The sequence below is a fragment of the Pteropus medius genome, unplaced genomic scaffold (assembly GCF_902729225.1).
Source record: "Pteropus medius unplaced genomic scaffold, Ma_sr-lr_union100, whole genome shotgun sequence".
Taxonomy (NCBI): Eukaryota; Metazoa; Chordata; class Mammalia; order Chiroptera; family Pteropodidae; genus Pteropus; species Pteropus medius.
Window position 1 is genome coordinate 485,977 of NW_024344433.1, and position 262,910 is coordinate 748,886.

The 262,910-nt window shown below is 43.6% G+C and overlaps 4 protein-coding genes and 3 pseudogenes across 14 annotated transcripts; 3 read left to right on the plus strand and 4 right to left on the minus strand.

Moving 5' to 3' along the window:
- Nucleotides 1–27,332: 27,332 nt before the first annotated feature.
- Nucleotides 27,333–123,955, plus strand: MGAT4A (alpha-1,3-mannosyl-glycoprotein 4-beta-N-acetylglucosaminyltransferase A). Its single transcript, XM_039872491.1, has 16 exons — nt 27,333–27,446; nt 31,543–31,835; nt 72,246–72,413; nt 73,881–74,021; nt 82,082–82,215; nt 96,668–96,714; nt 98,586–98,699; nt 100,142–100,217; nt 106,244–106,358; nt 107,436–107,566; nt 109,988–110,095; nt 110,224–110,417; nt 113,253–113,331; nt 113,699–113,765; nt 122,915–123,027; nt 123,161–123,955. The coding sequence occupies exons 2-16, from the start codon at nt 31,742–31,744 to the stop codon at nt 123,185–123,187; spliced, it is 1,608 nt and encodes a 535-aa protein (XP_039728425.1). The 5' UTR covers nt 27,333–27,446; nt 31,543–31,741; the 3' UTR covers nt 123,188–123,955.
- LOC120610339 (uncharacterized) lies at nt 53,993–54,111 on the minus strand (annotated as a pseudogene).
- LOC120610324 (uncharacterized) lies at nt 103,365–103,483 on the minus strand (annotated as a pseudogene).
- Nucleotides 123,956–128,594: 4,639 nt separating the features above from the next.
- On the minus strand, nt 128,595–143,370 carry UNC50 (unc-50 inner nuclear membrane RNA binding protein). 3 transcript variants are annotated; one of them, XM_039872492.1, is made up of 6 exons: nt 143,215–143,370; nt 141,932–142,215; nt 141,079–141,199; nt 130,627–130,766; nt 130,447–130,548; nt 128,595–128,925 (listed from the first exon to the last, which is right to left on the minus strand). In XM_039872492.1, exons 2-6 carry the CDS (start codon nt 142,209–142,211, stop codon nt 128,789–128,791), a joined length of 780 nt encoding a protein of 259 aa, XP_039728426.1. In that variant the 5' UTR covers nt 142,212–142,215; nt 143,215–143,370; the 3' UTR covers nt 128,595–128,788. The 3 variants fall into 3 exon arrangements, with proteins under 3 accessions (XP_039728426.1, XP_039728428.1, XP_039728427.1); XM_039872494.1 differs by having other exon boundaries at nt 143,057–143,247; XM_039872493.1 differs by lacking the exon at nt 128,595–128,925 and adding an exon at nt 130,193–130,293.
- On the plus strand, nt 133,856–136,127 carry LOC120610222 (protein FAM221A-like; annotated as a pseudogene).
- Nucleotides 143,371–143,394: 24 nt separating the features above from the next.
- Nucleotides 143,395–148,051, plus strand: COA5 (cytochrome c oxidase assembly factor 5). The gene is made up of 3 exons (XM_039872495.1): nt 143,395–143,612; nt 146,088–146,171; nt 147,339–148,051. The coding sequence occupies exons 1-3, from the start codon at nt 143,514–143,516 to the stop codon at nt 147,378–147,380; spliced, it is 225 nt and encodes a 74-aa protein (XP_039728429.1). The 5' UTR covers nt 143,395–143,513; the 3' UTR covers nt 147,381–148,051.
- INPP4A (inositol polyphosphate-4-phosphatase type I A) lies at nt 145,476–233,449 on the minus strand. Of its 9 annotated transcripts, none has more exons than XM_039872488.1 (25): nt 230,773–233,430; nt 203,789–203,859; nt 202,665–202,878; nt 201,955–201,999; nt 194,724–194,842; nt 192,501–192,617; nt 192,172–192,251; nt 190,593–190,704; nt 189,731–189,821; nt 189,180–189,327; nt 186,911–187,041; nt 184,929–185,033; nt 184,400–184,508; nt 179,831–180,014; nt 178,508–178,726; nt 177,339–177,594; nt 173,737–173,769; nt 169,185–169,357; nt 168,304–168,427; nt 167,335–167,461; nt 167,030–167,170; nt 166,164–166,261; nt 164,614–164,726; nt 162,289–162,443; nt 145,476–145,521 (listed from the first exon to the last, which is right to left on the minus strand). In XM_039872488.1, exons 3-25 carry the CDS (start codon nt 202,768–202,770, stop codon nt 145,491–145,493), a joined length of 2,817 nt encoding a protein of 938 aa, XP_039728422.1. In that variant the 5' UTR covers nt 202,771–202,878; nt 203,789–203,859; nt 230,773–233,430; the 3' UTR covers nt 145,476–145,490. The 9 variants fall into 9 exon arrangements, with proteins under 9 accessions (XP_039728422.1, XP_039728423.1, XP_039728424.1 ...); XM_039872489.1 differs by lacking the exon at nt 145,476–145,521 and adding an exon at nt 152,510–154,454 and having other exon boundaries at nt 177,456–177,594; nt 230,773–233,420; XM_039872484.1 differs by lacking the exon at nt 145,476–145,521 and adding an exon at nt 154,273–154,454 and having other exon boundaries at nt 230,773–233,424.
- Between the last annotated feature and the right edge of the window lie 29,461 nt (nt 233,450–262,910).

A 262,910-nucleotide genomic window follows, 5' to 3' on the forward strand; every position in this document is an offset into this window, starting at 1 on the left:
GTATAAATGTCATCCGAGGATGATGGTGGCTGGTCAATGTGGTGACCAAGAAAATAGATGGATATAGGCAGACTCCAGGTGTGTTTTGAAGGTAGAGCTCTCTGATGGGTTGGATATGGGGATGGAGGAAATGGGAGGGAACAAGGACACCTCCGAGGGTTTTGTCTTGAGCAAGTGAGTGGCTGCGTTGCCATTTACTGAGGTGGAAGGAGGAGCCGTGAAAGGAGAGCATGAGCTTCTCCAAGCGGAGACATCCACGAGACAGCTCCATGAGTCTGAAGCTCAGAGGAAGGTCTTGACTTGATATATAAATTGGGAATTGTTGGCACTGACATTTTTAAGGCTGTGAAAATGGAAGAACCACCTAGGAAAAGGATGTAGACAGAGAAGAGGACAAACCTTGAGGGACACCGATATCTAGAAAGTGGGTGGAGAGAACTAGAGACCGGCTGTGAGAGCCGGGAGCTACCGTCACCAGGGCGTTGAAATAGGAAGTTCTCAGGACTGAAAATGTTTGCATTTCAACCTCTCTACGTCTGGCATTCATGGAATCACTTTGAAAGAGAAAAGAAAGGCAGGACGGTGAGTGAGGACCACATGAGAAAGGCATATCCCCGGTTTCAATGAGACTAGTCCAGCCTCTGTCAAACCACCTGCCTGATGGATGGGTAAGGGCTAAACCTACATGTCACATATCAAAGCAGATGACAGAGCAGACTCAAGGCAGCCCCTTCCCCTTCCTGTCCTGTTCATCTCCTTCACATTGGCCTATTACACTAATAATTTAGTCTTTGTGTACCCAATGATCATTTTCCTATAATTTGTTTATTAATATTTCTTGATTTACATTATTACACTAGATTTTACACATAGGAGCCTATAGAGGACGTCTTTGTTTATTAGTCTATAACTCAAAATGAATATTTTATATACAGAAACATTTAAAACAGAGGCGGAAAAACAACTCAGTTTTATCTTAATGCTAAAATTTTATTATCACTAATTCTGGAGCCTCCAAGCACTGTGCAAACAATCCTTGAAGAATGAGTGTTTTCAATTATTTATAACTATTAAATTAGCATGGACTTTGAGTCTCCCCCAAGTATGTTTCATAACTGCGGAGCAGAGAAAGGACCTCTGTCCTCTTCTGGGTCTCCTGCTCAGACAAAGCTGAACCTGGTTCAGGTGCCTGGGTTCCCGAGGTGGGCCAGTCACTGAGCCCCGGGCAATGCCCTTGCTCTGGCAGCAACTTAGGAGGGGGCACCCCAGGTCTAGGACATCCTCTTGAATGGTACGATAAACCCATATCCCAGGGAATTCTTGGCAAGGACATGTGCCCCACAAGCTGGAGAATGAGGCTGTGTTTGCAGATTGCCCATTTGCCATCTGTTACATACTGAATTTGTCGCTCCAAAATTCATATGTTGAAGTCCTAACCCTCCATACCCAGGAATGTGACTGTATTTGGAGATAGGGCCTTTAGAGAGGTGATTAAGTTAAAATGGGGTCACTAGGGTGAACCCTAATCCAACATGACTGATGTCCTTATAAGAAGAGGGGATTTGGATACAGACATCACAGACAGAGGGATGATTACCTGCAAGCCAAGCAGAAAGGCCTCAGAAGAAAGCAAACCTGCTGACACATTGATCTAGGACTTCTAGCCTTCAGAATTGTGAGAAAATGAATTTCTGTATTTAAGCCCCTCAGTCTGTGGTATTTGTTATGACAGCCGAGCGGACTGATACACCATCTGTGTCCCTTCCTCCTACCACGTTTGGTGTCCTCATAAGTGTCCCCCTATGCAACTCTGCTTCCAGGGGAACCCCACCCAGGCTTGCCCTGTGTAGACCTCTCTCCTTCTTCCCTTTTAAAACATGTTCTCAACAGCTGTGCTTTGGTGATTCTTAAAGTAAGAAAGTATAAATCGTTTGATATCTTACCCTGATCATGGCAGTGACCCAGCCCAGGAAATGAGAAACCAAGTTGAGAGGTACTTTAACCTCAGATAGCAGATTGGGGGTGGGCAGAGGTGCCCTTCCTTCTGTCCTATCTCCACCCATCCATACAAGGCCATGCCTTGCACCTGCCCTGTTCTCAGGGCATGCTTACAACAGCTGTCTTCAACCGCAGGTAGATGTTGGTCCTTCCCAAATGCCCTTGTAATTTTGGCCCTCTGAGGAAGAAATCAAATATTAACTGCTGCTAGGTGCCCCTTCAGGCCACCCTCAGTTGTTTCTCAAGTCTAGACCACCCCATCCTAAAGAAAGTCAGGTGTCCTCCTGTGGTTGGGGGACCTGGAAACGCCTCTGGTGGAGGATGGGAGAGAGGCTTAGGAGAACCACTCCCGCTACCCCGGCTGGAATCAACTGGGATACTTGAGTATGATTTTTAAAAAAAAAAAATATTACACATCTGTGGCTGGAAAGAGCACAGGAAATGAAGCTCTAACAGTTATTTGCCTTCTGGGAATTTCTTCCTCCAGCTAGGGCCACTGAACCCCTATGAGACAAACCCAGTGGAGAAAACACACTTTAGGAATATTGTCATTGTATTCATCTATTTATATCAGCCATGAGAAAGCATTTTTAAACATACTCCACCAAACCCACCCTTCCACCCAAAATCAACTCCATGCAGTTGTCCGGAGGCTGCGTGCAGCCGTGTCTAACCAGCCTGTTTTGAAATCACAGAGAAGCAAGGTGATAAGTCCAGATGGTCGAAGGAGCAGGAGGAAGGTACTGTTTGCCCAGACTGTTGGCACTGCAACGTGGGAACAGCTGGCCATCGTCCTTCTTATCACAGGGCAGCTATGACTAAGTAAACTCCCCTGATGCAGGTGCTACAGGTCCCAGCACTAAATTAGCCAGAGCAGAGGTGGCAGATGGAGGGCTGATGCTTTCCCCAGCCAGAGAGGCCTTGGGGAAAAGGGGACAAATGGGTCTAATGGAGACTCCTGACTTCCTTCTGTGTACTCTACACACAAGCCTTTGAGACCAACCTAGCTAGGACAAAAGGTAGGTGAGGCCCATGATTCTCAGAGTTCACCTGACTTCTCTCAAGTCCCCGGAGCCTCTGAGATCTTCTCTCTTGCCTGCTATTAAAACTATGTGAGAAAAACTATGTAGATGCTAGAGAAAGTTTAGAAATCTATCCATCTAGCGGCCTTGCCATGGCTAACAACTGTTAAGAGCCAATTTGACAAACCCCAAACCACAAACAACCTTCAGCAAAAAATTGGGATCCTGAGTGTGTATTCTCAGGTAGGAAGGTTGGAAGAGCCTGATGAAGGCCTCTCGGTGTCCCTCAAGTCACCCCAAAAGAGCCGACTCCCTGATTAAAGCTGGAGACTGCCCTCCTTTTAATTTGCAGCTTGTCCTACCAGATATAGGGACCACTGGGAAGGGTTAAATGAGTCAGTACACAACCTTAGCACATCGTAAGAGTGCTGAGTGGCCTTGTCACCACAATGAGCTGTGTAAGCCTCGGTTTCCTCGCCGATAGCATAGAGTTGCTATTAAAAGGATTGAGCAAGATACTGAATGTCAAGCACCTGGCCACGTAGTGGATGGTCAGCTAATGTTCGTTCCTTTTCCCCTTCTGCTGCTTTAGAGAAAGCTGTGATTAAGTAACATCTCCTCTGGCAGGAGCATCCATTGACACCAGTGTCCTTATTAATGTAAACACAGCCAAAACGAATATCACCAAGGTCATGCTCCAAGGAGCTGTGCTCTTGCCTTCCCATGTGCAAAGTTCCTTTGGACACTTACTGTAAGTCCGACACAAAGCGGGCATGTTCCGAGCTTTAGCTCATTTAACTCTCATGACCACAATTTGAGGTAGCTTTTATCAGCCCTGTCTTGCAGATAAGGAAACCGAAGCTGAGGGAAGGTAAAGAAACTGCCCAAAGTCACAGCGAGGCTGTCACAGCCTGTCATTAAACTCAGGTCTTTCTCATTCCTGAGCCTGACCTTCGGTTTCCAGAACCCAAGCTGATTGGAAGCAGCTTAGGCCACAGAACCTGTCACAGGCAGGCACAAGGACAGGAGGGAAAGGATATAGCAGAGCAGTCCTGGGCAGGTTGGAGAGAGGCAAAGACTCCTTCAAGGACCAGCAGGATGATCAGCAGCTCCTCCTCCCCCACTGTGCTGCCAATCCTCTTCATCCTTGTTCAGGTGTTTCTTTCTGTACTGCAAATATCGCCAATGTATATTTTTAAAATACAGTTTTATCGAGATGTATTTCTCATACCATGCAATTTACCCATTTAAAGTATACAATGCAATGGTTTTTAATATAGTCACAGAGTTGCGAATCCACCACCGCAGTCATTAGAGCAATGTTATTGCCCCCAAAAGAAACCCACACCCCTTAGCTCACCTCCCTCCCAGCCCTAGGCAACCACCAGTCTACTTTCTGTCTTCACAGACTTGCCATTTCATGTAAACGGAATCATACAATATGTGGTCCTTTGTGACTGACTTCTTTGATTTAGCACATGTTTTCCAGACCTGGTTTTAAAGTTCATAAAAAGTGGTTTAAGTTCAATATACAGCACATGGCACAACATAGAGGGGCTCAATAAATACTTATTGAATTGAAATTGACCATACATGATTGCCCTTAGCTATCAAGAAAAGGCTACATTATACTCATTGCATTCTTTAAGAAAGCAGAGAAATGAATGATACCTTTTTGAAAATTTTCCATTCAAAATAGGTGAAAACATAAAATTAGTGCTTAAAGGTGTCTCAGCTGCTGGCCACTTGGCTATCCAGAGTGATTGTTCTTGAGGGCTCCAGATAGTAGATGTTTTACTATACTATGTGTTCACTCCATTTTTTTGTTGTTGTTGTTGTTGTTCATTTATTTGTTTGCTTAATTTGTTCTCTGTCATTACAGGGATGTGATGCTATCAAACCTCATTCTCTGTGGCTACTGATTTCTAAGTTTCTATCTCCTTAGATGGTTAATTAGTGTGTTAATAGGTTCTCATCCATGCTGAGTCGTATCTCTTACTAATTTATTCACGTACCATCTTCTCTCATCACTTATGAAAATGTAAGATATACTGGCCCAAGACCAGACTTTGAAAACACTCTCTGTAGGTTTTCTAATACTGTCTGTCATTTGACCATATATTTTCTGGGTTGTCGAGTAGCTTATGTGAGATAAGTTTAACCCCTTGCTGAAGTTAAGATGTATCATGTAAACAACAATCTTTGATTTACCAAACTTAGAACTGGTGGAGGTGTGCCAGTCCGAAGGTCTTTGTTAGTCTCAAAGCCATATCGAGTGATATTTGTGTTTTCTCTTGGGGAGGGTTAAGTAGTGAGGATTCCATAATTACCGGGATTAGGTATTTTCCTTTGCGACAGTTTTGAAAATTATTTTCACCAGTTTCTTATCGTTAGTCATATTGCCGATTCTGCTAAAGTTACTAAAATCACTGACAATCGTTTAAGCCCTCTAAATCTCCAGGGCTTGTGGTTTGTGCACGAATGTAAATTAATCTTTACTTCCGTGTTATCTTCTCCAAACTTCTAATTGTAATGTTGAATTTTCAAGTAATCTAGATGCTGACCCAGGCCAAACTTAGGGTGTGGATCCACCTCCTAGGTTCCCCTCAAACCCCTGAAGACATCCTCCTGAACTGGAACCCACAGGAACTGTGAACATAAATTGCACTTGTGAACCCCTGCCTTTCTGGAAAGTTTATAATTAGTCTCCAGCAGACTGAGCTATAGCTGCACTGGGCTGTCTAGCTTGTCCAACATAGCAGACTCTGCCTCTTCATCTCACAGCTTTTCCTGGCCTCTCAATCCTGTCCTGGCTCTTCCAGCCCCTACTGTTGTCTCCCACCCCTGACCTTGATTTACTATTTCTTCAGACCTGCTCTGTTTCTAGCCATTACAATTGATAGGATGCCAGAAGCCTCATCCACCAAGGGTGGAAGTGAAGAGCAGGCTCCCCTACTGTGGGCTGAACCAGCATCTTGCCACTTACACTTACCTTCCTCATTCTGGGTACTTCCCTGTGTCTGACTCCTGGGGCTGACAAGTGTTCCATCCTTGATGAACTCTCTTCTCCCAGAAGTATCACCCATTCCCAATTTTCTGTAGCGCAGCATCTTAATTACAAAAATAGTAAAATTATAGAGAGAGTTTTATAGAAAGATAAATAGAACTCCCATGTGCACCTGTAATTCATCCACTCTCAATCTATTACTTTCAAAATTGTATTTGATCCTTTAGTTCTGAGGCCAGACGGTACAAAAATTATTCACTGCAGTAGAGTCATCATCAATTGTTACAATCTTTCAGAGTGTGATTTAGTAATATGTGTGTCAGGACCACTCAAAAACCCATAGTATTTACTCATTCCACTCCAAGAAATTTATCCTAAAGATATCAACAGACATGCACCAAAATTTGTGTAGAAAAAACTTGGAAGCAGTCTAACTGCCTCCAAATAGGGCTAAATAAAATATGGCATATCAACATAGCAAAGGATCAAATAACCATTAGATTATATTTTAGAACAAGATTTTTAAAATAAGAAATTCAAAAACTTTTGAAGAATTTTTTTAAAAGATTATATAAGTGAAAAGTGAGATATAACACTTTCTGTAATATTATCCCAATTTTGTAAAGACAACAAAAAATATTTGCATCTTGGCCTGCTTAAAACAAACACAAAAACATGAAAAATATTTACCTCTGAGGGGTAGAATTACTGCTGATTTAAAAAATATGTATTTTTCTGTATTTTACAAATCTCCAATGAAAGTGCTATTTTCTGAATCATAGAAACAGTCGTTGTTGTTTGCTAAAGAAATTAAGCCACACAAAAAAGGCAAAAACATACAAAAACACTAAGGGCCTCTGCCTGTTTTTTTCTCAACTGTTTTACCCCATCCTTTCTCATTGATGTAGAAAAAGGGAAACTAATATTTATGATGTTTAGAATTTCTTTTCTTCCTCTAGCTGTGGAAGGTATATATTTTTTTCCCATTTTGAAGAGAAAGAAACAAATCACAAAATAGAAAAGGGAGAGATAACCAAGATGTGAGCACAGATCCTTTGGTTTTTTTCACTTTTATGCTGCCTGTACTTGTGATTTTTTTTTTTTAAGGTATAATTGACATATAACATGTTAGTTTCAGTTAGACAACACAATGATTCTATATTTACATATGTTGCAAAATCGTCACCACAATAAGTCCAGTTAACATCCATCACTACACACAGTTACGATTTTTTTTCCTTGTTTTGAGAACTTTCAAGATCCATGCTGTGCATGACATTTCATGACTTATGTATTTTATAGCTGGAGATTTGTGCCTTTGACCACTTCATCCTTCATTCCCTGCCTCCAGCAACCATTAATTTCTTCTCTGTATATGTGACCTCAGATTTGTTTTGTTTTTGTGTTTTTAGATTCCACATGTAAGTGATATTATCTGGTATTTCTCTTTCACTGACTTATTCTATTTGGCATAATGACCTCGAGATCCATTCATGTTGTCGCAAATGGCAAGATGTAATCGTTTTTATGGTTGAATAACATTCCATTGTATATATGTACTACATCTTCTTTGTCCATTTGTCCATCAATAGACACAGGTTGTTTCCATATCTTGGCTTTTGTGAATAATGGTACAATGAATATGGGGGTATATACATCTTTTCAAGTTAGTATTTTCATTTTCTTCCAATAAATACCCAGAAGTAAAATTGCTGAGTCATATGGCAGTTCTAGTTTTAATTTTTGGAGGAAACTCCATGCTATTTTCCATAGTGGCTGCGCCAGTTTACATTCCCACCAAGAGTCCACAAGGGTTCTCTTTTTCTCTACATCCTCATCAACATTTGTTTCTTGTCTTTTTTATAACAGCCATTCTCACAGATGTGAGGTGATATCTCATTGTGTTTTTGATTTGCATTTCCCTGATGATTAGTGATATTGAGCATCTTTTCATGTTCTCGTTGACCATTTGTGTGTCTTATTTGGAAAAATATCTATTCAATTTCTCTGCCCACTTTTCATTAGATTTTTTTTTTTTTTTTGCTATTGAGTTGTATGGGTTACTTACATATTTTAGATATTAACCCCTTATCAGATACATAATTGGCAAATATTTTCTCCCACTTTATAAGTTGCTTTTTTTTATATTATTTATTTATTTATGTATTTATTTATTTTTTTGCAAAAGAACCTTTTCAGTTTGATGTAGTCCCAATTGTTTATTTGTGCTTTTATTGCTTGTGCTTTTGGTGTCTTATCCAAAAATTCATTGTCAAGACTGATGTCAAGGAGCTTTTTCCTTCTGTTTTCAGGTCTTATGTTTAAGACCTTAATTTATTTTGAATTAATTTTTGTGAGTAGTGGAGCAAAGGGTCCAATTTCATTCTTTTGCATGTGAATATTTGCTTTTTCCAAACACCTTTCTCCATTGAGTTTTCTTGGGTCATTTGTCATAGATTAATTGTTGATATATATGTGGGTTTATTTCTGGGCTCTCTCTTCTGTTCCATTGATCTATGTGTCTGTTTTTGTGAATAATGGTACAATGAATTTGTACGGCTGATACCATACCGTTTTGATTACTACAAGTTTGTAATATAGTTTGAAATCAGGGAGTGTGATGCCTCCAGCTTTGTTATTCTTTCTCAAGATTGCTTTCTCTTGGGACTGTACTGTTCAAGAGATGTGCTGCTGCCATGCGTGGCTGCTGAGCACTTTAAAAGTGGCCAGTCCAATTGTGAAGTGCTGTAAGTGTAAACCCAACCTTGGACTTTGAAGACTTAGTCTGAAAAAAGAATGTAAAATATCTCATTCTTAATATTTCATATTGATTACATATTTAAATGATCATTTTGGACATTTTTAGTTAAACAAAATATATCATTAAAACTCATTTCACCCTTTTATTTTTACCTCGTTAAAATGTGTTGACTAGAAAATCTTAAATTACACTGGTTGGACAGTGTTATCGCAGATCCTAGTTCTTTACCTGCTAAATGAAGCTGATAGGGAGAACACATGTAAAGCACCTGTGTCAGTAAGTGGTCTACAAATGCTTGCGTCTCTCTCACCACTTTTTCTCACCACATGACTTTCATGTGCACGGATGTCCAGAGACTTTAAAAGAACCGTTGTCCCTCTATTTCCACCCAGGTCCCTCCTTAGGGCATTTTTTTAGTCATGTGTTATTTGAAATCTTATGATGTACAGTTTATAAACAGCAAGTCAGAAATTGGAGACTCGAGCCAAGATACTAAAACTGCCTCGCCCAGAGCTGAGGCGTTAAAGAAAGTACCCATTCAAAGACTCCCCACAGACGCCGGTGAAAAGACACACTGACGTGTGGGCAGGAAATGCATGCAAGGTAATTCATTGCCACTGAAGCTCACTGAGCATCAGTCTGGTTGTGATGTAAATTATTCGTGCATTTCCCCATGGCACCCTTATGCTAAAGTGTGATGTCAGGCAGGACCCCTCTCTGCCCCGCCACATGCTGAGCAACTGTGCCCCCCATCCCAATGCCACTGTCCTCCAAGCAGGCCCAGAGACTTGGAGGTTGGCCACCACGATTCAGCTTCCTTGTCAAACTATGAGAAGGTGAATGAATTCACCCAGCAGCCAGCCCAGTGCTCCTGAGTGAAAACTTTGAGATAATTTGCAGAATTGATTTATGCTGCTTCTCTTTCCACAGGAATTCATGGTGGCTGTATAATATAATATAATATAAGTAAGTGGCCTTTTGTTGATTTCATGTTTCAGATATCCCAGTTGGGAATGAGAAATTCATATTCTGCAGAGCCCAAGCAGTTACAATGATGAAGGGCAAAGCAACAGGGAGAAATGGGGACTGTTCCCAAGTGAGGAATACCAGCCCCATCCGCGGGGGTAGCCACTGGCAGACGTAAGCGGGTTGTTGCCTCGTGAGAATACACTTTGGGGTTGTTATATCCTCTGATTTTTCACAAGAAGCCAGATCTCCAGATTTTAATGTGGAAATCCCCTGATTTTTAACTGTTTGGACTAAATGAACCTTTTTATTGGCCCAGTTCAACCAGGCTGCTCCTAATCTCTGACCTTTGTGTCTACTCACATAAACGATAGGCTTTCATGAGAAGGAACTCTAACTTCTATTTCTCCCTATTCTTGTTTGTTCTCTCTACCCCTTACCACTCCTTGTAGAGTGCATAGCATGTTATACACATTATGATTTTTAAAGTTAGACACCAATTTACCACCCTTACAGTCGTTCCAGATTCTCCCCCTCCTTTTTAGCTGTTCCTTTTTGTGTCCTCCTTGTTTCTCAAAGTTCTCCAGACACCAAGATTGAAGAGAAAGCATAAACAGGAGTTGGTAATGGTTCTTCTCTGACTGCATATATCCCCCCTCGTGTGTAAGACAACGTGGGTAACGAAGCCTTCCATGTTTTATCTCCTGCCTTGCCAGGGTATTACCAAGCTGGCAGGGGCTTCGGAGTGAAGAGGAAGGATTTTAGGTGGGGGACCAGAAGGCCTCCCCTTTGATTTAAGGCAGTTCTAGAGCCATTAAACACTCCTGGCCCATTTCCACACATCCTTCACCCTGCCCTGCTCTCATGTACCCTCCACCTTTGGGAATGCTCCTGTTCTTGGGGGCTCATGATGGGGGCCCACTGCCTCTTAATGCTCCTCCACCCCATTCAACCAGATAATTTGTCTTTGACAACATGCTTTGAGGTCCCCAAGAAATCTAGGCTGTTTCTGCACAAGTAACTGAAGACTTTAAGTAGAATTCAGTTAGGTACCTGGCTATTTTGAGTCTAACAGGCATATTTGTACGTGTATGTATGTGTGTGTGTTTCTATAATATTTGTTTCTGAGAAAGTCACAAACTGACCTTTGTCCATAAAGAGTAGATCCAGACCACTTCTTTATTGATGCCCTGGAGTCAAAATTTTGAGAACTACAATGTAGCTATAAAAGATGTTAATGCACTTTTTAAGGAATTGAAAGAAGACAGCTGCATATTCAGGAAATGAATTGAGAAATGCTCAGTGAGGCAACATTTGCTCCCACTTATGCAAAACCCCAGACATGCAGCAGGAAATCCACCATGTTTGTTCACTCATGGGCCACCGCAGGTAGATACAACACAGGTGGTGGCAGGGATCAGACGGGGTTATGTCACCATGCATCTACTTTGCTGGTAAAAATACAGGAAGAACAATTTCCTGTAAAATGTTCTAATTTGGTAGATGAAACATTTGATATAAGAGCAGAGCTAAGGGGGGAGGGTGTCCCACAGGTGTCAGGAGGCTCAACCTTACTCTCTCACAGCTTCTACCTAATATCCTTCTTTAAAAATCTCTCATTTTGGTAAATTTTGTTCTAACTGGGTTCTACCAATTGCAAGCAGAGTTATCCTAATTATTACAGTGATGACAGGTTGTACGCTCTCAATATAAGCAAGTGCATGGCTATTGCTTTTTGTCAGGGGTGTGTTTGTTCCTAAAGACCTTTTGTAGTTTATGCTGGGTGGTATTTCTGTTTCCCAGCCAAGACGGCATCTCCATGCACCATGATTATATAAATATCATTGTACAAGCAGAGTGTGCAATTTATGTGGTTGTCCAGCTTTGACTTTGTCAAGGGTTTTAGAGCTGGCTTTTTTTTCTTTCTTTTTTCTTTCTTTCCTTTCTCCTTTCCTTCCTGTCTTTCTCTCTCCCTCCCTCCTTCCCTCCTTCCCTCCCTCTTTCTTTCTTATTTAAAATTTGGAGGTGGGTAGAGGGATTTTCAATAGTTATAAAATATGTCCTCAAATTCTTCCACATTCCTCCCTTTAAAATATTTAAGATTTAGTTGTTATAGATCCCACCAAATAGGTGTCCAAAGTAGTCATGTTAACTATCTGCCACCAGCAGGGATTCCCAGTTACTCCATGTTTCCAGCAACATTTGATATTGTCAGTTTTTCACTTTAGTCATTTTACATCATTATAGAGTGGGTATGTGGTGACATCACATTATAGTTTTAATTTTCATTTTCCTAATGACTAAGGAGATTGAGCACCTTTTCATATATTTTTGGCCATTTGAGTATTGTATTTCATGAAGTACCTGTTCAAGCCTTCACCCGTTTTCCTATTGGGGTGACTGCCTTTTACTTATTGATTGACTGAGGTTTATCATATATGCTGGTGTAAGTCATTTATTGGATATATGTAGTACAATTGCCTTCTCCCACACATCATTCTCTTATAGTAGCTTTTGATGAACGAAAGTTTTTGATTTTCATGAAAATAACATGAAAGAAAAAGCTTTCAATTTTTTCCTCTATGGTTATGTTTTAAATCTTCGCCCTGAGGTCATGAAGTTATTCTCCCATGTTTGCTTCTAGAAGTTTTATTGCTTTACTGGCCCTGGTTAGGTCAAGCATCCACCCTTTGGTCCAATTCTATGTAGTATCTGTGTGCTCACTCTCCCGTCTACCACTCTCAGTTATTATTCTTACTAGAAACACACTGGGTGGCTGAGAGTAGGCAATTCTCTAGGGAAAGGAAGTTGTATGTGAGACCCATTGCATGTAGCTGAAGTGACAAAAACTGGAAAAGCAGTGGCTTAACCAAGGTAGGGCTGTAGTCCTCAACTCTTGCTGTACGTTAGAATCATCTGGTAGTTTTAAAAAACTGCATGCCTGGCTGCCCCCCACCTATAGATCAATTACATCAGAATCTTTCAAGGTGCAGTCCAGATAGCAATCATTTTTGATGCCCTTCTTGTCAGTCCAATGGACAGCTGGAAACCACTGATTAGGGATTTTATTATTCTTTGACATGGCAAGAAATCTGAAGTTAGGCAGTTCAAGGCCAGTGTGGCAGCTTCACAAAGCATTAGAGACTCAGGCTCCTCTTAGCCCTCAAATCGTCTATCTCTGGAGGTGAATCCTCTGTCCTCATAATCATAAAATAACTGCTAAAGCCCCAGCCATCAGGTCCACAGTCCACACAACAGGAAGGATGAAAAGCCAACGATAAAAGGCTCACGTCACAATTTCTGCTTTACTATTGATGGCAGGAACTTCACCCTCTTGTCACTCGTATCTGTAAGGGAGATGGGGAAATGTATCAGTTTAGTTGGGCACATTGCCTTTCCCAGAAAAATTAGAGTTCTGTTAGTAAAAAAAAAAAAAATAGAGAATTGGGATAGGATAGGCAACAATCTGTTTCTGCCACAAGGGTGCTTGTTAAACTAAGCCAGTAGCGGCCCATTGGAGAGAGTTTTATTCACATCCCTGGGAACCCTTTGATATATAGTGGAAGAAATGTCTACACTGGAGACATTGGGAGTTCCTGAGCCCTAGGCAAACTGTCGGTTTGGCAAGCATATTGGTAGCACTCCCACCAGCACTTCCCCACCCCACACAGGGTGGTCTCCATACTTTCAGACATATGCAGACCTTCTCTTTTTATGAAGTTAGACTTGTATTTTCCACCTGGACTACAGCCTACTGTTGTTAAACTGAGCACAAGGTGACCACTACAGCATCTGGACAGGTCTGGGCTAAAGCAGACCTTAGGGACACTGAAGAGCTGTACATGTCCCCAGGCTGCAAAGCATGGTGGGAGAGGCCACCTTCTTAGCTGACCAAGTCACTTCCCGCCCTGGGGTATGGCTTCCCTGGACCCTCGCTGCTACCAGCACTCTTTCTGTTCACCTTTTATCCAATCTTAAAGGGAGAAGGCCCCTGGAAAGGATAGTAAATTACACCAGAGTTCAGAAAGGTCGGGCCAGTCATGACAAGATGAGAGTTAAAGACAAGAAGATGTGTCTCGTCTTTAGCTGTCCCTTCTGTGGCTGATCCCATTCTTATCTGTCTGCCTCTGGCTTTAAAAACAAGTTTTTCCCCCAAAAGAGCAAACCTGGAAGGCCACAGGTTCAGGCAGCAACCCCAGGGCATTCAGTCACAGTGGCAAAGAGGATATGCAACATGTTATCCCAACATCCTTGCACTGTGCCCAAGGTCATATTTGTTTTACGGATATGAAAACTGGGCTTTTAACAGTTAAGTATAACTAGTGTGTGTCGGGGGGAAATAATTTACTTTCTCCCCTTCTAAGTTCTTCTGGCTGGTCTAATATCAAATTGACATAAAGCAGATTCACAGGAGAAAATAACTAAATTTATTATGTGTGTACCTATGAGGTTTCCCTAAGAACATGGGACCCAGGACACAGTGGGAAGTTGAGGTTTACGTGCCAGTCTGCACAAAGGAGATGTAGGCAGGGGTCTGGGATTTCAAAGGGAAAGCAGGCAATTCACAGGTAGATGAGAAAGAGCAAACATATGGTAGACAAATTCTTGCTGGGCCACCAGAAACGGGGACATGGGGAAGTCCAGCAAACAAACTTAGCTCGTTTGCTCTCTGTCTGCCATACTTGGTTTACCTTATGATGCTAAGGTGATAGCTCCCTTCCTTTAAGGTTTTTCCCTCTGAATCCCTTTTAGCAAGTAAGAGGGAGGGTCAAAGATTATTTCTGAGTCTTTTGTTTCTTAAAAATAACGAACTTTAAATAATCAATCACCAAAAGGCATATTATAGGGTAGCAAACTCTGCGTTCCCTCACTAAGCATGGCCTAATTAGTCAATATATTAATATAATATGTGTAGTATAATACATAACATACACACTAATATGCAACATATACATTATTAAAATATACGTTGTCTATTCATACATGAGACATTTATTGAATGGAAAGCCTGGATGGAAACTAAATGTAATGACGAGATCCACTAATTCCCGTAAAGAGAATGATAAATTCTGATAGTTTCACGGACTTTGGTAGCCAGAGTCCATGAGCCAGGTATGGCTCGAAAATGTAAAACACATTTGTTTTGTCCTCCTGCTATTTTAACACAGGGATAATTAACATTAGAATCAGGATTTCAGTTTCTTATGAAAAAGTAGATCTGGCTCCTCTGTGTAGTGACTGCTCCTTCGGATAAGCGGGTGCTCTCGTGTTCGCCCAGTACCCACCTCTCCCTGCTGCCTTCCTGACTTGAACTGAGGTCAGCTGTCATCTCAAATTGTGACTGAACTGAGAATGTTCTTACCTCTGGCTCATGCCACTCATTTTGATGATCTGTTTGGGCCCACAGGACTGTGTCACCCTCGGTGCATTCACTCTTTTTTTAAAAACTTTATTTAGAAATAATTAACAAATATACTTGTATATATTTAAAGTAATTACAAAGATCAAGGCCATCAACAAAGGGAAAATCTGAAAATTGAGGCACTAAGTCTCAAACAAGTGCTAACGTTCAGGCAGCAGAAAATTACCAAAAGTACTTTCTGTCTGGGATTGCCCCAGTGTCCCTAAAATCAAACCCATGTGAATAACTGCCTCTTCTGCATACTCTCAAATTCAAGCTGGAAACTAGTCATATTTTTTAAATAAAAAAATTTTTTCTCAGTTACAGCTGACAAACAATATCCTATTAGTTTCAGGTGTACTACAGAGTAATTAGACATTTACATAACTTACAAAGTGATCCATCCCCCCCGATAAGTCTAGTACCCACACATGGTTATTACAATATTACTGACTATATTCCCTGTGCTGTACTTCACATCCCTATGGCTATTTTTATAACTGCTAATTTGTACTTTTTAATATCTTCCTTTTTTTCCCTCATCCTCCCAACCCTCCTCCCATGTGGCAACCATCAGTTTGTTCTCTGTATCTGAGTTTGTTTCTGTTTTGTTTGTTCATTTATTTTTTGTTTTTTAGATTCCACATAAAAGTGAAGTTATATGGTATTGTCTTTCTCTGTCTGACATTTCACTCAGCACAATATCCTCTAGATCCATCCATGTCATCACAAATGGCAAGGTTTCCTTCCTTTTTTATGGTTGAGTAATACTGTATACTTTTGATGTGAAAGGTAAATGTTTTTGTATTCTCCTTAAGCCATTCAATTTAATTATACAAATAGAATGGCCTCAAAATATAATACCTCGCCAAGCCAAATGCAAAACATGATCACTGGGTAGAAATAACTTCTCCCCTTTCTGCTTTTGAGATTTAACTCCATTCGAAAAAGTTTTAACAGTTTTGGGAGATGCCGTTATTTTGCAAAATGTGCTTTTTGTTTCTTGGCCTATGTGTAGGGCCATTTAGGGAGCAGCCATATTTTCACAGTAAGTCTTTTTGTGGAAAGTTCCTCTTGCAAGAGACACTCCTTTAGTGTTTTTACATTACTGCATCCCAGGTGGCAGCAGGATGGAATTCCATAAAAGGTGAAGGTTACCAACTGCAGCTCGTCGTAGGCTGAGAGCTTCAATGTTAAAGTGAACAAATCCTACAAAGGACCAGCGTCAACACCACACAGTTCACATCACTGGCACAGACCTGGTGTTTTTCTTCCATAGGATCCAGGATACTTCTCCCAAGGTCGTTTTCTTGCCTCCCCAGTGGATGGAGGAGAGATGCAAGGAGCTATTTTCGTTTACATGTTTCTCCTTTAATTGTCTTTCGTATATGGATTAATTAATTAATTTAAAGACGTTCATTAAGGACTCCTGTGCTAAACCTCATCAGAACTTCTTTCTGGATGTCCACACGTAGGACCAGGGGCCTCAGAGGGGCAGGAGGGGGCAGGAGGGTCAGAAAAGAAATGAGTCACACTCAGCAGCAAAAAGGAACCTGCAGACTCAGAGTGACCTCTCAGGAAAAGGCCTGAGGCAGGCTGCAGCCTGTGGACAGTTCACCACTGCTTCCTTCCTCTCGCTGCACCTCCACTCCTGTCTCCTCCACCTCCAGCTCCCTCTGGGTGTAATGGAAAGACTCAGGATATTGATTTCTACTCACATTTGACCTTGGCCAAGCCACTCAGCTGCTCAGATGGTGGTTCCTCTTTATGTAAAAGAAGGCACTTGACCAGGGGACTTAAAAGTTCTTCCTTGTGCCAAGAGGCCTTAGTTCCAGGCTTTCTTGTGACTCAGATTTTCCAGCTCTCAGCAGAGCTATTTGCCCTGAAGCAAGTGATGTTGAACTTAGCCTGTGTCATTCTCTACAATGGGCCAGTCTGTAAATCAAATGAATATTTTAAAGCTTTCTGCAACTGTGTTTAGTTTCTGCAAAATTCCTAGGACTCCTTTTATACATTTGCGGTGCTCGGAGGAGGACTGCATCATGATTAAAAGCAGACTCTAGCTGGTTGTCCAAGCTGAATCCTCAGGCAAGTAACTGAATGTCTCTTGCCTGTTTCCTCATATTAAAACCCCCAACCCCCACCCCACTCCCCACCCCCACCCCCCGCCAAAGGGGTCTCAGCCTTTTAGAAGATCGTAAAGGTAATAGATATATGTAAAGTTCTTTGTGTGCTGGCTGGCAGAGTTTGAATGTTCTGGGAATGCTAGCTATATTGATCATTGTTTCATTCTTATTTGCAATTACAGAAAAATAGCAGAGGTATAGGGACAGATTACAAATATCAAGCTGGCAAATCCAAAAGATAGTGCCCAGTGTACGAGCTGGGGAGAGATTGAGATTCATCCATTAGATCTCCTTTTTCTTAATCTTCAAATGTTTGTGATCTTAACAAAGCCAGAAGGCCTTCATTCCACACTGCAAAAGCATAGCCCAAGCTTCCCATCTTCTCTGCCTTACCAGCCACTCATCCTTGGCAAATGGCTACATGGCCTTTAGCCAACACTGCTCCACTGACGTGGCCCTTGTGAAGGCAGCCAGTGACCTAGCTGGTAAACCCCACGGCTTCTACTCACCCCTTCCCCCCAACCCCCATCTCTCTCCACATTGCTGGTGTCAACTTGATGCAGGACAGGGCACATTTCCCCGAGGACGGAAGGGAGACCAGGCCCTGTGCCTAGAGAAGAAGAGGGTGCTTTGGCAGAGAGTGTAGAAAGAACTCAACACGCCAAAGTTAGAGTCAACAGGAAAGTTTAATAGAAAACGAGTAACACTCCACAGATAGAGCATGGTCTTCTCTCTAAGGCAGAGAGTGAGAGGGATCCCGAGTGTTCAGGGAATTCAGTTTATATGTCATTCTTTAGTTCCCACTTCCTCTGATATGGACATTCAGTGAGGAAGGGGAAGGGGAAGAGTATGTAGCCTGAAAGGCTCACTGGCAGTTCCCAGCCTTTAAGCCATAGATTCCTCTTGGTTTTAGCCATAAGGAATGAATGATTTTACTTGTGTAGGGCACTCCTTAAAGACTGTTGTTCCTGCTTCCCCTTCCACAGGTATGGGAAATGGGTCGTTAGAAACTCTAATAGAAATCTTCCTTTGTTCTGCAGGTGTCCTCCTGGCCGGACTGCAGGGCAGATCAGCGGATTGCAATCTCTGAATATAGTTGGTTAATATTTTAATTCTCTTGCCTCCTCCCTATATTAACCTGATCTTTTCTCCTAAGTTCTAATGCTCACTTCCCACTCCCATGCACAACCATCATTCCCATATCTTTTAACTCCAATTCAGCAGAGCCAAAACGAAGTCACCTTCCTCCCAAACATCTTCAATGTGATTACCGCTTTGGTTTGGAATGCTATCAGCCCATCACTGGGCTCGAAGTCTCAGTGCCACTTTTGCCCTCCTCTCACCTGTCCCCGCAGCAGCCCTAAATCAGAACCCATTAGCTCTTGCTTAGATGACCCACCTTCCCTCCCCTCCCAGCCATCACATGGGCTCTGAACTGTCATTCTCAAAAGCATCCAGTGACCTCACATTATCTACTGAATACTATCCAAACTTTTTATGCTAGCACCAAAACCTCCTAAAAAAATGGACCCTAAACCCCAATCTTTCCAAGCAACCTCATTTCAACTTATATCCCTGCCCTTACCTAGTACACTCCAGATAGATTGAAGATCTGTGTTCAAACGTGCATGTCACATGGCATTTGGTGCCCAGAACATGGTAAGCATTCAGTAAATATTTGTTGAAGAGGAAATAAATATGACATATAGTCAAATAGCAACCATGATATGCTAAAATTCATGAGGAAGAAGCTTCCTAAATATTTGTTTTTCTCCACAGACGCTAAGATGATGACCTTTCCTTTCATGCTTGTAAGAGGAAGAAATTGGTACATGCACTTTTGCTGCAAGGTTGAAGGTTTCACTTGAAAGGAGAAATGATTTTGGGTTGCTGGGCAGAAGGTACTCTCATAATTATGAAAGCATTTGACAGGTGCTAAAGTGTAATGTCCCTTTATAGGAGGGCAATGAAATGATAAATTATAAGGACCATTCGATGATTAAAGGGAACATTTTTTTTCACTCTTATCAGATTTTTCTAATAAAAATTCAATTCTTATTTGAAGCAAGTTCTTTTGGGCACTTTTCCAGTACAATTCCAATTTATTTTTCCATTAACTGTGAGCAGTTCTTATACATATTTTTTTTATTCTAAGCCCATGGTGCCAAATCCACATCCTGCTAGAAGTTTCAGAGTTCAATCCCCCAAATTTCTGAAAATCACTCTCTCTGTTATTGCTGAATGGCAACATAAATGTGGCCAGTGAGATAGGATTCAAGTTGGAAAACTAGAAAGCTGATAAAAAAAATAATATCACACAGGTGATTCCAATGAATGCTAAAATACAAGAGCATTTATCCATATGATCTCATGTTTTGGGTTTTGGGAAAATGAATGGAACAAGGAAATTATGATCATGTTTATTAGAAATAGATCATTTTCGCCTTCTACATGACGATTTTAAAACCTGCATTGATAAGTCACACATTTATCAAACTGTGCCTGGTTGGGCCTCTGGCCGCTTGGATGAGGCTGGAAAGCTTGGCTCCTCTACCCCTTCAATCTGCCCAATTGTCTTAAATTCAAATTTCAGAATGAAAATAAGTACAAATTCCTACTTCTCTTTCAATTGGATGGCTATTGGGAGTAGGGAATAAGAGAGTACATAACATAAACCGTGCCTAATCTAAAAAGCATATATCTGTCTTTGATTCTGGAATGATTTCAGTTTTGCTTTTGAATTTGCCCAAGAGCTCACTGTCAGTCACAAACACAATTGAGTTCTATTTGTGTAGATCTGGCGGCCCTCCTGACCCCTCTACTCTGCCCTACATGCAGAGTCATGTGCTGGTGAGTTCTGAGAAGAGCAGGAACCCAAACCTACAGCCTCATGGACAAGTTCAAGTTTGTCTGTCCCTGTCCTGACAGCAGTGCTACCATTGTCCCACAGAAGCTCGGCCCCAAGGGCAGATCCAGCACCTGCCTCACTTGAGCCTCTGTTGCTTCTCACACTTTCATGGACTCACATCCTTCTGTTTTCCTCTCTACCCTCTGGCTTCCTCTTTGTTCATGGCCTCTGCTTACTCCATCCTCTGTCTTTCTGCTTCTGCCCTGACATTGAATGAGACAACTAGTCTTTGATTCGAAGAAGAGATTTGATGGGTTCTGGTTGTTCCAATCCAGGTTAAATCATTCTTTCAGGGTATGGCAAACCAGCTAATCTGTAAATGGCTTTGACTTGGCCAGCTCATGATTGCGAATCAGAACTTTTGATTATCTATCTGTCAATCTCTATATCTATGTATCACTTGATTAATAATAGAAAAATAAGTACTCAATACATTTAGCTCATTTGGTGTGCAAAAGCTTTAGATAACACAGAGTCCTCAGGAGGAAAACTAACAGGAACCAAAAGTTCTTGGTAATGAAAGGATGGGGCAACTCTTCAGTTGGTGAAAGAAGTGAGCATCTGAGGAGAGAAAACCCAGCGAGCAGGCTGAACTGCGACTCAAGGCTATGAACCAGGCCTGGGAGCCCAAAAGAAAAGAAAGGAGAACCCAGCTGGCACAAGATTTGAGTTTCTCTAAATGAGGCCTCTATGTTTGTAACTCAGTGGTGTTCAGGTTCTTTATATCTCTCATAAGATCGTTCTTTGGGCCTCTGACTTTGGAAGGATTTGATGACATCCCCCTTACCTCTGCGATAATACATGAAATTTGTCCTTCAATTCCCTTCCCATACAGAACTCGAGGCAGGTCATTCTCACTTGTACCCTCAAGAAGCATCGGTTAAGAACACAAAGAAAATTGCTGTCCAAAAACTTCTAGAGAATTTTTTAAAAATTAATTTCATAAAGCACTCTGTGGAGAATGTCTTGAAATGTTTTATTGGTACATCCATGCACAAGAATTTATATTCAGAGGACATTCTGATTTCTTTCACTATTTCTACCTTCCAAACTCCCTTATATAGAGGCTGACTTGAATGAGTCTATTGAATGGAGTGTTCAGAATTCTGGAAAATTCTTTTCTCTGAAGAGACATCTTAGTTCTCACTACAGTTTATTTCTGGAGTGATATGGTATTTTCAGTTGCATCTGAGACAATAACATTAGAACATTCATTTGCTAAAGAGAACTGTCTTTCTCTACTCTCCTTTACCTTAGCCCTATGATTTTGATCCTAGGCCAGTGCGAAATTTAAAGTAAGAAGCAAAACCAAAGCAAGGAGCAAGTATTTACTAAGTGCCTCTAGTAAAGGTACGTAGATGGAGCATATAGTAGCAGCTCAATAAAATTTTTTTTGGTAATCCTAAGACCTCTTTTCTTTTTCATTCAGGTGAATATATTACAGCAACTCTCTAGCTGGTATCGATGATATAAGGACTCTTCCACTCTTGAATATTTTTGTTATAACATTGCTTTTCTGTTCAGAAATCTTCAGTACTTTCCTCTCAGCAGAGCCTGAGGTCCAAATCTCCTGCAGTTTCCATGACCTACCATATTGCCTACAATGCTGTTCACTCTCTGCTGTCCAGGTGCCATGAACACTTGAATATGAACTACCCTCTGTGTGTGTGTGTGCCTTCTCTTGTAATACTTATTTCTTTTTCCCCTACACTTGCCCAAATCCTACATTCTTTCAGGCTCAGAGCAAATGTGTCCTCTTCTACGAAGTCCTCCTTCATTCAGTCAACAAACACTTGCATAGAAATTCACATGCCTACCATATATTGATGAATGAGGTGGTCCCTGCCCTCACACAATGTAACAGCTGAGTGAATGAGGCAGATAAGTCGGCAGATGACTATATTGGCATTGCCCAGGTTCGTTCACTTAATAAAACACAGAGAAAACAATAATATTTGTTATGGTTCCCCGGGCTGCTTATAACTGGAGGGTTTCAGCTGCCCCAGACCTGACCCAACCACTCCAAAGCCTGGGAGGGGCCAAAGCTTGCCTTTCCTCTAACTCAGGGTGATAAATCCATGGTAGGAATAGAGAAAACATGTGGTGGGTCCCTTTCCCAGGCTTAGGGTCAGGGAAGGCTTCCTGATGAAGTGGCATCAAGCTGAATCTTGAACATTTGCTAGCCGAAGAGGGCGGTGGAGTGAGGGTGGGGTCATTTGCCCCTGGTGTGTACCTCTTCATGGAAGGGAGGAAGTGTTCGGGTGGCACTGCTCCATCCACTTGAGGATCAGAGGCTAGAACGTGGCTCTAATGGTGGGCAGGCATGAGATGCGGCAGGGCTTAGGTATTCCTCCAACCGGACTGTGAACTTCTCAAGGCTTGAGACCACATTCTACAACTCTGTGTCTTCAAAACTGCTGAGCACATAAGGGCTCAATATAGCATCCTTGACAGAAGAGTCTCTCTTTCCTAGTGACAGTGTCGTGATGGCTGCCACGAGACATGTGAACAGCCTCTCTTCAGAGCAATGTGCACGTGAGCATTTGTGTAAGTCCCACTAGAGTGGAAAGATCGGACAGGCTTACAGGTCTCCACTCCTCCATGTTTCCTGGCCCAGATTTTGGTTTCGCTTTAAAGAGTGCCTAACATGGTTTTTATTCTGACACTGGTTAGTTATTTACTGGTTGTCTCCAGGCTCACACACTGCTGCCTCTTTGTGGTCTGCTCTGTGATACTGGAGTTGCCCGGGAGCTAGGTCCTCGGCTTGCGGGAGCTGGCTTTCTGCTGGCATCTGCCAGTAGGAGGCACTGATTGGAGATCGAAAAGCAGAGGAAGGAGAGAAACATCTGGCTTCTGCCTCCAACACTGCCTCCAACAGTGTGGCAGTTGCTGCCTCCAACACTGCCGCCAACAGTGTGGCAGTTGCAGGTGTTGGCAACAGCTGCAGGTGGAGTGGGGGTGGAGTGGTTCCTATCTTCAGCTGTCCAGGCTCAGGCTGCATCTTTTTAGTGGTCCAGGACCAACAGCCACAGTCATGAGCAGATGCATGCTCAAGGTGTCTATCCAGGGCCATCGGCAGCCTCTGATCCTTGGGTTTCCATTCTGCTTCCTTTTTGCTCTTTGCCACCCTTCTTTCTTCATTCAGCCGCTCCAATACCTTTGTAACCAATCTATTGTGTAACATTCTCTCTGTCAAAAATACCTACGATAGTTTCTTTCTTTCTTTTCCTTTCCTTTTTTCTTTCTTCCTTCCTTCCGTTCTCTCTGTCCCTCTCTTTGTGTCTCTCTGTCTGTCTGTCACTCTGTCTGTTCCTCCCTTTCTCCTTCTCTCTTTTTTTTTTATCTGACTGGTCCCTGATACCTACTTGAAGGGGTGAGTTCAGTTACCATAAAAGAGGGTAAAGAAACACTGGGGCTATGAAAAAGGTGATATAGATTATGTTGTACAGATACTTGTAACTCCAAATGGCCTAATGATTTGCAGTCATGGTCCTAGGAGTATTACTCAAGGAAAGGTTTTTATCCTGTTTGAAATGCACTGATGGAGTAGCCCAGTTGAACAACTCCAATTGGTTTTCTGCATGGAGAGATTTCAGATGCAGAGCTGTTGATGAACCATCTTTTACAAGTACCAAATTTAGAGAGGAAGAAAAAAAGAAAAACAATTCCCAAAGCTCTGTAATTCACAGGCACACAATTCTCTTCCACTGTGCCACCTTTAATGGTGTGGCTAAGTGTGATCCTTTCAAGCCTCTGAAACAATTTTGGCAGAGCCTTTTCCTACAGTGAGGCATGGCCAGTGATTCTAACAATGCCTGGAAGAGAGCCTGTTCTCAGTAAGACATTTGAATTCTCTTTTGTTTTGGGGTTTTCTTGAAAAATTTTAGCAATGTCTTGTACGTGTATGTAAACACCACTAGCCGCAACACTTAAGTGTAGTAAGATCTTATAATTCTGTAATTATGAAGTCACACAGCCCGGCTTTTGTTTGAATAACCTGAAAAGCACATCTACCCCAGCAGTTCCTCATGCAATTCCTTTTGAAGGCTTTACAGTTGAATAAAGATCCCCTTTGAGCTAGTAGCAAAAACTAGAATCACAACATTTATAAACACTCATAAATGATGCAAGTTTGATTGCTAACGCCCAGTAGATGAGAACTGAAGACCTCGTGCTTAATTTCTTACAAGATGATTGCTGTAGGCATGGCCCCACCAACAACTACTTAACATCAAAGTGATAAAAGGAAGAGATTAGCTTCCTGTGCATACTCTGCTTTTGGCTCTGATGTCACCTCCAGGAAGCCTTCGCTGATCGATGGTCTCATCTTATCTTCCATCCTAGTTACTTTTACCTTGTGGCACCATATTGTGGGTAATCCTTACCCACCTCGTCCACCCATCTGTGAGCACCCTGTGTTTAGGCCCCAGCTGCTTCTACAACGTCACGGGCACTCAGAAAATGTTTGTGGAAAGGATAGCCACCATGCAGCAGTTTTGTTGGGGACAGAATATAGAACGAAGTTACAGGCAGAACTTCTTGCCTAAGCACTTCCCCATTTCCACTGATGTGTGAGCTAAAGGCCTGGAGAAGGCAAAAATGGAAACTGCAGAGTAGAAAAGAAACCAAAAGGGAATGATAGAGCAGGAGAATCATCACGGAAAAGAGAAAGAAGCAGCAGATGGGACTCAGTGGGGTTTGGAATGACTGCCTTTGGGAGTTTATTAAAGATACAATAGACTTAGTTGGTAAATCCAGGATTGCATGCCCTGCAAAGTTAGGATTCTAACCCATTCTAATTCATATCTTGGAGGCACTTATCCCAGGTCATTTCAATTTCTAGACTTTTGTGAGCTAAAATGTGAATAGTTTGTGACAAGAGTAACTGTATCACCAAAACCTGTCCTTTTGCTGCCAGATGGAGTGGGAACAAACTATCAGAAAGGACCCAAAAGGAAGGCAGTTGTGTTTTTTCCTCCTTTTTTTTGTCTTCTGCTATGGGTTTCACCACTAACCAGCATCCAGGGGGAATTCCTGCTGTCTTCCTGAATAATCCTATTGAGTCTATATTTGAAGCTTGTCCTTTTCAGCTTTCCTTTCTTCTCTGACATATGCCTCTGCTTATAGAATGTTGGTGAATGTTTTTGTTTCCTTCCCTTACAGAGAGAGAAAAAAAAGAGAAGGTGGAAAGAAACAAATCTTTTTAATATTCATCCACTCAACAATAGTTTGTCAGCTGCTGACGATGGGACCAAAGAAACAGCCCTGGATTTGAATTCTGGTTGGATCACTTACTTACTAGCTGCTTAAATTATCATTCCTATCTGCCACATTAATCCCTCAGGGCCTCAGTTTCTCCCTCTGTAAAAAAGGGTTAGTAACTCTACCTGTGCTTTTGGCCAATACTGTGGACATGGTTTGGTGGTTTTCTCCATTATTTGTCAAATGGCAGTACTTCATCTGCAAGAAGGAGTTTGCTTGTCATTAAGAACACTGTATCACAAGGCCTAGGATTGTCTATTCCCAAGAGATAGTTCAGGCAAGATATAACAAGCAGTGGATCAAAGGTTTTATCTTGGAATGGTCTCAGTCTTTATTGCTTACATCTGGTCATGAAACCCCTTGCCAGCTTGCTTCTAGGAAATGTCTGTCATAGAACACAGGAAATCTGGCTCTTAGGCCCCAAAAGCAAACAGAAAAGTTGTCGTTCAATGTCATGGCTGTCGTGCCTAAGTCACGCTCATGACACTGGGTAGTGAACGACTCTCCTTTTGTCTGCTCCCTCTAAATCAGAAGGCAACCACAGGAGGAGGGGAATCACGTTTCTTCTGGAAACTTTAAAACAGTTCAACAGCCATGGAGAGAAATCTCACCATGGGAAAGCTGAGAAACACATGCATGTCAGAGCGGATTATTAATTATTGTAATCACAAGTCAAAAATAAAGGAATTTCACTGGGGGGAAAAAAAGCCCATTCTGATTGATGATTGTCTCGTAAGAGTTTTGAATCTTTGAATGACTATTTTCTAAAAAGAAATTTATTGCTTCAGGAGCTTAGCAGCAACAAGGATGTTTCCTTCATCTACGGTCCCAAATTCCCTGTAAATATTAACTTGAAGAGTGGTTATGAGGTTTATTGCACGTTTCTGGTGTTTGAATCCAGACCTCACACTTATCAGCTGTGTGACGTTGGACAAACTCTGAGCTTGTTTCCTCATGAAAAATGGGGATTAAATGTGATAACTCGGTTAAAATCTATAAATGTGCCTGGTATATAGTTAAGGATCCAAAAGGTGATGTGCCCAATGGCAGTTACCTCTATACCCAATGGCAAGTCTTAGCACATGTGGATACTAAGAAAAACGGCTGACCACACAGGCTTTCTATAGGTGATTATCTATTTGGTTCTGAAGTTAATCTCAAACTTTACGAAACGGTGATAAAGGACAAGGGGCTTAGGAGAAAGGGGTCAGGACAGCCTGGTGTTGTGGAAAATCAGGTTTTAGCCCACCAAAGATCTGCATTTAAATCCTAGTTATATTTCTTGTCCCTAGTTGCTTAAGACAGTCTTTCCTGGGTCTCGGTCTCCTCATCGGTGGGGATAAGGATGGCTGTGGCTGGGGGTGTCGCGACGGTCAGAGACAGGCGGTGAGGTGCCTGAAACGGCGGAGCCTCGGAAGCTATTGTTGAATCAGGGCGGGAGCCGCCGCCGGGACCTGTCACCAGCACCGCTACCCAGGCAGGAGTTCCGGGAGTGGGACCCGCGGCTGGGGGACGGGGCCGGGTCTCCGGAGAGGCGGAGGCCGAGAGCTCCGGGGGCCTTTGTTGGCCGCCAGAGCTGCCTCCGCACAAGCCAGGGAGGAGTAAAGCCAGATGAGCCGGCGGGATGGCGGGGGTACACCGAGCGCGCGGAGCCGGGGACCGGAGACGTGAACCGCGCTCCAGACCCAGCCGCGACAGTCAGCGAAGGTGGGGGAGATCTCACGAGAGTTATATAGGCTGCGAGACCGCACCCCTAAATGACAGCCGGGCGGGCCACTGACGCGAGCGGCTCAGCCGCGTGGGGTCCCCGCGGACGGCGCGCAGCCCCGGCGGCCAATGGCTGGCGGGGTCGCGGGCGGGGCCGGGGCGGGGCGGCCGGCGCTCCAGCGGCGGGGGCGGAGCCGCGGCGGGAGGCAGGGCGCCCGGCAGCGGCGGCGGCAGCGGCTTCAAGAGCAACCTCGGCGGCCGCGGCAGGAAGAACACCGGCGGTGGCGGGTGAGGGGCTGGCGGCCGCCGGGGCGCGGGCGGCCAGGAGGTGCTGGTGCGGGGCAGCCGCGCGGAGGGGCGCGGGGCGGAGGGGCGGCGCCGGCCGCCGGGCTCTGAGGCGCGGGGTCACAGGGGATCCACCTGCTGGTAACGGAGCCGCTCGCGCTGTGAGCTGCTGCGGGGCTGGCTGGGGCGCGGGCTGGGCCGCGGGGCGCGGGCCGGGCTCCCTGGCCGCTCCTTCAGCCCTAGCCGCTGCGGCCCCTCGGTGCTGCGCGCTCTGGTGACCCTCCGGGCGCCTGCCGCGTTCCCGGCGCTGCCGGGCGCGGCAGGGCTCGTCGACTTTGGGGCAAAGCGCAGAGAGTGGGTTTGGGGAAGCGGGGGCCGAGGGGGTGGGACAGGTCTGCCCGAAGGCCGGGCCCGGCTTCGGCGTGGCAGCGGGGCCGTCCCGGGCCCAGAGGCAGGGGCTGCTACCGCCGGGACGGAGCACTCGTGCGGCCGTGCTCGGGAATTTCCCCCTAGATGGGACCCGGCGATGGCCCGCCGGGAGAGCGCCCACCCCCACCAGGGCTCGGGCCCCCAAGCGGGAAGCTGCTTGTAGGAGCCGCAGTTTGCGTGCTGGTGATCCCTCTAAGCGTCCCAGGCGGGGTCTCCGCGTGTTTCGGGAGCCATCCCTCCTGCCACTCGCGCGCCCGCTTTTATTGCTCGCAGCGTGTTTCTCCGGAGCCGGTTCATCGCCGACGATCCAAGTTGTGAAAAATGAGCAGGCACAATGTGTGTGTTTAACGCTTTCCGTATATTTTGCTGTTCTGCTTTTGCTGTGGGACCAGTTATGATCAAAGATGATGACAGCATTGTTCGTTTGAATGTAGAACCCAAATTTAGAAACGTGGTTTATGTTTCCTTTTCCGAATGTTTTAAAAAAATAGTTTTGCTAACAGGTTACCGTGGCATCGGTTTCTTAAGCTCACACGTGTAAATCTGAGCAAGCACTGGACGATGAAATTATGTAAACTATATTAAATGGAATTATTAATCCTTTTATAAATGTAAAATAAATGAATTTTAACATAATTGCGGTTATAAGATTTTATAGTTTGAGTCTTGGCTTTCATGATTGTGCCTTTCTTCAGGAACCTCTGTCTTGTCTTGTGGGATGGTAATTTGCCAGGTATTCAGCAAAAGTGTTCTCTCAGCCATGGAACATATTGAGTATTTAAGAGAACACTTTAAAATAATTATCTAGTAATAAAATACAGGACTGCAGCCCTTAAACATCTGTTAATAAAACAGATTTTTCAGTCTGAGATCTAGCGTAGAAGGTTCCTTTTAACTCTGTCAGGATGGAGAAGATGACTAGTAATTTTGGCCAGTATTGTTTTCTGTTGTTAACAATTCAAATGTGTGAAGTGGTAATCTTAGACTAAAATTTTTGCGAATGTGAACACTTGTAAAAGTATGGGTCACTCTGTCTTACTTTAGGTAGTCAGTCCTAAGGGCTCCTGGTGGTCCAGCCAGTGAACCTTCTCTTCTGGTTTAAGAGCATGGAGACCTTTAGTTTGATCTTGTTGGGAGCCTTCACTTACACTGTGCAGTTCAACTTCATTAGTTTGGAAACCCTCATTAAAAATGTATGACTACATTCTCATTGAGTAAAACGCTCTTATATTTCTCTTGCAGAATTTCAGATCTTATTTGTTAGTAGAATTCATTATAAGTATCTTTTTCAAACCAGAGCTTAATAACTTCCTGGATTATCCAGTATTTAATATTCCTAATGTTTTTCACATTATCAATAGTATATCTGTGGTCTGCTTTGATTTTACAGTTCTTTCACTTAATTGTCTCTTTTTATACTGAATTTTATCATATGGACTTTATTCATATTTAATAAAGCTGTATTTTAAGATACCCTTTATGATTCTCCCCTTCCCCATGATTATTAATTGAATGTTTACTGTAATAACCTGTACACTTAGAGTTTTTACTAGGACAAAATCTCAGTCAAATAAGACTAAGTATATAGCAACAGAAAGTTATACACATTTTTATATAACACTACACCAAGATTAAAATTCCATGTTATATAATTCACTGAATTATCACTCTTCTTTTTATAATCAACACTCATTATTGGGTGCTTATTGATATAAGACAAGCTATCAGGCACTTTATGGAATTTAGTTGAAATTAGTTTCTCCATGAAGATTTTAAATTCTAAACTATAGGCATGGGCGTATTTGATGTTAACTTGTATTAACTATAGAAGGTGAATAACTGGGTTTAGAAAGCAGTGATAACTTGTGAGAAAATCTTTGGAGTTCCTTCTTTTCGGACAGTAAGCGTAGGCAAAGAAGTAGTGGGGGTTAAGTGCTTCTAGAGTGTTATACCACAGTTTGAGTTCCTGGCCAAGAAAGGTTAACAGGCATGCCTGAGGGCATGTGTGTGGGGAGGGGGCTTAGCCAGAGGCTACAGGAAGTAAGAAATTTGTTTAAAGTTTTAAGTTCAAACTTTGAAATTTCCTATAAATCTTGTAGCTTATTCCATAATAGACCCATGTTTGTTATAGAATATAAAATTTTTAAAAATTCACACTTAAACTGTTGGGTAAAGATAGCCCCTTGGGACCATTCTTCAGTGTGACTTGAGACTTGGAGTACCCCGGCACTTCTGTTCCTGTCTCCAAGATGCAGGTGGCCTAGTTTAAGAGTCAAAGAGTGGTAGATAAGAGCTAAGACTTCAGAGTCAAACAAATTCAGGTTCTTTTTGGATTCATTTTCTGGTGTGTAAAATGGGATTAATAATGCCTGCCTCATAGGATTTTATGAAGATTTAAAACATACAATGGACCCAGCACATGGGAAACCCTCAATGAGTTGTCATGTCTGTCATTATTATTACTAATACTATGCCCTAGTGATCTGCCTTCACTGGTGGAGATTTCTAGTAATGTTCTGTTTTGCAAAGTAGCTGAGCTGGTAGTTTCTAAATTGCTTACAAATGGCCGATTTAATCAGCCATATTCTACTGAGAGAATTGTCCATTGGGCTTGTTAGGCAAATTTTGGAGGTGCATTAACTCACCCCACTAGAGTGTCATTTAGTATGTTGCCAAGTGTATCTCGTGATCCCCTTGAGGCCACCAGAAATCAATGCACATCTCAGAGTGACTGATATGCCCCCCTGGAATAGACCTATGCATAGAGTGGACTGAATCAGTGGCTGACTGCTGTGTTTGGTTTTATTTTTAAAACAGTTAACATTTATTGAGAACCTATTATGTGGTAGGCAACTATGTTTAAGGGATTTCATTTCATTCCACTTTCTCAGCATTTATGAAATGGGCGGTGACCTACTGGATGTCCTGAGTTAAAGCAATGTAAGTGATGGGTCCTAGGTCATACAGGATCCTGGTTGGTTGGCTGCATTTTCTAAATGCCTAAATATTCCCAGTTTACACCCTGGGAATAGGTTAACCACTGGAAACACTGCATTTATTCTGCTATGATGATGAATAGCAATAATAAATGTAAACTTTTCTATGATTTTTGGTAACATGAAAGGAGCCAGGACAGGGCGTTTTCTCATTTTATGAATGAAATGGTAAGGCCTAGGTAAGTGACATACTCAAGTCATATAAGTAATGATGGAGCCCGATCCAGGACCTAGGTCTTTTGACTCTTATATATAGTCTGTCATTTTTTTTTTTTTAAATATGAACTATTATTGCTCAGTAGGAAAACTGAGGTGAAGATTATGTTACTTAGGGACCATTGTGTGATCATTAGAGTTCTCAGCTTGGAACCTGTGGCTTATATGTGTTTAATGAGCCCCGCAACTTGGCTCTTTAAATAAGTAACCATAACTTTCTTTTCACAGTCAGAACCAACCAATGAGGAGGGAATATGTGTAGTTTGAAGTGTTTTCTCCTGGAAGAGAAGAACTATATAATTCTAGTATGTTAAATGACTGGTTTAGATGTAGGGATAATCTTTATAGATACAGTTTAGCCCCGCCAAAAGTCTGTTTATAATTGTGACTGACAAATGAAGAAACCAATATTTTGCATTACTGAACAAGTTTTTCTTTCTCTTGTCCTCTTGGTTCAGAAGCAAGCCTGAGACATCAACCTATGAAGACTGTGAAGACAATTCTGAATAGCAGTTGTGACTGATGTTGCTGTCAGACTTACTCTGCAGAGCATCTGAAATGAACCTCTCTTATTGATTGTTTTCATTGGCCCAGAGCCAGGAGTACTGGATTCAGTTGGCTTCATAAACATATGAACCAGTGTGATGGTGAAATGAGATGAGGCTCCGAAATGGAACTGTAGCCACTGTTTTAGCATTCATCACTTCGTTCCTTACTTTATCTTGGTATACTACATGGCAAAATGGGAAAGGTAAGGAAAATATCTCCAAAAATGTACATGAAATATACTAGGTTTTTTGCTTTGTTAATGGTGCATAAATGTTTAGGTTAAATACCCCAGCAGTCTGAATGTTGCATGCTCTCTGCTGGTGGCCTGGCAGTTCTCTCTGAGATAAAAATTAAACAGTATTCTTGGACAGTGGAGATAGAGAATTTCTAATTTGAATGGGGTTTTGTTTTTGATTTCTTGTAATTGCACTTGGAGGAACAGATACCCATTAGTCATTTATGTTGTACATGATAGCCAAGTTGAATAAGGAAGACTTTTGGCATTTTATTTTCATTATTAAACAACATAAATGTTTAATAAGCATCCTTGTACTGGATGTTGTATAAAATGCCTAAAAGGACACAATCAGTGCTTTTATGAAATTTACATGCTGATTATACTAATGATTTGGTGCTGTTTAGTTAATAATTGAAAATGTATTTGTTGACAGATTGCTGTTTAGACAAAAATATTTATGAAGTGGGTGAGAAGTTCTGACTGGGAATTTTTTAAATTTTAAAAAATTGATGGTGTTTAGATTGTTGAACTTTGTTTTTAAGGAAGGTTACCTGCTCAGTGATTGGAACTATATGCAGGGATAGTGCTTTTTTTTTTTTGAAGAGAAACTTTGGAGTAAATTCCTACCCACACTTTTTACCTGTTTCTTTTCCTTGTAATAATCTAAGGAATGTTAATGGCAAGAAGGGTGGAGGTGCTGAGATAAGTGCATATTTGGTTTGTTAGAGTAGCCGTCAACACCTGGTTATTTGAAGATGCTGTTGTTGGCATTGTTTTATTGACGTATATGAAGATAAGTGAAAAGATGGATTCATCACTTAATTTTTCTCTATGTATAGATATGTATATATCTCTGTGAAGATATGTATGTATAAAGTAAGCCAATAGAAGAGAAAAACGTACTCTGTGCTTTGAGCAAGTATGGTATTCTTGTTTTTCTTTTTTTCCCCCCACCCCATGAGTGGAGCTCTAATTTTGGGGGGAAGTCTTTGGGGGAAAATGAATGAAAAACTTGTTGAAGACCTTTTTTGTGGCCAAACATATACATTTTAGATTTCATTTTTAAATTGTACCAAAGGGAGAAGATTTACTTAGGAAGAACGGCAAATAGTTAATTTAATCAAGCTATTGATTGTCTTTGGTATGAACAGAACAGATGACTGGCCTTAAGAATCTACTTATGAAATAAGGAAATTGACCATAAGAAGAGTGTACGAATTTTTTTTTTTTTCTTATCAGGAAACTTACTTATTCAGAGAGTTATAATAGAGAAACTTGACCCCTCTTCTCACTGTCTTATTTAAGGGATTAGAAGTTTTTGGAGTCTGTGTTCTATTGATCTTGTTTTGTAGTAAGCATTATTTTGTTTGTATTGATCTGTCCTTAGAATTAAAATTAATTTAGAAAATATAAGATTCTTTTACCATGTGACATAAGATACAGAAAGTCTCTTCTGTTTGGTTACCACTCCTTGAACAGCTCTGTAATCCTTCCGTGCATACTTGTAGGCTGTTTTTCTGCTTAGTATTTTGTCCAGACTCTTTCAGGTATCAACAGAGATCTGCTGTTATGGTTATATAAAATCCACTGGGTTGTAATGCTGTCATTTATGTAATCACCCTGTCTGCTGAGCATTTGAATTCTTTCTAGATTGTTCTGGCAGTCAGACAACTTGGATTTTCCAGAGCAGACCTGATTTCAGATATTCCAGTATACTTATAAACCATGTGCTCTGATTTTTATTTTGAAAGCATAGTTCCCATGTCATTGATGTTGCTGGAGTAATAGTTTTTATTTTTCATTCATTCATTGGTCCCTTCCATGTACCTGTCCTATCTTGTGCCTAACACTGTATTCTAAGAAGGAATAAGAAACTTCACATCTCTGAGAAACTCAGGGTTCAGTAGGGGAGATGCCTATAAACAAATATGCTAGATCAAGATAGAAGCAATAACAGTGCTGGTCTTGTACTGTTATAAACATATTACATATTACATTTATCTCATTCTCGTAACAGCCCTGGGAGGTATTATTATTACATCCTTTCTGTAAGTGAGAAAACCAAAGCAGAGTGGTTGAGACACTTGCCAAGGTCATATGTTAAGTGGTGGTAGAATAAAGTTTGAAATGTGGATTCCAGAAATATTGGTCTGTTGCCCAGAAGAGCAGAGACAGAGGCTACTAATTCTTGAGACACTTCACTGAGGAAGAGTAAATGTGAAGGCAGTACCAGGCAGAGTAGGGGACAGTGGGCATGTCAGGTAGAGGGTGCTGTGTGTCCAGCCATGGAGTTCTGAAAGGGGTAGAGTATTTGTGCTTCGGAATTCTGAGACACTATTGTGATTGGCACATGAGATTCCCAGACACAGTGCAGTTCCTAGAAATATATCTAGTTTGTCATAGGTTGTTTACCATTTGGAAGAATCCATGAGTTGATCCGTGGGATTGGCCTAAGTTGAGGAGGATGTCAGGAACCCAGCCAGGGACACTGGAGTTTGGACCAGGGTACCAGTTCCAACAGGATTCCCACGTGAAAACGAGGCAGAATTCCAAGTATGTGGCATGCACAGGTTGTGAAAGTTGTAAAAGTGGGACAAGAGTCTTACCTGTGGGTGGGATTAGAGCCCCTAATGACCCTCCTGCTCTGGTCAGGCATAAACCAGAAACTGGGCAAGACTGGGCAAGCAGTTGTAAGCCCCTGTCCCTGGAGACATATAACATTCATGTATGTATTGTTGTGAGGGCATATGCTTTCATTTTTCTTGGGTATTTTTACCTAGGAGTGGAATTGCCATGTCATATGGTAACTCTACGTTTAATTTGAAGAGGTTCCAGACTGTTTTCCAAAGCAGCTGGACCGTTATGTGTTTCCTCTAGCAGGGTGTAAGAGTTTTGATTTCTTCACATTCTTGACAACACTTATTATCTGGCTATTTGATTCTACTACCCTAGTGGTTGTGAAGTGGTATTTCACTGTAGTTTTGATTTACCTCATGACTAATGATGTCTAGCATCTTTTTATGTACTTATTACCTATTCAAAAATCTTCCTTGGAAAAAAGTCTGTTCATATCCTTTGCCTGTTTTAAAAAATGGGTTATTTGTTTTTTAAGTTGAAAGAGTTTTTTATGTATTCTAGTTGTGAGTACCTTATCAGATATGATTTGTGAATATTTTCTCTCTGCTTATGGGCTGTCTGTTCACATTCTTGATGGTGTGCTGTGAAGCACAAAATATTTTAATTTTGATGAAGTCCAGTCTATTTTTTGTTGTTATTGCTTGTGTTTTTGGTGTCATATCTAAGAATCCATTGGCAAATTCAAGATCATGAAGATTCTCATGTTTTCTTCTAAAATTTTTGCTGCTGTGGTGAAGTCTTTGATCCATTTTAAGTTAATTTTTATATGTGGTGGGAAGTAAAGGTCCAAATTCATTCTTTGTATATAACAGGTTGTTTTTCTCTTACTGCTTTTTAAGATTCTGTCTTTAACTTAATAATTTTAATTTTAAAATGTTACTTTGTTTTAAAATGTGTCTCTGCTTTCATCTTGTTTGGAACTCTTTTGGCTTCTTGGATCTGGATGTGTGGCCTTCCCCAGGTTAAGGAGGTTTTCAGACATCATTTCTTCAAATAAGTTTTCTGCCTTTTTTTCCTCTTCTGTGAATTTGTTCCATTAGATGTACTATAAGTCCCTTAAACTATATGTGTGTGTGTGTGTGTGTGTGTGTGCGCGCGCGCTGCTCTATTTGTTTCAATTCTGCTGCCCTACCTTCCAGGTCACTGGTCCTTCCTTCTGCTTCATCTAGTTTACTGCTGTAAAACCTCTCATGTATTTTTCATTTTAGTTATTGTAATCTTCAGCTCTGTGACTTCTGTTTGGTACTTTCTAATGTTTTTTATCTCTGTTAAAGTTCTATGTTCATCTATTCTTTTCTCAAGGTTGGTGAACATCTTTGTGACTATTTGAATTCTTTATCAGGTAAATTACCTATTTTTCTTTCATTTTAGGTTTTCTTGTGGGGCAGTTATATTCTTTTGTTTGAACATATTCTCTTATTTCCTCATTTTGCTTGACTCTGTGTTTCTGTGTATTAGGTGAAACAGCCATCTCTCCAAGTCTTAAACTAGTGGTCATTGAAAGATTGGAGGTGTATCAGTCTGTTGTCTGTGCAGTAGACAGGGGGAAGCAGCCGGGCAAGAACTCTCTCAGATTGTTTCATTCTCATGGGGCTCAGAAGCACAAGCCCCTTTGGCGACTAGCACCAGGTGTTCAAGGGGTGACCCTGTGTATATTATATGCACCTTCCAGATCTTATGGGACAGGACCACAGCAGAGGAACATAGGGCCAGGGTGAAGCCTTCCCCACCCACTGAGTAAAGCAGAGGCAGGAACAGTGGCAGAGGAGCACCAGGCAGGCTGGGGTGGGAGCAGAAGCCACAGGGGAGTGCTGGCTAGGGCAATTGGTGCTGGCAAGGTGATGAATGCCCAGATTGTGCCCACGAGCACCTTTTTCCCCAGAGAGAGAGTTTCAACAAACTCCTGTCTCTCTGGCATACACTTTAAGATTAGTTAACGAATCTTCCTTGCATATGATCTAGGCACTTTTTAAACTGTGGCCTCTGTCTGCACTGGGACTGGGAGCGTGAGTCTGTGTGTGAGCCCTTGACAAGAAGAGTTTCAGTTTCCTACAGCCCTGGGTTTCCTGGATGTAAGCTCTGTTGCTTGTCAAAGCCAGGTATTTTGAGGGCTCATCTTTCCATTGCAGGTCCCAAGAGTTGGGATGCCTGATAGAAGGCATGAATCCCTTGCTCTATGTTTGTGACATCCTTCCCTCTCGTGGGTTGTTACCGTCCTGAGACTAGAGCTCCTGATGAGATTGTATCTCTGCCTCTTCTATTCAAATTGTGGGCTTTTTATCCTTGGTTATGGGAGAGCTGTTCTGATAGTTTTCGGCTCTTTCTCAAAGAGAATTGTTTCACATGGTATGTCCGTGGGAGGAAGTGAGCTAAGGACCTTCCTCTGCCACCATCTTGAACCCACTTTTATTTTACACTGTTTTGATTATTGTTGCTCTGTGGTAAATTTGAAATAGAGAAGTGTAAGTCCTGTTACTTTATTCTTTTTCAGGACTGTTTTGGATATTTTGGGTCTCGGCAATTTCATATGAATTTTAGAATCACTTTATTTTTATAAAACATCAACTGGGATTCTGATAGGGATTGCACTGAATTTGTAGATCAGACCAGGTAGTATTACCATCTTAACATTAGGTCTTCCAACCCATGAACATGGGATGTTTTTCTACTTGTTTTTATATTTTAATTTATTTCAACAATGTTTTTGTATGTTCTCACAGTATAATTTTTATGCTTTTGTTATATATATACCTTTTTATTTTTTCTGATGGTATTTTGAATAGAATTGTTTATTTTGGTTTGTTCATTGCAAGTGTGTAAAAATGCAGTTGATTTCTGTATATTGATCTTGTATCTGGCAACTTCGCTGAACTTATTTATTCTAATAGGTTTTTAGTGGATTCCTTAGGATTTTCTACATACAAAGTCATGCCATCTGTGAATAGAAATAATTTTCTTTCTTTCTTTCTTTCTTTCCAATCCGGATGCTTTTTGTTTTTTTCTTGTTTAATTTTCCTAGCTAGAACCTTTATTATAGTGTTGAATAGAAGTGGAGAGAGCCGACACCCATCTTGTTCCTCATCTTAATGAGAAGTCAGCCACTTTTTCACATTTAAGTGTGTTGTTAGCTGTAGTTTTTAAGTATATGCTCCTTTTTTAGCTTAAGAAAGTTGCCTTCTATTCCTAGTTTGCTGAGTATTTTTATCACAAAAGAGTTTTGGATTTTGTCAAATTATTTTCCAGCATCTGTCGAGATGAGCATCTTTCCTGCATCTATTCAGTGATTTTGTTTTGTATTCTATTAAGATATGTTGTATTCATTGATTATTAGATGTTCTATTAACCTTGCATTCCTAAGATAACACTTGGTCATGGTATATAATCCTTTTTGTATGTTGCTGAATTTGGTTTACTAGTTTTAAGGATTTTGCATTAATATTCATAAGGAATATTGGGCTATAGTTTTAGTATGTCAGGTTTTGATGTCAGGGCAATACCAGCCCCATAGAATGATTTGGGAAGTGTTCCCTTCTAGTCTTGGTTTTTTGGTTTTTTTTTAATTCTCTTTTTGAAGACTGTGGAAAATTGATATTACTGTAGTCCCCTCATTTGAATTTTGCTTTTTGCTGTTTCGATTACCCATGGTCAACCACGGTCTGAAAACAATAAATGGAAAATTCCAGAAATAAACATGTTTTAAATTGTGCGCATGATGAACTCTTACACCATCCCACTCCAACCCACCTGGGATGTGAATCATCCCTTTGTCCAGCATATCTATGCTGTGTATGCTACCTGCCCTGTTAGTCACTTAATAGCCATCTTGGTTATCAGATTGAGTGTTGCAGTATGGCAGTACTTGTGTTCATCACTCTTATTTTACTTAATAATGGCCCCAAAGTGCAAGAGTAGTGATGCCGGCAATTCAGATATGCCAAAGGGAAGCCATAAAGTGCTTTTTTTTTTTTTTTAATTGAAAAAGTGAGTACAGTACAATAAGATTTTGAGAGAGATCATATGCACATAACTTATTACACAATATTGTTATAATTGTTCTATTTTATTATTGTCGTTTCTTACTGTCCCTAATTTATAAATTAAACTTTATCATAAGTATGTATGTATAGGAGAAAACGTGGTATATATAGTTTAGTACTATCCACGGTTTTAGGCATCCACTGGGGGTCCTGGAACTTATCCCCCACAGGTGTAAGGGGGGACTACTGTAATTCTTCTTTGGCTGGTAGAATCAGCAGTGAAGTCATCTGGACCTGGGCTTTTCTTTGTGGTAGTTTTATTGGTGACTGAGTCAGTTGCTTCATTTGTCTTTTCAGATTGTGTATTCTCTAGTCAATTTCTATAGTTGGTATTGTTCTAGGAATTTGTCCAGTTCATTTAAGTCATCTGAATTGTTAGTATACAATTATTCATAGTATTTCTTTATAATCCTTTTTGTATTTGTAAGATCAGTAGTAATGTACCCCCTTTCATTTCCGATTCTAGTAATTTGAGTCTTCTGTTGGCTAAAAGTTTGTTAATTTTATTGATCTTTCGAAGAACCAGTTTTTGGTTTTTAACGTTTTCTCTATTTTTCTATTTTCTATTTAATTACTCTTGGCTCTAATCTCGGTCATTGCCTTCATTCTGCTTGTTTTAGGCTTAGTTTGTTCTTCTTTCCCTAGTATATTAAGACTATTGATTTGAGATCTTTCATAATGTAGGCATTTACAGTGATTAATTTTCCTCTAAGCACTGCTTTAGCTGCATCCTGTAAGTTTTGGTACATTTTGTCTTGAGTTTTTATTGATTTAAGTATTTTCTTATTTCTTTTACTAGTTGGTTATTTAGGAGAATGTTCTTTAATTTCTACGTATTTGTGAGTTTGCCAGATTTTTCTGTTACTAATTCCTAATTCTATTCCATTGGGGTCAAAAGACATACTTTGTATCATTTCTTTCTTTTGAGATTTATTTAGGTTTGTTTTATTACCTAGGATGTGATCTGTCCTTTAGAATGTTCCATGTTTCAGTATTTCTTTGTTGACTTTCTGTCTCATTGTTCTATCCATTATTCGAAGTGGTATATTGAAGTCTACAACTATTATTATAGAATTGTCTATTTCTGTCTTCATTTCTATCAGTTTTTGCTTCACCTGTTTTGGTGTTATTGGGTGTATATGTTTTCATTTTTATATCTTCCTTTAATCTCTAGTAACTTGTAAAGTCTATTTTTTTTCTGATATTAGTACAGGCACTTCAGCTTTCCTATAGTTTCTGTTTGTATAGTATGTCTTATTCCCTTTTTTTAAAAAACAAATTTACTCATGTCCTTTTTTTGTAAATTAAGTTTATTGAGGTAACATTGGTTAATACAATTATATAACTTTTAGATATACATTATAATTTGATATCTGTATATTCTATTGTGTGTTTACCACCCAAAGTTCAGTTTCCTTCAGCTATCACATATTTGATCCCCTTTACCTATTTCAGCCTTCCCCTCCCCACCTATGTTTGACCCCCTTTACCCTATCAACCCCCTACCCTCTGGTAACTACTAGTCTGTAGTCCATGTGTCTCTGTTTGTTTGTTCTGCTTATTTTTTGCTTTTAGGTTTATATCCCACATATAAGTGATACCATGTGATTTTCAACTTTTCCTGTCTGGCTTATTTCGCTTAGCATGATTATCTCGAGGTCCATCCATGTTGTCGCAAATGGCAGTATTTCATCTCCTCTTATGGCTGAGTAATATTCCATTGTATATATGTACCACAGCTTCTTTAGCCAGTCCTCTATCGTAGGACATTTCCTTTGCTTCCATGTCCTGGCCACTGTGAATAATGCTGCTATGAACATCAGTGTACAAATATCTTTTCGGATATGAGTTTTCAAGTCTTTGGGGTAAATACCCAGTGGAGGGATTGCTGGATCATATGGTAGATCAATTCTTAGTTTTTTGAGGAACCTCCATACTGTTTTCCATAGTGGCTGTACCAATTTGCAGTCCCACCACTAGTGCATGAGGGTTCCTTTTTCTCTGCATCCTCTCCAGCATTTGTTATTACTTGTCCTGTTGATAACAGCTATTCTAACAGGTATGAGGTCAAATTCATAAAATCCTCTTTAAGTCCAAGGTCCTTGAGTTTAGTTCCTATGTTTTCTTCTATGCATGTTATTGTTTCAGGTCTTATATTCAGGTCCTTAATCCATTTTGAGTTAACTTTGGTGTGTGGTGATAGACAGCAGTCTTTATTGAAGAGGCTTTCCTTTTTCTACCATATGTTTTGGCTTTTTTGTCAAAAATTATCTGTCCATGTAAATATGGGTTTACTTCTGGACTCCTGATTCTGTTCCACTGGTCTGTGTGTCTGTTTTTCTGCCAATACCATGCTGTTATGATTACTGTCACTTTGTATATAACACTCTATTTCCCAAGCTTGCTATTTCATTTGTCAACTCTTGCAGTGTGTTCTTCATCTCCAGAAGGTCTATTCTGCTCTTCTTGAGGGTTTTACTCTCCTTGCTTTGCTCATCTAGTTGTTTTTTCAATTCTTGAAATTGGTGATATGACTCATTTCGGAACTCACTGAGTTTTTTCAGAAGTACCATCCTGAATTCTCTGTCATTTAAGTCGCATATTTCTATGTCTGTAAGCTTATTTTCTGGAGATTTTTCTCTTTCCTTCAGAAATGCCTTGTCACCTTGGTTGTTCATTGTGTTTAATGGACTATTTCTCCGCCTAGGCATTAATGAGAATATATTCTGCTTTTTTTCCAGAATAAAGTTTTATTACATAAAGGTCTCTCTTTAGCTTGCTGCAAAGAAGGCACTTTTCTTTTGGTTTCCAGTAGATGGTGTCTAAGTTTCTTGGATCCCTGCTTTATATAAAGCCTAATAATGCCTTTTTATTTCCTTGTAGATATTTAATCACGCTCCCTACCCTCAGTTTTAGTCCTTGTCAATGTTAGCAGCAGTTTTGGTAGCGTTTGATCAGGTTCCCCTGGGGCTCCGCAGTGATGGGTCTTGGAGGATATAGGGTAGGAGCCCTCTGGGTTGGGGGTTGGGTGCTGTGGCTCAGCTTCGGTTTTGCAACTGCGGCTGGTAAAAATCAGCTGTTTTTCTGTTATCCTGCTTCTCTGCCTACTGCCCTGATGACTGACTGAGCCCTGCTGCTGGCTGTGGGGAGCTCACAGCTCTCCCAGGCAGGACTGTTTAGGGAACTCGCTGTTTCTTCTCTCCTCTTCCCACCCTCCTATAGGTAGCTCCGGTGGCTGCAAAGGCAGCTTCTTTATTTCTCCCAGTCCACCACCCGACACCCAGGATTCTGATCTGTGGTAGCTCTTATGTGCACATCCTACACTCATACGTGCTGGTGTTCAGTTTGGGTGTTTTTTGTTGAGTTTTAGATGTTCAGCTCATTGTTGTTTCAAGGGGAGAGATCTGGAGATGTCTCTCACTCTGCCATGTTTCCTCCTTCCCTCTATTCATGTTTTTAAATCTACAGTGTGTCTCTTGTAAACAGCATGTAGTTGGATCATGCTTTTTAAAATCCAGTCTAGTAATGTCTACTTTACTTTTGATTGGACTGTTTAATCCATCCCTGTTCAATGTTATTGATGCAGTTTGATTTACATCTGCCATCTTACATCTCTTTTTCATATTCTCATGTCTTTTTAGTTCCGCCATTCCTCCTTTAAAGGTTTTTTTTGCATTGATTAAATATTTTCTAATTTGGCATTTTAATATCATTAATGACGTTTTTCACTAATTTTGAGTATATTTTAGTGGTTGTTACAAGGTTTACCATATACATCTCAACTTATCAGAATCAGCTTCAGATTTATACAAGCTTAATTTCAGTAATATTTAGAAATGTTATTTCTATATAGTTATAAACTTACTCCCTTTCCTCTTCTTTTTTGGTTGTGGTATTGTTATACACATTATATCTGTTAATGTTACAAACCCAGCAATACATTGTTAAAATTATTACTTTACTATCTGTTATTTCCTTTGCATATTACAGCTTTTTCCCATCCACCTCTTTTGTGCTGTCATTGGCAAATGTACTACATTTCCATGTTATAGACTCAAAGATACCTTACATGCATATCATTTATACAATGTCTTTTTGAATCAGTTGAGAGAAAGAAAAAAATACATTAATAGCATCTGTGATAATTACATAATTACTGATGTTCTTTGTGTGGATTTGAATTACTGTCCTAAGATCACTTGCTTTCAGCCTGACGAACTTATATTAGTATTTCTTGTAAGGCAGGTCTGCTAGCGATGAATTCTATCATTTTTTTAAATCTTGGAATATGTGTATTTTACCTTCATTTTTGAAAAATGAGTGTGCTGGATGTAAGATTCTTGGTTGATGGGATTATTATTTTTAAATTAAAAAAAATTTTTTTAGCACTTTGTTAAATCTCACTGCCTTCTGGCCACCATTATTTCTGATGAGAAGTCAGCTATTGATCTTTTTAGGATTCCTTATAAGTGATGCATCATTTTTCTCTCGTTTTCAAGATTTTCTTGTGTTTGACTTTTATTATTTTTACCATGATGTATCTGTGGTTCTTGCTAATACCATACTTGCTATTGTTCTTCAGAAATTTTGGGAATTATCCAATCATTCATATACCTTTCAATATGTTTTTCACCTTTTTCTTCTCTCCTCTGGTATTCTCATTACATTTGTGATGGTATACTTAATGGTATCCCAAAATTTCTTTGAGGCTCTGTTCACTTTCCTTCATTATTTTTTCTTTTTTCAGCATGCATAATCTCTATTTGATCTGTCTTCTAAATCTTGCTGAATTCTACAAGAATCTTGCCAGTTCTTTCTTTTACCAGTTCAAATCTAGTGTTGGATCCCTCCACTGAACTTTTTATTTCTATTATTGTACTTTTCGACTCCAGAATTTCCATTTAGTTCTTTCTTAAAATTTCTATTCCTTTATTGATATTCTTTATTTGATGCAACGTTGCCATACCTTCTTTCACTTCTTTATCAAAGCTTTTTGTTAGTTCCGTGAGTGTATTCATAATAGCTGATTTGAAATCAGTACTGGTTAAATCCTATCCTTCCTCTTCCCCCCTCCCCCCAAGATTATGTCTCTACTGTTGCTCCTCAGGAAGGCACAGTTCGGTGCACACCCCACATCAGCATAGGGTGACCCTTGTTACTGGTAGGGTTCTCGTCCACTCCCTCAGTGACCACTGCACTAATTGCTGGTAGATTGTTCTGTTGTTTACAGCAGTGCAATGGAGCATACATTCTATGAACTAATCAAACTGTGGTTCCTTTGAAGAAATTATTTGAGTTTCAGTGTGTGTTATTTCTGCCTCCGGAAGGCTCCTCCCAGCTATCATTTTCCCTAGTTTTCATTCTCCCTCTGTCCTTCCTTCTTGCGCACACACACATAGACTAGCCACCTACAATCTAGGCTGTATTTTCATTAGGTCTCCAGTTCTCCCAGTTCCATTTTCTATAGCCTCCACTATTGCTGTGAGAGCTTTAGGTTATAAACTCCTCCAGGCTCTGTTGCAAATGAAACTCGGTCCTTCGGGAAGAAATTAGGAACAATCTGTTTTTTGGCCCTATTTTTCCCCCAGGCAAAATTTCTGACCGTAGCTCTAGAGGTGGAGGCAATGACAGGCTTCTTTCTGTGTGGTACCCCTATTCTAGGAGCTGAGCCCTGGGTTAAGGGAGAGGGTTAGTAGCCGGAAGTTCTCATGGCTCTGACTGTCCTGGAGGGGAGCCACTGCCTCACTAGCTGGAGGAAGGGCTGTTAGGTCCTCAGATTCTTACTTAGCTCACTATATCCAACGCAGAGCCTCAGTGTGTGAAAATAAGTGAAAAGACCAGATGTCATGTCCTTTTAGTTGCAAACATGTAGACACTAAAGCATTTTGTTTAAAACTATGACTCTTATTTGTGAACAAAATATTTTAGATATTTTTTAGTTTTTCTTTATGGAATAAGAAAAGTTTTTTTCAAACAGGATATAAGGAAAATTAATAGTAACTGTAGGATTTGGAGGACATACATGGTTCTGGCTCACTGAAATTGTGTAATAGTGTTTGCTGAGTGCCTTCTGTGTGTCAGGCACTGCTAAAAATTTTGGGTTACATTAGCAAATGTATTGGAGAAAAACCCCTGCTCTTTTCGGGGAGGAAAGATGGAAATAGCCCCCACCATAAATAAGTCAATTAAACAGTAAGCTGAAGGGTAACATGGTTTTTAAACTTTTTATTTTGCAGTAATTTTAGATTTACAGTAAATATGCAAAAATTGTGCACAGAATCCCTTTACACCCCCTAATATGAACAACTTACATAACCACAGAGCACAGTTTTCTAAAATGAAAAGCTGACATTGGTACAATACTATTAACTAACCTACAGACCTGATCTGAATTTCACCAGTTGTCTCACTTGTGTCCTCCTGTTCCAGACCTCATCCAAGACCCCACGTTGCATTTAGTTGTCATGTTTCCTAGTATCCTATCCATTACGGGAAATTCCCTCAGTTTTTCTTTGTCTTTTATGTCCTTGACACTTCTGAAGATATTTGGCTAGTTATTTTGTAGATGTCCCTTAATTTGAATTTGATGATTTCCTATGATCAAACTGAAGTAATACAATTTTTGGCGAGAATACCACAGAGAATACCTTGTGTCCTTAGCGTATTATATCAAGAGGTGCGTGACTCACCACAGGTTTCGTTAACATCAGTCATTTGTTAAAGTTGTGTCTGCCTGGCTTTGGCAAAGTCACTCTTTTTTCTTTTTGTAATTAATAAACATTTTGTGGAGTCACACTTAAAAACTAAGCAGATATACCGTTTCTCATCATACTTTTGCCCACAAATTTTAACCTCCATTGATGATTTTTGTCTGCATCAGTTATTGTGGTGTTTGCCAAATGTGATTTTCTGTTCCTATCATTCCTTCTTATAGCTGTTAATTGGTACTCTGCTGAAAGAAGGAAATGTCTTTTCTCTCTCATTTGTTTCTAATTTCTTTATATGAGTATGTACTCACAGGTATTTATTTTCTATGGGTTATAACCTTTTATTATCATTAATAATTTTGTTGTTTACATTGTCCCACAAGTGACTATCAGCAGCTCCTTCAAGTTGGCTTTTGTGCCTTCAACGTGCCTCTGTCATTTTTTTCCCAAATTTATTGAGGTGAAATCCTCATAACATGAAATTAACCATATTAAAGTGAACAGTTTAGTGGCATTTAGTACATTCACAGTGTTGTGCAGCCACCACCTTTATCTAGTTCCCATTCATTTTTTGAGCAATTTTTAATTTTCTGGTGCCATAAAGTGCTCTTCCTGTCTTGTCTTATACTTTTCCTGTCCCAGCCCTGGAAGTAACCTTTTTTTTTCAAGGAGCTTCTAGTTCCTTTGAAGGGTGGAGTCTTGGAGTGCTCATTTCTGTTGTGGTATCACCAGTTCTGGTCCTTCTCAGTGGACATTGCAAGCACATGTGTGTATATACATGTACATCTGTGTCTATTTCTGTATACATCTGTGTGTGTATGTGTATATATATGTGTGTGTGTGTATATATATATATATATATATATATGTGTGTGTGTGTATATATATATATATACACACACACACATATATATATTTTAAAAACCACCATGAGTTCATACTGATCCAGCTGATTTTAATCCGATACTGTGGTATTCTAGTCTCTACTTTTCCTTATTTGTAACGCCTGTCTCTGGCAGTAAATAACATATCTCTTAGTATCCCAATATACTTACTTATTTGCTAAATCCCAGTATATACATACAGTTGTTTCAGAATTGCTAACTCATACCCAAGTGAAAAATAAATTTACTAGGGTACAGTATCTGTGCACAGTTCTTTTTGTATTTAGGTTTGCAGTGTGGAACTTGTCACTTTAAAACCATTTTCTATGAGTGAGTCATATTGAAAGTGAGATATATCATGGAAAGTGTGGACTTTTAAACTTGTAATGGATGTTTAAATGTTTGAATTAGGCCATAGAGAAGATTCAGAAAGAACTCCAGAGATTATAAATGTCTGCCTTGCTCTGGAATAGCAGGGTTTGATCCCTTTTCAGGAGTGGAGGGTGGGTACAGAGATTATAACCCTTAAGACACTGTTCATGTTTTTCCTTTCCTGAGGAATGGTGGCAGTGGTGCCACTGGGAAGAAGGAAGAATCTAGAGTTGTTGGTTCTCTTGTAGCTTGCTCTTTGATTCTGGAAAAGTCACTTTGGCTCACTTGAAACTGGTTTATTTCTTCTCTTCTCTTCTCTTCTCTCTCTCTCCTTTCTTTTTTTCTTTTTGCCTCTCATTCCACCATTTATGATCACAGAGGAATTTTAAAGATTGAGAGAAGTGCTAGAAGGCAAATGTAGGCAAACAGGGTTATTTTTTAAAAAATTTATTTAAATTAGTTTCAAATATACAATACATTCGTTAGACATCTATACAGTTCATAAAATGATCCCCCCAATTTCTCCCTCTCTCCCCTGGCCCTCTACCTAGCCATCATATTAATGCTAACTGCATTCCCTCTGCCATACTCCCCATCCCCCTGACCAACTGTCAGCTTCCACTAAATTTGTACTTCTTTAACCCCTTCTTTACCACAACCCCCCTCCCCTCTGTCTGTCACCAAATTGTCCACTATATTTGTGAGTCTGTTTTTGATTAATTTGTTCTTTTTGTTCCTTAGATTCCATATATGAGTGAAATCGTATGGTATTTATCTTACTCTGTCTGACTTATTTCACTCAGCATAATCTCTAGGTCCATTCATGTCGTTGCAAATTGTAGGATTTCATTTTTTAATGGCTGAGTAATATTCCATTGTATAATATATGAACCATAATTTCTTCATCCAGTCATCTGTTGATGGACATTTAAGTTGCTTCCATATCTTAGCTATTGTAAATTGTGCTGCCATGAATATTGGCGTGCATAGACCTTTACGAATTATTGTTTTGGTTTTCTATGGATAAATCCCCAGAAGTGCAATTGCTGCATCAAAAGGTATATCCATTTTTAATTTTTTGAGAAACCTCCATACTGTTTTCCATAGTGGCTGTACCATTTCGCAGTCCCACCAACAATGTGTGAGGGTTCCCTTTTCTCTGTACCCTCGCCAACACTTGTTTCTTGATTTATGGATGATAGCCATTCTGAAAGGTGTGAAGTGATTTCTCAGTGTGGTTTTAATTTGCATTTCTCTGATGGTTAGCGACCTTGAGCATCTTTTCATATGTCTGTTAGCCATCTGTATTTCCTCTTTGGAGAAGTATGTGTTCAGGTCTTCTGCCAACATTTTACTTGGATTGTTTGCTTTCTGGTGTTTAGTTGTTTAAGTTCTTTATATATTTTTGGATAGTAACCCCTTATCAGATGTATCATTAGCAAATATTTTCTCCCAGTCGGTTGTCTTTTTGTTTTGTTGGTGGTTTCCTTTGCTGTACAAAAACTTTTTAGTCTGATGTAATCTCATTTGTTTATTTTTTCTTTTGTTTCCCTTGCCTGAGGAGATAAATCTGAAAAGAAATTCCTGTTAGTAATATCAGAGAGTTTACTGCTTATGTTTTCTTCTAGAAGTTTTATGGTTTTGGGTCTTACATTTAAGTCTTTAATGCATTTTGAGTCTATTCTTGTATACGGTGTAAGAAGGTGGTCCAGCTTATTATTTTTTTTGCATGTATCTGTCCAATTTTCTCAACACCATTTATTGAAGAGACTGTCTTTACCCCATTGTATATTCTTACCTCCTTTGTCATATATTAAGTGGGCGTATAGGTGTGGATTTATTTCCGGGCTCTCTCTTCTGTTCCATTGATCGATGTATCTGTTTTTATGCTAGTACCATGCTGTTTTGATTACTGTAGCCTTGTAGTATAGTTTGATATCAGGTAGTGTGATACCTCCAACTTTCTTCTTCTTTCACAGGATTGCCGTGGCTATTTGGGTTTTTTTATGGCTTGATATAAATTTTAGGATTATTTGTTCTAGCTCTCTGAAAAATGCCATTGGCATTTTGATAGGGATTGCACTGAATTTATAGATTGCTTTGGGTAGTATGGCCATTTTAATGCTGTTGATTCTTCCTGCCCATGAACATGGTATATGCTTCCATTTATTTGTATCTTCTTCAGTTTCTTTTTCAATGACTTATAATTTTCTGAAAACAGATCTTTTACCTTCTTGGTTCATTTGAGTCCCAGGTATTTTATAGTTTTCGATGCAATCATAAATGGGATTGTTTTCTTAATTTCTTTTTCCAAAAGTTCATCATTGGTGTATAAAAATGCCACTGACTTCCGAATATTTATATTGTAACCTGCTACTTTACTGAACTTACTGGTCAGTTCTAACAGTTTTTTGGTGTAATCTTTTAGCCTTTCCCTATTGAGGATGACGTTAGCTGCAGGTTTGTCATTCATGGCCTTTATTATGTTGAGGTATGTTCCCTCTATTCCCACTTTGCTGAGAGTTTTTATCATAAATGGATGTTGGGTTTTGTCAAACACTTTTTCTGCATCTAATGATATGATATTATGGTTTTTATCTTTCGATTTGTTAATGGTGTATCACGTTAATTGATTTGTGGATGTTGTACCAACTTTGCATCTCAGGAGTAAATCCAGCTTGATCATGATGTATGTTATTTTAAATGTATTGCTGAATTCGGTTTGCTAATATTTTATTGAGGATTTTTGCATCAATGTTTATAAGAGATATCAGCCTATAGTTTTCTTTTTTTGTAATGTCTTTGTTTGGTTTTGGAATCAAGGTAATGGTGGCCTCATAAAAGGAGTTAGGGAGCCTTCCTTCTTCTTGAATTTTTTGAAATAGTTTGAGAAGAATAGGTGATAATTCTTTGAATGGTAAAATTCGCCTATGAAGCCATCTGGTCCAGGACTTTTGTTTTTTGGGAGGTTTTTTATTACTGATTCTGTTTCATTGGTGGTAATCAGTTGGTTCAGATATTCTGTTTCTTCTTGACTCAGTCTTGAGAAATTGTATGTTTCTAGGAATGTGTCCATTTCTTCCAGATTGTCCAATTTGTTGGCATATAATTGCTCGTAGTATTTTCTTATGATCCATTATATTTCTGTGGAGTCTGTGGTTATTTCTCCTCTTTGATTTCTAATTTTATTGATTTGAGTCCTCTCTTTTTTCTTTGATGAGTCTGGCTAAAGGTCTGTTAATTTTGTTTATCCTTTCAAAGAATCAGCTCTTGGTTTCATTAATCTTTTGTATTGTTTTTCTAGACTCTATTTCATTTATTTCTGCTGTGATCTTTATAATTTCCTTCCTTCTATTCACTTTGAGCTTTGTTTGCTATTCTTTTTCTAGTTCTTTTAATTATAAGATTAGATTGTTTGAGCTTTTTCTTGTTTTTTTTTGAGGTAGGCCTGTATTGCTATGAATTTCCCTCTCAGGCCTGCTTTCTCTGTGTCCCATAAATTTTGACTCATTGTGTTTTCATTTTCATTTGTTTCTAGGTATCTTTTGATTTCTTCCTTGATCTCATTAATAACCCATTCATTATTTAGTAGCATGTTATTTAACCTCCATGTGTTTATATATTTTCCAGTTTTTTTCTTGTAGTTGATGTCTAGTTTCATACCATTGTGATCAGAGAAGATGATTGATATGATTTCAGTCTTCTTAAATTTTTTGAGACTTGATTTGTATCCTAACATGTAGTGTATCCTTGAAAATATTCCATGTGTACTTGAGAAGAATGTATATTTTGCTGCTTTGGGGTAAAATGCTCTGAAAATATCGATTAAATCTGACGTAGTGTGTCTTTTAGGCCCATTATTTTCCTAATTCTTTGCTTGGAAGATCTGTCCATTGGCATCAGTGGGGGTCTTAAAGTCTTCTATTATGAGTGTATTACTATTGATCTCTCCTTTTATGTCAATGATTGCTTTATGGGTGTGTATATGTTTACTAGGGTTATGTCCTTTTGATTTATTGATCCCTTTAACATTATATAATGCCCTTTCTTGTCTCCTATCATAACCTTTGTTTTAAAGTCTATTTTATCCAATATAAGTATTGCTACTCCAACTTTTTTTCATTTCCATTTATGTGAAATATCATTTTCTATCCCTTTACTTTCAGTCTGTGAGTGTCATTTGATCTGAAGTGGGTCTCTTGTAGACAGCATATGCATGGGTCTTGTTTTCTTATCCAGTCGGTTACTCTCTGTCTTTTGATTGGAGCATTTAATCTGTTTACATTTAAAGTGATTACCGATAGGTACATTGTTACTGGCATTTTATTATTCATATTTGTTACTTCTATTTTCTTTTTTACCCCTTCTCTTACAGAAAATAATGGGCCTTCTCTAACATTTCTTGTAATGCTGGCTTGTTGATGATGAATTCCTTAAACTTTTTCCTGTCTTGGAAGCTCTTTATCTCATCTTCCATTTTAATTGAAAGCCTTGCTGGGTAGAGTATCTGTGGTTGTAGATTCCTGTTTTTCATAACTTTGAATATTTCTTGCCATAATCTTCTGGCCTGCAAAATTTCCATTGAAAAGTCAGCAAACATTTTTATGGGGGTACCCTTGTAAGTAACTATCTTCCTTTCTCTTGCTGCTTTTAAGATTCTCTTTGTCTTTGACTTTTGGCATTTTAATTATGATGTGTCTTGGTACAGATCTGTTTGAATTCCTCTTGTTTGGGATTCGGTGCTTCCTGAACTAGTATGTCTAATTCCTTTGCCTGGTTAGGGAAGTTTTCTTTCATTATTTCTTCAAATAGATTCTCAATCCCCTGTTCGCTCTCTTCCTCTTTAGGTACTCCTATGATCTGGATATTTTTACGCTTCATGTTGTCCCAGAGGTCTCTTAAACTATCCTCATTTTTAAAAATTCTTTTTCTTTTTTGTTGTTATGATTGGGTACATTCTGCTACCAATTCACTGATTTGATCTTCTGCTTCATCCATTTTACCGTTGAATCCTTCTAGTATATTCTTCATTTCAGTTATTGTATTCCTCATTTTTGTCTGGTTCTTTTTAATGGTTTCTATGTCCTTTTTTATGCTGTTAAGGTTCTCATTGTGTTCATCCATTCTCCCATAAGTTCATTGAGCATCCTTATGATCATTATTTTGAACTCTGCACTGGTAGGTTGCTTGCCTGCATTTCCTTTAGCTTATTTTCTGGAGTTTTCTTTTGTTCCATTTGTGGCATGTTTTTTTGTTTTCTCATTTTATTAGCCTTTCTGTGTTTGTTTCTATGTATTAGGAATATTTGTTTCATCTCAGCCTTGGCAAGGTAGCCTAATATGGAAGGTGTCTTGTGTGACCCAGTGTCACACTTTCCTTGATCCCTTATGCTCGTGGCTCTGGACGTGATCTTTGTGTGGGTTGTGTGTGATCTTCTGTTGTCGCCAAGCCTTTATTGTTATTAGTAGATCAGTGGATGGGATTAATGCTCAGGCTGATTAATCGTGGGAATTGGCTGCATCCACAGTTGTTGTGTGGGGGCTGACCCCACTGAGTGGGATTTGCCCTAGCAGGCTTGTGTACTTGTCACAACCACCCTTTGTGTGTATCACTAATGGGACTAGTCAGGAGTTGCTCCTTTGTGGTCTGGTGCCAGCCTCCGGATGCGTTGGTTTTGTGGCCCCTTGGGAGGGGCTCCCCCATAGGCCAAGGTCAGCTGCTGCTTTTGATTGCTCAGGGCTACCTAGTAGGAACTACAAAGCAATCTGCAGATGGTTGTTGCCTATGCTGGACCTGTAGGTAAGTGGAAGAGACAATACTGTAGGCAGCAGTCAGTTATTCCGCATCCCTGACCTATGGCAGTTTAGCAGAGGGACCAGTGCTCCTCACGGCCTGACACTACCTGTTAGTTTTGCCTGTAAGTCTCTGAAACTAGATGAGCCTCTGGGTGATATGTGTGTTGGGTGGCACAGGGACCCTGGGAATCTCCTGGGTCTATTGAGTAAATTTCCCCCTGCCACTGCAGTGTCAGTTTATGTGCCAGCACTGTCTCTCTGGCTCCCTGTACAAGTTTCTGCTTGTAGCCTAAATGTGTTACCTTATGGCAGGGGGCAGCTGTCTATCAATGTGCAGCGGGCACTTTGTGTACTGGATGGGGCAGGAGCTCAGGGAGTCAAGGGCCATCAGGCCAATTCAGACCCCTGCAATCCCCTCAAGAGATATTGCAGCTTATACAGACGACTGTTTTCCTCGAAATGTGCTCACTGCACTAGCCAAGGTCTGTTGCCTGCGCTGACTGTGCAACCCCAGAGCCAAGCAGAGCACAAGAGGCTGCTTGTCAATGGGCTGTAGGTACTTTGTGGCTTGGGTGAAGTTGGATCTCAAAGGAGACAAGGTCCGTCCGGCCAATATAGCCTCAGTTTTGCTGCAACTTCTGTACCTAGGCGTTCCCGTGGCTTCGATATGGCTCCTTTCTATTATCAGACGTAGGTGTTATCAGCTGGACTTCAGGTGATTCTCCATGCTGATTATTTTATAATTTGGTTGTAATTTCCATGCACACCTGGGAGGAGAAGAACCCTACTTTTACCTAGTCTGCCATCTTCCCCCCTGTCCGGTTATTGTTATTTTTTATTTAAGGACAAGAAGATGGATACTGCAAATTACAGAGCTTGACATTTGGGGACAAATGGTAACTGGATACTTTGTGAGCATGTGTACTTACTAAGAGAAGTAGTCATTGTTTGCAGCCAGCAAAAACGAATTAGGATTGAGTCTAGACAGTGAGCTTCTTAAGGACGGAGACCTGGTCTCCCTCTCCCACCCTACACCAATTTTAAAAATTTACAGAAAAATATAGTGAATGATATAGAAGAAAAAAAACCCCTAGGTTTTTATATTTACTTCACATCTTTCATTTTAAATAAGTAAAGCGTGGCAGATCTACCTAAAATCCCCCATCCATTTTTCACCTTTACTTCCCCTACCTTGGTTGAGGCAAACCACATCACGTTTGTGTGCTCTTCTAGTCCATGTTTTATGCATTGATTTCTGTGTGTAAATATCTGTGAATTATATGTATGTATATGTGTGCACATATAATTTTGTGTTTTAAAACATTGACACAAATAGTGTTATGCTATATGCAATAGTATTATGCGAGTATTATTCTAAATAGATAAAAACATCATTTTTTTCTAATATCGTTTTAGTGTTTCTGGGGAAGGATGCACCCTAGAGGGCTGTGTTCTACCATTTTGCTGATGTCGCTCAATAGCCATTTTTATGCCATTCCATTATCCAGGTCCTAGCAAGATTCAGATTCAAGTTCTTCTAAGTCGTTTGTATAACATTTTCATCCTTGTTCATTCAAATGTTCATCTTTTAGAGTTTAGCTCATGGCATGGTAGACTTGACACTTTTTTGTCCCTACATACATGGTAGATAATGTTAAGTACACGATCTCAGAACCTCCATCATTTTTATGCCTATAGCACCTGGTCTTCCTAGGTGGTCTCCCATTCAAGTACTAACCAGGCCCTACCCTGCTTAGCTTCCGAGATCAGACAGGATTGGGCGTGTTTAGGGTGGCATGGCCGTAGACAGACCTCCATCATTTTTATCCATCTCTCAACATCCACACTGCATTCCTCATTTCCAGTGTTTGGGCACACTTAGTTGGTAGTATTGGTAATAAGAATCTTATTGTTAGTTGATTTTCATTGAGTTCAGACTAGTCCATGATCACATAATCATTTGCGTGACTATATAATATTTTTAATGGACATTATTTTTTCTATAATCAAGGTGATCATATAATTTATTGTCCAGATTGGGGCACTTGAGAATAAAGGTAGTGCTGTTAACAATTATACTGGGGTAACAGTTGTAAATTGGAACTGTCCTAAGCAAAGTAAGTCCCATATGTAGTCACCTTCTTTTCTGTAGTCACCATTAATGAAGTGAAAGACAGTGGTAGAAAATAGTTGTCCATGTTGAGACAGGACAGGGCAGAGGATTCAGCCATGCTGGGAAATGAAGCTCTCAGCGATCTGAACTATCACTCAAAATCATTGTGAACCTCTGTACCTGTGTACCTGAGGGAGTGCATGACCCAGGGCATTTATGAAACCTGATTAATGCTTTAAGAAGGGAGTTTATGTTTTAAGAAGGGAGCTTAAACAGTGAGTTCAGGGGAGGCGTTTTCTGAGGTGGTGGCAAGCATTCGCTGAGGCAGTAATGAAAGGAAGTTACCTTTCAGTGTGTCCGTTAAGATCTAGCATATCTCAGTATGCCCATCTAGAACAAACCCTCTTAAGGTAAGTGAGACTTTACCCTTCTGACCTGATTGGATGCAAGGATAAAGATAACTTGGGTTTTCTTATCAGAAAACTAAGATTAAAGATACAGTAAAAAATAAAAAAAATAAAATAAATAAAAGTAAAAACAGGACGTCCTATCACCTTTGTTAAGGAAGTTTCTTTTTGCATGTGAATTGTGCCTCTTGTGTTCTTTTGCGTACTCTCTAGGAGTTAACATGCTAAACTGCAGTAGAGTAACTGAACAATGCCTTTATTAGTTTTTCTTAAACTAGTGCAGTTGATGAATTAGATCTTGAGGGAAATTTACTACCCTGTTATAGGATATTAGCATATAGGATATATAGGATATTAGTGGTTGATTGACATAGTGCTCTTTTGATTTGTAAGTACCTTTCTTCATATTGCTTCTTTTTCTATCTTCAGTTAATTTATTTGTTCACCTGGTATTTACTGAGTATGTATGAGGAACCGTTAAACTAGGCAACATGGTGGTAAACAAGATAGGTGACATCCTTGCTGTCATAGGGCCCTAAGGCAGGAGAGGGAATCAACAATAATAGGGTCAGTAACTGGAAAGACTAGATTATTTGAAGTAGCAGTGAATACTGACGATAAAACTAGCTAATGTGATGGAAAAGGACAAGTAGAATGAGGGCTATTTAAATATAGTCAGAGAAGGCCTCTCTGAGGAAGTGCCAATTGAATTGAGGTGTAAATGATAAAAAGCCAGAGAAGTAGAGTGAGGAGGAGTCTCAGTAGTAGAAAGAATAAGTATAAAAGTCCTAGGGCAAGAATGAGCTCGTCATGTTGAAAGAACAACAGGTTGGTGCGGGGAAAGCACAGTAAAAGGTAAGGAGTGTAAGAGTATGTAGAGATGCACATCAAGAGTTTAGTGATAAATTTGAGATGCTTAGGCTAGAGGTAGACATTTTGATATTAGTGGCATATAGATGAAATTTATAGTTATGGGAATGGATGAGATAACTTAGAGGATTGAGCCCTGTCACACTCCATCATTGAGGTCGAATAGAGGAGGAGTAGTTAGTGAAGCAGGAAGAATATTAGGAAATTGTGATGCCAAAGAAATCAATTGAGGGAAGTATTTCAAGAAGGAGAAAAGTGGTCAGTCTCATAGAAAGCTGTCGAGAGATTGTGTAAGATGAGGACAGGCCAATGTGTACGACTCTGAGTTTCTCAACCTGACATCTCATTGCTGTCCTGGATCTGGCTCATCTTCCTCTTCTAAGTCATCATCATCCCGAGGGCTTAATATTAACCCAGTATTAATCTTGTATGCTGAATCCTTGCTGTAATTGCTTATTATTTCGAGGGGGTTTTTGTTGACCTTTGGAATTTTCTAGACAGTTATGTCATCTGTGAACAAAGACAGTTTTATTTCTTTCTTCCCAATCTATATACTCTTTATTTCTTTCTCCTGTTTTATTGCATTATCTAGGACATCCAGTATGATGTTCGAATAGGAGTGGTGAGAGCAGCCATCCTTGCTTTGCTCCTCATCTTAGTGGGAAAACATCCAGTTTCTCACCATTAACTGCGATGTTAGCTGTAGATTTTTTTGTAGATGTTCTTTCTCAAGTTGAGGAAGTTCTCTTCTGTTCTTAGTTTGTGGAAAATCATTACTTTTTTTCATATATTTTTTCTACTATCTTTTCTCTCTGCTTACCTTCTAGGCATACCTAACAATATAGCTCATACTCTGAGGCTCTATTCAGTTTTCTTCAATCATTTTTCTTTCTGTTCTTCAGATTGGATAATTTCTGTTGATCTAACGTCAAGTTCACTGATTCTTTGCCATAAGAAATCTCCCTTCGAGCCTCTCCAGTGAATTTTTTGTTTTAGTTACTGAACTTTCAACTCCATAATTTTCATTTTGTTTTATAATTTCTGTCTCCTTATTTTCTCCATTATATCAGTTTCATCACACTTTCCTTTAATTCCTTAAATGTCATTTTATTCAGTTCTTTTATCCCAGTGGTTTTGAAGTTTTCATCTGCTAAATTCAACATCTGGGAACACTCAGACTATTTCTATTGACTGCTTTTAATTGTTTTTTCCCCCTGAGTATGGGTCACACTTTCTTTTTTCTTTTCACGTCTTGTAAAGTTTTGTTGACTACTATATATTTCAGATAATACATGATGCAACTCTAGATTTTTACTTGTTACCTGGAAGGTGTTGGTGGTTTTGTTTGCTCATTTGTTTGCTCATTTGTTTAGTAACACTACTAGACTAAACCTCCACAGTCTGTGTCTTGTACAGCATATGACTACTGATGTCTCACCACATTTGTTTTAATTTTTTCTAAGCCTGGTTTCCTAGAGTGGCTGCTCCTGTGTCTGCATAGCATAGTGTTCAGCCAAAGATTGGTCAGCGGTTGAAGACCGATACTTGCGCTGGTAAGGAAGGCACCCTACTATTCCGGAGGCTGACGTGGACTGGGGAGCACAGGCATGTGTCGGCTGTTTTCAGTCCACCTAGCTTCTTGCTTCTGGTGTCTTTTTTCAGTTTCTCTGTGTGCATACATGTCAGCCAGGAGTGTTTGGGTGGCTTGGTCTCTGCTGTGCATGCCCATGGCCTCCAGTCAGCCTGGGATATGTAAAGAGTTGGTTAAGCCGCCTAAAGTTGTCTCACTCCCTGTTAGTCTGGCCAGTCTGCCAGTCCATCGCTGGCCCAAGGCAGGGTGCAGCCTCAGACCAGCAGAGCCACTGGTCTCCACATTCATTCACCTCAGAGATTGCCATTCTGACTAACAGCACTCCAAATCACACGCATCCCCTCTGGCATGGCAGTGAATCTGCTGGTTCTAAGGCCTACTCCACCTCATAGAACTTCTGAAGTGGTAGAGCTGGAGAGGGATGAGGGCAGCTCCTAGCGTGAAAGTCACAGCCCTCTGCTCTTCTTACCAACCTGCCATCATTTCCACAGCTGAACACTTCTCCGTTTGTTGTATGTCTTTGGTTGATTTCCAGAGCACTGAAATAGTTCTTTTGACTCTTGTCCAGTTTTATGGTTGCTTTTGGGGGAGAGGATTTGTGGGCCTCCTCTGTCTGTGATGCCAGAAGTAAGAAAAGACTCCTGGCATTTTTTAAATGTTCCCTCAGGTGATTCTAATAATACAGCCAGAGTTGAAAACTATTACACCTAGAATTCTTCAAGCTCTAACTATATACATGTAAAATCATGGCATAGTAAAGTTTTCCCACACTGAATTTCTAAAAACATAAAAAGTCTTTAATATCCGAGGTATTATAAATAAGGACCTAATTTTAAAAGAGCACCTAAAGAGGGCCTAGAATACAAACTTAGATTCTGCCAAGTTGGCCAACAGCCTTTCTAGTTCCTATATTAAAGTTGGCAGATTTAGCCCTTGGACTTGGTACGGTATTATTTTATGTTCAGCTTCGTTGGCTAGCATCCACTTCCTAAACACAGTTTCTTAATCTAATTTTTCTAGGTTGGAAAGCTTCTTAAGCATTACATGTGCTGTGCTTGCTCCGAGATTGTCTGGAATCTGTGGTCGATGTATGCTTAACTCTGAAAGGGTGTTATTCATGGCTGACATATTAGAGGAGACTACATTGAGAACATTGGATTACTACAGAACATTATTAGCTAACTGAATTTTTTGTGCTGCCTTGGAAAGACTGCCTGTCAGGTTTTGGGGAGACAACTAATTGTTCTTTTCTGACTCTTGTCAGAAAAGACAAGACTGGACAAGAATGGCATAAAAAATGAGACCAGTGTACTTGTAGATCAGTGTACTAAGCATAACATAAATGCGTGGACACATGAAAGTGCTGATCAACGGATCCCAGCAGCTGGAGCAATGTTAACTGTTCTGGTGTATTTTCTTTCATTTTTCTGGACTAGTGGTTCTTAAAGGGTGGTCTAAGGGCCCTTGAGGGCATTTGAGACCCTTTCAGGAGGTTCATAAATTCAAGACTGTTTTCATAATCATACTGATAAGTATTTGGTTGCCTTTTTCACTCTCATAAGAAATAGCAGAAGCAGATATGAGAAATCAGCTGTTATTTTTTAAGCCAGACATTAAAAAAGATTTGAGAAGATGTCATTCTACTAAATTTTTTTGGTTTTAGAAAATAGTTATTTTTGATAAAAATATATATGTAATGGGTTTATTGTTTTTAGATGAATTTTAAGTGAATGTTTTATATGTTTATTGGTTTTAATTTCTAATAATGGCAAATATTGATAGCTACAATTCATATAAACAAGAGGTATTTGGGATCCTCTAATTTGGAAAAGTGTAAAGGGATTCTGAGACCAAAAAGTTTGAGAGCTGTTGTACTAAATATAAATGAGATAATTAACATCATATTGTGCATGTTGCATAACCTACATTTTTGCCTAATATATCACAAATGTTTCCCATGTTATGATTTTTAGTGTGCTCATACTATTCCATTATATAATTACCATTATTAACCTCACCTTATAAATAATGCTATGATAAATTCTGCATATGTTACTGATCATTTTCCGATGATAATTCTTAAAATTTAAGAGGACTCACCTCAGTTCACTGGCATTGCTACTCATTACCTGGCATTCTACAAGGCACTGAGGGATAAAATGTGACTAAAATTTGACTCCTGCTATAAAGAGATGTGTTAACAGCAGATCTGAGACTGCTTATTGTTAGAAAGGCCTACTTGCAGGGTCAGCCTTTGGCTGGCATCTGGGAACCTGGCTGGTAAACACTGATACAAAACTTCCCCTACGTGATAAGACAGGTTCATTTGCCTAAACTGTTAGTACAAACACTTTGGTTTATGCTGAATACCTGATTTCCTTATTAGTCTGGAATCTTGGTATGTGCTAGGCAGAGTCTGCCTGCATGACTAGCCTCCGGGAGCATCCTTGGGCACCAAGTCTCTAAAGAGCTTCCTTGGTAGACAACACTTTGCATGTGTTGTCAGAACTCATTGCTGGAGGAATTAAGTGTGTCCCAAACCACTCCACTGGGAGAAGATGTGGAAGCTTGTACCTGGTTTCCTCCAGACTTTTATCCATGTGCCTTTTTCCTTTGCTAATACAACTGTGTGCTGCGTCCCGTGAATCCCAGTGAATAACAGATCTGGGTGCAGCCTTGAAAACTCCTGGCACAACTGCCACCCCAGAACTCAGAGTTTAGTAGGAAAAAGAAATATGTATGTAGTTGCAGTACAGTGTATGTAGTAGGTACAAAATGGGAGTGTGTAAGATAAAGCATTATTAAGAGGAGCTAAACAAGACAGAGGTCAGAGAGAGCTTCACAGGGGAGATAACTAGTGTTTTGAAGGATGAATGGAATTTCATCAAATGAAGAGAGAAAAGGGTGGGTCTGATAAGCAGATGGTATGAACTAAGAGGGATGAAACTCATACAGTACCTAGAGAGCTCTAAGCAGTTTGGTGATGCTGAAGCAAAAAATGATCCTAGGTAACAGTAAGGGATAACATTGGAGACTTAAGCCAGGGTTTCCAGTTGAGAAAGTAAGCTTTGTGTCCAGAGTAGTTGGAGGGGAGTGCAGGAAGGCACGAACATAATGCTTGATCCAAGTGGGGAATAAAATGAGGGCTTACAGTGCCGTCTGTGTGAAGAAGAGAGGATAGATGAGCACCAAGGTAAGCAAATGTGAAATTTCAGAGTGTATGAAAAACTTCAACATTCAGAAAGGTGGATAGGTAGGCTCTAAGGAATTTTTGAGAAGTATACTCAGCCTGCGAGTGAGAACTTCAGGGTTTGTATTTTTTGTAGCAGCTTCCACCTCTGATATCTGTATAAGTAGGGCCATCCTCACTGTCCCCCCTACCTCCTACGTGAAGGAGATATAGAGCTGGCCTTTCAGGGGCTATTGGAGTAGACTAAATCATGCTTACTTGGACTCATTGATCCTTTCTCCCCTTAGGTGGCATGGTTCTAAAGACTAGAGACCCCCAAAATTGAGCTTTGCCCTAGATAGTGTGGGAAGGGAGAATTGTGGATGGAAGGAAGAGGCAGTTTCCCTAAACTCATTCCTATATTATACCAGGAAAAATAGATATCAGTGTTTACCATCCGGGTCCAGTGGATGCCTTTTATTTTTATTGTAAGTAATTTTGTAAGTAATAAACAGATAAGAATAAAGGGAGAATTAAAAAAAAAATTTTAATAAGAATTTAAACATAGCGAAGCCAAATCGTTATTTCACTTTTTTTCTGGTTTGGTAGGTACATAAACTGGAATAGGCAACATCCTTCGAATACAGCTTAACTGCCCATGAACCGTCGTGTATGAGCCTGGGACACATCTTGCTTGTAAATTCTAATCCAGATTTTAGATACATCTCTACTAAGTCTAGCTCATCATTATTTCTAGTTCTTCTGCACTTGCATCATCAAAACACAAGACTTTTAAAAACCTGCAGCTCCTAATTTTTTTGAAGTAAGGATGGCTGTCTTCTTTGTTCCTTAATTGCAAAACATTTTCATTATTAAATTTATAAACACCAATTAGAATGATCAATCCAATAAGTTTATTTTTTGTATTTCTATATCATCTCTTTCTAATCACTTTTGTATGTACACCAGCCTTTATCTTTGTCTGTTTATGAACTTATTCAGTAAATCCTGTCGCACAAATGCGTAATAGACAAATGAATACTGTTACCCATCCTTTTAGCAAAACAGGATGTTCTGGGTCCTTATGACAAACATCGTGATGAAGTCCTTCCAGTTGAATGACTAACTGGATAAAAATGCTGTATTTCCTTTTTTGTCCTTAGAAATTCATTGAATCTTTTTTGTTTGGTTTTTTAAATCATAGATTCTTTTTTGTTTTGCTTTTTAAAAAGCTGTTTATTTAAAATAATTATAGAATTATAGGAAGCTACAAAGACAGTACAGAGATAAAGTGTAACCTTCACCCATTTTCCTCCTGTGGTTACTTCTTGTGAGAAGTTATATATGTATAGTGTTCAGGGTCAAAATCAGGAAATAGACATTGGTTCTATGGGTGTGTACGGTTCTGTGCTGTATTATCACACGTGCACACTCTGCAGCCACCACTAAGAAGACATAGAACAGTTATATCACCACATAGAACTGTCACCTTATAGTCACACTCCTTCCTCCATCCCCCACCGTGCCTGGCAACCACTCATCTGTAATCCATCACTATAACTGTCATTTTGGAAGTGTTATATAAATAGAATCATACAGTATGCAACCTATTGAAATTGACATTTTTCATTCAACATAACTGAGATCTGCCGAAGATGTCGGATGTTTCAGAAGTTCATTCCTTTTTATTGCTGAGTAAGACTCCATGGATGTTAGCCTTGTAGACGGCCTAGAATTGAATCATGTATTTTAATCCACTCTATCAGTCTATCTTTTAATTAGTATTTTTAGGCTATTTACATTTAATGTAATTAGGGATGTTAAGCTTAATGAAGTCTGTTATTTGTGTTCACTGTTACTTCTTTTTTTTTTCTTTTTCCTGACCTCTTGTGGGTTACTTGAACATTTTAAAAAATTCTATTATAGTGTTTTTGAATATATCCCTTTGTATCGATATTTTAGTGGTTACTCTAGGTGTATTCATATATAACTTACTATGGTCTACTGCTCTTGACATTTATCAGTTTGAGTGAAAAGTAGAAACCTTATCACCTTTAACGTCCCTTTACCCTCCCCAGTTTATAATTGTTTCAAATATTTCCTCTACATTGAGTAGTTCACCAGACAATGTTATACTTTTTCCTTCTATATTCAGACACAATTTGTAAAACTTTAAAAGAGAAGGAACGTCTGTTGAGTTTACCCATACTTTTGCTCTTTCAATTCTTCCTGATGTTCCAAGATTGCTTCTTTTATCATTTCCTTTCTATTTCAGGAACTTCCTCTAGCCATTCTTTTTTGCTGATGACAAATTTTTTGTCTGAGAATATCTTGATTTCCCTTTCATTCCTTAAGGATAGTTTTGCCAGATATGGAACTCGGGGTTGATAGTTCTTTTTTTCAGTACAGTCATGCGCCACTTAACATTTTGGTCAGCAGTGGACCCGCATATATGACAGTGGTCCCATAAAATTATCATGAAGCTGAAAAGTTCCTAGTTACGTCATAGCCATCCTAACATCATAGCACAACGCATCACTCATGTTTGTGGTGATGCTGGTGTAAACAAACCTACTGTGCTTCCAGACATATGAAAGTACCATGCAGATTTGTGTAAGTGCACTCCATATTCACACAGTCACGAAATCACCTAATGCTACATTTCTTAGATTGTGTTTCATAATTCCAGTGTTAAGTGACTCATGACTATACTTGAAAAAATGAGGTGCCACTTTCTTCTGGCTTCCGTAGTTTCTGATGATAAACTGTAGTCATTCGATTTTTTTTTTTTCCCAATAGATAAAGTGTCACATCTCTCTGATTACTTTCTAGATTTTTTCTTTGTCTCTAGTTTTCTGAAGTTCAGTTATAGTGTTTCTTGGCATGAGTTTCTTTAGGTTTATCCTGTGTGTGGTCTTCTCTGCTTCTTGAATTTTTATGTAAGTTTATATCTTTTGCCAAATTTGGGAAATTCTTGCCGTTATTTCTTCTGATACTTTTTCCACTCTGCCCTCTTTCTCTTTTCCTTCTGGGACTCTTATGATAGGCATGTTAGATCTTAGATATTTTGTTGTAGTTCCAAAGGTCCCTGAGGCTCTGGTAATTTTTTTTATTTCAGTCTTTTTTCTCTCTGTTGAGATTGGGTAATTTCATTTGTCTTCCTCAAGATTCACTGATATTTTCTCCTGTCTTTTTCATTCTGCTGTTGAGCCCATTAAGTTTTTTGTTTCAATTATGTTTTCTGTTCTAAAATATTTATTCGTTTCTGTATTTTATAGCTTCTATTTTTTGTCATTTGTTTCTATTTTTTATTTGTTTACTTTCCCATTTAAGCATTTTTATGATGGCTGCTTTAAAATCCTTATTAGATAATTCTAATATCTGTGTCATTGTGATATTGATATTTTTTCATGTTTAGATTTTCTTGGTTCTTAGTATGATAATGATTTTCAGTTGTATCCAGGATATTTGAGGTATTATGTTATGGGACTTATTTAAGTTGTCCATCTTTGCCGGCCTTTTCTGATACCATTCTGGAAGGTGAAGAGGGAGTACCACCTTGTTACTACCAGGTGAGAATAGAAATCCAGGCATACTTGGCCTCCATTGAAATCCAGTGGGGAGGGGCTCCTGGTTACTTCTGGACAGACTGGGGTGGGAGAGTGATTTTCCATTAGGCCTCTGCCAACAGTACTCCAGCTGACAGCAGGGGAGATACTCCGTCACTGCTTTCCATATGGCCTCCAGTGATACCTTATCGGGGCGCTCAGTGCTGTGAAGGGTAATGAAAGTCCTGCTATGACTTCTTTGATGCCACTCCAGGGTGCGCGTGCGTGTGCACGTGCCCTGGTTACAGTTGATCAGCGATGGAAGTCTAGATGTCCTGCTTTGCTTTCGCCAATGGGATGTATGAGGGGGGAGGATTTTTTTTTCCAGGGTATTTGGTTGGAATAGAGTAATTATTTTCTAAAAGTTTTCTGTCTTGCTAGGTTGCTCCACCTATAGTCCTTTGGTTAGAAAGGCGGGCTTTTCTTGAGATGTTTTTGTGTGCTCCTTTTGGTGTTTCCAGGATGCTAGCTTCTCTGTTACTCAGGCTGGGATATATGAAGCAAAAAGAAAGCACAGGGAACTCACCGTTGTGTTGTTTTTTGGGCCTCCAAGTCTAATCTATCTGCCCTCTTCTCTTCATCTTCTGGAGTCTTCTCTATGTTTGTTCAATATATAATGTCCAGGGTTTTTGTCGTACTTAGTGGAAAAAATAGGTAGTAGTACACTTTCTCCATCTTGGTCTGTAACCAAGTTCTGGAGGTCCTGAACTTGAATTTGAGAAAATTCATTTAAGATATTGTTACCTGAAGACTCAGAGTCTGAGATTGTACTTTTATGGTCAATTTCACTAACATTGTTAGAGTTTAGAGTGATAATACCTGTCTCTACATTCATTTTCTGATTCATCAAATAATTATGAAATGTTTTCCTCTCTCATTTTCTTTCTTTTTTGCCATTATGAGTACAAGAAGGAAAAATCCTAAATTCTCAATTATTTTCAGTGAAAGTTACAAAAGACTACAAACTTAGTGTTTCCAGGCAAGTGGACCATTTACATCAATTAGAGAACAAAGTCCACAGTACTTCAGAAAAAGACAACAGAGAAGATAGGGATGTTACAGGTTAGATGGGGGAAGTGTGAATAATGTGAAAGAAGAAAGAGGTGAGAGGTATGAAGTTTGTGATGAAAATGAAAAATCCAGAGAAAGAGAAGAATTTGAAAAGTGTTTTGTTGAAGAATAATTGGAGAGAAAGATGGAAAATAAGGAACAAAAGGAAAGTGAGGAGATGGAAGAAGAAAGTATGAAGTAGGTTGTAAAAGCGGCGATATGCAGTGAGAGGCACCATGTTTGTTGGTAGAACTAGTCTATTGTAAGATGGGTTAATTATCAGTATTCTGCTCTTTAAAGATGATTCTAATGTAGAATAAATTGCTAGGTCTTGAGGGATTCCTTCTAGGAAGATATATACCATTATCTTTTAGAACACAAGATTTTTTTTTTTTCTTTTGGGAATGAAGCAACACTATAATGGGAAAAAAATCTGCCAATAAGTTTAAGAACTTAAGGAGAATAGTTTATAACCGTCTGATAATTTTTATTCCAAGCTCCTTATGGCTTGTTGAATTTGAAAGAATTGGGTTGAATAAAATCATTATCAGTATTTTTTAAAAGTAAAGAACTGTTCTAAATACATACTCTAATGAATATCCTAAATTATTCAATTTATTGTTTTTTTTTTCCTCATTTCACTATGATGATGGAATTTGGGACTTTATGATAAAATTACTAAAAAGAGATTGCCCTGTCCTCTAGGAAAATCAAGGAAAATGGTTGAAGCTATTTAGATTAAAGAATTATTTCTAGGAAGACAGTGTGTATAGGTATATGCAATGACATTTGATTATCTTAAGGCTTTATAAGGTTAGTGGACAGATTTTAACTTACAGACTTCTACCTGGAAGCTTGTTTGGAATGATATTGTTAATGATTATATTACTTAAGGGACAACTTGCAAATAGTGATTGTGTTCCAGAAAATTCTTCACCCTCATCACATCTGGTATTTACTAGTTAGGATCCTTTTTCGTAAGCATGAAAACACAAAGGAACAAATGGAATTATTTTCTTTGTTTTAATTTAAATAAAGTATACAATTCTGCATATCTGTGAGCCCTACCTTCCTCTTTTGAGTTTAGAAAGGTGCAGGTCTTTTTATCATCTGTGTTTATATGGTGGAGCCTGACTGAAAAGTGGCAGGTCCTCGAATAGCATCATTTCTCTCAGTGTTGTTTCATAAGACTTAGATGAGATGTCAGAGGAACTTAGCTCTTATTTATGTCATTCAGCCTGTGGTAAAATTGGTTTCATTATATTTCATTTAACTCCAAGTCACAGAACCTGTGGATGACGTTAAGTAAGGACTTAACTGTACTCCAAAGCCAGGAATGATCTTGTTCTGCATAACTCTTAGAAGAGACCATGGAACTTGGTCGGTGTCCACTGCATATTACAGAACCCCTCCCTTTCTCAAGTGCAGTGTAGAAGATGATGGCTCAAAACATTTTAATGAACTCCTCCTGTCCTGACTCCCTTAAAATGTAGGAGTGGAAGAGGAGGTGGTAGGGCAGAGCTGTATCGATTTCCAGGCTGCTGGGGTCTAGGCCTACCCTGTGGACAACATCGGCCACATCAGTGCTGCTCAGCACTGCTGTAGAGTATATTAGAAATTTGCAGGCACTATGCCAGATCTCCTGAGTCACAAACTCTGCAGTGGGGTCCAGAATTCTGTCTTAAGAAGCTCCTCCAGGTGGTGGTTATGCACGGCAAAGTTAGAGAAATTGTGAGATACCTAGTCTTGTCTATAATTTTTACTTATTTATTTTTAGCTGTCTGTTCTAATTAGAATTGTCTATTTAAATTCTGTTCTTTCCCCGTATTTCCTTTGGACTCCTGCTTGCCGAGTCATTTGGCTTTTCTAGGCTTTAGTTCTCCTAAACCATCTTCTGAATCCAGTTTTTAAATTATTTCTTTAAGAGATTTTAAGTGGGAAATTGCTTATAATTTCATTTAGGCTTTTTCCTATTTAAAAATTGTCATATAAGAATGATGAGTGTGAAATAAAATGTTTTTCAAAGGCAATGACTTTCTGAAAAGTAAAGCTTTTAAATTTTGTAATCTATTACTGAGGGAGCTCCTCATTCATATATTTTTTAAAAATTTATATTTGTAAAATAGTTCAGTGTAGTAAAGGACAGAGAGATGGACCAGATAACTTGTCAATATTCTTTTTAGTGCCCGAATTTTATTGTTTAATAAAATTAAGAAATTTGAAAGGAGGTTTAATTTTTGGTAATTTTAATTTCAGTATACAAATCATATTTTTAATGTTATCTCACAGCATTCAATAGTATACCTTGCTAATAATATACTGTTGTTTGAAAAATGAAGTTTTCTGTTCTGTTTTTATATACTATACATTGGGTGTTAGTTATTAGTCCTTTTGTGCTTGTTAATTTTTTTTATATATACTGTATGCATTTTTTCAGTTAAATTGAGTCCAAAGCTGTCATTTAAATTTTGGAACCATATGAAACTGCCAATTTTGTTGAAAATGATCAAATATTAAGGTACCATTTTCACTGGAAAACTGACTTGATTATTTGATTTGAAGGAATTCAAGTGGTTTCTTTGAAGATTTTGTATATTTTTGCATCTTGGGTGTACAGAACATGATTTGTGCTTTCATTGTCTAATATGCATATATACTTTTCTACGGTTAAAGGTAGAGTCTGTGTACAATAAAAATAACAGAAAACAAAGCCAGGCACTTCCCAGTAAGATGATCATATAAGAGTTCCCTCACAGTTTCCTCTAGTGTCCCCCCATGGAAACCATTGAAATGATTCAAAGCAAAACAAACATAAGGATTTTGCTACTAAGGTTGAAAATAGGAAAAATTGTCAATCATATATCACTAATTTGAAGGAGTTTTTCTGTCTTTTGTGTTAGAGTTTGAACTTCTGGGAGCTGATACAGCACTCTCCTCAGGAGCACCATGTAGTACTATGGGAAATAAAGGTGGAGAAAATTCTAGAAGTTTCTCATAACTCTGGGCGGGTGGTAGAGGGTGGCCCACAAGGGAGGGCTGTGGGAAGGCCATGGCTCTCTCAGCTCTGCTTGGAGGAACCTGTGGTATTCTGTGGTCTTCCTCTCCCTGCAGGGCTTATTCCTTTCACTGACTTGGTTTGCTCGATGGAGCAGACTCACTCTGATGTCACGAAGAGAATCCTTTTAATAAGGAAGGGTTGGGCGAGAAACAAAGGGCGGATGTAAGAAAGACAGAAGGATCCACTCGGAGCCCCTCATAGCTATGGGCTCCAGACGAAGAGCAGCAACAGCATCTGGGCCTGAAGGAAAATACTTGTGACTTTACCCTCTGTCCATGTACTCCAGGAATCTTTCCCAAAGCATGGCCAGTTCACCTCAAAGCAGGGGAGCATTTTGGAATCAAGAGTGGGAGTATTTTTCCATTGGTACTGGTCACTCTTCAGACTTGGTGAAGCTGGCTTCTGGGAAGGTGGTTTCAACCAGTACCAAGAAAATGCATGTAAGGCCAGAGGTGCATTCAGAGCCACATTCTTCTACCAAAAGCCTTAACCTCCATGCCATCACTCCTCCTGCTTGCTTTTTAAAAACTTTTTATTTAAAAAAAAAAATATTCAAATGAAGAGTTACAAGGATAGTACAAATAACTTCTCTATATTTTTCACCAATTTTGAACATTTTTCTTCTGTAGATATTTGTTTCTTTTCAGAAGCATTGGAGAGTAAATTACAGAATTATGTCTTTTTACCACTAAATAATTTAATGTTTATTTCCTAAGAACAAGGAATTCTCTTACAGTATTACAGCACAGGAAGCCCTCACCTAACCTTGTCGACTTTAAACAGTTTTACCACAGACTAATTTATATAGACAAGAGTTAAGGTCCAACAGAATATTTCTGTATATACATCAGTTTGTGGTAAAATTGCTTTTGTTACATGTCGTTTTGCTTAAAGTTACTGTTTCTAAGAACCTGTCGACGGTGTTAAGTGAGTACAAGTGTCAAATTTAGGAAATTGGGACAATATTAGCTACTCTCTAAGTCTATATTTGTTTTTTTCCAGTAATGTTCTTCATAGCATTTATTTTTTTCTGGTCCAGGATCCAATCCAGGATTGTGCTTCGCATTTGGTTGTCATGTCTCCTTTAGTCTCTGGTCTCTGAATCTTGGGTGGTTCCTAAAGCCTTTGTCTTTGGTGACCTTGACATTTTTTAAGTATGAGCCTTTTATTTTGTACATTGTCCCTCAATTTGGATGTTTGTGATATTTCCTTGAGATTAGATTTCTATTATGCATTTTTGGCAGGCGTACTACATAAAAGAGGTGTGTGTCCTGTGCATCGCATCAGGAGACATGTGATGTCTATTTCATTGTTGCTGAGATGATTTTACCACTTGATTAAGATGACACCAGCTAGATTTCTCCACAGTAAAATTAGCATTTTTCCTTTGTAAGTTAATAAGTATTTTGTAGGGAGACACTTTGAGATGATGTACTTGTCCTGCTCCTATTAAGACTTTCACCTGCTAGTCCTAACATTCATTTTTGATTCTGGCCTGAATCAGTCGTTGCTCTGGCGGTTCCAAAATGGCCCTTTCCTACATTCACCATTCGTTCTACGTTCGTTAGTTGGTGTACAGAAGAAACATGTTTCCCTCATCTGTTAATTTTTATTTGTTACTGATATGGACTCAAGGATTCTTATTTCATTCAATAGGTTATAGTCTGTCACCATCAGTATTTGTTTTGGTGCTTAAATTGTCCTGATATTGGTCAGTGGGAGCCCCTCAAGTACCTTCCTGAGCCCTTTGACAAGTCCTGTTTTTTTTATTTTAAATAACATTTTCTTGACACAAGAATGCTGCAGGTTCATCTTGAAGTTATTTCTCCAAAGATTTCTGTTCCTTTTATGGTGGATGATATATAGAAACCGCTGTGTCAGTGCTGTGTAAGTGTTAAGGAGAGGGTTTCGATGTGCTCACACAAAGAGGGGAGAACTCGGGACAGTTCAGTCATGCTGGTTTTGGCACTGTCTGCTTTGCATAACCGGCCTGTGCCAACTCTCTGGACCTGCTCGTCTACACTGTTTTAATTGGAAGTCTACACTGTAGCCTTCTAGTATGTTCTGATCTTAGAGCAAGTTCCCCTTATTTCTAGATATTTTTAGCTCTTTAAAAACGTTCTCTCTTCTAGATGAATTTTAGAATCACATGTCAAACTCCAAATTCCAAAAAAAAGTCATTGTTATTTTGAAAAGAATTGAATTTATTATTTATTATTTGAACAACGTGGGTTTAAACTGCATGGGTACAAATTAGTAGTTGATAGATGGTAATGAGATGGGGAGCACAGCATAGGGAATGCAGTGAGCATTAGTGTAATGGCTAGGTGGAGAGCCAGAGGAGAGAGCAATTAAGGAGATTGTTTTATGAACTATATAAATGTCTAACCAGTGTACTGTATACTTGAAACTAACACAATTTCAGAAAGAACTGGAAAAAAATAAATGCAGTAAATTATTTTTTGTTTTTCTTAATAACATATTCTTTAGCTTACTTTATTGTAAAAATAGAGTATATAATACACACAGCTCACAAAGTGAGTTAATCAGCTGTTCATGTTACCTGTAACGCTTTCAGGCAACAGTGGCTACCAGTGTAGTAGACCCTCCACTTCTGTGGATTCCCAACTGCAAGTTGAAAATAGTGTTGATAAGTTTTTGGAGAGTCAGAAGTTATGTGTGGAGTTTCCACTGTGTTGGGGGTTGAGGCCTCCAACCCCTGATGTTGTTCAAGTGTAAACTGTAATTGTTCATAGTTTTGTGTTTGTGAATAGTATCTTTTAATGATTCTTTTATTATGAATTTACACATGTGGAAAAGTGCCTAAACTATGAATGTATAGTAATGAATTGTATTCAGCCACCACCCACGTCATTTAATAGAACCTTGCTGGCATCTTGAAGCTTCCTGCGTCATCACAACCCCCTGTTCTTCCTTTCGTTCTAAAGTCAGCACATTAAGAGGAACACAGATGCTCACATGGCTTTCATTATTCAGTACAGGGAAGCATGACAGTTAAGCAGGAGAGACTTTACTTCTCTGCCACAGAATTCTTAAGTGATATTTACTGTGTGGGCCTTTATGTAAGGGACAAAGAACAGTACAATTGACTTTTTAAGACTAGCTTTATGAAACATGCAGATTTATTTTTTATAAGTCTGTTTATTATTCAGTTTATGCTAGAATAAAACTGAGGTTATAATAAATTAAAAAATGTCTTTTTAAGGTGTGTTTAATTTAGATGTCAAAATAGTAGCCTTGGATTATCTAGCTTGATATGGAAGTTGAAAATCATTGTTCCCTTAGTTTAATGAGGTATGGAAGTTGCTCATACTACTACTGCTATAGCCTCAACTACCCTTTGGCACTACTGATCAAGAGAAATGAATAGTTTTTCTTCTACATCTCTTAGATTTTGGTGTCCAGTTCTGTCCTTGGGCCTCTTCTCAGTATGCGCTTTGTCTCTAATCTATCTCATACTGTTGTTTCAATGCCTACATGTATCCTCATAACATCTACTTTAATTTCCTAGACCAGGTTTCCTGAGTAGTGATTCTCTTAAATTAAAACGAATGACTTCTGACCAGGGTCATCTTCCATCTACCCAATTGTGTGTTTAAGGATCAGGACTTTGCCTAAAGTCTGGCCTAGGGAAACCTTTGCAGAATGGGAAGCACAGAGGAAACATTTAGCCTATGGAAATGAATGATTCTGCTATATTATCATCCGTTTCAGTGCCTCATCTCTCTGTCTTCATACATGTGGTCTTTATAGTTGAAGTATTAATTCTAATACCTTTGTCTTTTTCTCCCTATCTTTAAATTTCTGACATGCTAAGGAGAAAGTGCTCACATTCTTACAGATCTTCAGAGCGCACTTAGTGGTAGATAGCTTTGTTATATAACTCTTCAGGGCTTTTTTTATTTTCACTTTGTTATCAGCAAATACATAAATGAATATCCGTTTCTGGAAAATGTGACTATAAAATTCCTAACCTTACATTTCTGTTTTGATTGTGGTGTTTGATTTTTTTCTTTTTTTAAAGAAATATACTGATAACTTGGTTTTGCTTCTAGAAAAACTGATTGCTTATCAACGAGAGTTTCTTGCTTTGAAAGAACGTCTTCGAATAGCTGAACACAGAATCTCTCAGCGCTCTTCTGAACTAAGTGCCATTGTACAGCAGTTCAGGCGTGTAGGAGCAGAAACAAATGGAAGAAAGAACACATTGAATAAATTTTCAGGTACAAATAGTATTTTTGGTTTTATAAAAGGATTATATTTTCAAAGGATTATGTAAAGTATTTTATTTGAAAGTTGTGTAGAGTAGCTTATCGGCCAGCATTTGCTACCTTTCACAAAACTTTCTATTATGGTAAATTACAAGACAGTTTTTATTAATTGCTAGATTTTATTTTAAGAGAGTAATAGTGACAAATTTCAGTACTATAAATTTCATTGACAATAGTGTTTTTTTATGTTTTTATAATTGTATTCAAAAAGATTAAAATTTAACTTTGTGCTTTACATGTTTATGTTGTGGCTTATGTGGACCTCAGATGCATTCTAGATAATCTTTGAGCTATTTGAAGCAATTAGTGCTCTTATATCTGACTTATAAGAAAAAAATACAAAGTTTTATAATGGATACTTTTGGGGATATTTGACTAGTTCCGTCTCTGAGAACTTCTCATCAGAGTAATCATCTCTGTTTCTGTGCTATTCTGATTATTACATTGAAACATGCAAATAATCAGGTGCCTTCAAATTTACATGATCTTTTAAGTTTAATATACCTTTTATTTAGAATCATCAGTTCTAATCCTTTACCATTAATTCCTCTTGTCACTACCTTATTAAAGTTTCATGCTCTTTATTTCCTGTTCTGATTCTGAAATTTGTATTATGGTACAGTAACATTTAAAATTATGGAATGATATAGGTAATAAAAATAAATCACCCACAAGCCTCCTGATAAATGATTTCTGTTAAAACATTTTGGTTCTATTTTCCATGAATATTTTTCTTCAGAATTGTTATTGTGTTATAGCCTGATTTTTTTACTCTTGAAGTAATGCTGTTAGCATTTACTTTGTCATTGAATAACTTCAAAAATACCATTTTTAATGGCTGTATAATTTGACAGCTAATTCCGTACTGTAATGTATTAAACATTTTTCTATAATTGGCAAATAGGATTTTCCTGGATGGTTTTTCTTGCCACTTTATAGCTCTGTAGTGAACATCTTTGTATATAAATCAGACACATTTCTGGTCATCTTTAAATTATTTTCCTTAGGTTGTGACTTTCTTAAAAACGGAATCTGTGTTTTGATGACTGTTGATTTCCAAACACAAGGCACAGTGGCTGGAACAGAATAGGTAATCACTAAATACTTAGTGAATGCATGGAAGTTAAAGTCCTAAAAGGGAAATTATTGAATAATAGGACAGAAATATTTTAGGGTTTTTGATGCTATTCCAAATAGCTGAAACATTTATCACATTATCACCAAAATTTGATAGAGTATTTAATTTAGCTACAAAAGCCTCTTTTTCATTTTAAATGGAGATCTCATTCACCAAAGTATGAAATGAGGAAAGAAAATTCTTTAGTTCTAGTTTTCATAAATTTCATTGCTATATTTATAAAAGCCTCAACATCTATAAGTAAGGTGTACCTGTGGATTAATTATACTTCTGTGTTTCAGATAATACCATAAAGCTGTTAAAGGAGTTAACAAGCAAAAAGTCTCTTCAAGTGCCAAGCATTTATTATCATTTGCCTCATTTATTTCAAAATGAAGGAAGCCTTCAACCTGCTGTGCAGATTGGTAATGGAAGAACAGGAGGTATGTTTATTTTGTTTCTTATTGTGTTTGTCCTGCTGGTCTTAATTGAGTACTACATTGACCATTAGAAGTCTGCAGGTCAAAGAATAATTCTTTTTCTGGGCATAGTAGATTTGTTTAGGACTCATTCTGAAGTCCACGTTGAAAGGAGTTGTACATTTTTCTCCATAGACCAGAGTAATAGAGCTGAAAAAGAAAATGAGAAATCTAGTTCAAGCTCATTCATCTCCAGGTAGAAAAATGTTTAAACCTTTGTCATTTTTTTTTTAACTTTAAAATTTGAGAGGTGGAGAGATGACTTATTTCTCCTTGTATCTTATTTCAACAATAGCTTTTACAGTCATGTCAAGAAAGTCTTATGTCTGTCCCTACTTTTTCCTAAAGAGATGGAAGTATATAGTTACCTTTATTTTATCTTTCATGAAGTAATTGACATACTTTGGATTGCTTCTTTTTTTCTATTATAACCAAGAGATAATTTATAGCTTTTTTTTCCCCTTTCATTAGAGCTATCAGAGCTTCTTGGGTTTTCCTTGTGGGACCTGTTTACTATTCCCTTATGTTTTCATTCCTCCACTTTGACATTGTTAATTTTTCTTTGTAGAGTTTTAACTGTAGATACCAAAACATTATTTCGGTCTCTTTATACGTCTTTAACAAATGACAAAACCATGACTTCATAGATACTGAAATTTGTCTTTGTGGTAACGTTTTTGAAAAGCTGATTTAGTCTGCTTTTGATTCAGTAGGATTCTTAGGTACTTTACTGTTTTTTTTGCGGAGGGGGGTCACATTTTCTCATATTAATTGATCTATAAGCTTTTATATTCATCTTTTTTAGTTCTGTCATCTTTCTGTCTTATGAATTATATAAAATTATACATAGTCTTATAAAAAGAGGTAATAACTCCTAAAATAGCATGTTCAGACCAAGTCTTTTCTTTTTTTATGATTCAGGAAATATTTAGAAGATACTAGATATAAAAAGACAAATACGATGTATAGCATATTCTAAAGTATTTTCTTTAGAACATTGATCATTAATTATTTCTGAAGTTGATATCGTATCTCTCCCTTTAATAATCACTTTTAGGGTAAGGTGCCTTGGCCATTTAGTGCATTTGTTGGTCTTTATTAATAAGAATACCAAATGAAAAGAAGTAGTACAAGTATTTTTAAAGTCATTTAAAATTTTAGAACTACTAATAGATTTTTTATAGTAGTCTGTTCTTATTTTATGAATGTGACATTCTCTTTTGAAGATATTTATTCCATCCCATTTGTTTATTATTTTATCCATCATAAATATAATGAAATCTTGGTCAACCAGTAGTTAACATTCTTATTAAGCTGACAATATTTTTGAGAGAGAAAGCAGACTCAGGAAACAGGAAACAGGAAAATCCTCACATTTACTTTAAAAATCTTCCTTCCTAAATCCTTAGGCAGTGAATCTTAACATTTTTGGAGTCACAGAACCCTTTGGATATCCTTGTAAAACTATCCTCCTATTTTAAAACTGCACATAGGAAAAGTAATTTCGTATGTAATTTCTGGGTTTTATGGTGTCCTAAGACCTATTTAGGGACTTTATATTAAGAACTTCTGTTTTTTAGATCAAAGGAAAATGACTTCTTGCTAAAAAATTCTGTTCTTCAGTAGTCAGGCTGATTAAAGAATAGCAGTCAGACCAGGTAAACTAAGCCTTTCTAAGGCTAAAAGGGGAGAATGGTGCTTCAGGCATCTACATACCCTCCAGAAGGGGACTGGAATTCTCACATCCAGAACAAAAACTACCAGCCCACTCCACCCATACCACATCCAGAGCCTATCACAAAATTTGTAGCCTCAGTGGTAGGCTACAGCAAATAGACACAGCGACCACAGTGGGTAACAGGCATCTGGCACAGTAACATTACCAAATACTTAAGCAAACCAACATCATGAATGGCTTACTATTCAAGAAAATTGAATTTCTAGAGCAAGCACATTATAATTTAAAAACAAAAATAATCAATGTATTTTTAGAGGAACGAGAGAGAACAATTCATAACTTATAAAAGAATTAGTTAGAAATCTTTGTGTTTTTATTTTAATGATTATATTTAAAATTAGACATACATGGACTGATAAGCAGAGTAGACACAGCTGAAGATCAAATTAGTGATCAGAAAGGTTGTGTAGTTATTCCAGCAAAAAAGGCACAAAGAATTGGGGCCGACAGATATTTTAACATCCATCTAATAGGAAATTCAGAAGGAGTGAACAAAGAGTGAAAAGAGGAAATAAATATATAATAGAAGAAAACTTTTTTGGGTTGAAGACACACACAGGTCTTCAAATTAAGGGCATTGAGTGCTGAGCAGGATGGCTGGAGAAAGACCTAAAGGTCACCTGCCCAAATGGTGTTACCGATTGGTGGTGGAGAACAGGCCATTTTTTAAGTATTTGCTAAAGTAAAACATCCATGAGCACCAGCTCTGTGCCTGGCACTTAGCCAGGTACTCTGGTACACAAAATTAGACATGGCTGCAAGTGTGGTGCTTCAGTTCAAGGGTGAATGTATTAGATAATCAAGTATATAAATAATGCACAGTTTAGAGCCTTAAGTGGTGATATAAAGGATGCTTTGAGAATGTATAAAAAGGGCATTGGACCTAATTAAAGAGCATAGGAAAGTCTTAAAAAATACATTTGACCTGAGATTGGAGTATGTAGTTCACTGCTGAAAATGGGTGTATTTGCTTTCTATTTCTGCTATAACAAATTGCTGCAAACTGAGTGATTTGACACAACGGAAGTTTATTATCTTATATTTTCGGGGGTCAAAAGTCTTGAAATCAGTGTGTTGACAGGGATGTGTTCCTTCTGGAAGTTTTAGAGGAGAGTCCATTTCTTATCTTTTCCAGCTTCTTGACTACATTCATTAGTTTTTGGCCCCTTCATTTTTAAAGCATAGCACCTTCAAATCTCTCTGACTCTGACCTTCTTGCTCCTGTTGTCACATTTTCCCTCATCCTCACTTTCCTGCCTTCCTCTTCTAAGGACCCTGATGAGTACATTAGGCTCACCTGGGTAACCCAGGATAACCTTCCCATCTCAATATTCTCAGGTCCACAAAGTCCTTTTTGCCATATAAGGTAATATATTTACAAATTCCAGGAATTAGAGCATGGACATCTTTCTGTGGGGGACATTATTCTGCCTACCACATGGGAGAAAAGAATATTCCAGAAAATGAGAAGAGCACCACAAAAGTCCTGTGATGGAATGTTCTAGAAAATGGAAGGAGGCCAGTATAGATGAAGTGTAGAGTGAGGGGAAGCATGAAACAAGATGAGACTCTAGAAATGTATTGAGGCCAGACCATGCAGGACCTTGCAGACCATATACAGGATTTGGGCTTTCATTCTAAGAAGAAAGAAGGCACTGAAGTGTTTTAAGCAGGAATTATTTAAGATGACTTTTAAGATATAAATTTTGCAAAGCTCATATTTGATGCTATGAGAAGAGTGATTGAGGATGTGGGAAGAAGAGTAGATGTGAAAGGGCTGAGTAGGAGGCTGTTGTACTTGAGGTAATAGTGATGGTAGTAGAGGCAGAAAGATGATGATTTAGGAGTTTTTTGAATGTATGAGGACATATGTGGCCTGGTTTTGTGATCTGAGGTGGAGGGAATAGTCAAGGATAAGTCCTCGGTTTCTGGATCATGCAACTGGACGAGTGGTGGGTGCTATTCCGAGATTAGGGACAATAAAAAGTTTTACAGCATTAGTTTGCAAAACAGGATTAAAATTCAACTTGGATATGTTAAGTTAGGAGATGATTTTGATTTATCACAGTGGAGTATAGGCAGTTGGATACTTAGATTTGGGACTGAAGACAAGATCTGAGTTAGATTTAATTTTACAAGTCGGCATTCTCAAGTAGTGGTTTTTGGCAGTACGAAGATGGGTGAGCTCCCCTAGGCTCCCCTAGAGCCTTGAAGGTTCTCTAGCAGTTAGTTTTCAGGAAAGAGAAAGATGAAGTGAATGAAGACAGAGAAGGTACGACTAGACAGTAGAGATAAACATAGTGCCATGGAATATAAGGAAAGAAGTGGGGAATAAATCACTAAAATCAAATATATACACTAAAATCAAACCTTAGGCAGCATGATAGGCCAAAAACGTTTGACTAGCAATGAATATCAATTGAAAAAGGAAAATAATTCAGTTAAAACTGAAGGTAGACTAGTAATCGACGATTAAGAATGCCAAATTAAGATTGTTCCTAAATTTTTCTTGATCATAAAGGAAATAAGTACTATTTGAAAACTTCCCAAAGAAGCTGAAGAAAACTGAAATAACAGTTGATACACCACCAAATTATAAACACCGTGAGGCAGCTACCTTACTCATCTTATGACTGCATTTAGACTGTCTAGTGCATAATGCACTACAGACACACAGTTGATACTTGAATAGGAAATACTGGAAATAATTCAGTAGAACAATGTAGTTCAGCCAGCCCTTTGGCTGTATTTCTCTTTGGTTCCTTGTCTACCTTGCTGCTCCCTAGAAGGATGATACGGCCATATCTAAGATATTTATTCTGAACTCTGATCCCTTAGAATACATACATTTTCTAGACTGTAAGCCATAGAAGGACGTTGTATCAAATAGGACAAGCTGGGTGACTAACAACCCCCAAATCTCAGTGGTCCAAGTAAAACAGGGTTCTTTTATTTATTTTTAGCTCCAAGTGCATGTCAGTCCATTGGGGTTGGCGGATTTGTGCAGTGTTGGTCACTCCAAGACCCAGGCTGGCTGAGCAGTCGCCAGCACCTCCAGTGCTGTTGGCTGCTGTGCTGGGCAAGAGACACACCTCTGAGGAGTTTCCACGTGCTCAGCCACGGGTTACAGGGGTGACTCATTGTTCATTACTAGTCACACCCCCTTCGTTACTCTCCCAGCTCCATGGGGACCAGGAAGTGCCATCTTACTTTGTACCCAGAAGACAGGAAAAACTGTCTTTTTTATGGTGATTTTGTGAAGTACCACAAACATGGATACTCTCTGTGAGTTTAGCTAAAATCAGTACTTTCATTTTTCATGCTTTTGAAGTCCTTGAGTGCCTTGTCTTAAACTAAAGAATTTAAATTTCGACTCCAAAACATTATATTCGAGGAAAATGGCTTCTCTAAACATGCCATCTGAACTTAACCCGAGACTAGTAGGGAGTAGACAGTTTGCATTATAACTTTATACCATTTGTGTTTGCAAATGGGGCAGCATGTATTTTGCCTTTACCATAAATGGAATCTTCGAACTCCATATAAGTTAACCTTTCTTTGGAATGCTTTGTGTCATAGATGTTGTACATTTATTCTTTGTTCCAAATATTTAAAATACTTTTACTGTAAATCCTGAGATAGATTAAAGTATATGGAAACCTGCTTCCAGTATAACGCATCCTATCTCCAAGCATCTTGGGATAGCACTGTCAGAACAGATGTCCTGATTTGGGGCCTCTCCCCCTCACACGTGTGGTTCTCACAAGACGGTCCCCAGCCACACACTCAAGTCACCATTCGACCTCCTCTTCTGTCTCTCCCAGTCTTAAACCTCATTGAGGAGAGTCTCTGAAATATGCCCCAAATCCACCCATGCCTCTTCGCCTTCAGACACCCTCATTCAAACTACCATCTTTTCCTTTAATTACTGCGGTCACTCCCTAACTGATCTCCTCCAGATGCCTTTGCTTGTAACACTTTTGTGTCTTTCCACAAAATTTGGAAAATTTTTAAAATTACAAATTGGATAATGTCCCTCCCCTTCTTACTACTTTGCAATGGCTTTCTCTTACACTCAGAATTAAAACTAAATTTAAGGTTTTATGTGGTCTTGACCCCCTAATTCTCTGACTCTAGGCCCATTCTGCTTTAGATACATTCTGTTCTAGCTGTTTCTTAGCTATGTTAAGATCATTGTCTCTTCAGGGCCTTGCTATTTCCTCTTCTGAAATGTTCTTTCTCTGTTCTTTCTCATTGTTAATTACCAGCTCAGTTGATATCAGAGAGGCCTTCCATGACCCACACTATACAGGTACTTCTCCCTCCCCTCCCCCACTACTCTTTCTAATATTGCCACATTTTAGCTGGTATAGTACATATTACCCTCGAAGATTGTATTATTTTATCTTTTCCTCTCCTCTAGAATATTCCAATTAGGCAAGGACCATATCTGTGTTTTTTACTATCATATCCCTATCAGCTAGAATAACACCTTCTATTTTAACAGGTTTTTAGTAAATACGTTCAGAACAAATACAACAAATCTCTTTTTGAGCCCTTAAACTCTTTTGTCTCAAAATGGAAGAGGAGAATGTGGAACTTTAGGGACATCCCTTAAACTCTCCTTATCTGCAGAATCATGGTGGTAGACACCTTGATCCATGATCTTTAAGCTTCCTTCTAGCTTTAGAATTCTGTGAATTCTAAGTATGTTGTAGTATCCCCAATAAATTGTTACATAATTAAGACTTAATTGTTTTTAACATCTGCAAAGTATTTCTCTACCGATATATATGACACGTAGGATACTAAGACTTCTTAAAAGATGTTACTTTTTAGAACTTTCTGTGAAATACAGTTTTACTATAACAGTATATGCATTCCTAAAAATTATTGCACTATGCAGAATTGTGTACAATAATATGAGAAAAATGGGGTTAGGATTACAACACTCAAAAACTTTGTCAATTACATATTAAAAAAGGTAAGAACCTAGTAAAAAATGGTGGCACAATTTTACACACGTTAAGTGATTAAGAAATACAAAATTACTATAATATGTATGGTATTCTACCTTGAAAAAGACCTGGGGTTTGCTTGTTAAAGTGAGCTTCAGAAGGACTGCAGCTTGGAAGCTTTGGGAAAGTGGTGCAAGGCTCTCTGAAATATGGCAGAAAGTTGTAACACCAGATGTGGATAGGTGTGGTTCATAGCAACACTGCAAGCTGAAGCAGCTGGTAGATGTTGGAGGTGTATGCATTTTGTGTATTTCTATGCTGCTCTGTTCTGAACTCAATTCAAATGGGTACAGTTTTCTGCATTCACCTAGTGAGTGCTTGTTCGAGAGAAAAAAATGCGCATAAGCAAATTTGAAGTTAACGTACTGAAATTGTTTCCTAATATACTAAGTGATGTAGGAACATATTTGCATTTCAGAACAAGCATTATATTAGAACTGAAATTTTAGAGTCAAAAAAATGGTTGCATAAATAGTACGCAGTTTCCACATATCTCACTCAGTTGCTGTAAATGTTTACATCTATGTAACAATAGTACTGTGGTCAAAACCAGGGAATTTACTTTGATGTTATACTGTTGACTAACCTTAGCTCCTATGCGCATTTTGTAATTTTTTTTTTCATTATTATTTTTCTGTTCTGGGATTCAGCTCAGGATCCCAATTCACCTAATTGTCATGTCTCCTTAGTCTTCCTCAGTCAGGGATAGTTCTTCATTCTTTCTTTGTCTTTCCTGATCTTGACACTTGAGAGTCCTGACCAATTATTTTGTGGAATATTCCCCTAATTTGGGTGTGTCTGATGCTTCTTCATGGTTAGACTGAGGTGATGTGTTTTTGACAAGGAAACCACAGAAGGGGCGTTGTGTTCTCAAGGAAACCACAGAAGGGGCGTTGTGTTCTCGGTGCATCATATACATGAGATGTGAGACGTTAATCTCTAAGATGTGTTTAGTGTTTCTGAGGTTTAATTGTATAATTAAATATGTTGTTTATACTTTATAGTCATTTGTTTTTAATGTGAGGTTTAATATCCTTCATTTATATTGGTTCTTTAACATTATTTCTTATGGATAAGCCATGTGGAAAAGGATTATAGTATTATGTATATGTCTGTATATCCTTTGATTATTTTTCTTTCTAGTATATTTTGATCCCTCAATTATTTTTATCAACGTGAGCGAGTATAATACTTTCGAAATAGTGGTGTTTTTCTGTGTTGTCTTTGTAAAATCTTTTTATATAATTACTATCATTATTTTATTTCAGTTTCAATAGTAATGGGAATTCCTACAGTGAAGAGAGAAGTTAAATCTTACCTCATGGAAACTCTTCATTCCCTTATTGACAATCTATATCCTGAAGAGAAATTGGACTGTGTAATAGTAGTCTTCATAGGAGAGGTAATTATTTAATTGTTATTTTTTACTACATATAATAAGAGTTGAAACAATAATTGAATATTTGAATATACTTTTATAAGCATTTTTTTTAAATGTGATGAGTAAAGTCTACAATAATATATTTCATCTGATAGTTTAAGTTATGTCGTTTGTTATCTTGTTATGTTTGACTTAACTTCTGTCCTGCAGTCACAACCCAGGAGTAGCATGCCGTCCTCAGTGGAGTCACATCACATACATAGATCTTTGAGAACAGTGAGTCCCCATTTCTAGCTCTAGGACCTGAATTTGGAGATTTGCACTGCTGTTCTTTGGGAGTTTTGATACCTAAGAGAGGTTTATCCTAGGCCAGGGTTTTGTCATCTCTATTCTCTCCACCCCTTCTCCATCCTCCCAAGTACTCCCTTTTATGCAGCTGTCATTATTATTCAAAAAAGTATAAATATGTGAATGAGGAATATTATATTACTTGTATTTTAGTTTCTTAAAAAGATCTAGGGAAAGAATAAATCTTGAGCAAGTTTTTCATAAATAATGAAAAAGCACCCTGGAGTAATTATTTCCTTAATTATTATATGGAATTTCAGAATGTGAAAGGATTTAGAACATCTTCTGGTTCTGGCCCACTGATTCCCACCTTTTCAGTATTTCCTGTATCTTTCTAAATGAAAATGTTCAGAACAGTTACAGATATGTGTACTGAAAATTTGCATGCTCTTCCTCCATATAGATATAAATATTGATATTCTGAAATATAGCTTAAGAAAATATTCCTGTGGCTTGTATACATATATATAAATGGATATGTTCTATATATATTTTAATATCAGGGACATTTTTTCATGCCGAAAAGAAATACTACAGCATCATTTTTTATGGCTACAAAATATTCCATTGTATGGTTTTAACATAATTTAATTTCTGATAGATAGACATTTAGATTGTTGCCAAGTTTTTACTATTATTTTCAACATGGTGTTGAGCATTACTATAAATCAATCTTTGTGTCCTTTGTGTAGTTACTGAGGTAGGATCAATTCCTGAATGTGGAATTGCCAGGTCAGAGTTCATATACATTAAAATGTTCATACGTAGCCAGAACACCCTGCAGAAGTTGAGCAAGTTTATTCCTCCTCCAGCAGTCTGACAGAGGGCTGGTTTCTCTGTTCCTGTGCTCTACTAGATACTATCAGTCTTTAAATTTTTTGTCAGTGTGATGTATTATATAAAAATGTGATACAAGTTTTGTTTAATTTGGATTTCTTTACCGCATGGGGTTAAATGTTGGTTTATAGGTTTTTTTGACCGTCTGTAATTATTTTTATAGCCTTTGCTCATTTTTTTTTGGTGATTTTTGATTCATAAGAAATTTTCATATTTGAGAGGAAAACTTTTTGACATATTTGTCTTTAGCATGAACTTCATTTGTGATTTTTTTGTCTTTTATAGAAATTGTATATTTTAAGTAATTGCATACTGTGTACCAGTAGAAATTGGTGCAACCTCCTTGGAAAGCACTTTGGCAATAGGTACTAAAATTTAAAGTATATCCTGTGACCCAGCATTCTGCTTCTAAAAATTAACCCAGTAGAAACATTTGCAGGTGTGCAAATATAGCACACAGACTTATGTATTACAGCTCTACATGTACATTAATTTTTTAAAAATGGAGAAAATGGTCATAGCAGGTATCTTGAGAATTAGGATTATGAGGAATGCCACTTTCTATTGTATGCAATTTTATAAAATTAAAAATTTTTTTACAATGAGTGTATTGATTTTTATTAGAAAAAAGCTCTAATAGTATAAAAGGAAAAAAGCTATATTTATACACTTGAAAAACAGCTTTCAGTGTATAGACAGATAAGTGCATGTAAAGATTCAAGACCCTCTTGCCGTAGCCATTCATCTGATCACTAAGATGTGATAACACTGGATTTGGAGTCAGACGGCCTGTGTTCAGGGCCTGGATTCTGCCACTCACTGCCACTTGAACAGTTAGTTTTTCTTTCTGCAACTTCAGTTTCTTCATTTCTAAGATGAGAATAATGTCACCGAGCCTTAGAGGTCACCGGTGTTGCAGGCACAGCAAGCTCACACGGGAGTGGCGGTGCGTGTTGGAAGCATTCTGAACTCTGGAGACCCCGCTCCTAAACTGCAGGATTTGTACGCGTAGCTATATGGAATTTTAATAGTTGGAAGAAAATCTGCACTGAACAGAGGAAAAAATTTACAGAGTTCATTGAATTGCCTTTGGGCAATTTAAGATTGCTAATTACTGCATTTGGTTTTACCTTGATTAGTACCTTGAACCGAAGTGTCTGGCAGCCTGGGGCCCATCTAACACTAGTAACAAGTGTGTATTCTGTGGCTTTCACTCGATCTATACATGGGATAGTTTCTAGATCTAGATCTCTCGCCTCTCCCTGAGTTGGTATTTCCAGCTACCTATTTGATGACATTATTTGAACTATTTTATGGGTAACTCAGTCTGTCCGTAACTAAATTAGTCTGCTTCTTTTACAGGTTTCCCATCTGTTTATTAAAAGTTCTTTACCTCATATTGTTAACAGGTCTGCGCTCTAAGTCATCCTACTGTCAGTTCACTCCGTGGACCTGTGTGTTCTCAGTTCCGTTTGTGTTATTCCTTAATCTTAAACGTTACCGCTTCCTCTCTCTTTCTTATTTATCCTGTAGATCCCAACTCATCCCCTTTATAAAACTGTCTCCCGTTTGAAATTAATCTAGAGTAAATAGGCAAAAGTAAATTTATTTTTTACAAACGTTTTCAATTTTTTGTGAAGGACTGAATTATCTCTGGTCCACTTTAACATATGAGGAGTAAATTAAGAATGCAAAAGAACTGGAGAAGATACACATAGACAGCAAAGGGTAGCATAATCTCTTCGTCCCTGTTTGACTTTCTGTTCTTCGTATTCTTTTTTCTTGAAAGAGGGACCATAAAATGCCCCCGTAGGAGGAGATGAGAGACAGAAATATAATTATTAGCTGTATTTCGTTCTTTGTTTCTCTCTGGTGATTTCTCCCTTAGGGGTCTGTTGGGCTTATATGATGAGACATGCAAGGTTTTAGCCAGTTAGCTCGATGCATTATTTGAAAGTTCACTGACTCCAGTCTGGAATTGCAGAAGGAGTTGAGAGGAACGAATTCTAGTTGTTCTGACAGACGCATGAAATGATTCAAGTGTGGTTCACTTTTTAATTGTTTCATTTTTGTTTCTGGTTTTACTTATAATTTAATTATAGTTTTGTATTCTAATGATCTTTTGTCTGTTTGCCTCCTAATTTTTTGTTATATATTTTATGCTATTATTTATTAAAGTTCTTGTTATACTGTATCGTTATTTATATTATTTCTCATTTATGATCATTTCTGACAAAGCATTTTCCTACATTGTACTCTGGATTTTAGGAAAAATTATTTTTCCTTTCCCATTCTTATATTTGGAGAATTCCCTGTCTTATGAGTCTTGGTGAAAGGAAGTGCCACCCTCCAGCCAGGGAAACTGAGTGTCAGATGCCTGCTTTACCAGTCCCAGCGGCCAAGTGGCTAGTCCCATCCTGGACTTTGAGTGGAGCATCATTATTTTCAGATGACATGGAAAACCCAAAGGAATAAACAGACACAAATGATTAGAAATAACGGGAATTTATCAAGGTGGTTGGATATAGGATCAGTTTATATTTCTATGTACCAGTAACAGAAAATAAGAAAATATATTTAGAAGGAATATTTTTCTAAAGAAGTGGAGATTGCGGACAGTCCATTCTGGTGATAACCAGTGGTGGGGGTAGTGTTGTCTTTCCAGGGGCCACAGGGGCAGAGTCCAGAGGCATCAAGGACTGATGGTGAGGGCTTTGCAAGCTGTGGCTTGGGAGCATTCTGTGATATCAGGCCGGTCCAGCCTTATTTCTGCCACCTTCCTATCCTGGTTCCTCAGGCAGACCGGAGGTTTTGTGAATTCTCATCATCTTTTAGTCCCTTGTTCTTCTGACTGTTCTGCCCACGTCAGTTTCTGTTGGTTGCAGCTAAGATCCTGACTGATACAGGTTGTATCTTGTTCAAAAGCACCTCAGTTGCCACCTAAACAGAACAGTCAACATGGATTCACAGGGTAGGTGGCTACATGCTGTTCCAGGTAAAAGGAAAAGACAAAGTGAGTGTTGGAGGCAGGCTTCAGGAAGGATATTGCCTAAATCATAAAAGCCACATTGCTGATGATAACCAATAAAGATCGCTGAGAATTTGGAAAGACAAGTTTAGGTAGCTCATCTTGATATCATTCTAATTATTCACACTGTTTCTGCAGTTTGCCTAGAAACATCCCAAAGGCATGTTTAAGTTTTAAGTTTCTAAACAGAAGAATTCAAGTTGAGATTCTGTAATGAAATAGTAAATTCATCATGTTAGAAAAGCACCTAAAGATGGTCTCTGAAAAACTAAGTTTAGAGAATTTCCCCTTCATTGAGTGTTTAATATGTGGCATGAAAACAGTTTTGCTTTTTATTGAGTTGTCTCGTTTTACCGTTGTACATATTTTAGTTTGTATTTTATAGTCAGAGTGCCTGACACCTTTACTAAGCCTACTTTAAATTCTTTTATTTAAATTGGGTTAACAATGCTTGTTAGTCAGCTCACCTATGGGCAGAAATTTGCAGAGCAGGTAGATTTATAAATGAATTCAGAAATTGAATAACCAGAGAGAATTGATTGAATTGCTGTGGCGTTTTTTTGCTTTTTATTTTTCTATTATATATTTTATTTACTAGGAATCATTTCCTATGTACTTAAATTTTTTGGATAGATTATACAATCATATGCTTTAAAAATTATAAATGCGTGTGTTGTATACCTTGAAAAGTCTTCCTTTAGTGCTGTCCCCTAGCCACCGATTTACCATCTCCACTGGCAACAACTATTTGATTGTGGTTGTACCCATTCAGAGGTATTTAACGGGTATATATGGGGGTATTCCTTCTCCCTATTTCTGCATAGATGGTATAATATTAACTTTTCATATTAGAATATAAAGAGCTATTGATATTTCTTGTCAACTTTGATAAAATGTTTTCTTAGAAAATTTTACATTTTATCCAGGTTTTAAAATTTGCTTTATACAGAGTGGAGCAACTCCCTGATTTCATTGTGTACATGTGTATACTTGTACTCCTCCCTCTTTTTGGATTTGTTAGTTAGTGAACCTGTTTATATTTATTATTCTAAAAACTATCTTTGGGTTTATTATTATTTCTCTTTTTTTTCTAATTTATGTCTTTTAACATTTTTTCTGCTTTTGTTAGTTCCATTTTATACTGTACAAACACCTCGTCCCAGATGCTAAATTGATTTATTTTCATTATTTTTGTTAATGTAAAAATGAATGTTTTTTCTTTTGAGCATTGTTAGCTGTATCCCATAGGTTGGTATCTTTGATTCTCATTGATAACTATGTGTAATGTCAGTGCAGTTGGGTGAACACCATATAATTGATTTAGTCTTTTCTAGTTCGACAGTCTATGTGTTACCTGAATGTTTTGGAACATTTTTACATCCCAGAGCACCTGGGGAGTGCAGTAGCATCAGCAATGGATAGTAGCCCTCTCTGTAGTCATGTTTTCTCAAGCTCTCATAATTACCTGTTAGTCTTATTTTTAATAAAAGCAAAGGTACAGATTTCATTCTAAGTATTCTTTCACTCATTGAACAAGTATTTATTGAAGTACTGCAATGAGGAAGATACTAGAAGAAATTAAAAATCTTTTTAAAAATATCCATTAGATGATAGATTGTGCTCTTAACTTGTAGTCTCACATTACACAGTAATATTTGTCAATTTTAAAATAAAGATTTGTATTTTTTTTGTAAGTATCAGTTCTACGTGCACATGGTGTAAGAGTCTAGTAGTTCCACAAATTTCTTTATAGTATTAAACAGCGGTCTCCTGTCTTCACTTTTCCAACCCCCCTTTCCTTTGCTTTTCCCTTCCTCATTTCTTCTCCCTCTGAGACCTTTTGGCTTTTTTAGTTCCTGCTGGCCAGCCCTCAGGTGAAGTGACTCCCTGTCATGCTAATCAGGGATACAGTTGACATTATTCTTTGATCGTTTTAAAGAACAACTTTTAGTTTTATTGACTTTATCATTTCTCTGTTTTCTGTTTCATTAATTTTCACTCTTTGTTATTTCCCTCTGCTTGCTTTTCGTTTGGCTTGCTCTTCTTTTTCTAGATTTTTAAGGTGAATGCTTAGACTATTGGTTGGAAAGGGTTGTTTTCCCTAATATAGGCAATTTAAAGCTATAATTTTTTCTCTGAGCATCACTTTAGCTGCATCCCATTAATTTTGATATGTCAGGTTTTTATTTTCATTCAGATCAAAATACTTTCTAACTTGTAATTACTTCTTTCACCCATAGTTTACTTAGAAATATGTTTTTTAATTTTTACCTATTTGTGGATTTCTCAAATTTTCTTCTGTTTGATTTTTAATTCAACTCCATTGTAGTCAGAGGACAGACTTTGTATGCTTTCAGATCTTTTAAGTTGATCAGTATAGTAGTCACCCTTGTCCGCAGGGGATATGTTCCAAGACCCCAGTGTATGAAACCACGGATAGCACTATACCCTACATGTGCTATGTTTTTCCTGTACCTACACACCTTTTCACTTAAAGGAAGCACTCTCTGGCTTCTCTTCAGAATATCTGAATTGTCATCATCACTATTATGTTTTGGGGCCATTATTAAAAAAGAGTGACTTGAACAAATATTATGACACTACAACAGTCAGTCTGATAAACAAGATGGCTACCAAGTGACTAACAGATAGGTGGCATATAGAGTGGACACACTGGATGAAGAGGTGATTCACATCCCAGGCAAGATGGAGGAGGACAGCATGAGATTTCATACGTTACTCAGATGGCATGTAATTTAAAACTTAGGAATTGTTTATTTCTGGGATTTTCCATTTAATATTTTCAGACCACAGTTGACTGTGGGTAACTGAAACCGCGGGAAGCAAAGCCGTGGATAAGGCGGGCTCCTGTACTTGTTTATGAAACTAGCACATGGGGCCTGTGAACAAGGTTCCAGGGTATTTCAAAGCTTGTTTATGGACTTGCATGTGGAACTTACCCTGGACAAAGTGCCATGTGTGCTTAAGAAGAGTGAATTCTGCCGTTGTTGAGAGTGTTTGTAGATGTCTCTTAGGTCAAGTTGATCGATAGTGCCCTTCAAGCCTCCTGTAGACATGCTGATTTTCTGTCTAGTTGTTAGTTGTTTCTGTTCTCGATTTTAACAGGTTACTGTGTTAGTGCAACAGTATTTTGGCTTGTAATTTTTAAGCAGCTAGATTTTAAGATGTTTATTTATGCATTGGTTGTAAATTGTAAAAATGTCGATTGGGAAGAAGTTGTATGTGTATATAATAGCCCATAAAATTCGCTTGTAATTCGACGCATATTTACTGAAACAGTGGCGGTAAGTGCTAGGCATGCATGTCATTGAATAAAACAGAGTCTTCGCCTGATGAAACTTACATTATAGAGGACAGATAAAAAACTAATATATAGTGTGTAAGATGGTAGTGAGCCTGTGGAGAGTAAATCAGAGTGAACAGGAAAAGGGAGGACAGGGTTGCAGGGATGGTTTATTAGAGGTCAAGACATTTGGGCACAGACCTGAGGACATGAGAATGAAACAGTTTCAGCAGAGAAATAGCCCTGAGGCCAAAATACTGCTTGGCCCATTTTGTGAAACAGCATGGAGAGGCCTGCGTGGCTGGAGCAGAAAAGGTGAGGTGGTTAGAGAAGGAGTGAGGTGGACCAGATCACGTAGTACACTATAGGCCATTGTAAGAACTTTGCTTTTATTCTAAATCAGAGGACTGGGCCACATAGCAAATATTTAGGCTTTGAAAGCTATACAGTCTCTGTTGCAGCTATTTAACCCTGCTATTCTAGCCCCAAAACAATTGTAGACACTACTTAAATGAATGGGTGGGGTTATGTTCAAATAAAGTGTTGTTTTACAAAAGCAGGCGTCGAAAACAGGCAGCAGTTCTGTTTTGCCAGCTGCTGCTCTAATTAAGATGTAAAGTCATTTGAGGGTTTTGAGTAGGGAAGACACTTGACTTTTTTTCTTTAGGGCACTTTAAAACAGCATTTTGAAATAATTTTAGATTTACAGAAAAGTTGTAAAAATAATACTGAATATTCCCTTCACTCAGCTTGTTCTAATGTTAACTTAGGTAGCTTAATTTTATGTGACTTAATAAAATGCTCAAAACCAGGAACTTAACATTGATATAATACCATTAGCTAAAGTATAGACTTTATTAAATTTCCATGTTTTTCCAACTCAGGTCACTTTTCTGCTTCAGCATCTAATGCTGAAATACCACATGACTCCTTAATTTCTTCCTATCCATGACAGTTCCTCAGTTTTGTTCTTGTCTTTTATGAACTTGGGCACTTTTAATGAGTACTAGTAAATTATTTTGTAGACTGTCTCAATTTGGATTTGTCCGATATTTTCTCATAATGAGATGGCAGTTATTCATTTTTGGCAAGAGTAACATGTTTTAAAAGGCTTACGCTTGTTGCTTTGGTAAGGGCAGAAACAGATTATTTAGAATTGCAATAATCCAACAGGCTTGAACTAAGATAGTTATGGAGGCAGTGAGAGGTGGTCAAATGAGCATCAACAGAGTAGGAGAAGGAAAGGAAGAAAGGCTATGGTGGATATATTGGAAATGAAGAAGTCTTTTTTCCTCCTCTTTCCTTTTAATTTCCTCTTTCTTACTCTTTCAACAGCTTGACCATTTTAGAAACTAGCAAAGCTAATTGTGGTATTTGTTAGCCTTTTTGGTACATTTGCATTAAATTAAAGTATTATAATTATTAGGTAGGTAGGAATAGCTTTTTCTTGGACCATAGGGAAATAAAATTTATTATGAGCTGCCTGCCTTATTCTCATACATGCCTATCCTTTTAGTCTTTTTGATTTGTCACTTGTACATATTACCTTTCTAGAATTCTCATTGGTTCCTTATTCTGTAAAGTTGCACCTGTTCTAGCTGTGATGGAGTTAGTAAAGACTGGACTTACCTTATTGCTGTAAGGAACTAGTAAGCTGGACAAAATGTAGATTCATTTGTTTTCAGACACTAGACAGCAGACTGAGCAGGATGTGATTCCCAGAGAGAGAGAGAGAAAAATAAATGCAGGCAACACGATTGCCCAACTTTCTGCCCAGAGACACATTTCAGATCATGTTGCAGGAAGCAGAATCCTAAAGACAACATCTGGAAGTTGCAGAGCAGAGTTCCAGAAAGGAGCATGCTACACAGAAAATGATGGTCCCTTTGAACCTTGATTGTTTTGGGCCCCACATGCACAGGCTGGAACTCCACAAGTCTGGGAGAAGAATGATCGGGGGGCTGTAAGCTGGACAGTTCCCATCGCTCACACAGGCCAAGGTCTGACCAGCCGGAGTGGCCCATCCTTCGTAATTATCTGGAGTGTTCAGAGGGGTCAGCACCTTCATGTGAGGGCTGAACTGTCCTTAAAGTGGTCATTCTTTACCAAACCAGAGCAGAGCTTCAAAGGGATTAGCTGATCCACAAATACCTGTCTGCTAGAATCAAGCACAGTACTTTTTAAAAGATAACAAAATTGAGACACTCATTAATGTAGAATTTATAATATCCAGTATTATATAAAAATGTTAGAATGCCAAGGAGCAAAAATAATGTGACCTTTTACCTAGAAGAAAATGTAGCCAATAAAAACGTATTTACAAATGGCAGATAAGGACAATAAAACAACTATTATAAACATTTTCAGGTACTTAACACAGTGAGGAATGGAATGGAAGATATGTAAAAGAATCAAGTGGAACATAAAGTAATAAAATTACAGCGTATGAAATTAAAAATTCGCCGCAAGTTCTTATCAAATGAGACACAGTAGAAAAGGTCCGTGAACTTAATAGAATCTATCCAAAATAAAATAGAGAAAAAGACTGAAAAAATAAAGAACAAAAAATAAAGAACAGTGCCTCAGTGACCTATGGGATAATATTAACTGGTATACTGCACGTGAAATTGGAATGTTAGAGGGAGAGAATAATGGCTGAAATTTTTTCATATTTGATGAAAAGTATAAACTCATAGATTCAAGAAGTCCAGCAAATCCTAAGTAGAATAATTACAAAGAAAGCCACTCTAAAGTATGTCATGATAAAATTGCCGAAAACTGGAGATAAAGAGATCTTAAAAAGAAGCCAAAGAAAAGACACTTTATGTACAGAAAAAGAAAGGTAATAATATTGTAGAGCAGACTCTTGCTAAAAAAAAGATGCAAGCCAGAGACACTGGAACAAACTCTTCAAGTGTTTTCTTAGATGAATTGTCTTATGTTTCGTCAATCAACATTACACGGTGTTCATGCTACATAGAACCTGATAACATTCAACTGTGTGGGCACCTTTAAAGAGAGGAACTTCATCCTCTATCCCTTATTCAGGTGGGCAACCTGAGGGCCCATCCACTGTGCTCGCTTACCTGCCATGGCTTCCTGCTGTGTCACAAGCCCATTTTGAGTCCCAAGTAAGTCCTTTAAGATCATGTATAGTTTCTTTCAGAACTTGTTAGAACAGGTAGAAAGTGAGTAAGGGTAGAGAAGACTTGAACACCATTATCCACCTATTGATATAAAGTCGTAAGATGTTATTTAGGAAGTCACCGTGATAGGTAGTGGTTATCATCTTATTTTTGTGGCCTCTTTCCAGAGACCATCTTATAACCTCTTTGGCTAATGCAATCTTTGTGTCTTACCAGGACTCATCCCAGTACAGCAGTGTGATCAGGGCTTTTCAGCATCCCATTAATCATGTGTTCCTAGGTGTGTGTGTGTGTGTGTGTGTGTGTGTGTGTGTGTGTGTGTGTGTGTGTGTGTGTGTGTGTGTAGTGTATTTACAAATTAATAACATACCTCTAAAATATATCAAAACTGGAGTATTTTACAGTATGATATATTCCAGTGGATTGTCTTGCACATATGCTGTCTCTGGTCAGAGTAAAAGCCCTAATTAACAAAGCCCTAAATAACCTACAGTATTCCGTTCAGTGTTTTGTTTATTTTTGTAGATTTGAATAGAAACATCAGATTTAGGATTAAATGTCAAATCATCAGAGAGACTTTTCTTTGACAATCCTGTTTAAATAGGTCATCTCTGTTTTTCTCTATTACTGTATACTCTTTTTTAGCACTTAAACAGTTATATGTATATATAACTTTTTTATGAACTGCATTTTCCACTAGTTTTAAATTCCACAAAGCAGAGATCTTGTCTATTTTATTTAGTAATCTGTACTCAGAACTTAACAATATGGCTGTGATATGGATATATATATGTATATATATCCACTTATCTCCCAGCTTATGGGGTAGGCACTGGGTAAGTATTTGTGGAATGAAATGACTAGAAAGACAGTAGTAAATTTACATAAGAAGAACCTTTTTTAAAACCAATTTTTACCTTTCTTCATGTTATTTAAAACTCAGTTCTTTTAATTCTATGTGCTCTTTTAATTTGGTCCTTAAAATTTCTTTCTCTTTTTCCTCTGGGTAACTGTTTTACAGCAGCCTCAGGTCTCTAACATTTGCAACATTCTTTTTTCTTTCATAGGAAATTCCCTCTAACTTTCTATTTTATTCTTTGGGCCATTAGAATGAATTTCTATAATTTATTTTTAGTATCCTTTTACTCAGATCTCTGCTTCACACATTTCTCTGTGCAGTGGTACAGAACACAGCAGTTGTGGCATATTCAAAAGCGATTGGTTGATTTTAATTGAAGGTCTCCCTGAAATAAATCAGTTGACTTTGTTGCAGTTTTCTGACGGCCATGATGTTTCACAAAGCTGTACTTCTTTTCAAATGGGACTTTACAAATTACTGATTTATAATAGCAAAGATGGGAACTTATCTCTTACTAGGGTTTAATTGATTCTTAAGTCAAATATGTATCTTGATGAATTGTTCTACGCATGAGTATATATTGGTGAATTGTGGTCAGTATTAGTGGCTTGTTTAAACCTGATTTAATGCTTCTTAAATTTTTCCTTATATATCCCTAAGAGAAGTCGTGTGACCTTGTACTCCCACAGTTCCACTCGCACAATCTAAAATACTTGTTTTTTTACATTTAACTTGATTGCTTAGGTTTTTTTTCTTTTGTAATTCACATAAGATACAGTTCACCTATTTAAAGTCACAGTTGTACAGCCATCATCTCAATCAATTTTAGAAAATTTTTGTCACCCAAAAAGGAACTTTGCCATCACCCATTAATACCACTCACTCTCTCCTCAACCCTAGGAAACTATTAATCCACTTTCTGTCTCTCTGGATTTTTCTATTCTGGACATTTTATATAAGTGCAATCATATAATACATGACTGGCTTCTTTTATTTAGTATAATGTTTTCAAGATTCATCCATGTTGTAGTATGTATCAGTAATATCTCCTAGTTTTAATATAAAAATATTTAACTTCACTTAATCATGAAGAATGCTTGATTCTTCATGATGCTCTTGTTACATATGTCCACTTTCCACCTATCCTAAGTATACCGTGTTTACATACCCCTAGAATATACATATCCCAATTTTAAATTCACAGATATATTCTCAGAATTGGATGATAATACTATGTTTTAAGAAGTCTCCACATGCCTTTAAAAAATTGCAGAAAAAAGTGCTCTCTTAAATCAAGAAAGCCCCAGATCTCAGAGACTGCCTGTCTTATTGCCAACATTTGAGTGGGGGAGAGGCAAGTGGAGGCCCTGATGGAGTCACAGATGGCCTGGCTGTGTGTTCTGGCCAGTTACATGACCCTCAGAAGAGCCTCCTCAGCTAATGCCAGGAAGGGTTGATTCTGCCATATGAAAGTGGCACCAAGTACAGTCCAAGCGAATCTTTTGCTAGTTCTGTCAATTAGCATGCAACATGAGAGTTATATGTATTAGATATGGAGCATTTGCATTTCATAAATTTTAATACAATTACATAATAAATCTACATTCACATAAGTTTATTTGCCCTCCCCCTCCTTAGAGAGTCTAGTAGAGACAGGGAGCTGGTCTTGTTATTATTTGCATTCCTCTTTTCCTTGGATAGGCAAAATAACTGGCACTCAGCAAATGCGTATCAGATTGAATTTCAGGTTGTTGCTAAATTTATTAAAGTTTTTATAAACAAAGTCTTGATCATGTTCTTCAAAATTAGAGCCTGATGAGTAGTAAGATACTCACTGGTTAAATATGTGGATGATAATTTATCAAAAAAGACATCCCTACTGTTTGTGTTTATATAGGAAAGTACAGAGGGTTTTGAGCTGTGGTCCAGTTGTATCTCCATAGTTCCTAAGAGTTTGTGGTCTTAATAAGATGTCTCATCTTAAGTTTTTTAATTTAATGATAAAAATAGGGATTACTTTTAATTAAAAAATTAAAGTTAAAATATTCTTCAAGAAAACCTCTTATAAAACATTTTATCATTCAAAAGTTTTGTAATTTCCAGGGTTAAGCTTTATCTTTTTTGTTTGTTTTTCTTTAAGTTTTAAGCATTTTGCCAGACATTATCACATAGATCAAACTTGATGCATAATTGATTTCTTTCAATAATCAAGCATTTTAATATAAGCTACCACTGCATTTAAAATTGGTAGGGGTTTTGGATCGTCATATGTATATAATTTAAAAGTACACAAGTCTGGTAAATGTTTATTTCTAATTGTGGTAAAAGTGCTCTTGACTTGGGTTCTCATTGTCAGCCTGATAATAATAATACAGAATAATACCAAAGCGTTTTATTATATTTTTATCATTTAATATTATAGTCTCCGAGGTATTATTTCCTCCCACCTTTATTTTTGATAGGACAGGAAACTGAGTCTCGGAGAAGTGACTTACTTTTACACTTGATCTTAGCCAAAAGGCTGAGAAGCGATAGAAGTGACTTACTTTAAATTATACAGGCCAGTAGCTACAGAGGCAAACTTGAACCTAGATTTTATGATTCCAAGTGGAAAATCTTCCCCTATAGCATATAGTATCTGTTATTTATTCTTTATTTAGTTTGGATGTTTTAGAAGTAGAAATTCTGTGCTCAGTTTTTTTCTATTGAATTGAATATAGACAGTTGAAAATAATAAAGACAGCTATCTGCTTATTGGATTAGTAAGTACTCAGTGGTCTATAGTGGTACAATAAAGTAGAATACAGAAATGCAAATCCCATTAAATTGTCTGAAAATTTAACGTAATGTTTTCGATGAATGTTTCAATTATTTAATTTTGAGTTCAGTATTAAAAGTTAAATAAAAATATAAAAGCAATGAACGTAGGTACAATTTTTTTTCTTTCCCAGACAGATATTGATTATGTACACGGTGTTATAGCCAACCTGGAGAAAGAGTAAGTTGTTCTTAATTATGGAAGTGAAAATAATCATTACTGTTATCTCTTCGCTTTCTGCTAAAAAAATGCCTTTTGTAGTTCATTTCTCTTGGAGTTCAGTGTTCTTTGGGCCACCTATAATTGGTCTTTTACATTGTCATAAAGTAGGTGCATATCTATCCAGTTATCTGATGGGATAAATTGGTGTATTTCATTATAGAAAAGACTTGAATGTTATATGTACGTTACATTATCAAATAACTCTTTAATCTGGAAGACAGTGATTAGAGAGAGAGTCATATGAGATTATGTAAATCTTTCCACCTTCTGTTTACCAAGCAAAAGTTTTTCTGACAGAAGAAAATCTAAGTATGGGTGGTGAATACACAATGCAATATATATATGACTGAAACATTGGATTTTGTTGATCAATGTCACCTTGACTTTTTTATTAAAAAAATTTAATAAAATTTTTTTCTGCTGTCAGGGCAGATAGTCATGTAGCAGTTTCAACCTTCGGTGCTAAACTATGTCTAAATCTGTTCTTTCATTCTGCAAAGCTTGAGGAATGATTTACTGTGAGCAAGGCACATCACAGTTAACATTTAGAGAGCTTAGTAAATTTCATGTATCATTAGTTTTTAAAATATTGCCTTCATCGTTTTAAAAGTGACATCATAAAAGTTTGTCTTGATATGGGTTTCTTCATTGAATTGTATCTGTTTTTTGCCCCCAAAAGACATATTTTCTATTTAAAAAGACAAAAGAGAAGCAACAATTATTTACCAACTCTAGGTTTAAAATAATATGGCTCTATATTTGTCTATCATGATGCTAAAACCAGAGATTTAAAAAAATATATGCATAATTTGTTATTAAACTTCATTTGTTAGATTTTTCCTCAAGTGCTCAGTTTCTTGGCAGCCTCATGGAAACACAGTTTAGCCTCGACTCCTTGCTATAGGACCAGGGCAGTAAGTCCTGGCCCCTCTACCTATGGGCCACATGGCAGGTCTGTGGTGCTCATGCAGTGGGTCCATTGATTCCCTTTTCCCTCAGTTTGTAGGAAAACCACACCAAAAAACAAAAGTGCAGTTAAGCCCTGAGAACATTTGTGTGAAGGCAGGTAATTAATTGCACAGGCATTTTGTGGAGATTTGCAAAAATGAAATAAGAGAGAATGCAAATAAAAATGAAATTACATTCGAGTCAGTAAAGACGGATTGGAAAAACTTGAGAACAGAATTTCTCATCCTTGGCACTGTTGACATCTTGGTCTAGATAATTCTCTGTTGTGAGGATGGTCTCACACGTTGTAGGGTGCTGTAACAGCATCCCTGGTGTCTACCCACTAGATGTCAGTACTGCCCACAGTTAATGACAGCCAGATGTTTCCAGACATTATTACTCAGTGTTCCCGCAGCGGACACAGTTGCTCCCAGTTGAGAAATGCTAGTTTAGAATGACACATAGTGTATAACCCACAACTAAACCTTCCTGAAAATTGAAGAATTTTGATTTATGCATAAATACATATATATAGACACACATTCATTAGTTTGTTTTTCTTCAGCTTCTCTTTTTCTGTGCACCTTGATTTGATTTCTTAAAATCCTTATGCTTTTGGGGAAAGTAATACCTGCAGTTGGCCTAGGGTTTTCCATGCTACTCTGAGGGTAGTGGCATTTTACAGTTTTTAAAGCATTCTTTTTAAAAAACCTTGCGCTGTTGGAAAAATCTGTATTTTCTTGCTAATCACTTCATTGAACACATTGTGACCATAAGAGTATACCTTACTGATGTGTTTTATGTTAACACAGTTAATTGGGCATGAAGATAAATCAAATCCCACAGAACTTAAATAACTCAACTAACCTTTCTCATGATAGATTTTCTAAAGAAATCAGTTCTGGTTTGGTGGAAATAATATCACCTCCTGAAAGCTATTATCCTGACTTGACACACTTAAAGGAGACATTTGGAGACTCCAAAGAAAGAGTGAGGTGAGTCTGTGCAGTTCGCGGCCCCGCCTCTGTGAGTATAGTACATGGTGAATGCAGTTCTTGTTTATCAAAGCTTACTTAACACACTTTAGGGTTGGGCTGATCAGGGAGAACTAAGAGATTTTTGGATATTTTATTGGAAATTCTGTGGAGTTTCTGATGAGAGGTTGTATTCAGTAACTTAATTTTTATAACTGCTGCTCTGGTGTTGTGACTTTTCTTAGGAGTATATTCATTGAAACTTAGAAGTTAGTCCAGATAGTAATCTCATGTCTGTGTGCAACATAAATGAGAACTGACTCAACAGAAGTGAAAAAACAATAATACCGTTCTGCAAAATTATATTGCCATATTGTTAGTTGGATTTATTTGTAAATCGCTAAACTTGAAGAGCATAAAAACTTCCATTCTGTTGTTATTAAAAAACAAAGTAATCTAAGAGTTATTGATATTTTGGAATTTCTATAACCAGAGGAAAGGAAATAATGGTGTTTCAAGAAGAGATTTATTATATTTCTTGAGTTGTTAATTTGTCCCAAAGGCAGATAATTGGTTAATTATCTCTCAGTAACTGTAATTATATTTTTAGAAAATTTAAGTTTGGTCGATTTTTGGTTAAAAAAAAAAAAATCTAGGTAATCTCATTAAATTCAGACCAGCCTGTGAGCTATATTCTGAAGTTTGCTTAGTGTGAGTCAAAGCTTTTATTGTTTTTTTTTTAACTGGCTTTTAGAACCACTTCTCTTATTCAGCATTAGTCAATGTGTTCCTGTAGGCTACCAGGATTCACTGGAGGGACTCAATATTGTAAATTTTAATATGATGTTTTGGGTTTTTTAAGCATTCAACACATTTTTATTTCTATCTGTATTTAAAGCGCAGTCTTAGAGATCAGAGCAGTGATCCCCAAAGTATAATTTTTAAAGCACTAGTTCCCACATATTTTAAGATATTACTGAAAAAAGGGCCAGTGGTCAAGGAAGTTTGGAAAATTTTGGGTTAAAAAATTTTTTCAACATAAAATGTATTTGCTGCTGGATGTCTCAGTGCCTGTCATACAGCACCACTGTGTTTCCAGGAGGGTCGGCATTGCTTCTGGGGCTTACTCAGACTCCATTTGCCTCAGGACATGTCAAGGACTAGCGTTGGGGATACTTTTAGAAAAAGGCTTCACTAGAGAACAGTGGACTCTCTTTCACTCTCTCCTAGTGGACGTATTATGTATGTGTGTTTATATATCTGTGTCTGTTAGATACATATCGCGCGCGTGTGTGTATGTTTGTACATCATGTATATATGATATGTACTGACTATATATGCAGTATATGTACATGCTATAGAATATTGTATGTTACATATCATAATACATATTATAAAATATACATCCAATCATATTTTGTTAAATTTGTCTGATTCCTAACTTATTTTTGAAAATATTTCAGATGGAGAACAAAGCAAAACCTAGATTATTGTTTTCTAATGATGTATGCTCAGGAGAAGGGTACATACTACATTCAGGTAAGTGTGGGTTTCTTTTAATGTTTTTCACACTTTTAAAGAAAAAGTAATATCAAGGGTATATTTTCATTAAAACAGGATGTTTTGGAAGTGTAAATCCTCTAAAATCCATAAGATCATAACAGTACACCAGAGAGCAAAGGATCTGCCCCAGTCATCAGGGGCGGGGCTCTGTGGTTGCACTGTGCTCCAGCACAGACACTAGCTCTCCGCTTGGTGGTTGGATTGTGGGCAGCTCACTGTCTCCTCCTCCCTTTTGTCCCATCCTTCTGTCTTCTCTCATCCTCCCCTCCCTTCCTTCCTCCCTCCACTGTTAAAAAGATTTAATTATTTGGAAAATTTTAAAGAAGGATTTCCTTATAATTTTTTTAGTGGTCTTATGGTAATATAGTTTTTTTTGTATGCAGCAATGCACTTACATTTATATTGAAGATAATAAAACTTACATTTAGTTCTAATGACCCAAGTTTTAGCAGCATGGCTCAAAGAATAAGTTGATAATGACGATAGGTCTTAAGTTAGCCAGGTAGGCAGGCGACATCTTAAATAATCTAGGAAGCTCTTATTTCTTTCAAATCTCATTCTCCTTAATGATTTAAACTTAAATTTCTCTATTGGAATTTCATCTCTTTAACTCAAGATCTTTATCCATTATTTGAAATGCAGACACCGCTGAGAGATATAGCACACCAAGCCTGTCAGTTATTTTTTGTCAGTATAAAAATGTTCACTAGGTTTTTTCCTCAGAGGATGTTTTGATGAGAATGGCAAGAAGAGACTCTGGGTCTCTGAATCAGAAAGGGAATGGTGGGCAACTATTTGGATAGAGGGGTGAAGAAAGAAGGAAAAAGCCTGGTATCTCATGGGAAGGAGGACTTATTATAGACAGACTGTATGTGTCTCCTGTGGCATGTTACCTCAGGCCAGCTGCATCCAAATGTGCACGAACCCTTCCTTGCTTCCCAGGATGGGAGATGGGAATGATGAGAGTGTCAGAATATAACACTGTATGTGACAATGTAGAACAATTGTGTGTATAAAAACATGATCACTATCCTAGATTTAGAGAGTACACTTCCTGTAAATACCGTAGAGAAGTCTTATTTTAATTTCAAAATAATAATTTTAAAATCCTTTATTTTAATATATCCCAAATATTAATGTAGTTGAACCTTGCTGTTTATCCTAGGGCCGGCCATATGTAAATATTTACATTATGGTCAAGAACTTTATAGAGAGAATTTAAAAATATATTTATATCGCTTTTAAAATTTGCTTTAAATTTCTCTCCAAGGAGAGAATTCATGGAACCTTCAAGCTTTTTTGTGAATATAGGAAAAGTAAATATTTAGGAAATTATGGAGAGGACGGTGTTTAGAAAGAGGATGGTAAGGAAAAATTCCATCAGGCACAGTCAGGTATGTAAGATAACACCAGCAACTATGAACTAGCTTTTATCTCCTGCTTACCATGCGTCAGACATTGTTCTTAACAATTTATGCTTTGCATATATAAATTCATTTAATACAACTCTTTTTTACAAGAACAGGATCATACTGTACATACTGTTTTATAGCTTGTTTTGTTGTCACTTACCATATCGTAGACACCTTTGTATTGCCAGTAATTATAGATTGGCGTAATTTTTCATTGCTTCTTGAAATACCATTATTCAAGTTATCATAATGACCTTATTGTTGGTCGTTTAGGTTATTTCTGTTTCAAAGGTGAATCCAATGAACATTTTTAAAATTACCCAGTTTGTCCAAAAATACTGCCTCAGAAGGGAAGTAGTTGGCTTTATATTCTCCACATAATCTCATATTATATGGAATTCTCTGAGTGAATTCATTATGATCTGTAAAGTATTGGTGGGAAAAACACATTTGCCTCAGTCTGATGCAAGTCTGGTATGTTTATAAAGGATAGAAATCACCTGGCAAAATTTGGGGAGAATTAAGGTGAGGAGCAAGGAAGCAGAGGAATCTCACCCAAGTTTCATAATTATTCTAGGGATGTGACTTCATGGTTGCAGATGTTGTGGGTGTATCCTACCCATGACTTATAATGATTGCTTCTCAAAAGGCAGTGGGGTCAGAGGTTACTCTGCAGAATTGACTTGGAATTGAAGACAGTGTCTTCTGGAAACTGTTCAATTCAAGCATTTCATAGGAGGTGCTGTGGAATTCTTACCGTATCACATAATGAGGCACATTCTGTCTGCTTGTCCCGCTTTTAGTGATGCTGAGTAATCAGTAGGTTTAGTGGTGTCAGCTTCATCTCTCCTTTCCAAAGCTCCCCAGCAGCCATTCAGCCTGTGGTTTCAGCGTCCTTTGATTATTTTTCCCCAGATAAGTTATTTCATGAAAGGTCAGTTTTCTAGTTTCTATAATTTCTAATGTTGTTATAAGCTGAATTCTTCTATAAAGAGCTTTCCCTCTATAACTGTTTGGTTACCTTGAAAAATAGTTCACAAGGAAAGGCAGAATAAATGCTCAATTCTTTCTCTCTGTTAATTTCTAAAGTTGGTACCATAGCAGTCTCCAGTGGTGGCCATTTTTAAAGTATCTTGTGAACTCGTGGATTTTTAAAATATGTTTGATTTCCCTCAGTCCTTGCAATCATTATTCATGTTGATACTGACATCAGTGCAGCATGGACCAGTGGGAGTCTTCATATCAGCTCTTGTGCTCTCTCCACGTAAGCCTGGTGATCCTCGATCACTTTTTCACTGACTAGCACACCTTGTATGTGTCCTGTCCCACCCAGGTGTGGAGTCCTCTGTCTCTAAGGAGCCCCGTTCCTGTGAGAGGCTGATGGTATTTGGGACCACAGTCTCAGTGCTTAATGCTCAGTGCTATCGTGGTATCTCTGCTTCAGCAAGGGAAAGAGAATTTTATCTTTCAGAGAAAAAAAAAATCACATCTATATTGATATTCCTGTTTCAAATGTAAGCTTATGGGGTTTTTACTTACTTGTTTTTGAATTTAAACATATGTTTACTCTTTCATTGAAAGTCTTGGTTTTTAACATTGTCCTAATAACATAATTATTTATTAATTTTTTTTTTTTTAGGTGAGGCAATCCTTGGTTGACCTCACAGATTGCAAGGACCTTGTCAGTTTATAATCCCTTACTTATTTTTTACGTCTACAGCACCTAGTCTTCCTGGGTGGTCTCTCATCTAAGTACTAACCAGGCCCGACCCTGCTTAGCTTCCGAGATCAGATAGGATTGGGCTTGTTCAGGGTGGCATGGCCGTAGACAATAACATAATTCTTTTTTCTATAGTATGCCTAAAATAGTTTCAAAGTAACACCACCAGTATCACTGCTGACAATTAGACTACTAAATGCAATTTAAATTTTCTTTGCCTTTTTCCCCCTTAGAATATATCCTGATGTATATCTATATCGTCAAAATTCTGTGTTTGAAAGTCAGTTGAAGTAATTCTTTATGCTGTGTGGCCATGCTGCCATCTTGTTAGGAAACTAGGTTCATTTGTTTCAGTTTGTTTCCTGTTTTTAGGGTTTTCTTTCTTTTTGGTTATAAAAAATGTAACATTCCATAATCAGAACTTATGTAAAGCAAGATACAGTCACAGAAGTCTCACTTTTATCCCCATCCCCGTCACTGTTTCCTCCCTCCCCCTTGGGTAGCCACTGTCGTTTTTGGTTTCTTTTAAAAGATTTAAGTAAAAAATGCATTTATAATCAACCTCTTTCTGATACTACATTTGTGTACTATAAAAACAGTATTTTGCATCTTGGTTTTTAGCTTCATGCAGTACTAGCAATCACTAACAGATATGTTAGATTTTTGAGTGGCTCTTGCCATGACAAAACTCAGGTTTCAGAGAAGCACATATGTTCAATAAAAAACCTGAACATGAAGGTTCACAGCAGCTTTATTCATAATAGCCCCAATCTGGAAACAGCTCAAGAGTGCTTTGGCAGGCAAGTGGTTAAACAAACTACAGCACATCCATGCCATGGAGTACCAAATAATGAAACGAAATGGACCGTTGACGCTCAGGAAATCCTGGATCTCGGGGGAATTGTGGTTCCATTTATGTAGCATTTTTGAAGTGACAGAATTCTAGAATCGAAGTACAGATCACTGGTCACCAGAGGCCTCGGAGGGGTCAGGGAAGGGAGGGAGGTGGTTGTGGATGTCAGAGTAGTATGAGAATCCTTGCGATGGAACATTCTGTACCCTGACACAGTGGTGCTGGCCCAAATCGGCACGTGGTACAATCACATGGAACTAAACACACACTCACCTGAGTGCATGTAAAGCTGGAAAAATCTGAACAAGGCTGATGAGTTGTATCAGGGTCAATTTCCTGGTTGTGATACTACTGTACGGTAGTGATACTGGAGGATGTTATACTAGGGGAAACTGGGTGAAGAGTGCTTAGCCTCTCTCAACTGCAATATGAATGTACAATTATCTTAAAAACTTTTTAAAAGGTGAAGCTATTTGATGAGATGTGAGAGTGGAACAGAGCAGTTTTTCTAGTTTAATTTAAAAAAATGAATTTATATATGGAATCCAAAATTAGTATACTAATTTTAAGTAGGTATTTGACTATAGTATTTACATCTTTATGTATTTAAATTCACCCCAAACTTGTTTTTGAATTTACTTATTGGAAAAATTTGGAATTATCTAATGTCATCCTTCCTCGGGGTCATATGCAATAAATGTTTAGGTTTGAGCAAAGGGACTCCCTCTTTCAGAAAGCAAGTTGAGGTGCCAGCATAGCTCTCCACGTTGTCTAGTTTTCCCTTCAGCTTCCCTGAAAGATATGTCTTTTCTGTTCACTGATGTAGTCCCAGGATTTAGTGCAGTGTTTGGAACATAAAAGCTCAATAAATATTTGGTGAGTCAATATCATATCTTTCCAAATAACTACTGTTTCTTCACAGATAGGAAGAAGAAAGCTTATAGGACTTAAACACATGAAAAATCTAAATACTAAAATAAGTGAAAATTACTTAGAAGGTAATTAGAAATAATATGAAATTAAGAAAAGGTTTTTTTAGGATCTTAAATCATCCTGTGACTTTAAAATTTTATGAAAGGAGATTCTGGGAGGAGGCCTTTGCATACATTCATCATCACTGCTCTGTCAGCTCCCTGTTAAACTGATAAAAATCCCAAGCATAGTAACACATGGTACTGGCGGAGCACATGGGGTTACTGGCACTCCGTGAACTGCTACACTTTTTAAGTATTCTGAAAATATCTTTTAAAATATAAAAATGGAACTTTTAGGAATCTCCTGCAGAAGTGAAAAGCACTAGTACAGAAGTATAAGCATATTATTGCAGCATTGTTTGCACTGACAAAAAATGAGAAACGACCTGGATGTTTGCCTGTGAGCAGGGCAGAGTTGAACGAATTGTGTGTTGGTAGTGTGGAACATTGTGCACCTATTAAAAAGAATGGTTCAAATATATATTTATTAACCTGGGAAGATAGTCATGCTATTTTAAGAGGAAAATAAAGTTTTATAGTATGATCCCTTTTTAAAAAATAAAAATGTAGATTTAAGTTGGAGCCCTCGGTGCGTCCATGAGTGCTGCGTCCCCATACCGGTGTTGGGTGGCTGGAGGACAGAGAAGGAAGGCCACTAGCCTTTTTTTTTTAATTTTCTCTTTGACTTGGTATGTGTATTATATAAAAAGCAAAAAAATGTAAAAGGCCTGCAAAAACTCTTTTTCTTTGCAAAGAAAAAAGACTAGTGTGAAATCATGTTGGGCATTATAAGGGACCACACAAGAGTGGCCACGGGGTGGCAGTGTCATTCCCCATTGTGAGAGGGGCAGCCCAACCGACTTGCCATGTGCGTCTTCCATTTTATTTTCCTCATTTCCTTTTAATAAAATTTAACTTTGTATTTTCATCATTTTTGACCATTGTTTTCTTGATTTTCATTATAAAGTGTGCTTGAATTTCTTTATAATATAATCTATCTAAACCTTCCTGATCTATTAATATGATTGTTCAACTTTTCCTAGCTCGAAGATGATATTATTGTCAAACAGAATTACTTTAACACTATAAAAAATTTTGCCCTTCAACTTCCTTCTGAGGAATGGATGATACTTGAGTTCTCCCAGCTGGGCTTCATTGGTAAGAAAAATGTCAGATTTATCTACTTTTCAGAAATAACTGTGACTCTTGGGATCTTAAACTAATTTTTTTTTTTTTTAACCTCAAAATTGTCTTTATTCTCTGAAAGTGGATTGCCTTTGAGGAAATCTAGTTTAGGTAAGCTTCCATGTCTGAAATGACGGAGGTGGACCTAAGTAGGATTTGGAAGTTTCTGAGGTGATAGTGTTTACTGAGGAGTGCTACAAGGCAGCTCTGCTGTCCCCTTATGTCCCCACGTGGAGCCAGCCCTGGTCCTGCTGTGCGCGTCTGGGCTCTTCTCTGACTCTTCAGTTCCTCTTTTATAGCCCAGTGCTCTTGCAAGAGTGGGATTCTTTTAAAAAGAACCCCAAACCTCACCAACACTTTTCTAATATGAATTCCTGGTATTTGATGCAGCCCATGAAGTTCCTGTTTAGTCATTGATTTGTAAGTTTATCTGTTGCTTTTATTAGTTAATAAAGACTAGTCAGAGTGCTCATTTTAAAAGTTTTAACTAAAATTCCTAAATTATCCAACTGAGGAGAATATGTTTAAAGTTGAAAAACTGAAGGAAATGTACAGGTCTTAAAAAACACCCAGAGGATAACATTTCACTTCCTGTAGCCCTTTAAATCTTTGAGTGTTCAAGACTAGACCTTTAATCTCATCATTTATCTTGAACTTAAGAGTCAGAAAACATCTTTAGATGGTTTAAGTAAAGACAGAAAAGTTATTTTTTTTTTTTCCTAAACCTCTTAAGTTTCTTTTTTATGAGAAAAATCTTAAGACATGAAGGAAAAGTCTCTGGCTTGCTTCTTGAACCCTTTGAGCCAGAAGTTGGATGATGAGTTTGAAACAGAAAGTCAGGACTTCTGTACTTCCATTTATACCCAGGGAACAGTTCGGTGTTTGGCTAAAGCACGTTGGTTTGTTTTTGATCAGACAGGTGGGGGACATTATTCATGATGATTTATAGCTGAAAGCACAAGATTTAGCACATGTGTCGTGTAGGTCTCACTGAAGCTCCACTCATGCCCGTTTCTTTGTTACAGCTATTGACTGAGAATATCTTTTCAGGTAAAATGTTTCAAGCGCCAGACCTCACTCTGATTGTGGAATTCATATTTATGTTCTATAAGGATAAGCCTATTGACTGGCTCTTAGACCATATTCTCTGGGTGAAAGTCTGCAACCCTGAAAAAGATGCAGTAAGTTAATTTCTTACGAGCATGGAAGAAGCCTCTTTTCAGTATTTCGTGAAACTGACTTTTAGGGAGCCAAATTTTGTAAATGAACAGTAAAATAGGTGTTTCCACTCACTGACTGAAGTGCTTGCCTTCTTTCTTGAGCCAATAAAAAGTTTTCATATCGGAGGAACTTGTATTAAATAGCAGTGGGAAAATCTTATAAATCAATGAAGCCCACCTTTCTCCGTACTGCTGGTAGTGCCTGCTGTATCTTAGCCCTGCTGTCCCATTACTGTCAGCCACAGGGGCTGGTCACATCTGTCCAGTGTTGGGGAGTGTTTCAGTTTTCTTCCTATTCTTTGTCAGCTCTTCTGTTTTAAAATACTTTACGGTCAGTATCAGTCCCTAACACATTTGGAAATAAGCAATAAAATAGAACAGTAATATTTTATTCTAAAACAATGGCAAGTCAAAGAAGTACCTTTCAGTGCATTACTTGGAAGAAACCAGTATTGATACTAATATGCTGACCTTTGGCAGGGAGGTAAGTAAGTGAATGATGATTTTTGCTTTGATTATTCAAATATCAAGTTATTTCCATAGTAATCTTAATACAAAAATGAATTAGGTATGTTTTCCTTGTCCAATTAGAATTGTACCTCTTAAAAAAAACATTTATTCGGTATAAGCATACATGAAATAAGAATGTACACATTCTTAAAAATTAAGTCAATTTTGACATGTAACAACAAGGAAATATAAGCATATGTCATTCTAGGGTCGACTTAACATTTATTTTAACAAATAAACAACTTAATTTGACTTCATGACCTTGTATTCCCTAGAATAGTTTTGTCATCCTACCTGCCAGTTAGTTTTTAGAACACTATCTTCTGGGTCTATAAGCTATTGTTGCCTTCATTTTTTTAAAAACCAATTTCTTAGAGAAAATCATGGAATACAGTGAAATAGAATTATCTACTTTTCAACAATAGAACATATAAATTGGTTCGAACAACTCATTTTAGTGATATAAGCCCTTACCTGTATTTTCTTTGCAATTTATAGGAATTTTTATTGTAGGACACAAGAAAGATAATGTCCTCTTTATACTCCTGAAGTACACTTGCACTGAATTGGTTCTATGCAGTTTAATATATGGTTAGGTTCTAAAAATGAGCCCGTGAGGTGAAAAACTGACAGTAAAAATTAAAACCACAAAAACCCTTTAAATCACCCCTAAATATTAGTACATGACTCTTTGGACAGTTCTGTCTTTCACTCTTCCTAAGGCCACAGTTTTCCATGGCCTATAAATCTCTAGTTGCTTTCACTAGGAAGTAGAGGAAGCTGTCACCACATACCTGCTGGCACCCAGAGCCATCTCCGACGGGTCTGGTTCTCTTCAGAGCACCCCCACATTCTCCAAAGGTTGTCCCCCGGGCCTCAGGCCCACATGTGTCCATTGCTGCTGAGGATGGGCTTTGTCTCAAGTCCCAGTTTTCTTTTCTTCTCTGCTCCCTTTGCTCTTCTCCTTTACTCTCCCTCCCTTCCTTTCCCTTCCCCTCCTTCCACTTGAGTAGATGAATTTGTGTGAATAAAATATACTACTCCACCTCTGTTCTAGTGTTAGCAATAATGCTAATGAAGTAAAACCTTTTAAGAAAAATCAGGCCTTTTAACACATAGTAAATTATTGGAGGTCTTTCAAAGTGGAAATGTCTTATAAATGTGTCTTTTTCAATATGTTCTTGGCCTAAAATATAAAAATTCATTGAGAATGAAAAGAGTTTATCAAAGGACAAGCAGCCAGCCATGGCTTTCTTGAAGAAGCGAACTAATGCCCATCGAGAGCCTGCTGGCATCATAGGTTTCACACTCTGTGGCCAAGTGTGAGGGCAGGTTGTGATCTGAAGTCTGGGCCCTGAAGGACTTTGAATAGAAACAGAAGTGTCCCCTAACTGTGCTGGGATGGATTTATCTATGGAACTTTTAGTAACATCTACTTGCTTGTAGTCAAGTTATTGTCTCACATTTTCAGATTGCTTTCATGCAACAAAATGTGCCTTTTATTATTTGCAAATTCTTCTTTATATTATATTTGTATATTTTGTCTATTTGAACCAAACCTCTGGTTTATAGTCTGTGCATTTTAATATTAAAAGTCAAATCTATATTGACATCTCGAAAGATGGTTGAAGTTAAATCCTAACTCTTCCCTTAGATGTGCTTATTTTTAATTTCTGCATCATGTCTATTTATCAAGTAGGGAGCAATTCTGTTAATGCCTCAAAGAGAACCCTAAAAAAATCTTGACATGGAAGTACGAGATGAAGTTGGATTTCCTTTTCAATATTTCCTTAAAGGACTTCTCATTTTTCAGATGAGGGCATGATTTCACTTTATGTAACACTAACATGATTTTTTTCCCCTCATATTTAGAAACATTGTGATAGACAGAAAGCAAATCTGCGAATTCGCTTCAGACCTTCCCTCTTCCAGCATGTTGGTCTGCATTCTTCGTTAGCAGGAAAAATTCAGAAACTCACGGTTGGTGATTTAATTTGATTTTTCTCATGCACGTACAATTTGTTATTTAATGCATCATCATTGCCCTTCTTCTTTAAGTATAAATAAGCTATGTGTTGTTTTAATAGTATACTTGTCTCTCTCCCTAGGATAAAGATTACATGAAACCATTACTTCTTAAAATCCATGTAAACCCACCTGCAGAGGTATCTACTTCTCTGAAGGTCTACCAAGGACACACACTGGAGAAAACATATGTAGGGGAGGACTTCTTCTGGGCTCTAACCCCGATAGCTGGAGACTACATCCTATTTAAATTTGATAAGCCAGTCAATGTAGAAAGGTAGGTGATTATTGAATACATTCGATCTTACAATTCAGGCCTCTTATTCATGTGAATTATGCTGGAATTTTTGTGTGTAAAACAGATGTCAGGAAACAGTGGGTCCCAAATGTTGGGTTATAAAATACATTTCCTACAACTCAGTAATAAAATAGGTGTGTTGTTTCCAGATATAATATCAGTATTTATCATGTTCGATAAATTACGTTAGTATTTCCGAACATATATTTAATATAGTTTTTAATACTTTTATGTAGAACTCTCCCTCAAAATCTCAAATTTGTTTTCACATCCCTGTCCTAGAATAAATATCCCCTAAGATTTGAATGATAGCCAGTCGACTGCGCAGCAGTTTGGTTGAAATGATAAATTTAATAGGCTCTGACTATTTCTAGACAGTGGTTTTGCAGACTTTTAGTACAACATGGGGGAATTCACAACCCTTTTATGTTTTTCAACATTCATGTTCATTTTACAAGGTTTAGGATTCTTTCTCACTGTTTTTTATTTAGCAGTCATGATTCCTTCAGCCTTTGCTCAGTTTTGGCTGTGTTCCCCAGACTGCCTGTGGCTTATTACATGTGATCCTTAGAAGAGAATTTAATTCTCTGGCCTGTGGCTTATTGTATTTGTGTCCTCATGTGAGGGCCATTTGGCTTTAGAATCTGCCAGATTCTATTGAAGGTGGTCAGAAACAATGCATAGCTATAATGTAATGTTACTAATTTTCTTTTGTTGCTCTAAACCGATTCTAAAGAGGAATTTAAGTATAAAAATATTTCCAGTGATGGGAACATCACTGGAAAAACAAAAATACTTTTGAGTAATATTTTGTACTTATATGAGTACAAAGTATGTGTAATATTTGTTTTGTTATTTAATGTTCACTTTTATACTATATAGCGATAATCTGCATTTTGAGATATTGTTTACCACAGAGTTATTATTTTCACCTATTAAACTTGAATAACCTCAACCCATGTTTATTAGTTTATTTTTAGCAAATGAAGATAATTCTATTGAAGAACCTACCTAAAAACTCTCATATTGGAGATCAAATTTCTTACCAACAAATACATTTATAATAAACTGTAAAGTAATATTTACATGCCCCTGCTGAGCACATAGTTCTAAAATCATAGTGTTTGTGGATGTTCTTAGAGTTCGTGGATAGAACCACCCACCCTAGGACAGAGCAAGGGAATCACTGTTTGGTTTCCACAGTAAGCCAGCCATTTGCTGAAGGGGGAAGGCAGAAGTTGTCCCTATCAACACGGAAATGAAGTGTTAGGAAAAATATTTTCTGACTGTGTAACATGATATGTGTTCATTATACAGAAATCTAAAAGTATGAGAAATTAGGGAAAACAAATCACAACCCCAAGGACACCACTGTTACTATACTGGCACAGCTTTTTCTTGGTAGTTCTGTACACTCTCTACTTTGAGATTATGGTCTACATGTAATTTTGTAGTTGACATTTTCATCATACTCTGTCATAAGTGATTCGTAAACGTTTTAGTGGTGGTACAGTATCTCACTCTACTGCAAGGCTCTACTATCATTTACTTTTAATGTTAAACTTTTTAAGTGGTATTGAATTTTTCACTATAAATCATCATAGAGTGAACACCTCTGAATCAATCCATATAAAACAGATTATATCCATGGGCTCTTTTCTTAAAGGTGGCTCCCCCACCCCTGTTTTTGCATCTATAGATGAGATGTTGAATGGCCCATGGTTACATGGAGCAGCGTTTCAAGGCAAGGGCGTCCTAAAAAGAAGTGTCTTGGTGAAAGTGCCGAAAGTAATTTTTGGTGTAGCTTAGAAGGACCTTCTCGTTAGTGCCTCCTGACCCATGCGACATTGGGAAAGCAGGTCCTCATCACAGGTGGTTTCTGCCCACCAGCACAATACTGTAACTCTCAGAACCATACTATAACTGTTACTTGCTGAGTATTTTTGCTATGCAAGGTATTCTGTCAGTTCTCATAGACACCTTGGTACAGTCCTGTGAGGCCAGGAATATCTGCATTGTATAGAGGAAACTCAAGCTGAGAAAGCTAAACTTGCCTAAAGGTGAAAATGCAACTTGCTAAAGGTGCAAATTCTAGTAAATGAGAGACCAGGACTTGGATGCAGGTCTTTCTGACTCCTAAACATAAACATTTAACAATGTAACGTAACTAAACTTAAGTTTTAGGTTTAGATATAGATATGCTTTGTATGCCCTATCTAGTTTCCACCCTCCCCCACACATGCCAGTTTTCAGGGTATCAGCACATTATACTCATAACCAGGGACTATTTTAGATTCATCCCAGGGTATCGTGTAATCAGTCAATAGTCAAATATTTGTTAACATTGACAAATGGAATTATTCAGATATTTGGAATTGGTTAATTTGTTTTTACTCTACTGATACTTTCTCATATTGGATAAAACTAGTCTTTGAATTTTCCATGACTCGTGGCTGCCCTGGTGGAAATTTTCTGATACAAGACACAGTGGTATTGTAACGCCGTCTCGTTATTCCTGCCAGGAGGTTTAAAGTAGTGTAAACAGCAGCATAAAACTGTCCTTATTTTTTTAATCTTTTTAGTTCATTATTATGTTAAGCAGTAGACATGCCTTTTCTGACAGAAGGAATTAACATATCGCGCAAAGGTTACATCTTTCAGTTTTTTAGTTGCCCACAACTGTTCAGAGCATGACATACACCTGCTACAAATTCTAGGTTGTCAGCATGTGTAGAAAGCTTCCTCTGAGGTAAGGCTACCTTCTTGAATCTTTACAGTCTAGTCTGACTTGTATTTCCATGGTTTTATTTCCAGTTATTTGTTCCATAGTGGCAACCAAGAACATCCAGGAGATATTCTGCTAAACACAACTGTGGAAGTTTTGCCTCTTAAGGTATGACTATTTTTTCTCCTTAATTTTCCTCAAGATTAATACTAGTAGACTCATGTTCTTGTGCATGAGGTGATTGTGTATATTTTTAATAGAAAATAGTATTCTGTTATATTGATTTAAATTTAAAATTATTTGAAATTTAAAATTTCTAATTTAAATTTCTAAAGATTATATACAGATTCAGACAAGGTAGATATATGAACAGTCATATTGATAAGCCTGTTAAGGTTCAAGACTGAGATAACATTTTCTTTTTTCATAAATATCTGCCACAAACGCCATTTTTATATTAAGGTATAGTAGTAACTTAGCTTTGTTTTGAATAGAAGTAATTATTTATGAAATTCATGTTTTTGTCCTATTTTAGAGTGAAGGTTTGGAACTAAGCAAAGAAACCAAAGACAAACGATTAGAAGATGGTTATTTCAGAATAGGTAATACCAACTTTAAACTCATAAAAAAAGGTCCCTTTTTCTTCGGGATTCGCCCTAAAGGGATTTCGAATGCTTTTCAGATGTTCACAGTTGCCAGCGTACTCCAGGTTTTACTTGTTATTACGTTTTAGTATATGCTTATATTACCTTGACCCAACCAGGCTTTCAAATCAGAGGTTCACTTTCTAGTCCCTTTCATTCTCTGTCTGCGATGTCATTGTGGATGCTCATTGATAGTCAGTCGGCCTTCCGCCGCCCTCTGCGGGTTCCTGCTGTACGGCCTCAGCTCCTCTCGGGCTCAGCGACATTCATGGGCCAGAATCCGTGCCTTTCGCCCCTGCCCCACCTGAGCTTTAAAACTGTACCTAGATGCCCACTGACTTAGCTGCCACCCCTGAGCACCTGTGGTGCACACAGAAAATTCCAGACTCTGTCACACCATGATGTCGGCTGGAATCCCTCTAGTCCTTCATTTAGTTGGGCCTGTAAGTCATCCACAGTTCCTCCTGCGGTTGCGTAAATCCCTCCCCTTGCTGGTACTTCAGTAGCGTGGTATGTTCAGTACTGTGAGGTATGAGACACTCCTCCTTCAGACTTGGCAAACCTCATTTTAATATTTCTATTGATACTTGTTTAAATTCCACAAACCACCCTTATTTCTTTGTGGTACCAGTGCCTACTTACGTCTGCCCGCCAACTGGACGGGAACGTGCACTTTAGCCCATGTTGTTCCCAAGCTCACCCTTCTCATTGACTCCATCCCCTTACCTATGTTAGGCCATTCTCCATGAATAAAAAGAGGTCCCTGTATCATTTTAGTTGTTCTTGGCATCCTAGCTGGGGGGTGGGCACAGGCACAGGCACAGGCACAGGCACAGGCACAGGCACAGGCACAGGCACAGCTGGACTCCTTAATTCCATTTTTACCATCAGACAGTTCTCCTTAGAACTCACACAGCAGGTGATTCGTCTTGCCGAGGCGCTCGGTGCTCTACAAGAGCAGGTTCCCTCTCTCGCGGGCCTAGCTGTGCAGAATCACCGGGCCTGAGAGCTCCTTAATGTTGTCGTAATTGACGGGCTTCATAGTAGGCTGTCTCAGACCTTCGAGAAGACAGGATGACACGGTCCCTCCTTCAGCAGTCAGAGGACCCAGCCTGGTGGTCCCAGCTGGAGTCCTGCCCAGGGGCAGCTATAGCACCAGTGACCTAAGCAGCTGGCCGCCGCCGGTTAAGGTCATCTCTGTACTCTCTGGCCTTAACCTGGATTTGCTTATGTTCTTCCATGTTAGTGCAGGTAGAGAAAATATTGTGTTGTCTCTCCATGAGAACCTGTGGGAGAGAGTGAGGCGTTCACTGAAAAATTCGCTGAAAAATTACCTTGTTTAATTTGGATCTGAAACGAATCAGACATTGAAAAGGGGGCACGAACCGGATGAGTCCCTCCGGCCCGGCAGCCTCCAGCGAGGGGAGTTGGCGAGCCGGGTTAAGGGCTTCCTGGAAAGTATGGCGGGACTGAGTGTGGCCAAGGGAAGGAGGCAGGGAGGGGAAGGAGAAGTAGGTGGAAGGGAAGGAGGGGGCGCTGGCAGGTGTGGGGAAACGGCATGGTGGGAGATCGGTGGGCGGGGGGAGCAGAGAGTGGAGGGTCTTCAGTGTTGGCAGGAGGGGAGGGAGTGACAGAAGAAGGGGTGAGAAGAGGAATACGACAAGAGGCTTAGAGTTTAGAATCCTGAAAAAGGAGAAAGTAAGTCTGAACATAGGGAATCTCAGACCATTTGCCAGGGCAGCGGCAATAGAGGTCAAGCTGGAGAATAATGTTATTGAAAGAGCCATCCTTGAGCCAGACCTCCTGGTCACCAAGCTTACATTGCAGTGTGAAAGAGCAAACATTTAGGTTTAAGGTCAGTAAGCACCAGAGCCTCCAGGTATTTAAAAAGACATCCCAATGGGGAGTCCTTGGCTGGGGTGACTGAGAATTGCCCATGATAAAAACTAGAAGAAAGGAAAGAGGAGGACTTCTCAGGGACAGAGTCATGCCGAACAGCCAGAGTTCAGCATCCCTCTATTGAACAACCTAGGGAGATCTAAAATCCAAGATTCAGGTGTCCTCAAATTGGAAAATTAGACCAACACAGAGGAAGATGGACAGGATTTTCCCGAGAGGCAAGAAAGAAACTCCACTTTCGATTTCGAGACTGGTTAGTCCCGAGATTCAGGGGGCCTTACCGACTACCTGTTGCTGATGACGTGATGAGGAGATTGTCCCGCAGACCCAGCAGGGTCCAGAGCAAGGGATGTCCCCATACGGGCCACCAAAATGTTACAGTGCCAGTACCACAGGGTGTGAAAGAATTCAGTTAGGGAGTAAAATAAAACGTTTATTCAGTTTCTGAGCAAGGAAAGGGGCCGAACATTAAGAGTAACGCTGGCTCCAAAGTGTAAGGGGTGTGGGCTTTTATCGGGTTATAAAGAGCAAGGCAGCTGGTGCTTTTAAACAGCTATGTAGACTGGCAAGAAGCTTGAGTTTTCTTTGGTGTTGTCTGGAGCAGGGCACCCAGGATGTAGTTGATTCACTGCAGGCTCGCTTGTCTGGATATCTTTTCCCAGGCCTGTGAGCTGAAGCTCAAGGAAAGGAAAAACTAGAGGGGCTTTGGCGCCTGCTTGCATTCATAGGTAGTTCATTTTGGCTGGTGGCTGGGGCGACTCTGGCAGGGGCTTGGGGATTTATAGGTTGCATATTTTAGCTGGAGCTGGTTCTGGCAGGGGTCCACAGCTTGTTAGGAACTGCGCTATTTGTTCTTTTAGTCACCATGGTTTTTGCTGTCGCCATTCATATGGTTTCTGAACCTAACCTTGGGAGACACCCCGAACACCCCGCTTATTGTGCATTAGCGTAAACGTGTCCATTTGTATCTGATTGGTCGCCCTCTGCCTCCCTGTCCTAGCCAGAGGGGGACTTGCATCTGCCTTCATTCTCTCCTGGCTTTCCAATGGGCCTGCAGGTACTTTCTGTGATGTATTGTGATTCTGTTTGTCCAGGGGAAACATACCAACTTCTCACTGTCAGACTCCATAGTTCCACCCACTGTCCCATCATGTCCCTGTCCTCTTAGTCTTCGTTTCTCCAGTCCCACGACTGTCATCCCTCTAGCGCCCCATGCTCTTATGTGCAGCTGTGTTTCTGGCTGTCTTTTCCTCCTGACATGATCAATGGATATTTCTCCTAATGGATGCTCTCTCATCCTTTATTAACAGTTTAGTAGCCCCTCTTCTCTGCTCTTCCCAGCACACTGTGTGCATCTCTGCTGCTTGTTCGTCGCTTCCCAGCTCTGTTGTGTGGGCTCACTAGGAAGGGAGGGGACTTGTCTCGTGCCTCCTGCAGTTGAGGAAGAGAGCCTGTCACTTGACATCTACTCAGTGAATTACTGTTATTTCCTTTTACTTAAAATAAATTATTGCCTTTCTTAGTGGTAGGTAAAAGAGAATATTGGAAAAGTAATATTCTAGGTATACAGGACAGATGCATTCTTATTACTCTCTCTAGAGCAGTTTTTTACATTTGGTATCATTCAGTTTTTGCTCCAAGGCTTGGATGTGAACCCTGACTAATTTCTATGTAATTTGGTGGATAGATGAGTTTATTTTCATACTTGGGTTATATTTGAACCCACTTCTAGAAATGTACATAAAATAAGCTGAGTATACATGTATTAACCTGTCACCTTTTATCATTTAATCTGAGACTGTTGTGTTCTAGATTATGAAAGTAGCATAGGGAATAGAGACATCTATATTAAGTGTCTGCAGTGATTTGAAGAAAATGACCATCTCAGACATCAGCTCCTGCATATTTAGGACCAGAAGAGAACTGATGGATCATTAAACCCAGGCGGGACCTTGTGCGACAAAAGAAACAGAGCAACTGATTTTTTTCAACTAAATATAAAATTTCTCCCTTAAGAAGTGTGCTTGAGTGGAATGGCACATTGGGGACTTTCTCCCTAGGGAAACAAAACTAGTGAAAATTATTTTAAAGAAATATAGTAAGCAGAGAAATAGTCACTCATGAAAATCTGAATTTCAGTAAGGACACCCCACCCAGGTGCATGTGACAGTAGCCCTGCTCTCGACTCCAGGGTGGTGGTGGCCCCCCGGGAAGGACAGGAGCTGACACCTGTTCTCCCCGCTCCTTCCAGACCTGGGGCTCCTTCCACATCACTTCTGCTCACAAGGCAGAACAGATTGGCCTTGACACCCTGGGCCCGCTCAAAGCCCGCTCACCAGGAGCCCAGCCAGGACAGCGAAGGGCCAGTGTTCAGCTCAGAAAGTAGATGCCACCCCAAGGAAGGTGGGCTGCTGTCCTGCAGGGACCCTGAGCAGGGGAGCGGGTGTTCTCCAGGGCCGGCTGGCCGGCCATCAGGACAGAGCCCTGCAGCACTGCTAAAGGGAGACAGACTTAGTACAGAGCTTAGGGACATCCACACCTAAGGGCTCGGTGGAACAAATCAGGACTATAGTGGCAAGTAGTAAGGGGAGATTGGTAGCTCCACTCACTAAACTGGAGCCCGTCCAGAAGTCTGACAGAACCCTGCGGAGAGGTAGCTAATAAGCGCCCTCTTGGGTGGGAACAAACCACAAAGACTGGCCCACATAGGGGCTTGGATTTGGTCAGATCTAACTGCAGCAGCTTCTGCCTGAAGGCACATCAGAAATTGTGGACAGTCAGCTATAGTCAGTAGGGACCTGATAGCTGAAGTGGGTAGGTTAGCTGGCTATGGTATGACAGCCAAGGACAGTCTTGTGAAAGAAATAGTGGACTTACTAGTAGGTTCAAGTTATAAGAAGGCAGAAGAGCCTTTCACGGAAAACTGGAAGGATCGGACCACTGTCCCGTGTGGCAGGAGGAAGTCTGCAAAGGGCATGACCTTGGAACCCACCCTCCTAATACTAGGATTTTAGGATTCTTGTCACTTCAGTAATTTCCTTCTTCATTTTTCCCTTCTATTTTTTAACGCTTACCTACTAGAACATTGGGTTAAGAACAGAAGTTAAATTTGTTGTTTGGAAAGATAATACGTGGACATGGTACCAAATACAAATTTAAAAGGGTAAACTTAAGTCTCATTCCCTCTTCTTTCCCCTCCTATCCAGTGCTTCCCAGCAGTTCCTATAATGAATACTTCGAGAAGTATTCTACTCAGAAATATGAGTATTTTTTTTAAAAACATAGTTGTCATATACAAACAACATACTCTACAACCCTGTTCTCTCTGCATCTTGATTTTTCATGGAACAAAGTACATATGTACATGTGGAAGAGGAACATTTTTAAAAATTGTAAATGCTTCAGAGGTACAAAAAGATACAAATATGATGATATTCATATTGTAAACATATTGTTTACCCAGCTTAAGGTTTACCAAATCGATTGTTCTTCCCCCAGTATCTTCTTTTCTCTTTCCACCCAAGGGTAACTGCCATCCAAAATGTCGTGGTTACCATTTTCTCTAAACTTTCCTACATATGTATAATATGTCTCTAAACAGGGCAGTTAATTTGGTTGTTTCTAAATCAGATATAAATTATTACTCCATTCTGTAGTCTACAATTTTTTTCTCTCACCATTGTGAGTTTATACATGTGGATGCATGTATCTGTGGCTCATTCATTTTCACTGCTGTATAGATTTCCACGGATGAATACATATCACTGTCTATCTCTTGTTTGGCATGAAGTTTGTTTCCATCATTTTATTGATATAAATAAACAATGCTAATTTGAACACTTTATACACATATGAGTTTCTCTACAGTATATACTTAGGATGGCAGTAAGTCTTCAACTATATTATTTTCAGCTTCATTCTTTTCTTCATTCTTTAATTGGCTGCCTAGTTTTCTCTTGTATTAGCATATCATAATTTATTCAGCCAGTCTCCTAGTAACAGACATCTATCTAGGTTGTCGGTTGTTATATCTCATTAGTTAAATGTTTCAGCCCTGAATCCCTGCCTAACTCAATAATCAATATATTTTTTTTGTACTCCCTACCCCAGGCCAGTCCCAGTGTGGAAATACTTTGATAAAATACATTTCTTAGTAATTTTTTAAATAACATTACTTTGGCCATTCATAAGTTTAATATTTTTGATACAAAATGAATATAAACATTCTCCGGTGTGATTTCAATTTGTATCTTAGTAGGAGCCTAGTTAATATATTGTAAGACTCTTGAATAGACTTCATAAATTTAACAGCACACGGGCCAGCAAACTGTAGCCCATGGCTCAGATCTGCCCCGCTGCCTGGTTTGAATGGACCATGAGCTGAGAATGTCTAAAAAATTTTTTAGGTTATTTTTATTTTTAAACAGTTGAAAAAATAAAATATATTTGATATGTAAAAGTTATACAATTTAAATTTCAGTGTCCGTAAATAAAGTTGTATTGGAGCACAGCCATGCTCACCTGTCTCTGTCATGTCCGTGCGCTGACACGCTGCAGCGGCAGAGATGAGTGCAGCAGGGATCGAGGTGGTGCTCTCGTTGCTTCGTGTTGCTGCTTAGTGCACTACAAATAGCAGTGACGCATTTACAATTTGAGAGTTTTGAGTTCCACACACATCACTATACTGTGATATTTTTAAAAAATTATCAATGTTTACCCATCATGACAAAACAAGAAAAGTGGTCTTCGAAGGCTTTTTAACCCTGTAGAATGTGGATTATTTTACAGTGAGGTGGCAGGTCTTAGGGGTTATGCAGTGATGCAGTAGCTGTGCTAAATAATGCATCACCGTACTACAGTCAACTCACAGGAAAGCAGTGGTCAGAAAAATTTTAAATGGAACATTTCATCACAGCATAATTTCTTCACAAAAATAAAATTTTCAAATGAGGATACAACCAAAGTAAGTTTCGAAGTGGCTCGTGTGTTAGCCAAACAAGTGAAACCATTTCCCAGTGGTGAGTTAATTCATTGTTAATTACAGTGGCCAAAAATATGTCTGTAGACAAAATAAACTTATTTAGAACTGTTAGGCCTTCAGCAATAACAATTGCTCAAAGGGTTGAGGACTTTGGGAACATCAGTCAGTAATCAGGAAGCAAAGCAAGTTGTTCTAGTGGTTTTCTTTGGCTCTTGATAACGCGACACATGTTGCCAGTACTGCCCAGCTTTTCTTTGCTGCCAGTGCCAATTTGAAGTGACTGAAGACTTGGTCTCTGAGTAGTCTGTGGAACAGCTGCTGACGAGAATATTTTCAAACAAGTCGAGAAAACAAATTCAGTATGACCTGAAGTGGAATCTGCTAAGATGTGTTACGAAGAATGGTGGTAAAAATATATCTGAAGGAGAAGAGGGTAAATTTACAAAGCTTGTGAAAATGTAAGGTTTTCAAAGCCTATAGTGTTTGTTTTATTATTCATCAGCACGTGCTTAAAATATTTGAGTCTGTCATGTACCATTGTTTTATTGAACCAGTGGTGTCTGTGGTGAACTTCATTCACCCCATGGACTTTGCCATCAATTCTGTGAATTTTTGTTAGAAATAGGAAATGAGTATCCTGACTTGTCCTACCACACAGCAGGTCTGGGCTTAGCAGTGATCAAATTTTATTGTGAATTCTCATCCTCTCTCCCTCCCCGTCTCCCCCTCCCTCCTTCCCTTTCTTCTCACTCCTTCCCTCTCTCCTCTTTTTTTTTTTGGAGCTCAGGAACCAGATTGAAATTTTCCAAGTGAGAAGAACTGCCCTCACCACTATTATCTCTTTGAAAATTAATTTTTGCTAAAGACTTGATAATGTTTCTTAATGAATTCAGCCTAAAATTACAAGATAAAATGGTGCTTATATGTAAAACTGTTGTAGTCAAGTCACTTTGACAGTTAATGTTATTTGAACTACAAGTAATATCAAGCTATTTGAGGAATTTCCATGTACCCTTGGATTGAAAGTGATTCATCTACAATGTAATGATCCACTAGAAGGCAGATATCAAAGAGAAGAACCTAATAGAAGTTCGTAAATACCTTCCAAGTATGAACATGCCCCGTTAAAATTATGTGCCTGTGGGTGTCGGTGTTTGGTAGTACCTAGGCTGTGTGAAAGGAAATGTGGAAGACAATATATATAAAATCTCATCGATCCACATCACCACAACCATTTATAATTGATCTTAATAAAAAACATTAACTGAATTCCAGTTCATTGAAATGTTATCCACCAAAGGGAATTACATTCTCTTTGGTACACTTGCATTAGAAAAATAAAATGTACTCAGTCGTTACTGTATTTTGAATTCCATCAATAAAAACTTTGTGGAAATTTCTTTTCTCTCTGTAAGAACCTATGTGGTACTCTCAATTTTCCTTTTGGTGCACAAAGCCCAAAATATCTACTCTGCCTTTTTATAAAAAAAAATTTGCCAATCCCTGGCTTATAGAAATGTGTGTCAGAACCAACCATTTTCCTGTCACTTCTTCAATAGCATTTTTGGTTTTGTTTTAAAAAGAATATTATTCCTCACAGCAAGAAAGATTGAGTACAGAGAGCATGTTACTGTTTATATAAGTTCTTGGTCCATTTCCTTATAGGAAAGCTTTTTCAGCTTGTTATTTATAATGGAGTTTTACTTTGTAACTTCCTAGAGAGGGTATTATTTCTTAACTCCTTCTAGATGTGACCTGGGAAAGAATACACATAGACTGAGGTCCTGCTCAAGGTCAGCCATTGTGTGTATGTCTAATTAAAGCAGTGAAATATGTTGTTATTGACTTAATCCTCAAAGTAGTCAGACCAAGTGATGGCATGGAGTATATTTTGGTAAGGTTTGAGTAAGACACATTTTGCTAAAAGCTTATATGTCAAAACATTGTTGATGTGAGAACAAATGTATTTTTGTTTTGTTTCGAATTTGCAGTAAGAAAAAGTATAGCTCTGCCTCTTTCAATGGGTAGCTTCTAATGTTTTTAAGCATACACTACTTCATGAAAAATTTTAAAGTTGAATAAAAGTAGAAGGAAAAAAATTCAACTATGCCCTGTCTGAAGACCTCCACTAGAAATGGTTTGGTGTTTTTCTTTCCTGTTAAATCAGTGATGTTTCATGTGTGCTTATTCCAGTCCACCCAACAAAGTGTTGGTTTTTATTTTGAAGGAAAATTTGAGAACGGTGTTGCAGAAGGAATGGTGGATCCAAACCTAAACCCCATTTCAGCCTTTCGACTTTCAGTTATTCAGAATTCTGCTGTTTGGGCCATTCTTAATGAGGTAAGACAGTATGTCTCGTCGGTGAAACAGCTTAGATTCTACATTTCTTACAAGATTGTGATTTCATATTTAAAGCTTTTATGGAATTGAAAATGAATTGCCTTATCGTACTCTTCACAATTTTGTATTTCAGATTCATATTAAAAAAGCCACCAACTGATCATCTAAGAAACCAACATTTTTTTTCCTATCAATTTGTTGATTAAAGATAATGAAGCATGTACCTTTTTTTTTTTTTACTTGAACACTACCTCTGGTGAAATCTACTGTAGCTGATTGTCACTTCCTCTCGGAAAGTGAATCTCCCATGGATAATTGTGTTCATTCGAACCTAAGCTGTCCTCCAATTTTAACTTGACGCAGACATTTTACAGTTATGACAGCCTGTTAATGACTTGTACTATTTTGGTATTATACTAATACATAAGAGTTGTACATATTGTTACATTCCTTAAATTTGACAAAAATTAATGTTAAATACATTTTATGAAGGGGGTACTTTTGAAATTCATTTATTTTACTATTCTAGACCCTCTTTTATAGATTATCAGGGATTATATATAAATATATAAATATACATAAAAATGTTATGGAGTTAATTTATTAGAAACACTTAAGAAGTACATTATTTTTGTGCAGTAAATTTTTGAATCAATACTTTTTTTGAAAACCAGTTACCTTGCTTTTTTAAGTTCTTTCTATATGTTTCTTTGGAAATGCGAACATGACAAATTAATGCCATTTTTCAGATGCACTGCCATGTAAGAGTGATTGTAGATGATTCCCTAACTGGGGTGCTTTTTACAGTCATCCCTCCCCTTGTCTGTGGTTTTGCTTCCCGCGGTTTCAGTTACCCACAGTCAACTGTGATCCAAAAATATTAAATGGAATATTCCAGAAATAAACACTTCATAAATTTGAAATCGTGTACCATTCTGAGTAGTTTGATGAAATCTCGTGCCATCTCACTCCATCCCACCTGAGACATGAATTGTCCCTTTGTCCAGCGTGTCTGCCTCATCATGTAGGCATGTAGCATCTCACATCATAACAGGAAGGGTGAGTACAGTGCAGTAAGATAGTTTGAGAAAGAGATCACATTCACATAACGTATTACACTGTAATTGTTCTAGTTTATCATTAGTTGTTGAACTCTTACTGTGCCTAATTTATAAATTAAACTTTATCATAGGTGTATACATATAGGAAAAAAACTATATATAGGGTTCGGTACTGTCTACGGTTTCAAGCATCCACGGGGGGTCTCGGGACGTGTCCCCCATGGGTAAAGGGAGACTGCTGTAATCAGTCTGAACAAAATCTTTTCGAAGGCATTTGTCATTCCTGATAGCCAAGATTTTAAAGACTAATGTCCTTGAGGCTTATTCTACTGTACTTTGTATGGTATATAGCCCACAAAAAATCAGTCTGATAAATTTTAATGTGCAGTAGTGATGCACTTAACCCAAACTATCATAGACCTACCTAACACATTATATTTCCTCTGATATGTAAGATGACAAACTCATCTTTTTTAATCTTTGTATTTAATCCACGAGGTAGATGTTTTATCTCTTTTCTTGTTCATCCTTATATATCTGTGCTCATTTTATGAGTTCTGTGTTCTCTAGATGATGCTACTGTATGAGTCATGACTGATTTAATTTTAAAAACACAATTGTAATATTGGGTTTTGATGAAAGGTATTGTAGCATTTGTATGTTTTTCCAAAATGATTTATTCTTTTGCATTAGAACTTACAAGTAAATTCATATCCAAAGAGTAGTACTGTTAAACATGCAGTTCCAAATGTTAGTACTGTAGACAAAAACATTATCAGCCTTAGCAATCAGTAATCTTTTCAAAAGTATTCTACTTTTATAAAGTTCTGAATTATCGACATCAGCTCCCAGCCAGCCTGGCATACCTCAGGTGGGCTGCAGTGGGTGACAGATGCACGTTCCCCTGAACTTTCACAGCAATCTGGCACCAGAGGCTCCAGCCAGCTTCCGTGAGCAGGGAGGAGCCACATCCTGTCACCTATGCTGAGCTGATGGCTCCCAGACAGCATTGTTTCTGTACGCATTTTGAAGTGAAAAGGGCTGGGAACACTGGTGGGGCACAGTTATTTCCATCACTCCATGTCAGAATAATTTTTCGTTACTTTTCTTGATTAAAAAGTCACATGTTGGCAATAAGGATTTTTACATCAAACTCCAGTTTTTTATTGGGATTTTTAAGATTTTCATTTTCTTTACTGTTTATTTTCTTCCAAATTCCCTTGGCCTCCAGGTACATTTCATTTGAAAAAAACCTTTCATCATAAAATTTTGGCACCAGCTTAACCTACTAAGTTACTGTAATAACAACTAAGTATGAGAGGTAAAAATTTGGAGGTAGGTTTTAAGACCCCTTGTGTCCCTGCTTCCTAAGTAGCCAACTCTGATTTCAGGAGGTAAGGCCATACTCTGAAAATCCAGGGAGGTGACAGCTATTGCAGCCCATTGCCATTCATTGGGGTGTCTAGGTCTTTAGACTGAGCCATTTCCTGTTTTCCTGCTGCTTCCTCCCAGCTCTGCTTACCCCTCCTATTTCCTGAGGATACTTCAGCCAGACCTTGCCCTCCTGTCAAGGACCCTCATGCACAGCTCGCCATGAGCTTGTTACCAGTGCCTAGTAGTGTCAACAGTAATGCCTAGCACAAAGGCAGGTGCCAGGCAGCGTCCAGACTAGGAACAAGTGGTTCCAGCCACACTCCTGTCTTAACTCCCTTTACCTAGTTTTTGCCACACACACTTGACTCCGAGGTTTTGATTGCTTATGGGGTGTGCATGCGTGTTCTGACCAAACCACAAGTTCCTGAGGCCCTGCTCTCATCTGTTCTTTTATCCAGCAGGGGCTCTAAGTCCCACCGTCGGAGGCGCTCTCCTTCCTGAGCTCCACACTAGGCAGAAGCAGCCATGCTTTCCTTAAGCAAGATGCGACAACAGTAGCCTGTGAGCGTCCTGTGAGGGAGTGAGGTGTGGGGAAGGAGGTCACAGGAGAAGGGCCCTGTAACTGAAAGTAAATTCTTGACCTTGAGGGAACCACTTTTACCATAACAGTGAGTGGGAAAGTGTCAAATGATGGGACTATTGTGTAAGTAAATGAGGCATGGTGTAGCGTCTGGTGTGTGCTGTCCTGTATAGTAACCACTAGACACGTGGTGGCTCTATAAATCAATCTTGAGCTCCTCCCTCACTCTAGTAACAGTTCAAGTGCTCGATAGCCACATGTGGCCACTGGACTGGGCTGCACAGGTGTAGAATGCTGCAGACTTTCATTGGCCACACTGTGTCAAGAGTGCTACAGACATTTTAGAATCCAGAGTAATGAATTCTGATTATTAGGTTAAAAGCAGACATGCAGAATCTATCATAATGCTAATGATGTTGAGTATTTTGGGTGAGAAGGTTGAGGACCTCTTTCTGTAGGGTTCTGAGAGCCAGGATTTCTGTTCTTTGTTGTTACTCTCGTGTTCTTTACAGTGTGCCTTGCGCCAGACTCAGTAGACAAAAAGAGCAACAGTGTGAGGTAGCGAGATTGAAAAGCTCTGGAAAAAGCAAATGCAGATGGGTTATTCAGTATGCAGGCACGTGTCTGTTATAGGCAAATGTGTGTATTAGTTCAACCGCTGGAGACACCTTTGAACAAGTGGCTTTTCAAATCGATGGCTGCACCAGTAAACAAGTAGAAAGTGTTGTTGTTTAAAAATCTTTTTTAAAAAGCTTCTTTTAAATATAATGAAAAAAATTTTTCTCCCAACAACTGTTCCCAAAGACAAGTTTGGCTTTATGGAACAGTGTTTGGGGAGACTGCCCTAATTAATGTCAATTGTGTATCTGGAGTAGCCTGAATCCTGTGCATGACCCCCAACAACCTGGTGTGAGTGTGGGCAGAACCTGGGAATGTGACTGTGACTGATTCCCCCAGGGAGCTAACCTTCGTGTGGGCCCTTTACCAGAGTTTTCTCAGGCTGGCAGCAGGAATTGGATTCAAAGCAAGAGTCGAAATGTGTTGAATGGAAAGAACTGTGCTAACTACCATTCCCAGTGTCAGTGCTGCTGTAAAAATGTTATGAATAGTGTGCTGAAATTAGGGTGGGTTGTTGTGGGGAAAATTTACACTCTTGGACATTAGGGAGGCTGATTCATGTGTCTCCGAGTTGTTCCATGGTGTAGTAATTAGCAAACTGCCCTGGAATCAAAGGTTGGTACTTTAGTTTGATTAGCATTCTATGATTTATTTGAAATGCTCAGTGTTCATGGAAACGGTGAAAATACCTTTTGAAGACATATTCTCTTAGCCTTAAAATGGCTGGTCTCAACAGTACTGTAAGATGCATTTCAGTATGGACAGTAAGATTTTCTTTTCCCCCCTCTTTAATCCCCGCCCCCATTTCCACCCCTGACTCATGGATTTTGCCGTTTCTCTTTAAGAACTGGATCTCTGAAAGCAGGGTGTCTCCTCTGCTTGCAGTGTGCACCCAGAGCCTGGCGCACCCAGGGTATGGTCCGTGGCTCCACTTGGGGTGCGAACCCAGGACCTTCTGCGTGGACAGTAAGATTTTCTAAGGAAGATTTAGAAATCAGCTGAGTAAACATAACTATGATTCATGTATGGAATGAAAAGGTCAAGTGTTCCTCGCCAAGAACTCTGAACACCGGGAGGGCGGCCTTCGCTTGGGGCGTTTCGGGAAGCAGCCCTTAGATAGGCTGCCCGAGGAACTGCTTTTCCAGGCTGGACCAGTTTTTTCCTCTTTAAATGTATGTATTTCCTTATAGTGTCTTCACTGATTGAATGCGTAACATCTGTAGTAATATTTTATGTACCTGTTTGATTTTCAAAGGAAGGTTATTTTCAAATTTGCTGCTCTAAATGAAAACCCAGTAAGTGGTCCTGTGGCTGGTGCCTTTCATCACTGTTTCTCTGTGTCACAGTCACTCCTGCATACTTGAAATAAGTTTAAAAAGCCATTTTGAATTCAAGATTCCTAATAGAAATAGGCAAGACTAGTGAGCAGCAGATTTTTATTGGTTTTAACACTGATATAATAAGCTATTTTCAGTTAGAAAATAGAAGTGGCTCTTCTGTGTGGGTTTTAGAAACTCTAAGAAAAAAACCCTTAGTGTTAAGACAGTGATGACCCACACTGTGCAGGTGTGTGCTCACACAGTACGTGCTTTATACAGCACCCAAATTTAGAGCAGCCACGATGGGCCCCTTGACTCTTAAGTATTTTGTTTGCATGGAAGATGCTATTGATGATATCTAGGGCCTGTCAGTACAGAGGCTCCTATTTGAGTTACAAATGAGGATTTGGAAGGACTAAGGTCATGTGGCCACAGCCCCTTAGCAATGGAGGCAGACTGCCTCGTAACAGTGGGAGCGGGAAAGCACATGATTACCATGTTCTCTCAAAAATAATTCCTGTTAAAAATAGTTTTACCTTCCTAATTTCCTCATATTCTTAGTACTTTGTATATCATTCCTGGTTGTGCAATTATCAGAATGAATAAAATATATGCTTTAGTTTAAAAAATATTTATTGTAGAAACATACATTAGTTTTAGGGAATGTATTTGACAATAGTGTTAACATACATATTTCCTCAAATTTGCAAATTTTACACCTTTAAGCTATCTACAATGAGTTTACTTACAAGTTTCATAAGAATTCACTTCACCAATACTGCTGACACAGGGTGTAAGTCTCACTTCTTTCATTTTACTCTGTACTTGTAGAAGGAACACAGTGTGTGGGTGAAGTTCCATCCCAGTGCAAGTGACAGCCCATAGAGCAGAATGAGAGGTGCAAATGGATAGAGAAGAATCACCGTATTTTTCAGAAATGGCAATGCTGGAAAAGAAATCCAAATTCATTTTTTAAAGGAAGAGATATGACTAAGAAATGAACATATTATTACAATCTGTGGGGCCAAAGAGGAACCCACATTTTCAGTCAGTGAGCTGGCACAGTGTAGCCAGATCTGCTCTGTGCTGCCTCCTCTCTCAGGGCTATGCCGAAGCCACAAGGGGGATTCTTTAAGCACAAAGGCTGAGTGGGAAGCAAACTGGGACTAAGGTTAAGAATGAGGGACAAACGTCACAAATATTAATGAAAACAGGGTGAATTTAAACCTGTGACAGCTTCAGAAGCCTCTAAAAGTCCATCTTAAAGTACCAACAGATGCGTGAGGCTGCAAGAGAAACTCCCCACTGTGTGAGGTCCCGATGCAGAGTGCGTGCGCCTCTCAGCTTGGGGAAGAACTACAACTCAAATATAAACTCCGTCCCCAAATATCCACGCTTGTCTTGCTCATTGCTTAGATAGCGGGTCCCTACTCCATGCATGCTAACCAAAAGACTTCTCATACAGGAAGCCCCCTAACTGAGCGAGTCTCAAAACTGTTCTAAAATTACAGGGTCACCAGGAGGGTGATCAGAAACCCACTCAGAGAAACCAGTGTTGCAGCGCGCTAATCACAACATGACACGGCACACACCTTTCCCCCAAACTAGAGAAAGACTCCCAGTGCCCAAACAAGGTATTACCCTTGAGGGGTTAAGCGGCCTCTCTGGAAAAGCAGCTAAGAGGGTGGGGGTGGGGCAGCTCTGACCACAGGAGCCAGTCCCAGGTGAGGGCAAGCGCTCTGTGTTTACAATAAGGTCCTAGTCAGCCAGAATGACACGGCAGGAAGGGTTAAAAAAATATAACACTAATAAGTTATAAGTGAGATCTCCAGATTCCATTCATCTTTTAATGGAGATTACTTAACACAACTGAAGAATAACGTGACTGTTTCTCATTCACGTTACAAAAAATGAACTGACAGCAGGATTTAACAATAAATTTGCAGGTCAGCAGAAGGTGGGCCAGATCCTCTGTGATCCTCTCTCTGCAAAGCCACGCAGTGATCAGAAACATGAGAAATGGGGCAGAGGGTCTAACACTGAAGTTCATAGGCCTAGGTGCCCGTTAACCTACCCCAGGCCTGTCTCCTCACTGTCGCCCACTGCTGGTAACTCGGAAGCTGAAAGCCTGGGGAAGAGGGGTGGGAACTGGCGGTGGGCTCCACCTTGGAGATTGTCAGCATGGCTTAATGTGCTTCCTTGAAATTATAAAAAGCGTTACATACCAGCTATGCCACTTCCAGATGTGTGACCATAGCCAAGTTCCTTAGTCTCTGTGCTGGTTTCCTCATTTGAAAAACGGGGATAAGGAAACCTGTGTTATATAATTGTGAAGAAGGACACTATTCACATAAAGTACTTGAGGACAGTGTCTATGAGTGCTCTGTAACAGTAAGCTGTTACTGTGAACACCAACCTGCCTCCTCCCTGTCGTGTTTTCAATCAGCCAGAAAAAGTAAGTACTCACCACTGTACCCCAGGAAGGTTACGTAGATGTAATAGCCAACTGCAATCAACCATAAGGTGTTGCCAACCAGGTATCCAATAAACGTGTCTGTCAGGATGACATCTGCCGAAGAGAGGGAGACAGTGACCACTTCAGTGCATACCATGAAGACTGATAATGTGAGAGGTAACTGCTACTTACGGTTGATGAAGAAAAGCTGGATGAAATGCAGAATGACTAGGAGAGGATAAAAAGCATTCAGGTGTACGTCGAAGGCGTAGCCCCACTCCACGTCACAGTCTCTGCTCTGCCGCCGCACTAAGTACTTGTTTGAGATAAACCTGAGGAGCAAAGTTACAGCTGATTCTGTAATGTCTGCCGACCACCTTCTACGCACCAAGCATGACTGCAGACACTAGAGATACAGTGGGAAATGGCACAGAAAAAAAAAAACCTCTGCCTTTTACCGAATGGGCGTGGGCTGACAGCAATAACGTGTATCAGCTGGTGCTGTGGAGAAAAAGCAGTGAAAGACAGAGAATAAAGAGTTGAAGTGCAATGTCAGATATGATGGTTACGGGAAAGCATCTGGGTAAAGACTCCAGGGCAGGGATGGAAAGTGCTGGGGCTGAGGATTTCAGGCAGTGGGGAGGCCAGTTCCAGCAGGCGGCAGGGTGCCCAGGCCTGTCTGAGGAATGGGTGAGGGGACCAGTGTGCAGGGAACAAGTGAGCAGAGTAGCAGGAAATCAGAAAAAGACATCAGAAAAGAAACAGATCTTACAGAGCCTGTGGCCACTTGAAGACCTCTGGCTTCTACTCGGTGAAATAAGTTACCGCGCAGTTCACACAGCAGTGTCTGACTGTTTTCATCAGGTCCCTCTGGCTGCCAACAGGGGAACAGACTACAGGGACAAGAGTGGGTGTGGGAAGACCAGGTGGGAGGCCACTGTGACAGAGAGGAACAGGGTTGTGGCTGTGGGGTGGTCACATGTGAGATATAGTGTAGTTAGAAGGCAGAGCCATTACGATTTAAGTTTTGGATGTAGAGTATGAGAAAAAAATCAAGGATGACTGAGATTTCTGCCTTAAACAGCAGAATGAGCTGCCATTAACTGAAGTGGGACTGGCTGGGGGCAGAAAGGAGATGCACAGGAGTTTGGGTTTGGCCCTGATACATGGGAGACACCGATCAGGATGGGGTGAGAAGCACCTGAAGTCTAGAGCTTGGAGAAGAGGGCCAAACTGGAGATGCAGACTCTTCAGGGTATAAGTGACAAAATTACGGGCCTGCATGACATCGCCCACAGAGTGAGCATAGACAGGGCACAGGTCCAAGGCTTAAGACCTGGTGACTCCCTACTGAAAGGCCAGGGACTTGGGAGGAACTAGGAAGCAAACAGTGGCCAGTGACTGTCTCACCAGAAGAAGGCTCACTCAAGCTGAGGCCAGTGTCCTTCAGCATGGCGAACTCAGTGACATTATGAATGAATGAACTCCACTGGCCTCCAGTCCAAGGTGAGGTCAGTGCGACCCTGACTCATCTCCCAGCAGGAACACGTCGGATTTATACCCACAGACAGAGCCACTCTTGAGGGACTGAGAGCTGACTGAACACAAGACCACAGAGGAACAGGCAGGATGGAAACATGGAACTGTGAATACCTCCAGCATACGTGCAGAAGGGAGTGTCACCGAAGAGCTCACGCGCAGGCTCACCCGCCCTGGGCACGGTGCGAAAAGAGTGCTTTGAGGCCTCTACACTGCATGGGAGGGACATCCATTTACTAACCCACCTGAGGGCATCTGCCAAACAGAGGAGAACTGGGAGGAGCACCATTCATTGCCCTCTCTCTCCTCTTTGACCACATGGCAGGACCATGACCCAGGCCCAGGCATTCTAGCAAGCTGGTCAAAGCTGTTGGAGTGTACACCAGACCCACACCACCTCCTCGGCTTGTCCCCAGGACCCCCCATGGCTCTTGTCATCTCTGGCCACAGCTCTTGGCCTGGCAGGGCTTACCCCTGTCTCCCCATGTTCTGCTTCAGCTCCAGCTTCCAGCAGACTTGACAAGGTGCCCCAGGAACTCCCCATGGCTCGCCCCTGCTCTAGCTATTAGCTCTCACCTCTGTGTGGTGTGTCCCTAGGATATCCCACAGACCAGGCCAGCAACAGCTCCAACCAGCCTGCTAAGGCAGCCCTGGAAGAGTTTGCTCCTGGGTCTCTTTGCAGCGAACACCAACCACAGCTAAATAAAGCTCCAGGCCTTGGTGCAGAGTGCCCCGGGGGCTCCCCGTGGCTTGAGACACTCCAACTACAGCTTCAACCAGCCTGCCAAGGTGGTGACGACACAGGCTGCCCCTGGGACTTCCCGCGGCCTGTGCCTGCTCCACTCCAGGCCTCAGTGTGGCTTGCCCCTGGGACTCCCCACAGTGTGAGCCTGTTCCACCTACAGATCAAACCCCTTCCACCTACCATGCAAGCCAGCTTGCCAAGACAACCCAGTGAGGCTTGACCCCAGGGCCTCATGGCCTTAGTTGGCTCAAAGTAAAGCCCCACTTGGTCTAACAAGGCAGCCCCAATAGGAGGCTTGTCCCAAGGACTCCCCACAGCTTGCCCCCAGGCCTTCCTGCAGCCCCCAAACATTACCCCTCCACAGCCCGCTCCTTCCACACTGGGAAAGGCTGCTGTTCTGCCTAATTCATAGGAACAAACATAGAACAAAATGAGGAAACAAAAAAAAAAATGTGTTCTAAACAAAAAACTAGGATAAAGTCCCAAAAAATAACTAAATGAAACAGAAACTTGGGAGAATAGATGAACTCAGGGAGAAGAACATCAACAAACAGAAAACACAGAACCAATCAGAAGTGAATAATACAACAACTGAAACAAAAAATACACTAGAGGGAGTCAACAGCAGATGAGTTGGTACAGATGAGTGAGGTGAAAGACAAGGTAGTGGAAAGCACCTAATGGAAACAGCAAAGAGATTGAGGGGAAAAAATAAAATTCTCAGTCAAGAAGGCAGAGTAGGTAAACTCTGAAATTTCCTCCTTGCTCACCTGGCAAGCGGCTCCCCACATGTGGCCATCTGTGGTTCACACAGTGGACTCTCCCTGAAAACCGCAAACCACCCGAGTGGTGGCTATCCTAGGCTTGTACTGCAGACATTCTCAAACGTCTGCAAACCCCCAACAAGCAGCGGCCAGCCTTGGCATGCACTGTAGCTCTTGCCAAGTGGTCCTAGGCCCAGTACCAGCGGCAACTGGTCTCAATTTGCATTATTGTGTCCATCAGGTGGCCCCAAGGCTGACATAAGGAATGGCCAGTCTTGGCCAGTAATGTAGCTCCAATTAAGAGGCCACAAGCCAGGCACAAGTGGCGGCTGGCCTCAGCTCACACTGTAGTGCCCATCAAAGGGTACCGAGCATGGCAGAAGTGGCAGCCAGCCTCTGTCGCTGTGTAGCCTCTCTCCAACACCTCCAAACCCAGCACAAACAGCAACCAACTGCAACCCACTTTGCAGCTCCTACCAAGAAGCACCAAGCCCGGCACAAGTGGCAGCTGACTTTGACCCATACCAGAGCCCCTCCCAAAAGGTTCCAGACCCAATACACCAGACCATACCAGAGCACCACCCAACCAGGTCCACAAATGACACATCCAAAGGGCGGCCACGGCTGGCATCAAAGCCCTGCTAAAGTGAATGAAATCAAGAGCTGGCTCTTTGAAAAGATAAACAAAATTGATGAACCTTTACCCACTCATCAAGAAAAAAGAGAAAGGATTCAATAAATATAACAGAAATGAAAGAGGAAAATGACAACGTACACCACACAAATGCAAAAGATTATAAGAAAAAATTTCAAACATATGCCAACAAATTGGACAACCCGAAAGAAAGAGATAAATTCCTAGAAACATGCAATCTTCCAGAACTGAATCAGGAAGGCACAGAAAATCTAAACAGACTGATAACTACTAATGAAATGGAATCAGTAATAATAATAATAACTTCCAACAAACAAAAGTCCTGGACCAGATGGTTTCATAGGTAAATTTTACCAAACATTAGAAGAGACATTAACACCTATCATTCTCGAGCTATTCCAAAAAAAGTGAAGAGAAAGGAAGGCTCCCTAACTCATTTTATGAGGTTCTCATTACCCTGATACCAAAACCATACAAAGATACTACAAAAAAAGGAAAATTATAGGCCAGTATCCCCGATGAACACAGATGGAAAAATCCTCAATAAATATTAGCAAACTGAATTCAGCAATACATTAAAAAGATCAGACACCATGATCAAGTCTGATTTATTCCCAGGATGCAAGATCGGTTCAATAGCCACAAATCAATTAACGTGATATTCCATATAAGTAAATGAAGGATAAAAATCATATGACCATATCAATAGATGCAGAAAAAGCATCTGACAAAACCCAGCATCCATGTATGATAGAAACTCTCAGCAAAGTGGGGACAGAGGGAACATACCTCAACATAATAAAGGCCATATATGACAAACCTACAGCTAACATCATACTAGATGGTGAAAAGCTGAAAGCTTCTTCTTTAAAATCAGGAATAACACAAGTATGTCCACTTTCACTTTATTCAACATAATATTGTAAGTCATAGCCTCAGCAATCAGACAAGAAATAAAAGGCATTCAAATTGGAAAGGAAGAAATAAAACTGTCATTGTTTGCAGATAACATGATACTATATACAGGGAACCCTAAAGATTTCACAAAAAATTGTTAGAACTGATAAGTGAATTAAGTAGTAGGATACAAAATTAATATTAAAAAACCAGTTGTATTTTCATACACTGATAGCAAACTATCAGAAAGAAAAGTTAAAAAAACAATCCCAGGATTTCTGGTCAACATGGTGGAGTAGGTAAACACTGTGTTTGCCTCCCGTCACGACCACATCGAAATTACAACTAAAGAACATCCTTGAAAACTATAACTAAGGACACACAGAAGGGGCCACTTTGAGAATGAACTGTGGGTGAGGACGATGGGGAGAAACTTTTATAGAATACAAAACAAAAGTTTAACCTACGCACTTACAGAACAGATCATTCATGAGCTGGCAATCACCAACTAGAATGGATTCTAAACCATGAGGTCCAGAGACACTGTGTTTTTGCACACAGAGATATAAACAACATAAAACTGACCTTGAAACATTCCACGGCAGTCCCCCAGTAGATTGTCTTGCCAAGTGACCAGCTGCCAGTACAGGGCTGACCTTAAATCCCTTTGAATGGGGCACAGCCCATTCACTGAAGGTGGCGAGCACTTGGAGATCAGCACAGTGCTGCCTGGCTTTACATGCAATGCCTGTTCCAAGTGTTCAGCATTCCATAGCTGCTTCACTGGTGCTGGCCATTTCTAAAAGTATTTCAAGCACCATCTCGTTCTTCTTCACAAACACTAATAGATGTAGGTACAAGTAGTCCAGTTTCTTTAGTAAAAAGATCTGAAGAGGATGATATAGCTTTCTTTGAAAGATGATACCAGGAAAGGATAAAAATGGAAAAGGCTGCTAAGTGTAAAGGAAAAGCACCACTGCCATCAAATACAAAACTTTCATGAGACTGGGAAATTAAATAAAAAAAATAAAAAAAATAAAGAAAATTCCATTTACGAATGCCTCAAAAAGAATAAAATACGTAGGCATATATTTAATCACGGAGGTAAAAGACCTATACTTGGAAAATTATCTAAGATGCTGAAGAAACAGAAAATGGAAATATCTACAGTGCTTATGGACAGGAAGAATTAACAGTTAAAATGTCTCTATTACCCAAAGCAATCTACAGTTTCAATGCAATCCCTACCAAAATACTAATGGCATTTTCACAGAACTAGAATAAATAAAATTTATATGAAACCACAAAAGACCCCAAATAGCCAGAGCAATCTTGAGAAAGAACAAAGTTAGAGGTATCAGGCTCCCTGACATCACATTGTACTACAATGCTGTAGTAATCAAACCAGCATGGTGCTGGCACAAACACAGACACATAGATCAATGGAACAGAATAGAGAGTCCAGAAATAAACACGCATCTATATGGTCAATTAATCTATGACAAAGGAGACGAGAATATACAATGGGATAAAGACAGTCTCTTCAATAAATGGTGCTGGGAAAACTAGACAGACACATGCAAAAAATGAAACTAGACAACTTTCTTACACTACAAGAAGAAAATCACAATGGATTAAAGACTTAAATGTAAGACCCCTAACCATAAAACCGCCAGAAGAAAACAGGTAGTAAACTCTCTGACATAGCTCTTAGCAATATTTTTTTGGCTATGTCTCTTCTGCAGGAAAACAAAAGAAAAACAGGACTCCATCACAGCAAAGGAAACCACCAACAAAATGGAAAGACAATCTACTGGATGGGAGAAGATATTTTCCAATGATACATCCGATAAAGGATTAATATCCAAAATATATAAGGAACTCAGACAACTTATCACCAAAAAACAAACAATCCAATTTAAAAAGGGGCAAAGAACCTGAATAGACTGTTCTCCAAAAAGGACATACACATGGCCAGCAGACATATGAGAAGATGTTGAAAGTCACTAGTCATCAGGGAAAGGCAAATTAAAACCACAATGAAGTATCACCTCACTCCTGTCAGAGTGGCCATCATTAACAAATCAACAAATAACAAATGTTGGTGAGGATATTGGGGAAGGGAATGCTTGTGCACTGCTGGTGAGATTGTAAATTGGTGTAGCCACTGTAAAAAACAATATGAAGGTTCCTCAAAAAATTAAAAATAGAACTACCTTATTAACCGAGCAATTCCACTTCTGGGTATTCATCTGTAGAAACCCAAACACTAATTTGAAAACACATATGCACCCCTATGTTCAAATGGAAGCAACCTAAGTGTCCATTGACAGATAAATGGGTAGGAAGATGTGGAACATATATACAATGGAATATTAACTCAGCCATAAAAAAGAATGAACTCTTACCATTTGAGACAACATAAAAGGACCTAGAGGGTATTATACTAAGTGAAACATATCAGAAAAAGACAAACACCATATGATCTCACTTATATGTGAAATCTGAAAAACATAAATAAACAAACAAAACAGAAACTCATAAATACAGAGAACATTTTGATGGTTGCCGGATGGGGGGTAGTTGGGGGGGATGAGTGAAAAAGGGAAGGGATTATGAAGTACAAACTGGCAGTAATAAAAAGTCACAGGAATGTACAGTATAAAGAATATAGACAATAATATTGTAATGACTATGTATGGTGTTAAGATGGATACTAGGCTTACCAGGGTGATCCTAAGTTATATAAATGTCTAATTACTATGCTGTACACCTGAAACTAATAGTATAGATCAACTGTAATTGAAAAAAAATTTTTAATTAAAAAAGAAGATACACGAATGGCCAACAGACATGTGAAAATGTGCTCAACATCCATAATCTTCAGGGAAATGCAAATGAAAACCAAAATGAAATATCATCTCATACCTGTCATGTTAGCTATTATCAAAAAGACAACTAAGTTTTGGCTAGGATGTGGAGAAAAGAGAACCCTTGTGTACTGTTGCTGAGGCTGTAAATAGGTGTAGTCACTATGGAAAACAGTAGGGAGGGTCCTCAAAAAATTAAAAATAGAACTACTATATAACCCAGCAATTCTACTTTTGGGTATTTATCCAAAGAAAACTTAAACACAAATTCAAAAAGTTATATGCGCCCGTATGTTCACTGAAGCATTTACATTAGCCAAGAAATGGAAGCAACCTATGTGTCTATCAAATGATGATAGGATAAAGATTTGGTGCACACATACAATGGAATGTTACTTGGCCATAAAAAGAATGAAATCTTGTCATTTGCGACAACATGGATGGACTCTGAGTATTATGTTAAGTGAAATAAGACTAGGCTAGAGAAAGGCTAGACAACAACAAATACTGTTATGATTTCACTTATATGTGGAATCTCAAACACAAAACAAAGTAAACGAACTGAAACAGAAACAAACTCATGGATACAGAGAACTAAGTAATGGCTGCCAAATGGAGAGTGAGTGGTTGGGAGAAAAAGGGAAGGGAATTAAGAAGTACAAACTTCCAATTATAAAATGTCACGAGGATTAAAGTACATATAGCACAGGGAATATAGCTAATAATATCGTAATAACTGCATGGTGACAGATGGTTACTAGATTTATGGTGGTAATCACTTTGTAAAGTATATAAATGTCTAATCACTGTGTTGTACACCTGAAACTAATATAATATTGCATGTCAACTATAATTAAAAATACATTTAAAAATGTAAAATATTTGGGTAATAGAAAAATATGGGAAAAGAAAGAAAAAGAACATTTATATTATAAACATAGCTGTGTAAACTCAATGGATTTTATATGTGACTTCATTTCAAGGACAAAGTTAAGAAAATGGTATGCCTACTGTGGAAATAAAAATAGAAAAAAATAAACAAGAGGATGAACATGGTATAGTACTAATAAAACAGTTTTGTACCCAGTTATCTAAAAATGTCAAAATAATACTGCTTTGGTTGAACAAACTGGAACTTAACCAAAACATCTTCCATTTTAGCCAAGAACACGTGCCATCAGATGAATGGAATAAGCGCCTGGCTCCCTAACCAGGAATTCCCGGTCTACAGTCTTGCTGTTGCTCATTCCTTAAATGGGCACTTTCTGGGCCTCTGTCCTCAGTGCAGTCTCACCTCCAGAATAGTCATTCTCCCCGGGAGCTCAGAAGACAGCTGTCCTTTCCCCTCCCACCTCGAGATCAATGATGCTGTCCTGGCGGCATCTTGGCCCAGACTGTTGCAGGTTCAGAGTCAGGTGCCCCAATGTCCACTGACCCTTCATTCCCACTAACCATTCAACGAGCCACCTGAACTCAGCGTCCAACACAGAATGCTTCATCTCCTAAGCCAGAAACTTGCACGCCAGCCCCAAGAGGCCTCAGCCTTCCCTCTTCCCCACTCCCATCACACCTTCTCATCCGGCAGCTCTAACCCACCTGTCCTGTCCCCAGTATCACCAATCACCATCATCGCACTATTCTGTGCCCTCTGCTCACGCAGACTAGTTGTCTCCAGCCCACAGCTCCTCCTCCTCCTCCACAGTCACAGCAGAGACTTTCCCTGAAGTGTGAATATGATCCTATTTCCTTACTTCAAAGCCTCCAAGCTCCCACCTCTCCCCACCCCTGAACCCACACATGCAGCCTATAAGATAAAGTCCAATTCTTTTTCCTAAATTGCATTTAAGGCTAATTTTTCTAGTCAGTTTTCTCCTTCAACCATTCAGTGTCCCCCTACACTCCCCGTCTAGCATGCTGTTCACACTTCTGTGTCTTTGCACTTGGTACTAGGACTCAGCCATCCCATGGCTCCATCATTTCTATTTTCAGCTCCTCACACAATTTATAACACAAATATACTGAAAAAATATACTGAATCCTTTTCTGTTTAACTCAGATTATCACAAGGTCAGATTCAGGTACTGAACTCCAGGATGACTGTTTCTGTGGTCCTCCAAAGTCAGTGCACTCAGACAGAATGCTTCTACAAACTATTCCTCTGAAAGCCTTAGTTATTGAAATTTTTTCATATACTATGTTTTTCACAAATATTTTGATAATTTACATTAGCAGTATTTAAGCGAGATTTTAGAATTTTAGATTAATAATTTATTGACTACCTAGCACATATAAAACCTGTACTATACTAGTCAGAAATCACAAAGGAAAATAAGAGGTTACAGTCTCTGAATTTTGTTTATAATATCGATAACTACCATTTATTGAGCATTTAGTATATGCTAAGTGCTTTTCCTATCACAAACTTCTTAAAACCTTACATAACAGATTATTTGAACCCAGGGCTCTGTGACTAAAATGCTCCATAGCTGTTTTCTTTGATAAACAATGACCACCAGCCCCACTCAACCACTGGGCCTCTCCTGAGCTCACTTGCCACATCGGCTCCCTCTGCCCAGCATGCCAACCAAACAGGAGGCCTGTATCTGTGAGAAAAATGAAAAGGCAAATGCTAGATTATATTCAGTACACTGCTGCTGTTAAACCAAACCCAAAGTCAGACTGAGAACCCTTTCAATAAAACCTCTGTTCGTGTATGTCTTTCCCTCAGCAGGAAGTTACCAAAACTTTACTCAAAAAAATTCTTTAAGTGTACTTCATTTAATGCCAAAGATTCAAAGTTAAGATTCCATGAAATATCCCTCTAGGTCTTACACATTTAGTGGTGACCCAGTGATAAGTGCAGCAGTAAAATGGGCCACATCCAGACAACAGAAGCAGAACTGGCTGTGTACTTTTGCAAAATCAGGGATTTTGTTAATATGATATAATCATTATTTCAATTCGCTTATTTGCTGCACTTGACTATGTAGGCCACCAATTAAAGTATTTTCTGATTCAGGTACTGACACAGGAGGGCAGTTTATAATAATCTTGGCAGTCAAAATGGATGCTTTCAGTTCACCTATCTTCTTTCAATTTCCATCAGCTACTGCATCTTGGAACCAAGCAAGAGGCCGTACAGCAGTAATTGAAGAACCGAGGTATGGTACTTACCACATCAGAGTTGAAATGAGAAGGCCAACGCCCACACAATCTATGAATACGACCCAAAGGAGAAGCTTTATCATCTTAAAAAATCCCATGTCCAGCACAAAGCCAAATCCGACAGTGGACACTGAAAGAAAGATTTACAAGATTCATTCAGGCACTCTGCTGGGTTCCTGGGGTATAGGGCACTACCCTCCAGAAACCCACAGTCCAGTGGACGAAACAGATATGTAAACCAAACCTATAAGCTGTGTTCTGTGTGGTTAAGAAATGCCTACCACCTTGGGGATGGATAAGCCGCTGAGGTCTCTCTGGTTTACTGAGGGGCCTCACATTTCAAATACCACCTGTACTGAAAAGGCACTCACAGATTTAAGTCCAGTTAAAGGCGAGAAAAATCTTATACATTTCAACCCCCAAAAGGTAGTTAGGACCATTTTGCTACACTACTAGAGAACTTAAAAGTATTTTCTCAAGTTCACATCAGTACTTTCAGAAGTCTCGCTCTGGATTTGCCTGATTGTGAAAAGCGATTTCCAATCTTGATATTCCTTTTCACAGTAAGTTTGCATTTAGGTATCAATTCATTTATCGTAGTAATTAAAAGACATGGAGTTACTATCCTCTGCTTTTCAAAGTTGTGAGGTCACAGTTTACTCTGGCGACCATGTGGGACCTCTAGAACCAGGAAGAATACAACCTTCTTTCCTATGAGATTTCTGAGGCTTCAGAAAGGAGAAAACAGCTTTAAGTCTCCCCAGATTCTGACTCGCAATTCTTTATAAGACTCCAAATGACAAGTCTCATCAGAAACACTCAACGTGGTCTTCAACTCTCCGGCAGAACAGCTAACACTTACCACAGAGCCAGACACTTAGTAGGACCAAGAACGCTGGGTCATCTCTGGCCCACTGATCCTTTGTCTGTTTTCGATAATGAAAGTTCCTATAAACCCTCTGCGGGGAAGTGAACAGGTAGAGCATCTGCCAGGCAGCAAACTCAAAGTCCATCTGCCGAAAACGAAAAAGCCTTCGCAGGTATTTGTAGCGCTTTGCTCCAGCTGTGTGTCTTGCTGCGTCCCTGGAATTCAACACCCCATTCCCCTGCATTGGGGAATTAACTGAAGTACTCGGTAACATCTTCCTGTGGAAGAAAAATAAAATCTTTTACAAGTAATCTTAAGAAAGTAGTGGCTACTAGCACCCCTCTTCTAAATTATATAGAAGAGGTCACATGACATTACCGGCCCAATCCTTGGGGTCAAAGCAAATGCAGGTGTTTCTTAGGTTTGTTTGGAGGCTCCATAACTGCTGACTGCACTTAAGGCAAGGGCGGCGCCACGTCTTTCTGACACATCACAGTGTCTGTCTGTCTCTGTCTCTGTCTCTGACACACACACACACACGTCTCTGTCTGTCACACACACACACACACCACACACACACACACACACACACCCCCCCCCCCAAACCTCGCCTCCCTTGAGGTGGGGCGAGGGCGGGGCGGGGGAAGAGGCCAGGGGAGGAGGAGGAGGGGGATAGGGAGGTTCGGACGCGGGAGGGGTGTTAAGTATCAGGCTTTTAAGGGAAAGCCTTTTTAGGCCAATTAGACACCTGTTCCCAACAAGGTAAAGTAAATGACCTATTCACACAGGTGAACGGTTCATCAGCGCTCTACCATCAGCAACTCGTTCGCTAGAAGGTGATATAAAAACAAAGCAAAACCCAAATCCAGTGTTCTACTCCCTGAAAAGTGCACCAGGGGAACCGCACCGCGGGCGACCAGTGAGAAGCCAGGTGAGCGCAGGTCACAGTGCGACACCCACGCCCCCGTCTCTGCTGCCCAGGCCTTCGGGACGCCAGCAGCACCTCATGTAGCAAATGAAAACACACGACGCCCAGTCACATCGGAATCTCAGATACCGAATGCTTTTCAGTATGAGCACGTCCGAAACACTTTGAGACACACTCATACTAAACATTACCCGTTGTTTATCTGAAATTCGACTGTAGCCGTAGCCGGACGTCCTAGATTTTACCCGGCAACCCCACCGCAGGCCGAGCACGTAATTCCAGGGCCGAGGGACGTCGGGTCGCAGGTGGCCGGAAGAAGCGGCACCGGCGAGCGCTCCTCAGGCCTCACCTGCAGCCTCGCTGCGGCCTCCACCGGTTCCCAGCTAGACCGCCACCTCCGCCGGCAGCCGAGCCCCGCAGCTGCTGGGCCCACTTCCCTTCTCGCAACGCAGACAGCGCCGAGGCGCGACACCTGACGTAAGCCCACTTCCGCCGCGCACGGCCTCTAGGGACTTGTAGTCCGCGAGAGCCCGCTGGAAGTTGTTGCCGGTTTCCGGTCCCTTCCGCCGCGGGAGTCGCTGGCCCGCAGCTGGGTCCGGGCGGTTGCGGACTGAAGCGTTTGGGGCCGTGGCGTTGGGAGGCGCAACCATGCCCCGGTATTACGAGGACAAGCCGGAGGGCGGCGCGTGCGCGGGCGTGAAAGAAGACCTGGGCGCATGTTTGTTGCAGTCGGACTGTGTGCTCCAGGTAGCGCGGCTGGCCAGGCGCTCGGGCTGATGCCGACGCCGAAACGGGGAGGCGGGGCCGACGAGGGTCCCCTGGGCGGCCCGCGGTGGCGGTCAGGATGCGTGGCTCTGAGCCGTGCTGGGTGCAGTTCATAGCTCTCAGTTAATAAACTTGGGCTTCCCACTGTCGCAGCCTCCGTTCCTCCGGTGTGAAATTGGAGATACGCCCCGTTACGTTTTTGTAAAGATTAAACCATTTTGGTTCAAGAAACGTTGAGTGCTGCCACTCTGCTAGGTTCTTGGTGCTTTTTCCAGTGACAGAGGGCAATCAGTTGTGTGCAATTGGATTTATAATTTCAGAAAGTTGCTCTTATTTCAAGGAAGGCAACTATCTGCAAATGGACATCCACCGTAAGTGATGTTCACTGATTTTAATGGTCAGCCAGACTGGGCACCTAGAGTCTAGTAAAACTTCTGAGTTATGAATTTAAGTTATCTAGTCCAGTTTTCTTACACAAATGAAGAAACTGAGATACTCTGTCTTCAGGCTCCCCTGTTCAAGGCTGTTTCCAGCCTACTGCTTCACCAGCTCCTAATGCCTGTTAAGTAGCAGGCCTGAGGCCAGGTAGTGAGGACACAAAGATGAATCAATTACAGTCACTACCTACATTACGCTTGGTCTGATGGGAGGAATAGATATTAAGGGGCTAAATTCCTGTGATAAGGGCTAGATGAGCATTTAGTACATGTTTGATGAATAGGAGCAAAATGCCTTGGGAGCCCAGTGGAGAAAGCACCTTATTTTGCTTGAGAATTTGGAAATTTTGCCCAGAGGTGACATTTAGGCAGAGTCTTAAAGGTTGAGTAGTAGTCTATCAATTAAGGAGTACAGAGTTGTGATGGTAGTGGCGGGGAGGGATCTGGAAGAATAGCCAGTGCAGAGTCGGGTGTTTGGGAGGGTCTGGAGAAGCTAGTGTGTTTTGGGCCTGGAGGATGGTGAATGTGACAGGATGGTCGCCATGTGTGCAGGCACATGTGTGTCAGAGTGGGGAGCTTGGATTTTATCCTGACATTTCAGCATCAGGTGGGCCATAGAGATAAGCGGTTGAGAATAAAATACATAGAGTAGGACTGAGGAAAGAAACTTAGGAAGTGGAGGGGATACTGGTGGCAGGGAGAAAATCCAGTTGGTTTCTGCAATGATTGAATCATTTATTTAGCAAACATTTGAGTGCCAAACTCTAATTCAGCGTACAGATGGATGGGACACTTTTGCTCCTTTGTAGAAATTGCATCTCTGGAAAGTAGATTTAAATTGTGAAACATACTTTCTGTAGATGTTTCCATGTGCCCAGTATACTTAAGTGTAGTGCCAGATGGGTGCTAGAGTAATCGGGGGATCACTTTATAAATTATATAAATGTCTAACCATTGTGCTATATACCTGAAACTAATAAAAAAGTTTTTTAAAAAATGAATCATGAAATACACTTTGTAGATGCTTCCATGTGCCCAATATATTTAAGTGCCTTTGTGTTAAATTTATGGCACATTTGTTTAAATATTTTAAGATAACGAAGAGGTAGTATTAGGACTTCTATTCCATGTTTACCTTGAAAAATACTAAATTTAGCTTTTACCTAGTTTTGCAGCTGCTACTTCATCAAGTCTCACTTTTAATAGTTATAGTTTTTAAAAAGTCTTATTAAGAGTCAGAAGTAAGCATTTCTTGTAGCAGTATGCTGCCTTGATGGCAGAAATGGGGGGGATAATAAATCCAGTTTTCTTCATAACCTTTTGAGCTTCCACTGCTTAAAGATGAATTAACTTCACATCAGGCCCAGGCAGATCTCATACAAGTATGTGTCCATTCTGTTCCCTTTCCTCTTCCAGTTCTTACTCAGTTGAGCTTCTCAGAATAGAGAACTTGACTGGGGGGGACAAGGAATGGGAAAATGTGGAGATGTGTTGTCACTAAAATGGCTTGCATTAAAAGGATGTAAGTGGAGCCTTTAGAGCCACCTGATACTGCCTTCCAGAACACGCCCTCCTGTTCACCTTATGCCTGATCTCTCATACACACCTGTACATGCTGTCCCCCCTCCCCCCGATATACTTCTGTCTTCAGGAGTTCTTGAGTATAAACATTTTACGAACACTGAAGAAACCATTATCACTTTCACCTTAACTCTTTCTTACCCATTAGGAGCCGAAGATACTGGTTTCTAGATTTTTTATATAAACATTTTAAAGAAAAGTATCTTGTGGAAACCAATGTTAAGAACTCAGGAGTACCTTAAAGTGCCCCAAATGTGTTTACACATTTTTTTCATTATGTCTTCTTAAGCACCAATAGTTAAATGAATTACAAACTATTTTTATATGATTTACTATTTTCTTCTTTTGCCTTTTAAAAAAGAACTATTTTCAGAAGAATGGTTATTGTGTACTTTCTGAGAAAATTTCCCAGGTGTTTATATTGTTTTATGTGTCACAGGAAGGAAAATCCCCTCGGCAGTGTCTAAAGGAAGGAAACTGCAAAGCTTTGAAATATTCATTTTTTGAATGTAAAAGATCAATGGTAAGTAGGTAAAGATTTTTTAAAAACTTATGCTAAAAAATAGCTATGTGTAGTTAAATATATGAATGACTTAGTAATTATAAATAGGTCGCAGTGGTCATTTGGAAAAAAGGATGTAGATAACATTTCTTACTCCAGTGGGTAATGTTAGGTAGCAGTCGTGAAAACCCCACAGCTGGTGGTTCTGTTATTCTGCCACTATGCTAACCACAGCCGCTGATCTGCACAAATTTCTAAAAGTACGAGAATGAAGTCCTGGCAAGTATAATAATATATAACAATGATTCACTATTAGTTCTCCAAGTCATAGGGTCATGTCATAATGATGCAACTTCAGTTATACACGCTTGGCAAAAACCTGAAATAATTTAAATTGTGCTGAGAATTTCACTTAGTTGTTCAGACAATGATATATAACAGCTAAGATGAGATGGGCAGTTCAAATCAGCTGTTCTCTCATAGTATCTCCATCTCATCATCCTGATTATGATTCCCATGTCTAAAAGTTAATTTTTTTAAAACATGGTTTTTAGCTTCGTGTAGTGATCAAATGAAGAAATGGCCATCTGCCCCACACTGGCTGAGCTGGACTCATTAATAGGGTCTTTCTCTAAAGTAATTCCTATAGAATTTCTTGGAACTGATACTGACTTCTATGCAAATTTGCCCACTCTCCCCACCCGCCCCCCAACCCTTCAGAAGAAGCTGCACTATGAGGCTTAATATTTTCATCCTAAGACTAGGTAATTTAAACATTTTAAATTCCCAATGGCTACGGGTTACTATTTTTCAGGCTCCTCCTTCTTTTCTCAATTGCTATTTAAAGATTTCAAACACATTTGAATATTAACCCAATTAAACTTAATTAGAGAGTTGTTTGCTAGAAGAACAACATATTGAGTATAGTTCAGAGAAAAAGGTAAATGTAATTTGGATTCTACTTAAGAAAACCTTTATTGTGACCTTAAGTAGAACTTGTGTTTTTAATGCCATCTTTTATTTTTATTATTATTATTATTATTAATTATTATTATAGCTCTGACAATTGGCTTTTTGATTGTGCTGGAAACTGGTTTACTTCTCTCACATCATGGCACTCTCTCCCAAAGTTGTGTTTGATTAATTATGTTGTATAAAATTTGATCTAATTATACATTTATTTTTCAGTTGGATGCCAGATCAAGATTCAGAGGAAGAAAAGGATATTGATACTATTATGTTGGAACCAAGATGAAAACAACAAAAGATTTTCTCTGGTCATTAAAACAGAAAAGCCAAAATAGGAAACGTACTTTCTCTTACATCTCTTTGGTCAAACCACTTTTCTCCCATGGAACACCGTGGAAATGGATGACTTCTGGTTTTGACCGTGTATAAAGTAAATGATTCTCTTGCCCCAAGTTATTTTTAAAATTTTAGAAATTTTTAGAAGAAAAATTGAATTGACCAGTTATGAGCTGGAAGCATAATAAATGTGTTTTGAGAATTGTTCTGAAACCCAAGAATGGAGAGGTAGTTATTTTCAAGCTTGACTCCTCATCCCGATGACACAAGTCAGTACGTCCTTTGTGACTATTACAGAGGCCACCGATGTCGACCTTTGGAGAAGTGTCTATTCATGTTCTTTGCCCATTTTAAATAGAGTTGTTTGCTCTTTTGTTGTTGAGTTCTAGGACTTCGTACATTCTGGATGTTAACTGCTTATCAGGTATATGATTTGCAAACATTATCTCCCATTTCTTTCACTCTGTGTTCTTTGATGCACAGTTTTAAGTTTTGATGTAGTCCTGTTAATCTGCTTTTACTTTTGTTGCCTGTGCTTTTGGTGTCATATCCAAGAAATTACTGCCCAATTCAATGAAGCTCTTCCCTTATGCTTTGAGGAATTTTTATTTTTAGGTGATTGATCTAGTTTGGGTTGATTATGTATGGGGTGTCAAGTGAGGTCTAATTTCATTCTTTTGCATATGGATATCCAGAGTTTCCAACATCATTCATTGAAAAGACTGTCCTTTCCTCTTTGAATGGTGTTGGCACCCTTGTCGAAATCATTTGACCATGTATGCCGGCAGTTTATTTCTGGGCTGTGTATTCTATTCCATTGCCTGTCTTTATGCCAGTGCCACCCTGTTTTGATTACTGTAGCTTTGTAATAAGTTTCAAAATCAGGATGGGTGAGACCTCCAACTTTGTTATTTTTCAAGATTTCTTTTTTTGGCTTTTGGGAGTTCCTTGAGATTCCAAATGAATTTTAGAATGGATTTTTCTATTTCTGCAGAAAACACCATTGGGATTTTGATAGGGAGTGCACTGAATCTGTAGATCACTTTGGAGAGTGCTAGCAGCCTAGCAGCCTGAAGTCTTCTAGCCCGTTTACACAGGTGTCTTTCTATCTGTAGGTGTCTTTAACGTCTTTCAGAAACATTATGTGGTCTTCAGTATATAAGACTTTTGCCTCCTTGGTTAGGAGTATGCCTAAATAGCTCATTCTTTTTTATGTGATTGTAAATGGAATTGTTTTCTTAATTTTTTTTTTTCAGGTTCATAGGTTAACTTTTATTTTGAAATGTAACATACAGACAAGCACATAGGATGTCTTTATAATGTTAACTAATAACAATGAGGTATGTCATCGTGAACTGCCATCCAGGCCAGCAGAGCATTGAGTGAGCCCCTGCAGGTGACTTTTCTCAGACACCTCCTGGACATCCTCAAGAGAACACTACCGCCCTGGTGTTTGTCACACTCTGCTCTTAAGTTTACCTTCTCCTGTGAGCCTGTTGAGTTTGGTTCCTTATGTCCTTGTGATGTGTTTAGAATACAGTGGCCCCCCACCCCTTATCCATATGTTCCAAGACCCTCCAATGGATGCCTGAGACTGCACATAGTACCAGACCCCATAGATACTGTTTTTACCTCTACGTACATACTATGATAAAGTTTAATTTACAAGTTAGGCACAGTAAGAGACTGACAACAATAATGATAGGACCGTTATAACAGTACACTGTACTGAAAGTTATATGCATGTGGACTCTCAAAATACTGTGCTGGACGTACCCTCCTGTGATGTGTTGACCATGGGTAACTAAAACCATGGAAGATGAAACCTTGGGTAAGGTGGCAATTACTGTAATGGATTATATAGAGAAAAGCAACGTGGTGTGGTGCTGAAATAGGAAAGATTTCAATTGAACAAAATCTTTTTGAGTAGCTCTTTTGCAGCAGGCATTTCACTTGGCTGTTGTGAATACAAAATAACCTGCTGGACAAAGCAAAAGGGTAAGTAACATGATGGACAGGAAATAATACATAATTACAATAAATTCAAGACTCAATGAGGGAAAATATTTTTCTAAAAGGGCAAATTCATTCTATGGAGGGAAGTTGCCACAGAGATGGAAGTGCCTGAGATGGCCTTGGAGGAGGAATGAGAAGGCTGGGGGTGGTGGTCCAGATCAGAATGGACATGGACACGGCCCCGGGCTGAGTTTGGATGGCGTTATGGGGTGGGCTGAAGAGACACAGGTCTTAGTGGCAGGTGGCTGTCCTGGGGAAGGGAGATGAGCCCAGGCTGGAAGGTGGAGTCATTTATCAGGAAGGCTCAGCCAGCTGGGAGGAGGGGATGCATTGGAGATACCTGGCTAGAATGACTGGGCTGTGGCTGGGTGTGCAGGTGGACCTGGAGCACTTAGATGGACTAGGAATTTGAGTCAGTAGCAAGAAAGCAATAACTAATTCCATGGGAATGGCTAGGACTTTTCAGGAAGAGCCTCTGAAGTGAGAAGACAGTGATGGACAGATCCTGGGGGCACCCCAGTGTTGGTGGGTGGAGGAAGACAAGCAGATCAGAGCAGGGATGATTAGAGGGAGGACAGCCAGGAGAGGGACGACCACAGGAGCCCAGCGGGGAGGAATTGATGAAGTGCTATGTCCCCATGTGCATCTCCAGTCTAGATGTCTTCTTCCTCACTGGAGACAAGTTTCTCCTCCAACCCATCCCAGCTTTTTTTTTTCTTTTTGGTATGTTAAATGGTATAACAGTGACCTCACAATAAAGGTCTATATTTGAAAGCAGACCTGCCTGCACTGGCCGTAAAGGCCCACTGGGAGCCCAGTGCAGGAAGGAATCATGGGAATGGTGGTGCTAAGACAGAAAGGGGTCTGAAAGGGCCATTCTTAGCCACGCTCAGGGGTTAGCATCAGAGCTCAGGCAGTGGCAGTTGTAATAAAAATAAGGTTATGGCCATTTGCCAAATCAGTGCAGAATGGAGATGGGCATTCTACCCAGGGTGGCACAGGCAAGCACAGCCCCTTGTCACGTGCACAGTGCCACACCCATGTCACAAACAAGGACAGGTGCCCTAATTGTGTCACCTTCAGTGGTGAGGCCAGGACTTGTTTTCGGAACAAGCATCAGACAAGTTCTCTTTACCCCCTACCATGAATAAAATCACAATACAACTGACAAATAGGTTTAAAAACAATGGCAACATACGACAGGGAGGTCAATATATTGTATATTAAAAATAACTCACAAAAAAGACCAACACCATTGGAGTCACAAAAGTAGAAATACAAGGATGAAAGATGTTCAGTTTTCACTAATCAAATGGATTGAAACAAGGTGCTATTTTTAGCAGTGATGAGAATAAAAAAAAGTGGCACGTACTAAAGGTGGCAGCTTAACCTAGGAGAACTTTGGTGATGCAGACAGACCTCCTTTCATTGTACTTTGTAGGTACTGCTTTTTTTACGAGTCGAAGGAAAAACCCTCCACTTGCAAAAAAGATAACAGAAGGCTCAGATGACAGCATTTTTTAGTAATGAAGTAATTTTCAATTAAGATACATCCATTGTGTTTTACACATGCTACTGCACCCTTAATGAACTACAGTGCAATATGAACTTGGATGCACTGGGAAACCAAAAATTTGTGTGACTCACTTTGTCAAAAGATTCACTTTATCGTGGTGGTCTGGAACTGAACCCGCGATATCACCGAGATCTGCCTGTATGAAAAATTCAAAAATTTAAAAAGATTTATGTTATCCTTTAATTGTACATTTCTACTGCCAGGAATTATTCCAAGGGAAATTGCTAGGTGCACGTGCCTAGGAAAAGGTGCAAGATGTAGTCCTGGTTATAACACAATCAAACCGTTAATGGAACAACATTTTAGCAAGTTTTAGAGCAGGCGGCCAGGCAACCCACAGAGAAGATGTGATCCATGTTTACGGCCACGGGACAGTAACAACAGCAGCTAACATGAACAGTTAAAGCCAGAGCACCTCACAACTGCCTTGGGAAGAATGTTCCATTGTGCCTACGCTGTCTGCACGAGGAAACGAAGCCTTAAGAGGGCAGCGGCTTGACCATGGTCACCAGCCAGGGACGGGGCCTGGATCTGTCTGAAGCAGACATCCGTGCTCTCAATCCCCTACCCGCTGCCCCTCTGCTTTAAATTAAGTGAAAGCGGGTCCTATAACAGAAGTCTATCATGGTCCCAAGTTTACAAACACCCAAGCACTCAACACTGCCCACCGATGACCATCCAGTCAGATGCCAGCCACAGAACCAGTCCTGAGGCAACAGAATGAATCAGGCAAAGCCAAGTTTAATATTCTGGTCAGTTATTTATTATTTGTCCTTCTAGAGACTAGCACATTTACAGCATACATGGCTTTGAATGAGCTAAGAATATATAAAACAGTAACTACATGTTTATACATATATTAATACTGCCCCAAACAAATAAATAAAAGTACCTTAATGGACTAGGCTTGGCAGATACAACTGCGTGAGGATGAAACTGTATCATACAACATTTGTACATTTTCAAGGAAACCAACGGCAGCTGGACTGCAGGTGCTTTGACAGGACCCACAGTGCGCCCTGGTTTCCAGTCTGCCTCAACGTTTCTTATGCACTGGGGGCATTATAAGGAACCCTGGACGGAACCTCTATTTGTGGTGACCTGTAAAACTGCCTTCCTTGTACAACCAAAAACTCAAAGCTCCCACATGAGCTGTGGAGCCACCACGACCATTCGCCTCGCTCAGCAGGCGTGGTGATGTGTGATGCTGTGAGACTTGTCACACAGGAGCCCAGCAATACTCAGAACACTGAAACCTGAATATTTTCTATACAATTAGCCAAGTCTTAGAGTTTTATGGTGATCCATACTATAAAGCCAAAATTGGGAACATAATTCACATAAAGTTGCCACATGCAAAATTGCTGATGGCTGGGTCAACATTTGCTAAATTCCCTTTCGATAAATGCCAGCATTTAATGATCTTTAGACCAAAAAAAAAAAAAAAAAAAATTCTGAAAACAATATGGGTGACATTTAAAAAGACAAGGGGATATTTTAAAAAGTAGTGATGTTAAAATGAGAAAAGATGGAAATATAAAAGATAGTAGAAAAATTACAAATTAAATGAAACGGTGGGGAGGTGAAAGGCTAAATCAGCCATACTGGAAACTGTCTTTGAACAGGGACTGGCAAAAAGAGAACCCACCACCAGCTGCCGCCACCTCCTCAGGGGGTTTGCTGGACATGACTTCTCTGCTGCCACCCTCCACAGTGACCACAGTGAATGAACCGAACTGTGACAGAGAGTGAGCTGCAACTGAGCCTCACAGATGCACCCTCCACACCAGCTCACACTTGACCAGTGGGGACTGCCCCATGGGGCCTCAGGAGACAGCAGACTCAGTCTGTGCACTGACTTCCAAGTAGGAAGGGCCTGGAAGGTTAGCCAGTTCCACCCTCACCTGCTGCTCACCCCTCTGTGTCTCTGCCATGGAGTGGTCTTGCCTGTGCCTCGGCAACCCAGACCCAAATTTGGTACGTTTCCAAGTAGCACTTCTAAAGGAGCCTGAAGAATAACACCCAGAATTTTAGACATGGGAATTTCCTAAGGGTTCACCAGTCAGGATCAGCATCATGAACAGACGCCACATAGATTTCTTTTACAGCCTTTTAAATAACATGTAAACATCATCATCATGATAAACAGAATTGATAAAACATATCAACCAAAAAAAAAACTCTGCTATGTGCAGATAAGACTCGTCACCTTATAATAGATGACCAGACAGTTTTCTATGAAATCCCTAAGTTTTATGGCCCACTAATCTCTTTCAAAATCTCATTTTAGGAGCTAAGTTAAACTTTCTCAATAGTCACCTTACAGAGAAAAATGAGAAGAGAATCTTAACAATTATTGCAAACTTAAAGTTACTTTCATCAGACATTCAAACGTGATTGCATTATCTTTCAGAATACGACAGGCCGGGAAGCCCACAGAAGGACATCTGTTCTGAGGAGGTTTAGGGTTCCATCACCTCCATGGGCAAACCTCAACAACGAGGTCCTGGAGGACCCTAACTTAATGTCCAGAGAGGAGGAGGTGGGCCCTGGGGCAGGTGGGACTAGACCTGGAGCATAAGAGGACAGGAGGCACCTTGCTCTGTGACTAAGGGACCAAAGTGGCCCCCATTGGGTGGGTAGCTTTGCAGGTGTTATCTTCTAATAAAGTCTTATCTCGGGCTGATTTTTTAACCCTTCCTTCAACTTCTGGCATCACCTGTGCTGTCACAGATAATTCACTAGGACCACCTGCTTTTACTGCATGAGACAGAGCTGGCTTCTTTCCCCAAAACTTGAGTTAACATTTAACATTTATTGGTCTGTTCAGGATGCAATTGTTTATTTACTGTTTTACACTAAGATTTTTAAAAAGTAGATTGTAATTCAATGCTCAATCCTGAGTTACTCAGTAGAAAAATAGGTTAGGTGAGCAACTGCCTAAGTGGGCATTTAAAAAAGTCTTCTAGCATTTCAGAGCAACCTAGCTCGATGCATACAGGTGACTCCCGATGCCATCTGTGCAGTTCTGTGTGCAGGCTGTTTCAATGAGCCATGGTTACCATCCACACTATTGAGACAAATGTCACCTCCTACTGGTCCCAACAGGGCAGGGGTGGGGGTGGGGGAGGACATGCTCCATAGAATCTTTAGTGAAATATTTTTAAAAACACAAAAATAAAAACCAATCCTTCAGGTCTTCTTGAAGAATTCATATACGACATTGAGGGTACCCACATTTGTTATGTGACAGCTAATTAGAGGAACCGCGTGTTCAAGTTTCAACCTTGCCGTAAGTCCCTTCGGGAGGCCTGTAATGCTTGGGGAAAGCCTTCAGCTGCAAGGAATTAAATGCATATTTGCGACTTCCAACATTCTTCATTGTATTTTCTCTTCGACAACCCTCACTGGGGAAAAAACAAGCACAAGAAATGACAGCAGTAAAAAAGGAAAAAAAGAAAAGACTTAAACTAAAATGAAATGAACTGATTATTCTCATAGCATTAAAAAAAAAAAAAAAGGCTGATTGATTTAAATGGGCACCGGACCAGTTACAGCAACACACACGCAGAATGCTGGGTTTCTGCACAAGGCAGTTAAGAAGCACAGAGATGGACGCATGCTGTATGGGACTGCCAGTTTTGCATTTCCAAAAGCAGTGCTGTATCTAAGTGGAGGCGATATACATATATTTTTAAGTTAATGGTTTTATTTCATGTCTAGTCATTTGAGGGTCTGGCATAACTAGAGGTTCAAAGATTCTGTTACATGACGAATTAAAAGGAAAAAGAAATAGTGTGCTCTTACCCAAGCCCTTTAAAGAGCTGCATTTTTCTATGTCAGCAACAGCTGTCAATCACCTCAAACTCAACATGCTGGTGCTCCTTGCAGAATTCAGCATGTAGCAAAGCCATCTGGCTGAGAAGGCTGCTCTAACATTCCGTCTCCTAGGTGGATGCAAAGCAATCCAGTGGGCCCGGGCGATAGCTGCACCGTGGGTCTGCTTGGCCATCAGGGCTGGAGTGTAGTGAAAGAGCGACCCCACCGAGGTCTCCTGGTGGCAGCCAGACACTTTCTCCAGGTGGGCTGCCCTCACTGTGGTCACCTCTCAGAAGAGTGCCACTGAGCCCACCAGTGTCCTTCTCTAGAGAACCTGTGACAAGCAACATCCCCGCTGCATTTGAGGGAGGGCTGTCATGGCAACTCAGTAGGTAAAGCAAGTGCTGAGCTGAGGGACGAGGGGTCAGGTAGGTCTCAGGTCTCCAGATGAGAGCACCAGGGGAGTTCTCTGGGACATGTTCCCATACAGACAGTAAACCAGCAGGCAAAAGCAATTCTGAATACAAATGACTTCCTATAGCATAGTCTAACTTTATATTTTGTATTACTCTAAGACTAGCAATTAAATCAACTAGTTATCAAATTTAGTACAAAATACCCCTTCCGAGATGGAAAGTTTGCAATTATCAAGAAACGTGATTTAAAAAAATTATTTCCAATCATACAAATACCATTATGACATGCATTTTAAAAAATATATCAGTGGCAAGTGCTCAAGCCTTTTAAAGTAAAAATGACAGTCTCATTTTGAATAATGTGTAAAATATTTTTGGTAAGATAGTGGTTTTATTCAAAAGATAAGCTCGGGTATTTCAGAAAAGTATCTACTAGCTTGTTATTAAGTAATTTTAGTAACTCAAATATGTTTCCTTGTCACCAGAGCCTGGAGCCCTCAGCAAGTTATGTGCTTACCTGGGCTGAATGCCTAGGCCACAAGAGCAGGGAGCCCCAAGAGTGAATAATGATCATGTCTGTCTCACACTCAATAATCAGATAAAAATGTAAATCCACTGAAAGCAGAAGCTCTAGGTTCTGTGCACAGTTTGTCCTGTCTAATCTTTGGGAACTCTCACATTATTGGACTATTTGGATACAGCATCTTCATTTACACAAAAACATACAGTACACACTTATCAAAAACCCCCTATGACAGTAAATGCCAAATTGCTTTAAGGAGCAGAGAATAATCTTTGAATTTTGACATTATCTTTTATTTATATGTTAAAGAAGCTAATTACTGGTTTAACTGGCTGAATACACAATACAATGAATTATTCCTTTTTGAGGACATTCATCTTTTAAATGAATGGGGAGAGGAGGGCACACTGTCTGCAGTCAGAAGGGCCCCTTATGTGTGCATGGCCTCTGCCCGGCCTGGAGGTGGACTCAAGCACATGTCACCACTATGAGGCGTCAGGAGTGCTTTACCCACAGTAGTGACTGGGAAGTTGGGCGTGCCTGTGGTCCCCATCTTCAAACAAAGCAAACAAAAGATCTTAGAGAGTCAGTGTATGCACCTCAGTTTGAAGGAGGGTAAGTGGTGAACATACTTGTCAAAGCATCAGAGACTGGATAGGACTTAATCTAATAACCAGTGTCATATGCTACATACTTACCACCAGCAGTCAATGGCACTCAGAGAGATGTCAGGCGGTGTGCCACACAACAGCTACCTCACTTATTCTAGAAAAGATAGGGTGACCAAACTGCACTTGAGAGAAGACCAGATTCACTCACACGTGTGACACCTGTCCTAGGGCTTCTGCAGTGCTCTGGGGCATGTGACAGGGACAACTTTCAATTTAGGATTTGAAGCCTGAGTCTAGTTTTTGTCACTCACTGCTAACTGCTTCTCCGTTTCCCAGGACCTGGACTCAGATTTGACACCGAACCAGACAAATCCCCCAGCAAGTTCTGGAAGTCTTGGGGAGGGAACAGAGACACCAGTCTCTGCTGGGCTGGGTTTGTGCACATGCGAGGGTGTAAAGTTTCTGGAAAAGCCAGCTTCTCTAAATTCGCTCCAATTTTTCTAGACTGGTAAAAAAAAAAATTCCACTTTCATAATGTACAGAGTATGGGGAACCAGCTGGAGGTCACAAACAGATCACAAGAGAATCTGAACTGGAAGACAGAGAAGCCGCTGAGGGTCTGTGGATTTTCTCTCTAATTTGTTTTGTTACCTTTATAGGTGTACAACTACCCTTCTGCCAAGGTGAATGTCAAGGTTATACATCATCCCATCTTATGGACAGTGCCTTGTTAAAATTAAGAGTGATAACACCAAGAAACCAAAGCAACTCTCTCTCACAGTTCCATCTAGCACAACTGCACCAAAGGTAGGCCTTATTTTTCGGTTATTTTTCTTTGACCTTCTTTTTTTCATTATTAACAACATTTGATTTGTAAGAGAGAAAAGATGTCTGGACTTTAATCTGAATTTAAAGATGCAATTTGTAAAATGAAAAATGCTATTTCAAGTAAAATAAATGTATTTAACGTTAAGAGCTTCTTGTTAAGTTAACTATATGCATTAATTCCTGTAATCAGTTTAATCATCCTTAAAGATGTAAAAGAGTCGATCTAAAGTCACATGCAATATGTTATTTTTATGTGCCTGACTTAGTACAATGTGTTATTGTATCCACAGCTTTGTCATCTCAAATTGGAAATAATAAACATAAGCAGGGAAATGTTATGATTCTGCAAACTGTTTGCTACTGTCATTTAAGGGACTACGCTTTGAAATGAAAGCAGGAAGTACATGTCCTATTAAATAGGCTTATATAGGTGAGCCAGTTATAAAGCATCTATCATTTTCATTTCTCTTCAAAAGGAAAGGAAAGGTTAGCAGTACATTTAAAGAATAGTATCAAATATACAAATTCTTTTCAGACAGAATTCCTTTCTATAGGAAACAGGGCACATGAAATATACAGGTAATAAGCAGCTTTACATCAGAAGGTAAGAGATTTGGTACAAGTGATTCCAGGGCAGCTGAACAACACAGTACAGGGCATTGTAAGAACATGTCACAAGCACTGAAAACTATGGGAATTTAGATGAATAAGTCTTCATGGTGAAATAACTGGGCAGGTATTTAGAGTTCAAAACCACAAAGTGTCACACTGTAAGGCATGAAATATTTCTTGGCAGGCCACACTTTGACACATTCCTTCTGTCCAGTTAGGTACGCGGTGGCTGGACATACTCTGGCACTTTTGTTTTTCTTGTGACTTATTAATTTTTCATAGTGATATTCATTTGCAACGCAATTTGGTGACCAGGTATGCTATGCTGAGAAAGAGCCACACAATCAGTAAATTGGGGCTCAGCGCTAATAAAGGGATGGAACATAGGAGGCTGGGATCTAGCCTTAAGTCTCGGATGGGTACCAGGCCGCTCAAGTTCTTCTGGGTGACTACCTCCCGTGTTCCAATGCTGTGAAAAGGAAAACGTTTGGGAGAAAGGAAAAGAAAAAGGAAGTAAAGAAAAGAGAGAGAAATGTGCAATGGATTTTGTCAAAAGTATGGAAGAAAGAAGAAAACCAAGAGACAAAATTAAAAAAAAAAAAATGGAATGAAGCCATAGAGAAAGAAAAGATGAAATGCAGAAAAGAATGTGAAAGGAAAACCAAAACAAAACCAGCACAATTACAAGAAAAAAAGGAGAGAAAGAGAAGTGAAAAATAAGAAAAAAATACTGTAGTCTACTGAACAAACACACAGGTAGGCTGACTAAATGGTTTTCCATGTTCGTGCTCTCGGCCGGCCAAGCGCACCGCCATGCCGCCCCGCCATGCTATCACATGCTGCAAAGACGTGGGTCTCAAACAGCAAGCTGAACATGAAGAACCACTGAGGGTTTGACCTTCTCACAGGTGCCTGAGCAGGGGCGGTGCGGCCAGCTCGCCAAAGCCGCCTCTTGATAGCGGTTCAGATAAGAACCATCTATTTCCAGTGTCAACCAAAGGCAGAGCCCTAACTAGTCTCGCCCTGGCTTTCAGGTAGAGCGGTGGCAGGGCGTCGGCTACTGGTAGCTCCAACTTTTCATTCTGTCCCCAAGAATGGCATCCAACAAAGCTTGCACTGGTAAATCTGGAGTCCCCCCACTTTGGGTTCAGAAGAAATGTCCTGAGGTGAGATGCAGCCAGAACTTAGGGCTCCACAACCACATTCTCTAGACATGGCACTCTGAGTGGCAACAGTGACATGGAATCAGAGGTACTGGGACACGGTGGGTGCCCTATGAGGACCCCTGAGAAAGAGGCAGGCAGGAGGTCCTCCTGGGCTTTCCCTAAGGAGGCTGGACATCCTGGACTGACCCTGCTGGGAAGTGCCATTGTGACAGGGGACACTTTCCATGCTGCAAGCACTGTCACATCCCCAACCAGAGCAGTCTGGGAGGTCACTGTGGCCACTAGGAAAGCATACTTCATGAGTGTTTCAGCCCCTAGACAGGGGACAGAGATGACCGGGAATCAGCTCAGATAGCTGGCAAGAGCCGAGTGTACACATCTTTCCCAACTCCATGTTCCACGGTGTCACACTGGTAGCTTGAAATAGGTCCCAGTGGGAGTATTTATGCCACAGAAATTGGCAAACGATGAAGATCAGGACTTTTTTTCCTTGGAGAGAGGGTTGGTTGTTCAACATTTGCTGCTAGCACTGCCACCGCCACTGCCCACCCAGGCCTCCAGGAGAACAGCCTCAGCACCACTGTGCCCCAACCCCAACCACCTCCGCCCACCCACACCCTGGCCTGCATGCTCCCTTCTCCCATCGGTCAGATGCAAGCGAGAAAGCAGGGGAGCCGAACACCTGCTCCACTCAAGGGCACGGCCACTACCTACTGCTGCCTCCATAGGGCTCTCGGCTGACAGATCCTGGCTACCCCTGCAGCCAGGAGTGCCAGTCAGTGACCCGATCACCTCGGGCTTGCAGGCTATGAACACATGCCCCCAACATGGGATGATCCAGAATACATGGAAATAAGATGTGACAGCGTCACCTCAGAGCGCACGTATGTGGTGGAAGCCTGAGATGCTGCAAGGTCAGGTGGACAAGGCAGCAGCCAGCTCTACACCCTGGGCTGGCACCATGATTCTGGGGGCGGGCAGGGGCGGGCGGTACCCGGCTTTGCTCTGTTAGTAACTTCGTGAGGGATTGTTAAGGTGGCACATGTTCACTGTGGAGGTTTTAGAAAATTCAGGAAAACACAAATAAGAAACTTTAAAAAGACAAACATCATTGAAGGTGGGTGGGGGTTTCAGAGAGGCAGGGGAGGCTGAGGAGATGGTGCCTATTCCCACAAGGGGCGTCTCCTGTTCAGGACCTTGGGGTCCTCACCCTTAATAGAAGGAAACAACGCTGGTTGTACAGACTCGGAAGTGTTCAGAACAGTGACAGGAATGGTGACACCCAGAGGGTAGATAAGCAAACCCTCAGTGGTCGACACGGGGAGGGGCTGTGACTGCTATGGGAACAGTGTGTCAATCTGAATGAAAAGCATTACGAAAGGTATGTATGCTTTTCGATCTAAGGAATCAATGGGCAGATGTGGCTAGTATACCTGAGGACATTGGCTGCACCCTTTAAAGTGCTCAAAAGCCACACACAGCTCAAACAGTCAATGACCACAAACTGGATAAACTGTGCTGTGTTAAAAATGACAAGATCTATATTTATTAACCCGAAAAAATGCTTACAAGTCAGTTAAATAAAAAAAGGCTAAAACAACAAGCAAAATTGCACGTGTGTGTTTTCTGTATTATTCAGGGACTGGCTCACCAATGTATGCGTTAACCGCACTCATACCTGTGTCTGTGCGTGTGTGCGTGTGAGACATGCCGGTGAGTTGGCACCAACTCCTGGCAACTATGAATGAGTGAAACAGAATCCTATCCTCAATATCCAGTCCTCACAACCGTGCTCAGCTCCTGTAGACTCAGCCTATGGCTTCTCGTATGGGGTCAGTCCACCTCATAGTGGGTCTTTCCCTGCTGCCTTCAGTTTCCTCACATTAATATCTTTTCCAGAGAACTCTGCCTTGTCACAATGTGCCCGAAGCAGGAGAGCTACAGTTTTGTCATTTTGCCCCCAGTGACATCTCAGGCTTCATTTGCTTTCCTGAGTAAACCTGATCCTACTATTTGTTCCAAAAACCACAGACATCCCCTCTCCACTTCTCTTGTTTCTTTGCTGGCTGAGGTCTGTGTGTCACCAGAGCAGTTCCTCCTGCCACCTCACAGGTGGCTGGAAGCCCAGGCCCTGCCACCCTGATGACACCAGGGACACTGAGCCTGACGGACACAAACCCCTTGAGGACAGGCCATTGGTCAAGGCTGCCCCGGTCAAGGTCTCCGAGCCTCCACTGCTTCCCCATGGCCAAGGCAGGGAGTTGGTGAACCTTCTGGAAGTACATGAAGAGGTGGCCCTGAGGTGACAGAGAGGTTTAGATGAACTTGGAAAGACGAAACGGACAAGAAGATTCCATTTGTACAAAATGCTGTTATCAAGAGGCAGGCGCTTGGTGTGGCTTTTGTGCATCATTGTGAGAAGGTCAAACAGCAGAAATATAGAAAGGATAAGAGAATTGAACGCTGCGGAGTCTGGTGAGAGGACAAATGACACAGAACATTCAGTAGGGGTGACTGCTGGAAACGAGACTATGACAGCATTGGTGACTACAGTGAAGGAGACGGAAAACCAGGTTCTTATCCTTTCTTTTGGGGTGGGAGGCAAGGTGTGCCCCGGCAGTGCTTGAAACAAGGCCTCGGCCAGCAGCAGACAGGTGCTAGTCCTGGGTTTCGCTCTGCAAACACGCCCGCTGCCTCAGAATCAGAACACCATTAGGGCAAGGTTGCCACAGCCCATTGGCAGGTGGCTGCCATAATCACAGAACACTCATCTGACACTCGGCTTATAAAAGCAAACTGTGTCGACTGCTAGGGGAGAAGCGGAGCAGATCGTGCAACCTGCAGACGTACTTGTCACTCAGGTTTGAAAGGATGTGCATGTGATGTATGCAGCAGATGCCTGCTGAAACAGCTGGGGACCTAACTCACATCCACAGCAAGGCAGGTGGCTGGGGGAAGGCCATGTGCCAAACGGCTTTCATGGGGCTCCCTTGTGTCAGTCATCTCCTGACACCTGAGCTGGCCCCATCTACCTATTCCCATGTAGTCCTGCTCTAGAGACAGCCAGCTCCTTGCTTCCCCCTTGACTTAAAAAGAAACAGTGACTCAAATTTGATAGCACCTATGGTTTGACTTTGTAGACACTAGTGAATTTTCCAAAGTCAAACTAGAGCATGACGCTGGAGTTGAGGGGACTTGTGCCAGGGAGCCCTGGGAGGCAGCAGCGGGACCCGTGGGTCGGCAGCGGGAGGCGGGCGCAGACTCACCTGCGCATGCACTCCAGGGCCTGGGTAAAGACCTGCGGGGCCATGCCATGCTCGTGCTGCAGAATCAGGCACTGCTCCAGCGTCACCGACATGGCGGTACGGTCTTTGGCGCTCTTGCAGCTGGTGAATCGGACTCCATTAAGGCGGCGGCAGATCTGCCAACAGGAGAGGCTGCACTTAGAGGGGAGACTGCACAAAATGGAGACGCCCTCGCCCTAGACAGAGCTGCGGGGGGCCTGGCTGGGATGTGGTGACAGTTTACCCCAGGCCCAGGCCTTTCTTCTGCACCTGCTTTGCACTCCCACATCTGCCAGATTCGGTGCTGGCAGTCACTGTGTGGGCTGCCCTCACCCTGGCCATCTTCTGCAGCCCACCCAGGCCATCCTCTGCACCTGCTGCCACAAGACGCTCCCGCTCAGCCCAGGCCCCACTTGAAGGGCCACCATCTGTTTGCTTACCTCACCAGCTACCCTCTTCCAAACTGTGCCCACACCATCTTGTCACGTTCAGCCCTTTGGTGCTGGCCCCCTGGAAAGTGGTGGGGGGCAGCAAAGACCAACTGAAGGTCAGAGCACCTCACAGCTCCGGTCAGGTTCCTGGGCCTTTCTGGAAGGCACAACACAGACCTACTGGTCTTTACTCCCCTCCTCACCGCACTCAGGGCCCTGGCACCGGGTCAGGTGTCAGTACACCTCCCCCACATGCAAGGGGCTGCCTCCAGGCTAGGAACAGGGCACCTCAGGGCATCCTGTCTCCCCATGGGAAGGGTGTTTTGGGTCATTTCCTCTGCACCACTAGATACAACCCTAGGTACGCTGTCCCCAAATCCAGAAAGCCCTAAAACAAAAGTTTTATTTTTTATTTTTTGGCAACCTCATTTGGCAGCACACCCAATCTGAGCTGGTATAAACTTATTTATGACCTTTATTTATCCCATTTTGTATAAATTGTCATATATCTCAGTGAAAAAATATAAGTCTAATTCTAAAGGGTTACTTACCTCAGACTCCTCCGGGGACGCTGAACTGTACCCGCATCACATCACACATGCACGCGCACCATCCATCTACCATGTCATACACACGTGTACCAACTGTATACCATGTCACCTCTAAAATGTGGAAACCTGTGAATTCCCAACCATCTGGCCATATGAGCTTTAGATAAGGGCCTGTGGGCCTGCACCAGATACTGCACTGATGAGCAATATTCTAGCTGTTTAGCCAAGGACCCCCTGCTTACATAGAAACAAAAATGAGATCCAGAAAGGGAGGTGGCTCTGGTCAGAGGAGGGAGAGAAACTAGCACCCGAGTGGCCTGGCATGATCACCCTCACACTCATCTGTTCCCCCGGCAGGCCCCAGATGGACAATGAGAACTGACACTGCCACGGGTCTCTGAGACCCTCTACCTCTGAAGCTTCTATGCCGTGGGGCCTCTGCTGGGAACAAGAATACCAGCTGGATGGGCTGCTTTTTGGACCTGGTGATGGGGGATGGTTGATCCTCACTATAGGTGATGATTTTCCTATTGTGTAGCAAGAGAAAAACTGAACTGCGGTTCTCAAACAAGGTATGCGTGGGTCTCTGCAACCACTCTTTTCTGTGAAGCTGTGGGGGAACAGCCCCTAAGTGCTCCTCAGGCTCTATAACCAGGAGTGGTCCAGGTGTCAGTGGGCAGTGCAGGGCCAACTCCTTCCCCCAGGGTAGAGTGTGTGTGTCCAACCTCCTCCTGTGTGCTGGGATGCCATCCGGGGCCACTTGTGTCCCTGAGTCTGTATGTGCCAGTCCCAATACTAAACAGCTCCCCATGCTGCCACAGAGACGAATTAAAGCCATCCTCTCCCGGAGTGAGTGAACCACTAGCTGGGAAACTGTTGACATCCGTGCTCAGAGCAGGGCTTTGGAACCCCACAGGCAAACCTGTGAGAAAGCACATAAGGCTAGGTAATCGGGGAAAAGAGAGGACCAAACTGCAACATATGGTAAACGTCATCTAAAGGGACTGTAGAGGTGACCATGGGGTCCCTTTGGACCTATTAGTTTTCACTGACATTGGCTGTGCAGGCTTCTGAAGGTGACAGCTATCAGCAGCCTGGTTATTAAATGGCCCAGAAGACAGATTCTGTGTCAAGCTTATCAGAATTCAGGCAGCCCATAAGCAAGGGCACCGTGTAGGGTCTGCCCAAGTCTAGGGACACACTCGGCGACTCTCGTGTCCACCTGGAGCTACATGCCCTCTCCGCTCCTGGCTGAGATGTGAACCTGTTCTTGTTGTTATTGTTACTGGCAGCAGGAAAGTAGACTTCCCCACACTAACGCGCACCTCAGCGGCTTGCCAGAGGATGTCCACGTTCTTGTTCTTCCTGGCATGGACGTTCTGGCCCAGAAACCGCAGCAGCTCAGGCAGGCATGTCTGGCTCCGGGACCGGGGTAGGCCTGGAACAGAGAGGTCGAGAGCTGGTGCTAGGCCTAGGGACGCAGCCCAGGGGGCCTCTGGCACACCAACAGCAAAATGAAGTGTCCGGTCGAAGCTGGAAGTTTAGTGTGATTTAAGCAATAAAGGAGGGTTGCTTAGGGCCTGGACTGGTTGCCAGTGTGGTGAGCACCTAATTACATTCACTGTCATTCCAGTCCCACCTGCAAAGGGCACCCACTTCGTCACCTTTCAGCTCTTCCAACAGGCTGGAGGGTGGACACTGACCATCAAAGGAAGGAGACCCATCTGGCTTCACGACCTCTGTCAGGATGCAGGGCGCTCAGGGCAGGGGGTGTTGACCACTGGGTGGGCTTGGCCAACCCCAGGGGGATGTGGGAAGCACTGCCTCCTGCAGGTGAACTTGGAGTGACCCAGGCAGGTGCCTTCTCACCTAACAGCTCCCTCGGCCACCATGGCATCTCCAGACCCTGCCAGGGCCCTTCAAACCAAGACCAGTCAGATGGCCTCACCTAAGAAACCTGGGGTGTGCAGATACTGGGATCACCAGGGAACAAGAGGAGTCTCAGGACACATCTAGGGAACAGCCATAGTGCCTGAATCTCACATTAAAACCAAATACATGGGATTCTGGGTCAAGTAGACAATGTCTACTATGCAGCCCCACCCTAGTAGATATAGGATCCAATGTTAATTATTTCACATTCCTGATATATGCCCAGCACTACACCAGTCAGAAAGCAAGGCAGAAACAGACAGAAAGAAGGGTCAGCCTGTGATGGAGGCTGTGGACGCCTGGAGGAGGTGGGTCAGGATGCAGCCTCCTGGAGAAGCACCGCCTCACCTCCCAGGTCACCCACAGCTTCCACCTGGCCTCCCAAGTGTCCCGTACAGTGAACACCTGCCCACTGATGGACCGAGCACACATGGCAATTCATGGGCGGGAGCCATTTCCCACATGTAGACCAGCAATTCTCCAGGGGCTGAGGGCTACACGGTGCCACTCCTCCGGCCTCCTGGGTCAGAGTCCAGGGCTGCTAGCCAGGCCCTGGAGAGCCCACGCCAGGCTGCTTTTGCTCCTGTCCCACCTTCCTTGGCCTCACCGCCAAGTTGTGTTAATGGCAAAGTGGCCGTCCCCCAAAATGTTGAGCACAGGACTCCCCGTCCCCGACCACAATGCTCATCTGCTGTGACTGGAGCCCTGCGTGACGTGGGTGGCAGAGAACCGGGCAGAAAGGGGACCTGCGAGGGCCACAGCCTGAGGGCAGCTCTCTAGGTGAGGACTGGATGGGCTGAGTCTGGGGTGACAGGCCGCCAGGAGGCAGGGAGCAGGGACAGAGGGGTGTCCGGAAGGCCACAGGCAGCTGAGTAGCACGGAAGGCTCAGGTACCCAAAATGACACAACAGGTGGAACCTGTCACAGGTGAAAAAATACTTACAATCCTCAGGCAAAACTTCCTTAAACTGCTCGAAGTAGGAATTTAAACGCACTAAACTCTCCATGTTGATAACTTCTTGTAAAGATGTATCGCCAAACCTTTGGGGGTCACAAGGGACACCGTTAGTCACATTGCTTCCTTCGAGCATAACTGTGACTCACCCAAGCTGACACCACCGCCTCTCTCTAACACTCTCTCTGCACACCCAATTCTAAGCCACCCTCCTCCTCCCAAGCCCAAGGTTTTGTCTGCTGTGCTAGAGATGGGTTTATACACATCTCGTTAGCAGGAGCCTTGCAGTTTGTGGCAGGTGTGCCTGCCTGAGGGTGGCAGAGAAAGCTCAGTCCAGACCAGCCCCGGGCAGCACAGCACAGAAACCACTCACAGCACTCAGCTGGGGGCCCCGTGTCCTCCAGTCCCAGAGGGACTCAAGACAGGGGACGGCAGTGGGGCCATGGCAAGGGGTGAGGACACAGTCCTGCACTTGGCCTGTGTGACCACACCAGATGAGCTGTTCCTCCCAAACTGGTGAAGGAGCTAGCTCTTCTCACCACACAGGTTCACCGCGTGCCTTGCAGGTGGCCAGGACCTGCCAGATGTGACGGAGAGGGGCAGAAAAAAGCCACCACGAGGAAGGTGCCGGTGGCCTCATGAACATGCAGGTGACTTCCTACACAGCAGCCTGTCCACGGTCCCACATCATCATTCAGAGGGAAAGATTCCTGTCCACCTGAGGCCCATGTGGCTTTTCCTCTCAGCACCCTAGGGCACTGGCAGCTGAGGCTCGTTTCTGAGCTACGGGAACGGGCACCTTGGTAGGCTTTCAGGCCACGCCGGCCACCCTGGCCCCAGGGGTAGACACGCACCTCTCGGCCAGAGTCTGCTGCTCGTTGATGCCCACGTTGAAGAGCACAGGCTGCACACGCAGCAGCATGCCGCTCTGGATCTCACGGGGCAGTGCATCGAACAGGGCGCCAGGTAGGGGGATCCGCACGTTAAACCCATCCCTGGAAATGAGGGGGGTTAGGCCTGTGGCCGGGGGAGGGACATAAGGCTTCAAGAGGGTGACACTGATGTAGGCGGCTGTGACCAGCACTTTATTTGCACGAAATAGAATGAAACAAAATTAAGAGAGCATGAATGAAGACTGAGAATTTAAAAACTACTCTACCGGTTTCCTGTGATGACAGGCAGCATGTCGGCCGACGCACTGGAAGTGGCCTGAGTGACTTTGAAAGTCACGTTCCTCAAGTCCATGATTCCAAGGCTCATGTCTTCCAGCATGGCCAGCTCCTCACCTGGACAAGAGAGGGAAGGAGGACTGTTGGGGGAGGGGACCACCACTCTCCTAGTGGCCTCAGCATGGTCACAGGGTGGGACACAGATGCGAGGTGACATGATCGGGTGTGGCTGTGATGAGAGGGGACAAGAGTGTGGGCAGGGGCCTCTCTGAGCCTCTCTACCGAGATGACTCGCTTCTCGACGTTAAAAACGCACTTGGCGGGAAAATGTGCTGTCCTGTCCAGCATGGGGCTCAGAAGGCAGAGCTGGCCCTTCGGAAGTGGACAGAGAAAGCATAAAACAGCTTTTTGTGGTTGGACCCTTCCGCTGCACATGCCTAATGTTTACTGATGTCTTACAATCCAAAGACTAACAAATACTTTTTTAAATGATCCATTTTTACCTGCTAAGAGAAAACCAAAAAATGAAGACGGGGAGAACAGAGCCTTTTTAGAGAGCAATTTGAAAATACCTATGAAATTTTAAAATATCCCTACCCTTGGATGCAGCAACTTCCCTTCCATCAACAGTGGCTGCAGAAATAGGCCCATGTGGACTTCTGCACAGAGAAGCAGGGCAGTACCGTGCTCGTGGAGCAACTGAGAAGTGGCCCCATGTCCCTCAGGAAAGTGCCACTTGAGTAAGGCCCCCTCACCCTCAGCTGGGAAGGGCTTCAAGCTCCTACCAGGAACAAGACCAATGGGGGCCAGGGGACACAGGAGTCTAGTCTGGTTCCTTGGTATGCATTTTGGGGATGCTGGAGACTGTTATGAATCAGCGCACGTTCCTTGTGTGGTCAGGGAAACGCCGAGGAAGAAAGCGTGGCTCGCAGGCGCCCACTGTGGGAGCCAGGTCTCACCGTAGGTGCTCAGCAGGCTCTCAAACTGGGCAAGCAGCCCGATGGTGTGGAGCTGCCGCAGGAAGCCGTCGTCGTGAAGGCAGTTCCTCAGCTTGATGACAAAGCCACAGATGAGCGCAGTCAGCTGCAGGGGACAGACACCTGCTCATGATGGCAACCCACCAGCCCGAGCACTTTGCACCCTCTGCTCTAATTGGGCCTCAGAACCTTCTGAAAGCCCAGAGTCAATTCCCCACAGTGAAAGGGTCTACACGCTCAGGAACCCATACCAGCTCTGGCTGGAACCTGAGGTGACCATAACGAGAGACAAGACTGAGAAGACATGTCTCTCTGCAAGTCTCCTTGGCAGAAGATCTTCCACAGAATGAGACAGGCCTGGCGGAGGTGGGGGGACACGTGGAGAGCCAGCCCAGCCCTCCTTCACCTTCAGTGTTCACTTCACCCATTCGATGACTAGTAACAATGAAACCTGTGACACTCGCGTAAGCTCTCCCCTCTGCCACTGACAGCAGCCACTGAAACCGAGCTGTGTGCCAGCACAGAACCCAGCTCCTGCTGTTTTATAAACAACAGATTGGATCACGCTGACAGCGAACATCCATGTCCTCTCATTAAACTGCTCTGTAGGGGGAAAAACGGTGGCAAAGGGGCCTGAGCCATCTGTAACGCCACCGCATCCTCAGTGCAGGGGGAGCAGGTATGCGAATCCTCTCAGCACCGGCTCTAGGGTGGAATCAGACCCTCTCCTACAGGAGACCCATCAGGAGCTTCCTCCCTCTGCATTAAATAAATGTACAGGCAACAGGCAGGAGAACACCTGGCTCTTCCTGCGTGCAGTGAGGGGCAAGACTCCTGGGCCTGTCTGGGGGCGCGGGGCTTACGGTCTGGCAGAAGACCACGTCGCGGCGGTGCTGCAGGCTCAGGCAGGCAGCTATGGTGGGCGCGCGGTCCTGCATGAGCAGGAAGACCATCGCCTTCTTGGCCTTGTCACTCATCATGACCACGCAGTCCGTGAGCGTGGTCAGCAGGGGGTACAGGGCCTCGCTCCATTCACCTGCACACAGGGAGGCACGTTTGAGAAGACTGAAGAGTGAGGCCTGGAAGCCTACCAAGGTGCCCATCCCTGACCCACACTGTCCCCACCTCCCTCCGCATCTCCTGCCTCTGCCTGGCCCCATGCTCTGGTCTCGAATGGCATCACATTCTGTCTGGGAGGACCCAGCCTCTAACCTTCCAGCCGGAAACTTCTCAGCAAACGCAAATGCCAGTCTTACTCCAGGACACTAATGCGTGCCTGGTCTCCCGAACCTCTGGGTACTCGACATGCAAATACTCAGGACTATTCCCTTTGAGGAAAACAGCAGAACTCCTGCAAGTCACAACTGAGCAAGAAAAGTATTCTGTCTGCAGAGGCCAAGCCCCTTGGACAGCACCACCAGTCCAACACTGGGGAGAGAAGGGCACCCAAAAAAGTGACCTGTTGCCTTGCTCCTCCTAACCCAGCTCTCAAGGCAGAGACCCAGAACTTCCTATAGCAAAGAACAGCCCGCCCGTCTCGCCTTCGTGCCACTGTGCTTAGTCCTCCCTTTGCATGTTGCGGGGGAGACCGCTCCACACGGCTTCCCCACTTTCAGCCCCCAGAACGAGACCCTTCCTTCTGCACTCACGCTCTTCCCCACCCAACCTTGCCATCTGTAGCGCAGGTTGTTTTAGGAATATAAGAAAACTCTAACCCTGGACCAAAACAACTTTTTAAAAATAGAACCTCAGGGGAGAAAAACAGAGTGAAATGTATTTTCAGCTTTGGCTCTTTTGTTTTTCCTTTCTATTTAGAAGACATTTAAAAGGGAGAAGACATGCCCTCATCAGTTTTATTTTTAACACGACACCAAGCCCAGAAATAGGCATTTGATCTCCATCACTGGGTGCGCCCACCACACCGCGTGCAGCAGAGGCAGCGCAGTGAAGCTTGGGCAGTGCACGCCTCTGAGGATGAGGGTGTCAGCCACAGAACACCCACAAACGTCACTGCACTGTGGGAAGGCACTAGGGCCGCGTGAGCAGTGTGGCCACCAGATGGCTAAGCTCATGTCTTAGGTGAACACAGAGAGATGGGCAACCTGGTTTTGTTCTCCCAAACTGTGTGCTTAGTACTTTGTTGAGAAACAAATTTAGAGAAATGCCTAAGACCCGCAAAAGGACTTCCCTCTGCTCAGGGTTCGGTGGACACAGATTTCTGAGGTGTGTGCAGCAATGTAAAATTTGGCAATGACCTAACTGTGTATGTAGGCACACCGTAGGCAGACAGGATTTATGTCTGCAATGGAAAAAGGCAGGCTTAAATTTAGCAAGTCTACTGCGGAAAAGCCATAGCAAATAAATCACAGTGACAAAGGACACCAGACTAAGGAGTGGAAAATGTGAGCTGCTGAGCGCTGGTAGGCCATGGGCTGGCACTTCGACCCCTCAGCCACCTGGGTCCTTTCAGTAAGTGGGAGAGCCACACCAGGTGAGATCCAAGTCTCTTTTTCCAAAACTCTCAGAGCCCATGGTGTTGTTTCTTTGAAGAATTCTTGAATGCATGTCAATTCTATTCATCAACCATCAAAACAGACCTGTGGTGGCTAAGGATCAATAGGCAGATAGTTTGGGGAAAGGCAGGGCCAAACACTCTTAGAGCAGATGCTGCCAGTTCTACCCGGCGTTTCCGCTTAATGTGCACATACATATGCAATTAGCATGCAAGTTATGACCTTAACCTAAAAATGCTCAAAACAAATATATCGGTGGTCTTATTTAACTACGCAAGCCCTCTCTGAGATACAGCAGCCTTTCACTTTGCCTACTTTCTCCTCCAAAAAAAATCCAAAGAAGAATGACTTAGCTTTGTTATATTAAAGAAAAAAAAAAAAACACTTAAAAAAATGTTTAAAAGCACTAGGAGTTTGTCCTAAAGAAGAGGTGGACATGGGAGAGGTAACTGCCACCGGCCCAGAGGAGAGCTCGGACTGAACACCAACCTCAACCCACACATACCTGCCTGCCCTTCACTTCATAATCAACCGCTTCCTCACTCTGTCCAGAGATCGGGTCACGAACACAGGGAAGGGGACAGGCTTGGCCTCCAGACACACCGAAGAACCCGCTGTGTGTACATATGACGGACTGACTCTAAACTCCACGTGATTTCTGTGATGTCAGGCTGCTTCAGAGTAGGAGTTGTGTGAGGGGGGGGGGGGGGTGAAAATGTGCGTTTTTGGGTCAATATGAGGAAAAAATCTGAAATAAAACTTCTAAACACAGGACATTCAGCTAAGTAAAGGCACCTAGGATGTCAGGGTTGGTGAAGGGATGGATATTCTGCTTCCTTCATCAAGAAAGTCCAGCTACAAAAAACACAGCAGAGGCTGAAAGGTGTCCTCAGCTATGCCACCAACTCACATCTGGCGCAAGCTCCCTCTCTAGCTGCTAACCTATAGCATTCACTGTGGCAGCCAATCCATGAGCCAAACTTTTGCATTTTTTCCCTCATTAACAGGAAAGGAAGGGAAGGGGAAAGGTTGAAAGGGAGAAAGAGAGAAAGTATGTGTTTTAACCCAGATTTAATAAAGTTCTGCAGGAAAAGCCAAAGGTACTCCTGGCAAGGACACTTCCAATCCATTTGACATCAACTCTGGACAAGCCACCAATGCTTCTGGAAAGGACAGAGCTGACACAAGACAGGAAAAGCCTGGAAGCCATGCACTGTCTGTGTGCTGCCTGCCTGGGAGCCCACAGTTTTCTCATCAGTTCTACAGACACTAAGTGGAGGAGACCCCGAGCTTTCAAGGGACGGGCTTCTGACACCACCGCCCTGTTCTGGGTCCTGACTACTGGATGTGGTCTGGACTCCCACCTCAAGGCTCCAGGAAACCAGCTCAGCATGAAGGCACTGACCCACCCTGGAGGTGAGCTGAGGACTGGTAGCCCAGAGGAAGAGGCGAGGGCGAAGGAGAGGTATGGGCCAGAATCAAGGAACGACTTGTATGTCTGCTGAGGCCTCTGTGGCCCTGAGGATCCAGGGGGTTGGGGACCCCACACTGACTTTTTGGGGAAAGAGGAACTGTAATGGGGCTGAAAGCAAATTGGGGCATGTGATGTACCCTATCAGATTAGCCCACTGATGAGCCAATGTCAGGGTTCTGGGGTTGCGGCCAGCAGTTAGCCCAGTCCCCGAGCTGGAATCAGGGTGCTGTGTGAGCTGAGAGGCCACAGGAATAGTCTGGTGCATTTCACGCTCACCAATTTGCTGCCTTCCAAATACAAAGCAGGTATCCTGCTATCTCACATTTACATCTGGTCAGAAACATGTGACCATCAGGGACCATGCAGCTATTTTTTGGAGTTTAGAAGAAACATATCTGAGGGTCTCAGGTTCACTCTGGGGAAGCCACAGCCATATCCGGGAAACTCACTATGAACTAGAGTAGGTGTCAGCACACTCTTTTCATGAAGGGCCAGACAGTAAATATTCTAGGCCAGTAGTCCTCAACCTTTTTGGCACCAGGGACCAGTACTCCTATGAGAATCTAATGCCTGATGATCTAAGGTGGAGCTGAGGCGGTGATGCTAGCGCTGGGGAGCGGCTGCAAACACAAATGAAGCTTCGCTTGCTCACTCACTGCTCACCTTCTGCTGTGCAGCCTGGTTCCTAACAGGCCAGGGACAAGTATAGGTCTGTGGGCCAGGGGATGGGGACCCCTGTTCTAGGCTTTGACAGCCACAGGGTCTCCATGGTACCTACCGGACTCTAGCCCAGGCACCACAAAAGTAGCCAGAGATAATATGTGAACACATGGGCACAACTGGTTTCTAGTGAAACTATTTACAAGAGCAGGCGTTGGGCAGGACCCAGCTCAGAGCTGTAGTCTGCCAACTCCTTGGGCTGTAGCCATGAACACTGATTTCTACATGCAGATGCAGCAACAAAGTCCCACCACCAATGCTAACTCCAACTGAAGCCTACAGCAATGCCTGACAAGAATCTACAGACGCATCCAGACTTGGAAGAGAAGGTGCTTTGTGATCATGGGTGCCATCCATGTGATGCTCACAAGTGCAGGTGCAATCACAGGAAGCATCCTTTACAAATGTGACCACTCCAAACCAGGCCACTCACGTCAGGAGGCCTAAGCGTTATGGACATTAATCCTCTGTAAAGGCCTTAGGATGGGTAAGTGGAAAAAGTGCTTGGGGCGGCCTGCTTCAGGCCGCCATCCCCAGCCCAAGGAGTCCCACACCAAACCTCAGAAGAGTTGCTACATGCCTCACAACGAAGAAACTCCTAAAATATTTCCCTAGCTCTGGGAGCAGAAGGCAGCCTTTGAGATGTGGCTACAAACGCTGGCTGAGCGTTCAGAGACCTCTGCGGAGCCTTCAGCGGGAACCACGTACCTGGGCTGGCCTCTTCAGGAGGGGGGCTGCAATCTGCACAGAAACGGAGGTGACACGATGATTAAGAAGCAGCACACAGTTCAAACACCAACAACTCAACGCTTAGAGCAGCTGCATCAGCAGCTTGCAGTGAGGTGGCTAACCTGCACAGAGAAGAGGTAGGGCTGGCCTCTTCCCTAGCCAGCCACACGGAGGCGCTCGAGCCGCTCCGAGGCAGCTGAGCCCCTCGGCAGTAAACACAGCCCGACTGGCGGGCATAAACATTCATGCTGCTCAAACGTCAACATAAAGTGCTCTTCGGGGGTGAGCCTACCCACACATGATGATGTGATGAAGTGCACATCCACCATACTGTATGTGGTGGAGCCCCACGTTGGCCTGCAACATCTGGAAGCAAATTTGAAATGAGAGAGGCTGACTGGTCAATGGCATATTCCCAGCACAGAGCCACCACCCTAATGACTGGTAGACCCTGGGCGAGACTGACCACTGAGATCCAAAGGGAGGACCAGTGATGAAACCAATATTTCATAAATATCTATGCCACTCTTTCAAATTGAAGCCAGATAACAAACTTTTATGATTTGGGGGAAGTCTAGAATTAGAACATCCTTCCAGGTCCCGCAAAGAGTACCAATTTTAATTTGCTGTCACCTACACTGAGTCACTTTGGAAAGTACTCATTTCAATTTCATATTTCCCTTAAACACTCTAAATACCTTGGCTAACTGGGTGTGCCACCAAAAAGAAAACGAGTTTGAAAAGGGATCATTTACAATGAAGTAAAAGCTTATTTTATTTTATTATCTAAACTTTTTGGGTCAAAAAATGTCTGCAGGATACTGAAATAGGTAGTTTGGGATCCCCAAGAATAGCCAGGACCAGCTTCGCGGAGACTTTCACAACCCATGGGACTGTCCAGAAGGGGTGGCGAGGGACCTTCCCCTCGTCATCTTTGGGAATGACCTCTTCTCCTGGCAAGGGAGACAGAAACAAGAGTAAAACTGCCAGCCTCACACTCTCCATTAGAGCCATCTACCTGACAAAGAAAGCGACCCCAGAGGTGTGAGCAGCAGAGTAGGGATTCTTAAGCATCTGTCTGACTAGTCAGAATCACCCCGGGCCTTGCCAAAGATAATAGGTTTCTGCTTCTGCCTAAACCCTTCCTTGAAGACTCTGGTCTGAAAGAGGAAGAAGGTCTGGAGCCTGTTTCCACGATCTTCTGTGGTGACCCCAGACAGTGGGTTGAGGCCCCTCCTGAGATGGCACCAGGGTTAAACCCAGCTGGGTACACATATCTTTTGCTCGAGGGGGCAAGGGATGGTCTCCGTGGGTATTCCTGGGCCAGGTGCTTGTGACTTGTCTTAGGTGACAGAGTTCCATGACACCAGATGACCACTATGGACTTTCTCTCATTCTAGCACCTAATCTCAGGGCACATGGCCTGGGTTTGACCCACAGATCTCAGGTCAAGAACAACCTGGTCCGGGTTTGAATGGCTCTTAGGGATGAGGAGAACAAGAGAGTGTGCATGTCGAAAGTGATGGAAGGATGGAAGGTGGCAGGCAGGGTACAGAAGGGGTGTGGGGTGCTTGTGGGGAACACGGGGAGGAGAGAGGTTTATGGAGCCTCTGTGGTGCCAGCTGGCAGGGACTTGTGGGCGGGTCCTGTGGAGCCTGGCTCTGGGTGACTCCTGCTCACCAGGCAAGGCTCTGATCAGGTTTGCAGGAGGGCAAGCTGAGAGGCAGGGCAGCTCTTTAGTGAAAGATGAAAACCAAGGCCCTGGGACGAGTATGGAATTGGAACAAAAACTGATGACACCTTTCAAAGAGGCACAGAGTTGTTCCTGTGTGAATACAACCTGTTCATCAGGTCAAAACCATAGTGATGTGGAACAGTCTAAAAAAATCATGACAGAGCCTGGCTCTGGCCCTGGGGGACAGGAGGCTGAGCACAGCACATGGCCCTTCCTGACACTCCCAGCCATGCCGAGGTACAGATAGCTTCCTGGCTAAACTTGAGGTTCTTGCATCAGGGTCATCTGCAGTTAATTTTGTGGCATATGGTTTCATGCATTTCTTAGATCAGCAGTTAGACTCTCTCAAATGTATGCTTCATGTTCCCATCATCACAACACAACTGATTCATATGGCACACGTGATTACAAGTCAAACCCTATTACAAATAAATGCTCATTTAAATCACTTTAAAACTGCATGTAAGTTTGTCTACATTTGAACAATACATGCCTAAAAAAAATGACTTAAGTTATGGATACAACAGTACATCTGATTAAATACACTATCTCCTGCTTTTAAAAAAAAACAATGAAATACATTTTATATCTGCAGGAAAAAACTTAAAGTAGAAGCGAGACAGTATTAAAGAGAAATGAGCAATGAATTTTCAGAAATTTTTAAAAGAAACACAATTAACAAACGAGAACACGAACGAAGACAAAACAGTGCCGTGAAACCAATCACAGGTTTGGGGAGAACTGAAACTGTAATCCCTCTCAGATGGATGAGTGGAGGGTGTGAGCACTGTTGAGACAGAGGCTCAAGTGCAACAGTGCCCTGAAGACAGACTGCAGGCAGACTGAGAAGGTGAAGGGCACCTCACAGAAGGGCTTATCGAGAGGCTCCGATGAAGGAACACAGTCCTGCCTGGAATGAAGGTTGCCCAATTCAAAAATTAAAACTCTTCGCTCCAGGAAACCTAACCAGGCACATTGTAGGCCTTACTTCCTCTGGCTAAATGCCCCCAAAGGAGAGCAAAGCGGTAATGGAAGCTAGGTGTGCAGCCAGGCCTTAGGTGCCAGCCTGTCACCCTCTCCAGCTCTGACAGGAAACGGCGGAGGCCCTGAGCTGCAGGGACCAGGGAGCCACAGGCTGGCGAGAAAGCACACATCCCAGCCTCATGGCCAAATGTGGGACTGGGTATCTATTGACGCCCGGTGTCTTCAGACAAAAGACTCCGAACTGCGCTGCTTCTTGCCAATGTCCCACCACCACAAAGATCCTCACTCTAGAGGTGGTAACAACGAGGAACCTTACTCAGCTCCCAGGGCACAAGAGTACTTATCACCACCATGGGACTGACTCACCAACACGTCCCAGAGCAACGTGCCTCTGCTAGATGAGCGTGCCCACCAGTGACAACCTACCTTTAGACAAGTCTGCTGGGCCTGCTAACAGCTCTCATCCAACTGTGTCCCTGTGCCACTCCCCATGTCCTTGAGCCTACCAGTTAAACAGCCTCATTGGAAAGGCATCTGGATCTCGGCCTCCGTTAAGTTCTCAGACTGGTTTAAGACCAGGGAAGCCCAGGAGCCCCTCCCTCACTGCGTCGCCCTATGACCCAGGAGGGCCCTGACAGTCATACTTCTCCCAACACCCAGATGCAAGGCAGGCTCCCTGGGCACGAAGCCTATGAGACGTCCGTCGTCACTGTCACCACCCCACGTACTGCGATGCTCGCTCTGCCCGACAGCCCTCCCTGCAGTCTGCATGGGGGAGGACATGGAGACAGACAGACAGACAGACAGACAGGCATGGCTGGAGGTGGAGGCAGTGGTGTGAGGGGTGTGGACGCATACGCACGTGTGGTCAGGTGAGGATGGCATGCAGCAGAGGGCGTGGTGGAGGGGCACGGTGAGGAGGGGGTATCGCAGAAGGGGCGCTCCGGTCTGATCCAGTAGGCGTGGCTGTCTGGGTTACCTTTCTTGCTGGAGCCGCTGCTAGTGCAGGGGGAGGCATCCTCACAGCCCTCGCCATGCAGGCGCTCCTTCTGCAGCAGCTTGTCCACCCGCTGGACGATGCACTCCAGGCTCTTGTCGACATTCAGCCACACTTTCTCCTTCCAAACCAAAGGGGTTCATTTGAGTCGGCTTCCCAGCAAGAATGACAGGACAGAACACGAACCCAATCATCCCCCACTGGCCCTGCTCCGCCACCAGCTCACTAAACATGAGATTATAAGAATTCTTTAATAACAAAATTCTTGGCCCCAAACACAATTAAAGCTGTATTTGCTTTTCGAAGGACAAGTAGTGTCCTGTGGTCGCTGCTGCTAAAGCCCATTGTGGGGGCCGGGCAGGACGTCCAGTACCTCCCAGCGCTAGCAGAAGGGCACAGCGCTGTCCCCTCCCCCTCCGCTGCAGACCCACAACATCGCACTGGAGAGGACTGAGGCTACTTGGATGGCAGGAGGTGGAAAGAGCCCATTACTTCAGGTGAGGGTGGGGAGGTGAGGGATGGCCAGGGGACCCTAGAAGACATGGGTGCCCAAGCGGGCTGAGGAACGCTTCACAGCTGACCAGTGACTCCGGGCCTCTAAACAGTGGTCCCCACAAATGACAAATGAGTTGAATAACGTGTCCACTCCCTCAGGAGATGCTAATCTCCTGAGGACAACTCTGAGGAAGCAACAAAGGAACACGATGGCAGGGCAGCATCTCCCAGTCCTCAACAGCTGCCCCAGCACCTCAGCTCGCACAGCTGCAAGTGTGCCGGGGCAGGCCACCGATCAGAGATGGGACAGGGTAGAGCTCCAGGGAGGGGAAGGCCCCTCACAGCTGGCTCAGACCCCCAGCCAGCTGCCTGCTCCTCAGATGGACACAGGTGGGAAAACGCCATCTCCCTCCCTGGCTCAGGTGGCCTGGGGCCCCAGGAAGGAGGCCCGGGCTTGTCAGGCCCTCCGGGGAGAGGCTGGGGAGCAGCCTCATGTTTTCAACACCAGCTGGCAGCAAGACGGCTACAGACACACTCACCCACTCCTCCTCATGCCAGTCCACCTGCAGAGAAGACCGGCTGTTCCTGCCTGTCCACCTGGCCATGAGGGTGTCCTGGTCGTTCCTGAGCATCACCTGCTCCTCCTCCGTCGAGGTGGGGGAGGCCTTGGAGGCAATATAATCAGGCCGCGCGGCGTTCAGCCCATGGATGGAGTTGGCCAGCAGCTTGCAGTCGCACACAGTGACCAGCTGCCGGGTCTGCGGGCACACACACCTCACCGCTGAGCCCAGGCCAGGGCTGTAAGGCCTGTCCTCCCTGAGAGCTCGGGGCCAGCCCTGCCCTTCTCCACAGTGTGACTGCCTCGGAGCTGCAGCTCTCAGGACACCTAGCTTATGGCCACATAGCTGACTTGGCGGAAACTTAGCAAGACCTGCCCACTGATAGGAGGATGAAGACTGAGAAGCCTCTGGGACTGACATTGTTTGAAGAAGGGCCTGAAGAGAGGCCAGTGTCCCCACTTTCGAAAACTGCCTGGGCTGTCCCCTCTCATTCCAGGGAGAGGCTTTACGCTGGGTCAGTCACCAAAGCCTTATCTTTTGCATCTAACACCTAAGCCCTGGGCTCTGGGCAGAGGGTCCTCTTAGAGCACGTGGGTTCTGGGGGATTCCCTATGCAACAAGGGCTATGACTCACCATCTCATTTCTAACACCTTTTTTTTCCCAGAGGATCTAATCCCCAGCCCAATCTCTGTGCTGGTGAATACAGGCAAAAGACACAGCGTGCCCCGTGAGCATGGGCAAAGGATGTAGCGTGTCCTAACTGGGAACAGCACCTCACCTCAGCAAGGTGAGTGTGACTGGTGAAGTGTGATCAGAATCTCTGTGCATGTATGTGCATGTGTGTATGTGCGTGTACGTGTGTGTTCATAGAGAGGCTGAGTAATTTGAAAAAGCATCACCCATCAAAAGTATCTGAGGTATCCATGCCCCCCAGTATGAACATGCACTTATAAATTTTAGATCTGGATCAATAGAAGACTGGTAGAAATGTGCAAAGTAGGCGGTTGCCAAGAAAGCCATTGAACTGTCCTGGTGATCCTGTGGACCTACCAGGAGATATGTGTGCATGAAGCAGCAGCCTGGGCTCTGTCCTTGGCCTGCCCCGCGCAGCTCTGTGACCACAAGCAAATCACCAAACCTCCCTGGGCCATGTGGGAACTGGATCTGAAGCTAGATCTTCAAGGTCATCCCAATGTCACCCTTTGTGGGGATGGCTTTGGGTACACACAAGGTGTCCAGGAAGGGGGTTACAGAAACCCAAGGGAGCCCCCACCCACACGCAGCAGGGCAGTCCCTCCTACCTTGTCTGCCAAGATGGCTAGTGTCCTCTCGAGCCCGGTGGCAGATCTGTCCCTGGCTGCCCTCGAGACCCGCTCTGCGTAGTAGCCCACTTGGGTCTTTAGGGTGTTGATCTGGGCGATGATCTCCTTGGCTCTGATGACATCCTGTGGTGTGTAGATGATGGACTGGTAGCCGGAAGAAGTGCTGGAGAGGATGAGAATGGGCCCTAAGGGCTTTCTTTCTCCAAGCACGGGGATAGCAGCCCCTGCCCACCCCAGCCCATGGCCAGCACAGGATAAAGCACTCTGCTGCTGGGACAGTTTCCTGGGCTGGGCTGAGGATGGGCCAAGGTACGTTTCAGGAAGTCCGTTCTCTCTGGATGGTAGAAGCAAGTCTTTTACCTCTACTTGTATCTCTATTTGTTCTACGTGTATGTACATTGTGTGCAGATACTAAACCCAGCAATCACCCAACAATCTTTTACCTAAGCACTTCATCTGTCGATTTCTAGCAGGACTTAGTGGAGACACTGGGTATGCTGATGCCAGAAGGGGCTGGTTTATCACAGGGAAAGGGGATTGTCGTAGGCTTTGCCAAAAGGATCCTCAGCTTTTTCACTTGGCTAGTTGGGACTCCTAGCCTCCTGCGCATCCCCCAGAGTTGTCCTCCCTCCCACGTCTGACCCCCACAAGTCCCCAGAGGCTTCCTTCCCTGCCCCTGCTCCAGGACTTCTCTACCTTGAAAAATAACGTTCTACCACCTGAGGAGGTGAAGAACGTGCTAAGCCAGAGGCCAGGCCTGGACGCCTCAATGGTTTTGAAAACTGGATTCTTCCTCCTTCCTCGCCTCCTCGCCACCAAGCGGCATGTGTATTCTGGGATCTGAGGCCAAAGCTATGGCCTAGCCACTGCCCAGAAGACTTACCACCTGCTGAGAACCAGCCCCACAGCCTCAGCTACATGGAGCCGGGCTGTCGTGTTCAGCCCTTCTACAAGAAGATGGTAAATTGCATGCCTCTCAGCTAAGACCTCAAGTCAATCCAATACCATAAACTGATTTCTCAGACTATGTGAGGGAGCTGAGGGAAAGGGGCAGAGAAAGCGTAAGGCACCAATGCTGAGGTCTCTCCCACAGCTGAAGTCGTGGGCTCTGGCTGGGGTGGCTGTCCCACCCTTCGTGGAATGAGCCTCAGAGCTGCCCTTTTGAGTTAGGGGAAGGAGAAGAAGGTGGAGAGCCGGACCGTTGATCACCTTCGCTGGGGGCAGGAGTGACGGTGGGCAGGCCTGAGAACCCTCCTCGATGGGCTCTGTCCTGGGTGACCCAACGATGGCCCACCAAGAAACCACCCTGCCCCTTCCCTTGATGGACTATGGGGTAAACATGCAAAAAGCAAAACCCGAGGCACCCCAGAAAGAAACCACACTGCAAACCCGCACACGACGATGGGAACAGTGGGTCTGCCGGAAGCCCATGCAGCACACTGCGCCAAGCCCGCCTGGCCCAACGAGTCAGGCACAGCACGACATGCACATGGTGACCTTCCAATCTGCATCACTCTTCCAATGAATAGCTGCCTTGTGAGACAATTCAGTCTTAAAAAAACAGTCTCAAAATAGAGTTTAAAAAACACCTGTTCGTCCCAGGCCCCGGCACTTCAAGCACACGAGTAACATGTGGTGCGCGCAGAGGTGCGTGTGTGTGTACGGACGGTTGTGTGCACGTCGACAAACAGGTCCTCCCCCATCGCCCGCAGAAGCAGCTCCTCAGCCACCCTGTCCCCACAGGCCACATCCCAACAGCAGCGACCAGGCCTCCCGCACAGGAAGGATGTGAGTGGATTCCAAAGAGCAGCTGCTCAGGGTGATGGCGAACATACGAGTGTGTATGCTTCGCTGCCCAGTCCTCATCCGGGAACGCTCGAGGGGCCCCAGCTGGGATGGGTGAGCCTCGGGGCTTCCTGCTGTCAGATGTCCCCAGCCACCTTCTCTGAGCCTCTGCAGCTCCAGGAGAGCAGGCGTTCCAAAGGGACAAGGTGCCTCTGGTACCCGTTACCCAAAGCAGCAACACTGCAGCTCCCTGTTCTGGCCAGGCGAACACTCTGGGCAGGATTGGGGGGTCTGGGGCAGCAGCAGGGACCCCCAGGCAGCAGACATTATGGGTTCTAGCTGCCATCTAACTTTTTAGTGGAAAAAGTCTCTTGGTTATTGTAATTCTTGGCAAAACTGATACTAGTGACACTGTTTGAAAAACATGCATCGACTATTCAGCATCAAAAAAATGTAAGCTGGCTTCATTCCCACAGAGGTGAAGGTGAAGGTGAAGTGGAGACTGAAAAAATCCCAGATTCTTATAAAAGAAGCCACGAAAGGATTCCCAACGGCACCAGTGGGTGGACCTGAGATTCCAGCCCCAGGGACTTGCCAGCTGGGCTCTCGTCATCCTGGGAGAAACAGCATGGGGTCAGCTCTGGAGTGAGCACTGAGACTTCAAAGACAAAGCAGCAGAGGGACATGGGCTGTTCATTATCAAAGAGCCTTGCAGTTGGAAGGGAGAATTGCTTACGAGGCTACAACTAGGAGCCATTGGGGGCACCGAGGGTGAGGCACCTCACAGGGGAGGGGACAGCACAAGAGCAAGACCCAGACACACACTCTCTCCACAGACAGAAAACTCACCAACACTCCTCAAAACTGCTAAAAGAAAGAACCAAAATGACACATTAGCATCTGTCAGAAAACACTAAATGCAAAGCAAAAATAAAAAGCCAGGTTATCTTTTGTCAAAATACTTGGATTTATTTGCTGAGGAATGATGAATTTCTGAGCCCTGCGTGCTTATTTGTCGCAGCAATGTCAGGGCTCACACCCAGGGAGAAAAGTCACATCTGTACGTTAAGGAAATGTCCAATGACGAAAACCATTTCTACAAGTCATTTTATGACATGAGAAGAAAGTTGAGCATAAACTTTTATTATATATTTGAAAAATATCTCAGAGACATTTCGGGGATAAGAAGTTTCAGTTTAACACGCACCATGAGTCACCACGGCCCCCTGCCACCATCAAAATGCACACGCACTCAACATGGCCACAAGCAAGCTGCAGCAGACGCGATCTCTGCTGGCTTTGTGGAGCTGTGGTGGGGACAGGAAGCCTCGCCCTCGTCATAACGCCCAGAGGAACACCAGAGTCGGTGGCTCCTCAGGCAGGCCTGGTCACCTGGCTCAGGGAAGAGCCCTAGGTGCAGACAAACCAAGGTGCCCCCAAAGAGGCCCTCCAAGGTCCTTCTTGTCCCCTCTCCTGTCTCTAGTGCTCCCTGGCTCAGGGCAGCCTGTGCTCACACCTGAAAGGTGGCAACACGGTGCAGTCCCTTCCGTCCTCCTACCCACCTCAGCCTTGGTCACGAGGTCAGCGACACTCCCAACTACATCCCTGACCCCTCAGCCCACTGGCCAGGGTCAGTTTTCTCCTGTCACATCCTGACTCCCAGCCACAGCAGCACAGAGCCAGCCAGGGAACCCTGTAAATGTGTTCCACCTGGCTACCTGCTGGACTCTCGTGAGGTCCTGGGGCCTTTGCTCCACCTTCCCTACCCCACCCTGTTCCCAGGGATGAGAATGACCTTTCAGCCCCGCATTCTGCAGAGGCTACTCCACCTCAGCTCATCCCCTCCCACCTGAAAAAACTCCATGTAGCCCCAACTTCCTTGTCCCTTCTGGGACTGCCTGCCTGGTTCTGCCTCTCTCCACCTGTTCCAGAACCTAGGCTATCACCATTCTCTCCCAGCTCCTCATTGCTCCCACCCTCCCTCTCAGTCCATACACATGCTCTCATCACAGCTACCCTCCCCAAACTTGAGACCCCCGGCTACTTCCTCTACCTCATAGTCCAAGGGTCTCACGGAACTATCTACACTCACTACCTCCACGTCCTTCACCTACTACGGCTTGACAGGGGACCTTCTGGAAGGGCACCAGTGCCTCCCCCACATCTCACACAGTAGCCTGTTTGCAGCTCCTCCACCCCGGTAGCACGCCACACAAGTGGTGGTGCAGCCTGTCAGCCCAGAGCAAGGTCACTGCTCCTCGTGACAGGGCTGGATCTGTCACCTGCATCCCTGGTCACCAGCACATAGCCCTGCACACTGGGACCCCACTGCAGCTCTGTACCCCTCCTCACCCTGCCACCTAGCAGTTTTCTGCTCAGGTAAGCAGCTCCATGCAGCCCCTGGAGCCTTTTGAAAGCTGGGAACGCTGACCACACCATCCCTTAGGAAAGGAACGGTCCCTCCCCAGCTGCACACAACTGAACAGGGATGGCAAGGACCCCGAGCAGCAGTCACACAGGCAGCCACCAGAAGCACCTCTTTAGGGTGGGTCTCAATTTGCAGGATGGGGCCACCAACGCAGTGCCCTTGCCACCCCCACTCAGGCACACACAGAGCAACACCGGCCATGAGGCAGCCCCTCCCGCCACGCAGAAGCAGACTGAACAGCTGGATGTTTCTGTGGCCATATTTTAGGTCTTTTTCCAACCTAGGATGCATCAGACAGCTGTACAAGGACTATGAACATCCTCTCGAGAACTTACTGTTTCTTGGTCTCTTCGAACTTGTGCAGCTTTTTGCGGAGGCCTCCTGACTTAAAGCCCTGGCAGTGTGCTGCGGGTGCCCCGATGGTAACGATGTCATAGCTCTGATCTGAATGACAGAAAGCTCTTCTGCATTACCTAGGCTTGGGCCTGCAGACATGCAAGCTACAGGGATGAGCACACAGCTCTGGACTTGCAGCCAGGCAGCTATGGTTCCCTTAGTCTCATAGCCTGCATGGTCGGCCGAGGGCCTCTGGGACCCAGCACCACCCCCCGGAGAGGAGCCATGCAGGGCTGGAAGCACCACGTGCAACATCAGCTCCCCTCCTTTGGAAGGGTGATTGAAGGGCAACTTTCTGCTGCAGAAACACAACAGGAGGCTGGACAGAGGAGAGACAAGAGAAGGGGCTTGTGCTCTTTAACAAAGGGTCTGACAGGGTCCTGAGGCATGCCTGCAGAAGAACACCTGGGGAAGGCTGGGCAAGTGAGGGGTAGTCGCAGGACAAGGCACACAGGGGCAGGAAATTACCTGATCCCCCGTCATCTTGAACTCTCATCCTCTGTATGTGCAGGTTTGTGGGAACAAATTCCAACTTTTTATCTGCTTTCAAACTGCTTGCTTTAAACGAAGGACCTAGGAAACAAAACACGAGCCAAGGGCCATCACTGGGTCCCATCATGAGTGGGACCCATTCATGAGTGGCAAGTGGGAAATGGGTATTTTGAGGGTGCTGCTCAAAAAGTGGGTACATGTGGTGGCCTAGGAAACTCTGAGTCGATCACGAACACATTCTGTTGCAGGGTGGTGGGTGAGTGAAACACCGTAGGGAGGGCAGCTCGCCAGCCAGGAGGCTGGTTCTGAGAGCTTGGGTGGTGAATGGAGCAGGCAACGGCAGATTCAGAAGGTGATGGTGACAGCGACAGTGCCGTGCCTCCCCATGATTCATCCCTCAATGGAGAGGTCTGACACAAAGAGGAGGTTTTGTGCAGCACATGTCAGCAGCACTATAAAAAGCAATGGGCCCACTCCAGGAACTGTCTGTTCCAATTCCAGACTCCAAGAGCTAAGAAATCGGTCAACCAGAGCAACATGTCTCAATTCCGAAAAGCAGTAAAGAGGTCAGCTTGTCACCTGGGTCCCCTCAGATGAGCAATATGCGAGGCAGCAGCAACCCTGGCCCATAGAATAGACTCAAACCCGTTCCCTAGTATGCGCTCAGGTGACTAAGGAGGCTGGATGGTGTTTTGTAACAAATACCCACAGTATTATTTCTATAGTCAGAATCCGTAACTAATTAAGCAAAGAACTCCATGCCTAGAAAAGAAAAGGATTACAAATTACACTGAAAACAAGAAGAGTAGAAGAAATAAACATTGCATCTAGTAAAAAAAGGTAAATTTATTTTGCCAGTATACAAAACACAGGCCAGCCAGATGGCTGTTCTGCATTTTGTCACAGGAGACTGTTCGCTAGATACTTATATGGCGTAGCCCAGGGAGTGCTGGCAGCCTGGAGCCTGTTAGAGTTACAGGATCCAGTACCTGCTATTAGCACGGCCCTCTGGGGATTTAGACACACAGTGACATCCAAGAAGCTCTGCTCTAGAGAACTCAGGCTGTGCAGGTGTCAGTCTTTCCCAGGTAACAGGCATCCAGTGTGGGCCGGTCCCTAGATTCGTTCTGGCAAATGCTGCCACTTCTCTTAGGAACACACTTAGATACGTTCTTCAGATCCAAACCTGGGCACCAGGACCTTGTCATCATTCCTGCATTTGGCTTCTCATCCAAGTTCATGGATATACGTTCATACATTCTGTGTCAAAACTACATTAAAGGCTCATGATTTTCTTTAAACCCTGGAATTTCATTATAAAGAAAGGAAGAAAAAAAGAATCTAAAGATAGAAAATAAAGTAATGAAAAGCTTCCCCCACCCAAAAAAAAAACATTCCATTTGGAAAATAAAATGGAATGAGTTAAGAATAGTCTTTTCAATCTACCTTAAGAGTGTTTTGAAAACCAAAAGGCATCTTTCAAGAAGAAAAGGTGAGGTGTCTGAGCTTTATTTTCCTTTTTGAGCCTTAAAAATAGAGATTCTGCTCAGATAATTTATATGTTCAATACAAGTACCACCAAGTATTTAAACTGAGAAATCTAGAAAACGTCTTTGTCTTGAGCAAATGGCCTACCTACCTCCTTTTGGTCATTTCACTGATATTAAGACTAAGATGAAGAAATAGCATGAACGACCTGTGATTTGGTCTCCGCTAAATTCCATCACACAGTGGCTGTTTTGGCAGATCACACCATAGAATTTTCAATGCAATTCAGATTTCTCTTCCTAATTGAGATCTGAGAAATCCAAATTTTAAAGAATTCACACCTACGTGAGTATCTATTTTTAAAAACCCATTAGAGTGCCTGTCAGGGTGCCTGTGTGAGCGACCCGGGTGCCCCCTTCAGGTGGGAAAGCTGCGCATGCATGCGCGGTAAGGGCGAGACCGGTACCTACCTCGGTACTGATGGAGGTCAGTCAGGTTCTCCTGGTACGTGAGGATGATGGTCTGGTACTGAGTGACGATCTGGCGCCGGAGGCTCTCCCAGCAGGGGGACAGCTCGCCCAGCTCCTCCAGTTCACACACTCTGCAAGCAAGACACGTACAGGTCAGGCATGGCCATCTCACTTCCCTGGAGATGCACGGGAGTCCATGCCACCCAGGAGAGCAGAGGGCATGGAGAAGCATGCTGATGCCTGGGGAAGGCCCAGGCTACATGGTGAGGCCAAAGGGCAAGCAGCAGAGTGCATGGCAGGCCCCTCTTGGAGGACCGGCTGTACAAAAAGCAGACTACCAACTATGTGGCAAGTGTACAGAGAAGCTTTGTACAGAGACAAAGTAAAGTGTAAGAGAAAAGCTGAGTGGAGAGGGTGCGGCCCCTTGCCGCCTGGCCCCAGGGATGAAAGCTCGGAATGCAGCCCCTCTGCATCTGGGCAGGACAAGCTGACGGTGACCCTCCCAGAACACAAGGGCACTGGAGGCCTGTAAGGAACTGCTACAATGTATTATCTCCAGAAAATAAAACCTGTGTAGGAACTGAAACATAAACTTCTTAGCTCAGCAGCAAATAATAGCTATATCAGCAGAGAAACAAAAACATAACATAGATTTAAAAAAAAAAAAAAAAAAGGGATAACCATTTTAGGGAACTAGGGAATGGGAAAGTGTAAAAAACCCAAAACCTTCACTTAGCAGGAGTCAGCAGCTAACCCCCGAGGCTGGTCAAGAGCATTCTGCACATGTGTTTAGAAACATAGCGGCCAACATCGAGACTTTGGCTAATGGTGCTGGTTTCTGGAATCAGAAGGTTGAGTGGCCCTAGACTTGTTTTTTGTTAAAAGCCATTGACACTACTTGGCTTTTTATACAATATACATTTTCCTTTGAGGGAAAATCAAATACAAATTTTATAAGACTTTTTATGAATCTACTGAATTATCTTAAGTTTTTAAAAAGCCGTGCCATTTTATGGTTATTAAATTAGCAAAATTGGTATAAAAGAAGACTGGTGCAGGCGGGCTGTGGGAAACAGAAGTCCCCGCACCTCAGAAGGGCTCATGCACAGGAGCCCCACGCCTCGCCGCTCTGGCCCCCTCTGGATGTTTGCCCATGTTCCACGTGGCTCCTTATTTATGCTCTGGGTGCCAGCTTACTGGCACCTAAAATTTCAGAGGCCTGCCATCCGGGACCACTCTCCTCCTTCTCACAGGCCCCAGTACTTTCTCCTAACACATCTGGGCCCTGTGTGTGTCTCCCAGCTCTCTGTGAGTGACTGTCACCCACAGTCTGTGTCTGTATCCCTCATCAAGAAGCCCCTGCACCAAGCACAGTGCCCACAATGTGGCTGGGCTGAAAACATACAGCCATTGAAAGCAAAGTACTTATTAAGTAAATGGTCTTTAAACTTTTAGCACATGTAAATACACACACAAGTGTAGATAATGAGAAATGATGCCCTAACTAAAAATTATAACAAGCTGAGTGATGATTTATGGGAAAGTAGACAGTAGCTACGTATATAGAATACAAATATAGAAAAGCTGAAAGGAAAAATTTTAAATCTAAAATACATACGCATAGGAAAAAAGTAATTCGTTGCATTATTATTCTTGCCATTTTTTCCTCTAAATTTGAATTTTTTCAAGATAAAATTTTTTAAAAAATAGCTGTATTAGCTGAATAGGATTCTAGCTGCATTGTTTTCTTTCATGCTTCTGTTATACTGCTTATAATTAATGTTGTTTAGCAACGATAGTGTAAGGCATAGAGGAGATGTAGCCTGACCCATATCACAGGCTTCTCCTTGCTACAGGACCAAGGACATGCACCCTGAGCTGAGGGGTGCCCGACAGGCCCCCTTAGGCTTCCAGAGCCCGCATTGCTGTGACCCTGCCTGAGGAAACTGCTGACCCAGGCAGACAAGACTAGAGAACAACCAGCTATTGCTAAATTTGAGCCTAAATGAGGAAAAAGGAGAGGGCAAGAGCCAGGAGTGGGTACCAAGTTCAAGGCCGGGCATGTTGTCCCGTGAAGTCCTCACACAGGACACCCAGGACACAGATGCGCAAACTGAGGCTTCACGAGCCCAGGCCGCAGAGCAGGCTCATGGTGGAGCTGGGCTCGCCATCAACCCCTCTGGTGCTGGTGCTATATGCCCATCATCTCAGAGCCTTCCAGAGGGAAAAGGTGCATGACGCAGGCATGATGGGTGGTGAGAGTTCCCACCTGGCCGCATCTTCCTCCAACAGGAGCTTCACGAACTGCCGGGGCACATGCAGGGAGAGCACACTCTCTGCCATCTGCTCCAGGATCCGCAGGTGGTTGCCATCGGTGGTGGGGAAGCGGTACATGCGGCAAATGGCACCTCCAAACACTGAGGGGGTATGAAAGACAGAGGCGTGAGTAGATGCACATTGTGCGGGGGCCTCCCCTCAGGCCGCCCGGTACTGACATCCTCAGTCTCCCTACGCTCATCTCAAGGGACTTCCACATTTAAAACGAAGCCCCACCAGGTGACTGAACCTGGAAACTCTTCCCCTGAGACATGCAGCCTTCCCATTCCAGAAGGCGTAACGCCCCGTGTAAGGGCTGGGGCAGTAACGGTGGCAGTCACTAGACCAACACAGAACAGGAAAGACTAAAGCGAAGGAGGTGGTCCCTTCCTCGGAGTATCACTGACTCTTTATGTGCTGGCACGTGGGTATGCAGCAGGGAGGTGACCACCAGAGAGGACAGGGTGACCACGGGCCCGAGCACCAACAGAGAAGGCCATTTACCTGACTTCAGCAAAGTGTCTTTCCGCAATGAGGCATACTTGGATCGGACCCCCAATGCCTCGGTCAAGCTCTCATCAACGGGCAGGACCATCTAGTGACACGCACAGAAAAGCACAAGAGGACAGACTTGGATGGGTCCAGAGCACTCGGGGGATGTGGTGGCCACAGACATGAAAGAATGCTCCAGGTTAATGTCCACCACCAGTGCTATAGCAAAGACACTGCCCAAGGCACCACAAGCCCGCTTCCCTGTGCATGGGGTATGTCCCACACGCACACCATTTTCTAGGAACATGTGTCTTTTACTAAGTCATTTCACCTGGTATTTCAGTATTTCGATGTGTGAAATGAAAGGGAGGGAAAATGGATACCAGCAATATCTCTACAGCTGGTGTTCCAAGCTTACTTTGGGTGAAACGAGGTATCTCCATATTCGACAATATGACCATGTACCCATGTTTGGGCTCTTCAATTAGAATTCTAGTTTGAGAGCATGGGGGAGAGTGACAGAGAAAGGATTTAGGGAGACGGGGAGGCTGTGCAGGTGTGACACACATGCACATGTGTGTTGGGAGAGGGGGATACTAACAACACAGGTAACCCGCATTTCATTCCTCACCTACCCAGGCACCTGACTGCAGCCCCTCCACCCAGGCTCCAGAGGTGGCCCACAGGGCAGGGGCAAGCGCAGGCTCCAGGGCTGCAGAGCCTGAGGGGAGCCCCTTCTCTCCTCTTTGAGAAGTGCCTGGGGCACTGGCCCATCCTTCAGAGGTAGTGCCAAGGAGCAGGCCCTGCCCTTTGTCCCCTGGAACAGAGGCAAAGCCCATCTCACTCCTGACGGGGGTTAGGGAGTGGCACTCACCCTGCCATTGACTGTGTCCAGAGACCGGGTCACCGGAGGCCTCTGGTCTGACTTCTCCTCCATCTGCCAGCCGATCACGGTGATGTTGCCCACACGGTCACTCTCAGCAGACCTGCAATGAGCAATGTGCTGTGGGAAGTGGCCTTGTGACTACTTTGTTTTTGGCTTAAAGCTCAGCCATCGTGGGCCACAGAGGGGTCCTGGGTGTGCCAGGATCTGGCCAGCTGGTCGGTTGGGCAGCACCCACTGTATGCCCAGACTGCGAGGGAGGCCACAGGAAACCACAGGGACACAGCTGAGAGGACAGAGCTCCACAGAGAGGTGTGGACGTGCCTGGCAGAGCCGAGGGAAGGAGCCAACACTCAGGTCCCTGGCTGACCCCTGCCCCAGGGTGTGATGGGAATGCACCTCAGAATCAGGACTAAAGAGCACCCTCACCTGGCACTGTACCCCTTTCTGCTTCTCCCACTCCACCCTTAAGCTTTGATCACCCCAAGGCCTGGGCTGGAGCCCCAAGGAAGCCGTGGTCACCCAGGGTTTCCCCAAGCCTCTGAATCCTGATATGACAGAGCTGATGCCACTCCCAGCCCCAGTCAGCTAGACCCCTAAAACCTCTGGCAGCAGGGGGAGGCTGCCAGCTACCTGGGCCCATCTTGCTTATCCAGGGAAGCCCCAGGCCTTTTATTTAAGGTGTCGGACTCAGTCAGGCTCTCCATGTTCATGGGGTCACTTCGAATGCCCATTTCCTCTGAGACTCTCACTGTCTCAGGCCCAGAAAGGCCCTTCTCCCTACGCCATCTGTCCAATGGTGACCTCAGCTCCTTCTAACAGGGACGATGTCCCCTTCTTACATGGACCTCTAACGCCTGGCTTATGATGTGCCCGGACATTTTCTCTAATAGCCCTCTCATTTTCCCTGAGACCCTCCCTCCATCCTAAGTCAGGTCCGCCACTCACAGCAAGGACGGCTGCCAGGCTCCCGTCCTACCCAACACCAGCAACACCCTTACCATCACTGCCACAGAATGCTGCACCATCCAGCACAGAATTAACCCTCTCTGTCAAAATTCCTTTGCTATTTTGGACTGTTTCCTTAATTTTTACATTATTTTGGGGAAAAAAAAAAAAGAATGCCATAGCAGGATTTTGGTGGGAATTGCCCCTAAAATGAGTTTGGGAAGGGACGACGTCTTAACATTCTCCATCTTCGTTCCAGGGACGCAGTAGGGGGCGGTTCCCTCCTCCCTCCACAAACAGTTACCGAGAGCCAGGCACTGTTTCACAAGCTCAGGATACAGCAACAAAGCAAAATAGACAGAAATCCCTGCTCTCGGGAGCTGACGTTCTACTAAGGAGAGGGGTGGGTGCTAGACAAATACATTTAGTGTTACTAGACACACATCTAGGTTTCCCTCAGGTCTGAGTCCAGCAGGCAGGCCATACAGGCCCGTGCCTGACACACCTCAGCGGACAACCAGTGCCCGCTGAGACCAGCCTCTGGGAGGGACAGGATGCAGGGCCCCTCCCCATTGACCCCTGGGCCCCCAGATTCTCTCAAAGAAACAAATTAAAAACCAACCTTAGTGTTAAATGCAACCGGTGATGCCTGTCCTGGAGCAGATCCTTGACAATAAATGTTCCAGAGCCCAGCAAATACATCTGAGGAAGAGGGAGAGCCAGCGTCAGTCCCCTTGTCCTCCCTCTGCTCCAGTGACCAGGTCCCAGGGAGTCCGGCTGGTCCTCATTGAAGAAGCCCAATAGGGAAGCTCGGAAAGAAGTTCCCAAAGACAGATGCGTCTGGATATCAGCTGGCCGTGAGCCAGGAATGAAGCCAATCCCATGTTCACGTCTCACTGAAATGACTACAGAACTTAAGAGATTCCCACGAACCACAACGTGCTACTTAACTGTTCCCTGAGATCTGTCTTTGACGTCATACACGGAGAGTTTGATTTGTGTCATCTGATTGATAAGGGAGTCTTGGAAAAAGGCGATACTGCTTAAAAATATAGGATTGTTGGTTCCCTAGAATGGGAAAGAGAATCATCAGAACACAGAGGTAGGTGGTTAAAGTAATCACTCTTGAAGTACAGCCACATTTTCAGAACGAGTAACATTCTTACCGACGTGGATGAATACAAATGCTCACGGCAGCTTAAACCAATGCAGACAACCCAAACCTGCCTTTCGGAAGGGGCAGAGGAGCCCGAAAGCCCCTGACCAACCCAGACACGACCAACCCAGACACAGCCAATGGGCCACTGCGCAAGCTCTGCCCAGGCTCACTGTAAGGGCTTGTCACTTCATGGGAGGACTTTTTTAAAATGGAATCGGGCTAAATGTCCACGTGTATTCCTGGTCGCGCAGCTTTGGACGAGGCATGGATTTGGATCTACTACTTTGGGTTGTTTCTATGAGATGTGCAAGGGCGGAAGGAAGAGGAAAAGGACAGCTTAGGTCGTTTTCTTATTTCTAGAATCCTGTGGTTTGGGATAATTAAGTCCTGGCCTTTTTAAGGCCATCCCTTTTTTGAGGACTAGCTGCTAGTTTCTAGATCATAAGTGGCTATTTCCTGGCAGCTTAGCCTCACCTCCCAAAGCTCCATATTTTCTTTCTCAGGCAGTGGTGAACTATCTTGGCCAAATGGTTAACGGTTCCTGTTTGTACCTGTGCTTGGGTCCATGCCTCTGGCTGTGTGCCCTCTGCAGCTCCAGGTCCATCTCTCAACAGGCCATCCAGCCTCCCTCTCCACCCACCCTAGCTAACCACCTCCGACTCTTCTTTCACTGAGGCTCCAAACCCAGGCATCTGCTTTGGTGTTTCTTTGTCATACTCAAGCACCCGGCGACAATGAACTCCTCTCACAACCCTTTCTTTCCTCTCCTTCCCCCTGGCAGTCAGGACCTCCCTGAAACACCTCTGGTCAGGTGACCAGTGCATGAAAGCCTACACTGGCCCGCTGTAGACTCCTAGCCTGCCTTTCCAAGGCATCCCCCACGCTCTCCTTTCTGTGCCTTCTGCACATACTGAACGGGCTAACGTTACCTTCCGAACAACACAATGCTTCCTCGTCGCCTGTGCATCACACCACAGAGCTCTGGCATGCTCTGCGGCAGGTAGGCCCCAGACTGGCAGCGTGGGCCCCGTCTGGGAGCCTGTGAGGAATTCAGAGTCTCGGGCCCCACTCCAGGCCCATGGAGCCAGAATTTCACTAAGTGGCCCTAGGAAGCCGCCTCCAACCCTCAGGGCTGACTAGGACCCCATCCTCCTGGTGCTGTCCTCATCTTTCAACACCCCATACTCTGTGGGGTATAGATGTGGTCACACTCATTTGTGCCTCCCTGCCCACAGGGTGGTCAACCTCTTGGGGGCAGCGACTGGGTCTGGGTGGCCTATCACCCACAGCACCCAGCACAGTGCTTCCTGTGTAGCGGTGCTCAAAAAGACTTAGAAAACACTGTTGACTTGAACCTCCATTGCAAGAGAATGGAAAGAGTCTACCTTCCAAACTGTAAAACTGGGGTGAGGAGGAAGCTCAGTGAATCTGCTGCAGACAGCCAGGAAGGGGTTAATTTTCACAGACACTCATACCACTAACAGAGCTCTGCAGAATCTCACACCAGCAACTCCTTTCACAACTCACGCAACGTGCTCAGTTACCTAAAAGGCTTTTGCAAAATTCCCAAGGAGAATACATATCATTTAATGTAAAAAGTATATATGTTACCCACAACTCAAAAGGATATAAAAATAAAAACCGATAAAAACAGGGGTATGCCCCAGAAGAGGGTTGGTTAACAGTCACTCTCCAAACTTTGATTAATGAGCACAATTCTCCAAAAGTAGAAGCCAAGTGGATGTGACAGGAGAATTAGGTCACCTCTTAAAAGGCAATTGATCTTACAGGATCATTGTTCAAAAATAACTGGCCAATAGTTAATCAATAACTAAAGGATTCAGCAAACGGAAACACCACCCAGATGAGTAAATGTGAGGGAGAACATCAATGTACTGAAAACCCATGGAAAATAGCAACGATTCCCATAAATCTCACTGAAGCTGCGGGTGCTCAGGTGGCCAAGAAAGGTCACGTGAGCCTGTGGTCGAGCCCCAGGGGCCAGCAGCACCCACCTCAATGACCTCGGTCTGAGCGTGCTTCGTCCAGAAAGCCTGAGGAGGGGTGGTCACACTCACTGCTACAAAACTATTTGGTTTCCGATCTAGCGACGGAGTATGCAGCTCACTGCAAGCTGCGGGATCAAAATGGGAGAGAAACGAATCCTTTAATATCAGGCTCTAGGTGATTCTCTGGTTCAAGTAGACTCAAATAGCAAAAAAAGTGAGTGACACTCAAACAGAGGACACAACTGCATTTTCAGTTGTCACAGGGAGGTGATTTCTTAAACTGGAATGAACCTGCCCTCACTCCCCTTTACCTCCCCCTACTCCCACGACAGCGGCACCCTAAGTGCCTGGGGACCGCTGAGCTGGATGGGTTCCTGTGTCCAAGGACTGGAACACAGGGCCAACAACCCTATCCAATGTCTGACCATAAGCTTGACCTCAGTAACTAACTGAACTTCTAATGGCTGATCTAAGCAGCCTGGGACTCCATGAAATCACAACACAGCTACTACATGTGCCGCGTCCGTGGCTGCAGCGCTGGCCCTAAGCTGTGGGCCCCGCGCTCTCTGTGCAGGTGCACATGTTGGAAGCAAATTACAATCTTATGGCAAAATAAACAAAACTCTTTAAAAAGAGAAGTCATTGCTCATTTATTATCTTTATAAGACTCACATCAAACACAATAAGAGTACTAAACATGTTACTTGTTAAAACTTAAACAGTTTCAATTAGAAATTTATGGTACTAAGTAAGCATTTTGAAATATGAGGCTCAGATAATTCTATCGTAGAACTGACCTACTGGAAAGATGATCATATTTCACTGAATCTAACGTGCTATCTGTTGCAAATGGCACTATGAAAGAGAAATTTAACACACTGCCATTAGAGTAGGATATGCTATTGACTGTAAGACACTCTCTTATTAAAGAAATATTAAAACATGAAAAAATACCCATCTTGGAAGTGATGAAATACACTATAAACTAAAGTTAAACACAAGTAGAAACAAATCACTTTTTTGCAGAGGCAGTGAATCCTCCCTAGAGTGCTGTGAGCATTTGCTTAATTTCCAGAATTCTGAAACAATGATTTTGACCATTTTTGCCAGGGTTTTCATTGCCTTTAAGAAGGAAAGGATTTTTGGAGGCCCTTAATCTGTCAATCTGTCATTCTTGCCCTCATCATCGATTCTTAAAATGCGCACTGGCAATGTACATTTAGAAATGGATTTTTTTACTTCTGAAAATTAATTTTGGTTTTCTGATTATCCCTTTATCTCATATATCTGAATTTTCATTATTTATTAGGCATGATAAAATACAAAGAGCTCAGGTTTTCACTTCAACGAGTTTTGACAATCATATACACCTATGTAACCATCATCAAAACAAGACAGAGAACCTTCTCCATCAGACCAGAAAGTCCCCCCATGCTACCCGCCTCTGTGACCACCATCTGATTTCCATCACTTTGTTCCTGAATTTCATATAAATGGAATGTTTTCGAGACTTCTAAGTGAGAGCAGAGGACGTCAACTTTGTAGGAAGCCAACAGTTTTCAAAAGTGGCCACACCGTTTTACGGTCCCGCTGGCAACGTGCATGCGTTCTAGTCGCTCTGCATCCCACCACGTTTGCTGAGGTGTTTACTTCAGTGGCTACAATGGATGCATTTTAACTTATGCTTCTGTGATGTTCAGTATCTCTCCACTGTGTGCTCATTGTTCATTTCCATAAATTCTTTTGTCAAGACTCTAATCAAGTCTTTTGCTCATTTTTGAATTCGATTGTTGACTTTTTAATGATGGATTTGTAAGCATTTTATTCTGGATCTGTCCTTTGTCAGAAATATGTCCTGTGAATATCTTTTTCCCAGTCTGTGGTTTACTCATTTTCTTAAAGATTTTTAGATTTTTTGATTTTAGATTTTTAATTTTAGGGAACGTTAGGAAGGAAAATGTCCCTCTTCCCCCAAAGTATCCATGTGCTAGTTTCTGGAGCTTGTGACTATATTATATCACAGGCAAACAAACTATAGGAATGTGAGTGACGTCATGAATCTCGACATGGGGAAGTTTTTCTGGATTACCTAGGTAGTCTTAATCTAATCACACGAGCTCTTAAAAGTAGAAGAGGAAGGTAGAAGGGTGAGTCAGAAAGATCTGACAAGGGAAAAAGGTGAGATCTAAAGCACGAAAGGCACTCGACCTGCCATTGCTGGCTCTAAAGATAGAGGAAGGGGTCCACAAACCAGGAAATGTGAGTGGCCTTTACAAGCTGAGAACCAGCCTCAACTAGTAGTTGGCAAAGAAATGGGGACCGCAGTCCTAAAACTACAAGGAAGTGAATTTTGCCAACAATCTGAATAAGCAAGGAAATAGATTCTCTCTTATGGTCCCCAAAGGAATGCAGCCCTGCTGATGCTTTGATTTTGGTGTTAGAAGGCTCTGAGCAGAGAACCAGCTGAGCCCAGTTGGGATTTTGACCTAAGGGAATTATAAGATAATAAATATGTGTTGTTTTAAAGTGCTAAATTTGTGGTAATTTGGTATGGCAGCAATAGCAAACTAAAGCACAGAGTTAGTGCTTTCTGTGCTCTGGCCAAGAAATCTGCCTACCCTGAGGTTGTGAGTTACCCTTTGCTTTCTGGAAGAATGCTTTAAGGTTTTATTTTTTAAAGTTCTCTGCTATGTCTACTACATCTGCCTCAACAGTAATCAGGGATTTGATTGTTTCGCTTTCTCTCTCTCCTTTAGCTATGCCCCTACGTGACCCATGGCCTGGTCTCACTCAGCGTGCACTTGCATCTGGGTTCTCCACATGCAGGCTAGGCTGGAATATTTGAGTCTTTCAAGCAGAAGTGACGGCAGACGGACTGAGGAATACAAGTGGCCAAAGGCTAGGAAGACTAACACCGGTTGTGTGGCTAAAAGGCCAACTGCCACCTTCAGAACATGCCTTCCCACAAGTGACAGTCTTTCCTGGCCTTGTCCCCAGCCCAGCCTACCTAAATCCTACCCAATATGTCGTTCCTAGCTCTAAGTTCCACAGCTTCCACGATGCTTCCTCTCATCAGCTCACATCACGCCGTTTACATCACTCCTTTGGCATATTTCCATAGAAACCATCCCTCTCTGATATGTACGCCTCGTCTCGCCAGACAGACTCTCTGTAATGCCTGCCGAGTGAACACCATCAAGGTAAACAGGTAAAATAGGTTTCAAGTGTATATCATTTGACTCTGCAATTCCATATCCAAGAATTTATTCTAAGGAATTAATCAGCAAAAATATATGAAAGATCTATCCGCATGTGTGTTTACACATGTGTGAACTCCTATGTCCACCAGGAGGAGACTGGTCAACATAACTGGCACAGCCGCATAACAGGTCCTGTGTGGACACCAACCTGGTGTGGCAGGTCCCATGTTAATAAAAACGAAAGATGCCAGTGACTCTTTGCTACCTGAAAAACCATGTTAAGAACACTAGGAAGACATTTTTGTAAATAACTCCACCACCTCCACACCCAAAAATCATTAAAAATTTCTGTATAGCACTGTGTAGGCAGAAAAAATGTCTTGAAGGATATATACCAAAATGTCAAATGTGATTCTCTCTCTCAGGGTTTTCTTTTCCTCTAACATTTTCTGTAAGAAAGAATTTTAAATAAGCATTTTTTAATTTTTAACATTTATTTTCAAGACGAAATGTTTGATCAATCATCTGGCATCTGACCCTTGGGTTTTTTAAAACTTGTGGTAAAATTCATTTCACATCACCTTTTTAAGCTGTTTCTTCCTCTGTGTATCTAATTAATATGATGGTATTGTTCTTATTGATTTGTCGCATCAGAAATGTCCTGGTTTCTGTTACAGGGGTGGGGATTTTTAACTGTTATGTTAACTCTCATCTTCTCTCTATGCTCAGTTTAGCCCAGTTTTTGTAGTTAAACCCACATTCTGCATTGTGGAAGTTAAGTGAATATTATTCATTATAAGCACGTGGGGCTTCCTTCACTCTCTCCCACGTTGGACCCTGTTTCCTAGGCCCCATGTCTTCCGTTTTCTCAAGTCATCCCCTCTTCAGAGTGAAGCCCATCTGCCACCAACTTCCAGAGAAAGGGTATGGGGAAGCAGGTTTACCTGAGACACTTAAGCTGAAGCAGGTCCCTTCTACCCTCATATCTGACAGACAGCCTAGCTGACCACAATTGGAAACACCTTCCAGCCAAGTCTCCAATGCCACTAAGGTCTCCACACTGGCTGTATCCCTGACCCTTGGATGTGACCATTTTCTTTCTTTTCCGGAAGTTTTTAGATTTTTCCTTTGATTTCCAGTGCTCTGAAACTCCGCCATGATGTGCTCTGAAGCTCCGCCTTGATACAGTCCCTGTCACTGTATCGGGCAGGCCTGGGGGGCATTCCTCGGTGCCAAAAGACCCCTTGTGTTATTTCTTGGTAATCTCCCCCCTTACATCCTTTTCTATTTTCTCTTCTCAGTGTGAGACCTCCCGAACTTGCTCTCTAATTTTCCATTTCTATTTCTCTCCCATTTTCTATTTGCGTTTAAATTTTTACTTTCCGGCAAGTAATAACAAATAGTAGAAAGGATGCAAAGAAAAAGGAAGCCTTATACACTGCTGGTGGGACAGCCACTATGGAAAACAGCATGGAGGTTCCTCAAAAAATTTAGAATTGATCTACCGTATGATCCAGTAATTCCTCTACTAGGTATTTAACCTAAAGACTTGAAAACTCATATCCAAAACGATATTTGCACACCAAGGTTCGTAGCAGCATTATTTATGGTGGCTAGGACATGGAAGCAACTGAAGTGTCCTATGATAGATGACTGGATGAAGAAGCTGTAGTAGATGTATACAAGGGAATATTACTCAGCCATAAAAGAGATGAAATACTGCTATTTGTGACAACATAAATGGACTTCGAGATAATCATGCTAAGCGAAATAAGCCAGACAGAAAAAGTTGAAAACCACATGATACCACTTATATGTGGGATATAAACCTAAAAGCAACAAATGAACAGGACAAACAAACAGAGACTCATGGAGATGGACAAGAGACTAGTGATTACCAGACGGTAGGGGGAAAAGGGGAAGAGGAGAGGTAAATGGGGAAAAAGGGGTCAAATATGTGGTGACAGAAAGAAAACTAACTGTGGGAAGTGAACATACGTTGTAAATATATAATACGCCTTACTGTTAAAATGTACAGCTGAAACTTACTGGATTTCATTAACCAATGTCACCACAGAAAAACAAATTAATTAACCATCAAAAAAAATTTTACATTCTGGGGTAATTCCTTGAATATCTTCCAATGTTTATTGAATTTTTAAATATTTTCTATCCTATTTCAAATTGCTAAGATTATCCATGTTCTGCAACTGTTCTTTTCTTCTTTAGAGTATCCTATTCTTGTTTGATGGATCATATTCTCTTAAGGATATAAATTATAATTTATATATATTAAATATAGAATTATGTATATACGAAATATACATTAACTATATCTACATAAATATACAATTTATGTACAACCCATCTGTCTGTCCATCAGCAGGAGAATGAACTACAGTTGACACACACAATGAACAACCACACAGCAAGGAAAGGAATGAGCTGCTGACCCTCACAACAACATGGCGAGCCTCAGGGGTGTGGCGCAGAGTAAAAGAAGGCTGTGTGATGTAGGGTTCCATTTACTCAGGAGGCAGAATATGTAGTGACAGGAATCCGGTCAATGGTTGCCAAGAAGTGAAGGTGAGGACTGGCAGGAAAGGGGACAGGGAAGGCTTTGGGGTGATGGGAAGGTTCTGTGTCTTGACAGTGGTGGTTACATGGATGTGCATGCTTATCAAAACTCACTGAATGGATACGTTTTACATATAAATCATACTCAATATTGATTTAAAACAAAATGAAAGAACAGTCAGAGATCACACAACCTTTGTAGAAGGCTCACAATATGAAAGAAAAAACAGAACTTGGAAGAAGCAGAGAGATTGAAGAAAATAAGAAGAAAATGTCAAAGAAATTATACATCGAAGAAATGATACACCGTACAGTTTGTGTTTCTGTTTCTTATTCTTCTTGATGTTTGGGAGAATATAAGATAAGGGGGCAAAAATATGCTCGCTCTCTGCTGTGACACTGGGAGTCTCTGGGCTGGTATTCAATCTGTAAAGAGCTATGAGGATCTAAGTGGGGTGGCAGGCTTGTGTCCTGCAGCCCTCAGCTCCTGCCCTGGCCCCGGCCCCAGCCACAGCCACAGCCACAGCACTCAGCACAGCACTCTGTCCCCACTGCAGCCCCAGGTCGGGCTGGGGAAAACTGTAACTTGTTTAGGAGTGTTTACCCTGAAATGGGAACATTTTCTAAAAGTTTAACGTTAACTTCACAACAATGCTTTTCTATTTTTGTGGGTTTAGCAATTTGTCAAAGTCTCTCTGTTTTCTTTGGACCACCATGAGCTTCTTTGTCTCTCAAATGGCAACACCCCAAATAACACATGAGGAAACACGTCCAGTATGGTCAAGGGCAGGCTCGAGGCCACGCAGTTCATTTGCAGCACAGTCTGGACTACATTTTAGGTCATCTGACTCCCCAAGAGGTGCTTCTTTATGTTACACACACATCCTGGACACCGATGTCTGGACACTGATCAATGCTGACCACCATCCAGGGAATAAGTGAAGGGGACAGGACTGCCAGAGAGCGTGGGCTCCAGATGAGGAGCATCATGGTGGCTGACCCCACTCTGCTCTCCAACCTCCTGGGCAAGCTGCAGTAATGCCACACTTCCCTGATCCCAGAGCTGGCACATTCTCTCTCTGATGTCCCTGAGGGGTGGGCACGCAGGTTATCACCTGCACAACGAAGGTTAGAGATTCAAACACACAGGACCTCACAGCCAGGAGCTGACACCACTGGCCTTAAGCCTGTTTTCTCACCTATCAGGCCCCTCCTGAATGAGTGGGAGGAAAGGAGGGGAGGCCTCTGTGCAGCTCCAGGGGCTCCCCACGGCCAGACCTGCAGGCGTGCCGCCCCAGGCCCCCCACTCACAGAGAGTCCACTCTGATCTCCAGCTTCACCTCCTTGGAAACACTTCAGCAGCAGTGGCAGCAGCAAGTTCTCTGAGACAACCTTGGACCAGCAGTCATGATTTTGTTTTTGAGCAACACATATTAAAAAAAAAATTTAAAGACACCTACCTAAGCTGAATTCTAAAATGGGCTCATCTGGATCTTGCAGGTTTCCTGAATAAAAGAGAAATGCCAGAAAAAAGTTATCCTTAGTAAACTTTTCCCTGCATTTAGATTTTATGAAGAAGACGAAAAAAAAACCCTGATACACTTGTAATCATTTCACAATATATGTAAATCCAACCATCATGCTATACACCTTAAACTTACACAGTGACGTAAATTGATTACCCATCAGAAAACTGGGGGAAACCCCAACACTCAATTTTTCCCTCAAAAACCTGTTGTACAAGATGATTTCTTCATTTTCTAAACATGCCGTTTCCAAATTCCTAAGAAGTCTCAGACCCATGGCCATATAGCTTCCTCCTTGGGCTATACATGCACAACAGGGAGGGTCTGTGCTGTGGTCTGGGCGCTGGCCAGTCCAGCCCTGTGACCTTTGGCACAGCACCTACTGCAGGATGGGCCACACAGCTGTCTGTCCGAGCAGGACACCTGATGTGGGCAGGGCGGCCCCATAAAGCAGTTCCCAGGAGGAGTACTAACTTCCCTTGCCTATTCTGACTCAACCAGAGAATGCCAGAGCAGGGCACCCACCAGCCGGGGGCGGTCACTAGGGGTTCAGCCTGGCTGGCCGCTGGGTGCCCTAGGAGGCATGCTTGTCCCTTCGAGCGTGGCTGCAGCATAGGGCCCGCCAGGAGCCCTGTAAGGCTCACCTGCCAGAGAGAGGCCAAGCATGTCAGCTGCCACATCGATGGTGGAAGCCCGCTGCATCGCACGGGCCCTGGTGCCATGGCGAGGGCTGTGCTCTCTTGCTGTCATGATGTCATTGGTGATGACAAGCTTCCTGTTCCTGGGTCAGACCACACCTGATTCCCCGGGAAGTGCTGTCACCTGGCAGCACACCTGTTCCCTAAGGTGGCAGTAGTCCTGAGAAATAGAAACAAACACTGGTAAGACACAAGCGATAGGGAATGAGGCCCTGCTCTCGCAGACAGTAAGTGACGGAGCACGGGCAGGGCCGAGAAGCCAGGGTCCCCGCATGGGAGGAGCCATGGTGGAGTCTGATGGCCAAGGTCCCTTCAGTCACCTCTCCCTCTGCACTCGCTAGCACACCCTCACACACATACCACATACCACACACCACACACACGCTATGGGGCCCGTGCAGAAACCATGTTCTCTCCAAGGACATGACACATGAAATAGTGTTATTCATGCAAGCACAAGATATGCCTTCTGAGATTTTCTTGCTTGCTTTATTATGCTTTTCTGTTGGCAAATCTCATAGAATCTCATAAGAATTTAAACCAACTCACTACACTCTCTTTTAGAAGGGAAGAGATGCATAAAAGGGCTTGTCATCCACCAGTTGTAGCATGGCGGGACACGGGAGGGACAAGGCACATACATCTGCAGCCCTGCCCTCTGTCTTTCCATAGCTGCAGACACCTCACGTCTTGGTCTGGGACTCTCTTTTCTGCAGAACACATAGGTGATAATCTACACCTAACGAAGGTGGCTGTGCCATGTGGTGATATGCAGTCTGTGCAGAGACCTGCTGCAGGCTGGATCACACAGCACAGAACTCACATTCTGCTCTGAGAATTGGGGTGACAACAAGAAGTGACTTTCATGTTTTTCCAGCTATAATTCCTGCTGTATCTAGAAGGACCCACCACCCTTTAAAAGTTAAGATAATTAGACTGAGCAATAAGGCTGGTTTTAAAAAGCCTCTCAGAGGCCTCCATACACCCAGATACCCGTCTCCTCAGCGTGTGCCAACACCTGTGCACCCGAAAGGCCTGTGCTCCCCTCTGGAATTCATCCAGCGACTTACTGGACATGTTTGTTCTTGGACTAGCAGAGACACATGACGTTTCTTCATAGGAGCACATCCAAGTCCATTATCTAAAAACAGAACACAAACTTAACATGCTGCTCAGCATGCACGACGCGCTCAGAAACACGTATTATTACATATACGCTGTGATTTCATGGGGAGCCAAGGGCTGCTACGTGCTCCTTTGAGCTCCACACACCAATCTAAAGTTTTGGCTCAAAAACAAGGGTTTTGCTCGGAGCCCAAAAGAATGAGAACTAGAAAGTAGACATTCTATCGCCATCCAGGGCTGGTCCAGGGGATTCGGTCCAGCCCTGAAGAGCCAGCTGGGTGGCTGGGTGTGGCTGAGGGACAATGTGGGGTTAAGGACATGAGTCCCAGTCTCCCTGCTCACAAACCTCAGGCTTGGACCCTCTGAGGCTCTGCTTTCTGGTGTCTGAGATGACGCTAACTGTTCCCACATCACAGGTCTGCAATGAGTACCAAACATGCCACAGCGGTGGAGGCTCTCCAAACTCAGCTGGGCTCCCACATGGGTGTTGCAACCTGGCCCGGGGGCACCTCCCTGAGGAGCAGAACATGGCCCTTACTGGGTTCCAGCACTGCTGGGGGCCATGGGGATGGACCTCGGGCCCAGTGCCATCTGAAACTGCTGGGCCTGGGGTGAAGCTGATGGGAAGAGCAGTGTGCTCGGCCCTTGGGCAAACTCAGTCCCTTGTACAGTGTGCTCCCAACCTCCCCCTGCAGCATCCAGGGACCTCTAGCCTGGGCACCTCAGCAGAGAGGGTGGGAGTCACAGAAATAGTTACCCAGGGGAAGATTCACCAGCTTGCCAACATCAAAAGGCACACAAGTAAAAAATATGCAATGAAATTGGTGAAGACTGGGGAAAAGTGCTTACAGTACTAAAATCTGTATTTTACAGTGATGTACACACATCAACCAAAAAAATTCCCTAAAAATCCAAGTGGCAAAACTTATGAATTCATAAAATAGAAATGCACATGGTAAACATTTTGAAAAGCGACCAAACTCATTTAAAATAATGAAGGCAATGCTAAACACATCTAAATTAACTAAGTTAGAACTCCAAAAGCTGTCTGTCTGTTCTACTGAGAACATGCTCTCCTGGAGACCTGGGGGGACTCTTCAGGGCCCTCCTGTATGCCGAAGACACTTCAGTGGTCCGAGCATTTCAGGAAGCAACCCAAAATCACTTATCAAAATTTGTCCACAACAAATTCTCGTCACTAATCCAGAAATGCTTATTGTAGCATCACTTATAACAGCAAACACTGGAACCGGCCTAAGTGCCCGGGGGCAAGTGAGTGCATCTGGAACACACTGTTATGTGGCTGTTGATGAGATCGTAATAGAGCAAATAAACATATGGAAAGTCCTTCAACCTCATTAGTCATCAGGAAAATGCAAACTGGATCCATGAGATGCTTCTGCACACCCAGCCGAACAGCTAAAATGAAAAGACAGACGATACCTAGTGCTGGCAAGGACGTGGATTAAAGGAACCAGACACACTGCTGGAGGAGTCAATGGCACAGCCACCCTGGGAAGTGTAATGTCCTCTCAAGCTGACTCACATCTGCCCTGTGACCCGGAACTCCTAACATAACAGCAGATTCACGCCCCTCCAAAGGTGTGAAGAATGTTTCCAGCAGGAACGTTCATAAGTGATAAACTAGAAATGACCCCAACATCCATCAACAGCACAATGGACAATAAAAACACCCAAGATGCCCAGGAGCAACACCAGGGGAGGAGCCGGAAAGCAGGGTACCCAGGCCTTTCGCTTCTGTGTGTCTGGGCACAGCGAAATGAGCCTGTGGTGTCAGGGTCAGGAGGCAGTGCCTCTGCGGGGCCAGCACTGACCAGGGTGCGAGGGGGTCTGGGGACCCTGGGTGCGCTCTGCCTCCGACCTGGGTGCTGGCTCCATGAGTGAGTTCTCCGTGTGAACCCCACCATTGATTTCACCCCTCAATAAAGAGATTCTTTAATTCTTTCAGCGACTGTAATAGACAACACAGCATGAAAACATGTTTATGTCAGTTCTGCATCATGTGTTTTTAATTAAATATTCCACCTGGGCTCTGGTTATAGCCATTTAAAAAGATGTGACACAGCGGGAACATGCCAGCACGAGGCCACATCAAGATATTGGCCGTGTCTGGGGGCGTGACCGTGGGTAACTGCTTCCTTTCTTGGCTTACTGTCACCCCCTTGCATCACTGAAAGTTGCATCTGTGTTGGCCAGAGGCAGAGGCGGCACCTTGGGCGTGAATCAGCCTGGGGAAGGCGCTCCTCCCTCTTGAACCTTTTCCTGGCTACAGTCACCCCTCCATCTTCACTTGAGACAGTAGAGACGGGCCACTTAACAGGGCCAATCTGTACCCCGACATCTCAACCACCCAAGGCACCCTCCCATCCCCTGTTCCTCCTCCACTTGCGGGGTCCCTGCCTACTCTACCAGCCTGTCCCTTCCCCCAAGAGGGTGGTTAGTGAGATTATAGGCATGAGATTCTAGGGATAGAAATGCTTAATGGGGAACAGACTAACTTCATACTTGATAGAGTTTATAGATCAGAGAAGCTTTTAGGTCAAAAGACTTTAGAAGCCACTTTGTGTTACTTGGGGGCATTTAATTAGAATTTGCAATTTAAGTCATCGAGACCCAGAACAGGAAGCTCATTTACAGAGCTGAACTCGATTCCCTCATTAGTCACATTAATTTATGGTAACTTGCCAAGGACTCCTATACCCATGGTCCCCGTGTCTCCTCACAGCCCTGAGTGAGGACTTGAGCTCATTAGAAGGAAAACCACACTTCAATGACAGAGGACGGGGGTGGTGGGGCTGCTTGGGGACTGCGCGGGAGAGCAAGCAGAAGGAAGGAAGCACAACTCGTGAGACTAAATGCCTTGTCTCCTCGCTCTGTGAGACACGTGGCTCCTTCTGACAAGAGGACACAGGCCATCCAATCAACAGCAAACCCCAAAATGTCTTTCGATCTGTGTGGGGGCAGGGAGATGGTGGCTGAGGGGGCATAAGCAAGGCAGAGAGAGAGATGTTCTGAGTCACACAGGCCTGTGGGATGAGTGAGGTGGGCGATGACTGTCAGAGCTTCTTCAGAACCATCCTGCCCTCCCCTCCATGGAGAACAAGGACCCTCAGGCCGGGGAGGGGCCTTGGCAGCCAGCTTGGGAAGCTCTTGACCACCATGCTGAGCTGGCGAGGAGGATGGACCCCATGGAAGCACAGGGTGGGCTCTGGGAGACAGCCCATGGTAGAAAGCCTAAGCACAGTTGGCCACTATCCCTGCCCTCTGCAGCCCACCTACCCTGTCGCTATCACAGCAGGAGCCAAAAGGCCAACAGCGACCCTGCCCTGGGTCTCGGCTCTCCAACTCAGGCAGCATGAGAGAAAGTCGGAGAAAGGCTGAGTGAGTGGGAGTGAATCAGCAGTGTGGGGAGGCAGCTACTTCAAGCGTCAGAAAGAGGAAGGGCTTTCTCCGCAAACCCCCAAGCCCAGGACAGACAGGGTCACAGAGCGATGTGGCATCGCACCACTCACTGGCACCAAAATCCACAGGTAGGTAAGAACCCGGGAGCCGGTGTCGCCTCCGCAGGAAACTGGCCCTGCACACGGCTCTCCACAGAGGTACCCTGAAGCAGGCACCAGCCTGTTCCCCCAGCACCGCACTTCCTTGTTTGACCGCGGATGGCCAGCTGGCTCCTGTGTCTTACAAATCCAGACCTCGCTCCCTGCAGCTCCCATGTCCTCCTGGGCACAGAGACCAGGTATTCTGACATACACCTACTGGTGAGCAGATGGCCAATGTGTGCGGCTGCACTTGTTTACAGGGGTCTGACCTTTCCCGGGCACCCAACACCCAGATGACTTCAGCCCGTCGGGTTTGGGGGGCTGTGGGGCTGAGTGCAGAGGGTGCACACCAGCTGAGGTGGAGATGGGAAAGCCCCCCCGGCCTCCTCCAGCTGTCTCCTCCCTAGACTCCTAGCTGGGTGCAGGGGACTGGGTGGGCAGTCCGAAGGCCCCAGGGTAAGGTGGAGACCCTCGGTGGATGGAAACCAGGTTTCGAGACCAGGTGGAACAGAGTCTCTGCTCCCTACCCCTCCGCACATACAACCAACTGGGTTCAACTTGAGAGAGACCTAAACCCTCATGTGAAGCCACGCAGACCTTAGGAGTGATTGTTACAGCAGCCAACGTCAGTCACCCTGACTAAAATCTGATACATGCCAGATATGCAATGACTGCTATGCTGAAAACAGAGATTACAACACAGTGCTTGGGAAAGGCTGATGCTCTATTCTCTGGGCGAGGTATGCCCAGTTCACAGGAAGTAGCAGGGAGGACACTGCCACCAGGCTCTAGGAAATATAGGAGCACAGAGAAGGAACAAACCCACTTTAGCAGTAGTCAACCAGACAAATCTTTGTCCCTTGACTCCAGGTCAGGCTCAGGACATGCTGATGTCTCTCGTGCCCCTTCCCTAGCCCAGTATCCCCAGGCCAGGCCTGGACCTCGCCACCCCAGATAGACTCTATGGCTGACATCGGCCTTAATGTTGAGAAAGCGGGTCCTTTAAGGTGGCCCAAGAGCTGCTAATCCAACCAGGAGAGAAAGAGACCCGTCTCTACCACTCAGCATCCAAGATCAGCCTCTGTTCTGTGGCTTCTCTGGAGCCAGTGGCAATGGAAGCTGCCCAGGGCTCTGCTAGACCTTGCCTATACCCTACAAGGGCCTTGGGACCCTTGGGGTTTTGGGGCCACCAATTCCTTGAAGCCCAGCAAATAAGAGAATGACAATAGCATGGGTACAAATCTCGTGACATACCACAAACCTGGAGGTGGGCACCAAGGGGGCACAGTGCAGCTGCTGCTGACAGGAAGTGAATGGGTCAGAGCCCTGGTGGCTGTGGTAGCAGGGAGGGGCCAGGCCAATGCAGAGGGACAGGACCAGTGTCTCTGGAACGACCGAGTGCTGGGGTGACCTGCACACCGCACGTCAAGACAGCTCATGTTCATTCTGCCCCCCAGCAGCGGCCCAGGCCCACCCCCAGGAGAGGAACACTCAGAACAGGGCAGGACCAGGAAGACAGGCTGCTGACTGTTCCAGAACAAGAGGCAATGGCAGCAGAAACTCCGGCCAACATTTGGAAGGAAGGAATGTGTGTCTCTACAAGACCACTCAGCAACTTAAATGCTATGAGTCGTGTTCTGATGCAAAGAAAATGATGGGGTGGCTGTGGGCAGTGTGTGCCACCAGGGTGAGCAGAACACACAAAACTCCTCCTTTCAGTAAGACAAACCTGAGTGGACACAGTGGAGGTCACCGCCATCTGCTGGCTGTGAGGCAGGGATGGGTCAGCAAGAACAGAGCTAAGGGACAAGCTCTAGGAGGGGAAGGAGCCCGGCTAGAATGCGGTTGGAAGGGTTCCTTTACTTTTATTCGCCCCACTTTGGGGGTTTCTTTGCCCATCAAATGTTCCACCCCTCCGCACCCTCCCCACATGTAAAACACACATGCAGAGCCTGGCGCACAGAGGTGTCAGCCATGCTGGCTTCTCTCCTTGGCTTTTCCTAACCTGCCCTGGTCTGGCCCTGCCTGCCAGCCTGGAGGCTGACCCTCCAGCTCAGTCTATTTACATTTTTAGCCAACTTGCCCGCCCTCCAGACTCCCCGCCCAGATCCAGCGCACTCTGCTTGTACTTCAGTTTACAGTGCTCCTGTTTCATAAACCAAAATCTTAGTCCTAAAAGTAATGCCAGGAAGGACATATGAATGGAGGACGGTTCCTGGAGGCAGGGTGGCCTGGTGGAGGCAGCTGGACACTGCCATCAGACCTGGCCAGCCACTGGGAAGTCCTGTCACCTTCATAAGAACTCTGTGCCTCAGTTTCCCCCTGCAAAACAAGGCTATGACTGCTGATGGAAGGGACCTGTGGCCCCCAATCAGAGAGGGGAATGTGGAAGGAGACCCCGCCCCAGCCCCCTAGGGAAAAGGAGAGCTCCATGAAGACCATGCTCTTGAGAAGTGGTGCTCCATTCCTCCTGTTCGCTAAGCCCTGCTCTCTGCCAATGACACTGAACAGGCAGCAGTGGCAATGAGTACACCCAATTAAATTACCTAACCTGCCTCATTCATTTGGTGAATGTGGTGGCCGATATGAAAAATGCCTTAACCCAGACTCAGATGAACATCTTGGCATTCTAAGGGGGGATCAGTCACCGTGGATGGGCCATGGATGCCCCTCTCAACAGCAGGCAGGCCAAGTGCCCTGAGCAGGACAAGCCCAGACTGCTCCAGCTTCCCCTCAACCCCCTCCTCCGGTCCCTCAGTGTCCCCATCTCAGTCACTGGCAACTCCATCCTTCCACTGCTCTAGCCAAGGAACAAAATGAGTATGGGTCCTGGCTTCCTTGTCTCGTCGCACCCCATGCCCAAGCCATTGACTCTAACTTCCCAGAGGCCCAGACTTCGACCCGCCTCAGCCCCGCAGCCCCTTATAGCCCCCTGATCATCTCCACGCAACACTGGCTCCAGCACTGGTCTCTCTGCTGCTGAGCCATCCCTAGCCGGCCACCCTCTGCGAGAACAACAGAGGACAGCTCCCTTACATCTTATCTGTCCTTCCTAAAGTCAGCTTCTCCAGTGTGGTCAGGTTAGTTTTAAACTGTTGCTCGGCCCCTGGTGGTTTACCCACAAACCATAGGACATCAGGGCTTTTCTGCAGGAACCAGTTTGACAATCAGTCACCCTGAGAGACATGCTTAAAGGCGCTTGTGCTGAGCAGCAGGACAGCAGATCCGGGCCTGGGGGCCGGCTCCTGGGAGACACGTGGTAACAGCAAGCAAGTGTGCCATCAGGAGGTGCCTGCCACTGTGGGTTGCTGGCTGTCCCTGGGCCACCTCAGCCAGAACTAGGCCTCCCACACCCCACATTTTGGCCACTTTTCTTCAGCACCCACATTTTCTCTCATGCTGTTTCTTCTCCACAAACAGGCAGTCCCCTCAACAAACAGGAATCAGGCCTTAGGGACACAGAGATGAACGAGGAAGCTTGGGCAGAAATGCATCACAAGGAATGTAACAAACACATGAACGACAGAGAAGCTGAGGGCCACAGGGGTGCTGCTGTCTGCTTGCCCGGCAGGAGCGCATGGGGCTAGAACCAGGGGCTCTGGAGGCTGATTCTAGGGGTGAAGCAACTCAGTGTCCCTATGAAGGACTCCTCTCATTCCTATGTGCCAGGCTTCATTTGTCACTTGATTATCACATAAGTTCTCGGAACACCATAAAGACAATAGAAACACTGCCCCAAGCACCATGGCCAAGTGCCCTGAGCAGGCAGGCCAAGTACGTATTTCGCACTGGAGACAGTGCAGGTCAGTGTCAATGCCACCCTTCCTGGAAGAAAGACATGTAGGAAGAAATGTCTATGACTGTGGCTCGTGTCTAGCTCAACTGTCAACTCAGCCACTTGAAGCCCTCACATAATTAACTGAAAGTTTGCCAGGATGTTGCCCAGGAAGGCCTCTGGGTGGTGCCGCAGAAATCCCCAAACAGGTGTGCAGAGGGGCTGAGGAAAACCCCGGCATTCATCAGCTCTCACAAAGACATGCCATCTCTGAGAGTCACAGAGACGAGGACATGGCATCCCTTTGACCTGTGGGTCAGCTTCTCCCCAAGTGGGGCTCCTTAAAGGCCCCCAGCATGAAGGGAGGTGTCACTGCAGATTCAGATATTCCTGCTCCAGGGCACTTACTCAAAGCTTGGTTCCAGGAGCTGCAGCTACATTTCTGGCTGCTGTAGGGCAGGGGGGCTCTGAACCCCGGTACTGGGCAGCTGGTCCCATTCACTGCCTGAGACTGTTCTTTCTCTTACCCTTTCTTTTCCCACCCAAACCCAGGGCTGGAAGGTCTGACCTGGTGCCTGTTTCCACCTTTCCCACCCTGAGCTGGACCCTGACCTCTGCCCCTCGCCCTGCCACCAGGCCTATGCCACTGCAGACTCTGATTCTCTCCTCCCTCCCCTTTGGGAGAATTCGGTCCTTCTAGCCAAGGGGACATCAAGTGTAGGTGTAGCCACCCCTGCCCAAGGCTCCTCAGGCTCACGGTGCCCTCTGGGGGCAATGCCTACACCCCAGCCACAGCAACTCCCTTTGCCCGGGACCGACGGTGTCTCCATTGGCCCCAATGCTCCAGTCCTTGGAGGTGCAGTGACAGGGATGTCATAGGAGGGTGGGATCTACCCCTGCTATGCTGGCCAAAATGCCACAACTGACAACCAGGACATTTGTGCTACAGCTCGGGAACCCAATTCAGATGAGTTTCAGAAAAAAGGCATGTTTGTCATAAAGGTCTGGTTTTGCAGCACCTGAGCAGGAGTATGACAAAGCACCGGCACAGCATTGGCCACACAGATAGCTTTCTCAGCTGCCCTCCCTTACCCACATCCTTCTCCCTCCCACTCCTGCAAAGGAATGTGCAGACGTGGGGGACACGAGACAGCTGACAGCCCCCAACTTTAAACTCTCAGCTCTAACCATGGAAAAGTCTGAACGCACAGATTCTGACTCTCTAGTCTGGCTCTACCCAGGGAAGGCTGTATAAGGGTCTAGCTCGGGCCAGGTGCCCTGGCTGAGGTCCCAGTGCAGCGTGAGCACTCCCATGAAACTCATGAGCTTGGTGGGGGTGGCTCCCACAGAGGGGGCAGGGAGACACCCAACAGAATCATCCTAATTCACCACAACTTTTAGTAGCCGAATGGAGAGACCCTACAGCCAATGTTTCTTAAACTTTAAAAAGTCAAGAACTCCCAGTGTTAACTAAATCTTTTTTAGATCGTTTAAAACAGATAACGTAAACTCAGCTATAAACTCTTTTCTTGGCACTCTTAGACTACCATAAAACTGACAAACCCTAACACCTGTGGGCTCATACTTACATGACAACGTGAGGGATGAGGCTGCTGCACAGAAGCCATCACACAAGCATAACCTGCCAGCTCCAGACGGCCTCACCTGCCACGCCTGCCACGCCTGCCACGCCTGCCACACCTGCCACTCAGCCTGGCCTGGCCTGAGGCCAGAAATGCCCATAGTGGCCACCTACGTCCACCCAGCAGCTATCTGGCCCAAATAGCAGTGGTGAGCCTTCACTGTTCTCCAGAAAAGTGAGTTGTCCAGTGTGGCAGAGGAGCGGGGATGTGGGGACATCCCTGGACTATGGACAGGGGTCTAAGGGTCCTAGGTGGTGGGACCCACACATGTGTTTTTGCTCTTTTGCATAAAATCAAGAATTATAGGAGGAAAGTGCAAAGCGCGGCTTTATGGCTTGCTTTGTGAAAGTGCGAGACGAGGGCCCTGGTTACTTCCTGTAGTCCCCTAATGGAGCTCAGTCTGGGGGCCACGGCAGGTGGTAAGCTTGGTAGTGCCCGCCACAGTTCCTGTGTGACGAGCAGCGTCCTTCTCACCTGCCCTCCTCCCTAGTCTGTCTGCAGCATCGTGCTCCTAACACCTGTGTCAGTTCACCTAAAGGACTACATTTCCCACAATGAGCCCAACAGAGGATTGAGAGGAGGTGGCCAAGACGCTCTAGCCGCTCACCTGCCTCAGCGGATGAATCACCTGTCCCAAGATCTTTGCAGACAGAGAACCTCACTGGGAAAGAAGCGGGGTGTGAGCCCCAACGCCACACTGGCAAGTCCCTCTCATGTCCCCTGGCTCACTTGGTCCTCCTGGCATCTTGCTGCTGGGTGGCTGGGTGGCCATCTGGCAGGCAGGGGCCAGACTCACAACGCTGGGGCCTCATCAAGGTCATAAGCTGTGGAGCAAGTTTGGCCTTGGCCACTCGGCACGCAACCGCCACACAAAGCAGAGTGTGGGCATGCTAACTCAAGCCACGGCTGATACCAGCACTAGGCACAGTCCTGTCCACTGCAGAGGTTCTCATTTCCACACCCTTCCATGTGTATCATTTTAACCTTGCAGTGTCTATTAAAATATTATTTCCTTCCCTCATCCCTTTTCAAGACTCCCTTGGAAGAAAACATTTCAGATCCAAGACTCCAACTCTGAGCACTATCTCCTCAATGTCCCCAGGGCCAGACTTTACTGGTGACTGGGTCTCTGACCCGTCCCCGGCTTTCCGATGCCGGAGGAAACAGCTCTTCCGGAGAGCCGGTAGGAGGGAGTAGCCTCTTTTTTTGCATTGTTCATGTTTGATTTCCTTTTCCTAAGCTAAAATTAAGCTCCTTGAAAAAAACAGTGTCAGTATTTTTGTCAAAATAAATTTCTAAAAAAACTTGTGAAGAGGGTAAAGAGACAAAACCTAGCCAACAATAACAGCTAATACTAAAAAAAAAAAAAAAAATAGATATCAAATGTTGTGTATATCTAAGGGTGAAGACAGGGCATATAGAAAGTGTGTGGAGGTGCACTATTTCGGTGGGAAGACAGAACGGGACACACACGGACCGGAGTCAAAGTCAGGACTGAGACCTGGTTTCCACGGTGATATCAACTCGATTAGCAGGGCTCCTCTGCTATTTCTGTACAAATTCTGTGTTTTGGGGTCATTTCCTTCTCTCTCCTGCTCCCAACAGGTTTTATTCATTCGCTGCAGACCATCCTGGTTCAGTAAGCATAGTTATGTTAAGGTGCTGTGGGAAAGTGTCACTGAGTACCCCAGTTCCTAGTGACAACACCCCCACAGAGGAGAATCAAGCCTGTACCTTGCTGGCCTCAAAAAACTCCCTCGCCCTCTTTCATGCTTGTGAAAGGACAGTGAACAGGTGGGCATGCGGGCAGTGGCTGGACACAAAAACATGGCAGGTCATGTGGGGAAGTGAGGTCCTGACCAAGGCTGGCCCACTCAGAAGACACCAGAGCCCCAAAGAGGTGCTTTGTCTTTCGCTAACCTAACAGCAAAGTTCACTCTTGGAGGGGACCTGGTGTCCACACTGGCTCCAGACCCAGCCCCTAGAGCTCGCTGATGAGATAGCCTGAGGCTACTTCAAGTCCTAGCGCCTGAACACTGGCGCCGCACCATGCAGTTTCCACACGGCAGCCTGGCCCCCACCCTGCTCCCGTGGAAGCCTCATCGCCATCACTCCAGCACCTTCACCAGGTGGCTTGCGGCCTGACAGGGCCAGTGCACGCCATGTATATTGTTCCACCGACCGCTGCTGACAGAACAAACAGGACTGACAGTAATTTACAAGTTCCATGACTGGACTCAGGTGGGTCCAGTTTACTTTTATACTCACTAGGGAAGCTGGTTTTCTAATTCAAAGTACCAAAGTTGGCTTCTTGGGAGAATAAAAATAAAAAAAATTCCATACAGGGCTGCAAATGCAAAGCCACAACTACAGATCAATGAAATGCTGGGAAGTCGAGGTTATTTCTGGAGCGAGGCAGTACTCCAGGAGACCGGGGATGCCCTGCCCAGGGCCCCCATGGGTGCAGCACCAGCCAGGCTCATGTTGGCTCCCGTGCCCACCATGGAATGGACAGACAACATCTACAACCAATGCCAAAGGGACAACTCTCTTATCCTGGCAGGTCTTGCGGGGGTTCCAAAGGTCATTTTCTCATCGGTACAACTGTACCTACAGGCAAAACATGCTCACTAGCTCTGAAGGAAGCATTATTCAACTCTGCGAACAAAAAACAAAAGCCAACATCAATGACCACAAAAGGACCTAGGAGCCCTAGAGTGAGGTGGCCAGGCAACGCCAGCACCACAGCCGCCTTTCACCTTTACGCAAGATGTCCCAGGCAACCTCGGCCTAAGCCATGCAGTGGACAGACTGCAAGAAAGCTGCCAGAACCCACCCCGTCTTTCACTGTGGCCGTGCTCCAGAGGGGTCCCTGAGCTGGCCGTGCTTTTGTTTAGAAGCAGCAGCTAATCATCCAGATAGCCATGTAAATAATGAGAAAAATGTCAAGAAGTGCTTTGATGTTATTTTTTTTCTTCCAACTCTGCAGCTCAGTTCTGAAATGTAGAGAGGACACGAGAACAAAGGCCCCACCAAGGACTCCCTGTCACATGTTATGTGTTAAAGTTACCGCTGCCGAGAGCAGGGGAAGTGAAAACGAATTAAAACCTCTACTTCTGCTTTCACATTTTTAACATCCTCGGCACCTGAGTAATAAAGAGATCAGGGAAAACGTGCCTTAAAAATCCATTTTCAGAGTGGTTCCCATCTTTTACTAGAATAAATTTGTAGAAAAACTAAAAACTGGAAGCTGGCATGTAGCAGGGATATCCTCCAAGCCACCTAGGCCTGGCCTGCCTCAGCACAGAACACTGGCGGGAGGGCTAGGGTGGCAGGCCTCCGCCAATGGGATATTCTCCCCATCAGCCCCACACAGGTGCCACCTGCCACCCCAAGACTGTTCTCCAGCCCACCACCAGGGCTCGGTGACGCCTGGGCTCTTGCACACCCATCAGGCAGGTGTGAACGCATTCATACTTTTCCAGAACACTGTGGGGAAAGGAGCAGACACTGGTGTATAAAGACAGCACAGTCCTGGCTCAGTCAGAGACCCTGCCCCAGGCCGCAGCTCAAGACAGCTATGCAGCTAAAAGCTCTTGCAGCCCCACCCAGCCACACAGAACCTGGTGCGCCAGCCTGCCCGCCAACCACACTCGAGATGCGGAGAAGTGTCAGGAACACACACGGATCCCCAGTCGGAGCCTTGGGCTCTTGGTCTGATCCGGGTTTTAATTCAGCTACTAGATCTTGGACAAACCACAAACTCTAGGCACTTTGTGTCCCCACTGCCCGCCCCTTACCCCGTTACTGTCCTACATTGGCAGAGTACCAAAAAGGTGTGACTTGTGCTGCTTCTGCTTTCATTTGCTCCTCACAGCAAAGCTCACCTGGCCACAGGAGAACCATCATCCCTGTCTCAGCGAGGACATCGCAGTTCAAAGAAGGAGGTGTCTTGCCCCTGATCACTCTGTGGGCAACCAGCAAGGCTAGGACAAACAGTAGGACTGACTCCACTCTGGTCACCTTGCAGAGTTGGCAAGGACACCTCAGTACTTCTTCAATGACAGGCACTTGGGGTCATGACTTCTACCTGACCTTGTACTACTGTGCAGATTTTTCTTTAAATAAAAATTTTAAATTAAATTTACTACATGTAATATTTTGAACTAATTAATATTTAAGTATATATGTAAACAAATTTAACTAATCAGATTCAAGGTTCACATCCATCCTCAAGTGGCAGATGTGTTCCCTCAGGGGACACTGGGCCTGGAGCAGAGGACACAGAGCACAGCATCCTATCTCTACCCCAAGTACCAACTAGCTGCTTGACTAAGGGAAGGCACAACTCTGCACCAAGTCCTCTGCCACTAAGGGAAACATTCCCACCTCAGAGGTCTGCTGCATATATCAACTAAGAAAGCTGAAGACCTCGAGGTACTATGATAAACTTAAGTGTCACCAGGCCTTGCTAAGGGTCAAGTGAGATACAAAAGCAAAAATGCCAGGAACAGTAGGAGTGAGCATTTAACCCTTTCAGTGACGCGTCCTTTCCGGGTGTGAACAGGGGAAAGGCTTCCCCAGGACCTGGACCTGGCCGGCCAGCGACACCTACTGTGGCTCCACAGAGCCCACCACAGACAGTGACACCACTGGGTACATCTGCACATGGGCCACAGACTGAGGTGGTCATCGACACCCGCCTCCACTGATCGCTGTAGGCCGTCCACCCAGCCAAGAAACTGCTGCTTTAAGAAGACTACCCACCCCTTGTCCTTGAAAGCTACAGTGACACACTCAAAAAACTATGTGTGGGGATGGGGGTGTATGTGGGAACTCTCTGTTCAATTTGGCTATGAATCTAAAACTGCTCCAAAAAGTAAAATTTACTCATTAAAAAAAAAAGACTTCCAGACACGAATTCCCCAGGGCTTTAGCTGTTCTGCCCCAGGAGGTCTAGAGAAAAATGGCGGAATGGGCGGGGGGGGCGGCAAATCGCAGGAGAGCCTGCAAACAAATCTGTGAGGAAGGCTTCTGAGGCATAAACTCTGGAGTTCTGCTGTTCATCAGATTTTGTGGAGCGATATTCTGAAAAGCCTTGAGATTTCAAATGAAGTTAGATAAATTGGGCACTCTGTCGTCTCATACAAGGTCACAAAACAGGGCCAACCATGCGCCCAAGGACAAGCTTGCAGGGACACTGCAGAGCAGTTCTAAAAGTACCAGGTGATCACCGCCCCCAGCATTTTAGGGGGACAGACGAGGGGACCGAGAGCCAATGCACACTTGGCATTGCCAGGCTGACTGCCGCCGTGCGGTCCTGCTCTGGTGAGCCACTCTGCACGTGGGCCAGACCTAAAGATACCAGGGTGACACGGCCACTCTGATGACTCTGTTGTCAGGCTGGTCATTAAACATATCTGAAGGACGAAGGCAGGGAGAAGGCAACCTGCAGAATTATCTCATGCTGCACTTTTATAATCCTGAGGGTAAGGGCTGCCTCCCGGTCCTTGGCAGGCAGAGCTGGGAACTGTGCTGTGGGTCCCAGGGAAGAACAGGAAGATGCCACGTCAGATGCATGCAGAGACGCAATGCCACTGACCAGCTTCCACAACAGAATCTACTTCCCACAGCTCTGGAGGCTGAAAGTCCAGGGTCAAGGTGTCAGCAGGCTGGGTTTCTCCTGAGGCCTCCCTCCTTGGTAGCAGTGGCTAACCTCTCATGTGTCCTCACATGGCCTTTTCTGGGCATCCTCCCTGCTGTCTCATCGTATTGGATCGAGACCCCACCTTTAAGGCCTCATTTAATCTTAATTACCTCCTTAGAGATGCTGTCTCCAAACACTGAGAGTTAGGGCTTCAACATATAGAGCGGGACATGATTCAGTCCTCATGAGATACAACACGTCTTACAGACTATGCCAGGCACCTGTGACCTGATGCACTGCCCCAGTCCAGCACCCAAGTGGGTGGGTGCTGCCAGTGGGAGTCAGGACCAGAGAGTATAAGGCAGCCCACCTTCCTGCTTGCAGAGGGCATGGTGCCCTCTAAGGCAGAGAACCTGAATCCTCCTTCTCCCTTCCCCACATCTGTCTCACTGTGAGGTCATGGCAGGGAGAGCTGGGCCAGCACTTTCCAGTCATCATCTCAGAGTGCTCAGGGCGACCTTACAACATTGGACACCCAATGTCCAAACCTGACCAGCTCAAGGTCACAATGCAGACAGCAGCCAGGACACCCAAAGCCCAGATCCCAAGCTTCCCCCTCACTCCATGCCACCCCCTCATCTGACTACCTACCAGTCAGACCCATCCATGCTCTGAATACAACATTTAAAATATACCTTTGACCAAAGACCCAGAATAAACCAGAGACAGCTGAAGGCTGTCTCCAGAGAGGGTGATGAAATTTCCTTTCATGGAGAATTCCAGAAACAGTCAAACTCTATTATTTAGTTTACATCCTTATAACACAAACCCTTGTAGTAGGCAAGGGCACAGATGTCTCTTTTTGCCCTCCCTTCCTCGTTCACCGCCTCCCTTTGTGCCAGTGCATCACTGCCAATGGTCACTTTCCGTCCCTTCACACACCATTCCAGTGATACATGGACTATTATTCCCGTACGCTTCTAGCCCCTCATCCTCCCCTCTGCTCAATTATTTTTATACATATCACATCTGTATATACCACAAACTTAAAAGTGTATTATCATAACTATACATAACTTTGTGTTTTTAAAGACTCTGAGGGAGGAAAAGAAAGCACTTTATGTTTTTAGAGTTTGTTATGTTAACCTTATACTGTTTCTGGTTCTTATCATTGTTTCCTGTGGATTCAAGTTACCTAATGCAGTGTAACTTCCTTATTCCAATAGAGCTTTTCTCCCACTTGCTTCTTTTATGCTATTACTGTCAAACACAGTACTTTTCTAAATGCTATAGGCCCAGCAATATAATTATATACAGGCCTACGATAGATATTGTGGGTCTGGCTGAAGACCACCACAATAAAGCAAATATCACAGCAAAGCGAGTCACATGAATTTTTTGGTTTCCCAGTACACATAAGAGTTATATCTACATTACACTGTGGTCTGGTAAGTGTGCAGCCGCATATGTCTAAATAAACAATGTATACACTTTAATTTAAAAATACTTTATTGTGAAAAAATGCTAACCATCACCTGAGCCTTCAGCAAGTCATAATCTTTTTGCTGGTGGAGGATCCTGTCTTCAATCTGTGCAAAAACAAAACAAAAAACAAAAAACAAAAAAACTCCCACAGTATCCGTGAAGCACAGTAAACCGAGTTGGTCCATATATGTATATTACTTTATAAAATTGCTTTTCAAATCACTTAAGGGGAGATTGTGCACACACACTGTCTTTCACAATTGCGTGATTGCCTTCTCTGGCACTGCCTTCCCACATGGGCCTGAACGACCTGCTGTGGTCATTCGCCTTTAGCCCAACGAGCTCCCCTTAGGCTTCCTGCAAGGTGGGTGTGCTGACAACAAATTCTATTTGTTTTTTAATTTGTGAATGTCTTTATTTCACCTTCATTTTTGAGAGAATTTTGCTGGATGTGAGATCCCTGGCGATGGCTCGTTTTTTCTCTCAGGACTTTGTGCCACGCCACTGCCTCTGGTCCCCACTGTTGCTGATTAAGTCAGCTGTTGGTCTTACTGGGATCCCCTGATACAATCTGAGCCATTTTTCTCTTGTGGATTTCAAGATTTTCTTTCTCTTTCAACAAGTTTTGCTAAGATGGGCATGGTTATGGCAGGGAGAGCTGGGCCAGACCTCTTTGTATTTATGTGAGAAGGAATTCACTGTGTTTCTTGGATGTGTAGATAGCTTTTCATCAAATTTGGGAAGTTTTCAGCCATTCTTTTTTCCAATGATTTTTCTATCCCTTTCTCCTCTCCCTTTTCCTCCTAGAACTTGTATTAAGTGTGTCTATTAGTGTGCTTCGTGGCAACTCACATTTCTTTGAGGCTCTGTTCATTTTTTTCATTCCGCTCCCATATCATTTGAACTGCATCATCTCTATCACTCTGTCTTCAAGTTTACTGATTCTGTCTTCTGCTAGTTAACATCTACTGTTGCAGCTCTCTAGTGCATTTTACTTTGTAACTCCAAAATTTCCATTCGGTTCATTTTTGTACTTTCTATATCTTTATTGATATTCTCCAATTGATCAGACATTGTCATCATACCTGTCTTTACTTCTTTATGCATCCTTTCCTTTAATTCTCTGAATATACAGTTGACCCTTGACCACCACAGGGGTTAGCGGCACCAACCCCCATGCAGTTGAAAATCTGTGTATAACTTTTGACTCTACAGTCAGCCCTTCGCACCTGCAGATTCAACCAACTGTGGATCAAAAACAATATTTTCAATCTGCATTTGGGAATCCGTGGGTGGAAAACCATGGTTAAGAATATAAAAATACCATTTTTGATCTGCAGTTGGTTGAATCCACAGATGTGAGACCCACTGATACAAACAGCCAACTGAATTTATTGAAAAAACCCACGTATAAGTGGACTCACGCAGTTCAAACCCATGTTGTTCAAGGGTCAGCTGTATTTATGATGGCTGCTCTGAAGTCTTTGTCTATTGCACCCGATATCAGGGCCCTCTTTTTCTGTTGCTTTTTTCCCCCCATCACACTTTCCTATTTCTTTTCATGCCTTATCCTTTTTTTCTTCAAAACTGGACCTTTTCAACAACATGTGGCAACAGCTCTAAATGGCAGTCCCCACCCCATCAGGGCATGTTTTCATTTGCTTATTTTTTCAGTGAATTGGCCAGATCAATTAGTGGAGTCCACTTCCCCACCCCCATCTCGGCCTTCCTGGTGTTGTTCCTCAGAGGTGTGCGCAGGCTCCCTGGGGTGAGGATAGTTTTATCAGGGCTCTTTTTCTCTTCCCTGGTCTCCTTAGGCTGCCTGCCTCTGATGCTATCACACCCAGCTGTTAGACTCCATGCATTGCTGGTTGGCTGCTCCACTGGTTTTGACAACGTCCTGGGGCATCCATGGCTGAGCAGCCTGATCTGATTACATACAGGCTTTTTTGTAGGGATAATTGCTGAGGTCAATGTTTGAGGTTTGCTCTGACCCCAGGACAGCTCTTCTTAGGTCTTTCCCTGGTTTTCTCTAGTTCAAAGTTTCAACTGCTACTCTTGTGAAGCTACCACTCTTTTCCATTCTAACTACCAGTCTCCTTGTTTTTGAGAGCATTCTTAGGTTTGAACCTCCCCACACTCCATTATAAATAAATTCAGCACCTCTGGGAGAGCCGCAGAGCTCTCCGTTCTCATAGCCAATGTCTTCACCTTGGCAAAACCTCCAAGTGACTGCTCTGAAGCTGGGATCAAGAACAATGGCCCACCTCTCTGAGAGTGACACCGTACTTTATAGACAGAGGGCTGGGGGGGCAGGTGGTAGCCTTTGATCTTCTTGGCTTCACTTTCCTGCAGTTGAACCTCTACCCTATGAGCAAGCTGGGGTGACAGAGGACAAATGGGGCCCCAGTCACCTTGCCTTGGTGCAGAGTCTCCACTCTGTAAGTACGGCTGGCTACACATCCCTGAAATTTACCATCTGCAACATGAAGCTTGAGGAGAATGAGAAGTGCTGGCAGCCTGCCCCTTCTAGGGAGATGCTGTACCCCTTGATGGAAACTTAGGGGCAAGGGAGCCAAGTCTACTCGGCCACACCCAGCCAGAGAATAGCTTCTGTCCTGCTGAGCTGGATGGGAAGAAGGGGATCATGACTCAAGTGCCAGAGGCTCTTGCTGGTGTTTCTAAGATTTAGTCAATGTTGCTTCATTTGCTGTATACCCTTAGGACAATTCAGTTGTCCCAATATTTTAACTGTTTTCTTAAAACAATTTTCACCAATTATTGTTTTGCTGAGGAGCAGGTCTGCAGACCTCCTAATACTACTATTCCCAAGGTGGACCCCAAGAATACTTAGACTTAATTTCCAACAATCAACAAAACACTACGTGCAAGTTCCTTTTGGTCTAATGCTCCACATTAGGGAAGCTGGCATTAACCAGCAGCATATGAACTCTACACACTATGAGGAAACTCCCTCAGCAGGAACCAAGTCATTTGTTAAAATCACAGTCACCCAGGGGCATATCCTGATTAGCAAGTCACCTGTAAAATGTGAGCAAATGTTACCATGCACGAGAGGTGACCACAGGCCAGATCATCAGGGGGTCAAGTAGACAAACCACACGCATCCCTCATAAATAAATACCTTTGAAGCAGGCCCTCTGCACAACGGGGGCTCATTTCGTTGCAGGCCACTCAGCTGAGAAGGCCGAGAGCCCAAGGGTTATGCTTTCTGTCTCACCCCATGGGCACCCTCTCCAGAGGCAGCTCTGCTCAGACCTCCCTGGGACCTGACTGTGCTCACCCTAACGAATGCACCTACAGATCGTCTCCTGTAAGCCCTGGTGTCACAGGGGTACACATCCCCGTCCCCACAGCCCAGTGAGATACACACTAGGAACACAGGATGGAAATGGATGGTAAATGACATCAGGTACTGGCCCCGGGGAATAGCACATCAGTAGGGCCTGCCCCTTCAGACAGTAAGAGCCATTGCAGTCGGGAAACCTCTGGTAGCTGCTTCTGGCCAGAGAGGTATCACTTGGGTGGCAGTTTCTAAAGCATATTACACTCCTCCCTAATGCTGAGGGCTGTCCTGAACAAGAGACTCAGGACACGGATGACTCCTGTCCCCGACTCGAGTGCCCTGGGCTCCCTGTCCATTGGCAGGAAGGGGAAGATGACACGACTCGGTGCTAGACTGTCCATAAGGTACCTCCTCTGAGGCACAGGGCGCCAGGTCTACATTAAATGTGCCTGGCTTAAGTTCCTTCTTTTGTTACGTCTATACCTCATGGCAGCTTGGCTTCTTCACATGCAATCAGGTTATCAGCTTTCAACATTCTTGTCGACTGAAAGATGCTGCTTCCCCCTGGACAAGACAGCAAGCAAGAGAGTGTGTGCACACTTCACAGAGAACATGCTGGGTGAGGGCCCCAGGGCTCAAAGGCGCACCTCATCTCCGCCCCCCACGTCCTACCCGCCTAGGCCTTGGGTGGCTGACAGAGACCCTCTTGCCTCAGGTGTTACTGTCCGATGCTTTCTGGGCAGTTGCCAAAAACAGAGACCTTAGCCCACACTTAAAAAACCCTGCCACCTATGTTTTTGCCCGTAACAAGAAAACCCTCTGACGTACACACAGCTCACCCCAAGCCCCTTTTTGGAAATACAATTTGTTTCTGATGAACTGGGTCTCGGCCGCAATTAGATACAGGAGGGACCTAATGTTCCTGCTCTCGTCTGCCTGACCCAGTTTAGGTTTTGATTGTTTTTTTCCTCCATCACCATAAAGAAACGCAACTCATCTTTCTTCACTGTAATTTTTTAAAATTAAGAAGTGAGCATTAAAATGCTTCTTTTCTCTGAAAATTGTTTTTTATCGTTGTTGTTCTGAACAGAAAGATTCCGTGTATTGTAAAATAATAATTTTGGAGATCAAAACAAACTCTTTGTGATCTGTTGTGACACCCAAAGGACCAGATATTCCTCTTCAAAGTATTATTTGGTCACGTGCAGACACAACCCCTTCACCTGGCTGTCACCACCGACCTGCCTCATCCACTAGGAGGTTCTGGTATCACAGGCCGGTGCTGATTCTAGGGCAAAGATGCATGAAGTCTTAGTTTCAAATAGAACTAAAGGAAGGAAGTAGCCCCATGAGGATGATGAAGGGGTCAGGACCAAGCCAGACAACAGATACCTCCAGACAAGCAGGGTCGAACTCCCGTCCCCAAAACCCCAGACTCCCTTCCATGTTTAACGGTGCCACCACAGGCACAGGGACCTGGGGCACCTCTGCAAGGGACACAGGCCCCCACAGGGCACCGTCATCCTCAACTGGGCTCTATCCTCCCAAGCCAAGTACTGTTTCTGGGACCATCTTCTTTCTTTTCAGAGACTCCCAAGTAACAAGTAGCTGGATTAGAAAAAAAAGCCAGCAGAAAACCTGGCCCTTTAAGAGGCCGCTCTCCACTCCCAGTGCGCCTGTCCCCTCCTGCGCCCCTCCAGTCTCCACCTCGGCAGACAGCATCGCCATTTTCCAGGTGGGTCCGGACAAAAGCTCCCTCCATCAGTCCCTCCCTCATGCGCATCCAACACATCAGCAGGTCCAAAGGACACACCCACATCAGAGCACTTCTCAAGACCACAGCTCTTGGGTCATGAGGTCACAGAACTTCTGGATAAACTCCATTATTCTGGGCCTTTCTAGACTGTTCACATCACTCCACCTGCACACAGCTCCTACAAAGACGTTAACAGCCCACAGATGGAGCTGAAAAGGCAGCAGAATTTGGCGCTGCACAAGGTGGGGCGGTCATAACCCCACACGAAATGCCACGTCATCCAAGGACGAAGACTCAGACAGAATAGTTACAGATACCTCACACCACCTCCCTCCCAGACACTAGTTACGCGACTGTAACCATGGGGGCACCTTCCAGCCTCAGTGTTTGCTCTGCTAAAAAGAAAACTTTAGGGCCTGAGAATGAGATTATCACAGGAGCTGGACACCTCAGGGTTCCAGTACAGTGGTCAATAATCCCCCAAATCAAAGACCCTAAGACATTTGGAACCAGTAATGTCAACACATGATGTGTAAATGACAACTCCCATTTGGTGCTTCAGGGTCCCAGTGCCCACCAGAGTCACTGGCACGACAAGTATCTCTCTGCCAACACTGGGGCCATGCACAGGAACAGGGTTCAGGCCAGGCCTAGTCATCATGAGGGCCTCCACTCCCCAGCACCTTCCCAACTGTACCCATGAGGCCATACAGTCAATGATGCCTCTCCCAGCCCGCTGGCATCTCTTGAGGCTCAATTCAACATTCCCAAGTCAGCCAGCCACCAGCCTCTGACTGCAGGCACCCACTGAAGCCGGAGACTGCATTCCTTTCAGAAATGGCTTCTCCTGGACTCTCTCCGTTTGGGGCCTGGCCTCTCTCAGCTCACACGTATCTGACACCACGGTCCAACTGTCAACCAAACCGGTCGATCACCGAGTTCTGCCCCCTCTTCTTTTAAGACATCTCTGTTTTCATCATCTCCTTTTCTCTATTCCCACTGCCACCCCATGTAGTGAATGGGCTCCCCAGAGAGGCTAGAGCCAAAGATTACATCACTTACACACACGTGCACACTCATGCACTGTTTAAGGCAAGGGCCCTGAGTCTGCAGGTTGGTGGGTAACTTCCATCAGCCCCCGCACCTCACATTCCCACAACACTCCCCACCTTGCCTGGCCTGTAGGAGCCAGTCCTACCCCATTTCTTACCATTCTCCTTGAACCCCAGGCTCAAGCAACCCTCTGTCTAGGGAGCCCAACTGTGCTTCCTGTACATCCTGGCCACACAGCTCACCAGGTGTCTAGAACTCTTCTCCCAGCAGTTCTTCTCTCAGGCTAGACATTGACTGGGAGCCACTGCAGGACTCGGGCCACAGGCATCATTCATTCAAGACCAACCCATGGCATCTCCGCATGAGCCAGCAAGAGTGTATGGCTGCAAGGTCGCAGTGCGAGCCTATGCAGGACACCACCAGCACGGAGACCAAGTCAGAAACGCAGCACGGAGGAGGCACACATCAGGTGAACAGCCTAAAATCGCATCTGCAAGAGTCCAAGAGGGGTGCAGAGCCGGTAAACAGAGAGACATCTCCAGGTGCTACTTGCCAGTGTTGCTACCTACAGGTTTTGCTTTTGCTGCTCAGTTGAAAGCACAGAAACTGAAATCCCAGCAGCTCCAATCAATTAGTTCCCAGGTCTCGGTCTCCAAACTACCCTCCAGGAAGAGGGATAAGGGCTCTTCGAGCAATGGCCGATTCTAAGGCTGGGGCAGGAAATGTGCGAGAGGGTCTTGGAGCACAGCACAGTGCCAAAAAGTCAAGACATGCTCAAAAAAATATTTTAAAACAAAAACCCCATGATAATGGGGGTATGTCAAAGGGACACAGGAGCCAACTGAAAGAGCTCCAATCAATCTAAGCAACAAAATAAATAATCAGGCACTGAATTGCAACCTAAAGTATAATAAATATCTGAGTCCATAGTGATGCAAATAAATGACTGAATAATGTACAAATGGAGGGAACAAATCTCCCACATAGAAGAATTCCAAATAATTGTCCCCTCAAAGCAGTGGGGCCTAACTCCGGCCTCTCACTTTGGGCTGCACGTAGTGGCTGCCTTCCAAGGAAAACGTGACAGGCGAGGCAGGGAGAGCCACTTCACAGTGGAGAAACCCAAAGCACAGCCTCAGCCAAGTGGCACAGTTACACCAACAGCGGTAAGTCATGTTGACAGGATGTTCCCTGCCACGATGTCACCGGAGGGTGCTCTGTCTCTGGTCTCCCTCCCAAAACCCATAACCCTAGTATAGCCATCAAAATATATCAGACAAACCCAAAATAAAGGGCATCCTACAAACACCTGACCATCACTTCTCAGAGCTGCCGTGGTTATCAAAACAGAAAGTCTGAGAAACTGTCACAACTGAAAGGACCTTGAGGAAATTAAGCAAATAAGTATAATGTAGTGTCCCAGACAGGTCCCGGGACAGAAAAAGAACATTAGACAGAAAACTAAGGAAACCTAAATAAAGTCTGGACTTTAGTTAATAACATGTCACCTTTGCCAGGAGAACATGTTAACAACATGGGAAACTGCGGGTGAGGGGAGACAGAGGAACTCTGCGCTATCTTCGCAAATTTCTATAAAATTGAAACTATTTTAAAATTTAAAAGTTTATGAAAAAATAATCTTATCTCTAAATCTGCGAGCCTTCCCTTCATTTATGTATTTTTTCAAGGGCGAGGATGGAAGTCTGACTCTGTAGCCACAGCGAGGCCTCAGCTCCCTCCAGCCGGGCAGGAGCCACTCGGTGCACGTTCGTGGGCTACCTGGTGGTGGCTTGCCCCTTGCCTGCTGCTGCTGGCTGAAGTCATTGGTGCAACGACTCCAGGTCAAAGCTGGCAGACTTCTCCCAGGACAGTTTAGGCCAGCCAGCCAGAGCGATTGGACAAGCCTTGCACGAACTAACCCCTAATTCCAGACTCCTCTGATGCGACTTGGCTACAGGAATCCAGCCCCATGACCCAAATGCTCTGTGACCTGGGCCTGCTTGGTCTGCCCCAAACTGCAGGGCCTCTGGGCAATCCCTAATCCAGTCTTGCTTCTTCTGGCTCACCTGTAAATCAATGGTTTCCACACCTTCTTAGCCCATCAAGACAGATGCACTCTGCTTCAGAAGAAAGGGATACACAGGCTGACAAGAAAGGCGGGAAAGGCTGTAAGTGTCCTCCTTCAGAAGACAATCAAGAGCAGAAAGAGGGGACTGGACAATGAGGAGGATTTTCAAAGGTCCCAGACGCTCAGGGCCCAGAAGGGAGCACAGCACCTTCTGTTTCACAAAGCATCAGAGGGTTACACCTGATTCTCAGACATCTTGCGTGAGCGCCCACCATGTATATGCATTCCCATGAAATTCGGCCTAATTTATTAGTGAAATCTAGGAAAACACACAAGTCAGTCTACATAATCACTGCGCCCCATCAAGATTCCCAGGAAAAAGAAAGAAAAGGTGAGGGTGGGGTCAGGGAGACCAACCTGCTGCCGGAGACCCTGGACGGCAGGAGCATTGCTGTGTGGGCTGTGGTCAGTGTCCTGCTAAGGCAGTGAAACAGTCCTTTTCTAATTCAACATTGTCATCAGGAAGGCTCCCTCTCAATTTTAATGAGCAATAACTCTTTCGATAAAATTTAAATAATTTTATGAAAAAAGAAATATCCAATTTAGGTAGTTAGCGAATAGCACCTTTCAGTTCTTTAGACAAGGTGTTTCCAATAGAGTTCCATTTTCTCAGTTACAGATTTACCTCAAGAAAAGAGTATTCAAATGTAACAACAAATCCTTTAACTAGTCAACGATGATAATGGGAAAAGTTCCCAAAAGTCTCATTGAAAAATCAAAATACTTTCAAGTTAATAAGATGCATGAAATCAACAAAAGAACCTAACACCGAAAGTACTGCAGCAATAGTCCCTGAGTGACATGTCCCTAAATGTAGGGGACAACCAGAGACGCTGGCTGCCCAAAAGCCAAGCCACCCAGCAGCCTGGGGCTCTCAAGGAGTCTGACCCTGCAGTCAGCCAAGGACAATGAGCATAGAAACTTTAAAAAGAAAAGGTATTACTACTGCTCCCTTATCAGCAGCTCAGAAAATAAAAAGAAAGTCCCCATTCATCACCACACCTTGACTGAGGTCAGTTCTTATTTGTGTATTTTACATAACATCAGTGAGTACCAGGACATAGCATCCTGCTTCTTCACTTAGGTTGTAGACAGATATCATGCTGTTATCAGGCTGTATAATTATCGTATTTTAAAGACTGCATCAAGGTCTTCATACACACCTATTCTTTAACTTTAATCTAAAATCTGTCTTATAAAAAGGATAAAACATGGCCATTTCTTCAGACCTTAAGCTGCCACGGGCTGGCAAAGCAGCAAGAACTCCGTGTAGCTGTGGTCATGGCTGGGATGGGCCATGACCTTCTGCATGAAGGCCAGACCTCTGCTGGGAATGGGGGCACGCCCCTTCAGGCCCTGCCAGCCAACCACAAAGCAGGGGTGCCATGGCTGGACTTAACTCGGCCACCGTGTGTGCTGGCAGGGGGTTGGGGGGTACGTTTGTTCCAAGAGGCCACAGTGAGATTGGAAGACAGTCGCTGCTCCCTGGAAGGATCTTGGACAAGGATGCTCACCGTAGCATTACTTGGGCCATAACGTATTTTATTCCATATTTAATAGTAGCCTAAATGCCTTTCAGGGAAACAGTAACTTCTGGTTCAATTACATGGTGAAATATGCTACACAGACACCGGAAATGAAAATCACTGGGCTTATAACAAGCTGACAAGTGAAAAAATAAAATTCTAAGACCCACCATTAAACAAATATACCACGGCCACCTGCATGGCATGTAGCCTCACACACTACACACACACACACACACACACACACCTAAGAAGGGTAGATGAGGGGCTTTCTGTATTAAAGTTAGGAGTACCATGATTTTCTTTTTTATCTATTGGACCATATTTTTCTAAATGCCTTACAATAAGCATGCAAAATTTTATCACTGGAAAAAATGTCCCCACATTAGGTTGAACACCTCCCAGCCCACATGCAAAAGGGAAACGGAGAGACAGAAGGCTGCTGCTGAGAACTTTCACGGAGGAACAAAGCCCAGCAGGGGGTGGGGGTCACCCCAAGGACCAGCCAAAGAACACTCAAGTCCAGCTGAGCGCCACACTTACAGCCTGCAGTGGCTTCCATCGTCCTCCTGGGATTCTGCAACGCACACTTTCCCCAGGGGACAGCCCACTGCCTAGAATGACCCTACACACAAGCCTGCTTGCTGAGGCTGGGTCACGTGGAGATACAATATAGCGCCCCATAAATCTGCTATGAGGCTCAATGAAGTAAGATCATTTCTTATGGAGAACTGTGTCACTGGATCTTCAGACCTAGAGCCACTTTAGACAGGTAAATCACATGCCAACCTTAAGCCAAATGCAGCTCCATAAAGAGACCAGCACCTTGCCGGCCACAATGTCATCAGCGGCCAGCGTCATTAGTGGCCACAGGTGATCAGAATAAATGATTGTGGCCACCAAGGGTGGTGTGTTTCAAATATGCCAAGTGACGAAGCTGGCACAGGTCCCTGAAATGCTCTGAGGTTTGGGGGTAAGACTCATGGTTTCTTTCCTTCCAGGGCATCTTCACAGGAAGAAACCTTCGCCCTCTCAGAGAGTCTTACCTCGCTCACAGATGCTCCTGTTCCTCACTCCCTGGGCTGTCCGTGGGGCAAGGCTGACACGGAGAGAGTGACACTTGTGACCTCGGGATGGAAGCACCTGATGCAGGAAAATTTCACAGGTGCTCTAGTTAGACTTGTGTTGTGTTAAGACCCCTACCTCCAAAGGGTTTGGGAGCTGAAAGGTAACCGGCAGGTTAAGTAGCAGCACACCTGTGGAACCCACAGTCACGTCCCCCCCACTCCTTTCCTCTCTTTAACCTTCGGTTTCTTTATCTGCACATTGATGGTGTGCTGTCTGCTGCCAAGGGTGGCTGCCCGGGCTCACCACGCAGCTGTGGCCTGAATGGCATGTGAACCGGCACTCACTACACCACTCCTCACTCCTGCACCTGGAAGGGCCTGCCCGCCCACTCCCCCGCCATAGACTAAAGCAGGGGCAGGGGCATGTGGCTGGGAGACAGACTCAGGGCTCTAGGGCCCACAGGGGACAACAAGGCCAACTGGCTGGAGACTCAGTGCCCTGGCCACTCAGGGGTTGGGGACAGGGGATCTTTTGCCTGACAGGCTGCAAGCCGGGTGTGAGGGAGCAAGCGTGCAAGCTCACAGAAGCTGCCTGGCCCCAGCACATGAACAGCCCACTGAAGCCTGGGACCCCAGGAAGGGCAGACAGCTAAGGAGAGGAGCCCAGATTCAGGTTCTGCTCCCCAGAACTGAAAGTACAGGGGAACCAGCAAGGAGGCTCCTAACAAGTCAATTTGCCATGATGTCCTGCCTGCAGCAAAAGTACACTGAGCCACGGGAACACGTGACAGGATGCTGGGTAAAATCTGGGCAGTCACCTGACCTCCCTCTGAGCTTCCCTTCCCTCCTCTGCACTTGGAAATGAATAGCAACTACCTCCTCCAGTAGCTGGCCTCCAGACACTGATCCTGGAAAAGCCCCAGGTGGTAGAGGAGCCGATCCTGAGCCAGCAGGAGAGGGGGCCCCCTGGTACACCATAGGAGGGGCAGCCATCCCAGGGATCTGGGCGGCCCGAAGTTGTCCTGACTTAGACACAGTGTGCCTGAGATAAGAAAAGGGAACATCTGCAAATTACGAAGTACACCCTCCCCATCTGAGCATTAAGCACACACCCTCCCACAGGCGGCAATGCCCAAAACAGCACACCCTATGTGAGGGGGAGCAAAGGCAGCTCCCAAAGGGGCTGCAAAACAGACCTGGAGTTTGGAAGATGAGGACATTTGGAAGATGAGGAGTTCGTTAAGAGGCTATGGGGACAGTGGTGTTGAACCACTTGCCCTCGGCAGTGTCTACTGTGACCTTTCCTAGGTGGCTCTGCTCGCACTGCAGGTAGGCTATCCAGGTCAGTGGGACCTCTGCCTCCTCTCCCTCCTCTGTGGCACCCGGGTGGGAGTGGGCCGGGGGTGGGGGCAGAAAGCCCCCGCTCACCAGGCTCCTAAGCTTTGGGCTAAAGGATAGTGACTAACAAAGGTAGCCGTGACTATTGGGGTCATATTCCCTCAAATGGAGGGCAGTTACCACAAGACCAAGTTGCATCCGGGGACACAGGGCAAAGAGAGATGATGCCAGTCAAATGGCTGGAAGCCTGCTGAAAAGGGGTGCAGCCTCACGGTGAGGGCATGGATGGAGCCAGAGCGTTGGTTCCAATCTGCTCTGCCACTCGCCCAGATACCTGTGACCAGGGGAACTAGCCCAACCTTCTGCTCTTCAGTGCCCCCTCTGAGATGGGCAAAATAAGCAGCCACCTCGCCAGGTTCCTGCATAGACTAGCAGATCGCATCCCATAAAGTGGACCTGGCACACAGAAATGCCACCCAATGTCTGCCATTATTGCTGTCATGATGGCCAAGGCCATCTGACACTCTGAGGCCACACACACCTATCTACTCAGACATAAGGGGCTGGAAGTGCCCAGGCCAGGCTTCTGGGTCCAGGACAGCAGGAAGGGGCTCTGAGTGCTCAGAGGACATGGGAGGCTGACAACAGGAAACAAGGTCAAGGAAACTATTAGATGTGGCCGTTAAAACCTGACAGAGAATAGGCCAGAGGGCCTGCGAGAACTTCTGGAAGCCAGGAAGTCAGGCAAGGCAGCACTTGTTGTTCTGGGTGATGGCGCATGAGAAGGGACCACCCTAGCGACCAGAACCTCTGACAGAGGTGTACCCCCAGCCCGGCAGGGAGCAGAGACAGGTCTCCAGGAAGGCCACCTGACCCTATCTAGCAGCTGCCCCGTGTGCCTGACCCACACACATGCAGGAGCTGGGCCACCGTGCCAGGGGGAGGGCCTCCCTGACTCTGGGGTCAGGCCCTGGGCACTGAGCCAGGGACAGGGCAGAGGAACCCCAGCTGGTCAGAGTCCCGGCTCTGAGGTGCTAGGGTGGGGATCCCCTGAGGGCAGGCAAGTAAGCAAAGTCCACTCGGTGTGGCACCGTGTCTAACTAGGAGTCCCGTCAGGTGCTGGCTTACACAGAACCTTCGAGCTTAGTGCAGTGGGCACCGGCACGTGTGTCCTAGCAACACCTGACCCCCAACCTGAGTCGCCCAGCACCGAATAAGCAAAACCCACATTGCAGGAACTACTAAGAAGCACGTTCTTTAAAGCTTCCACAATACTCTCATCCTCATTAACCTGTGCACCCATTCCATCAAACTCTTCAAAAAACTCTGAAATTAAAAAAAAAAAATTTCAGGAGGCAAGTCTGACCCATTACATTAAGGAGAGAAATGTGCGTACAATCTCATTGCAAAAGGACTCATTACCACAATGCTATCTGCAGCTATTCTGAGTGGGATTCTCCTATCTAATCTCGGCTACCTGAGAACAGATTAAATGTCTGTAAAAAAAATAAAGCCATTCCAACTGCACTCCACAAAGTTAATGGAAACACTGGCGGCCAGGGGACACACGGCCCCCACTGAGGCCTGTGCCTGCAACGTGGGCAGCGCTGCTCCCTCCTCCCCAGCCCCACCCCCCAGGGGAGGCGGGAGTGGGCCTGGAACTCCACACCTGCCCACACAGCCCGTCTGCCATAGCCAAGGACAGGCCATTCAGACTATTTCTGGTCATGCAATGTAATACTGATGCTTGAAGTATAAAAATGATACATCTGTAAAAGTGCAACAAGCTGCTGAAGTTTACATGTAATTTGAGCCAGGGTGCACTCACTTTGTACCACATTTGATTCATTCTGTGTTGCCCAAGTTTGGCTTCATTCAAGGCCCGGCCTTCCCCTCCTATCTCACCTCTCATCCTGGTTGACTGGAAGGAGAGTTTAAACAGCCAGTGGAGAGAGATGACTTCTGAACCTGACCCACAGCCCGTGGGTTGTATGAGGCTGCCTGGCACTAGGAAGGCCAATGGCTGGCTCACTCCCTGGCTTCTGTCCCTCACGGCTTTCCCAGCACGGACAGGATGCGGCACAAAGCCCTTCACTAGCACAATCTTCCCAAGCTCGCTAAGGACCATGCCCCAGCCCACTTCGCCCTATGCCTTTGCCCAGGCTGTCCCCTCGCCCTAATGCCCTTCCCCTCCTTGTCCTTGGGCTTGACACTCCCTACTCGTGCCTCATGACCAGTTTAAACAGCAATCGCTCTGTGAACCATCTCCCAAGCAAAAATAAATAACTGGGCTCTTCAAAACACAGCCCTGTCCATAGCCCCAGAGAAAACACCTTTAACACACTAAACTCCCATCTCCCCCAAGCTCTTTAGGGAAGGGACTGAGTCGCCATCTTGTCTGTACACTTCGGAGCTGAGCACAAAGCAGACCCAGCGAAAGAGCCCAAACAAGCTCGTATAAAACAATTAAAGGATAGAAAAACATAAATTTTGTATCCCCAGTGGCCCAGATGAGTTTGTACATATGAAAAGCTATATGAAAACACTTTTTACCAACTAAATAGATTTTTTTAAAGCCATGACTATAAAATAATGAAACTGGTTTTCCTGCACCTCTCTTAGGCTGATGCTGATGGCAGTGTACAGAGAGGCTACACACTGTCGGGGCAATGGCCACTGCCTGAAATGAGTCCACAGCCTCCTGGGGCCCTACGGTATACAAGAAGGCAAGGCCTGGGTCAGGAGCCTGATTTGGGGCTTGTCTGTCACTCACCAGCCAGGGGACCCTGGGCAGCCCTTTCTCCACCTGGCTCTCCACATGATGTCTGTGGAGTGAAGGGACAGAAGGCAGTGGTCAGAGCCCATCTCACCCCAGAACACTTCAGAGCATAGAGCACATCCATCGCTAAGGCACTTATTCCCATATTACAAAGAACACAATGCAACAAGACAAACCTCCAGCCGCAACACTGTGATAGTCAGACGTGCTTTCATACAGGAGTCCTGCTTAACAATGCACAACCTGCCAGATGTCACTGCTGCGCAGCAGGCACCATAACCCACCGAGCAGCAGGCTGGTCCTGAGGCTAACGAAGTGGTATCGGACACTATTAATACAAAAAGGGAGGTACTGAGAGCCTGAAATAAAAACCACAAGGGATTTCATAACTCTGAGTACACGGCTTTCCAAGCAAGCCTGGTTAGACTCCTGCACACTTCAGAAGGAAGAGGGTACAGAAACGTGGAAAGACGTCTACACAGGACGGACAGCCTCCAGGAGGGTGCACACATGCTAGGCCTGCAAGCTACATCCAGAAAAGGCAGCTGGGAGACAAGCCAGGAGCCTTCATTCTTCTCTCTACACCCTTTCATAATCTTTGACCCCACAGATAAGTCACATAGCCTCAGTGTGAAATCAGGTAAGGCATGTGTCAGCCTCAAACACCAGGTCTGGAAATGTCCCACTGTGACTAGGTCATATCTCTCCTGATCATGTGTACAAATCTCAAACATGTTTTTATCCCACTCCTTGCTGAAGCGGAAAGTCAAGGTAACTTAAGGCCCAGAACAGCTTTCTGATGTCGTGTGACCTTGGGCAGGGATTTAATGAAAGAGTCACTTCCAGTCTCTAAGAAACACGTGCACTCCATGGCCCTCTGTCTCCAGGGCAGCTGTACTGGACTGGAGGGTGGGCATAAAGCACTTGGCCTGCTGTGTACTTGGACCTGGGATGGACAGATGAAGGATAAAGGAGTGGACAGCCAGCAGGCCAAGAGTGAGGGTGAGCCAGCCTGCAGCTGCAAGGTGTCACCAGCACCCACACTCACCAAGGCTCCAGAGGCAGCACTGCCCGGCCCAGTGGGGGCCACTGCCCACACTGAAGAATCCTGACACGGTTGTCATGGGGTGCTCCCATACATGGGAGGCGGAGACCGACACTGGGCTGTCACTCTATCCTCACCACACCTACAATGCCCGCTCACATCCACTATGCACTCGGTGTGCTAGAAAGGAGCCCCTTGCAGGGAGAGGGCTCAAGAAGCAGCCCCGGCCCTGGCAAAGCTGGGGGTCTCTGGGCAAGTCGCTCACCCTTTGTGGCCCATTCCCGCCTCTAACAGGAGAGCCTCAGACTCCCACTCACCTGCCACTGTGTAGACGCCTTCCGTGAGGGCTCTCAGTCCCAAAGCCCACCGCAGACCATCAGGGAGGCTCGGGGCACAGCAGTCTGCTGTGGCCTCTCCCTCGTGATGTCACCATCCACAAGTCAGGGTGACACAGGAGCAAAGGCTACACAAAGAGGGAAGAAGCTCAAGGGGGACAGATATCTGCACCAGGTCCCTCTGCGAGACTGGTCTGGTTCCTTGGAAAATCGTCACAGTGCTGGTCTCTCCATTTTGGGTCGGCTTCTCCACTGGGCTAGGGGCTCCTAAAGGAGCTTCAGTCCACTCCTGTGCTCCCTACGATCCCAGAGGCGCAGGGCAGAGCCTAGCGTACAGGGCAGCATGAGCCTGTCCTGGAGGAGCCAAGGCCCCAGGTGCTGCCAGCTGTGCATGCTCACACCACTGACCCTTCCCAATTGGATGTGCTTTGAGGGAACCGTAGGGAGGTGCTGGGTTTGAGCCCAGCCACACCCCTTGCAGCCTCCCTACCATCACCAGGACCCCACTGTGGCTCCTGTTCACCACCTCCAAGGCCCCCAGCTCTCTGCCAGCATGGACAGTACTGCTAGACCAGGACGGGCAGAAACAGGCTGAAGGAGAGAAAAAGAAAAGCGCATGGGAAATCAAAAAAGGGGCTTTGCCAGAGTGGACCACAGCCCAGTCAATACGCTCGGTCTCTACACTCCTTGCGGGGCGCAGACAGAGAAACAAACATGGGTGGTCCTCAGACACAGCCTGGCGCTAACGCCAGGCAGCAGACTGCCGGCGCTTTCAGAATCATCCTAGACCATCCTGCTCAGGCCAACCAAGGTCCACGACCCCACCCCAGGATGCTGTCTGTGATTTCAGCTAGATGGGGCTTCTGGGCACCTAGAGGCCTGGGGTTGTAGGGAAGCCACTGACTGTCAGCAACACCTTGGGGAGGGTCAACATTTACGGGATGTTAAAGAAAACAGCTTGAGGAGCCCTGGGCCAGTGAGCACTTCAAATCTGCACAGTCCACCAAGCAAACACATGGAGCTTGGTCCCAGGTCCCTGAAAGCTGAACTTGAAGCTTCTGGCCTCTGAGAAGCAGCAGCATCACAGGCCTTAAGCTCAAGACCACCTTGCCTTCCTTCACAGAGTTTAACTTCTCAGACAGCCCAACAGACATGGTCTACACGTGATGAGACACCACCGAAACCTTAAATGTAAGTTAAATACATATCCCACCTCTCACCACCCCTCTGCCCACTGTCTATTTTAATTCTACATGGCTTAGCAGAACTGCCCAGTTTAAAAAGGGAAAAAAAGCTTTCTAAAACTTAATTTTTTTAACCCCACAGAGTCATCCATTCTTTTCTCCTATGTGGAATGGCTGAAAATACTGAAGTGGTGTTTGTCACAGGACTAAGGTCATCTTCCGCGTTGGCTGCCCACAGTGGAGCCACAGACATGTGCACACGTGTGGACACATACATGCACACACACACACACATATGCAACAGCCGTGGCTGAAACTTTTAATGTAACCTCAAATCAAAAGTTTGCCCAAATCATTCTGGTTTTTGAGACTATGGATTGAGTCGGTTGTGGCAAAAACAAAACCCTTATTGAAATCAATTAAAATGGCCAGTATGGGTTTCTCAGGAAATGTCCCCAGGTCCTCTTCCAGCATGGCCCTGAACCACGCCTGACCAGAGGCAACACCCAGGAAGGAACCACCCAACGTGCCACCACTTCTTCCCCTTCCTGCTCCCCGTGCCTGGCCGTGAAGGGAGGAATGACCCACAGCCCTCCCCACATGCGGCGGGGGACAGCAGGCTGAGGCGGTGCCTCCCAATGGAGTGGGGGGTAGGGCCACACACTCGGGGACACAACTGTGCCTCAGCTCCTGCAGAGCTCAGAACCTGTGACAGGCAGGTCTCACCCCTCCCCTCTGTGCACAGAAACTGAGAGCCACTCAGGGATCCAGACAGTAGCCACCCACGCGTCAGGGTCATGAGGCCTGGAGTCACCTGGGACAGGCGCACCTGTGCTGTGTCTGCCCCCACAGGCCAGCTGTCTCCACCTACATCCCAGCTGGGCTTCTTAAAATCCAGGGAGGTAACAATGCAAAAAGCAGGACTTTGAAACCTCAAGAAATGAAAAAGAGAGGGAAAAGGAAAAAGTAGGAGCAAATTTTTGTAGAAGCCACAAATGCTATGTGGCAGCCAATCTGATATAGAGCAGACGACTAACACCTGAGCCTCAGCTGCACGTCACCCTTTACACGTCTAAGAGAAACACAGTATGACAAACACAGTTGTTGAGGGGGCTTTGGGGTATAAGTCCGAAGTTCTTAACGAAAAATAAGGTCACCTTTGTCATCGAGAAGAAAGCGGGGCTTCCCCACAGCCATTCTCTCACCCCCTCCATCACTGCACCAGACCCTGGGCCACAGGACGCACTGGGGCAGCAGTGCTTGACCTACCTAGGCCAATCACAGGACCCCTGCTGCAAACACAGCCACACCCCATGGAAGGGGATCTGGGAACAACCAGTGAGCACTGGGCCTCCTGTGGGTCCCTCCCTGTGCCAAAGTCACGGCCCAAGATATCTCAGTACAGCCTGCCTGGCCTTATTAAGAAGGTGACATTTGAGCAAAGACCCAAGAAGCTGTGACAGCAAGCAAGCCACATGGGAGTCTGAGGTGCCAGGCGGAGGGCAGCTAGCCCGAGGCCACAGCGGGGACAGCAGGCGGGGTGGGCCAACGATGCTGTGGGCACAGCAGACACTGGGAGGGCTGGCAGACGGGTGAGCTAAGCTGGCTGATCCGGCCAGGGGGCCGCCGGGAGGCAGGGACGCTGCAGGTGTGCACACTGAGGCGGGGGCGCCACAAGGAAAGGAGAAGTGTGTGTGCTCCGGCGATGGAGTCCGCGGGACTTCCTGACAAAGGAACACAGGAAGTGGAGAGTTGTCAAGGACAGTTCCAAGGTGTCACCAAACGCCTGACCCTAGAGAGCTGAGATAAGGCACCATGTTAGGCTGGACATGTTCACTGCCAAGAAAGGGGAAGACGTCGGGGAGGGGCAGGGGAAAGGGCAACGGAACTGGAGAAGTGCTGCCAGAAGGGTCAGTTCATCAGTGTTACATGACAGACCAGAGTGGATGGCGCCACCAAAGAACCGAAGAGAGAGGAGCCCTCTGGCAACACCAGGAGTGACAAGACAGGAGCAAGTGAAGCAGGGTCCTGGGTGCTGAGGGCATGTTCCCAGGATGAGAAAGGGAGGGGATGATGCCAACAGCCACCTGGGACTGACCACTGTGAGGAGGTGGGTACAGTGCATGAGAGACCGGCCTCGGAGGCCAGCAGACGGTACGACACTGGTCGGCATCTAAGCGGACCCCACATCCAGGCTGCTTGTTTTCTCAGCAAATGGGAAAAAGGCCAGTGGCAGTGAGGGGTGGGCTGAGGAGGAGACACGAGGTATGAGGGGTGTGAGGACAAAGTACAAAACAACAGTCTAAAACAGGGTCAGTGAACCACAGCCCGAGGGTCAGAAGCTGCCCATTTTTTTTGTAAAACAAAGTTTCGTTGAAACTCAGCTATGTCCATTTGTTTACTCTGAGTGGCTGTTGTGCTGCAACAGCAGAGCTGAACAGTCCTGTGACAGAGCCAGTGTGGCCCACAAAGCCCAAAACATGAACTATCTGTCCCTTTACAGAAAAAGCTGGCTGACCCCTAATCCAAGACAGTAGGGAAACATGCTCTGAATGCCGCCAGCCCTACCTGTGCTCTGTGGTCATGAATTCTGAGAATCTCGTCAGTGTGGTCGTGTGTTCTTCTCCAGTCATGTGCCACCCCAGGGATGTGGTTCCGCCAGGTGAAACCATGAAGGGAGGGGACCAGGGAGGCTATCTGCCACCAGCCCTTCGCATCATTGATAAAGCAGCCACTCCTGCCATGGAGGCTTTGCAGGACCCAGCAAAGTCCCCTACACATCAACCCACTCCTCGGCCCATATCTTCACCTTGCAGACTTGGGGCCTGAGGCTCAGCACAGTTCTGTGGGGATTCAGAAGAGGCTCAAGCTCTGAACCACCAGGGCCAACACTCTCCAATCTACTGCACCTCAGAGTCACTTCCCGGACAGAGGACAAGTGTCAGTGCTGGTCCCACCCTCGCCCCTATCATGTTACTGGCCTGGAGTGGGGGTGGGGGGGCAGAGGCTGTTTCCAGGGTTTTCAGAAGCCCCCAAGTGACTCACAAGGCAGCAGGCTGGAGGATGCTGTAACACCCCTCTGCTTCCTGCTCCAATCCCCAACAATGCCTTTCCCAGGCTGGCCCCTCCATCCTGCCACAGTCGGCTCAGGCTCTGTCATCTCAGCAATGACCTCAAGAGGCTTCCACTGAGCCTCCTCAGCTGGGAGTTCCTGGTAACGGAGGTAGTGACCTGCGGTCTCCCCTTCCCACAATGTCCAGCCTTGAGCTCTGTGTGGTCTCTGCTGAACTTAGGGTCCCTGGTGAACCCACAAGGGAATGCACACTTCGATCCATCACTGTCCAGAGAGCATGCTGCTTCTCCTTCACACGGTGAAGTCTTGCTGGGTTCAGGATCAAGACCATCCAGAAAGAGGTGCCATGGGTCTGGGGCCAGAAACATGGCCCACTAGCTTTGCACTGCACTATACTGGCTCTGCTTTGGGTTTTATTCCTCTTCCTTCCTTCATTACCCCTCCTGATGGCATCTGTGTATTTTGTTTTCTTCACTGAGACATAAAAAATTAGGTTGTCTAAGGTTCTCACTTCCTTACCGTAAAACCTCAAAATTTTACTATTATTCCACTTACAATTATGTTAAATTAAGTCATGGTGTGATTGCACTGAAAAGTAAATGAAGCACTATTGTTGATAAATAATTTTAAATAATTCTGTAATTTCACAGAGGTGAGGTTGCACGTATGGCCAGTTCAACCAATAGGTTGCCTTCCAAAAGCCTACTGATGTTATTTGGTACCCAGAGAATATTTTTCTCGTAAAATTACCATTAAGTGGTACTTAAGTTTCCAAGCTGAATAGGCAAATACCTATTTAACTTATTTGTTCTTTTACTGATTTAAAATAAGAATATTGTTATTATAATATAAGAAGATCAAGTGTGTGTTTGCATGTGCATCTATTTACACAAAAATCCAATCTGAGTGTGAGTGTTGGGGGTGGGAAGGGGGGGTTCATGCAGGAAGTCTATTCCTTAGGGAAAAGACGCTTTACATGGAGCACATGGAAGTCAGTCGTGGAGGCTGAGATGCAGCTTTCTGCTCACTTCCAAGGGTGGAGGACACTGATGCTGCTGCCCCCCCCATGTGGGGGTGTCATTGACATTGCTGGCAGGTTCTCAGTCTTAACTAATAACACAAAGAGAGGGAGAGAGAGCAGAGGTAAACAGATGGAGACCATGTTAATAGAGTGGCGTCCAGTAACCAACCATAGGAAGAAGTGGGTGCATGGCACAGGCCCCAGGCATCCAAGGGGAAAGGATCAGAGAAAGAGAAGAGGGCCACCTGACCTTGGGAGAACACGCCGAGAAAACTCTCAGCTACAGGCTGTGCAGCTGCCAAAAGAGGGGTTGAGCTGGGTTCCCAATGGCGGCTTGAGACCTCTGCCTGGCTAGGGCCAACGCCAGACAAAGGCCACTGGGCCGGCAAAAGACAAGGGTTAACATTTGGCCCTGCTTTTCCCTGCCTCAGCCTGCTCCATGCAACCCCCACTCTCAGTTTTCCTTCTCGAGAGCTGAGTCTCAGTGTCGAAACGCAAGATGTGCAGTAATTCCACTTCCTCCGTAGCTGGAGGGTTCCCTCATGCAGATCCAGCTTCCTCTGGGCTCTGTGCACCTGTGAGGCCCCAGGACCCTGGAGGCTCTTCCATGTTCTCAACCTGCCCTATTCGGTTTCAGAGCTGGGTCTGTGCTGCCCTGAGGGCTCTGCACCTTGACTCCAGCCTGTGTAAGACTTGAGAACTGTCCATTTCACAGGGCCTAGCAGCCACAAAGGGCTCAGGGCGGAGCCTCAAAACCCCAAGAGCATTTTGGAGAAAAGATGAACAAAAAGAAGCTTGCTCACTTCCTGAAAGCAGCCATCTGCAGGCTGCTGGGCTGCCTTCTTTGCACCCATTCTCCACTGACCTTCTGCAAAGGCTGGGCTCACTCAGTGGAAATATGTGCCATGAGCTAGCTGTCAGCCACCGCCAAGGCAGTAAGGGGACAGTGGCATGCACAGTGAGCCATGATCAGAAGGAAGAGCTCCCTCAGTGCTCCTCTGCCACTGGCACTGGACATAGCAGACCCCAGGGGCCAACATGTAATGTTTGCCAGTCCCTCACTGCCCACGGAGGCCTCCCGGCTCAGATCTGTCCCACTAAATCCCACAGGGAGGCCTGTCAGCACTCTCCAGACACACCTGGTTACTCCCGAGCAGGGGTTACCATCAGTCCTGTCTCCAGGACATGCCCTGGGCCAGCATGGCCACAGTCACTTTCCTGTACCTGAAATCACCTACAGCGAACATGCAGGCAGTTGCTCCCACCCTCTGCCCACCAGGCTTCTGTAGGAGGAATTGCATACCCACCCCACATGTGAGAACCCCCAGGACTACCTGGGAGACGCTGACTATCCACATGACTGTGAAATGTACTAGGTCACTCTCTTCCCTCCTAGATGCACAGCAAGATGGGGGAGTGGCTGGTCTGCAGAGGGCAGGGCCAGGACCAGCCTGACCAGCTCCCAGAACAGCTAGAAGTCAGCCTGATCACAGCTCTGTACTTCCGGTCCTGGATGGGGGACACATCCCTCCAGAATCACCCATGGCACCCGCAGCTCAGCCCCATGGCGGCCAGGCAGACACCCTGGGAGCCACTGTTCTGAAGCCGGGGTCAAAAGTAGCCTTGACCAGCCTCACCCAGGATGCCATCGGTCAGTTCAAACAGTCTGTGTGTGACTAAACAGACATGTTTTATAGAAACACAGCTTACAAACATCATCAAACCATGACTCACCCTCCCCTCCCCAAACAAAATGCTACAGGTCAGACGAAAGCTGGAATAAATGAGGAGGAATTCCCAAAGGCCACGCACTCCAGCCTTCCTTCCAGCCGGGCAACCCTCAACCAGCTCTCCCACCCGCCGCAAAAGAGGTGTAGCCGTTTTCAAAGAGGCGCGCACACGGGCGCATGTGCAGGCCGCCAGGCAGCGCGGGGTGAAGAGCCCAGGACAGCCCGTAGGACGTTCAATTCCTGTACGGGTACCAAGACAAAGAGAGGGACAGGGGTGAGGGAGTGCCCGCAGGACACGAGGCTATGGGGGGCAGGTTTAGTGCGCATGCACACATTTGGTGTGCGAAGAGTACCCTGGAAGAAACCGCGACAAGCACATGGCACTGGTGTCTGGAGTGGAAGTCTGGGTGGCTGGGAATGGGGTGGGAGGTGGACTTTATCATATATCCCACTGTACCTTATAATTTGGGGGCCATGAAAATGTCTTACTGTTGTAAAATATAACATAAAATGCTATCAAATTTGTCCAATCAAGCTAAATAAGGCAGGCCTGAGGACTTCCACCAAATGACATTCATGCAGAGCCACTAATAAGAGGGTGGAGGATTTAAAGGGGCCCTTCTGTGGGGGCCATCTAGCAGATGAGGGAACCAACCATAGGGGAGGGCCGTGTCTGTTGCTGGCAATACCTCCGTCACCTGTCACCACCGCCAGCATCCCCTGCTCTTTGCCTTTCACCTCCTTCTTCACCAGCCTAGCTCCTTCGGCCACGTTGTCCTCCCTGCCTACAACACTATACTACATGGCACCACAGGGTGTAGGCCCCGAATGCTAGATCGTAGATGGAGTGTGCTTTAGGGAACTCACAAGCCCAAGGCTGTCCCTACCATTTCCCGCTACCCATGGCAGGCCTGACAGTTCTACATCTGCACAGAGACCATGAGGTCACAGAGGGGCATGACTGTGCACCAAGGGGCTGACCAGAGCCACCCACTCAGCTGTTCCACTGCAGAGAGGATGCAACATTGACACCCATTTCTAGGAACCTGAAATTCTGGGGACTCTTCACACCCCAACACTTCCTCTTCCTCACAGCCCGTTTTTTACAGGTGGTTTAGAATATTTTTCCCTGGTGCTGGTTTCATTTCTATCACTTCACAGACATGGCCTCCCCATTCCTACTGAGGGCTCTGGGGGCGTCTTGTCTGTTGGTGGCATTCCAGCCACCCTACATCAGAGCTGGCTGGCCCGACCCTCGGCAGGGACGAGGAAGCCAACCTTGGCTACAAACCTGGTTAGAGCACAGGTAACGTGGTGAAGACTGTAACAGTCTAAGAAAAAGTGTCCTCAAACTTCTGTCCAGGACGGCACTGCAGGCAATGAGGTGTTTGTCATTTAAAATAAGAACAATACAAGCAAAACAGAATAAAAAGGCTTTAAAAGTCTGAATCTGTTCTGGTGCAGACTGAATAAAGGGTCTGAGCCACTGGGTAAGGTGCCTGGCCTCTCCAGATGTGTCACCTGTCCTCCCCACACTTCTTTCGACACTCCCACAGCTCAAGCCATCACCCCTCTTGACACAGAGCTTGCCCCAGCACGAAGTCCATGGTGCCCCCACCTGTCCCGGGCACCACATGCAGCCTCTGGCTTCTCTTCGCCTTTACTACCTGTGATGTACACTTAGGCACTCATGTGCATGCAAACAGAACCATGCTTTAGGTTGATTACATTTAGAAAGAAAAATCCAAGGTGACCAAGCCCTAAGGTGTGGTACTTTCTCTCCAGAGGAGCAGAAGCAGACCCCCTGTTCCAGCAGCTGAATGAGAGGGCTTGTGTGCTGAAGACACACATGTCACTGCACAAGCGAAGACACAAAAGGACTACTGACAGGTTTGGTTCACCCTGAGAACTTACCGGGCTAACAGTTATGCCATGGGTGCTGGCCTCACCCCCCTCTCCTATGTTAGCCTGCACCCCAAACTGACCTCTGGGAAATGGCCTACTTCCCAAGAGAGACCACGGGTTTTCTCATACTTCTGACAATGACGCAGTAGCTCTGTCCATTCATCACTCAACAAACATTGACTATACACCTGTTTGGTGCCAGGCACTGGGGGATGCTCTGGAGATCCGAAGAAAACTGAGCTATTGTCCCTGCTCTGAAGGACACTTCAGACTTACGAATGATACCCCAGACCTGTCGTGTTCACTGGGAATGTCCCCAGAGAACAATCTTCACATTTGTGGATGCCATGTGGGACACAACATCCCCATACAACACAGTAAAGCAGAATCTGACATAAGGGACTCCTCCAGACCTTAAGGCATCACTGTCAAGAGCATCACACCAACATGGAGGGTGGGGGCCTCCTGAGGGTGGGGCGCAGGCAGGCCAGCCACTCAGCGCCCCATACAGCAACTCTTCAGAGTGCCCAGAGTCGGCCACTTTACTTTCATGCTGTTTCCTTTTGGCTGCCCAGTAGGCACCCCCAACACTAACAGTGCCCCACGCTCCATTAGTGGACTGTGCCACCCACTTGCTCTCAGCTTGGGAGGAGACCAGGTAGGCAGAGTATCAAGTTCGCCAGCATCGGGGCGAACACCTGACCTAGGTCCACTCAGCTGGTGTACCACCCTCCCCAGGACAGACAGACCCACACCACCACCTCACCTCACAGGGAGTGTCATTCCTGAAGGGCAGAGCTGGGTCTGAGCACCACCTGGTCCTGACCAGGGACCATATTCTATGTTCTATGGATGCTCCAGCCATACTAGTGGCGTCTCTGAGCCTGTGGTGGGCACCACCTTGAACTCAGATGTTTCCCAAGTGCCTAATATGTCCCTGGCAAGGGTTAGTAGGCCAATGGCCACACAGTGTGCTGATGGCATTTCTCTCCCCACCACATCCCACTAACAGGGCCTCCCCTTTAAGAGAAGGAGTTGAAACGTGGACATCAGGGCCACCTCCAGCTGGCCAGGGCCTCGCCTTCTGCACTCATAATGCACACGTAACGTCTCAGTGGTCTTCATCTCCTCTGAAAGACATGTGCAGCACCTGGTTCGCAGGGGCCAGATACCATCCACGGCACCTTGGGAACAGGAAGGCGAGTCCCTACTAACAGCCCAGCAGGCCCACAGGGGCGGGTAGTTCTATGAAGGTCAGTGGTCACCTCCCTTAAGTGAAATATTTCGCTCTCTCACATGAAAAGAAAATCATGTTTTTACTAAGAAAGAACTGGATAGCGGAACAGTCTAGAAGATAGTCACCAGCTCAGGCGGTAATGGCTTGCGGTGGGATATGAGGAAAGATGCTGTGTTCACTCTCTGCCTGCTGTGGCCCCTCCCAGAGCAGAGAGGGTGAGAAAGGGCCAGCTGATAATCCTTGTCTCTTTAAAATGTGAAGGTAACACTTTTTAAAAGCTAAGAAAAACTGTTATCATCAGTTAGCAAATGTTCATCATTGGTTTTGGAAACACAATCAAAACTTTCCTTATTTCAGGAGCATGGGTCAGGGAGTGCTTCTCTGTAAAGATCTGCCCACGTGCGTCCACACCTGTAACTCCCAGGGTGTCCCATCAGCCAGGAAGCACAGCCTGGCTCCTCCAGGAGCTCAGCTTCCTGGGGCCACTGTCCTCTGTGTGTGTGTGTGTGTGTGTGTGTGTGTGCGCGCGCACGCGCGCAAGTGTGCATGTGTGTATGCACACGCACATGTGCAAGGGGCAGGTACAAGTGCACATAGACAGCATGTGCTCACACAGTGCTGTATGCACACAAGAAGCGTGTTCGTGCATGTGTGCTGGGCTGGGGAGAGGAAGGTAACTTGAGCAGGGGCCTGGCCAGCTTCACCCAGGTGTGCAGCACACAAATGCTTATGTCCTGTGGTTGGCAGGCACGAGGAGGGCCCCCAACTTCTCTCATCGGTTCCTGTTCCAGGGTCTGCCATCCTACCACGCAGAGACTTTCTCTTAGGGCCAGGCATTACTAGCACATACATCCTACCTAAAATGCAAATACCTCAAAAAGAACACATTCGACTTTGCTGACACCTGAAATAAACTGGTTATCAGGTCCCGCACTCAGGGGAGGGGCCTGTCTGTAGGGCTTGAGGCAGGGAGAACAAACCAGGCCCGGAGGCCATGGCGGGGAGAAGCCTTCTGCCTTCTCCTGGCCCCTCCACTCCAGGCCCCCATCCTATTCAGGGCATCTCACTCACAGGACCCAGCCTGAAATCCCCACCCAGGCAGCCCTTCCCTCTGGACACACCCAGAAACGCCAGGGGCTCCTGGTGGGAAGCACCTCTGATCTGTGAGCCTTGGCAAGGCCTGAGAGGCAGATTAAAAATCTACCATTTCTATTCTTTAAAAGAGGAAATTAAGGTGGGAAGTGATCAGGTGACCTTTTTATGGCTCAAGTATGAAAGTACAGGTAGAAGTAAGAAAAGTCTCAAGCCCCAAGAGTCTTCCGTTAGCTGCTCACACCTACAGTTTCCCAACAGAAATTTCCCCAATATTCTGCCAACATTTTCCCAATGAGCACAAAAACTCATTTTTCAAAAAAGATAACAACTTGCCAGAAAGACACCGCTAGCTGCCTCCAATGTCCAGTCTTTCCTTCCTCCTTAGTGACAGGCCCAGGATGCTGGCCTTTACCTGGCATGATGGGTCTGTCTGCCATGTGTGGTTGAGTGTGGCCAGGAGTTCGATTCCTGCCAACAAGATATAAGGACCAAGTATGATGAGTTCTTGGGAAGTGTGCCTTCCTCCAGCCTGGAGTCAGGTACACCCATGAGCTGGCTGTACCACTGGCTGCCATCCTGGAGAGGAGGCCTGGGCCTCCCACCTCCAGACTTCAGTGCATGAAAGAGAAATAAATGCCTATCTTGACTACAGGCACTTTTTCCATTATAACAGCCAAATATTGACCCTGACAATTTTACCATTCCCCACTTATATTCAGTAGCAGAGAATGTCACCATCCTGGAATGCTGAGAGCTGGGGACAAGGAAGGATACTATTTTAGGTTTAAGTTCACTTAACAGCCCTATTTTCCTAGAAACAGACCTTTAAATAAAGCATTCTCCAATTTACCCTGGGCTCTAGGCTGGGGTGACTATATTCTCATGAGACCTTATAAATATAATAAGATTCATTGCCATGGAGTTATTTTATAAAAACAGTTCCTCTGTAATAAAATCAACATTTATAACCCTAAAAAAGCTAACCAATCCTATTTCTAGGCCTGCCTGAGTAGCAAGCTCAAAAAGCCTTAACATATCAAATTTCTGTTTACTGGCCCCAAACATTTAATAGCTTGGCTCGCATATTTAATGCAGACAAATCTAGGTTATAGGGTAAAAATAGCTCATTTTTATTCATTACAGTTAGTCCATTAAATTAGGTTTGCAGTCTAAGCCATGGCGGCTGGTTGTTAGGACAAACATGGGTATAATCCATAACAGTTTATGAAACAGCCAACCTGTGTGTGTAACACTGGTCAGGTGCTGTGATGTCCAGCTCCAACAAGTGACACAGGGATTTGCCTTGAAACTGACCATCTGTCCCCTAGTCCTTTTTGAAAAGAGTCCACCCAACGACAGCTCAGAACGCCCTCTGCTGTAGAAGGGGCTGAGGCTGTACAGGTTGCTGTGATGAGGCCAGACCCGCACACCAGACAGGTGGCCCGAAGCCCTGACAACATCATGGCCAGAGCACACACGGGGACATAGCCCAACAGTCAAGTCCCCAGTGCGAAAGGCCCATTTCGCCCAGGTTAGAAATGGATGGAGCTTAACTTTAAAGCCTGGGTGCTTCTCGACCACACTGGTACACGAGTGGCACCAAGGCGACGAGAGCACACTTTCTCCGCCGACCTGCAGAGGCCCCATGCCTCACAGCCCCTCTGCTGGCTTTCCTTCTCTCTTTGACCAACCAGGTCAATACCTGGCTTGGGAAAGCTTTCTGACTAATTAAAGAATGACTAAATAATTAAGTTGACTCAAAATGCAAAGACCTTCCTCCCTCCAGTAAAGTTACTCAAAATACCATGAGGGTTTAAGGTACCTATGACAATGACCACAACTGTGTGTCCTGGCACTGCTGGCCAGACGCAGCTACCGGCAAGATTGCTGCACTGTCAGGGAGACAAGTGCCTGTAACCATGGGCCCCGCTGGGTTTGGGGAGAGAGGCTCAGATGGAGAGTGTGGATGCTCTCAGCAAAGGCCGTGTCCCTGATACACAGCCAGGACCCCTTCCAAAGGGACAGCACTCATGAGAGTTGTATCCATTTGAAGCCCTTTGTTCTTGTGTTTTTCATTCACACACAGCATATGCAACTTTAAGCAACCAAAAGTCCCAAATATACAAGTGAAAAAAATCCAAACTGCTGACACAGGCTTAACTATTATCAGCTACTTTTATGCACAGCTGTAGAAGTTCAGAAAAGCTATCCTATGTGTATGTACAAAAGTTGCTTATACACAGGTCTGTACATAAAGGTCTATACATTTATTTGTTATTTTAATCAGTTTATACTTCTACTGATAACTTTAAACCCACATACTCTTTATGTGAAAGGTCAAGAATGGCTAATAGGAAATAGAATAGAAAGAGACTAAAAGTAGGTCAGAGACAGGTGAGTTGAGAAGTCAGGGAAGGACATCAAGCTGCCAGGAAGAGAAGGCCTGGCCAGATGACAACTGTCATAAGTCATCAGGGGAGAGGACCAAGGAGCCATATGGTATCCATCTGACCATGGAAGATGACAAGGATGTAGGCTTCCACACAAAACCTGTAGTTGTTCAGGGGGACTGTTTGCAAAGGGCCACAGCAGGCAGGACGTGTGGACAGGGCACAGAGGGGAGGAGCCAGGGAAAGGCACCACGTGTTCTGCCTAGACCAGGAAGGCTCTGGTTTCATGATACACAGGCAGCTCCAATCTCTATGGACATATCAGGGTCCCGCAGGGTCCCCGACTCCGAGTTTCTGTGCTGTGGAAAGCCACTGCTGATTCACTGCAGAGAGGAGAGAAAGCGAAAGAGTAAAGAGGCAGCAGTTTGACTCCCAAGACCACAGACTAAATGAGCACTTCTCTAAATAGAACTGTGTGTGTGTCACCCAATGCCAACACCATCAGCAGCACACATGCTTCACCCATGAGCCCTCACTCGGCATGATCATAAGTCCACTGGGTGCTGGGCTGGAAGCCAAGTAGGGAAGAAATGAAGAGAGTCACCTTCACCAGGTGAACGAAGAAGCGGGAGCTGAGATTCAGGAATGACTTCACCAAGTCACCAGAAGTTGGGGGCAAAATCCAAATGTGCCCTTCTCTGCTACCTGAGGTGGGCACTGTCCACCAGCAGGGTGTCTCCCCTGGGCCATTCCAACCACCCATCTCCCTCTCCTCCTCCAAAGCACAGGAAGAGTGATGTTTGGAAGATTCTGGGGTGGCCTGACATTTCTTGGCACATAGCTCCATTTAATTGGGCTCAGTCAATTATTCCATTTTCCTGGCCATTTGATTATCACAAAATTATGTAATATGATCATTTTAACATTTGTATATGCAGAACAGTCAAAGCAATGAAAAAGAAATATGAAAATACTCAACATTCCACCGCACACAATCACAAGTTTTTGTGTGCTTGGAAAAAAAAAAAGTCAGTAAAACACTCAGCTGGGTCGGTGATCACCTGACCCAAAGTTTATGAGCCAGGCCCCCACACTTTCCTCTTCCTCTCTGCCCATATCCTTCTCCTCTGACCTTTGCCGGCGGGCCCCTGCCTCTCAGAATCTCTTTCTGCTACATTCCCCCTAGGAAGTGCCCCGGGCAGGACTCACAGATGGGATATATCCTAGCCTTTTGAGTACATTTTTTAAAAGAGGGGCACTGTGGAAAAAAAGTTGTAGAGACTGTAAAGCCAACAGAGAGGTGCTGACCCTGCACTGGCCCAGAGCCTCGCAGGCACAGGTTGTTCCTGCTTGTATCATTTAACCGCCCAATCCTGAGGGCTGGGCATGTACCATCTCACAGGTACGAAAGTTGTCTCAGGTTCATGACCAGCATTTTTTCCTTCCCCAACTCAAGCTGCCCACGTCAAATAACAGACACAGACACCCAAAAGGTATGACTGCATATGTTTTGTGACACATACCAGACTAACACCTGAATTAAAGAATGTATATCACGCCTGCCCCAAACGCAGCCAAGGTGTGATATATTCTTTAATTCGGGTGTTAGCCTGGTCTGTGTCACAAACATACATGTCCAGTGGGGACCCTCCTCCCTGCAGTCAACACTTGGATTTGACCCATTTTTGTCAAAACCCACAGTAAGATATATTCACAATGCGACAACAGCTAAACATACACCACATGTAAATAGCTTCATGTTTTACCAAAGAATGCTTGCCTTCTTATAAAAACAATACTTGGATATTTTCTATTTTATTTCAAAAACTTTTAAGTGCTGGTTACAGCTGCAAATGGATTTCATAAACCACAGCCAGTAGGCACACACTGCTCTGCTCCCTCCTTCAGCCATGTCATCAGTGTCCAACCACCACTACCCCACCCCCAGCCCAAGTAATTAGCACTAGTGTCACAGCTCAGCGGGAGACCCCTGACCACTGCTCCTGTGCAATAAGATGAACCTCAGAAAGTCAAGAAAATCTAGAAATACCTCAGCTCACTAGTTTCAGAAAAAACCTAGAACAGTGGGCTATTTTGATCTCACAAATTACAGCATGAGAGTGGCTATTTTACTTCACCCAAACATAAAATTGGAGCTATACTTGCGAAAGGGACAATAAAGCAGGTTATTCTGGGCCAAGCCAGACAGAGCTACAAACTGCCATGGGGAGTTGTCCCTCGGGCCAGCTCCTCAAACGTTTCTCAAGCCCCTAACAACATCGCTCTGGATTTTGTTCCAAGGGAGCAGCGAGGAGCAGAGTGTGCGGACTTCACACATCCAAACACACTTGGATCAAACACCAGACAACAAATCAGGGCAAGAGTAGACAGGTTTGGGACCAGCTTCTGGAAGGGAGTCCCAAGGGCCAGACCAAGTCCACAATGGCCATCCTCCTGGGCCAGAGACCAGCAGCAAGACAAGCAGGAGGGTGTGGGCCTCACTCAAGGAGCTGGCAAGGCCACAGGCCAGGGACCTGGGACACAGAGGGGCGATAAACTGGGCACAGGGCAGGCTCACTGAGAGCAAAGCTGCCCACAGGCCCCTGGGACACCTCCCAGGCCCCGCAGCTCACAGGGCGGCTGACATCAGCATTCTCTCCACTTCTCCCAACTCTGAGAAGTGTTCTCTAGACTCAGGGGAAGACAGTCCCACCTCTAGCTAAGAAGTGGCTGTGGTTGCCATCATAGCAGTTCTCACACTCGGCCTTGCATCACAGTCACTGGGGGCTTGTTAAACGATGACCAGAGCTGGGCCCATCTCAGAGTTCCTAACTGGAGGGCAAGGGACTGAGGTCCCCTTTCTATCAAGTCCCAGGGGATGCTGCTGCTGCTGGTGGGACTATACAGGCAGGGTCAACCCTAAGGCCATTGGCACACATCAGCCTCGGAGTCCTGGTTGGAGGGGTCACGTGACCCTCTCTGCTCCACAACCAAAGAGAGGACTGGCAGCTGGGGACCGGCCAGTGTGTCCCTTCCCTGCTCCTGTTCCTGTCCTGAGCAGGGCAGCATGTGGTCCCACTGACCCTGAGAACTACCACGTAATCACGAGGAGGCTGGCCCTGCAGTGAGAGCAGCAGTAATGGCTGGAGAGAGGACAGAAGAGGACCTAGGTCCCTGGTGACACTGAGGAACAGCTGATGCAGTAGGACTCCAGTGCTGTGAGGCGATGAATGTCCTCATTGTTTACTTGGCAGCCCAAAGCACCCCAACTGACACAACTCATAACCCAGGGGGACCTCTTGAACTGCACAGCCCTTCTTCTCACAGGACCCGTTTCCCAGAAGCACCCACCTGCCCGCCTGTGTTTCCTTCACACTTCTGGAATTGGTACACCTGAATCATCCCTCTTGAAACTAATAGATTAGAGAACATACCACACCCCCAGAGTGAGTTCACCTTACTACATGGCCCTGTCACAGCGGCGGGCACCAGGCGGACAGGCAGCAACTCCAAGTCAGAAGAATGACCAGGTAGGTGTCTGAAGGAAAGGGCTCACAGGGGGTTCCAGGGACGGAGCTGGGCACAGGTGAATGCTTTCCTCTTCCCATGGTCCCCTCCCTGCCTCCTAGAGATCAGAGGACACCCCTGTCTTCCTGCCCCTGTTCCAGAAAGTGGACACATCATTTTTATCAATGCAGCAGGCCTCTCCTCCACTGGATGCTTCCTGCTTCTAAGGCCTTTAACAGGTGAACCTCACTAAACAGACCCCATACTGAAAGGCCCACAGTGTCTCACTTGTCCCAAGCTAGGGACCATGGGCAAACACCAGGGGCCAGCTGGGCTGCCTGGCAGGCAGGCACAGGGCAGAGTATAAACAAGGTATGTGCAGAGACCATAAATGCTGCACCCCAGGGCCCTGGCACTCCCCGGCCAGGTAATAGCGAATGGGATGGTTAAGAGATTAAGCTCAGAGAGGAAAGGACGTGAATCCAGACTCCATGCTATCTGCACCTGCTCCATACATAAACTCATAACAGCTAAGGCCCCTGAGTGCTCAGCAGGCACCAGCTGTCACTCCAAGTACTTGATATTAACTCACTGTACCCCCTAAAAGGCCTCTGGGGGTGCTACAACCACCAGCCTAGTTTTGCAGATGAGAAAACCAAGGTGCAGAAAGATTAAGCTACTTGCCTGAAGTCGCACAGCTAGTTGGAGGCTCCCAGGAGCTCAGTTCCAGATCCCACAATAGTTCCAGGAACAAAATAAATGGTTTTGAAAGATGTGTATGAGTTTTAAAAAGTTCCTAATTTATAAGTCAAAATATCAGAAACAGAAAATTGTTGGTATGGTAAGGCCAGATGGTTAACTTTCATTCCTAGGTTGATACACGAAGCACACGACTTAGCTTAAAAGCCCATGGCGGAAGCTATGTGAGCTAATGGAAATGCCACCGAATCCACACTAGGCAGACCTTGGTGTGGATGCCAGTTCAAGCCCTTACCACCACCCTCACATGGGAGCCTTAGCCAGTCCTCACTGCGGCGTCCTCCTTGGATCCCAGCCCCTCGCCGCAGGGGCCCTTGGAGGAGGAGGCACAGGTAGACCATGGGGCCTAGGGAGCTCAGACGATGTTAACTTCCTTCTCCTCCAGGATGAAAACGCGTCACACCTAAAGGGGACTTTTGAAGCCACCAACAACAAAGTCCAAAGTTATAGTAACTTCCACAATCCAGTAAGATAAAAAACCTAGTTAGAAAAAATGGGCAAAGGCTCTGAACAGGTCATTCATGGGAGCTAAAACATAAACTAGCAAAAAAAGTTCTTCAATGTATTTCGTAATCTGGAAAATGTAATTAAAACCACGTCTTTACCTGTTAGATTAGCAAAAAATTATCATGATTTATACTCATCACTGTTGGTGGAATTCAAAGGAGAAAGGCAATCTCACACATCAATGGAAGGAGCACAAACTGATAAAGCTTCTTGGAAGTGTGGGCAATTTGGCAAAACTGTCCATTTAAAATTACTCTTTGGCTCGGAAATTTCCTTCCAGGGGCTCAAGGAGACTGACACATTTGTAGTATTAACACTGATGTGGTTCACAGACTCCACATTAACAGTAGGGCAGAAAACTGAGAACAACCTAGATGTCCATCAATAAAAGATAGTCCTTTTTTTTGGCCTGTATTCCACACTCTGGAATACAGGCCAAAAAAAAGGGCAAACTTTTCATGTCTGCACATACAGATCTCCAGGCACAGCACTGACTTTAAAAAGCATATCACAGAAAACCTTGTATAATGTGTCTACATTTGTGTTTACTCACTGAAAAGGCCCGGCAGCAGCGACACCCCAGCAATAACAAACACACCTTGCACCTGACCTTGGTTCTGAAGCACCACTGTCCACTGAAAGGAACCAAGACTCTCTGAAGAAGTGGCTGATTCCGGGGCTGGAAAGTACAGGCTGAGGCTTGAAGATTTTGTGCCAAAAAGTAAAGAAGTCTCAAAGAATGAACAGGATGCATCAAAAGGACATGCGAGCCAATGTGACGGGGCTCCTGCAGGCCAAATCTGGGACAATTTGAGCAACGAAACGGATGAGAGTAACAGACTAATCTGCTGCGGAAAGCAGGAATTTATAAGTGCAGGCACATAAATCAAAGGGCAAGGGAAAAAGGAAAGTTCTTCTCGGTTATATTCCAACTAGTAAGTGTAGAAAGAAATGTGAAATTGGAAAACCACCACCAGTCAACTATCATCACACTGATTCCGGTAAGAGTCGTCAATGGATTTGAGAGCCAGTGGTGAAAGTGTAAGTGGCAGTCTTGAGTTATCTATAAAGTTATCTATACCTATAAAGTCTTGAGTTATCTCATGCTCACACACACACTGACTATGAAAGGGAAAGGTAACTTTTCTGTCAGAGGACCTGGCAGACACCACCTTAATCAAGGGATCAAAGTTAGCACGGCCAATGAACAAAACTAATCAGCAGCATATGGGACATGCTAAGACAGCTTCTCAAAACAAAAAAACAAAAATTAAAGAGAGCAAGGTATGCATATGTATGAAATACAGGAAAGTCCTGCGGGTTAGGTTCATGATGGCATCTTCCTTCAAAGCATAGAGACAAAACAAGGTGTCGACACTGGTGTCCCCAGAACATGCTCCCTCACAGGGCCCCTGGAAAGTGCTGTTTTGAAGGCTTTCTGAAAACCAGCCCATGAATCAAGTCCCACAAAAGAGGCAACAGCATACCCAAGCTTTCTCTACTGGAGATTTGTGCCATTTTTTTTCCTGGTGACAGCCAAAGCATCCTGACACCATGAGTAGTTGACATTGCTATGGGAACCTGCCTGGAATATGTAATCTATAAAAGAGTTTTTGTAAGATACCAGAATAGTTTTGGTCCAAAGTCTTCCCTTCTACTCTGTCTTATGAAATACTTGAGCTGTTAAGCCATAGGGTGTGGGTCAGGGGTCAATTGGTACCACACTCCTTACCACTCGTTTCATCTGGTGCATTTGCAGATTTGCTGGATGAGAAGAATGTTCCCAAGTAGGCAGGTGGCTAAAGGGACTTTCAGGGTCAACAGTTCTATCATTATATGTCCTGTCTCTCTAGTGCTTTACAGTTTACAAGCTCTCATGTATATTATTTCATTTCATCCTTTCCTTAAAGTTATTTGTTTCTAAAAAAATCCTAATATTCAGTTTAACAGCAGTCTGATAAAACACCCAATTTCCAAAACAATGGGATAAACTACATCTACTCTCAACCTCGACTCGAGTTGGGAGATAGGACTTGCACCTGAGCAGATAAACACTCTGAGATGGCATAAGCCAGATGAAAAATAACTAGGTAAGTAAAGCGGCTACTGGAATTAGTATGACTAATTCCGTCACTGAGCCCAATAGAAACACAGCCCTCCTTTCTCTCTGAATCTGTCCGGCAAACCATCCCGGTAACTCTGGCTTGATGCTACAGAGGTGTGTTTACGAGACATGGCAGGGCACAAGGCCCTGTAAAGCCTGTTCACATGCAATTTCACCCCTGGGACAGCACACGGTCTCCTGACACCAACCCTCCAACAAAAACAGCTACAGTGAACTTCCCACATGGACACCAGCACTCATCTTTCTTCAAAGAAACAAACTGAATCTTCAGGAGGGAACATTTCTGCAAAGAACCCCCAAAACAAAGGTCCTAGCCTAGATCCAAAAGTCCTGTTAAAGAAAGCCTGTTTTCAACCAAAGAAAAATTATGTTTAATTCTCGGCCAACCTACAGCTAGCCTACATGCATTACCCATGCCAACAGCATCTGGATCGCAAAACACTCAGTGAAGTAGGCTCTGTTCTCACCTTTCGGAGATGAGAAAATTCAGAACCAGAGTTAGCAAGTAACAGAACCAGGACTCACACCCAAGTCAGCCTGACTGTCCCCACTGGCTTCCACACAATTTACTGTGAACAGAGATGAATCCGGCAGAATCTCACGGTTAACACCCCACCCCCTTCCCTTGGTTTAGATGCTCTAAGGGCCAGGCGACAAATCAAACTGTCCTATAGGGCAGCCTCCCAACATAAAACACATTCAGAGGCAAAGCGAAAGGTAAAAAGATGGGCTTCACCACCGCCTATAGTTCTCTCTCACCCAGAGGGATACTTTCAGGATCTGTCATCACAGATGAACTCAGGCAGGAGGAACACACCATTATGTAATGTCAGAGGGCAGGCGACAATGGGGAGGGAAAGACGGGCCGCTAAGACATATATTCACCTTTGACATTTTGAGTATTTCAGTCTCCTGATGGCCTACGCATTCATGATTGGCATTTCAAGAGACGGTGACAGCAACCTGCAAAGGTCTCAGGCCTCAATTCATTGACTAGCAAAGCCAGAAAGAAACAAAATACAAAAAAAGCGAAGATGCCAGAAACGCTGTCGGGGTCTAGGGGGCCGGCAGCGAAAGGCAGAGTCGCGAGGATGGACGGCGGATTTCCCACGTTTATTTTTATACGGTATGTTTACACCCGAAACGCGGCGAGGCCTTCAGCGTCTGGAGTCGCAGATCCGCCCTGGAGACGCACCAGGCAGGCGCCGCGGCCCTCATCCTTCCGCCCGGGACGCCGGGTCAGCGGGCACTCGCCCGTGTGCGCAGGGACGGACGGGTCTCTAAAGGCGCGACCGCGACTGAACCGCTAGGCAGCAGATTTCCATGACAACCGCGGCGCCGTCCATAACCCGAGCACCGGGTGCTGGGATGTGCGCCGCGCCCTGCCGGAGACATGCCCGTCCCGGCTCGGCGGCGCCAGGGCGCCCCGGGCCCACCTGCCCCCGGCCCACCTGCCTGCCCGGCCCACCTACCTGGCGCGCCCCCGCCCGCGGCGCCCGCGCCCTGCTGCCCGCCGTCCTCCGTCAACCGGGCCGCGAGCCCGGGCCCCGCAGCTGCAGCTCCACCGCTAGATCCCCAAGTCGGGGGCTCTCGCCCGGCTCCAGGCGCTGGTCCTCCTGCCCCAGCCCGCTGGGCCCGCCCTGGCCGCAAACCCGCCGCCCGCGCCGCAGCCCGAACCCCGCCCCGCCGCTGCTCAGGAGGCCGCGCAGCACCGCCCCGGCCCGCCCCTCGCCGCGCATGCGCCCCGCGGGGCCGCCCCCCCCACCTCCGCCGGGCGGCTGAATCCTACCTCTGGGCTCTGGCGAGACCCCGTGCTCGGCTGTGGCCCGACCGCCTGCAGGGATCTGGGCCATCTGCACAGAATAGAGGCTTCCGAGGCCCTGACATGTCCCCAAGGAAGACGGTTCCAAGGACGAGCCACCGTGTGCCCGCAGGGTGAGCGCTCCGTCGTGTGCCCGCAGGGTGAGCGCGCTGCGGGTGGTGCAGGTGCACGCAGTTCCCGGGAGACGTTCGGAAACACCGCGCTCACCCCAGAAACACGCAAAATCAACAGCCAACTACGAACATGCCGATAAGCAAAAAGGAGAGAAACCACTAATCTCCACTCAGACTTGTGCTGGCATATTGTGTGAATACGCACTTACAGCCTCTCGCTAAACATCTGCTCCCTACGCTCTCCCCCAAAGTATTTTTCCATAGCAAAATTAAATAGAATAGAAAGAAATTTGGGAAGAAATTTTTCACTGTAATATGACTTTAAACCTTAATATTTCTGCTTGAGCGAGGGTAAATGCTGGACTGAATATTAACATTTTTTCTTGAAGTCTTTAAATTTTAGCAGAAAAAAAATTCTTAAAAATTCTGAAAACTATTTTAATAAACCAGAACACTTCTCAGAGTTCACATGCCTCAGGTATAAAAACAAGCATCCATAATTTGCTGTAAAAATACTATTAACATGTTAGAATTAAACAAGAATTATCTCATTTAGAATTAGATCTGAGTCTCTGCATGTCACCAAAAACCAAATACAGACAATAGTTTGGAATAAAAATGAGCAAATGTAAAACTTTATCAAGTTTATTTTCTGACTTTTTATTTTATGTCTCCTCTGAAAAGTAATTTATTAACAAAAATACTTTTTGTCATATTTTGAGATAAATGGAAAGAAATTTTGACAGAACTTTAACCCTGTCAAAATTAAAGCCAAAACATTGAACTTATGCAAAAAAATATTTTTATATTTTATTTCCTAAATTAAGGGTAACAAATACACCTGATTTACTTGGGACAACTCCAGTCGACACCCTTCATCCAACAAAACTATTAATAGGGTCCCCTTTTACTCTCAAAAGCGGTCTTGAAAGAGTTCAGACAATGCATCTTATGGCCATACTAGCTTTAATCAAACCAAGAGAGGTTTTAAATGAACAACTTTTTAAAAATAAATAAATAAATTCACATTTAAAAATAGACAGCAGTTCAATTTCAACAATTCATTTAGCAGGCTTCCCATAACATTTCTCATTTAACCTCCGTGTTTTCAGTGTGGGATGGGGCTCCAAATCCACTGTAGAGTAAACATTATCAAGAGAAAAGGGAGCCAAGTTTGTTAGCAGATATGGTGCTGTGCACTCCCTGCGTATCACAACATAATAGAAGAAAGTACCCCCATCCCTTGGAAGCTTTTAGGATGGGTTCCCTAACCAGCAGCATTAACGTCCTCTCAAAACTTGCTAGGACCATGTGAGACCTGCTGAATCAGAAACTCCGAAAGTAGGGCCAAGCAATCTATATTTAACAAACCCTCCAGGAGATTCCAATAAGCACGAGGACCTAGATAACTTTACGTATAATTAGTAATCTGATTTAGATAATCTATGTATAATAATTATGAGCTGAACTGTGTTATTTTGGGGACTTGAACCAACCTACATGAGAATTTCTTTTTTGGGCTATTAAACATTATATGTTTATGTTTATGTGTGCTTTCACTAGAGAATATATGTAGCCTTGAACACCAACAGCCCTGCTGCCAAAGGCCTATCCCCAGAGACTTGTCACTATTTGACTTGTCTGGCAGCTTACTGGAAAAAACTCCATTTTCAGGGCTTGTCTTTAATTGACCTGACTCGGAGCTTTCTCTGTGCAAATGGCTCTATCTACAGGGCATTTGGTGAAGCAATCAGCGATAATTGTTTAACACCACAGTTGCCTAAGGTGGTGACACCAGGGGGAGCTAAAAAGAGGCTGATCAAATAACTTAAAAGGAAATAATAGGAATTCACACAGAGTGTATCCTTAAAGACAGGAAGACATTTTGGTTCCAGCATTTGAGAGTATCTTTGTATAATCATTAGCAAGTTGTTAAGTTAACCAAGCAGGGACTCCAGTGCCTACAAATGACAAGGAATATAGACTTTACAGAATTGTTCCAAGAAGGTCACTAAACAAATAAAAAGAAACAACATACCCTGGGGTAGAGGGAAATATAATTTCCAGAATCACCACATTTTATTATTTAAAATGTTCAGTTGTAAACAAAAAGTTATGAGACACATAAAGAAACAGAAAAGAATACAGGCTAAAAGGTAGCCAACGGAATGTTCATGAGAAAAATAAAGTGTTGGACTTCCTAGACAAAGACTTAAAATCAGTTATTATAAGTATGTTCAAAGATCTAAAAGAAATCATGTCCCCAAAATTAAAGGAAAGTATGAGAGCAACAAAAAGATTATCAATAAAGAAATGAGTTACAAAAAAAGAACCAAATAGAAATTCTGTCATAAAAGCTACAACTGAACTGAACTGAAAAATCTGTTAGAGAGGTACCAGCAGCAGGACTGAGCCGGCAGAAGGAAGAATCAGCACCTGAAGCTAGGTCAACTGATATTGCCTACCTGAGGAATGTAAAGAAAAAGAATGAACGGGCCTTGGAGATCGGTGGGACACGGGTTAGTACATCAACACACACATAATGGGAGTTCTTGAGAGGAGAGGAGAGGAGAGGAGAGGAGAGGAGAAAGAAAAGCACAGAAAGAATATATGAAGATATAAGGGCTAAAAACATCCCAATTTGATTTTTTAACAATTGATGAAAAACACTAATCTACACATTCAAAAAGTTCAGTAAACTCAAACTAGGATAAACTCAAACTAGGATAAACTCAAAGAGATTCCCACCGAGACATTTGTGATCAAACTATCAAAAGCCAAACCTGGGGAGAGTAGAGAAAGCACCAAGAGAGGAGTAACTTCCTTTAACAAGGAGAGGGGGATGGCAGAATTGTACCATGAAATAAGGTGGTCAGCCCTTGCCTATGTCTCCTACTTCATCTCAAGCCATCCCAACTTCTATGTTCTAGCAATATAGGATGGAGAATGAATGAATGAATGAATGGTGCTGGTAGCCTGAAATTAGGGTGCTTTCGATGGTTATTTCAATAGCCCCAGCATCTCTATCCACGGAGTGGGTGAGGATCCAGAAGGTCAAAAGCTCCAGGGCAATACAGGCAACAGTATCTTTTCACTCTTCAACTGAAGCTTAATTTCATACCACTTCAGTTTCCAGCACTGAGCTAGCCCCTCAGGACTAAGGTACAAACAGGGCCAGAAATGCATAGGAATGTGGGGCCCTGAGTCTCAGTGTGGAATGGCTCTGGGCTCTTATCAAGTGTGGATGAAATAGTAAAGGTGGCAGAGGGTCACAGAAGGATGTCTTCTTCCTCCACAGCTGTTGGGGATATGCTGGTGCGTACTTCTGAGTTCAGGGAACAAACTGAGAAAGTTGTTGACTCAGCCGGGGAACTGAAGACTAATGTAAATTCCCAGATTGCAGTAAAAGTAGGATGACGCATTCTTTTAAGACTGTGTAAACTGCTCCTGGGTACACTGAAAAATGATTCTCTGCACAGATGTAAATGTTTCCTCTGGCTAATGGGGAAGAAAAAGGGAGTCATTCTTTGTAGCTCCCTTATTTGTTAGTGCCCCAAACAAAAATCAATCCTGCAAAAGGAGTTGCTGAAAATGTTGTTTGCAAAGTTGTCTAAAATCGGGTTGTTTGTTTGTTTGTTTCAGAGAATCAATGTTACAAATGGGGACAAAGTGTCCAGAGAGCCTATAGATTTCTATTTAACTGATATTATAACAATGTTTCTATTAGAAAATAAAACCAGAATTCTATCAGGCTAGCAAAAATCTTTCTTTTTGCTTTCCTCCTCCCCATCCCCACCCTGCCCATCACCCATTTGTCAGAAAGATAGGCCCCCGTAGACTGGTAATGGCTGGGGTGCCATTAGAGGTGTGAGTTAGGAGGACACAGAGCAAAGCTTGGCTTGGGCAGGGTCAAGGGGGTAGGGAGTGGGGCCAGACAATCTATGGGGGCTCCCTCCTTTCTTCTCACACTCCCCTGAACCCGTGGATTTTCCTTTTGCCTCCCCCCAAAGTGGACCTTGATCCAAGGGTGAGTAATTTTTCTAAATAATGAGCTTTTAGTTGAAAATGGTTTTACTTTTAAATGTATTTGATCTGAATTATTGAGTGACTTATAGAAAACAAAAGCAAATTACAAGGACAGAATTCTGTATT

Excerpts from the sequence above, each read along its gene's own strand:
- INPP4A (XM_039872482.1), bottom strand. The coding sequence starts at position 202,770 with ATGACAGCAAGAGAGCACAGCCCTCGCCATGGCACCAGGGCCCGTGCG. Across the intron at positions 173,770-177,338 it reads CCATCCTCACCTGACCACAC|ATTGCAGCCCCCCTCCTGAA; the intron begins GTGCGTATGCGT and ends GTTTCTGTGCAG. Across the intron at positions 164,727-166,163 it reads GGAAGTTTTGCCTGAGGATT|GCCTACCCCGGTCCCGGAGC; the intron begins GTAAGTATTTTT and ends TCTCTGTTCCAG.
- UNC50 (XM_039872492.1), bottom strand. The coding sequence starts at position 142,211 with ATGTTACCGAGTACTTCAGTTAATTCCCCAATGCAGGGGAATGGGGTG. Across the intron at positions 141,200-141,931 it reads ACTAAGTGTCTGGCTCTGTG|TGTCCACTGTCGGATTTGGC; the intron begins GTAAGTGTTAGC and ends TCTTTCTTTCAG. Across the intron at positions 128,926-130,446 it reads AACCTTCCTGGGGTACAGTG|CATTGCCATTTCTGAAAAAT; the intron begins GTGAGTACTTAC and ends TTTCTTTTCCAG.
- MGAT4A (XM_039872491.1), top strand. The coding sequence starts at position 31,742 with ATGAGGCTCCGAAATGGAACTGTAGCCACTGTTTTAGCATTCATCACT. Across the intron at positions 74,022-82,081 it reads TGGTAATGGAAGAACAGGAG|TTTCAATAGTAATGGGAATT; the intron begins GTATGTTTATTT and ends ATTTTATTTCAG. Across the intron at positions 106,359-107,435 it reads CTCCCAGCTGGGCTTCATTG|GTAAAATGTTTCAAGCGCCA; the intron begins GTAAGAAAAATG and ends ATATCTTTTCAG.
- COA5 (XM_039872495.1), top strand. The coding sequence starts at position 143,514 with ATGCCCCGGTATTACGAGGACAAGCCGGAGGGCGGCGCGTGCGCGGGC. Across the intron at positions 143,613-146,087 it reads AGTCGGACTGTGTGCTCCAG|GAAGGAAAATCCCCTCGGCA; the intron begins GTAGCGCGGCTG and ends TATGTGTCACAG. Across the intron at positions 146,172-147,338 it reads TTGAATGTAAAAGATCAATG|TTGGATGCCAGATCAAGATT; the intron begins GTAAGTAGGTAA and ends TTTATTTTTCAG.